The sequence below is a fragment of the Ranitomeya variabilis genome, chromosome 8 (genome assembly GCF_051348905.1).
Source record: "Ranitomeya variabilis isolate aRanVar5 chromosome 8, aRanVar5.hap1, whole genome shotgun sequence".
NCBI lineage: Eukaryota > Metazoa > Chordata > Amphibia > Anura > Dendrobatidae > Ranitomeya > Ranitomeya variabilis.
This window is the reverse complement of record NC_135239.1, coordinates 33,904,080-34,141,923: the sequence shown is the minus strand read 5'-3', so window position 1 is coordinate 34,141,923 and position 237,844 is coordinate 33,904,080. Positions and strand designations below refer to the sequence as shown.

The 237,844-nt window shown below is 44.8% G+C and overlaps 3 protein-coding genes across 6 annotated transcripts; 2 read left to right on the top strand and 1 right to left on the bottom strand.

The window, feature by feature from the left end:
- Positions 1-10,948: 10,948 nt before the first annotated feature.
- On the top strand, positions 10,949-93,999 carry EPS15 (epidermal growth factor receptor pathway substrate 15). 2 transcript variants are annotated; one of them, XM_077278682.1, is made up of 26 exons: positions 10,949-11,062; positions 34,962-35,003; positions 36,191-36,280; positions 37,418-37,465; positions 39,719-39,814; positions 40,711-40,776; positions 42,556-42,681; positions 43,030-43,089; positions 43,771-43,977; positions 45,185-45,330; positions 45,976-46,132; positions 46,591-46,650; positions 50,902-50,987; positions 58,186-58,258; positions 63,734-63,895; positions 64,828-65,025; positions 66,372-66,578; positions 67,149-67,238; positions 67,856-67,964; positions 68,506-68,541; positions 69,759-70,057; positions 70,393-70,462; positions 71,126-71,205; positions 88,365-88,518; positions 89,180-89,334; positions 91,873-93,999. In XM_077278682.1, the coding sequence occupies exons 1-26, from the start codon at positions 11,036-11,038 to the stop codon at positions 92,017-92,019; spliced, it is 2,991 nt and encodes a 996-aa protein (XP_077134797.1). In that variant the 5' UTR covers positions 10,949-11,035; the 3' UTR covers positions 92,020-93,999. The 2 variants fall into 2 exon arrangements, with proteins under 2 accessions (XP_077134797.1, XP_077134799.1); XM_077278684.1 differs by lacking the exon at positions 46,591-46,650.
- A 24,856-nt stretch (positions 94,000-118,855) lies between these two features.
- On the top strand, positions 118,856-188,797 carry TTC39A (tetratricopeptide repeat domain 39A). Of its 3 annotated transcripts, none has more exons than XM_077276194.1 (18): positions 118,856-118,969; positions 140,469-140,573; positions 146,526-146,657; positions 153,659-153,735; positions 154,769-154,836; positions 155,358-155,422; positions 156,355-156,454; positions 167,328-167,393; positions 167,592-167,700; positions 167,825-167,892; positions 169,608-169,667; positions 170,590-170,751; positions 181,936-182,027; positions 183,472-183,592; positions 184,439-184,559; positions 186,124-186,238; positions 187,006-187,122; positions 188,391-188,797. In XM_077276194.1, exons 2-18 carry the CDS (start codon positions 140,509-140,511, stop codon positions 188,482-188,484), a joined length of 1,632 nt encoding a protein of 543 aa, XP_077132309.1. In that variant the 5' UTR covers positions 118,856-118,969; positions 140,469-140,508; the 3' UTR covers positions 188,485-188,797. The 3 variants fall into 3 exon arrangements, with proteins under 3 accessions (XP_077132309.1, XP_077132308.1, XP_077132310.1); XM_077276193.1 differs by lacking the exon at positions 118,856-118,969 and adding an exon at positions 119,769-119,896 and having other exon boundaries at positions 188,391-188,796; XM_077276195.1 differs by lacking the exons at positions 118,856-118,969; positions 140,469-140,573; positions 146,526-146,657 and having other exon boundaries at positions 153,678-153,735; positions 154,769-154,845; positions 188,391-188,621.
- A 7,278-nt stretch (positions 188,798-196,075) lies between these two features.
- Positions 196,076-228,642, bottom strand: RNF11 (ring finger protein 11). Its single transcript, XM_077277542.1, has 3 exons — positions 228,184-228,642; positions 199,171-199,340; positions 196,076-197,529 (listed from the first exon to the last, which is right to left on the bottom strand). Exons 1-3 carry the CDS (start codon positions 228,304-228,306, stop codon positions 197,358-197,360), a joined length of 465 nt encoding a protein of 154 aa, XP_077133657.1. The 5' UTR covers positions 228,307-228,642; the 3' UTR covers positions 196,076-197,357.
- Between the last annotated feature and the right edge of the window lie 9,202 nt (positions 228,643-237,844).

The following is a 237,844-nucleotide window of genomic DNA, read 5'->3' as shown; positions in this document are numbered from 1 at the left end:
TCCTCTACACAGCATGATGTCACCCACAGCTCCCTATACACAGCATGATGCCCCCCACAGCTCCCTATACACCGTATGATGTCCCCCACAGCTCCCTATACACAGCATGATGACACCCACAGCTCCCTATACACAGCATGATGCCCCCCACAGCTCCCTATACACAGCATGATGTCACCCACAGCTCCCTATACACAGCATGATGCCCCCCACATACACAGCATGATGTCCCCCACAGCTCCATGTACACAAGCTTGGTGGGCCTCACAGTAGCCCCCTCCCACTGTATAACAGCACCAAGTAGCCCCCCACACCGCAGGACAGCCCCCAGTAGCCCCCCATTGTATGATGACCCTTAGCAGCCCCCCAACACTGTATGATGGCCCACAGTAGTCCCCCTACACTGTAATATGGTCTCCAGTAGTACTTCAACACTGTATGCATGGCCCCATTTGTCCCCCCCACACTGTATACATGGCCTCCAGTAGTCCCCCAAAAAATGTATGCTTGGGCCCCAGTAGTCCTTCAACACTGTATGCATGGCCCCCAGTAGTCCCCCCACACTGTATACATAGCCCCCAGTAGTCCCCCCACACTGTATACATGGCCTCCATTAGTCCCTCCAAAAATGTATGCTTGGCCCCCAGTAGTCCTTCAACACTGTATGCAAGATCCCCAGTAGTCCCCCCTAACTGTATACATGGCCTCCAGTAGTCCCACTACACTGTATGGATGGCCCTTAGTAGTCCCACCACACTGTATGGATGGCCCTTAGTAGTCCCACCACACTGTATGGATGGCCACCAGTAGTCCCACCACACTGTATGGATGGCCACCAGTAGTCCCACCACACTGTATGGATGGCTCCTAACATCCCTATATGCAGTACAAGACATTTGATTCACTATAAAAAAGACAATGGCAACATCTCATCATTCATTTAACAAGCTACCTGTCACGCTCGCAGGTGGTGCATGTGTTTCGTAGACCCACTGTACCAAGGACCAGACCAACCCTGGAGGGACTTAACTAAGCAGCTACCTTGGTGTTCACTGTAGCCTCTAGTGGTGAGGTCAGGCTTGTGTGGCAGGGTAGCTGCCAGGTGCCACTCCAGGGTGGTGTCCGGCAGTAGCAGCTGCCCCCAAGGGTCTAAGCCATTAATCAGATTCCGAAACAGGGCAGGACGACCATTTGAGACAGGTTCAGACTTTGCAGACAGGATTGCCAATTGGGACAGGTTCAGACTGTGCAGACAGTACAGCCACTCGGGACAGGTTCAGACTGTGTAGACAGGACGGCCACTCGGGGCAGGTTCCGACTCACAGGTCTCAGTTCTGGTGCCTCCGATGTGACCATGGGGTAAAGGTACCACGGACACAGACACCAGGATACAGACACCGCCAAGTGGACACAGGAAGCAAGGACAACCTATACCGGACTAATGGGACACAGGATATGGGAATAGCTTTAACAGACTAGGGACGGGGACCTGGCAACATACAGTGGCACACACCTAACACTAAACAGGAGGCGCCAACAGATGTAACACTACCCATTTTATTATTATTATTTAGAAGCCTAGGTAATTTCTGTATGTGGACCTGTTATGTTAAATAAATAAAGTAAAAACCACAAGATTTTTTTCTGCAGGCTGATACTAAAGGCATGATGGGAAGCAGTGTTTCCCATTGCAGTTACTGTGGTTTATACGTCTGTATACTCCTCTGTACGCTGCCAGCCCTTCCAATTGAAGCTTAGCTACAGGGCAAGATGGCTGTCTCTGATGATAATCTCGTAAGTACTTATTTCCTTTTTTAACACAGGGGAAATCCAGCGGGGAACTTTACATCCTCTTGGGACTTTTTCTTTAAAGGTTACTGTGTCAATGTTTAATAAATAACACCCAAAACTTGTGATATCATATTCTTCAACAAAGGCATCCAGGCCCTTCTTGTACTTGTTCAACCATCACAACATTACAGAGATGAATGTTCTTTCCTCCAGATGTAGAGAATGGCCCCTTGTGATAGTTTTACATGCCAGGGTGCAAACAGATCATAAGAAAATTTCCTGTGTTGTCCATTAGACCGTTCCCCAAAATTGGGCACAGTGGGGGACATTCATTAAAGGGGATTACTCCATTCACCAAGCTGCAGATTGATCAAGTGATCGCAGGTTCAAGGCCCCTACGGGGAACCAATAAATATGTAAAAAAAAAACACAAGAAAATAAAATAAATAATTCACACACCGATATATATATATATATATATATATATATATATATATATATATACTGCTCAAAAAAATAAAGGGAGCACTTAAACAACAGAATATAACTCCAAGTAAATCAAACTTCTGTGAAATCAAACTGTCCCCTTAGGAAGCAACACTGATTGACAATCAATTTCACATGCTGTTGTGCAAATGGAATGGACAACAGATGGAAATTAATGGCAATTATCAAGACACCCTCAATAAATGAGTGGTTCTGCAGGTGGGGACCACGGACCACATCTCAGTATCAATGCTTTCTGGCTGATGTTTTGGTCACTTTTGAATGTTGGTTGTGCTTTCACACTCATGGTAGCATGAGACGGACTCTACAACCCACACAAGTGGCTCAGGTAGTGCAGCTTATCCAGGATGGCACATCAATGCGAGCTGTGGCAAGAAAGTTTGCTGTGTCTGTCAGCGTAGTGTCCAGAGGCTGGAGGCGCTACCAGGAGACAGGCCAGTACACCAGGAAACGAAGAGGGGGCCGTAGGAGGGCAACAACCTAGCAGCAGTACTGCTACCTCCGCCTTTGTGCAAGGAGGAACAGGAGGAACACTGCCAGAGCCCTGCAAAATGACCTCCAGCAGGCCACAAATGTGCATGTGTCTGCACAAACGGTTAGAAACCGACTCCATGAGGATGGCCTGAGTGCCCGACGTCCACAGATGGGGGCTGTGCTCACAACCCAACACCGTGCCGAACGATTGGCATTTGCCACACAACACCAGGATTGGCAAACTCGCCACTGGCGCCCTGTGCTGTTCACAGATGAAAGCAGGTTCACACTGAGCACATGTGACAGACGTGACAGAGTCTGGAGACGCCGTGGAGAGTGATCTGCTGCCTGTAACATCCTTCAGCATGACCGGTTTGGCAGTGGGTCTGTAATGGTGTGGGGTGGCATTTCTTTGGAGGGCCGCACAGCCCTCCATGTGCTCGCCAGAGGTAGCCTGACTGCCATTAGGTACCGAGATGAGATCCTCAGACCCTTTGTGAGACCATATGCTGGTGCGGCAGGCCCTGGGTTCCTCCTAATCAGGGGTGGATTATAATAGGGTCAATCTGGGCGGTAGCCCAGGGCCCAGTGGTGTGGGGGGGCCCTGGGCTACCACTCAGATTGCCTGCCACCATCAGGGCATTACTTGTTGTGAATTCCGTTCTCGGGCTCCCTCCTGTGGTCATAAGTGGTACTGTGTGAGTTTGGTCTTGGGCTCCCTCTGGTGGCCTTTAGCGATATGGCTGGTCTTGGCTGGGCTCAGCTGTTTCATCTCCTGCTAGGCTGGGCCTATTTAACTCACCTGGACCTTTAGATGTCGCCTGCTGTCGGTGTATTCAGTCCTGATCCTGTGTCCTCCTGAATATTCCTTGTGACCAGTCTCCTGCTATGAGAAGCTAAGTTTGCTTGTTCAGTTTCTCATTATTTCCTTGAAAACGTTTCTCATTATATTATTAGTTCAGCCCAGCTTGCTTTTATGTGATTTTTTGCTTGCTGGTTAGTTCTGGGGTGCAGAGTGCGCCCCTCACATCGTGAGTCGGTGTGGGGGTTCTTGTATTCTCTGCGTGGTTTACTTTTGATAGTTTTTGTACTGACCGCACAGACACCTATCTATTTTCTGCCTATCTAGTATTAGCGGGCCTCATTTGCTAAATCTGTTTCATCTCTACGTTTGTGTTTTCCCCTTGACTCACCGTTATTATTTGTGGGGGGCTATCTAAAACTTTGGGGTACATTTCTCTGAGGCAAGTGAGGTCTTTGCTTTCTTTCTAGGGGCAGTCAGTTTCTCAGGCTGTGACAAGACGTCTAGGTTTTCAGGTAACGTTCCACAGCTGCCTTTAGTGTGTTTGGATAGGATCAGGATTGCGGTCAGTATAGTTTCCACATCCCCAGAACTTGTCCTATATACTCAGGGTATATTTGTCAGGTCAGTTTGAGATCCTACCACCAGGATCATAACAGTACAGCAGGCCAAAAGTGTTAATGCAGCTAAAGAGGGAGAAGAGAAATCTTAAGGTCATTTTTTTTTTTTTTCCTCTGCACTGTGTTTTGCCTTTCTCCTCCCCTTAATCTCTGGGTGGTTCTGTATGCAGCAACTAATATGGACATTCAGAGTCTGTCTTCTAGTGTGGATCATCTCACTGCAAGGGTACAGGGCATTCAGGATTATGTAGTCCGCAGTCCTATGTCAGAGCCTAAAATACCTATTCCTGAGCTGTTCCCCAGAGATAGATCTAGGTTTTTGAACTTTAAGAATAATTGTAAGTTATTTCTTTCTCTGAGACCTCGCTCATCTGGCGACTCTGTTCAGCAAGTCAAAATTGTTATTTCTTTGTTGCGAGGTGACCCTCAAGATTGGGCATTCTCTTTGGCGCCAGGAGATCCGGCACTGCTAAATGTTGATGCGTTTTTTCTGGCGCTTGGAGTGCTTTATGAGGAACCAAATCTGGTAGACCAAGCAGAGAAGGTTTTGCTGGCTCTCTCTCAGGGTCGGGATGAAGCAGAGGTTTATTGTCAGAAGTTTAGGAAGTGGTCAGTGCTCACTCAGTGGAATGAGTGCGCCCTAGCGGCGATTTTCAGAAAGGGTCTTTCTGAAGCCCTTAAAGATGTTATGGTGGGGTTCCCCACGCCGACGGGTCTGAATGAGTCAATGTCTTTGGCCATTCAGATTGATCGGCGTTTGCGGGAGCGCAAACCTGTGCACCCTCTGGCGGTATTTTCTGAGCAGAAACCTGAGCCTATGCAATGTGACAGGATACTGACCAGAGTTGAACGGCAAAACCACAGACGTCAGAATGGGTTGTGCTTTTACTGTGGTGATTCTGCTCATGTTATCTCAGCATGCTCTAAGCGCACAAAAAGGGTTGCCAAGTTTGTCACCATTGGTACTGTACAACCTAAATTCATTTTGTCTGTTACTTTGATTTGCTCTCTGTCATCTTACCCAGTTATGGCTTTTGTGGATTCAGGTGCTGCCCTGAATTTGATGGATTTGTCATTTGCCAGGCGCTGTGGTTTTATCTTGGAGCCTTTACAATTCCCTATTCCGCTAAAGGGAATTGATGCTATACCATTGGCCAAGAATAAACCTCAGTACTGGACTCAATTGACCATGTGCATGGCTCCTGTACATCAGGAGGTAATTCGCTTTCTGGTGCTACATAATTTGCATGATGTTGTCGTGTTGGGTCTGCCATGGCTGCAGGCTCATAATCCAGTCCTGGATTGGAAAGCAATGTCTGTGTCAAGTTGGGGGTGCCAGGGGATTCATGGCGATGCTCCTTTGGTGTCAATTGTTTCTTCTACTCCTTCTGAAGTCCCTGAATTTTTGTCGGACTACCAGGATGTATTTGATGAGCCCAAATCCAGTGCCCTACCTCCTCATAGGGATTGTGATTGTGCCATAAATCTGATCCCTGGTAGTAAGTTCCCTAAGGGACGACTTTTTAATTTGTCTGTACCAGAACATACCGCTATGCGGAGTTATATAAAGGAGTCCTTGGAGAAGGGACATATTCGCCCGTCCTCGTCCCCTTTGGGTGCGGGGTTCTTTTTTGTGGCCAAGAAGGATGGTTCTCTGAGACCCTGTATAGATTATCGCCTTCTAAATAACATCACGGTCAAATTTCAGTATCCCTTGCCACTGTTGTCCGATCGGTTTGCCCGGATTAGGGGGGCCAGTTGGTTCACCAAGATAGATCTTCGCGGTGCGTATAATCTTGTGCGCATAAAGCAGGGCGATGAATGGAAAACAGCATTTAATACGCCCGAAGGCCATTTTGAGTACTTGGTGATGCCTTTTGGGCTTTCTAATGCCCCCTCTGTGTTTCAGTCCTTCATGCACGATATCTTCCGAGAGTACCTGGATAGATTTATGATTGTGTACCTGGATGATATTTTGGTCTTTTCTGATGATTGGGAGTCTCATGTGAAGCAGATCAGGATGGTATTTCAGGTCCTGCGTGCCAATGCCTTGTTTGTGAAGGGCTCTAAATGTCTCTTCGGAATCCAGAAGGTTTCCTTTTTGGGCTTTATTTTTTCTCCTTCTACTATCGAGATGGATCCAGTCAAGGTCCAGGCTATTCATGACTGGACTCAACCTACATCTGTGAAGAGTCTTCAGAAGTTCTTGGGTTTTGCTAATTTTTACCGTCGCTTCATCACTAATTTTTCTAGTGTGGTGAAGCCTTTGACGGATTTGACCAAGAAGGGTTCTGATGTGACGAATTGGTCTCCTGCGGCCGTGGAGGCCTTTCAGGAGTTGAAACGTCGGTTTTCTTCGGCTCCTGTCTTGCGTCAGCCCGATGTCTCTCTTCCCTTTCAGGTCGAGGTTGATGCTTCAGAGATTGGAGCAGGGGCTGTTTTGTCGCAGAGAAGCTCTGATGGCTCTGTGATGAGACCATGTGCTTTCTTTTCAAGAAAGTTTTCGCCTGCCGAGCGGAATTATGATGTTGGTAATCGAGAGTTGTTGGCAATGAAGTGGGCATTTGAGGAGTGGCGACATTGGCTTGAGGGAGCCAAGCATCGTGTGGTGGTCTTGACGGATCACAAGAATTTGACTTATCTCGAGTCTGCCAAACGGTTGAATCCGAGACAGGCTCGATGGTCGCTATTTTTCTCTCATTTCAATTTCGTGGTTTCATATCTTCCGGGGTCGAAAAACGTGAAGGCTGATGCCCTTTCTAGGAGTTTTGTACCTGACTCCCCGGAAGTTTCTGAACCTACTGGTGTTCTCAAAGAGGGGGTGATTTTGTCTGCTATCTCTCCTGATCTGCGACGGGTGTTGCAGGAGTTTCAGGCCAATAGACCTGACCGTTGTCCACCGGAGAGACTGTTTGTCCCAGACAGATGGACCAGTAGAGTTATTTCCGAGGTTCATTCTTCGGTGTTGGCAGGTCATCCTGGGATTTTTGGTACCAGGGATTTGGTGGCGAGATCCTTTTGGTGGCCTTCCTTGTCGCGGGATGTGCGTTCCTTTGTGCAGTCCTGTGGGATTTGTGCTCGGGCCAAGCCTTCGTGTTCTCGTGCCAGTGGATTGCTTTTGCCTTTGCCTGTCCCGAAGAGGCCTTGGACGCATATTTCCATGGATTTTATTTCGGATCTTCCTGTCTCTCAGAGGATGTCTGTCATCTGGGTGGTTTGTGATCGTTTTTCCAAAATGGTCCATTTGGTACCCTTGCCTAAGTTGCCTTCCTCCTCCGATTTTGTGCCATTGTTTTTTCAGAATGTGGTTCATTTACATGGTATTCCGGAGAACATTGTGTCCGACAGAGGATCCCAGTTTGTGTCCAGATTTTGGCGATCCTTTTGTGCTAAGATGGGCATTGAATTGTCTTTTTCGTCAGCCTTCCATCCTCAGACGAATGGTCAAACCGAACGAACTAATCAGACCTTGGAAACTTATTTGAGATGTTTTGTTTCTGCTGACCAGGATGATTGGGTGACCTTTTTGCCATTGGCTGAGTTCGCCCTCAATAATCGGGCTAGTTCTGCTACTTTGGTTTCACCTTTCTTTTGCAATTCTGGTTTTCATCCTCGTTTCTCCTCGGGTCAGGTTGAGTCTTCTGACTGTCCTGGGGTGGATTCTGTGGTGGATAGGTTGCAGCAGATTTGGAACCATGTGGTGGACAATTTGACTTTGTCCCAAGAGAAGGCTCAGCGCTTTGCTAACCGCCGTCGCTGTGTGGGTCCCCGACTTCGTGTGGGGGATTTGGTATGGTTGTCTTCTCGTTATGTCCCTATGAAGGTTTCCTCTCCTAAGTTCAAGCCTCATTTCATCGGTCCTTATAAGATTTTGGAAATCCTCAACCCTGTGTCTTTTCGTTTGGACCTCCCAACATCGTTTGCCATTCATAATGTGTTCCATAGGTCATTGTTGCGGAGATATGTGGTGCCTGTGGTCCCTTCTGTTGATCCTCCTGCTCCGGTCTTGGTCGAGGGGGAGTTGGAATATGTGGTGGAGAAGATCTTGGATTCTCGTATTTCAAGACGGAGGCTTCAGTACTTGGTGAAATGGAAGGGTTATTGTCAGGAGGATAATTCCTGGGTTGTCGCCTCCGATGTCCATGCGGCCGATTTGGTTCGTGCCTTTCATTTGGCTCGTCCTGATCGGCCTGGGAGCTCTGTTGAGGGTTCGGTGACCCCTCCTCAAGGGGGGGGTACTGTTGTGAATTCCGGTCTCGGGCTCCCTCCTGTGGTCATGAGTGGTACTGTGTGAGTTTGGTCTTGGGCTCCCTCTGGTGGCCTTTAGCGATATGGCTGGTCTTGGCTGGGCTCAGCTGTTTCATCTCCTGCTAGGCTGGGCCTATTTAACTCACCTGGACCTTTAGATGTCGCCTGCTGTCGGTGTATTCAGTCCTGATCCTGTGTCCTCCTGAATATTCCTTGTGACCAGTCTCCTGCTATGAGAAGCTAAGTTTGCTTGTTCAGTTTCTCATTATTTCCTTGAAAACGTTTCTCATTATATTATTAGTTCAGCCCAGCTTGCTTTTATGTGATTTTTTGCTTGCTGGTTAGTTCTGGGGTGCAGAGTGCGCCCCTCACATCGTGATTCAGTGTGGGGGTTCTTGTATTCTCTGCGTGGTTTACTTTTGATAGTTTTTGTACTGACCGCACAGACACCTATCTATTTTCTGCCTATCTAGTATTAGCGGGCCTCATTTGCTAAATCTGTTTCATCTCTACGTTTGTGTTTTCCCCTTGACTCACCGTTATTATTTGTGGGGGGCTATCTAAAACTTTTGGGTACATTTCTCTGAGGCAAGTGAGGTCTTTGCTTTCTTTCTAGTGGTAGTCAGTTTCTCAGGCTGTGACGAGACGTCTAGGTTTTCAGGTAACGTTCCACAGCTGCCTTTAGTGTGTTTGGATAGGATCAGGATTGCGGTCAGTATAGTTTCCACATCCCCAGAACTTGTCCTATATACTCAGGGTATATTTGTCAGGTCAGTTTGAGATCCTACCACCAGGATCATAACAATTACTGCCCTGACTGGCATATGGGCTCATCTGCTCACCGGGCCCCTACCGGTGCTGCGGCAGTTTCACCTATTGACGTGCGGGCGCACGTCAATAGTTAACAACAGCCGCCAGCCAATTGGAGGTGGGCAGCTGAAGTCGGCCGCAGGCGCAGCGCACACGTCGCCAGCGTCTGACGTCATTGTCGGTCGCCTGCGAGTGCGCGCTGCTGGAGGGAGCTTCGCCGCTGGAGCACAGATCAGGTGAGGAAAACTCGTTTTGGTTTTTTTTGCGAACGGCAATCCGGGGTCCCGGGCCAGAATGCTGGACACTGTCTGGGAGCAATATGTTGGACACACTGGGGCAGATTGCTGGACACACTGGGGCAGATTGCTGGACACACTGGGGCAGATTGCTGGACACACTGGGGGCAATGCTGGACACACTGGAGGCAATGCTGGACACACTGGGAGAGCGGGGAACGGAGCTCGGGCGCGCCGCGGACGCTGCAAGCAGAGTCCAAGGCGCGCCACAGAAGAACTGCACATCGCTAGCGCGAGCCGAAAAAGGCACGCGCTAGTGATGCGCTACAGGAAAACTTCACATTGCTGTCAATGGGTGCGCTAACGGACCCGTTGCACGGCGTTAATTGCAACATTTTCGCCGTGCAACGCTGTCCGTTAGCGTGCACACATTAACGCAATGTGAACCTAGCCTTACCTATGGAATTTTCTGTGCGGATTCTGCATCTCTTGGCAGAAAATGCAGGTAAAAACTTGTGCGTTTTGATGCGGTTTTTGTGCATTTTTACTGTGGATTCTGTGCAGATTTCATGCGTTTTTACCCCTGCGTTTTCCTATAATGGAATGGGTGCAGAAACGCACAAAGAATTGACATGGTCCTTTTTTTAATCCGCTACGAATTCTGTGTGGAATTTTCCGCACCATCAGCACAGCATTATTGTTCCCATTGATTTACATTGTACTGTAAATCACTTGCGGATCTGCAGCGTTTCTGGGTGGAAAAAAACGCTGCAGACCCGCAGTAATTCTGCAACGTGTGCAATGTTTTGCCGTCAGTCACAATCTGTTGGCTCGACGGATCCTTTGCAGATTGTGAAAAACTGATGCGACGGATCCTTTTTTTTTTTTTACAGATCCGACTAGCGGATCTGGCTAATTGGATCCTAAAAAAATTGGAGCATGCTCAGTTTAGAAAAACGGAATCCATCGCCGGATTCCGTCATTTGACGGATCTGGCGCCCATAGGCTTCCATTTGAGGAAACGACGGACAGATCCAGCGCTGTCCGTTTTTTCGACGAACACAAAAAACGTTACTTTATCCGTTGTCTCCGGCCGCCGGACAATTTTCGACGGATCCGGCTAACGTTTTTTTCAAAATTCGATGGATTGTGACTGATTACAAAAAAACGGATGTGTGAAAGGGGCCTTATCGACTGAAAAATAAAGTAGCTATTGATCTTGGAAGGAAGAATAAAAATGGAAAGGGAAGAGGACCCCCAAGGGCCACAGACAGCCGGGGTCGGCCCTGACTAGGTGCACCGAGCGCTCGGTCTGCTCACAAGTTCACCTCAGGTTTCCCTCTCCCGCCCCTCCCACATTCCTAAAGGCTCCGCCCACAATTACCCCGCCCTTTTCTGACTTGCATCTGGCCCCGCCTAGAGCTAGACGTCACTCCCTTCTCCCGCGCTAAGCCCCGCCCCTGTAAGTGATTGACAGCGCGCCCCGCCCATCGCTCGCTCAGTCTCTGGGTTGATCGCATTGATGGGCGGATCGGGCCGGAAGCAGCATGGCGGCCTCACTGCCCAGGACTCAGGTAAATCTGGGAGCGGGGGGCTGTGTGAGCCGGGGCGACCCCGCCGCCGAGGAGGCGCAGTCAGTTGGTGACTTAGCGACATCTCCGGGCGGTTGTGGGGTCGGTGACAAGTTGGACCGATGTGACCGGGGATTGTGCGGTGACATTCCAGCTCCTGTGTGCGGGAATGCCGCACTGTGTGACCGCACATATGTGTATAGTGTGTATTAGGCTGTATTCCCACTCACGTCTCTGCTCGGGGCAGACAACTTTAGAAAAGTTTGAAAACTTCTTTAAACTTTCTGCTCTGCGACTCCTGTGGATCTTGTCCTCTGTTTATGTCCCAGATTCCTGTACCGGGTAAATATATGTTTATTAGACCCCTAGGAACCTGCAGAACTACAACTCCCAGCATGCCATTCCATCCTTGGGTGTACTTAGCATGCTGGGAGTTGTAGTTTGTGCCAGTGATGGAGGATACAGTACACAGCACTTATTTGATAGTGCAGTTTTCTTCCCTTTTCATCTTATTTTTTTAAAGATTTTCTTTTAAAAGTTAATTCTGCGGCTCCTGCTGACATATGATGGTGAATGTGGTCTTCTTATTGGTGAGAATGGCGCAGCGTGTAAATAGTTGAGGTCTTTTCGCCTCATTTTTACTAAATATATTTGATGTTTACACCTGGAAAACCCCCGATGAAAGCCCGAGAGGTGTCTGCACGGGCTCTGGTCAGTGAACACTGGGGTCACAATTTATATAGTTTATATTATACTCCCCACAACATACAAATATCCCTTTAAGTCCATGGCCAGAAATGATCTGAAGGCCGAGTGTGTCACTATGAAGAATCCCCCCATTCATCCACGTCTGTGTCTATACATCGGCATTTTAGAGTGTGCGTGATCAGATCCGGGTTCCTGGGTTAATATTGGCAACGTGACCATAAAAATAGAATGCGATACAGATGTTCTGTGCGCACTTGTAGATTTAAAGTGTCGGAAAAGAATAACGCGCAGTGCGACCTGTCACCTGGACGAACCCATTGAATAACATTGGTCGGAGAGTGGTCTGTGTCACTCAGACGGCACAGGTCCATATAAGTGGTCTGTGTCACTCAGACGGCACAGGTCCATATAAGTGGTCTGTGTCACTCAGACGGCACAGGTCCATATAAGTGGTCTGTGTCACTCAGACGGCACAGGTCCATATAAGTGGTCTGTGTCACTCAGACGGCACAGGTCCATATAAGTGGTCTGTGTCACTCAGACGGCACAGGTCCATATAAGTGGTCTGTGTCACTCAGACGGCACAGGTCCATATAAGTGGTCTGTGTCACTCAGACGGCACAGGTCCATATAAGTGGTCTGTGTCACTCAGACGGCACAGGTCCATATAAGTGGTCTGTGTCACTCAGACGGCACAGGTCCATATAAGTGGTCTGTGTCACTCAGACGGCACACGTCCATATAAGTGGTCTGTGTCACTCAGAAGGGACGCGTCCATATAAGTGGTCTGTGTCACTCAGAGGGCACGCGTCCATATAAGTGGTCTGTGTCACTCAGAGGGCACGCGTCCATATAAGTGGTCTGTGTCACTCAGAAGGGACGTGTCCATATAAGTGGTCTGTGTCACTCAGACGGCACGCGTCCATATAAGTGGTCTGTGTCACTCAGAGGGCACGCGTCCATATAAGTGGTCTGTAAATAAAGAAAATGGAGGGCACCACCGTCATATCATTTACTGGGATCCACCCGGAGTATGCCATATACAGAATATATCAAAAACAGAAAAAGAGGACATACACAAAACCAGGGATCACAAAAAATGAATAAACTAAATTGCAAATTTTATTCAAGTCATATAGGACACATGAACCATTAAAAACATTTAAAAACCACACAAATGAGTACATACCCCAACAAGGGGATGCCCCCCAGAGACCACATAAAGGCTTATTACCACAAAATTTGTGCACGTAAAATACAACAATATACCCAAATGAAATGTGTATAACCTATCTAAATGTGGACTGAAAAATAGCTGCTCCTTGATATTTCTCAATATTCTCCAGGCGTATAATCACTATAGCCTTTCTATTGTTACATGGGCATATAGTTACCACTTCAGAAGATGGTACATCTGTGTGGCCCAGCACCTATACCAGGCCCCGATACAATGCATAACAAATTGTTGGCACCCTAGAAAATAATTCAGATGCCGGAAGTGTCTGGCATGGTACAAAAAGTAAAAAGATAATAGACCATAAATGTACCCATAAATGTTCCCATCAGCAAGCACTGCAGTCTAAAGAAATAAAATAATACTTAACCACACTTAAGACATATAAAGGAATACAAGTGTGTAGAAAGTCCCATACCAGACCTGCCTGTAAAGACTGGATCAGCTAGACCATAGTGGAGAAATTAGGATCTAAAAGGTATGAATAAACCCTATTAGTCTGCCTGAAGCAGGAGACAGCACCCGTAGGGTGTAAAGCCGGTCAAAAAAGGGGGGCACAGAGGCCCAACGCGTGTCGCCACAATTGTGGCTTCATCAGGGGCACGCGTCCATATAAGTGGTCTGTGTCACTCAGAGGGCACGCGTCCATATAAGTGGTCTGTGTCACTCAGAGGACACGCGTCCATATAAGTGGTCTGTGTCACTCAGATGGCACGCGTCCATATAAGTGGTCTGTGTCACTCAGAGGGCACGTGTCCATATAAGTGGTCTGTGTCACTCAGAGGGCATGTGTCCATATAAGTGGTCTGTGTCACTCAGACGGCACAGGTCCATATAAGTGGTCTGTGTCACTCAGAGGGCACGCGTCCATATAAGTGGTCTGTGTCACTCAGATGGCACGCGTCCATATAAGTGGTCTGTGTCACTCAGATGGCACGCGTCCATATAAGTGGTCTGTGTCACTCAGACGGCACAGGTCCATATAAGTGGTCTGTGTCACTCAGATGGCACGCGTCCATATAAGTGGTCTGTGTCACTCAGAGGGCACGTGTCCATATAAGTGGTCTGTGTCACTCAGACGGCACAGGTCCATATAAGTGGTCTGTGTCACTCAGAGGGCACGCGTCCATATAAGTGGTCTGTGTCACTCAGATGGCACAGGTCCATATAAGTGGTCTGTGTCACTCAGAGGGCACACGTCCATATAATCCTTTCGTCTGAGCGAATATAAAAAAAAACAAAAAACCAAAAAGCGGACAGCACTTGCATGAAGCACACCTTACATCCATGTGTCTTTTTTTATTTTTTATTGTGGACACTTGGTCCACAATAAACCCCCTCCCCCACCATCATCCTGAGAAATGTGAATGGGGTACAAGTTCCATCTGTGATGAACGTACATAGAGACCTGGATGTCTGATGAGATTCCAGGAAAGCAGAATTTACGCTCTGTGGAGTCACCACAATTTTTCTGCTTTACAATGTGCAACTTTTCTGCAACATAAATCAGCAGCCGTTATTCCACAGTTCATGGCCTCTTTCACAAGTGCAAAAATTGAGCAGTTTTCTTTTCCTTGCAATCCTCTCTGTTTATTGCTATTTTTGGTGCAAGATTATTTTGAGGCTGTGTGCCCACATTGCGGATTAGGCTTAGGAATTTCTGGTGCGGATTTTGTGCGTTTTTGGTGCGGATTTACTGTGTTTTTTACCTCTGCAGATTTCTATAATGAATGGGTACAAAAACGCTGCAGAGCCGCAAAAAAGAAGTGACATGCTCCTTCTTTTACTCCGCAGCGTTTCCCCACAGAATTTTCCGCACCATCAGCACAGTTTTTGGTTTTTTTTCACATTGGTTTACATTGTACTGTAAATCACTTGCGGATCTGCAGCGTTTCTGCACCGCAAAAAACCCTGCGGATCCGCAGTAAATCCGCAACGTGTGCACATGGCCTAAATGTGTCTTAGTGCAGAAACGCTTGGATGCTGCGCGTTGAGATGTAGTTTCTGTTTTGTACACTTTTTTTTTTTTTTTTTTCCAGGCTTCGCATAGAAGCCACAAGACGGAAAAAAATGTACAAAAAAATGAACGCACAGTTCAACTGCATCTTTAACTGTGCAGCAGCGTGAGTTTTCAGGGTATGTCAGGCTATGTGCACACGTTGCGGATTTGCCTCTGGAATTTTTTGTGCGGATTCTGCATCTCTTGGTAGAAAACACAGGTGCGGATTTGATGCGTTTTTTATATGGATTTTGTGCTGATTTCATGCGTTTTTACCCCTGCGGATTTCTATAATGGTATGGGTACAAAAACGCTGCAGATCCTCACAAATAAATGACATGCTACTTCTTTTGATCCGCAGCATTTTCCGTTCAGAATTTTCTGCACCATTAGCCCAGCAATTTTATTTGTCATTGTGGGGATTCCCTATCAATCAGACAACCCCCACATGTACTCAGGCTGGCTAGTAGCTGTAAATCATGCAGCTGTGGCAAGGAAAACAAAATCTCCGAGCAGTCACAAATACTCTGAGGCCACGCGAGCGACGAGTACACTCGCTCATCAGTACTCGGATGTCTTCCCCGTGTCCAGAGACATCTTGGAAGACTTTCTGTTGGGGAAGTTGTCTTTTCTCTGGTGTGTACACAGCACACATCTCTTGTGCAATGACCGGTCTCGCAGGTTTCTGTACTGTCACTTCGCCTATAGATACGCGGATCCTCTGTGATCTTGGGGCCGGGACAGTAAAGCTTTGATGGTGACTTTGGATGTTTTGCCTCTCGGTAATGGTGATGTGCTCAGCATTCATGAGGTTAATGAGCGCTCTTCGCTGTATGGGAATGTCGGCGTCACTCTGTATCTGCCGTGTGACTCCGACGTGCTGGATCCGCGGAGTGTAATGCATTATTCAGTGTTGGGTGTGTACACGTGGGTGGTAATTTGTGGTGTGTGCACCGAACAACTGATAATACATATGACACCCTTATCAACAGTGTTCCTTGCAGCTGCCATGGGTGCAACATATCATTTGAGGGTTATTCGCAAGTTCTTTAATGGATAAAATTGCAATTTACTAGGGATTTTTTCATTTTCTTACTTACTGCTTGTTGCCTAGGTTACTGGCCACCTCTGCAGTCTTATCAGCGGTGGCTTACAAGCGCTGTGCATAGACTTTGTCAGCATGGCTCCTCTGAAGCTCACCAGCCTCAGTGTCCTGCTTTGGGCCAGTGGTGCGTCCATCCCGGTGGTTCAAATGATCGATCGTTTGGGAGCAGAAGATCGGGCGGCAGAGAAGTGTCGCGCTCCTAACAATCAGTCAAGATGCAATCCCTTTAAGAATCGCGTATTAGTACTGTACTAAATGGACTTATCAAGGTCTACAAGCAACGAGCTAGCAGCCGTCCTGTACGGCTTTGTGCACACAGTGACCGGTGTGCTGGAGATTTTCCATCCAGAATTTCCAAGCAGAAAATCTGCAGTACGTTTTGGTGCCATCATCAAATCCACAGCGTAAAATTGACCTGTGGTGCTGATTTTCATGGCAGTCGCAAGGGTAAAATTTGTGGCAAAATTTGAACCAAAACCAGTATTTGCCGCTTATTTGCTGCTGTTCATAGTTGACGTTTCTTAAGGCTGCGTACACACGTTACGTTTTTGCTGCGTTTTTTTTTCATTGCAGATTTGTCACAAAACCTGAAAACATTCCTGATGCCGGCAAAGTGACTGAGAATCCTGAAGTCTCATGCACACTTTGCTGATTTGTTACCTGCAAATTTAAATTTGCCGCATGTCAAGTCTTTAAGTGTTTTTCCTGCAGATTTCGCCCATAGTAATGAGTAGGGAAAAATCTGCAGCAAAACACGCGTGCCTTGTTCTTGCCAAGAGATGCAGACATTTTGGCGGAAGTTTCCCAAATAATGGACAGGTCACGTCTTTAGCATCTTTAGTGTTTCCCAGCATGTGACATACGACGGATCAAGTGCACTCTGCTGTTTTGATTTTCTGCATTGTTTATTTTATGGGAGGACATTTCTTGAGATCCACCTGAAAAAGCCGCCGTGTGAACGTACCTTAGCGCGGTTGTTGTTATGTCTTACATGAGACGTCCTTTCAATCGACAGCCATGTATCTGCTTGGTGGGAAATCTCATACTTTCTGCTGGGGGTCCTGGAGCCGATGTTATGGGAATAAGCGGATCTTCACAATGGCATGGTCTCTGATGATACAGCCCCTTAGACCGGGCTACATGATGAAAGTGAAGAATGAATATTACTCCCTATAATGGCAAAAGTTCCAGGCAAACTTTTACAAGTTGTTAACAGAACCAGTTTGTTACTTTCTTTTTCTTTGCGGCCCCCTCCTTTACTATAGGGACCTTTCCCTATCTACCATAGAATTCTGCACAAAGAAAAAGAACAAAAGGAACCGAATTCATGCCCAAATTTGTTATTTTGAATAATAATATTTATTAAAGATAAAGTACACCAAAAGGTGGGGGGGAGAAAAATACCAAAAAGAGGGGCACTACACCAGGAGATGGAAACGTATTCTTACAGTATACTGTGGTGACTCATGATAATAAAATAGATCAAAGATATAAATAAATAAGTAAATACATACATGACACCAATATAATAAATATCCACAGGAATGATGCGGCAAGCATGTGCATAAGGGTACACCATAGGAATAAGGTGCAAGTGCAGAGTTACTGGAGGCTAGGATAGCAGAAACTAGTGACTATTCTGAGGATAAAGTGCATACAATTATTTGCTGCTAACTAGTCATAATATAATTGTGGCCACATGAGAATTACCTGTGGGTGATATGAAGACCATCTCCTGGATGCACCCGACCCCGACGCGCGTTTCGGCGTCAGCTGGTTTATTATCATGAGTCACCACAGTATACTGTAAGAATACGTTTCCGTCTGCTGGTGTAGTGCCCCTCTTTTTGGTATTTTTCTCCCCCCACCTTATGGTGTACTTTATCTTTAATAAATATTATTATTCAATATAACAAATTTGGGCATGAATTCGGTTCCTTTTGATCTTTTTCTTTGCGTATCAATTGCTGAGTTTGTCCATCATTCAGTCCATGTTGGTATTCACGGTAGTTATGATTGAGAAATGTCTCTTTTATATATCTCTGTGATTGATTGATTGATTGATTGATTGATTCATTCTGGATGTATGCCTTGCCTTGATATTTGTGTTTCATAGAATTCTGCAGTAGCCACAAGGTTGTCACATTTGTGACTGCAGGGAGTGAAGCAAATCTCCGCAGCGGAGACTTTCCTGTGACTTGTTCTTCAGACTTTAGTGGTCGGTGACAAATCGTCTATTGTACGATCTGCAGCTACCCGGGTTCTGCTTTCCCATCCCAAAATGCAGGAAACGTCATACTCTTTGGGATGCATTTGCTCAGCTGACCGACGGCCAATATTATTCTGTGTGCACAAAAGAAGCGCTATTGTGTTTGTTCCAGTGCGTGGTTCCCAGCGAATTCCAGAGCATTTCACTGACGGAGATGTTGTGTGGTTTTTTTTTTACTAATACTCCTATTAAAGTGGATCTGTCACCATATTTCACAATAAAAACGACTTATGTTATTACGTAGACCTGATGAGGCTGGTGTACTTACTGTGAAAATTCACTTCAGAATGGCTTTGTGATTCTTTTTGTATGTTTTTGTTTTGAGTCCAGCTAGGATGTGCAGCAGGTCTGCATGAGGATTAGCCCCATTCTCCGCAGAGTATATCAATGCAGAATTAGCAGGAATAAGTCTAAAGCTGCTGGGTGACGAGGGCGACAGTGTTCTCCTGCCAGGTGTCCCCCCATGGGCCTGTGCATGAGACGGGGGTCGAGGGTGTCACCCCCTGGACCCGTGCATGAGACGGGGGGTCGACTGTGTCGCCCTCGGGCCCCTGCCAAGAGAGCAGGTTTTGCTTGCGGAAAAAAAACACAGCAAAAACGCACCATGTGAACACACAACATCTTTTAATCTCAGGTGAACCCACAGAGGTTTCCAAGCAGAAGACGCTTTGAAAAACTCGCGTTTTTCCTGAGGTTTCTTTTTTTCCCTGAGATTTTTTTTCCCATGGTTTTTATAACGTTTTTACTGTTGTTTTCCAGCCCCTTTTTTCACTCCATTAAATAATGAAGAAATTGCTAGTGTGTTTTTTTTTTTTGTTTTTTTTTAAAGCATAAACGATGGCAAGACCCTCCAAAAAGCATCTTACCATCCCCCGAGCGTCTTTTGAGCTTTCCCATTGACTTGAACTATAAAGTACGGAGCGTCGTCCAAGCAAAAAAGAGCAGAAAAATGGACCGGTCACAATATAACCGTCCCAGGGTAACGAGAGAGTGAACATCTGCTTTTACTCCAGACATGAATACGTTCATTCTTTTGAACATTTTTCAATAATTTTTCAATCGATTTCCACCTAAGATGGATGTTGCGGTCACATAGCCAAAAAAGATGCATTTCCTGCAGCGGGCTCCACCAGAAACAGTTTGGATTTTCAGCTCCTCAAAATACTCCTATGTGCACATAGCCCAACGATTGTCAGAATGGGGTACAGGAGTACATTGGGGGGGCTACCGGTCGTTAGTAAAAACAAACCTGTAGGGGCACATGACAAATATCATCCTAACACCATAGACTACATCAGACAGCACCAATAGCAAGACGTCTGCATCTACTGAATCAACCGATTCATTCAGCGGGTGAGATCAGACTGTCGGCGCTGCAGCCCATCCACATTGGGTGAACCATAGCAAAACCCCAGCTTTTATCAAGTTTTATTACAGGATCAGTCTTCAGCGCTGCAGTCTATCACACCGCTGCAGTCCGTCACACCGCTGCAGTCCTTCACACCGCTGCAGTCCATCACACCGCTGCAGTCCATCACACCGCTGCAGTCCATCACACCGCTGCAGTCCATCACACCGCTGCAGTCCATCACACCGCTGCAGTCCATCACACCGCTGCAGTCCATCACACCGCTGCAGTCCATCACACCGCTGCAGTCCATCACACCGCTGCAGTCCATCACACCGCTGCAGTCCATCACACCGCTGCAGTCCATCACACCGCTGCAGTCCATCACACCGCTGCAGTCCATCACACCGCTGCAGTCCATCACACCGCTGCAGTCCATCACACCGCTGCAGTCCATCACACCGCTGCAGTCCATCACACCGCTGCAGTCCATCACACCGCTGCAGTCCATCACACCGCTGCAGTCCATCACACCGCTGCAGTCCATCACACCGCTGCAGTCCATCACACCGCTGCAGTCCATCACACCGCTGCAGTCCATCACACCGCTGCAGTCCATCACACCGCTGGACTTGTTTCTCCATCCAGAGTGATGAGCTGTAATGACAGACCCTCATGTTTCTAATCCTGGAAATCTCCTTTCCTCACTGTCGGGGTCAGGGTTTAGGAAAGCTCCATCCTGTCCTATGCATAATAGCTGGAAATTCTGGTCCTTCCACTCGCAGGAATGCCGGTTATCTTTGAAAACCTCATTAGCTGAATCGGCAATAGTCAGCGAGCTGGCGAGTAACCCTAGACGTTCCAGCCTACAAGCCGAGCATGAACAGGGAAATGCTCCCACTGTACTGTAAGACACTGCTTAAAAAAAGCAGGTTTTGCTGCGTGTTTATTGCTGGATTTTTTTCATTTGTGTGTGTTGATAAAGTTTAGTGCTCCCCCCCCCCCCCCCCCCCAAAAAAAAAAAAAAAAAAATTAAAAATCATGATTTAACTTCCTTAGGGTTTTGCACCTGAACTGTTTTTTTTTTCAGCCATCTGATTGGACAGTGCCTGATTTGGAATTGCTTACAACCTTCAAGATTTGTTTCAAAGTGGCCTGCTTTTTTTTTTTCTTTGTCATGGTTATTACATTTGCATCATTCTACGTACCAACCTGCCACACACACGGCTGTGCATCGTCTCACAGACCCTGTGGTCAAGTCCCGGCTTTAAAAGTCTTGACTCTTGTTCTCCGGAAGCATGGAATACTTATGCAAATGATCCCACATTCTGCACATGTAGCCGAGCTCCCGCAATCTGGCCTCGCTGGTTTGTAACCGCCGTGTCGTTCACTTCTATGATAGCCGAGCAAATGGGGTGAACGATGAATAATCGCACGGGTAAATGGATGGGAGAATATTCGCACAAAATGACTGTTCAAACCAAGCAGAGGCGCTCGGTGCACCCTTGGTGTGGCCGAACAGCTCAGCTCAGCTTCCCATCAACTAGTTTTCCGTCTGTCTCCTGTAATGCCAAAGCTGTCAATTAAGAAAAAGAAGGGTGGAGATAGATGCTAAAAAAGTAGGTGGGAAGGTGAACTGCTCAGTCCCTCCATGTGTACACCGAGCGCCTTTGCTTGGTTTGAACAGTCATTTTGTGCTGAATGTATACTGATGTCTGGACAAGGCTGTTTGACCTTTCGCTATATTTCATGATGTTGCCATTATAGTCCGAATCTAGAATGTCTAACGTTGAATGTGTCGTCAATAGAGAGCGGAGAAAGTCGCTGCTAGAGTTCACCAAAAAGATCTGCGGGGCGCTGGGGCAGCGTTCACCAGGGCGCTGGGGCATCATCCACCTCTTTGGTTTGTGTCTGCTGGTCCAGAGCCCCGAGAACCTCTGAGTGTCTGCAGTGCCTCCTCTGAGAAGAAGCCCCCCATGATGTCATTACATTGCAGCTCGATGTCATGGGGGGCTACTAATATAGGCATAGAGATTCCCTTGTATTGCGCTCGCTTCTGTTCCTCTTGGAGAGCGACTCGCTCCTGTGTCACCAGCTCTTCTGTGTTTTGTAGTCCCAGACAATAGAAAGTCTGTGGCTGTGATTAGCTTGTGTGATCTGTCCTCAGCCGTCTATTCTGTTGCTGTGTGTTTACATTCTATGTACGTGTCTGTATATATAATATATACACTTACAGTATATACTCCCGACATTCCGTCGCGGCAGGTGCACTAATGGCATGTACTTGGATTTTGTGAATTTTTAGACATTTGTTGAGTTTGGAAACCATTTTCTAAGCCGCTGTTGATGAATTTGTTACTTGTAGAGCTAATTCACACAGTCATAAAACATAGATTTGCTCCGCTATCCCCTGCAGCGCGGCTCATTCACACACAATGGAAGCCTATACTGTATATACAATTAAGGGGGTTTAGCGACTTTGCAAAATCCTGGTTCCCCGGCTACAATAACACAACAAAACTGCACCCGGAACCAGTATTAAGTTGCCGCCGCTGCGCCTTGTGTCTAACGCCGGCTGCGCTGCCGCCAATCAGTTCATCATGCAGTCAAATTGTATAGAACCGCTGAGCTCACCGATTGGCTGCAGCGCTGTCAGCGTAACATCGGCACTGCACACAATAAGGGATCATTCCGATGTCCGATTTTCACATACGGGCTCTATCCATCTTTTTCACAGCTCTCACTCGTACCTGTGATCGTTTATGGGGCCGTTCATATGATCGCGATTTTTCTAAATTGATGGCGGAGAGATGTCTGATTTTGCTCCGAAGGTCGGATCAAAAATTGGCAATGAAAGTCAATGTGATTCTTGAAAAAATTGGACTACACTTGGATGACTGTCAGAAAGGAGAAGGTGGAGAAACTTTAATTTTCTTTTGTTTCTGGTCCATTATTCGGGTCTTTCCTGTAGCCAATCACTGGAAACACTGGTGGACATGCATCTACCGCATGTGAGTGGCTGCAGCGGTCATGTGTTGGACCGGCAGCGGTCATGTGATGGACCGGCAGCGGCCACCAGAGTGCTACTTATTATTATTATTATTAATAATAATAATAATAATAATAATAATAATAATTTCTTCCCTTATTAGAATTTGTACAAAATTGCACTACAAGCCCATGGAGGATCTCACTTGATTATCTTTTCTGTCTTCTCGCAGATGCAGATATATCCATGTGCCTTCACTTTTGGCTAGTACGGTATTTAGAAGTTCTTCTAAGTTGTTTAATAAATTCCATCTTTTTTTTGTTCCGGAAGATAAACAATATGAAACATATTGTAACGCTGTTCTGAGCTCAACTTTTCATTCTGAAACAATTGAATGTTTCCTGGTTGAGTTTGCAGGTAGGAATGTAATTTATGGTGCAGCAGATGGTGGGGCACAGACGGGGCAGAGGGAATCTGGGGATATCCAGGAGGGGAATGGCTTCTTAAATGGACGGCAGTGACATAATCAGCAGCCAGTGCATGGGAAATCTAGCATTGGGCTCAGCGCTTTTCACACTGTCATCAATGCAAACATCATTGTTTTTGAGCTTCTCAGAACTGGATGTTTGATAAATTTGGAGATGCGAATGACGGCTCCAGCTTTTATCCCCCCTAATGATTTCTAATAATGGGGGGCAGCACAGTGATGACATCCATTCCTGCGATCAATAAAACCGTAGTGGCGCTAAAAAGCCATGGAAATAGTTCAGACTGGATGAAGACTTACTTGACGGAATTTCTACCGTAAACATTCATCATTCGCCACCACCTCAATCGGAAGGGAGCACTTTGTATGGGGTGGTTCTTGAGTATGGCGCCCTGACGCTTCATGCAAACTTTGTCAGAATTATGAAAAAAAAATAAATAAAAATCAAGCATTGCTTTTAAGAAATCATTCATTGGGGCTCAAGGGTGTGTCCCCAAAAAATCAAGTTAACCCCCTATTTATTAGAGGGTAACTTGTTGATTGCTAAACGGGACCCCCAACAATCCTGAAATCAGGACTGTACAGCTCCGTCCTGAGCGGAGTGTAGGTGCGAATGCTCGGCCTCTGCTCCATTCATTATCTATGGGGCTAATGAACTGTTTCTGGCAGAAAGTTAATGGAGCGGAGGCCGAGTATATGCACCTTTACTCCATTTGGGATGGGGCTGTAGAGTCCTGTTATAGGGGTTCCAGAGTCCAATTTCGGGGTCACTGGGGTCCCAGCGATCAGTAACCTATCCTGTATCCTATGGAAAGATAATTTGATTTTTTTGGGAACCGAGCCGGACTTTCTGAGAGTGAATGATCAATGCAGGAGAGAAGTGGCTAATAAGTGGGGAAAGAGGCATATTTCTCTGATAAGTGCTATTACAAGGTTTCTTATCTTGTATTCTTTATAAAAAAGGGAAATCTATCCTTTTAAGTACACAATTAGAAAATAAAGGCACCTAACGGGATTCTGCAACTCTGAACGTTATCTTCTTTTATAGGAACTTTCCCCGCTGTATTTCTGAGATTCTCTGGTTATTGATATATTGGATTATTTTATTAGTCACCAGTGCAGTCTGGCTGAACACGACCATCCTAATAAAGCATTTTATTGTTTCTCTAGTTCCTCACGAAAGTCCCAGATTATAGTAGCTTTATACACGACTATGGGACTTAAAGGGGTTGCGATGCTTTGGCCTTTCGTTCTGTTTTCAGCCATCCTCTCCCATACACAGGAGTGCTTATTCAGCCAAGCACTTCCATTTTCTCTATGAGAAAGCCGCCATCTGACACATGACCGGCGGTGACTTTCCAGTAGGACAATGCATTGGGCAGTCCGAGATCGGACATGTCCCATCAACATAATTTCTCTGCATATTGATCCTCTGCACCCTATACAAATCTCTTTCTACCTTGACTGTCAGGAAAGAAGCAGAGTCGCTCCAGGGGAACTAGTTAGAGAATATACTTTCAGTTGCCAGAGGGGGAAGGAGACAGATTTTTGCCCAGAACCACTTATGAGTTTCCTTGGTCAGGGAGGGAGGAAATGAAGTTGAGTTGCCCCATCATTTATCATCTGAATTATTTGTCCTATAATGCTTGAGAATAAGATGAGTGACTCACATCTGCACACCATAAGCTGAAAAGTAAAACTAAAAGTCAAGATTTTTGTTCCCTGCCCAATAGTTCAACTTCACAGTGGGCAGTCATGGGTGTAAAACAATAAAAGAAAGCATGCTCGTCTCCGTTGGTCTGCTTCGACAGTGTTGGTCAGGTCGGGAGCAGTGACCTCGCCGACCACCAGCGACCTGACCGGTGCGGCTGCTCATGGAACGACCCGTTATCAAATCGGCGTCCACAGCAGTCAGGTCAGTGACGTCACCGCTCCTGGATTGTTGAAGTCACTAGTCTTTTAATATTTTAACCCTCACTTCCTTTGCAAGAGGGCTGATCCCACCGCACACTTGTGCCCGCCACAGCACAGAATTGTAGGATTTCCTGCATTGGTCACACTGTACAATCCTTTTTCAGTGGCCTGGGAGGTTCCACAGCCCAAACGGTTAATGCAAGCGTGAAGCTCCCTTGTGGGCATCAGGTCCTTAGACTGAAAAAGTAAATTATCCAGAGTTTACTACAAGCTAAATAGAAGCTGAGGAGCTGGATAACCAGCTGGGTCTTCTTAGGCTCTGATGATGAAAAGGTTGTAGATCTGGAGTGGAAAAGGAAGGAAATACCCCCATCAGGATCTTCAATAAAAACACTCTTTATTGCAGAAATAGTTAAAAAGTCGCTATTCCAAAGCAGACTATGGCAAGCGGACGCTTTACAGACTGGTGTCTTTAGTCATAGATCCGGAGTGGTTTGGGGCTTAACGTCCAGTTTCTCCAAGACGTTACTGTACTTGCTCTATGCTTGTTTGTCATGGATAGAAAACTTAAACTTTGTGGTCACGTTTGTTCTTTTTTTGAAAACCGAGTGTCCTTATTAAAAAAAGAGACCTACTTTTTGTTCAGAGCTATGGATGAAACCCTCCAGCGCAAGTCCTTGGGTCTGTTAGAAACTCGGACAGGTCACTCCTGGCATCCTAATGCGGTTCCCTCTTCACGGACTGTTTGCAGGAGGCTGCTACAAAAAACAAACTGACCAGCACCTCCGAACAGAATAAAGCAAATGTGAACAGGTGCAAGTTGCTGTGACTGCATAATATACAAAGAAAAGCATACAGCAGCACTCTGTACACGCTCAGATGTATGCAGACATTGAATATGTGACATGTGGACTGCATTACTGCTATATGGAGCATACGTAGGAATATGAAGGTACTTGGCGCATAAATTGGCCTCTCTCCTAGCCTAATGTCATGCCTCTCCCGAACTAAAAGCCTAAAAATGTAAAGGGCAGGTAGGATCCAGCACAAACTAAGAACAGCTTTGGGCCTCCTTCACTCTCTGTGAACCGGTACCAGTCCGTGGTCTGTGTCCATGTGACACCATCCATGTGTCATACATATGTACGCGTGTGACACCATCAGTGTCAGTGAGATATATATATATATATATATATATATATATATATATATATATATATATATATATACGGTATATATATATATATATATATATATATATATATATATATATATATATATATATAATATATATATCAGTGCTTCGTGTGTGTACTTCTCTGTACTTATATTTATCTAATAATTAAATAAATTTAAAAAAATTGTGGGTGCCCCCCTTATTTTTTATTAACCATCTTAGGGAAAGCAGACAGCTGGGGATTGGTGTTATAATTTTGGGAAGGGGCAAATATCCATAAAGATTCCCAGGCCATTAATATCAGCTCACACCTGTCTGTATAACCTTTACTGGTTATTCAAAAGGGGGGACCCCCCCAAATAATGACCCCCCTCTATTTTTAATAGCTTGCAAAGGTTAAGCAGACAGTAGCGGGCTGATATTAGTAGGCTGAGTAGGGACAATGGATATTGGATCCCACTAATAACACCCGCCATCAGCGTCCCAGAAATGGCGCATCCATTGGAGACGGCAATTCTAGCTCTTAGCCGATGCTCTTCCCGCTTGCCCTGATGCATTGACAAGCGGGGTAATGGTTTTGAGGTTGATGTTAGCTGTTTATAGTCTGCTGACATCAAACCCAGATGTTAGTGATGGAGAGGCTTTTGTCAGACAGCCCCATAACTAACCCACTAGTCAAAAGTAATGAACACTCACAGAGAAAAGTCCTTTAACCCCTTCCCGCCGCAGCCCTTTTTCGTTTTTGTGTTTTTGTTTTTCGCTCCCCTCCTTCCCAGAGCCATAACTTTTATTTTTCCGTCAATATGGCCATGTGAGGGCTTATTTTTTGCGGGACGAGTTGTACTTTTGAACGACATCATTGGTTTTACCATGTCTTGTACTAGAAAACAGGAAAAAAATTCCAAGTGCGGTGACATTGCAAAAAAAGTGCAATCCCACACTTGTTTTTTGATTGGCTTTTTTGCTAGGTTCACTAAATGCTAAAACTGAGCTGACATTATGATTCTCCAGGTCATTACAAGTTCACAGACACCTAACATGTCTAGGTTATTTTTTATCTAAGTGGTGAAAAAGAATTCCAAACTTTGCTAAAAAAAAAAAAAAAAAAGTGCCATTTTCCAATACCCGTGGCGTCTCCATTTTTCGTGATCTGGGGTCGGTTGAGGCTTATTTTTTGCGTGCTGAGCTGATGTTTTTAATGATACCACTTTTGTGCAGATACGTTCTTTTGATCGCCTGTTATTGCATTTTAATGCAATGTCGCGGCAACCAAAAAAAGTAATTCTGACATTTTGAATTTTTTTCTCGCTACGCCGTTTAGCGATCAGGTTAAAGCTTCTTTTTGTTGATAGATTGGACGATTCTGAACACGGTGATACCAAATATGTGTAGGTTTGATATTTTTTTTTTGTTATTGATTTATTTTGAATGGGGCGAAAGGGGGGTGATTTAAACTTTTATATATTTTTTATTTTTTTCATATTTTTAAAAACAGTTTTTTAAAACTTTTGCCATGCTTCAATAGCCTCCATTGGAGGCTAGAAGCTGGCACAACTCGATCGGCTCTGCTACATAGCAGCGATCATCAGATTGCTGTTATGTAGCAGAAATGCAGGCTTGCTTTGAGCGCTGACCACAGGGGGGCGCTCACCGCAGGCAGGCATCAGTAACCATATAGGTCTCAAGGACATCCTGATGCATCGCCGACCCCCGATCATGTGACGGGGGTCGGCGATGAGCTCATTTCTGGCTGCACGGCCGGAAGCGCCGGTTAAATGCCGCTGTCAGCGGCATTTAACAGGTCAATAGCGGCATTTAACAGGTCAATAGCGGCGGGTGAATCGCGATTTCACCCGCCGCTATTGCGCGCACATGTCAGCTGTACAAAACAGCGCGCACATGTCAGCTGTACAAAACAGCTCACATGTCGCGACTTTGATGTGGGCTCACCGCCGGAGCCCACCCCAAAGCAGGGGACCCGACATGCTCAGTAATAGTACTAAAAGCAGTCCTGACCCTCTAATACCCATTGTGGTCCGCCGTAAATCCATCCCACGACGATCCCCAACTCTGCTACATCCGGATGCTGTGCTGAGCGGTGACTTCAGTAATGTGACCGCTCAGCACGGCGGCCGGGACACACTGAGAGTAGCGTGAGAACGCGGCTGCGGTGACGAGCGGTGTCGTATTTAAGGTTGCCGTAGTTCTCACGGTGAGCCAGCCTATGATCTGCGGTAACCTTACTGATGTCACCACTCGCAGCGTAGGGAAGAAAGGAGGCAGCCGCAAACCTCCAATAATATACTACAAAAAGTTTGTAGTTTTTCTTTTCCAACGAGAAAACACTGATGGGGATGAATAACTGATCAAAATTGGTGACATATGATGAAAAAAAAAAAAGCCGACCTCTAAGTGAGGAATAATGCAGACGTCGCCCAGAACTCCGCTTGTTGTCCCGGCTTTCCTTACATGACGCCCACATTTCGGGTGTGCCCCTTCCCAGACGTTTGGCAGCTACGAAAACTGAAAGTAGTCGCTCCTCACATCTGCTTGTAAAGTCACATTTGGCCTCTTGTGGGGGCTCGGAAACGAGACGGAGCTTCTCACCGGGAATGTTGTGAAATCTCCCACAATAATGTCAATTTCATTTTTTTTTTTTTTTAATGGTTCAGAAGTTTTGATTTATCTATAAATTTTCTCTCTAACATAATCTACTACTCTTAAAGGCATTATTGATATATTTTGTTATTATTTGCGTCTTGATTTCTTAAAGGGGTTGTCCAGCTTTTCTTCTTTTCTTTATTTTTTTCCCGTTTTATTTATATAATTCCAAATGTTCTCAAACAAAAAGGCCAAAAAAACTCCCCATTCATCATTATATTTTTGTCCTAATCTAGCGTTGATGCTCTGTTGATCCTCCCGGTGTTTTGTTTACCGGTGACCACTCCACACGTTGTAATGACATCATCGCTGAGGCCACCGATTGGCTGCAGTGGTCACATGACGGCTGCTTGTAAACAATCGGTGGCTGCAGCAGTTACTTGCGCTACATGCATAATGACTCCTATTGCTGACTGGTGATTCCAGTAGGACGGCACTTGTCGGCCACCTCTTGGCTGCAGTGGTCACGTCTTGACTCAGAGGACCACCAGAGGATCATCGCTAGATGTGCAGGAAAAGAACAGGTACGTATGGTTTACTTATTTGTTTAGCAAAAAGGGAAACAAAAGTTGGGTCACCCCTTTAATATATCTGTTGTCTAAAAAAAAAAAAAAGGGTACAGAGCCGTAAATAATAAAATTGGTTAAAAGGTTATTTTCACCTTCATAAATGCCAGGTGATGCTTTTAATAAAACAAGCATTTTTGCCATTTACTGCTTACTAAAATTTTCGACCGTTCTTGAGATACTAACACTTTTTTCTTTTGTTTACAGTTCGTTGCCTAGGCGACTGACCACAGCTGCCGTTGTCTAAACTTGTGAGCGCTGCGCTGAAGCTGGCTAGGATTAGGACGTAATAGTGCGCTCCTACGATCCCTGGCTTTCCTCTGAATGATGCGTATGAGCTCCGAGATGCTTGTAGGAGGCACTGCGCATGTTCATCTGTCTGGCAGTGGTGGTCGGTCTCCAAGGCAACAATATGTAAACAAAATAAAAGGTTTAATAACTCAAGAACGGCTGCAAATTTTAACAAGCAGTAAATTGCAAAATTGATTGTATTTACCAGCACCCATTTATGAACATGGGAATAACCCTTTAAGGATAGACCTTCAATGTCAGTGGACCAAGATTGCAAGTTATCACCTATTAACAGGTAATGAGACTGGGGGTCACCCATTTGAGCTAAGTGGCGGTCTCTCGTCTGGTCACAGCCGTTCTCCCCCCATAATAGTGTGAGCATTCCGGCTGTTCACATCCTGCTTTTCCCTCCGGTCCGAAGTCAGCAGACCTCTCTTGTTTAGCTTTACTCCATCTTTCCTTCATTGGTTTCCTGGTAGCGAGATGTTTTCCTCCGGTTTTACAGGAAATCCGGTTCATCCCTGACTGGTTCCTGGTACATTTTTGCTTAACTGTCACGTTATTTAATAAGTACCCCTCTTAAGGTCCTTAAAAACATTCCCTGGTCCCCATCTGCCCTTTTAGCCTCCATGAATTTTACCTCTCATACCCAGGTACCTTCTGGCTCTGTACCCCGGCAGTCAGGACCTGAGGTCTCTTAAAGGGGGTGTACATCAGTACATCCTGATTATTTCACTATAATATTGCACTGCAGATGATCTCTCCAGCTGTCTGTCCTCTCACCACCTCCACGCCATCCCCTTTTATAACCCATTTTACAGCAGCATATATACTGTGTTATTACCGGTAGTTGTTGTTTGGGTGTTCACCTGCATAGTAATCATTAACAGAAGGAGGCGATTGCTGCCTGCGGCATAACAGTGTGCCAGATTATGGCAGCGTGACTCGGGCCATGAGACCTGATAGCCTGATAATCCCGAAAAAATGAATCAAGTGAAACAGTTTTTTTGCATAGAGCACTTGTGTTAAATACAAAAGAACAACTGATTAAAAATAATATACCGTATTTTTCGGACTATAAGACGCACCGGACCATAAGGCGCATCCTGAATTTTGGGGTGGAAAATAGCAGAAAAAAGATTTTTATAAGATGGGGGTCCATCTTATTGTCCGAATTTAAGGTATCTTACCTGAGGGCCTTCAGTGGTACAGCGGGGTCACAGAAGTCATTGTCCCTTCCTCAGGAAGTCAGCGGTGGCAGAAATGGGGCAATGCTGCGGTCCCGGGGTGCGATGCTGCGGGTCTGGTGTCGTCGGTGGGACAGAGCATGGATCAGGGTCCCTTCCTCAGGATGCCAGCAGCAGAAATGTGGCGACGCCGAGACCAGTTGTCCACAGTGAGGAGAGCCGAGTGCATCACTGGTTTCCCTGCGGCCATCTTCCAGAGGCTGTGGGCCGCCAGAGGCTTCAGGATAATGGCTGCTGGAGGCCCCACGTGTGCAGATTGAGATCTCGGCGGCACTCGATCTGCACTCGGGCTGCCTCCGGTGGCCATTTTCCCGAAGCCTTCGTCTGGGGGGGTTATGGTTTCGACAAAACAAGTACCATATGCCACACACTAAATCAAGCAGAGCTTTATGGGCGAAGGCCAAGGAAGAAACCATTGCTGAAGAAAAGACCTAAAAAGGAACGACTGATCTTTGCCAAAGTGCACCTTGACCAACCACACTCGTTCTGGGAAAATGTTCTGTGGACACATGAAACATAAATAGAGCTTGTTTGCAATGCAAATCAACAGTTTGTTCACAGACGACGCAATGAAGCTTATAAGGAAAAGAACACCCTACCAACAGTTAAGCATGGTGGAGGATCCATAATGCGGTGGGGTCGCTTTGCTTCACCTGGTACTGGAGGCCTTGACCGTATCACAGGAATCATGAAATCAGAGCATTATTAAGAGATTTTAGAGTGAAATTCCTACTCAGTGTAAGACAACTTGGTTTGAGTCGAAGATCATGGGTCCTCCAGCAAGACAATGATGCATAGCACACATCCAAATGTACATAGGAATGGTTGAAAAAGAAAAAATGGACTGTTTTAAAATGACCATCTATGAGTCCTGACCTCAATCGTATTGAAAATCTTTGGGATGAGCTGAAATCTGCCATTGGGAAAAAGAACCCTGCAAATGTTCAAGAGCTTGAACAAACTGCAAAGGAAGAGTGGGAGAAAATACCAGCTGAGAAGTGGAAGAAGCTTATAGATGGCTACAAGAAACGTCTGGAGGCTGTAATCAATGCCAAAGGGTGTGCAACCAAGTATTAATTAGGGGTGCCTTTATTGCTGCACATGCTGTTTATTCTGTTTCTTCCTTGAAATTGCAACATGTAAGTTGAAAAACAATTTTTTATTGTTGCAGTACTTTGGACCACTAATTAAAAAATCCTTAGGGTATAACTTTGCTACATTTCCATTTATTTCTGAAGAAGGGGTGCCAGTAATGGTGAGCAGCACTGTACAGCTGTGCAGATTTGGTTTTCTTTTTATTGTGAAGCAAACAAATAGGACAAAATAACTCAAAATTTCAGTGTGCGAAACTATTCATCCCCCTAAAGTAAGTACTTTGTAGAGCCTCCTTTTGCAGCAATTATAGCTGCAAGTGGCTTTGAATAAGTCTCTATGAGCTTTCCGCATCTGGCCACTGGGATTTTTGACCATTCTTCAAGGCAAAACTGCTCCAGCTCCTACAAATTTGCTGCTCACCAGAGGAAACTATCTATCTTCAAGTCTGACCACAAAGTCTCAATTGGATTTAGGTCTGGGCTTTGACTAGGCCACATCAAAACATTTACGCATTTCCCCTTTAAACCATTCAATTGTTGCTTTAGCAGTATGCTTTGGGCCATTGTCTTATTGGAAGATGAACCTCCGTCCCAGTCTGAAATCACTGACAGACTGAAACAGGTTTTCCTCAGGAATATCCCTGTATTTCGCACCATCTATCTTTCCCTCGACTCAGGCCATTTTCCCTGTCCCTGCTGCTGAAAAACATTCCCACAGCATGATTCTGCAACCACCATGTTTCACAGTGGGGATGGTGTTCTTTCGGTGCTGAGTAGAGATGAGCAAATATCTTCGGCTCCCTCCTTATTCGGCAAGCTATAGCGCTTACCGAATAAGCAACATCGGGAACCCGGCTAACTGGAGCGCTCCGATAATCAGCTGTTCAGAGCTGCAGCTGCATGTGTCGTGGCTGCGTGACAGGCACAACACATGCATGGAGAGCCCAGCAAACAGGCACTATCACACAGCTGCGACACATGCAGCTGCGGCGCCGGACACCTGATTATCGGAGCGCTCCAGTTAGCCGGATTCCCGATGCATCTTATTCGGTAAGCTCTATAGGTTGCCGAATAAGGAGGGAGCCGAAGATATTCGCTCATCTCTAATGATGAGCTGTGTTGGTTTGGCACCAGACATAGCGTTTACCTTGGTGACCAAAAAGTTCAAGTTTTGGTCTCATCTGACAGTTTTGTGTGTGTAAGTAAAGGCTTTTTTCTGCCCACTCTTCCATAAAGGCCACCTCTATGGAGTGTACGGCTTATTGTAGTCGTATGGACAGATACTCCAGTTTCTGCTTGGGAACTCTGCAGCTCCTTCAGGGCTACCTTTGGTCTCTTTGGTCTCGGATTACAAAGAAGTATGTAAACACAGGTTGTAATGTAACAAAATACCGTAGGTAAAAAGCCAAGGGGGTGAATACTTTCACAAGCCACTCTATATTTTGGCATACTTCTCATTTAGGCCTCATTCAGAGATCAGTGACTTTTCTGGATAATGAACTAATACACATATACACACAACTTTCCCAAGCACCTGACAAGTACACGTCTTGCATTCTGGAATATATTGGGTAATACAACCAGGTTATCCTCTCCCTCTTCTGGATTGTGGGTACGTGTAGAGCAGATGAACCTGTGCTGCACTTTATGCACATGCTCAGTAGTGACCAGTGCTGTGGTGTCGGAGGTTTGACTTACCCATTCCGCAGCCCTGTGTTGGGGAACACTGCCTTAAGGGGTTATTCACAATTTTATAGATGTGTATTGTTCTTGGATAGTTCTCGTAAAAACAAGCACCTTTGCAATTTACTGCTAATTAAAATTTGCAACTTTTTTTTTTAGATGTTAATTCTTTTTCTTTTCTTGGCAACTTTGTTGCCTAGGAGACCGACCACCACTGCTATCTGGCTTCCAAGCACTGCTATGAATCTGAAAGGGATTAGGAGGTAACACTGCGTTATAGCGGTCCTGGCCGGCTTCAAAACCGTGCTTACAAGCTCCAGGGCGCGTTCCTGTGATAAACAGTGCTTACAAGCTCAACAGAAAAGAACACGTAGGCACTGCACATGTTCTGCTGTCTAGCAGCGGTGGTCTGTCTCCAAGGCAACGAGCTATAAGCACAGTCAGGGTATGTGCACACGTCAGGATTTCTTGCAGAAATTTTCCTGACAAAAATCGGACATTTCTGCCAGAAAATCGCATGCGTGTTTTTTGCGGTTTTTGATGCGTTTTTGACGCGTTTTTGATGCGTTTTTTGTGCGTTTTTTTCCAAATGCATAGAATTGCTGGAAAAACGCGGAAAATCCGCAAAATTAATGAACATGCTGCTTTTTTTTTTACCGCGATGCGTTTTTTTCGCGGAAAAAAAACGCACAATGTGCACAAGACATGCAGAATGCACTCTAAATGATAGGATGCATAATGTATGCGTTTTTAATGAGTTTTTATAGGGTTTTTAACGCGAAAAACGCGAAAAAACCTGAACGTGTGCACATAGCCTCAGTTAATATCTCAAGGACAGGTGAAAATTTAAAAAAGCAGTAAATTGCAAAATTGCTTGTATTTACAAGTTCTATAGGACAATAACTATCTATGAAGATGAGAAGCCATAATTGTAATGAAAATAGAGCCAGAGCATTGCTGATGGTTTCCAGGAAACAACAATGTATAAAGGTAAGACATTACAGATGTGATAGACGGCGCAGTTGTAAATGTTATATCCTGTGTTAGCCCATGATGGAGATTCACTTAATTATGTTTAATTTGCCCTTCAGCCATTTCCTGGTTACATCTGAATTTTAATTTTCTTTCAGGTCCCGAGTAACAATGCCGTGTATGAGAAATTCTTCCTCCAGGTTAGTTACATGCACAACTTCTATCACATTAATTGGGTAAATACATCATGGAAAAAAACGTTGCGAACTAACAATTTTTTTTCTTCCACTTTTATCCCCATTTTCCGAGACCCATAACGTTCACATTTATCTGGCGTGTGTTAATTTCCACTGTCAGAGCTTGACAGCAGCATTTAACAGGTTAACAGCCTCCAGCTCCTGTCCTCCTGTGGCTGTTAAAGGCACATGATGGCCGATTAAATCAGCCATCATCTCCCAGAAAAGCTTTTTTTTTTTTAAATTATTTATTTTTCCAGCATGGAAAGTTAAGAAACTTTGCAAATTACTTTTTAGCTGCACTAATGTCAGAAGGTACATATTTAGAGTACAGATGATGGCAGTGATGGGTCAGCACCTGCGTCTCACTAACTCTGGGGATATGCTGCTGCAGGAGATTGTTCTGATAAGCCCAAAAACACAGAGGAGAAGACGGGCTGACCCATCACCTGTTCTCCAAATGAGTGTGTTCTGATATCACTGCAGCTGAAGGCTGAAAGGGTCTTAAGATATTTGCAATATTCATAATCGGTGATATCCTAACATGAGTAAAGATTTCCATGCACTTTAGAAGAAAGTTAATTGACACTGCCTATTTTGGTGTAATTGGCGACTATTTATTGCGTATAGGGTGTCGTCACTTCTCCAATGGCAGATGTTGACGGGAAAGAAGGGTCAGGCATGTTGGATTTCAGCATGCCTGATCCTTTTTTCCGGTAGGAAATTAATACCTGCCCCAGACTTATTTATCCTCCCTTTTCCCCCATTGGAGACACAAGCAAGAGCTATGTGTATGGGGGAAATCTGGGGCTCTAAGCCCAAAGTGTACAGCTTTGCACGGATCTGTGTCTCAGTCCTGCTCTTCCCTTATTCACATTGTCGTCTTTTGACCCATGGTAAAGGGTTAATATTAAAGACTGGTTAGGACCGTCCCGATGGGTACACCTTGTCGTGGTGGGATGGCTTTTATGCTTACCCTATGTTATTTACATGTGCCATTTAATGATTTACTTGCTGTAGGGTGTATGTGCTTGTTTGTTTGTTTTTTGCTTTTGTGTAAATATTTGCATTACACATATTTTATGCATTTTTTTTTAAGGTGGTTTGGTGAGAAATGTACTTTAACTTCTTCACTGCATCTTTTTTTTCAGGTTGAGTCGATAAACTCTGGAAAAGTCTTGGCTGGAGATGCTGCTCTGTTCCTGAAGAAGTCGGGGTTGCCCGATTTGGTGCTGGGCAAGGCAAGTGACGCTGCGGCATGTCGTGATTTAGGACTAGTCCCCAAAATCCTACAGTGTTACTTAAAAGATGGCAAAATTGTACCAATAAACGCATCAGCTCTATAGATGGAAAAATGTTAAAAAATAAATTTATCAGAAAATGACAGCACAAACCGTTGGAATTTTTTATTGCCCCTGTTCTTCAGCACATTGCATAGAAAAGTTACCGCTATCATTCAAGACTACGACTCGTCCCGAAAAAAACCAAACAAGGAAACTTAAAAAAAAAAAAAAGAAAAACAAACAAAAAACTTGAAAGAAGGCGAGAAAAAATGAAAGAGCAAAAATGAAAATGAATGTCCTTAGTTAGCAATAACCAAATATGTTATAGTTTACTGTGTGTTGAAGGTAGGTTGGGCATTTAAAAAAGCAATAGTATGACCGTCAAAAATGACTATAAATGCAGGTAAGTAAATATAAAACTAAATAAGACCTAAATAAGCAATATTGATGGGAAAAATCAGTGTAATAAGCAGAATTCCCTTAAAGGATAATAACAGAAAAGAGTATCCCCTGATGATGCCACGTTTGCGGTGAAACATGTTGGAGGGACGTGTGCTCTAGTATGAATGTTCTATGCTGCCAAATAGAGAGAACACCCCGGGGTGCTATCATCTGTCAATTTATGCCACTGCTTGTATACTTACCTTTAATATAAGCAGATCATGGACATAATTTTACTCTCGCCCTGTTTTAATTTTAATCATTCAAAGCTACGTTTTATGACCTGTTATAGAGGGATTATCTAATGAGGTTCTTCCCTTGTTGCTCTTTAATGTAAATCTATCCCTCCTGGGTCATTTGTTCCCCACCGTACAATAACAAAATAAACAAAGTGAAACTCATTATCAGAACCTCAAAAATACATGATGAGTGTTACCTATAAACACCTGACGTGCGTTTCGCCAAGGCTTCTTCAATTGGGCAGTCTTTTTTTTCTTTTTTTTCTGAAATTCTAGGGAAATTAATATTATGTTGCTATTATTTCTGATTTAGCAGATTTTAGGCTGACCTAGAAGGAAACTCTGTGCTCTATCATTGCCTTCCTGTGAGTCATTTTCCCTGCCGCTGACCTCTCTGCACTTTCTCTTTACACAGATTTGGGATTTGGCGGATACAGAAAGCAAAGGATATTTAAATAAGCAGGTATGGTATAGCGAGCTTTTCTGCATTTCTATGGCAGCCATGTTTGCGATTTATTTGTTAATAATTAAATTCCTTCCTCAAGGGGATTTTTTTTTTTTTGTTTATTGATTATGGCTTTTTATCTTGGAAACCGGCCACAGCTGCAGTCTATAAGTGGTGGCCCTACATGCACCGCGCTTACAAGCTCTTTCCAGTAGATATTGTCAGCGCTGCGCTGAGGCTGGCAAGGATTGCTGGAGCGCAGTGTTGGCTTATGATTTAGCCACCTTTCGGGCTGCTTTTCTCACCTGATGCTGCATCTTAAAAATACATTGTGGACAATCCCTTTAAATTCAGCAATGCTCTATAGGTTCTCATGTACATCAGCCAATATAGCAAGTGCGGATGCTATCACAGCACAGGGTGAAGCATATTGACAAAGTTTTCTGTCTTCGGGAGGTAAATCTAATGTGACTTGCTTGTAGCGAGTCTATGGCTGCGTTCACACATGGCGGATTTGCTGTGGATTTTACCTGCAGATTTTATCTATTTTCTGCGCAGAAAAACAAGTTTCCTGAGCATTTCTGACTACACAACAGACTTTTTCTCATATTCCCAAGTCCTGACTATGGAAAACCATGTGGCATCTCGGCACGCTGGTATCATGTGCCATCCTCCTGGTCTATACAATACTACTGGGACTTTCCAAAAAGTATCTCAGCCGGATGTTTTCTCCCTCTATATACTGTAGATAATGCAGGCTGACACAGGGCAGGCCGTCAGAAGCCCCACGGGCAGATTCCAGCATCGGACCATGTATAGGTGTAAATGACGGCCAGTTTGACGATGTCCTGGGGGTAAGGAAAAAAGCGAGTAGCGTAGAGAGCAGCAGGACCACATAACAGTGATCCATTTGCATTCATAAATGTATCATCCATATTATTATTTTTATCATTAAAGACACTTATTGATATGTATTTTTTATTATTGTAGATTTTTTTAAATTCTATTTTCTGACCATAATGATTTATCACAGCAGCTACATTTATCATAGACTGCCTCTGACTTCTGTGGAAAAAGTTTTGTGGGCATGCTGTGTGATCTGTGCAGAGGCGACTGAGCAGGGAAGAGGAGGTGAGCTGTGACATCACCTATTGTGAATGGTGGATCCTGTGTTATCTACTCTATATAGAGGGGTTATCAGTCATTGTACAGGAGGAGGAGGTGAGCTGTGACATCATCTATTGTGAATGGTGGATCCTGTTATCTACTGTATATAGAGGTGTTATCAGTCATTGTACAGGAGGAGGAGGTGAGCTGTGACATCACCTATTGTGAATGGTGGATCCTGTGTTATCTACTGTATATAGAGGTGTTATCAATCATTGTACAGGAGGAGGAGGTGAGCTGTGACATCTCCTATTGTGAATGGTGGATCCTGTGTTATCTACTGTAAATAGAGGTGTTATCAGTCATTGTACAGGAGGAGGAGGTGAGCTGTGACATCACCTATTGTGAATGGTGGATCCTGTGTTATCTACTGTATATAGAGATATCAGTCATTGCACAGGAGGAGGAGGTGAGCTGTGACATCACTCATTGTGAGTGGTGGATCTTGTTATCTACTGTATATAGAGGTGTTATCAGTCATTGTACAGGAGGAGGAGGTGAGCTGTGACATCTCCTATTGTGAATGGTGGATCCTGTGTTATCTACTGTATATAGAGGTGTTATCAGTCATTGTACAGGAGGATGAGGTGAGCTGTGACATCTCCTGTTGTGAACCCTTTCCAGTGACCCTTTTGATGGTTGCGTACCCTATATTCCTATCCCGATTTTGACAGTACACATCTGTTTCCTTGCTGTTCTGTTTGATCTCTCTGGCTGATACAGTAGCCTTCATACTGGCACAGTGCTCATAAAAGATGATCCAGGTCCCTTCTCCTACTAATCATGTAGTAGTCTTCTGCAGAGACTAGACCAGCACTTGTGCAGCCGTCCCTTCTCTCCTGCTGTGCCGCCACTTATATTCAGGCCAGAAGTCAGGAATTCCTGAGTTTACACACTTGGTGTCTCCTGCATTACCCGGACGGTGATTTATTTCTCTGCACAACGCCTTGTTTGAGTTTCTAGCTCCTGAAAGTGCCGTACACGTGTCTGTGCTTATAACCCGTACCTATGTACACACATGCCGAACTCTCCGTGCCATAAACATTTGTGCGTCGCGTTGTCTCGCTGTAACACTCTTTATTTTATTCTTCTTTTTTTTTCCAGGAATTTTTTGCGGCTTTGCAGCTCGTGGCTTGTGCTCAAAATGGAATGGAGGTGTCGCTCAGCAGCCTGAAGAAGGTGGTGCCGCCGCCGAGATTTGTAAGAACCCGATATGTGTATTCCAGTTCTTATTGCTGGTCCGATGGCCAGGCTGATCATTCTGTGGCCACCAAACTAGAGCACTGCAAACCTACGACCTGCAGCATTCCCAGCAATGCGTGTGTCTCAATATCTTTATGACGTTGAGGGTCCCATTAATCTGAAGAGCTGCTGGGGACATCGCAGGGAATAGAAGGTTGCAGTGTAATGCTCCGTTGGTCATGGACTATCGATGTGGCCGCTGGTTCTTGGTTTTGAAAATCTTTTTGCTCAACTCTCATTATTGCTGATACCTACACCTGTGATAATATTACTTATTAGATGCTGGATGTGAGGTCTGCATGTATCCAGAGGTGATGTCTTCATTAGCTCATATATCAGCACAGCTTCTATCCTGCACCTATTTTCTGTTCATGATGTGCTTTCCTCCTTTCCCATAGCCTGTTTTCTTTGCTCCAATTTCCCTACCATCCTTCCCCAGACCTAGGAAACGATAACTAGATGTAGATTTTTTCTCCTCCAGTGGCTTCAGGTAGTGAAATCTAGGAGTACTTGCCAAATTTTTCAGATGGTGGCTGGATGTGAGGTCTGCATGTATCCAGACTGATGTCTTCCATCAAGCTCATATATGAGCACAGCTTCTATCCTGCACCTATTTTCTTTTCATGTGCTTTCCTATAGTAGACTGTTTTCTTTGCTCTCACTCCCCCACCGCTCCCAGGTTCTAGATGTTTAGGATGCATAATATGTAGATCTGCGAGGAACTATTAAATTCCCGGTGCTTGCCTCGCATGCCCGCAGCAGTACCAGGTAAAGAAAGTCTTGTTTAGTGATCATGTATTAGTTGCTTCTTATTACTCGCTGGGTAAGCTGTGCTCTGTGTGTTTTGCATTCAGCATGATCTGTCCGGTTCCTCCTTGGTAGCTGCTCCAGTTGCTGTGGACTCGCCATGGGCTGTAAGGGTAAGTCCTATCGGCAACATCATATGACCAGATACAACGCCACCATGTTTATTTAATATGTGCATTTAATATTCTGTACCCTTTATATCTATGTTGTAAGTGATCATTTTCTTTCAATAATTAAAAAATGTAAAATATTAGTGATTTAATTTAAAACACAAACATTTTTTTAATGGTGTAAAATATGAAAAATAATTTGTTTTTATATTTTCAGCTTTAGAACACTAGGGCCAACAGCGCCTGAAATTTGCTATAAAAACTTATTGTACTGCCTGCTCCCATTACTGCAGTAAATGTGGGTGGGGTGTACTCACTTGTGTGTGATGTCACTCCTCCTCTCCCCTTCTGAGCCTTTTAAAAAGGATAAGAGGATGAAGTTTAGGCTCACAGTGCGGAGACATTTTGTTGGGGTATATGCAGTGTGTTTTACCGAGATGTGGACAGTGCTGCTGAGGACGGATGGCAACGACAGCTCTGTTAGATGGCCCTGGTACTGGTCACTGGTCTTTACAGAGATCTGAGTGTAGCAGTCATATCACTGCTGCAGGGCTCAGATCAAAGTAATTACAAAGTTCAGCATTCAGTATTACACATGAACGGATTAGATACGTGGCTTAGCTCTTTGTATCGCAAATGATGCGATTAGATACATGGCTCTGCAGACTGTATCACTCATGATAGGATTAGATGCACGTTTCATCAGTAACTAAGTACAGTGATCTGAGAGGAACCGTCATGTCATTTCTGCACCAGGATCACAGTAATTACCTTTGAGCACTGGTCTGGCTACCAGCGTTGTGGCAGTTTCTTCATTCAGTGATGATGTAGGTCAGGTGGATGAAGTCACTACCGCAGCCCTGATGCCAAGACATGGGTGCTCATTGGTGATAACTATGATTTATAATGGCTCCAGTCAAATTACAGGTAACACAGCCTTGGGCTAAAATAGAATGGCACCAGGCTCCAACTACAGCTGTAAATTTAGCATTTTAGCAATTTATTATGCAGCCAAAATTGCTCTCTGCCCAGAGACCGTCACTTCTGCATTGGAAGTGAGTGGTGCCAGTGTTGTGACCCCCGACACCTGCCGAGATCTGTGCACAGTCCTTAGATATCGTACTCCCGTCCTGTTCGTTAGTATTGGGCGCACGTCTCGGCAGCTGTGCGGGGTCATATCGTCATCACACCACCGATGCTATAATATCCGCAGTATAACATACCGGTACTACGGATATAAGAACCCCCGCACCGGTCAGATTTTCTCTTGATGGACTATCTTGTATGTTAAGGAGGGCTTTACATCAGCAGCGCCACTCAGTCCATGTCTGCATATATGGCATCTAATGGTGGGTTACTGATGTGTCAATTAAAGGGGTTTTCCAGTTTCAGAAAGTCCTTGTCCCCGGCTGCAGATTGTTTAGAGAAAATAATAGTTTCATCACCCTCCCCAGGTCCCGCACTGAGTCTCTGCTGCTGCTCCTGCTGTCTGTTATTATTCGCAGCGCTGCTGCCAATCATTGCTCTCAGTGGCTCTGAGCAGCTTGTGCTGACAATTCGCCAAGCTCACTAGTTGTCTACAGCGCTGCTGATATGACATAAGCGCTGCAGACAATAGCAGACAGTGGGGAAAACTCAGCGATTGACCCAGGGAGGGTGAGTAAAGCTGGGGTGTAAGAGGGATCATTTGGTAAAGGTGTTGAAAAACCCCTTTAATATGAGCCCTCATTTTCAGTATCATGGAGGGCAGAAACATTCATTATGTTGTGTTTTACATGGCAGCCTGAAGAAAAGGCCAAGTATGATGCGATATTCGACAGTCTGAGCCCCATGAATGGATTCCTATCAGGGGACAAGGTGAAACCTGTGCTGCTTAATTCCAAGCTGCCTGTGGAGGTCCTGGGCCGCGTGAGTTGTTTTTGTTTGTTTGTTTTTTTTATTTTTTTCTTACTTTTTTTTTTTTGGTTTTTTTATTAGTGATGAGCGAACATGATCGGATAAGATGTTATCTGTCTTCGGGGTGCTCGAAAAATATGTTCGAGACCCCATGGCTGCATGTCTCGCGGCTGTTCGACAGCTGAAACACATGTAGGGATTGCCTAACAAACAGCCAGTGAGACATGCATCCGCGGGGACTCGAACATATTTTTCGAGCCGGTTAGAACCCGAGCATGCTCAGATAACACCTTATCCGATCACGATCGCTCATCACTAGTTTTTATCTTTCTGATGTAATTTTTTTCTTTAATCCTCAAGGTCTGGGAGTTGAGTGATATCGATCATGATGGATTACTGGATCGAGATGAGTTTGCCGTTGTAAGTCAGTTTGCATTTCTGTGATTTTTAGCATGCATTATACTACAGTATTCGGAGTATCGTACTTTTGTCGATTTTTCTTAATTCATGATTGGTCCATTGTGCACCAGTTGAAACGTCTTCTACATTTTCCAATATATTCTTTGCGTATTCACGGATCTGTTTTCATCACAGGTAAGTGGATAGAAAAAGACAAATGTAGAGTTGGTACTGATCGATTCGCAGGACCGGGTCCAGCAGCCACGTTGCCGCCAGAACCTTGAGAACCGCTTCCTACCCGCCAGCTCATCTTTTGATTAGCTGACCCGGCGTGACATCATAGTTGCGGTATTCTGCACATGTGATGTCACGCCCGACCGGCTAATCAAAAGGAGAGCTGCAGCTGCTGGCGGGTAGGAAGGCTCCGAGCTGATGGCCACAAATCCGGCCACTGGTCTAGGTCCTACAAATCAATTCACTCCAACTCTAATCTTACATATGTACTGAAAAAACAACAACCACCAGACTCATGGAAGGGTGAAGTTATATTTGTTTTCTGATTTTTTGTGTCTCTCACACGACAGATAAAATCTCTTGTAAATTATTAGGACTGTAGATGAATAAATATTTTTTTAAAATATCGTATTTTATAGAGACCCATAACTTTACTTTCTTTGATAGAACTTCTGTTTTACTTTCCAGGCGATGTTCCTGGTGTATTCTGCATTAGAAAAGGAACCCGTTCCTATGGTTTTACCTCCTGCTCTGATGCCACCATCCAAAAGAAAAACATCAGGACCCCCATCATCATTGCCAATAATCCCACCTCTGCCAATGCCGCCTTCTAAAGAGCCAAGACACTCACTGCCTCCTGTAGGAATTCTGCCCACAAAAGCCCCCGCGACACAGGTGAGAATAAAGCTGCACGTAACACCATTGCTGAATACAGATATAGCAGGCTCATATGTCAATAAGGTATATGGAATATAACCTCAGAGAATACTTTATTAAAGGAAAAGTTTCACCTTAATTTACTTTTTAACAAAAAAAAATAAAATATATATATATATATATATATATATATATATATATATATATATATATATATACATACATATATATATATATATATTTTACCGTGCGCATAATACTACTCAGACAACACAGGGTGAGTGATAAACACTACAAAGCAGAGAACAGTCCCTGCACAATACTCAAGATGGTGCAAAATTACAGAGTCTCACCCTTCCGCTGACTCGCCGGGATAAGAGCAGCCATGAATTCAGAGCTTCCAAGGCCGACTACCCCTCCTGTGGCATGCACAGAGAGGAGGTAACAACAAGCTTAGGAAGCTGACAGTCCATTGAGGTACAAGGCCAGGTAACTGGAGGGTCACAACCTGTCTTTCCCAAACGTATCCATGGGGCCCAGGTGACCGGCGGGTCTAAATCCTGACTCCCCCAAAGTGTCCATGGGTTCAGTGATGGTCAATGGAACAGATATGTATTTTTACAGCTAGTGCCATGGTCCCCTAAGCTGACATCCTAGAATAACAAACTGTGTCCCTCGTGATGGAGCCATGGTGTCTTGGCTGCTGTCCTGTAGAGAGCATTTGGATGTCTGGATGTATCTCATAGAGAGGTATTATGTTACAGAGGCATACATATCCTTTTCTTAGTTAATAGCTGTCCTTCAAGCCAGCATTCACTGGTAAAGGGGAAGAATGGTGACGAGATCAACTGGCATTGTTTTGACTATGTAATATACTTTCATAGGTTTTCCTTCTCTGTGTTGCAAGTCAACAAACTAGCTGGCCTGGACAATATGTAATCAACATATCAGCAAACATCATTGTTCAATTGTTCTGCGTCTCTAGTCATCCAGGATAACATCACAATATGTTATAACAAATTGGCAACTTAGAAGTCAATATTAGAGGCTTACACAAAAAAGTCTGTGTTTTCTTGAACAACCAGAAAGAAACACACAAATTAAAAAGTCAACATGTAAATAGTAATTTTTAGTAATAATATTCCTCCTGGCTTGTTGAAAATAGACGTCTGGTAAATTAAGGTGCAATGCTGTGTCGTCACACCTCTGTTTTACTTTTTTTCAGTGGGTTGTATCACATGCAGAAAAAGCAAAATATGATGAGATATTCTTAAAAATTGATAAGGACCAAGATGGCCTGGTGTCTGGGCTGGAAGTTCGAGAGGTCTTCCTGAAAACGGGATTAAAATCCGCACTGCTCGCCCATATCTGGTAAGAATAGTGAACTGACCCATCTGCCAATTCTCTGATTAGCCTTTGTTCATGCCTAGGCTTGATATACCAAACATAGCTTTAAAGGGCTTGTCCATCTTTGGTGATCATATTTATTTATTTTTTTCTTAAATGCATGTCTTTTGGGCTAAATTTTTTAATTTTTAGAATTGGGTTTAATTACAAATTTTGCACCGTTTAGGTTTTCTGGGATATTTTATTTCCCTTCACGTTCAACTTTGATGTGATCTGTGGCCATAAAGTTCCAGTTAACTCCTTCTGCAGCCAACAGTAGAGTATTGCAACACAGAGGCTATAGACGGCAGATGGTGCAAAATGTTTAATGGAGCCCAATTACAGACCTAATTTTTAGCCCAAATTACATGCGTTTAAATAAAAAGTCCCCAAAGGTGGACAGTCCCTTTTAAGGTCCCTACTAAGAGCCATCACTGACGGTTCATCCAGCGGTCTAACATGTACGGGCTTTCATACAATTCTTGGTCACAGAGCTGATCTGATGTGTATAGTATCATTCTTCTTTTTTGATGCGTCGTATGGCGGAATTACTTTAGTGCAAACTGGAGGTAGTCAACAAGTGTCTTAGATTTCCTTGAGAATGGTCCCGTCTTTGTGGTGTCTTTGCAGGTCTTTGTGTGACACCAAGGACTTGGGGAAACTGTCTAAAGAGCAATTTGCACTGTCACTTCATCTCATCAATCAAAAACTCTCAAAGGGCACTGATCCTCCTCAATCCCTCCCTCCAGAAATGATGCCTCCATCTGAAAGATCAGCGACACCCAAGGTATGTTCTCCTAGAATAAGCCTGGATATTGCCTAGTGTCGCCATCGCAACTCCCAGGATGGATGTTCCTTTCTTAAAAAGAGTCTCTTGGTGCAAAATGACTGTTCAAACCAAGCAAAGTCGCTTGGTGCACCCTTGGTGTGGCCGAGCAGGTCTGCTTTCCATTTACCTCTTTTCTCTTTTGGCTCCTGAGAAGCCGGAGCTGTGTATTAAGGCCTCATTCAGACGCCCGAGTGCCTGTGCTTGGTTTGGACAGTCCTTTTATGCTGGCAAATTTCTTTTATATTTATTGCCAATTGGCAGGTTAGGCGATAAATTAATGATTGCTGGATGTCCGACTGCTGCGATGCTCACCAATCACGAGAACAAGGAGTCCCCCAATCCCTTGTTATGCTTATGTTGTGTTATCCAGAGAGGAGGAAAATCTTTATTTTTTTTCATACTTTGAATTGTAACAGAGTCCCGGTCCTCATCCGATGTGGAATGTTCCGTGTTCTTATGTCTCGGGACCAGTTGGTGTAAGTGAGTGGGATTTGTGCCATAACAAAAACTCACCGCACTGTTTGTGGGTATTAACAGTAATTTGTTTGTGTCGCTGCACTAATCTGAAGTTGTGAACTTTTCTGATTTCAGATATACTAGATGCATTCACCCATCTGTAAAATTAGATATGAACTAAAAAAACTTCGGCCCTGTCCACGTGTGACCCTGCAGAAAAAACAGTAGCAGGAGCTGGGAGCCAAATATCGGAGACAGACTGTCCGTAGAGAAGGCAGAGATGGTTTATTACCACCACTGCCTTCCTGATCAATGGATATCCAGCCTGGAATGAACTGTGTGTACAGTTTACAAAGCTCTGACGGTAATCTTGTGATTGGGGTCCCCAGAGAGCAGGGTCTGCAGGGCAGACTGAAGGCTGGATTTACCCTGTAACTATGGGGTAATCAACTGATTACAAGGGAAATGAAAAATTAAATTAAAATAATTACATTAAATTTTGAAATCCCGTCCCCAAAAGATCTTTTATGACTTTTTTATATGGATCTTTTTTTTTTTTTTTTAATCAAATATTTTTTATTAAGGCATAAATCAAAATTGTAACAGTCTGGTACAAGTTCCAAACGGATACAAAATATTCAGAGCAATTTTTCTTTAACTTTTAGTAACACCATTGCCCAATATCCTCCCCCCCAAACCCCACTTCGATATCCTTTATTATCAACCTAGTTCGTCACAGCTTGGTTTTTATATGGATCTTAATGTGTGAGAAAAAGTGAAAAATAAAGTAAAATTAAAAAAACAATTGCCAGTCCCAACAAAAAATAAATAAAAATGTGTCTGATAAATATAATCGATGAGGAAAACGTAATTTAAAAAGTGTTTTGGTGATCTGCTCTGGTCAAAAACAAAATGTAAAAATGCACATTGTTAAAAAACATATACATATACACACACACACACACACACACACACACACACACACACACACACACACACACACACACACACACACACACATACATACTTTACATTCTGCACTGATATTGGGGAGAAAAATGAAAACATTAGGCAGCTCAAGATCAAACCCTTTTTTCTTACCCATTCCTCTTTTCTTGACTGTAGTGCAAAATGGGTGAAATATATGCACCAGATGGAAGCTGAAATCTGTTTGTTTGTTGTTATTTTTTTATTTTAAAGAATTTTAAGAACTTTTAACTTGGTGCACAATTTTGCAAACTTCTTGCGCAATTGTGAATAATTTGGAACAAAAAGATCGAAAAGTAAATAAAAAAAAAATAAGAAAATAAAGCAAGATCAAAATACACTAGTACGGTATCTCAGGGCAAAGGGGAGTTGTAGTTTCTCAACAGTCGGATTGCTGCAGCTTGCCGCCTGGGGCTAGGGCTAGGGAATGAACCTGATATATTATATACTGTGTTGGGAGTTGAGTGTTTGGGATTTCTTTGATGAGGATCGTTCCCATCTTTACCCCTTTAGCTGATGAATCTCATTTTCTAACCTATCGGCGATACGTAGACGACGTCTATGAGGTCGGCGCGTTTCTGCCGGCACTAATCTACTATCCTGCTTTGATTTCTTTTGCTCTGTTCTAGCTTGCTGGACTGTTTTACTGCTTTCTGCTCTAATATTCCTAACTCTCGTCTGTCCTCTTCTGCCTGCTCAAGGTTAGACTTTTTACTACAATCTTCTGTTTAATTTCTGTTTCTTACCCCAAAGCCTAAGTTACAGCAGCTGGCATAATTCTAAGTCTCTTACCTGCACACAGTGGAGGGAACACGTTAAAGGAATAGGACACATTTGTGGGCACTTTTTATTTAAATGCATTCTTTTAAGGCTAAAAATTGTTTTTGTATTCAGGTTTCATTAAAAATGTTGGGCACCGTTTGCTTTCTGCAGAATGAGTCAACTGAGAATCCGTCAGTGAGCTTCTTTTGACAGGAGAATGATGTCTTTTTTTCAGAGCTCCTCTCAACTGATTTATGACCACAGACCACATCAAAGTTGAATTTGCAGGGAAATAAAGATCCTGTAAATGCAAAACGATGCAAAATGTATTTTAAAAAAACAAACAATTTGGAGTATATGTATCTGTTTTATTCTGAGCTGTCTTTTATCTATGAAAAATATTTTAGCTCAGTATAAATGTACTAAAAAAAAAATAAATAAATAAAATGGCCCACATATTCCTTAAATGGAATCTAGCACCAGGTTTTTGCTAGAGAGAGAGAGAGATGCAGGATGATGTAGGGGCAGATAACTCTGCTTCCTGCATTGTATCACTTATTGGGCTATTTGCTGTAGTTTTGATAAAACTTTTTTTTTTTAATCTGCTGCAGATATCTGTATCTCGCGTATGTGTGATCCCGGCCTAACTAATACTGTATTATGCCCACTGCTGGTTCTGAGAGACACCGCACAATTGTGTTCTCCTCCTCCAAAAATAATGCAGTGTTTGTTTTGCCTGCAATGTTCCTTTAGAAGGAATCTGTGGCAAATGAGATGCTAAGTGCTCTGGGCGTGATAGAGCACTTCCCAAGAAGTTTCCTCGCCCTGAACCAGTCTCTTTATCTTTCTTAATAGCTCATCATCTGATTTTTTTGCCTTATGTCATACAGACAGTGAACTATCAATCAAGATAAATAGTCAATTGCTGGGGTGGAGAAAAACAATCTGGGGAAGGCAGAGAGGCTCCAGAAGTGCTCTGTCACGCCCCGAGCACTTATTGCTTAATTTGCATATGAATTAAAAAGCTAATATTTTTGGGATGCAGCAACAGATAAAAGATACAAAGGTGTCAAACAACTTGGGTTTCAAAAAACTGCATGTTTATATATGCGGTTTTGGGGTTTGATTTTAGTGACAGATTATTTTTTAAGTTCACAAGTCTTGTACAAAATTGCTTCAGTTCTGACTTTTGCATGTGAAAATTCCCTGCACTTTTCTCTTCTGATTATTTAGTTTTTCACTTGATTACTTCTTCTACTGAGAAAACATATCTGCCGTCTAATAGAAAACCTCGCCAGACGACCTGTGTATAAATCTGTCAGGGAGCGCTTCTCATGGGGGGGGGGGGGGGGTAAGAGTCTGGTTGCCTGAATTATTTTTTTTTTTTTCCTAGCGGATTTATTACCATATTCAGGTTGAACTTTTGATGTATCATACATTGGCGTAGGAGCTTGTGGTTTGACTGTTTACCCATTCTGTAGTCTATGTACTGTGATACATAGAGGATGTAGAAACCAAAGGTTTGAAATTCTCTAATAAAGTCCTATTGCAAAAATGTTCGTTAGCCAAAAATGCATGGAAATAAGTAAAACAAAAGTATCCAAAGATGGCTTTAATATTCCTTGGCATTATCGTAAGACAGGTGCACAACTCCCTCTAATGTGTCCTGACAGGTATCAGAAGACGTAACACCACTCACCCCGGTCACCTCTTTATGTGGATGTGATCGGTTTCTCTCTGAAACGTTACTTTTTTTTAAAAATATTAGAAGTCACAAAAAAGTGGTACAAAAACTCTACGTTAATAAAGTTTAAGGAGGGTGTCACACATTGCAATTATTTTTATTTATACATATTAAAAAAAAAATGCAAGAAAATAAAAATAAAAAAAAAATGGCCAAAATTTCCAGTATGAAGGAAATCGAATAATTCTTTGAAATGTATAGAAGACTATAGTGAATGGACTGTGATATTCGGGCCGGTTTAATGGAGCCTCATAAACAAGTCAAAGTACGTTGCTGCGATGGAAGAAGACGACCAAAATCTGCCAATTAAATCACAAATGAGAATAAAACCAGACAGCGTTCCTGCAATCATTTAGCGAAAAATCATTATGAAATTCATTATTTTGAGGGAGGAAAGCCAATTTTATTTTTAAAGGCAAAGTTGCGGTGATGAGCATTACACCATTCACTAGGGTCGACTTTATCCCACTGATTTGTCCCCTCTCCCTTTTATTGTCCGATTTCCTTTCCTTATGTCACACAAACACTGAGCTATAAATCAAGAGGCTAATGCTGGGAAGACAGAGGCTCGAGAAGTGCTCTGTTTGGCCCAGAGCACTTAGTGCCTAATTTGCATATGAATTAAAAAGCTAATATTTTCAGAATGCAGCAACAGATAAAAGATACAAAGGTGTCAAAATCTCCACTATTTCGTTTTCCATCCATTAGAAGTGGCACTTCCTGCACAGGATCCTATCTACCAATAAGCCAGGCCAATCACCCTCTGGTTACTTTTCAGATCCCGTCGGCCCCCAGTCCCGTTTCTGATTTCTCTGCCATTAAGGAGCTGGACACATTGAATAATGAGATTGTGGATTTGCAGAGGTGAGTGCAAATAAACGATTTTTTTCCTCTTTTGCGTAAGTCCCACCTTGTTTATAAGGCATAAAGACAGTCAAGGTTTTATTGGGCTGATTAGTGAAAAGCTTGTGTGTAGCCCTGTGTCCTAAAAAAATCACTTTAAGAAAGAAATTCAGATAGAGGCTGTGTGCTCATTTACTAGATTCTAGGAATTCAGCAAGGAAGACTTAAAGGGTTATTTTTACTCACCACTGGCTATTCCCCAACTGGGACCACCGGCAGTCCCTAGATCGGGGAACTGGGATCTGCAGAGCTCCGGCCTGAATGTTCTGCCTCCTCTCCATTCATTGTCTATGGGTAATTATGGAGATCTGTGATCTGCTTTTTCCAGCAGTCACATAGACAATGAATGGAGCAGGCACATCTCTGCTCCATCCAGGATGGGGCTGTGCAGAGCATGGTACCCAGAGTCCGAAGCCCTGTGCTTAGGGTCAGTCCCTCTAATGATCAGTAACTTATAGCCTATCCAATGGACAGGGGATTGCTCAACATTTTGGAAATAACCCTATAACTGTGCCGAAATCTGCATTTGGTGGAAGTTGCTCAGCACATAAAAAGTGACTTGGACAGACTTATTAATGGAGCTGGGCACAGCCTGGTTCCTCCTGGACGCACAAGGTGCAAAAATGAGGAGAAACAAGAGTTTTCTTTCCCTGCGTACAGAAGACGGGTTTTGTTTGTTTGTTCCTAATTCTGGGTTTCGCTGCAGGTATGTGGTTTGTGTTTTCCTATTGAGCCGACCGATTTTATTTTAAGCCATTCCCTTTATTTTGGATGATTGCTCTTTGGCACGACGCTTGTTAAGAATTTGTTCTGTGGCCGGTGAATGGTTCGGCTGCCTGGTTACAGAGACCTGGAGGGACTTCTCATTGTCTCTGTAACAAACCCGCAGCGAGGCCTCCAGATAAAGCACGCTTCCTGATGTGTTAATCCTGATATGTTTTTTATATTGGCATCACATCCTCCATCTCCCTTTTTATATCAGTAAGCCGATCGTTCACAATGTACCTGCGGCTCCCGCTTTCTGGCAATGCATCATCATCACATATTTCCTCTAAGCACAAATCTCAGGGATGAGCTAAACCTTTTCTGGAAAGCTGGATGACACCCAGTGGGGCCGCCATACCTGCCGTTTCATGCCTCTTGGGTCACCGCTTCCTGTACACCCGTGTACCGCAGTCCTAATGAGGCAGTGACACATCGTCTACATCTCTGTACAATTGAAGAGTCAATCTGACGTCTATGCAAAATGTATCAGTGGCATAAAAAAAAAAGACTAACCCCCAAGGATCCAGCGCAGGCTGCAATAACGTCCCATTTTTCAATCACCTGAGGTCTGTGACTTGGTGGCTGTCGTCAGTCCCATGTAAATTGAATGGAGCGGCAGTGCACATTTTATTCAAATGCCGCTCTGCCATTGAGGATGTATGAAAGGGAAGGGAAGCTCAGGACCCTGTGCTGGAAATCAGTGTGGCCCCCAGTGAAGCATCAGGACCCCAGTGCTGGAAATCAGTGGGGCCCCCAGTGAAGCATCAGGACCCCTGTGCATAGGATAGACCCCCCAGCAATAAGCAAGTTTTCGTGTGGATAAGCAATAACTTCTAAAGATGGGCTTTCATTTCAGGCTCTTCCCTTGGCACTAAATATCTGGATTTGTGCCGTCCATGCGCCCCAAGTCTTAAAGGGAACCTGTCACCCCCAAAATCGAATATGAGCTAAGCCCACAGGCATCAGGGGCTTATCTACAGTATTCTGTAATGCTGTAGATAAGCCCCCAATGTATCCTGAAAGATAAGACAAAGACGTTAGATTATACTCACCCAGGGGCGGTCCCACTGCGGTCCGATCCGATGGGCATTGCGGTCCGGGGCCTCCCATCTTCTTACGATGACGTCCTCTTCTTGTCTTCACGCCACAGCTCCGGCGCAGGCGTACTTTGTCTACCCTGTTGAGGGCAGAGCAAAATACTGCAGTGCGCAGGTGCTGGGCCTCTCTGACCTTTCCCGGCTCCTGGCACTGCAGTAATTTGCTCTGCCCTCAACAGGACAGAAAAAGTATGCCTGCGCCGGAGCTGTGGCGTGAAGACAAGAAGAGGACGTGATCGTAAGAAGATGGGAGGCCCCGGACCGTGACGCCCATCGGACCGGATCGCAGCGGGACCGCCCCTGGGTGAGTATAATCTAACCTCTTTTTCTCATCTTTCAGGATACATTGGGGGCTTATCTACAGCATTCCAGAATGCTGTAGATAAGCCCCTGATGCTTGTGGGCTTAGCTCATCTTCGATTTTGGGGGTGACAGGTTCCCTTTAACTTCCAAATTCTCGGTGATTGAATACACTTTTAGGCTGCAGATATTTTTGCTGTTATGATTTCTGTTTTTCCGTAAGTGACAACAGTCACACAGCAGCTGCCGTCCGGTGACATGTCACAATGGCAATCTGTCTTCCTATCCTCAAATTGTGTTGGGGGGGAATATGAGCCATCCAGTGATGGAACGTGGGAAGTGTTTAGCAGCCTGACGTGGCGCTCTCATTATTACTTTTGGTCATTTTTCGGCACTGGCTATTTTTGCATTGTATTATCCCTATCCATTTATACCTTGCATCGATTTTTATTATTATTATTATTATTATTATTATTATATTACAGTGAATCCTCTTTGCTATAAGAAGCCAAATTGCATTGGAAAATGTTTTGGGTTTTTTTTTCTTCTGGAGGGTGACTCTGATAGAACAAGACCAATAATATCCATAGGGCAATGGTCGGCAACCTTTGACGCTCCATCTGTCGTGAATAGTTGCAAGGTATGCTGGGAGTTGTAGTTTTTACATCAGCTAGATAGCAAAAGGGAACTGACCCTTAAAGTAGGATTGAAAAATTTGTTCTCGGTCTGACGTAGATTCTCCTCCATCCAGTATGGCTCCCGTTACAAGTATGGGGCAGCATTAAGAAAATCCCGCTCCATTTTTTGCAGCCGGTCTATGGTGTGACGGATGCAGGCTTGTATCTGGCTAGATTGCGCCAGGTGGAGCAGTAAAGGGCGCTGCGTACATTACATAGATCTCACTAGGGCTTCTGCTATTTATGTGCTATGTCTCCGGGGTAATAGGTAGCAATTATCCTGCGTGGATCTCTGGTGCTTTCTCTCCTATATCGCCCTTGATGGCCACCGTGGAAAGCAGAAGATGAACTTATGATCCTCAGGACTTATGAACTCTGATTATTCGGCCGTCCTTTTAATTCTACTTTTTCTTATCTCCTTCGCTTTTGGAATCCAGTCTCTCAAGGATTATGAGTCTTCGAAGGAGCGGAGGAGGCAGCCACAAGTGCACGACTACTTATCAGGTCACAGCCGGAGAGACTCTCCTTTCATCGTTTTAATTATGTTTCTGTCCCAAGTGAGCGTAGAGCAATTATAATGCTGCGAGCGGTGAGCGACTGTTTAAAGTCACCGTGCCTTCGTTCTGCGGATAACCCGGGGTGAGTGAGTGAGGCGTAGTATTCGTAGTGGATTTTCTCTGGCATTTAAAGGGTGGATCTCGCGTGCCTCCGCTGTAGATGGACGAGGCATGGTGGATTTCGGTCATCATAGTATTCACAAGGTCATGGCTTCGCGGAGGGTGATGAGATTTTAGCGGCGGTATAATGCTGTTCAGCACCATCGCGTTGGGTTTAAATTGCTATTCTGATGTCAAAGCTACTGAATCCTAATGCATGGCCCCCATATGTCATGTCAGAGGCCCCCCCATATGTCATGTCACAGGCCTCCCCATATATAATGTCAAAGGGCCCCCATATATCATGTCACAGGCCTCCCCTATACATAATGTCACAGGCCCCCCATTATATCATGTCACAGGGCCCCCATATATCATGTCACAAGTCCCCCATATATCATGTCACAAGTCCCCCATATATCATGTCACAGGCCCCCCCATATATAATGTCAAAGGGCCCCCATATATCATGTCACAGGCTTCCCATATATCATGTCACAGGCCCCCCCTATACATAATGTCACAGGCCCCCCATTATATCATGTCACAGGGCCCCCATATATCATGTCACAGGGCCCCCCATATATCATGTCACAGGCCCCCCCATATATCATGTCACAGGCCCTCCATATATCATGTCACAGCGCCCCCCCATATATCATGTCACAGGCCCCCCTATATATGTCACAGGCCCCCCTATATATGTCACAGGCCCCCCATATATCATGTCACAGGCCCCCCATATATCATATCACAGGCCCCACATATATCATGTCACAGGCCCCCCATATATCATGTCACAGGCCCCCCATATATCATGTCACAGGCCCCCCATATATCATGTCACAGGCCCCCCGTATGTCATATCACAGGGCCCCCGTATATCATGTCACAGGCCCCCCATATATCATGTCACAGGCCCCCCATATATCATGTCACAGGCCCCCCCCATATATCATGTCACAGGCCCCCCCATATATCATGTCACAGGCCCCCCCATATATCATGTCACAGGCCCCCCCATATATCATGTCACAGGCCCCCCATATATCATGTCACAGGGCCCCCATATATCATGTCACAGGCCCCCCCATATATCATGTCACAGGCCCCCCCATATATCATGTCACAGGCCCCCCCATATATCATGTCACAGGCCCCCCATATATCATGTCACAGGGCCCCCATATATCATGTCACAGGCCCCCCCCCCATATATCATGTCACAGGCCCCCCGTATGTCATATCACAGGGCCCCCGTATATCATGTCACAGGCCCCCCATATATCATGTCACAGGCCCCCCATATATCATGTCACAGGCCCCCCCCATATATCATGTCACAGGCCCCCTATATATCATGTCACAGGCCCCCCCAGATATCATGTCACAGGCCCCCCATATATCATGTCACAGGCCCCCCATATATCATGTCACAGGCCCCCCCCATATATCATGTCACAGGCCCCCCCCCATATATCATGTCACAGGCCCCCCCCATATATCATGTCACAGGCCCCCCCCATATATCATGTCACAGGCCCCCCCCATATATCATGTCACAGGCCCCCCATATGTTATGTGCAGACTTATGTAGCAGAGAGACCATTGGCTTTCTTCTGAGACTGTCTGAATGGATCTTCAACTAGAGATGAGCGAATATGCTTGGATAAGGTGTTATCTGAGCATGCTCAGGCGCTAACCAAGTGTCCGGGGTTCTCGAATAATATCTGTCGAACAGCCGCAGGGATTCGAATGTATTATTCCAGCATGCCGAAGACACTCGGTTAGCACCCGAGCATGCTCAGATGACACTTTATCCCAGCATGAACTACAACCCAAGTTTTCTAAAGACTTTGGATGGGGGAAAAAAAAAATATTGCCTCTTCCCAGGATGACATCTTATAGATCAATGGAGGCCTGACTTAGGGGACCTGAACTGTTCAACAGAACAGAACCATTAAATGTTAAAATGGCGTGCATTCATGACACCGCTCCAATCATTCTGCAATGGGGCCGCCAGAAAAAGCTGAATTCAGCGCTTGGCCGGCCCATAGGGAGCGAATGGAGTGGCGGTTGCGAATGTGCGCTGCTGCTCCATTCTGATGGGGATCTAAGTGCCACCTTCTGCAGAGCGGTGGGGAACCCTGTGGTCAGATTTCTGCATTCTAGAAGTTCCCTCCTAGGTGGTAACTTTTTCACCGGACAACTGCTTTAACTATATAATCATTAATAAGTTACCAGGATCTGTTCCTTCTTATGAACACCAGTAATTGCTGCAGCTCTGTTTTGGTGGGACGTTGCAGACCACCATTCTTATGATTGGCAGTCCCAGATTTTGTACGTTTATATTTTCGAACATTTCCTCTTTATGCTTCTGGCGATTTTGATGGCGCTGGTTTCCTGGGTACAAATCCCATCAAGGACAACATCCACAAAGCGTTTGTATGTTCTTCCCGTGTTTGTGTGTGTTTCCTCCAAGTTCTATGGTTTTCTCCCACACTCCAAAGATTTACCGATAGGGAATCTAGATTGTGAGATAGTGGTGATGATTTCTGTAAAGTGATGCGGAATATGGTGGCGCTATATAAGCAAAAACATAATTATATTAGATTCTGTGGTGGATGGGTAACCAGTGCAATGACTGGCACAGGGTGGAGGAATCAGTGTAGCGGCTGGCGAGGAATATGATCAGGGTGGATTGGATAGAAGAAAGTTTAATAAGAGTCAGACCGATAAGTAGAGAGTTGCAATAGTCCAGGTGGGAATGAATCAGAGCAACAGTAAGCGTTTTTGAAGAGTCAAAGGTAAGAAAAGGTTGAATTCTAGAGATATTTTTGAGTTGCCAGTGACATGAGAACAAAACCCCCAAAAATAAAATGCAGCCTGTTAATGAGATTTAAGTATAAACGCATCTACTTTGCTGGAACTGTAAAATGCTGTGGAATAAATGGGGTTCAGCCTGCTCCGACCGCCGGTATAGGAGACCGGTCGGTTGGGCGGCAGGATGGCCTTTGTTTGCCAATGGCTGCATTCCTAATACAATGACTAATGATTTACCACCCTGGGGCTCCGTATAAGGCCGATTATTACAAATGTTTTAAAGCCGTGTCCGCAGCCTTTTGTCGCTCATTAACGAATTGCGGAGACATTTAATTGCTGTGATGGAACAGAACCGTGACGGCGTGAAATAAATAGGGATCTGTGAGTCCATAGCCGTCAGCAGCATCTGTGGATGCAGAGTCATCGTCCGGGGTCCGTGCAGCCGGGGGTGCGATGTTCTGGTCATTTGGTTCTGTGGGTTTGCTGGTCATGTGACTGCGGAGAGTTAAATGCCCAGCTTGCCGTCTGCCGCTTCCCACCTCCCACCCGAACCTCTCGGCGTTTTGCATTTGCTGCCTTCTCCTTAGCAACAGTGAGCTCATCGCAGACTATTTAATTGATTTCCGACTCTCCTCCTATTGCTTTTGCCATTTCTCCCCCCCGAGCGCTCCGGTCCACAATGAGGCGTTGGTTTTAATTCTCCCTAGGCCTTAATTATTCCAATAAAGACCACCCCCCGTACCATGTACCTGAAGTGGGACTCTGGATTAGGGGGCTGGATTAGCATGCCCGCCGTCCCCGATGTCTTCAGATATTCCTGTATGGTTTGCTGGTCTTCCAGGGAGAAGACGACCGTGGAGCAAGAGCTGAAGGAGAAGGAGGAAACGGTGCAGAAGAGAACCAGTGAGGTCCAGGTAAGGGAGGCCGATCCGGCACTGCTCGGCCGAGGAATGAATGGACGTGTAGAAAAACCATAGGAGTGTATGCAACTTATGGATGGGAACTACAAGTCCCAGCACGACCTGGGAGCGACTGGTGTTACATCCTCAGCTAACCGCCAAAGTATTCATGAACTTTATCCTAGATTTTGTTTTCTCCCACTTTACCCATAATTTACCATATTCATTATTTTTGGATCATACTTTTTTTTTCCATCTTCGGGACTGATTTATTTTTTAATTATTTTTTTTCTTAAAAATGTTTTGAGCTAAATAGTCATTTTTGCAATTGGATTTAATTACAAAATTGTCTTCTATTGCATCTGTGTTGCACTGTCTCTGCTGGCTGCAGAATGAGTTAACGGAGAGTCCCTCAGGGAGCTGCTTTTAATAGAAGAATTCGCTCTTTTTTTGATGAGTTCTCAACTGATTTATGACCGCAGAGCACGGCATAGCTGGTTTTGCAGGGAAACAAAGAGCCTGTAAATGCAAAACGGTGCAACATTTTTAATAAAAACCCAACTGCAATTTTTTTAAGGCCAAAATACATGCATTTAAATAAAAAAAAAAAATGAACCCTCAACCCCTTTAAAAAATCTGCAGGCTGATCCCTATTAATAATGGATATATTGTTCCTTGCCGGAATTGTATAAAGGTCCGTGCCCTCATTTATATATTATCTGGCTGGGTTTGTACGGTATGCAGATGTAGCAGAGCTGACTTTGTTTTTTTTAATGATCTCGTTTTATAATACAGGATGACATGCAGTCCTATGCAAAATCAGAGTCATGTGACAAGCGGTAATACATTATACACTTGCCTGTGTGCATCTTTACAGTCTCAGCTCTGCTGCATCTATATCAGGCTAAGGCAGTCAGATGAGCCGCCGCATCCAACTCATGGTTATACATTTCCTTGTAACTTATGATGGGAAACTACTTTATTTGCTGGCACCTTATTTTCTGTCTTTAAAGGGTCTCCAGGGTGTCACCCACTGATTTTACAGCCGGTCCCTTATTCCTTAACCTTTGTCTGACCTGTAATACCATCGCTGCGATCAGTCGCCTTTCTCCTTACTGCCTTTTCTGCAATTATTTATCGCCTCTGCTATGGTAGAAATGTAGCCGAGCCGCATTTATCATTTGGCACAAATTCTTAATTTACATAGGACTGCGGGTTCTGTATGATCTTTACTAGTGATCACAATTCTCAAATAATGCGAAGGACACACTCATCTCTGTAACCCTAAAGGTTAGGTCCTTGTCTGCGTATTGTGCTCTGTATGCTAAATCTTTTTCTCAGATTTGCATAGGACTGCAGGTTATATGCACAGTTAGGGTTTCCTATCTGAGGGCAGCATATGATAGATTTCAGGGACTGAGCTCAGGAATAAACTTTTTTTTTTTTTTTTCATGATTTCGTCAATTATTTCCTTGGCAAATGCTGCAGAATTTTTAATGAAACCCATTTGCAAAAATAATAAATACGTGCATTTAAAGTTTAAAAAAAAACAAAAAAAAAAAAAACGCTAAACTTGACACATGATTTTAGTGGGTTCCATAAATCAGGTTAGTAATGTCTTCTTACTTTGTGACAATCCACTACAACAAGTTTAATTATACGGTCCGTTGTACTTGACAACTTGATCTCATCTGATAGATAATATGATAAGTGGGCAGTCTGTAAATCACAGTGTATAATAATGGGGTCTTAGTCCAGAAAAATTCCCCCAAAGGGCTGATTGACCATTTAATTTTATGCTTTTTCATCAGCTTTTTTATGCTTTTTTTCTATATAGAAACCGATTTATCGAACATTTTTGTTTGTAGGAAGAATATAAATCTGGTATAGTAGGAAAGAAATCAATAACTCACTGATTACTTTACTGTAAGGCGCAGAACACCGGTATTATGGGTCACCTACAGGAAAAAGAAAATTTTTCTATATACACTTACAATACTTTTCTTTCTTTTTTTTCGTCCTTCTCTGAAAGTTCACTACTTCCTAATTATCTTCGTTTTGGCATCATTATATTTAATTGGCTGTAACTTACTTAGTTTTAAATAATGGAAATGTTTCCCAAGGAAGCACAGTGGTAATTAAATCTACGCGGGTCACAAAGCTAATTAATACTTAATCTGGATCCAGTATGAAAAAGGTTGAATTTTTCATTAGCGCAAATAGTTATTGTGTATTACATATTGTGCCAATTCTTCACTCTTTTTCTTATTTGTGCCATCGATTGTCTGAATAAAACACCCCGATGCTGCGGCCGTAATATTACCACTAGATGACCCCCAAAAGTAGTGTCCAAAGAGAGACGTGGGACCGCAAGGTAGATCTTCACAAAGCCTAACCCTAACCCGCTAATTGGGATGTCTACTGTTTCAGCGCAGTTATTGAAATGAATGAAGCTGAGCTGCAGTACTACACGTAACCTGTACACAGGAGTGGCGCTGTTTTGGGAAGAAAACAATAATGTGTTTCTAGTCCTACACAAACCGTATTTAATTGTTGAAATGGCCCCCTCAAAGTGTGTTATGACTTATAGGGCCAGGGGAGGGCAATGTGTGAAATAAAGAAAAATAGAAAACAGCAGAGAAAATAAAACAATATTAAAGAGAAATGTCCTATGCATAAAATAATTTCTATGGGAAGGAGAAGACAATTTGAAATGTATTATAGTGTTTCTTTGTGGTTGTAAAAAAAATTTTTTACAAAAAGGTGGGGAAAATACACACATTTCTTTTTTATTCTTTACATTTTCTTACAAAATCGACACAATATAATAAAATAATATTCTAAGGTTTAAGTCTCATGTATCGTGAAAAGCTAAAAATTATATATATATATATATATATATATATTTATTTATTTCTATATAAAATTCTATAAAAGCACTTTTTTTTCTTCCTACATGCTGTTTGAAGTTCTTTCGGACTATTAGATGCATCAGAAACAAAAGATGCACCTAGGTTTTAGAGGAGGGAAAAAAAATTGAAGCAAAAAATGTGGTCATGACGCACTGTTATGGGTGGGGGGATATGCTGCTGACACTGTTATTGGGGGTAATGTCCTCCAATTCTGTATCTGTACTAATATCCATGGCCACCATTGCCATCCTGGTATCCATGGCCACCATTGCCATCCTGGTATCCATGGCCACCATTGCCATACTGGTATCCATGGCCACCATTGCCATCCTGGTATCCATGGCCACCATTGCCATCCTGGTATCCATGGCCACCATCCTCATCCTGGTATCCATGGCCACCATCCTCATCCTGGTATCCATGGCCACCATCCTCATCCTGGTATCCATGGCCTGAATCCTCATCCTGGTATCCATTGTTCCCATCCTGGTATCCATTGTTCCCATCCTGGTATCCATGGTCCCCATCCTGGTATCCATGGTCCCCATCCTGGTATCCATGGTCCCCATCCTGGTATCCATGGTCCCCATCCTGGTATCCATGGGCCCCATCCCCATCTTAGTATCTGTGGCCACCATCCCCATCCTGGTATCCGTGGCCACCATCCCCATCCTGGTATCCATGGCCACCATTGCCATCCTGGTATCATGGCCACCATCCTCATCCTGGTATCCATGGCCACCATCCTCATCCTGGTATCCATGGCCACCATCCTCATTCTGGTATCCATGGTTCCCATCCTGGTATCCATGGTTCCCATCCTGGTATCCATGGTTCCCATCCTGGTATCCATGGTTCCCATCCTGGTATCCATGGTTCCCATCCTGGTATCCATGGTTCCCATCCTGGTATCCATGGTTCCCATCCTGGTATCCATGGTTCCCATCCTGGTATCCATGGTCCCCATCCTGGTATCCATGGGCCCCATCCCCATCTTAGTATCTGTGGCCACCATCCCCCATCCTGGTATCCGTGGCCACCATCCCCATCCTGGTGTCCGTGGCCACCATCCCCATCCTGGTATCCGTGGCCACCATCGCCGTCCTGGTATCCGTGGCCCCCATCCCCATCCTGGTATCCATGGCCCCCGTCCTGGTATCCAGGGCCCCATCATGGTATCCATGGCCCCGTCCTTATCCTGGTATCCATGGCCCCATCCTGTTATCCATGGGCCCCATCCCCATCTTAGTATCTGTGGCCACCATCCCCATCCTGGTATCCGTGGCCACCATCCCCATCCTAGTATCCATGGCCATCATCGCCATCCTGATATCCGTGGCCACCATCCCCATCCTGGTATCCGTGGCCACCATCCCCATCCTAGTATCCATGGCCACCATCCCCATCCTGGTATCCGTGGCCACCATCCCCATCCTAGTATCCATGGCCACCATCGTCATCCTGATATCCTTGGCCACCATCCCCATCCTGGTATCCATGGCCCCCATCCCCATCCTGGTATACATGGCCCCCGTCCTGGTATCCAGGGCCCCCATCATGGTATACATGGCCCCCGTCCTGGTATCCAGGGCCCCCATCATGGTATCCATGGCCCCGTCCTTATCCTGGTATCCATGGCCCCATCCTGTTATCCATGGGCCCCATCCCCATCTTAGTATCTGTGGCCACCATCCCCATCCTGGTATCCGTGGCCACCATCCCCATCCTAGTATCCGTGGCCACCATCCCCATCCTAGTATCCATGGCCACCATCGCCATCCTAGTATCCATGGCCACCATCGCCATCCTGATATCCGTGGCCACCATCCCCGTCCTGGTATCCATGGCCACCTTCCTGGTGCACACATTAAAAAAATAAATGATTCTACTCACCTTCCTTCCCTCCCTCACAGCACTGCGTCCTGTGCTGATACCAGTATCTAATTTCAGCGTGCAACAGCGCATGACGTTACTGCAATGCGCCCTCACACACCGAGATCAGCTGCTGGAATATTCACTGCTCCCCATGCCCGGGACTATGGGCGTGGAGAACAGTGAATATTCATTCCCTTTACTAGCAGCACACGTGCTCGTCCAGCTGCTACAGGAGCCGGCGACTGTGGCTAACACTGTTCGTGCTATTAAACAGATCACATATTCACTGCTCCCCACGCCCATAGTCCCTCTCACACCTCAGCGCTGGCTTCAGTGCATAGAGGTGGACGGGACTATGGACGTAGGGACCAGTAAATATTCATTTTCTTTAGCAGTGGGCACCTGCTAAACAAAATGACTCCTGTGACCTGCCGCTCCCCCATCCACAGCCAGACTATAAGATAAAGTACATCCGGACTACAAAACGCACCTCCCACTTTCCTCCAAAATTTTTTGAGGAAAACAGTGCGTCTTATAGTCTGCAAAATGCAGTATGTATATGAGGAGTAGAAGGTCTGTTCTTAAACTGGTTAGTGGTTGTTGCGGTAGATTACCCTTCGGGCCTCGGCCCCTCTTTGCCCGTCGCTGGCCCTGCTTGTTGTCTCTTGCACATTATTTGAAGCTGGATTGTTCTGTTCTCCAGGATCTGCAGGATGAGGTGGAGCGAGAGAACACCAACCTACAGATGCTGCAGGCTCAGAAGCTGGAGGTGGAAGAGGTCCTGGCCGGACTGGATGAGCAGAAGGCAAAGCTGGAGCGCCAGTTACAGGAGCTGCAGCTGAAGTGTGCGGAGGAGACCCAGCTGGTATGGGCCTTGTGATGGCGCTGCCTAATAAGGTGGCAGCGCCAACCAGACATTGTACCAGATCTGCTAATTCTAACTTATTCATTTAGACTAGTCAGTATGAAAATGTGACATATTTACCACAGTGGCTCATACTGGATGATATATTGGGCGCATCTTTATAGTGCCTATTCTTTGGCTTATTAAATATTGTACTAGTAATTTTCTAATACTTTTTCTCATAGTTAAAAGGGTTTTTCGGTTTTAGAAACATTCCTTCCAAGTGCAGTTTGTTTAAAAAAAAACAAAAAAACCCTGAGCTTTACTCACCTTCCTGGGGTCTCCATCGCTGCTCCCATTCTTTTTTTATTGTCTGCAATGCTGACGTAACATCGACAGCGCTGCAGCCAATGGGTGAGATCAGTGTCTCGTGGGCGGAGCTGCTGAGCTCAGTTATTGGCTGCAGCGCTGTTAATGTCACATCACTGCTGCAGATTATAGACACCGGAAGCAGCAGCAACTCTGCACCGGACCTGGGGAGGGTGAGTAAGGCTCAGTTTTGTACCCAAAGTCCCTTTTTAATATATTTTTGCTTTATGTTGCCAATTATAATGAATTTTTGCCTAAAATGTCAGATCTTTCGTGGCGGTGTATAGCCGTTTAGATTATTCTGTGGATCAGCATGCAGCTATATATCTGGGGTAGCTTCAAAGCTGCAATGTCTGGCGTGCAGGGCTCGTTATGCTGCCGCCTGACTTTTGTAAGACGCATTGACGGAGCTACATGAAGCAAAAAAAATCAGCCCATCGCACTGATATCTTTACAGTTAGCAGACATATTAATAACCAGTATGGAACAATATGATTAATGCTCCCAAACTCCATCCTTTGAAAATCTGGATCTGTGCAGTGAATTCCCATCGTTTCTACAGATTAACCCTTCTTTCTCTCCAGATCTCTTTGTTGCAGACTGAGGCATCCAGCCAGGAGGTGCAGATTTCCAATTATGAGGAGGAAGTGAGCAAGGCCAAGGAGGAACTGAGCCGACTGCAGGAGGAGACGGCGCAGCTGGAGGAGAAGCTGGAGCGCGGCAAGGAGCGTCTCACACCCCTGGAGCACCAGCTGCTCGAATGCAAGGAAGAGCTACGCTTAGTAAGATGCTCCTCGTCAATCACTGGGGGGGGGGGTGGTAATTGGGTTTTGTTGTGTGGACTTTACTGTGACGTGCTAATCTTAAATTATTCAATGACTATAAATCAAAATACAAAGGGCCTGTCCAGTCTTTAAAGGGAACCTGTCAGTAGGATCCACCCTCCTAAGCCGTCTATATGAGCACGCAGGTCATAGGAATCTGTATAACATGATACCTTGATATCTGCGATCCAATGTTTTATTCCAGAAAAATCCACATTTTTCTTAATATGTGAGCTGTTAAGATCTATGGGTTGGATATAGATCTTCCCGAGAATCTGCCTCTCAGTGAAAGGGGGAGTTTCCAGTGTGAGACATGTCGATCAGGAGAGCAGGCTGTCAGTCATTACGTGTCTCACACTGGTAACTCCCCCTTTCATGTAAAATAAGCTCTGCAGGCAGATTTTCGGGGAGATCTATGTCCATCCCATAGATCTTAACAACTCATTTACGTATTAAGAAAAATGTGGATTTCTCTGGAATAAAACATCGGATGGCAGATATCAAAGTATCATTTTATTCAACTTTCTATGACCTATATGCTTATATAGACGACTTAGGAGGGTGGATCCTACTGTCAGATTCCCTTAAAAAATGTCATTTAAAGAATACAGACCTCTTTGGGACCATTTATTATTAGATGCCTGTATTATGGGCTACAAATCCTCTTTGCAATTGTATTTCATTAAAAATGTAGCACCTTTTGTCTTTCACAGTTTTTTTGTTTTTCCGCACAGTGAAAGCTGTCGAAGGAGTCACCGGGGAGTCCATCAGTGAGCTCATTCTGATTGGGAGTTTGTTACTTTATTTTTTTTTTTTTTCTGAGCTTCTTTCAGCTGATTTATGACCACAAAGATCAGCTCAACTTTGATTTGGTTTCTGTACCTAAATAAGCAGAGAGTAATTCAGAAAAAGAATATGTTGCAAACTCTCCCATCACAACGAGCTCACTGATGGATTCTTGGTTAATTTACTTCTGCCCCCAGCAATGTGCAGGGAGACTGTTAAAGCCAAACTGTGCAGGAATTTTGAAGCCCAAATGAGGAAGGATGTCCATTCGAAACTTGAGATTGAAATTATAGGGTTAAAGAGTTTGAAAAAAATATATATGTCTCAAAAGAAAAAGGAAAGTTTATCATATAGTTGTTCTTACTGTTTTTTTTTATTTTTTCTCAACGTTCTCGCTCTTCGCCCAATTTTAAAATTTGTGGACAAAACCCCTGTTAACTCTTGACTGTAGTAAATCGCTCATTTTTTTACATATGTTTATGTATAATTTTCAATTTTTTTTTTACTCTTTATTTTAGGCCAAACTTCAAGATATAAGGCCCATTGAGAACGACCTGAACTCGCCGTTTCATGTCAGCTGGCGTCACCACTTAGACTTGCCCATGGTCAATGGCACGGGGGATCATTCCAGTCTGAGTAACAGCAGCAGCGAGCCGGCAAATCTTCATGAAACTGCAGAGTACGAGAGCTTGGCCCAGCCAGAAAATCAGAGCCACAGTTCTCCGGTTCGTAAACGATGTGCATTTAGTGATGCCGAAGTAAAGTTTTCCTACTTGCGTTATACTTTCCGCTTAAAGGGGTTCTCCATTTTCAGTGAATTCCTGTCCGCAGGTGCAGTTTATTTTATTATATTCTTTTAAAATGTAGTTTACTTTCCCTCCCCGGGGTCCGGCGCTGAGTTACTACCACTGCTCCCGGTGTGTCTGCAGCACTGACGTCATGTCGACCTAGCTGCAGCCAATCACTGAGCACAAGTACACTGCATGAGCCGCTCCGAGCCTCGAAAATCATTGATTGGTCTACAGATGGTGGGAGCTGCGGCAGAGACTCAGCGCTGGATCTGGGAGGGTAAGAAAAGCCCAGTTTGTTTTTTTTTTTTAAAGGGATGTTCTAAAAACGGAAGTTCTTTTAAACTGTCCATGTATTAAATAGATATGTCTAACTCAACAACCATCCAATGTTATGGGGGCTTCCCAAAGGTAGATGTCATGTGATATAAGGGTTGGGTTGTTGTAAGCCGGCACCATAAGTGACTGTCAGCAGCTGACTCTTCCCCATCTGTCCTGCCATTACAGGTACGGAGCAGTCCGGAAATTGCCCACACGTCAGGGAGTGAAGTGGAAGAAAAAGACGAGACTCCTAATATACCAGCCCCCGCTGACAAGGTATGGCGCAGATGATCTGGGCTTTAAAGGGTCATGGTCCAGTGGCCACATTGATAGTCCATGGCCACTGAACGAGAGCCCTGCGAACCTCTGACTACTACGTTGCAGCATGAAGTAAGAGGGGTCTGCTAATCAGAAGAAACCCCGGGGGGGCAGGAGGCTCGAAGTGTCTGGTTTGGCTGCCAAGGGCTGTCGATATGACCACTGACCCAGGTTCCTGCCAGTCTCTTTGCTCAACTCTAACCATTACCATTGAGGATGTTATAAAATCAATGATCACAAACCTATAATTTTTCAGCTGTTGTAAAACTACAACTCCCAGCATGCCTTGACCGGCCCATGATGGTTATGGCGTGCTGAAAAGTTGTAGTTTTGCAGCAGCTTGGCAACCTCAGGTTGGCGACTAGAAAAGTGGCATTAAAATCGCCAGTTTCAGCTGCTGGAAGTTCATCGTAAGACATTTTGATTTGGTTCCTAAAACTTTTATAGTTTGAGCAGTAAATCCTTTTTATTCCGACATCTGTCACAGTTCTCAATAACATTGGAGTCCTCGCGTCACGTAGCGCGCCCACGGGAGGAAAACGTAAATTCTGCAAATATATTGTCTGCTTTTTCAGGAAATTACGTTCCAGGTGGATCCCTTTGAAGTGCAGCAGAGTGCACCTGCCGCACAGAATGTGCCGGAGACCGGGCTGGACTTCTTCCACAGTGACCCGTTTGTTGGAAGTAAGTGCTTTCTTTTTCTTTTTTTTTTGGAAGGAGGCTCATATGTTAATCAGTATCTAAACTGAAAACTACAAGTTTATACGATGTGTGATGGATTGGAGTTATGTCCAACCGGCATCGTTACTGATTTTTAGTCATTTTGGTTCTAGAGATCTTTTCACTCCATGTATAGGGATGAATTAAGGAACTATAAAATGTTTTGGGGTGGGGGAGGGAATCCTGTACTTATTTTGGCAAATGCAGAGTAAAGTCCCCATATCCTTTGCCAATCCTTTCTATGACAACAAGCTCGTCAGACTTTTAATTCCTAAATATTGCCAGCTTTAAAGGGGTTTTCATCTTCTGACAGACCCCTGTTCCCTGGCTATAGTTTGCATAGTGAGAAAAGCACAGCCTGTTTTTATGAAATACATTTTCGGTTTCAGAAAACCTCTTTTAATTCCCTTTTTCGAAATAAAACCTAAATAACTACCTCTATTATTATTTTCCTTATTGTTCCTTAGTCAACAATGTCTTAATCGATCTTTTTTTTTTCTTGCAGATGATCCATTTAAAGATGATCCATTTGGTAAAGCAGGTGAGTTGTTAAGTTGTTTTAAATTATCGGAACATATTGGTCACTATCAATGTGGATGTAACCCTTGAAAGTAATAAAATACAGGTTGAAGGAGTTTTTTACACACACACATATATATATATATATATATATATATATATATATATATATATATATATATATATATATACATACATATATAGTGTGTATATATATATATATATATATATATATATATATATATATATATATATATATATATATATATATATAGTATATATATATATGTACAGTGTATATATATATATATATATATATATATATAGTATATATATATATATATATATATGTACAGTGTATATATATATATACAGTGCATATACTATATATATATATATATATATATATATATATATATATATATATATATATATTTTTTATATCTATCTATATATCTATCTATATATATATATCTATATATATATATATATATATATATATATATATATATATATATATATATATATATATATATATATTTTTTTTTTTTTCACTGCCTTTTAGGGGGTTAACAATAACAAATAGCGATGAGCGAGCGTGCTGGGATTAGGTGTTATCAGAGTACCCTCGTATCATAATCGAATATTTTCGGAATCCTAAAAAAAAAGGTACTTGAGTCGCCACCGCTGTTCAACACGTGCAGGGATTGCCTGACAAACTGACATGCACTCGAGCATGTTTTTCGAGCACGCCGAAAATACTAGATTAGGAAATGAGCGTGCTTGGATAACACCTTATCCGAGCACGCTTGCTCATCACTAAACATAATGATGTTAACTCATCGGCCTGAGCTCTGACACAGCCTCGTCCACTGCTGCTCCTGGTGATTGTTTGCAGGCTACAGTGGTGACATCACGACTACAGTGCACGTGACCGCTGCAGCCAGTCACTAGGCTTGTGCCTTCTACATCTGCTGAGCCTAGTGACTGTAGCAATCACTTTCGCTGTAGTCGTGGTGTCACCGCTGCAACCTGTGAGTGAAGTGGAGAGCCAGTGCTGGAGCCGGGACCGACCATTGAGTAAACCTGTTGATTTTAGCCCTTGGAGGCCTATAAGTTCAAAAATTATATATATTATTTATTTGTGATTAGCATTTTCTAGGTTCTGTTTTGTGAATTTGTATTTTACCTACTAAGGAAAAATGCTCTGCTGACACGAAAGCCCCTTTTTATTTGCAGATCCATTCGGGGGAGATCCTTTTAAAGACGCTGATCCTTTTGCTTCTGATGTCTTCTTCAAACAACCTTCAGCAGATCCTTTCTCCTCTTCAAAAGAAGATCCATTCCCATCTGCGAAATCCGAAACGTCGGATCCTTTCTCATCTTCAAAAGTAGAAAACGACGATCCTTTCTTGTCCTCTAAGGCTGACCCCTTCTCCTCCTCTAAAGCCGATCCCTTTTCTTCTGCATCCGAGGATCTGTTCACGTCTTTCAAAGCAGATCCCTTTTCAGCCCCGTCTGACAGCAGTTCGGCCACGGTATGTGGTGGTGTTATCAATTAGATAAATTCTGCTCGTGTGATGCCTTTTCTGATCTTGGAAAGTTTTGTTCCTATACCCAGCAGTGCAATATTGCAGAGGACAAATGCCCTTTCCTTATAGCCCGGACAATCCGGGTGGTTGTGCAAACCTTAGAGAAAAGCCCACCTCTGTCGCACCAAACGTCGGCATAGTTTCTATTGTTTGGCTGCTGCTCTTTGATCTAGACTGATCCTTTCTGACACAGATGGAGTATTCACGCTCCCTCCCCATTAATAATAGTCATTGCATCCTGCAATCTTCCCTCCTGAGAGCCGTCGTATGTTTTCTTGTAGAACGAAGCTTTGAAGACCAATGACCCTTTCGCACCCGGTGGTACATTTGTGCCAGCAAGCACTGAAACTGGTGAGTAATTACAGGAGATCATGTTTTTTTCCCTTGTAGTACTGAATGGTGGTGATGATTTTGTGTATTTAGTCTATATCTGACATGGACAAATCCCAGGAGTCAGGTAGGCGAGGATAAAGGGCACCTGATATTTGCAAAAAGTCATATTCTATGGGCTACATAGTGTTGCTGATCCGTGGTGTTTCGGCTTCTGAGACCATCACCGATCGCTCAAAACATCACGTGCCTGCTGCTGTAGCCAGGACTGATGGGACTGATCATTAATACAAGGCAAAGGCAAAATGTACTATGTTGAAGTATCGCAGCCCCCTTCAATCATACGATTGGCCTGATCACCAAGAGACGGACCCCCACCGATTCGATATTGATGACCATCAATATTGAATTATCTGCACACTAAAAGAATAAGGCTGGTTCCTGGAGTGGCCCTGGTTCCTGGAGTGGCCCTGGTTCCTGGAGTGGCCCTGGTTCCTGGAGTGGCCCTGGTTCCTGGAGTGGCCCTGGTTCCTGGAGTGGCCCTGGTTCCTGGAGTGGCCCTGGTCTCTCCAGATTTAATTCAGATCTGTGCAATGTGCTAAATCCAACTTCTGGATCAAAATCTACACGTTGCATGATGTGACTGTACGCCATTGCCATTTTCTCCTAATTCTGTATCATCAGGAAATGACGACCCGTTCGCTTCAGTCTTTGGAAATGAATCATTTGCCGGAGGGTTTGCCGACTTCTCTGAACTTTCCAAGGTATTCTGATATGATTTTATTTTACTTAGCTGCCATTTTTTTTATTTTGGATTTTGTGATTATAAAGTTAGGTCCATATATATTTGGACAGAAACAACATTTTTATAATTTTGGTTATAGACATTACCACAATGAATTTTAAACAAAACACTTCAGATGCAGTTGAAGTTCAGACTTTCAGCTTTCATTTGAGGGAATCCACATTAAAATTGGATGAAGGGTTTAGGAGGTTCAGCTCCTTAACATGTGCCACCCTGTTTTTAAAGGGACCAAAAGTAATTGGACAATTGACTCCAAGGCTATTTCATGGACAGGTGTGGGCAATCCCTTCGTTATGTCCTTCTCAATTAAGCAGATAAAAGGCCTGGAGTTGGTCTGAGGTGTGGTGCTTGCATTTGGAAGATTTTGCTGTGAAGTAAACATGAGGTCAAAGGAGCTCTCCATGCAGGCGAAACAAGCCATCCTTAACCCCTTTCTGACATTGGACGGACTATCCTGTCGAGGTGGGGTGGGCCCGTATGACCACCGACGGGATAGTACGTCCAACGCGATCGGCGGCGCTCACGGGGGGGGGGGAGCGCGCCCGATCGCGGCCGGGTGTCAGCTGATTATCACGGACCGCCCCCGGCACACCGCGATCAAACATGATCGCGGTGTGCCGGCGGTACAGGGAAGCATCGCGCAGGGAGGGGGCTCCCTGCGTGCTTCCCTGAGACCCCCGGAGCAATGCGATGTGATCGCACTGCTCCGAGGGTCTCTTACCTCCTCCTTGCTGCAGGTGCCCGGATCCAAGATGGCCGCGGCATCCGGGTCCTGCAGGGAGGGAGGTGGCTTACCGAGTGCCTGCTCAGAGCAGGCGCTGGTAAGCCTGCAGTGCTCTAAGTCAGATCGGTGGTCTGACAGAGTGCTGTGCAAACTGTCAGATCACCGATCTGTAATGTCCCCCCCGGGACAAAGTAAAAAAGTAAAAAAAAAAAATTTCTCCTACGTATCATTGGGGGACACAGGACGAATGGGGTGTTATGCTGCTGCCACCAGGAGGACACTAAGTTAAACACACACAAAAGATTAACTCCTCCCCTGCAGTATACACCCACAGGCTGGACAATCCAGAGCCAGTTCTTACTTAGTGTCTCAGGAGGCACTTGGGTCCTCAGGACCCCACCAATTTTTGTTTTTAACGGAAGGGAGCGACAGGCAAATTTTCAGCTCTGATCTCTCCCGCACCAACAACGGGCAAGTACATGGAGCGTTCCTCCTGTATCCTTTCCCGCGACGATGGATGCCAGCCCTGGCTCACTTTCCAGTGTGGCGACGGTTCCCTAGCGTTCCGATCTCCCTCCCTCCCTGTCAGGCGACCACGGGGACTAATCATCCACCTAAGTTTCCTGGAGCCAGGGCACAGCCGGACAGATTACCATGGCGTCCGTGCAGCCGCCCACTGCACCACCACTGAACATAGCGGATGTTGCACGGCGGCAGAAGCTCTCCACCCTCTCCCTACTAAGGTGAAGGTGGATGGAGCATCGGCCCCATCGCACAAGGTAAGTGCGGGGGCCGACCAGCTGACAGGGGACCGCCCGTTCAGGGATCCACTTTCTAATGCGGCGCTGCAGCCGCGGAGCACGGGCAATTCGGCGCTCTGTTAGGGCGGTGGCACTGTTTACCGTCCCTGGTCCGGATTCCACCACGGACATTCTGTGGCACACAGCAGGGAATATGGCAGCGTTCCGACGCGCATAGCAGGGAATCCACCGCCCGCCCATGACACGCCCCCCTCCCTCTCTCTCTCCCTCTCTGGGCGCTTCTCGTTCCCGAGAAGCGCCCTTCTCACATCTCGGCGGCCATCTTGGACCAGGAAGTGCGCTGGCGGCTCTGCAGCACCACAGCGCACAGGACTTCAGGATCTCTCTGCCAAGCACCACGGAACTTGGTGAGACGCACTCATTAGGATTGTCTCTTCCCCTGCCAGTACGCTCACTTTATGGCAAAGATGTCACAGTCTAAGCAAAAACGGACTGGAAAGACCCACTCTGTTATTTTTGCTGTGTGCACCTCCTGCAAGGTATCTCTGCCCCGAGGTCACACTACCCCGCTGTGCTCCGCCTGCGAAATGTCTGCGGCACAGGATACTCCGGCCTCTGACCCGGAATGTAGTGAGCCTAGTACCCCCGCATGGGCGTCCTCCCTTGCTCGATCTGTGGCATCCTTGGAAAGGACGATACAGTCCCTCCGTGACCCGTCCCTTACCCAGGGCGCTTCCACGGATGATGTAACGCGGCCTAAAAACCCCTCTCGGCCTAGAGGTCGTTCCGTTTCCAGAAGCCCTCTCTCATCTAGAAAGAAGTCCAGGGTAATATCTCCGGTCCGTGATCAGCCCTCCGGCTCAGAGAGCGAAGTCTCTCGTCACTCATCCCCAGCTCATAGCAGGGAATCCTTTCTGGACGACGCATCCAGCGTGTCCTGTTCCCCAGAGTATCGTCACGACCAAGAGACCCTAGATTCTCTCATAGACTCGGTAAGTCAGACGCTACAGTTAGAGGAGGAAACCCCGTCCAAGGCGGTTCATCCCGTGTCATTCGGGCGAACCACAAAGGCTCATAGATTTTTTCCTACGCATCATCAATTTAAGGACATTGTCGATCTCCACAGGGTCCGTCCGGATAAATGCTTCTCAGGTCAGAAGGCTATGCAATTGAAGTATCCGTTTGCTCAGGACCTTGCTAAGGAGTGGTCTCACTCACCCTCCGTGGACCCGCCAGTGTCGCGGCTAGCCACCAAGGCGGTTCTATCCTCCTCCGAGGGCGCGTCCATCAAGCATCCCACTGATAGACAAATTGACCAGATGGCTCGCTCGGCTTTTGAAGCTTCTTCGGCTTCTCTCTTCCCTTCTTTTGCCGTCACATGGGTTGCAAAAACCATGACCCATTGGGCCGAGTCTTTAGCCTCTACAGCTCTACACGCCGACTTACCCCCCGAGGTTTCACACCTGGCCACTCAGATTGCCAGAGCGGGGGACTTTGTAGTTTCCGCATCCTTAGACGCGGCCAATTGTGCCTCACAGACAGCGGCCAATGCTGTCACGATCCGCAGATCCCTCTGGCTCAGGGACTGGAAAGCGGACTCAGGATCCAAAAAATCTCTCACGTCCCTTCCATACCAGGGCGAACGCCTTTTTGGGGACAAACTAGATAAAATTATCGCAGACTCCACAGGGGGAAAGAGCAAATTCCTTCCCCAGCAACGGACCTTTCGTCCCTTTCGCAACCAACAGGGCCGAGGCCGATATTTCCGTTTCGGCTCCAATTGGTCCAATTCTCCCTCCGCGCCACCCGGCGCCGGGAGAGGTCAGCGCAAGGACAGAACCTCCCAGCCATCTTACAAACCTTCTCCCTCTTGGAGAGGCAGACCCAGACAACAGGGGTCCAGGGGGCCCAGACCCAACAGGTCTCCACCTCAATGACTCTTGGCAGACGCCAAAGGACACCGACAGAGTTGGCGGCCGCCTACTCTTCTTTCGGGACGCGTGGCTCTCGGTAGTTCCCGACCGATGGGTCCGCGACCTAGTGTCCTTCGGTTACAAGATAGAGTTTGTCTCTCTTCCCCCATCTCGTTTCTTCCAGTCCCCTCCTCCCAGAGCAAGGGTCCGTCAGTATTTTCAGGCCATAAGATCGCTATGGGAAGACGGGGTCATCATCCCGGTACCTCAGAACGAGAGGTACCAAGGTTTCTATTCCAATCTTTTCATTGTACCAAAGAAGGACGGCTCAGTACGTCCAATATTGGACCTCAAGCTCCTCAACAAGTACGTCCGTGTACGTCAATTCCGTATGGAGTCCCTCCGCTCGGTAATTGCCTCTCTGGAAGAAGGCGAGTTCCTTGCATCTCTAGATGTTCAAGACGCTTACTTGCACATTCCCATCCTACCGTCTCATCAGCGCTTCCTCCGCTTCGCGGTCCAGGGGCACCATTTTCAGTTTGTCGCCCTACCTTTCGGGCTGGCCACTGCTCCTCGGGTGTTCACCAAGGTCATGGCAGCTGCCGTGGCCATTCTACATGCTCGGGGCATAGTGGTGTTGCCCTACTTGGACGACATCCTCATAAAAGGCCCCTCTTTCCGGTCCTGTTCAGAAGCGGTAGACGTCACTATAAATACCTTTTTGCGCCTGGGCTGGAAAATCAATTTCAAAAAATCTTCCCCAGTCCCGGCCCAAACCATATCCTACCTGGGAATGATCTTAGACTCCTCTCAGGGTCTAGTACTTTTGCCTCCGGAAAAGGTATCCACTCTTCAGAGAGAAGTCCGGAAGCTTACTCAACCTCGCTCTCACTCCCTACGCTTCTCCATGAGGGTACTCGGCAGGATGGTGGCGGCAATGGAGGCAGTGCCCTTTGCGGTTTTTCACCTCCGTCCCTTACAACATGCCATTCTGGCAGTATGGGACAGGAATCCCGCCTCGCTCGACCGCCGTCTCCTTCTCTCTCGCCCAATCAGACAGTCCCTCAGGTGGTGGACCAAGAGGTCCTCCCTGACTCGGGGGAAGTCTTTCCTTCCGGTGCACTGGCTGGTTGTCACAACGGACGCCAGTCTCTTCGGCTGGGGTGCAGTGTTCCAGCGTCACTCGACTCAGGGTCGCTGGTCTCCGCAGGAGTCCCAGCTGCCCATCAATATCCTAGAGATTCGGGCAATCAGACTGGCTCTCCATCATTTTCAGCCGTTCCTCTCCGGCCGTGCGGTCAGAGTCCAGTCCGACAACGCCACTGCGGTAGCCTACATCAACCGCCAAGGGGGCACTCGCAGCAAGGCGGCCATGGTCGAGGTGACGCTAATTCTCCGCTGGGCCGAGACACATCATTCCATACTCTCAGCAGTCTTTATTACAGGCGTGGAAAACTGGGAAGCGGACTTTCTCAGTCGCCACAGCCTCGATCCCGGAGAGTGGTCTCTCCATCCCGCAATCTTTCACCAGATATGCTCTCGATGGGGGACCCCGGACGTGGACCTAATGGCATCTCGCCTCAATTGCCAGGTTCCCGTCTTCATGGCCAGGTCTCACGACCCCTCAGCCTTCGGAGCCGACGCTCTCGTCCTCTCATGGCAGGGTTTCAGACTCCCATACATCTTTCCCCCAATTCCTCTTCTGACAAAGGTGATCAGGAAGATCAAGGCAGAACGGATCCCAGTACTTCTCATCGCTCCGGACTGGCCGCGCAGGACATGGTATGCCGAGATGGTTCAACTGGTCTCAGACGTACCTTGGAGGCTGCCGAGTCGCGCAGACCTCCTGTCTCAAGGGCCCATTTACCACCCGAACTCAGAGGCCCTGTGTTTAACGGTGTGGCCGTTGAGTCCTGGGTACTGAGGCAGAAGGGGTTGCCCCAGACGGTGATATCTACCATGCTCCGCGCACGCAAGCCTTCTTCTATGCGCATCTACCACCGCGCCTGGAAGGTATACTTCACCTGGTGCAGGAAGCGGGGACGTTTCCCCCTCCGTTTTTCTATCCCTCACATTTTGGAATTCCTCCAATCAGGCGTAGACTTGGGTCTTGCTCTCAGCTCTCTTAAGGGCCAAATTTCTGCTCTCTCGGTTCTTTTTCAGAGAAAGATTGCAAACAGATTGCAGGTCAGGACCTTCATCCAGGGTGTTTCTCATATGGCTCCGCCTTACAAGATGCCCTTGGAACCATGGGACCTGAACCTAGTTCTCCGTGCTCTTCAAGAGCCCCCCTTTGAGCCCTTGCATGAAGTGTCTTTGCTGTTCTTGTCTTGGAAGATTGCCTTCCTCGTGGCTGTCACGTCTATTAGACGTGTCTCTGAGCTGGCAGCTCTGTCGTGCCGACCTCCTTTCCTTGTGTTCCACCAGGACAAGGTGGTTCTGCGGACATGTCCGACTTTTCTTCCGAAGGTCGTTTCCTCCTTCCATCTTAATGAGGAGATTGTCCTTCCCTCACTGTGCCCTGCTCCTTCCCACCGCACGGAAAGGGCGCTCCACACTCTGGACTTAGTGAGGGGTCTTAGACGTTACGTCTCCAGAACTGCGTCTCTCCGTAGGTCAGACGCCTTGTTCGTTCTTCCGCAGGGGCCACGGAAGGGACTACCTGCTTCCAAGGCCTCCATTGCCAAGTGGATTCGTTCCGCCATCCAAGAGTCCTACCGTGTCAAGGGTCACGCCGCACCTCCGGGGATCAAGGCTCATTCTACCCGGTCAGTCGGCGCGTCCTGGGCCATCCGGCACCAGGCATCGGCAGCGCAGGTCTGCAAGGCTGCTACATGGTCCAGCCTGCATACATTCACGAAGCACTATCATGTGCACTCTCAGGCCTCGGCAGACGCGTCCGTCGGTAGGCGAATCCTACAAGCGGCAGTGTCTCATCTGTAGCTCGTAGGCACGCACAGCATTTATAACTTCTTGTTGGCCCACCCAGGGACTGCTTTGGGACGTCCCATTCGTCCTGTGTCCCCCAATGATACGTAGGAGAAAAGGAGATTTTTGTGTACTCACCGTAAAATCTTTTTCTCCGAGTCATCATTGGGGGACACAGCACCCTCCCTGTTAGCCTAGTTGGCTCAATTGTTCTTTTCAGTCTGTGTTTTGACTATGACATGTTGTCTGTTTGTTAATTGGCTTACTCCTACTGCTTTGTTACCGAACTGGCTCTGGATTGTCCAGCCTGTGGGTGTATACTGCAGGGGAGGAGTTAATCTTTTGTGTGTGTTTAACTTAGTGTCCTCCTGGTGGCAGCAGCATAACACCCCATTCGTCCTGTGTCCCCCAATGATGACTCGGAGAAAAAGATTTTACGGTGAGTACACAAAAATCTCCTTTTCCACGTGTAAAAAAAAAAAAAAAAAAATTCCTAAATAAAGAAAAAAAAATATATGTATTATTCTCATAAATACATTTCTTTATCTAAATAAAAAAAATAAAATAAAAGTACACATATTTAGTATCGCCGCGTCCGTAACGACCCCACCTATAAAACTTTATCACTAGTTAACCCCTTCAGTGAACACCGTAGGAAAAAAAAAAAAAAAACGAGGCAAAAAACAACGCTTTATTATCATACCGCCGAACAAAAAGTGGAATAACATGCGATCAAAAAGACGGATATAAATAGCCATGGTACCGCTGAAAACATCATCTTGTCCTGCAAAAAACGAGTCGCCATACAGCATCATCAAAGAAAAAAAAAAAAAGTTATAGTCCTCAGAATAAAGCGATGCCAAAATAATTATTTATTCTATAAAATAGTTTTTCTCCTTCGCCTCATTGGGGGACACAGACCACGGGTGTATGCTGCTGCCACCAGGAGGCTGACACTAAGTATTACAAAGAAAGTTAGCTCCTCCCCTGCAGTATACACCCTCTGCTGGCTCCCAGCTAACCAGTTCTTGCTTAGTGTCCGTAGGAGGCACACGGACTGGTCTGCTATTCAGACCCAAAGAATCTTTTTACTTTTACCTTTTACAACGGACGAAGGGGGCGACGGATTCTTTCATGTTCCGATCTCCCCCGAACCAACAACAGGCGAGCACGGGAGTTTCACCTCTCCGTATCCTCTCCTGCGACGTGGGAAGCCACTGCCTGAGCTGATTCTAGGGGCGACGGGCCCCTTCATGGGACCGATCTCCCCCCTACCTTATCAGACGAGCACTGGAGTGTCACCTCCAGTATCCTCTTCTGCAGCCAGGCCTATTGCCGGACATCAGCCCTGACCACCAGGTTTTACCCTCGGCTGTTCAGAGGCACAATCCAGTGTGGCGTCCGAGCAGCCCCCACTGCACCACCACTATTAAGAGCGGATGGTACAAGGAGGCGGACGGTTCCTCTCCTCCTCCCTAACAGACGGATGATGGATTGAGGTTTATCCCTGCACCGTCCACGCTGCACAGAACAGCGCTGAAACCCACATCCGCGGCGGCTCCATGCCGGGACGCGCAACGTTGGTGAGTGGATCCATCTTCAGAGGGATATCCATAAAGGCGCAGGCAGCCTCAGCCACTTTCCTGTGGCCCACCTCTCTGAGGTAACGCTCTGGCCGGCTACAAAAATTTAGCCCCTGGCTTCGGCCGATGTGTAGGCCGCATCCCGGAAGTCTCCTGAAACGCCCCGCTGGTGTCGCCCGCCTGCTACAGAAATTTAGGCCCCGGCTTGGGCCTATTCAGCATCGTGTCCGTCGCTCCGCCCCCCGAGTTGGCGCTTCTCGCTCTCTGCGAGATTTTATCTACTCTGCAGCTCACAGTGGCCATCTTGGTCCACCCGGCCGGCTCACACTGAGGCAACGATTTTTAGCATTAAGGGGGCACAACCACTCTACATCAAGGCATTAAACGCGCAAGTATTCTCCCTTCTTAAAGGCACATGTAGTATTGTCTGGTTTTAAAGGCGCATGTCCAGTATTGTCTGTTCTTAAAGGCGCAGGTCCAGTATTGTCTGGTCTTAAAGGCGCATGACCAGTATTCTCTGTTCTTAAAGGCGCATGTCCAGTATTCTCTGTTCTTAAAGGCGCATGTCCAGTATTGTCTGGTCTTAAAGGCGCATGTCCTGTTTTGGCTGGTCGTAAAGGCGCAGGTCCAATATTGTCTGTTCTTAAGGGCGCATGTCCAGTATTGTCTGGTCTTAAAGGAGCATGTCCAGTATTGTCTGGTCTTAAAGGCGCATGTCTAGTATTGTCTGGTCTTAAAGGCACGTGACCAGTTTTCCCTGGTCTTAAAGGCGCATGGCCAGCATACCCTGGTCTTACGCACATGGCCAGTATGCCCTGGTCTTAAAGGCGCATGACCAGTATTCCTGGTCTTAAAGGCACGTGACCAGTATGCCCTGGTCTTAAAGGCGCATGACCAGTATTCCTGGTCTTAAAGGCACGTGACCAGTTTTCCCTGGTCTTAAAGGCGCATGGCCAGCATACTCTGGTCTTACGCACATGGCCAGTATGCCCTGGTCTTAAAGGCGCATGACCAGTATTCCTGGTCTTAAAGGCACGTAACCAGTATCCCCTGGTCTTAAAGACGCATGACCAGTACTTCTTGGTCTTAAGGGCACATGTCCAGTATTACCTGGTCTTAAAGGCACATGACCAGTATGTCCTGGTCTTAAAGGCACGTGACCAGTATGCCCTGGTCTTAAAGGCACATGACCAGTAGGCCCTAGTCTTATGCACTTGGCCAGTATGCCCTGGTCTTAAAGGCACATGACCAGTACGACCTGGTTTTTAAAGGCACATGACCAGTATGCCCTGGTCTTAAGGGCACATGACCAGTATGACCTGGTTTTAAACACACATGACCAGTATGCCCTCGTCTTAAAGGCACGTGACCAATATGCCCTGGACTTAAAGGCACATGACCAGTATGCCCTGGTCTTAAAGGCACGTGTTCAATATGCCCTGGACTTAAAGACACATATAACCAGTATGCCCTGGTCTTCAAAGCATATGACAAGTATGTCCTGGTTCTTAAAGGCACATGACCAGCATGCCCTCCTCCTAAAGGCACAAGACCAGTATACCCTGGTCTTAAAGACGCACGACCAGTATTCCCTAGTCTTAAAGGCGCATGACCAGTATTTACTGGTCTTAAGGGCACATCACTAACTGAGCTCAGGAGCCTTCGCCACTCATCCCCTAACCGCAACCCATGGTTTTCTCAGACCAAGAGATTGAATCCCTCTGTGAACCCTCTGTGGCTCGGAGTGCTCGCAGGACCGAGATACATGGTCCCTCTCCTACATGGGAGCGTCCGCTAGCAGGGGCCGCAAGTGTTCTAGAAAAACGTACAGGCGTCTGCAAAACGGAAGTTTTTCATTTCCTAATCTCTCCCCCATGATTTGTTGAGAACAACGCTGAATATGGATCGCATATTGCCTTGGATTGCAAGAGCTTCAGAAAAGGAGGGACTCTCCTATTTATACCATCAACAAATCGACGAGCAATTCACTGGACAGAAGCCGCTAAGTAGGTTGCCATACCTGGTCTGATTTTTATGGGCGACGGGTCCTTTTAAGGGCACCGATTCCCCCCACATCTTCAACAGACGAACACATGCAGTGTCGCCTCCATGTATCCTCTTCTGCATCCAGGCCTTATGCCAAAAAACCTGCCCTGTCCACCCGGGGACCTCAACTCTGGGGATGTACAGAGGCACACATCTTTGGCGTCCGAGCACCCCCCTTTGTATCAATTTAGGGGATGATGCAAGAAAGCGGACGATTCCTCTCCAATTCCCTGTTAACAGAATGGTGGATCGAAGGTTCCTAATTTTCTACTCTGCACGAAGATGGCAAGAGGCCTGCTGGTTGCAGCCCCGCATTCTGCCACTTGGCAGTCTAACCGGGTGGAATTTCTTGTGGTATACCTACCAGTATCCCTGCCCGATGTATCATCAATTAAAAAACCACAGACGGTTGGATAGCAAATCTGGTTCGTTCCGTCTTGTGGCTTCGGGTTCAGCGCTCTACCCTTCTTTAGCGCCACATGATGTTGCTTGACCAATAGTCTCCTGGTCAGAGACCTTATCTACTTCAATTCAAATCAAATCTTCTGAGCGGGAGACTAACAAGGGATCGTATTTTTTCTACAGACCCATCCAGCAGTAGAAGCATTGTCCTGGACAGTCTAGATCTAAGAGATCTTGGTTTCACGAAGGAGAAAATGAAAAGTATGATCATTCCTGGACCTCAAACCATTCTAACAATCTTTGACAAAGCCCTCCTTTTTCAGAGGCAGTTCCTCCGCTCAGCCATTCAACAAAAAAAAAAAAAAAAAAAAAGTGGAGTTTTCTGGCATCCATCGACATTCGGTTTTCTTACCCTCACATGCCTACTTTTTTCCCCTCTACAATTATCTCTTCTCCTTTCCATTCGCGAACAGCATTTTCAAGTCACGACCTCGCCCTTCAGCCTGGCTACCGCACCACAGTGGTCGCAACGCTCATAGCAGTTGTCATGTGCTTCTTGCACCCTAGAAACATGGTCGTCCTGCCCTACTCGGTCGACTTTCTAGCCGCTCTACAAGGACTACGCTAAGTCGTCTATATCACTTGCAATACCCTCTCACTTGGGCTAGCATCTAAACTTAGACAAGTTTTTTCCTCATTCCCAGCCCAGCAGATCCTCTTTGACGATGATCCTGCACAAGAAGGATGGTAATTCTCTCTCTCGAGTCAAGGTCGTGGCCCTTCCACTTGATCACTCATTCCCTCGGTTCATTCAATTAGCTAGGAGGGTTCTGAGCAATAAGACGAAAACGGAAGTAGTTTTCTTTTGCTCCGCTCGTTTTCAGCAAGTCAATCAGGCTTTCAAAAGGTAGTCTCTAAGCTCCTTCCTCATCCAGAGCCTTCTTCTGGTCCAATGGTTATTAGGGATACCAATGCCCGTCTTCTTCTCCCGATCATTTCTCTGGGGTTCCGAACAGTACGGCTAATCCTACAGCAGGTCCACTGCCCTTAGGCGGGTCAACCATCCGTCTTCAATTTGGATAATGCCACGGCTGTGCCATACGTCAATCATCTCGCAGGTACCCACAGTCAAGCGCCATGGCCGAGGTACCTCGCACTCTGATGGGCCGAGATCTATCATTCGGTGATCTCAACAGTACATGTCCCTGGAGTAGAACACTGGGCGGCTGACATATTCAGCCGTCAGGGTTTTCTCCTCAAGTGAGTGGGAACTTCACTCGGAAGTCTTCCTTCACATCTGCCTTCACTGGAGTACTCCAGATGTAGGTCGGATGGCGTCCAAGCTGAACGCCTATGTACTCCAGTTCATGGTTTGGCTTCAAGATCCAAGTCCATCGCAGTGCATGCTCCGTTTCTTCCACGGTACCAATTTCCATAACTCCTCTTCCACTACGTCTTGAGATCTTTTTGGAAGCAGAAAAGGCCTCCAGTGATCCCAGGAGACCCGCACTGACCATGTCAGGTTTTCTCGCTTGCGGTACTAGTATTTCTCCGTCTTATTTCGTCAAAACTGGAAATATGGACCTTCTCGCAGGGAGCCTTCACCTGTAGTTCTTCCCTACCGCGTACCGTTAGATCTGGGGGACCTTAATGGTCCTGGGGATCTTACAGTAGACTCCTTTTTCGATCCAGAAAGACTTTACTATCAGGGAACGTCACTCCCCTTTTTTCTCTGCGTTCTTGTCATCCTGATGAGTCTTCAGAGCTTTTCAGTCTTTTTTCCTTATTACCATCAATGCATTGTTGCCCTCAAGCCATCCCCTTCCCTCGTTGCCAAGGTGGTTTTGTATTCCCACTGTTGCAGGGGCATCGTCCTCTCATCTCTTTCGGCTCCAGTCCACACAACGGAATGGGTTCTCCATAATCTGGAAGAAGTGAGTGCTCCAAGTGGGTACGTATCGAGGACGGCGTCCTTCCGAAGGTTGGACACTTTGCTTGGGCTTCTCGATGGTAAGTAGGCTTCCCGACGGTCACAGGAAGGGTTTAGCCGTGTTCATCGGCCACGTTAGCCTGGTGGATTCTTTTCACCATCCAGGAGTCCTTCCGTGCTAGATGTCAGCCTATCTCCCTGTCTCAGGGCTCTAGGCACCAGGCGTCGGCAAGCACGACCGCAAGCTTGCGAATTCCTCCAGTCCGCATGCATTCTTGAAGCACTATAATTCACACACTTCCACAGATGTGAGTCTGGGCAGGCGGACTTTGCAGGCCGCCTTGGCGCACTTGTAAGTAGCGGTTACACGGCCTGATCTGATGTTGTCCCCACCCAGGGACTGCTTTGGGACGTCCCATGGTCTGTGTCCCCCAATGAGGCGAAGGAGAAATAGGGATTTTTGTGTACTCACCGTAAAATCCTTTTCTCCGAGCCATTCATTGGGGGACACAGCTCCCTCCCTATTATTAGTTGTATTTGTTTTTATCATTTGATATGTTATACTCTCATATATAATGTGACATGCTATACACTTATATGTTATTGATCTCCTACTGCTTTTGCACCGAACTGGTTAGCTGGGAGCCAGCAGAGGGGTGTATACTGCAGGGGAGGAGCTAACTTTCTTTGTAATACTTAGTGTCAGCCTCCTGGTGGCAGCAGCATACACCCGTGGTCTGTGTCCCCCAATGAATGGCTCGGAGAAAAGGATTTTACGGTGAGTACACAAAAATCCCTATTTATCGTATAAAAGCGCCAAAACATAAAAAAGATATAAATGAGGTATCGCTGTAATCGTACTGACCCGAAGAATAAAACTGCTTTATCAATTTTACGAAACGCAGAACAGTATAAACGCCTCCCCCAAAAGAAATTCATTAATAGCTAGTTTTTGGTCATTCTGCCTCACAAAAATCGGAATAAAAAGCGATCAAAAACGGTCACGTGTCCGAAAATGTTACCAATAGAAACGTCAACTCGTCCCGCAAAAAACAAGACCTCCCATGACTCTGTGGACCAAAATATGGAAAAATTATAGCTCTCAAAATGTTGACACGCAAAAACTTTTTTGCTATAAAAAGCGTCTTTTAGTGTGTGACGGCTGCCAATCATAAAAATCCGCTATAAAAAATGCTATAAAAGTAAATCAAACCCCCCTTCATCACCCCCTTAGTTAGGGAAAAATAATAAAATTAAAAAAATGTATTTATTTCCATTTTCCCATTAGGGCTAGGGTTAGGGCTGGGATAGGGCTAGGGTTAGGGCTAGGGTTAGGGTTGGGGCTAGGGTTGGAGCTAAAGTTAGGGTTGGGGCTAAAGTTAGGGTTAGGGTTGGGGCTAAAGTTAGGGTTAGGGTTTGGATTACATTTACGGTTGGGATTAGGGTTAGGGGTGTGTAAGGGTTAGGGGTGTGGTTAGGGTTACCGTTGGGATTAGGGTTAGGGGTGTGTTTGGATTAGGGTTTCAGTTAGAATTGGGGAGTTTCCACTGTTCAGGCACATCAGGGGCTCTCCAAACGCGACATGGCGTCCGATCTCAATTCCAGCCAATTCTGCATTGAAAAAGTAAAACAGTGCTCCTTCCCTTCCGAGCTTTACCGTGCGCCCAAAAAGGGGTTTACCCCAACATATGGGGCATCAGCGTACTCGGGACAAATTGTACAACAACTTTTGGGGTCCAAGTTCTCTGGTTACCCTGGGGAAAATATAAATTTGGGGGTCAAAAAATCATTTTTGTGGGAAAAATTTTTTTATTTTCACGGCTCTGCGTTATAAACTTTAGTGAAACACTTGGGGGTTCAAAGTTCTCACAACACATCTAGATAAGTTCCTTGGGAGGTCTAGTTTCCAATATGGGGTCACTTGTGGGGGTACATCAGGGGCTCTGCAAATGCAACGTGATGCCTGCAAACCAATCCATCTAAGTCTGCATTCCAAATGGCGCTCCTTCCCTTCCGAGCTCTGCCATGCGCCCAAACAGTGGTTCCCTCTCACATATGGGGTATCAGTTTACTCAGGACAAATTGGACAACAACTTTTGGGGTCCAATTTCTCCTGTTACCCTTGGTAAAATACAAAACTGGGGGCTAAAAAATCATTTTTGTGGAAAAAAAGATTTTTTATTTTCACTGCTCTGCGTTATAACCTGTAGTGAAACACTTGGATCAAAGCTCTCAAAACACATCTAGATAAGTTCCTTAGGGGGTCTACTTTCCAAAATGGTGTCACTTGTGGGGGGTTTCAATGTTTAGGCACATCAGGGGCTCTCCAAATGCAACATGGCGTCCCATCTCAATTCCAGTCAATTTTGCATTGAAACGTCAAATGGCGCTCCTTCCCTTCCGAGCTCTGCCATGCGCCCAAACAGTTGTTTACCCCCACATATGGGGTATCTGCGTACTCAGGAGAAATTGCACAACAACTTTTGGCATCCATTTTCTCCTGTTACCCTTAGTAAAATAAAACAAATTGGAGCTGAAATAAATTTTGTGTAAAAAAAATGTAAATGTTAATTTTTATTTAAACATTCCAAAAATTCCTGTGAAACACCTGAAGGGTTAATAAATCTCTTGAATGTGGTTTTGAGCACCTTGAGAGGTGCAGTTTTTAGAATGGTGTCACACTTGGGTATTTTCTATCATATAGACCCCTCAAAATGACTTCAAATAAGATGTGGTCCCTAAAAAAAAATGGTGTTGTAAAAATGAGAAATTGCTAGTCAACTTTTAACCCTTAACTCCCTAACAAAAAAAAATTTTGGTTCCTAAATTGTGCTGATGTAAAGTAGACATGTGGGAAATGTTACTTATTAAGTAATTTGTGTGACATATGTCTGTGATTTAAGGGCATAAAATTCAAAGTTGGAAAGTTTTCGCCAAATTTCCGTTTCACAAATAAACGCAAGTTATATCGAAGAAATTGTACCACTATCATGAAGTACAATATGTCACAAGAAAACAGTGTCAGAATCGCCAAGATCCGTTGAAGCTTTCCAGAGTTATAACCTCATAAAGGGACAGTGGTCAGAATTGTAAAAATTGGCCTGGTCATTAACGTGGAAACCACCCTTGGGGGTGAAGGGGTTAAGCTGCGAAAACAGAAAAAACCCATCGGATAAATTGCTACAATATTAGGAGTGGCAAAATATACAGTTTCCTGAGAAAGAAAGAAAGCACTGGTGAACTCATCAATGCAAAAAGACCTGGGCGCCCACGGAAGACAACAGTGGTGGATGATCGCAGAATAATCTCCATGGTGAAGAGAAACTTCTTCACAACAGCCAACCAAGTGACCAACACTCTCCAGGAGGTCGGCGCATCAATATCCAAATCTACCATAAAGAGAAGACTGCATGAAAGTAAATACAGACGGTTCACTGCACGGTGCAAGCCACTCATAAGCATCAAGAAGAAAAAGGCTAGACTGGACTTTGCTAAAAAAAACATCTAAAAAAGCCAGCACAGTTCTGGAAGAACATTCTTTGGACAGATGAAACCAAGATCAACCTCTACCAGAATGATGGAAAGAGAAAAGTATGGCGAAGGCGTGGTACAGCTCATGATCCAAAGCATACCACATCATCTGTAAAACACGGCGGAGGCAGTGTGATGGCTTGGGCATGCATGGCTGCCAGTGGCACTGGGTCACTAGTGTTTATTGATGATGTGACACAGGACAGAAGTAGCCGAATGAATTCTGAGGTATTCAGAGACATACTGTGTGCTCAGATCCAGCCAAATGCAGCCAAACTGATTGGTCGTCGTTTCATACTACAGATGGACAATGACCCAAAACATAAAGCCAAAGCAACCCAGGAGTTTATTAAAGCAAAGAAGTGGAATATTCCTGAATGGCCAAGTCAGTCACCTGATCTCAACCCAATTGAGCAGCATTTCACTTGTTAAAGACTAAACTTCAGACAGAAAGGCCACAAACAAACAGCAACTGAAAACCACCACAGTGAACGCCTGGCAGAGCATCAAAAAGGAGGAAACACAGCGTCTGGTGATGTCCATGAGTTCAAGACTTCAGGCAGTCATTGCCAACAAAGGGTTTTCAACCAAGTACTAGAAATGAACATTTTATTTAAAATTATTTAATCTGTCCAATTACTTTTGGTCCCTTTAAAAACAGGGTGGCACATGTTAAGAAGCTGAAACTTCTAAACCCTTCATCCAATTTTAATGTGGATTCCCTCAAATGAAAGATGAAAGTCTGAACTTCAACTGCATCTGAATTGTTTTGTTTAAAATTCATTGTGGTAATGTCTATAACCAAAATGAGAAAAATGTTGTCTCTGTCCAAATATATATGGAGCTAACTGTATTACCGATCCTTGGAGCCTTCACCTTTGTTTTTGGCCAGAATAAAATGTAATTAAAAAAAAAAAGTGAAATGGACCTGGGTGTGTGATGTATTTGATTAAATGGAAAGTAAGTCGGTGAAGAGAGTCTCTTGGGCAAAGAAATGTAACTATTTTGTGACAATTTTAACACTATTAGGGCGCTGTCAGATGACCGTATAAATCAAACCACAATGTACGGACTGGCTGGCAGCTCTCCCAAGCATGACAGCTTTATGTATGTCTATGCAGCCTTTCACACTCAGGGAGAGCTGCCAGCCAGTCCGTTCGTGCATTACTGCCTGATTTATACGGCCATCTGACCTCGCCCTTATGGTCATTAATGATTTTTTTTTTTACAGCCCAGATTTTTTATTCTTCTCCCTTATCCCCCAAACAAAAGCTTTTTTTTATTTTTTGTCACACACCAGAACAGCAGCATGGACTCAGCTGACGGCACAAAAGAAAAGGAAACACTAAGCATCAAGAGCACATTAGAAGAGGAGTCTTCTGAAATAGACACTCCTCCACCAGCGTTACCTCCGAAAACTGGAACTCCCACTCGGCCGTGTCCACCCCCACCAGGTAGGCCTCCGTACTCTGTACTATGGCCATTGAGCCTCCTAATAGGCTGACACTTCCTGTTCTGTACAGATGACTTTTCAGTAGTCTCATTATCATCACAGACTGGATAATGATAGATAACACCATTCACTTCTATGATTTTCACAGCCCACCTTCTCCCCTTTCCTGCCCAACGACCTCTATACAGGTCACACAGCCAAGAAAGAAAATGGGTCATCATCATTTTCCTGTTTTGTGTGTATAATCCACGTCCATCCATGTGTTAAAGGGGTATTCCCGTCTCCTATTATGTAATAGGTTGAATAATATTAGCAAATACCTTCAATTACAAATGTAGTAAAGTTCTTCTGATTCACTATGTTGCATACCCCATGTGCTGAGCATTGCAGTAGCTTAGATATCCATGGTTACGACCACTAGCAACTAACTGTCACTATATGAATGTTCATAACCATGGATACCTAAGCTGCTGCAATGGCCTGCACATGGGGTAAACAGCGTAGCTTATCAGAAGAACTATACTACATTTCTAACTGGAGGTATTTGCTGATATTATTATTACACCTACTATATATTTGGATAGGATCTTGGAGATGGGCATAGCCTTTTAAGAAAATGTGTTGTACTGATAGGAATGTGCTTTTCCGCTCTTTCCGTTTAGGCCAGAGGCCTCCCTCTAAGCCAGAGGACTTGTTCAAGCAAGGAGACCCATTCCAGGCATTCAATCTCAGCTTCCCCAGCGAGGCGGAGGAGTCTGACCCCTTCACAGCCGGCAAAGGAACAGGCGAGAGCGGGAGTCTTAGTAGCTTTAACACTGTAAGTACAACCTGAGCCCAGAAGCGGTGCGGACTGTAACCCTTCATCAGGACGCTGCTGTGTATAGCTGTATCCAGGGAGCGGGTGCGCCTCTCACGGGGCTCCTCTGTTTTATAGAAACCCTTCTGTATTTTATTGTTGTTTTACCTCTTGTAATGTTCTTTTATCGATTTGAAGTAAAAAAAAAAAAAAAAATTCCAATGATGTCTTTTTGTTGATTTCTTTTGTTTATTCTGCTTGGTGCTGATAATGTCCTGATTTCTGCAGCGGTGCAAACCAAAAAAACCACAGGAGGTGCCAAAGACCTAGAGATAAAGTCACGCGGACAGGCGAACATTCACGTTTTGTATACTTGTATTTCACAAGGATTTTCATTCGTTATTAAACTTTTTTTTTTTTTTAGGAAAAGCTGGGTGACATTGCAGAGGAACCGCATCGGCTCCTGCTTCCATAGTCATCCAGCTTTCCCAGACTCCTGCACTGCAGATCTTTTATAATTCTGCAGTAGCTGCATTATGATTCGGAGCGGCCAATCAGAAGGCTGGAAAAAGTAATACGCATAATCCAAAATCATCAATCTGTAATCCTGCAAGAAACGCGTCAGACAAATTTGTTTTGTTTTTTTTCCTTTTAAAGCGCGGCGCTGATGAAGGTCGTACAGTTGCTTTTTACCTTTTTGGAGGGCGATTCTGCCTTTCTCATAACTAGAAAACTCGAAAGGCGTCAGTTTTCTTTAAACGAATATGATAAAGTATTATTCGGATTAATTCTAACACCATGTAAATGGTTCCATTCACACATCCGCGCGTCGTGGTCCGAGTGCTGACCGGCCATAGATGATGTATTGTTTGTGCACCCCTTTATACTGACTTTTGTGCTTCTAGGGAGATGGCTCTAATGTGATTCCGTCATTGTCCGATTTGTAAAGTCTAAGGTTTGAGCACTGACCACCGCTCCATTCATTCTTTATGGGGCTGCTGGAAAAGCCGAGCACCGCTTTCGGCAGCCCCATAGGGAATAAATGAGCATGTGCATAAAAATTCCCTGTTGTGCCGATTTGGTGCGGGTCCCAGCCATCAGACCTCCAACAATCAACTAATTTTCACTGAACAACCCCTTGTTTTACCTGCAGTGCGCATATAATTATGCACAGTAAATCCTCATTATTTTTGCAACACAAGTGTTTCCTATAGGGAAAAAAAAGTCGCATCAAACTTTTCAAGGTCACTTGCAACTTTTTCTCCCACAGTTGGGGTCACCCATGAGTTACTGTACAATGTAGGGTGCAATTTGTCACTGTGAAGCCCTAACAATGGCCATCTTCTTATCAGACTGGGCCGATATTTAAGGTGGTCATCCCTAAGTGTAACCCCACTTTTGTGTCCAGCTCTGGCGCCATCAGCTGTTCTTGCAGGTGGCGTAGTCTGGGCAGGTATTGATACTGTCTGACATCTCTGAAGGGGGAACAACATGACTCCACCTTGATGTATGTGCGCTAGTGTCACAATAATCCTTAATGTTGTGCTTTTGTTGATAATTCTTGTCTTTTTTTCTGTAATGGAAATAGGTCCAGTTGCTGAAATTATAATACACAACTAATATAAATGAGCAGAGCTGCAGTGTAAAGCATGGAGGAGAGGCAGTAATCTAAGCCTGTTAGCTCCAATAAGGCACAGCAATAATACTGTCTGTTAAAGGGCTTGTGAAAACAATCAACTTTGCAATTTACCTCCTATTAAAAATCCTCTCTGCTCTCAATAACAGAGGTATTTTTAATTGTATAGTTTAGTGTTCCCTGCCTGGGTTACCGCCCACCTCTGCAGTCTATCAGAGGTGGTCAGTTTCCCAGGCAAGGAGCACATTGCTTATATACCCTTCTCTGAAGCTGGCTGCATCGCTGCAGTCTCCCCTGCGCTCCTCCGATGCTGTAGAGACAAAACTGTCTCTGCTTGTAACATGGGAGTTTGCACGCTCTGGCAAGCAGGAGGCAGGGGAGCGATGAACGATCATGAGACAGATCCCTTTAAAAGGTTGCTCACTATTGGAAAACTCTTTGTTAATGGGGATAAGGAGGTAAAAAAGATACTTCCTGGACTGGCAAAGCTCTTCCGGATCACAGTGCTCAGGTGATGATATTAGTATTGATGCCAGGAACCCAGTTGGGTGGGGGCGTAGCACTGGGTACAAAGGAGCAGCACCAGTCCAGGAGGTCAGTTTCCTTTTTTTCGCTAGTCCAGATTCCTGGGCCAGTTAAAAAGGCCAATAGTAGTAGCCAGGTATTACTAAGTACTTTTTAAACTTTTTGTTTTCCTTTTAAAGCGATGATCTTCCTGATGTCATTCAGTGATTTTGCCCTTTTTTTGTGATTCCTCCATCCGCTTTCGCTCCTTCACTGTGTCTGTCTGTGTGATGATTGCCTCCAACCCAAATCTATACCCGCTATTGTCTGCTCTGTGGATACATCCTCAGTTCTTCACTCATTTTTATTTTTCTGCTAAGACTCCCTTAGCCAGTGAATGTCTCTCTTGAAATCTGCAGTACCGGTCTGAGGACGATATGATCGAGTGGGCAAAGAGGGAGAGCGAACGAGAAGAGGAGGAGAGACTACAGAGGCTAAAGCAGCAGGAGCAGGAGGACCTGGAACTTGCCATAGCACTCAGCAAGTCCGAGATCTCCGAGGCGTGAAACATCCGGAGCAGCGGGTGCGAGAGTAACAAAACTGTGTAGTTTCTAGAAAATATTTAAATAGTTTGCAACCTCTACCTATGAAGTATTCAGACGTCTCTACAATCCTTGCTTGGCTAGAGAAGTCTCTGGCATTGAACAGGTAACGTCGCCCGTTTGTGTCTTGAACATGGCTGTGGAGTGCTACTTTGTATTTCTATATGCCGTTGTCCGACCTATGCTCCTTAAAGGAACACTAGCGAAATTATACCCTGAGTTATGCCTAGTGTAGGGTCTGAGGATAATACCGAGATTCTTCGAGGAGGATCTGTCACTTGGCATACATAGGTATTTTTCCCCTTGCTGTAAATGCCCCTGTTCTCCTGAATCCGGCTCTGTTTTTCTTTTGTTCCTACTCCTCTCCTTTCCAGAGATATGGCTCCTACTTCCCTGCATGTAAATCAAATCTTTAAGCAATGTGGGCGTGATCTCCCAATTTTTTTCTGTGGGCGTGTTCTTGATGACCACTCCCGCTTTTCTAAAATGACAATTTGGATACAAGGAAGAAGAGGCCATATCTCGGGAACGGAGAGGCGCAGGAAGAAAAGAAAAACATCGCCGGATTCAGGAGAACAGCGACATTTACACCAGGTAAAAAGAATACATATTTATATTAAGTGACCTTTCACCTTTAACCCCCATGTTTAATATGCCACCCCCAAGGCCCTGCCCTAAGCGTATAATTTCACAGGCGTGTTCCTCCAATGTACTAGCTGCACTGTTCTACGAACCTCTGTCCCACAGGATCTGTTCTTTTCCCACTGAATTATTATTTAAGAACAATTCTTTCTAAAATGAAACCTCTCAGCAGTAAGTGTAAGCCCCCGACTCGTCTTTTCGCATGTTTCTTTTCTTGCTTTTGTCTGTAATCGGAGAGCTGGGTGACGAGCAATATGATTGCCATTACAGGGATGGCTCACCCAGCTTTCCCCGACTCCCAAATGGCAAATCCGCTGGGTTTTACAATGATTGTTCCTCAGGAGTCTGCAAAACCTAACAATATGATGGCTTCCATATTTGTTGTCATCAAGCAAGACTAAAAAGATATTGTGTCACCTTGATAGAGGAGGATCATGATACCTTGATGGAGGAGAACAAGTCGGGGGCTTATGTGTAATTAGTGCTTTTTTTTATATCTCTTTCATATATTGATAGCTTTGTCACTACTATCTGGTCATCCGTATCCTGACATTGTAGGTTCATTCATCTATAGGTACTTGACATAATGTATCTTGGGGTCCGTGCTTGTGATCTAGTGATGTACCCTGGATTTAAAGGGGTTGTCCACCTTTAGGGCCATTGATTTATTTTACCTAAATGCATGTATCTGGTGCTAAAAAGAACATGTTTCTAGTGTGTGTCATAAATATTTTGCACCATTTGCGTTCTGTAGCCTCTGTCTATTGAACGAGTTAACTGAGAATCCGTCAGTCAGCTCACTGTGTCTGACGGAGATCTTGTATCTCTTTTATTTGTGTTTTTCTGAGCACCTCACACCTGGTTTATGGCTACAAACATCAAAGTTAAGTGTGCCGGGAAGCAAAGAGCCTGTAAGAGCCGAACTGTGCAAAATTTGTAATGAAGCCCAATTGTAAAAATAATGTTTAACCCCAAATATATGCATTTAAGTAAAAAAAAAAAAAAAATCTCCAAGGATGCACAACCCCTTTAAAGTTGGTGAGCCCATGGACAACATTTATCAGCTGTCCACGGGAGCAGTGATAAATATATGATCACTTGAACTATCGCTCCTCCCGTATTGGTGTTCATCCCAGTGCTTGTACATGTATCACCTATGCTGTTGTTTGTGGGCCAAACCTTTTTAAAGCAAGCCTTGTCTTTTACATTTTTTTTTTTTATTAAAACTGAGGGCAGAAATAATTTTCAGCATTTCCTAACAGATATTATAAGGCATTTGTGCTCACTAACTTAAAAAAATAATAAACAAATAAAAAACAGTTATCTCTGGCCACCTCTAGAGGGAGCTAATCTGCGCACGCTGCAGACATCCCCTGCTGATGACCTGCATACAGATTCCATCTCCCCCTAGTGGTGGAAAAAGGCAGCCATGATGTGTATTGCGGGGGGAAAACCATTCTCTATGCTAATAAATGAATCAGTATAGCTGTTTCAAGAATGGAAACCAACCTGAATCATTGATGCTGCTAAGGTATAATACTGGCTACACTACCTGGAATACACTTTCGATGACCAGATAAAATAGTGTCATGAGATGGAGTTAAAGCATAATCTGCACCTATGGATTACAAGTTTTGCACAGAAAAGACTGTGACCTGCTACATTCCCTTTTTTCTTGCCTTATGTAGCATAACAGTTTTGCAGTAGTTTGATTGTAAGTTGTTATGCTGAGGTTTATCTTTTGAATGAGCCCTTAAAGGGTTATTCCTATCTTTATAAATCGGTATTGTCAGATAGTGCCTGAAAATACAAGTAATTTTGCAATTTACTGCTAATTAAAATTTGCAGCCGTTTTTCAGATATTAACACTTTTTTTGTTTATAGCTCATTGCCATGGAGACCGACCACCGCTGCTAGACAGCTAAACTTGCGCCTTGCTTGCAAAGTTCTCTTCTGTTGAGCTCGTAAGCACTGTTCTTAAGCTTAGAGCGCTCGGCTGCCTCCATCTTTTCAATCTTGGAGAGCTCTGTTTTCTGTCTTTTTCTGCACAGTGCTTACAAGCTTATAGACCGCAGCGGTGGTCGGTCTCCTAGGCGATAAGCTGTAAACAAAAGTAAAGTGTTGATATCTCCAGAACGGTTGAACATTTTAATTAGCAGTAAATTACAAAGTTGCTTGTATTTACGAGCACTATCCGACAGTACCTTTTTTTTTAAATGAAGATGCGATTAACCCTTTAATTAGTTTAGTGACTTCAGGTGCCTTTTATTTGCATAATACCTTTATTATTAGATGCTACTTGCTACCAGAGTGATGTCTTGGGGAGTAGACCTGCCGCCATCAATTTAGTGCCAAATTCCACCGCACGGTGTACATGTGTCTGGTTTACCGCAGCTGTCGGCTTTCCTTCAGGCAGAGATTCAGTTCATGATTCTAGTCCTTTGCCCAGGTTTCCCCTTGGCACCCCACTACAGTGCCACGTTTCTCCCATATACTCTCTTGTGCAGCTTTATGGCACCAAATTAAATGTAGGTTGGATACTAATGTGATACATCAATAGTTTCCAACCTTTGCAGAACTACTACTCCCAGCATGCCTTGACATGTTGGACTATTTTTCACCATTGCCAAATCCTTTCAACAGGGTCGTTCCTACCCACCAGCAATGGTGCCAAGGCGGACCTGGCGTGCTTTGTCATTGTGCCATGGTTCATCTCCGACATTTCGGCAATAATGAATGTGCATTAGCCACTTACCGATCCTTTAATATATGCAAACATGGATTTATGCATTCGGAAGCCACAATCCTGGACATATCCTACACCGTACCCAGCCGCTCTGTAGTCTGGATTCGGCCATAAATGGCAAAAACCAAAAAAGCAGCAAATTGTCGGTCACCTGATGCCGTTTGGGTTATCGCCCGGACATCGACATCCCCAAATGGAGCAATAAGCTCATTCCTGCTCCCTTCAGATCTGCTATTCACACAACGCCCCGCCTCTTTGGAACATATCCATACGTTTTGCATATTTTTCAAACTTTTTTTTAGACTTCGAAAAGTTATTTTTTTAAATTTTTTGGGGGGGTTGAGAGAATTTAGTGTGCAGCAGTCCTGTGTGGACGGGCTCTTATTCCCATCTTCTGCGGGTATGCCATAAAAGGCCGATCGTTGCGGGTCCCGGCTATCCCCTGGGATGTTCACTTCCATCGGCCTCGAGAACGGGGACCCGTCAGCGGAAAGGTGGCCATAAAGGAAAGTGACGCACATGGGCAGCCAGTCCTTTTTTTTTTTTTGGTTTCCCCCATCGTACTCCAGATCCCAGCAGTGAGTCTGATTCACTAATTAAAGTTATTTATAAAATTTGTTAATTGCGTTTTCGTTTTTTTCTTTACTATTTTTAGAGAACCACTTTAACAAATGTTTCCAAATACATGGTGCATATTCCTCCAAGTTTATTTTCTATTCCAAGTCCATTTTTTGTATGATACAGCCTTAATATTTGGGATGTTTGTGTCATTACACAGTGAAGCATGTTCATATCCCCCCTCTCCCTCCCAGACATACAGTGCTCTTACGTGTACACTAATGTTTTACAGAAATATAGAATCTATTTGTTATAATGAATACTCTGTGGACCAATATTGTTATTATTGTTATTAAATATGTATATACAATTCCTATATGATATGTTCATCCTACTGACGTACAGCTGTCTCCTGCTGGAATTTTAACCATAACCACTATTGAAAAAAAAAATATATATATATATAGCAAGATGTCTCATCGCTGGGATTTGCAAGGGTCAGTCACGTCGCTGTCGCAACTGCGGCGTCCTGACAATTGGCAAGATTCCTGGGATAGACACTAGCTTCTTTTAAACGACTCCTTTTGTGTATTGTTTTGTTTTTTTCTATATTTTATTGTCGCTCGATGTTGTAATTATGGACATAAAATGTAAGTACTTAATAAAGTATAAATTGCTACAGAGTGACTGCTTTACTGAGGTTTGATTAGTGGGAAAAATAGGAGCTGGGGGAACGATCACACAACATATTAAGTTGGTTCTTTTTGTGGGTATAGCCAATTAACAAACATAGATGTAAAATGGGCTGAGAACATCCCGTAGAACTCTGATCCGATAACTGTGCATAGACCTGCTTGATAACGTCCTTGTACCCGGACATTTTCACCAAAGAATACCGCACCCACAATCTTGGTGCCTTTCTGTGAATCAGCCATCACTATCACAATACATGGACATACATGCAGCACTATTGCACTCAATTGAATCTTCTTCCTCCCGCTTCCTTTTCCTCCTTCTCCCTCCCTCATCTTCCCTCTCTCCTCTTCCTTGCCTCCCTCCCTTACTCATCCCTCACTCCCTCTCTCCCTACTCATCCTTCCTTCTTCCTCCCTCCCTGCTCCTCCCTCCTGCTTCCTCTTCTAAGTCCTCCTCTTTCTCCCCCTTTCTCTTCCCTCCTCTTTCTCCTACCTCTTTCTGCTCCCTCCCTTCTCATAACTCCCTACTCCTCTTACTCCTCCTTTCTCATTCTTTCTGCTCCCTCCTCCCTGTCTTCTCATACCTCCCTCTTCTAACTTTCTCTTTACCCTCCCTCCTCCCTCACTTCTTATACCTCCATCTTCTAGCTCCTCTTTCTCCTCCCTCCTTTCTCATACCTCCCTACTCCTCCTATTAGTCCTCCTCTTTCTCATCCTTCCTCTTTCTCCTCCCTCCTCCTTCTCTTCTCATACCTCCCTCTTCTAACTCTTTCTATTTACCCTGCCTCATCCTCCCTCTCTTCTCATACCTCCCTCCTCCTACCTCTTCTAACTCCTCCTCTTTCTCCTCCCTCCCTTCTCCCTCCCTCCTCCCTCTTCTAACGCTTCCTCTTTCTACTCCCTCTTTCTCTTCTCATACCTCCCTCTATCTCTTTCTCCTCCTTCCTCCTCCCTCTTCTAACTCTTCCTCTTTCTCCTCCCTCTCTTCTCATACCTCCCTCCTCCTCCCTTTTCTAACTCTTCCTCTTTCTCCTCCCTCTCTTCTCATACCTCCCTCCTCCTCCTCCTCCCTCTTTTAACTCTTCCTCTTACTCCTCCCTCTCTTCTCATACCTCCCTCCTCCTCCCCCTTCTAACTCCTCCTCATTCTCCTCCCTCCTCTTCCTTCCTTCTCCTCATCATCCTCCTTATGCTGGCGAGTAGGACTGGCGCACAGTCTGCGGCTCTGGAAGATATCTGTAAATGTCATATCACCAATCCCAGTCACCTCCTGTTACGGAAATAAGTGGAGCGGGATTACCCCTTTATGTCCACTGGGCAAAAAATCGGCAACAGATCCTTCTGTTCCCCATCAGACAAGAGCGCCCAGACACAGACTGTGAGCCAAGCCTTTCATTATCGACAGACTATAGTGTGTGTATGGGGACTGTAACTTTTAAACTTTTATCCTATCAATAGGATAAGCGAGAACTTACTGATTACAGGAGTCCAACCACCGGGACCCCAACAATACCGAGATCGAGTGTCTGTAGAACCTTTCTGAAGAGAGACCCCTCTGCTTCATTATTCTCTGTCTGCGGGAGACCGCCTTAGTGAATGAATGGAGCGGCGGTGCGCATGCTCGACCTCCATTCACACAGCCCCAGTATCGGGATCTCTGCCTACTTTCAGAAACAGCGCCACCCCTGTTCATAGGATGTATCTGGTATTGCAGCTCAGTTCTCGGGAGTTTATTAGCGAAGCATAATATCGCTCATTATTAATTCAGTTAGTGAGATGCTATGAAGAGGTTAAATAAGTAGAGGTCATGTAAAAATGTATCATGTTTTACAGAAAGCTATTAATCTCTCAAGGAGATCTATTGCATGTTTTCAGCTTTTTTTTATGACCTTGTACTAAAACTTCCAAGGGCTTTTGACAGCGTCCTCGAGTATTCGGATACCATCAATGTGCCGTACGGTATCCACGTGATGACAAAGACCAAGAGTTTCCTGAATTTCCTGTACATATTGACATATTGAAGAGTGATATTCCAGCCCTTGGAATTTTTAGATAACAGATTTGTTGGAAAGAGGTGACTGCATCTTCTCCCATCATCATCTGAATTAGGTGTTTGCAGAAATCCATGAATTCATAGCGGATTTCATTGCATTGCATTTTTTGCATTGCACAAGATAAAATTCACCGGCTGCAGATTTCACCTTTTTCCTGCAACTTATGGATGAGATTTCGAAAAAATTTCTTCCAAAATTCTAGTCCTATCTATCATAAAGAGCGGCTTTCTGTTTCCTACACGATTACAGTGAATCTGCACGTTCAGACAACTTTTGGAGTTTGGAAAAGTCACTTTTTTTTGGCCAATCCATATTCGGGCTCATCTTTCAAAAACCTGTAAAATTTTTGAAGGTAAGTGGAGAAGATCGGCAAACTCCATTAAGGGTTTGTATGAAGCTCTTAAGTTATCTATCAATAGAAATGGCGATAACGTGCTGGTCTCTGGGGGTCTAATCCTGTGGAGTGCTGTCTGAATGGATCAGCGGTCGAGCATGTGCACCACCGCTCCATTAACGGTCTTTTCAATAAAATATATGGCAAACGTCACCTACGGGACCCTCGTACATCACTATTTACTTCTCAGGTTATTGATCTGTGCTTTGATGCTCGTAAAAAGTAATTCCAAGCCGCGCACAAAAACAAGGACTTCTCAGAATTTTCCTTTTCTTTGTATTCTGGAACTTCTAATATTTGATGTTAAATTTACAATAGTTTTTTTTTCCCTTTTCCAGCGGATCCTGACATCTTTCTTCACTTTGTCACTTTTGCAAACACAACCTGAATTTACCTAAGGTCCGCATCATGATGGTGTTACGTGCTACACCTGACTTTCCAGGATGTCGGCAATGTAACAGTGTCATTTACTCTTCTGTAACCTCCCTGCGGCTCAGCAAACAACCTCCATTTGGATTATGCCCTGACAGCCATAGGTTGGGGGTTGCAAAAAAAGAAAAAAAATGAAAATTTGCAGCCAAATAATTATCTATACGACCTATGAAAAACTACTGCTTGTTGCTCGTAAATTCTGTAAGCGGCTGACGTCAGGATGACTCCCAGAGAAAACCAGAGATTGCGCTGTAATTATTATTTATCTCCTACGTGGCATGCCAAAAAGAACTTTGGGTGTTATTTTAGAGAACAGTCCTCCCCTTGGCAATAAAAGGTCACTACAGTCTAACCCCTAGGTACGGATTGAATAATGTCAGTGTGTGTTTATAAAGAAAAAACGAAAAATAACACAAAGTTGTAAATGTATTCTTACATTTCCAGGAGGCATGAGAGAGGAACAGCACAACTCAATTCTTAGTAAAGATCTTGATTAGTTATTTTTGGTGAATACGAGCATTTACTAAAAAAGACAGGTCAGGAGAGGTGACGAATCTTTAAAGGACATATAAATAATTCTGTGTTTACGTAAATGAACATAAACAGTAGAAAATGCAATTATTCCTCCCAAATGATCCTATTGCAAGCAGATAAGTTTTCTCCTGCATTTTAGAGAAAATATATCTTGGAGATCCAGCCGGGGATGTGACTAGGTCTAAATTGTCCCTGCCGGCTCTTCCCAGCACTGCTGCAGGTGATTAACAGGTCCCTCCTTATGCGAGGGAGACAGCTGTCAATCACCTAGAGCAGTGCTGGGAAGAGCCGGCCAGAGATTGTGCCAGGCTAGTCTACTCGCCAGCTATAGTCCCCGGCCGGCTCTTCCCAGCACTGCTGCAGGTGATTAACAGGTCTCTCCCTATGTGCAAGTGAGGGAAATCTTCTCAATCACCTAGAGCAGTGCTGGGAAGAGTCGGCCAGAGACTCTGCCAGGTTAGTCTGCTCACCAGCTATAGTCCCCGGTCAGCTCTTCTCAACACTAATGCAGGTGATTGATAGGTCTCTCCCTATGTACACGTGATGGAGAGACCTGTCAATCACGTAGTGCTGGGAATAGCCGGCCTAGGACTGTGCCAGGCTAGTCTACTCACGGGCTGTGGTCCCTGGCCGGATCTGTAAAGTAGATTTTCTATGGATCCTCCGGAGTGTTTCCAAGAACAATATACCTGACTCCAGGCTCTGCTGAGTCAAGCTACCTGTGGGTTTGAGCAGCATGAATTGACTCACAGGCTTGTGCACACGTTGCAGACTTGGTGCCCCATTTTTGCCATGCAGATTTGCTAGCAAAACCTGAAACAATCCTAATGCCATCAAACTTAATGAGAAACCTGAAGTCTCACTTGCAGAAAATAATCTGCTGCCTGTTAATTGTGTTTTTTTGCCTGTGTTTTTCACCCTCGACTTTGCTCAAATCAGTCAAAAACGTGGCAAAAAAATGCACATTTTTGCAGCTGTGTTTCTACTGCCAAGAGATGCAGAAATTTCTGCATCCATTTACCCAACGAGTGCACATATATTGAATCCATGAAATCCGAGCTCTTTCTGATGGGGGGTCTGTAACTCTTTTTTTCTGAGTTCTTCTCGGCTGATTTATGAGCACAGACCACATCAGAGGTGAATGTACAAAGAACCTGTAAGGGAAAATGCTGCAGAAGTTTTCATGAAACCCAAATGGAAAAAAAAAAATGTTTTTTTAGCTGAAGATATTTGCATTTTTTAAGCATTTCGCTTTTAGTTTCCCTTATTTTTTACAAAATTGGTCCTGCCCCCCCCCCTCCCCCGCCTTATACAGTGGATTCCATGTGGATCCAGGACTGATAGATCTGATGCTGGACGACCACGATTCCTGTTCTCCGCTTCTTCCTCCTGGGACCTTGACTTTAGAAGTACAAACCGCTGACTTTGCGAGAAATCCTGTAGCACTGAGCTCGGATGAAACGGAGATTCTTGTTTATGCCGGCGGCGAATTGTGACATAGAAATCCATTTCCCCATTTTGCTTCATCACGATGTAGTTAAATTCATGTTCTCATCCTGAGAGAGAGGACGTTACACTCAGCGCCAGCATTCACTGATACCATATTGGGACCCTTACAAAGGTTTTGCTTTTTATTGTATTATCTGGGGAGGGGGGGGTGCAGTGACCAAAAACCATTAATTATGGCATTTAATTTTTTTTTTACACATACAGTATTATTCATTGTATGTTCTGAAATTGATCTTTTATGGATGCAGTAATGACAATTATTTTCAATTTTTGAATTGGAGACGGATGATTCAAAGTTTTCCATATTGTTTAATATTTTGTTTAATATTTGTGATTACATTTTGAATACGAAACAGAGACTGGTAGCAGCATCTCAATAGTTATACAGCAGCAATTGGAGTTGGCTCTGGTTGCTGCTGGTCCAGGCCAGTGTCGGATGAATAACGTAACTGGCAGCCATTGTGTATGATGCGGGCGCCGCTCCTGCACACACCTGCACTCTATGAAGAAGGTCGATAGTAGACTCAGCCCCTGCAAGACTGGGAAATGCCAAATAATCCAATCAGGCCGTTGTCACATCGGCTCGCAACACTTTTATAAGTATCAATGTTCCAAGGATGACGATAGTGTTAACATCTATAGTGGAGCAGAGAGTCATCAGCTCCCTGCTCCGCTGTTTGCTCAGGCTTACAAGAGGCTGGCGCCACACTGGGGACATCAGGTGGCGGGGTTACAGGTTACATCACTTTATCACCCCAAACGGGCTGTAGAGGAGGAGCAGGGGAGGCTAGTATTAGATTTTGTTCTTTAAGAGGGACTTTATATATAAAATTTAGAAATGTTGCAATTTATTCAATGTCCACTAAACCTAATATCAGACTCATACTTCCTGTTCTATTCAGAAGACTTTCCATGCTTCATCATAGGCAGGATAACAATGGTAGGTAGTAATAATAATTTTATTTCTATAGCACCAACATATTCCGCAGCACTTTACATGGGACTTGTACAGACAATAAAAGACATTACGGAATAACAATAATCACATAAAACAGATACCAAGAGGAGTGAGGTTACCAACCAGAATGTGTAAAGTACAGACACAGAGGGCTATGCAATGCATAAAGTGTGTATCCTGGTTATGAAGAAAATTTTGAATGGGCAACACAGCGATAGTTAGATAAATGTGTTGAAGTGGCAGGCCAGTCTGAAGAAATGTGTTTTTAGGGCACGGTATCACACACACATTTTTTAAAATAATTTTTCCAATTGTTTCACATTATTTTTTGCACCATTTGCCTTCTAGAGCCTCTGTGCTGCACTGTCTATTGCTAGCTGAAGAATGAGTCAACTGAGAATCCACCAGTGAGCTCATTTTGACAATCGAGTTTGTAACTTATCTGTTTTGTTTTTTTGTAGCCCGTCTCAGCTGATTTATGGCCAAAGATCACATGAAAGTTGAAAGTGGGTGAAAACAAGCAAACAAGCACAATAACAGACGCGGATTCTTTCCTGTAAGAGCAGTGAGACTATGGAACTCTCTGCCGTATGATGTTGTAATGAGGGATTCATTACTTAAATTTAGGAGGGGACTGGATGCCTTTCTTGAAAAGTATAATATTACAGGGTATATACACTAGATTCCTTGATAGGATGTTGATCCAGGGAACTAGTCTGACTGCCGTATGTGGGGTCGGGAAGGAATTTTTTCCCCCAATGTGGAGCTTACTCTTACCACATGGTTTTTTTTGCCTTCCTCTGGATCAACATGTTAGGGCATGTTAGGTTTGGCTATGGGTTGAACTAGATGGACTTAAAGTCTTCCTTCAACCTTAATAACTATGTTACTATGTTACTATGTTACAAAGAGCATGTAAAAGCCAAACAAAATTTGCAAAATTTTGCAAAATTTTTAATAAAACCCAATTGCAAAAATACTTTTTGGCTCCAAATACATGGATTTAAGAAGGAAAAAAAAAAATCTTCCCTCTCACAACAGTTTGCCGATGAGTTTGGCTGCATTCAGCTTTGGGACAAAAACAGGAAATGAATGTCACACACTTTTCTGTCATCTTTGTAATTGTCTGAAGGGTAGAGCATCTCATGACCAGGTCACGTACCCAACCGAATACAGCATTACTGGAGAAACTTCTCTGATTCTGCTGACTCCGTGATGACATAACTGATTTAAAGGGCTGATCCAATATGGAAGACCGCTTCTCGGGTGAGTAGGATTACTTGGGTACAGACTTTGCTGATTCGGAATGTGAATAGTAACGTTTTTATTTCTTGACAGCAAATAAATCTAAAATAAATGTGGAGGGGGTATGTGCGCACAGGTTTTTTTTCTTTTTTTTAGAAAGTTTCAGAGCAAAAACTGATCAGAAACTCTCCAAATCCTCTTCAAAAACTTAGAGGTTCTGCTCTGAAAACTTTGCAAAAATATTCCGTGTGCACATAAGCTGAGATTGAAACACTAAGTACTGTATATTGGAAAGTTGGAAAAGTTTCCTACCGAGAATAAATCTTTAGACAAACTGGAGGATCGAGACTCGGACTGGCCCTAAGGGAGGACCGGTGAATCCCCTGGTGGGCCCCCCCATAGTCCTAAATGAGCATTCATTGGCACAGTTCACTTTTTGCAACATGTACAAGAATCATGTCATTCATTAATCATTTACCCAGATTATTATTGTATAGAAGCATAGGAAAACTTGTGAAAAAGGGTCAGAAAATATACCATATAACTGAACAGTGAGCCCCTCAGAAGCAATGTAACTGGTGGGCCAGTCCGACACTGGGAAGATCCCTTTTACCGCCTCCCATTTCAGACAAAAAAAAATTGTAATTTTTTTTTGTTTTTGTTTTTTCCTCCTCAGTTTCCAAAATAATTTTTTGCAAGTTTTTCTTTTGAATGACGCTATTCGTATTCAGTACTATATATTGTACTGAAAAATTTGGGAAAGAAAAATCCAATGGAGGTGAAAAAATGTCAATTTCTTAATTTTTTATTTATTTTTTTTTATTTTTTTTTTAAACTGTGCTCATTGTAAGTTAAAATATCCCGGCAATGTGATTCTTTAGAGATAACAAACTCACTGTTTTTATTTTTTTAGTGGCTTAAAAGAATTTTGAACTTTGTAAAAAGAAAAGAAAATTCTTTGCGTCTCCACATTCCGAGAGCAATAACTTTTTATTTTTTTTAATCATTTTGTTGATGGAGAAGTGTCAGGATTTGTTTCTTATGTGCCCAGCTGTAGTTTTTCATGGTACTATGTTATGATGCAGATTACACCTTGGTTGCTTTTTAATCCAGTTTTTGATGGAGATGCTCGGGCATAAAATGCAACCTTGACATTTACAATCTGTCCTTTACAATGTTGACTTAATGGAATAAATACATTTTCACCTTTTGCACTTTCATGGACGTGACAATGCTGGTGGCGACAGGGGTCTTCAGCTGGTCCTTAGCTCGTCACAGCCATTGTCAGTGGCATTAGAGGGTTAAACATCAATGATTAAAGTTAGCTCTGCTCACTGCTGTTAGAAACAGATGCTGGCAGTAAACCACAGCCGTCACCTGCCCCCGGGAGCAGCAGCAGACTCAGCTCCTGAGCCCACTGTATGTCATATAAGGGCCCGTGCAAGCCGGGGAACAGACGACCCCAGCACCTACTTCAGCTGGATGTGTGTCAGAGGACGTACATTCAGTTGTATTGCGGCACAGGTCTCTGCACTGCAATTAATGCCAACAGCCAATCAGAGGCCAGCAGTTGACATCGTCAGAAATGTAGCATGGCAGTCACATCATGAGCTGCCGGTGTTGGCTACAGAAAAGGGCACCACATGGTGTAGGAGCAGAGGAATTTAAGAAGAATGCTGCTACCATAACCGGCTAATTGTTGGGAGAAGCTTCTAACAAAAAGTGTTTCCCCTGATCAGAGAAAGTCTACACCGCAATAAGTGTTGGCCGACCTGAAAATCAAAGTGTTGCATAGTTGCATCGCATCTAAGAATTGCTGGCGTAGTCGTGTTGCAAAAAATCCACAACTGTTGATTTTTTTTTGGTTGCAAGTCGCGCAGACTTTGAGGTTGTTGCGTGTAACTTGCATGTGGCAGCATGAAATGGATCACTCATCGGGAAGTCACACGGATGTGTTTGGTTCTGAGACTTACCGATGCACAACCCACTGGCAGACACAGACAGAAAAGGGCCCCTGTGCAAGAACAATATATGGGCCCCTTGTAGCCCCAGAGCTCCTAAAAATGCTAAATTGCACCTGCATTGGAGGTAGAAATGGGCTCCGTCCCTTCTTGGGCCCCTGTCCGGCCGCACAGGTTGAATCAATGATTTGTCCTCCTCTGGCACAAACAGTGAATCCCTCGCCCAACTCTTGCACCCTCTCCGCAGACCAGGAGCAGCAACGGTTAAATTACGAAACCAGCTGAAAAAAATCCAAAATGTAATAAAAAGAGAAAATAAAACTTCGAATTTACAAAGATTACAAGAAACAAAAAAAAACGGATATGTAAAATCAATTGTACCATTAGAGAGCCGGCGGCGAGGAGACCAATGGCGGAGATCTACTCATTCTGGGCATCAGCAGACATTCCTGCACTGCAGAACGGACGGAGCGATGAAAAAAGAATGATCACAAAAGTCGTTATTCTTGATAAGAGACGAAGATCGATGCCGTAAAAGCAAATACGGTTTTATAGACGTCATTCCTGAACTTCCTTCTACGTTGTTGCAGATTAGAAAGAGACTGAATCGTTAGTCCCATCCCTGTGTATACTGGGCGAAGGAAATAAAGAGCAACTGATTGTATTAGTGCAGGTAATAAATGACATCACATACAAGGAACACAATGGAGGATTTCATATTCGGGAAATTTACTGAGCATTGGTAGTAGGTCGTGATGCCCAGGAGGCCGTGTTTACATTTATATCTTATCCCTTCCTGGAATGTTTTATTATGTGTTCTGCCCATATTGAATTTATTGACATTTTCTATAATCTAATGTGACTGTAAGAGTCTGGTTGTAGATGGTGAAATCATTTTACTTTCTTTTATTCTGTGCATTATAATCATACTGTGCTTTGTTCAAAATGGCAAAGTAAAGGCAGCATGAAACTAGGAGTAGGCACTGTCTGTGATAAAGACAAGGAAGGGTGCGATCCAGCTCACCCGACTGAAGTTGACAGCAATCCTCGGTCCGGATTAAAAAAAAAACATTCCTGCTCGTTGGCGGCAGATGAAGTAACTACAGTGAGAATCCTTTGTTTTTTAATGCAAAATGTGCAAAATAACATTCCCAGTATTGGAAAAAATGAGCTTTTTCCCACGTGTTTCGGACCAAGTCATAGTCCTTACCAATGGATCATTCAAAAAGGTTTGATCCTCCAATGGGAAGGATGAAGGATCCTGTTTGAGTGATCCATGAGTAAAGACTATGACTTAGTCCGAAACGCGTCGGAAAAAGCTCATATATATTTTTTCCATTACTTGGAAGATCCTTTTTGATCTGAAATTGCAATAAAGTTTTTGCCCATTTTTCTATCCAAGTAACCGCTGGATTCTGCCTATAGTCTACGTTGAAAGTGCTTTGTGCCGGATTATTGAAGTGCCCATAGTACAAGAGGCATCTACAAATATACATGTTAGTTCTGTGGGTACAACCACATCGGCGCGGGGTTAGAGCCTTGCGCCTTCCATCCGCTCACCCTCCAAACTGGACAGTTGCACCATTACGGTCTTCAAGGGAGGCGACCGCGCAGCATAGCGGCAAAGGTAGGAAAGGATTATGTGCAAAGAAAAGGCAAGGAAACGGGACTGAAAATAAGGACAACGAAGCGACTCCATTTGTGCGACGTCCTCCTAGGAAAACACTCAACAAGAAATTCCTGTTTGACTCACGGCCGCCATGCCGGGCACTGTCACTTATAGGGATTCTCAGCATGGCACTTGGCCAGTCTATACCGTCACTTCCCCATTTATCCAGTTCTGGGTGATGACTCACATCCTATATGGGAGGTTAAGATAGGGCAACGCTAACACAGGCAGGGAATGTGCTGCTATCCAGGCCAAAGTGTAATGTAAGCCGTCCCTCCACCCAGATCCCTTCCCTAAGGTGTGTGACAGGTACACAGAACAGCGAGGCGCCATATAACACGGGCCGTCCATGTTACAGGGCTACAATGCTTGTGTCTTGTGCACTACAAGTTTCAGCATGTCCTGCTAAATACAAGCTTGCATACAGCAACAACCTCTAATTTGACGTTTGATAAACTAAGGAAAAAGTGGCGGTCCCCAACCTTTCGGGGGGATTTCTGTTCTGTAATCTATGGAGATGATTTTTGCAGAATAAAAAAACTGCATTCAAGTGTCGGTCACATGATGGCGCTGTTGCATTCCTTTTTTTAAGGGGTTGGTGGGACCCCTGCTAACAGTGTAAAAGGCAGGTGCCACTGGTGGTCTTTTATAGTCCTGAAATAAATGAGTTATGGATCCCACCAAGTAACCTAATACAGTATAGACGGATGTCCATTGCTTCACGAGATGATTTGTTCTTGGAAGGGATTTCCAAGATTACAAAAATAGCGCCATCCCTGTCTGCAGGTTGTGTGTAGTACTGCTGCTGTGCTACCAGAGAAGTCACATGTAATACTACCATTCGGTGCCGATTGGGATAAACCCCACAGATTCTTGTATCCGTGCCACTGATACCAGCGCGGTCCTGTAATAGGAGCCACCGGGGTAACAAGTCCATACATGACATTTCTTCCTCCTAAATCTTCCCCCATTACCTGTGAGTGATATTATTGAGAAGTGTATGGAAGTCAAGCAACTCAGCCATGAAGTGGAGACCCCGTAATGTTACAGAGCGGGTGGCAGAACAGTTACCAACACTCTGCTGACCCCATAACTGCAGAGTCCAGACCTCCTCTGGTATAACATCAGCAGAAAACATTGTGCCCCCGCCAGGAGCTTCATGGCTGAGCAGCTGCATGCAGCCTTACATCACCAAGCACAATGCCGAGCGTCGGATGGAGTGGTGTAAAGCCTCCACCACTGGACACTGGAGGAAACGTGTTCTGTACAGTGACGGATCACACTTCTCTATCTAGTGGAGGAGTCTGGGTTTGGTAATTCCAGGAGAACGTTACCCCCCTGACCGCATTGTGGCCGCTGTACAGATGGTGGAGGATAATGCTATGAGCTTGCTCCTTACGGTTTAGCCTCAGCATTTCCAGTAAAATCTTAATACTTCAGCACCAGACATTGAGGACAATTGTAGCTTCCAGGTTTGTGGGAACAGTTTGAGGAAGGCTCTTTTCTGTTCCCCATGATTGCGCCCAGTGTTTAAGGTCCATAAAGACATGGTTGGGGAGTTTGGAGGAAGAATATGGCCGGCTGCACAGAGCCCGGACCTCCGCCCCATCCAACACTGACCGGTATAATGGCGATTGTGAGCCCGGCCTCCCCCCAACATCAGGGTCTGACCTCACAAATGTTCTGAAGAGGCAAAAATTCCCATAGACCCCTCTAAAATCTTGTAGAACCCTTCCCCGAATAGCGGGAGCCGTTCTATCTGCAGCGGGGCCGACTCCATACTAATGTCTATGGATGGACGATGGGAGGTCAGAAGCTCCTGTGGTGTAATGTGGGGGGCACATACTTTGTCCATGCGCTGCACATGCAGCGCCCCAGAGTCCTGGTCGTTGCAGTAACGTCGCTCTGCCGCTAAGGGGAGTGATGGTACGTCTGATTGCACTAAAGGAGTTCACCTGACCAGGTAACACCTCACTACACTTCACACTCCGGCCACCAGGGGGGGGGGGTTCTATCTAGTAGGCCACTCCTCACACTCTGGTAAAACTGGGGGTTGGACAGGAAGACAGGGAGAAGTAACTGGGAAGAGCTAGTGAGAGGACCTGTCAGGGATGGGATCCTGGCAGAGTCCTAAGAAAGGACAAAAAGCGAGGTTTATTGTGCTGAGTGAGAAAAGCAGGAATACAGCAAAGAGGCAATAGGACCAGAAGGAGTTGTGCTGTAAGACTGAGGCAACATCCTTCTGAGGCGCAAACAGTCGGTGGCCGGAACGCAGAGAAAGTAAGAGACTTTAAGTATTACTTCAAACCACGGCAGGACAGCCAATTATAGGTTGGCTGCCTCACTTAAACACCTAAGCAGACAACGGAGGCAGCTGTGGGAGAGGGGCGACTCTAGAGTCCCGGAAGAACTCCAGGCCTACCCCGTCATACGGGTGCGTCCTAGCCATATCATCTGGGGGACGGAGAGAACGAAGATCAGAGACAGACAGAATAAGTTGTGAGGACTATCCCGGGGTGCTCAGCAGGGAAGGACTACAACACACAGGCGCTAGAAGGTAGACGCTGATTCCCACCTGTTAAAGGGGACTCCTGATGTGCCTTCGGACCAGCCGGTCTCAGACAGCCCGGTTAACAGTGCCCTGGATTGGACACCTCGAGACCTTCAGTAAAGAGGTAAAGAGACTGCAACCTGGTGTCCTCGTTATTTACTGTGACCTGCACCGCACTACCACCACCATCCACACCCTTTCATTGGGCGCCCCTCAGCAGGGTCACGGACCGGGTCTAGCCACCGTGACAACCCCAGAGCAGAGACTCACAGGCCCGGTACCGGGTACCCCTCAGCCCTGCGGCAGTGGGGGCGCTACAACTTGGCGTCACGAACAGGATCTACTTAAGCCTGAAGAATCAGGTCATGTGTGCCTTGGAACTGTGATTTATTGTGCTTGGACTGTGACTTATTGCAAAGACTGTGCATTACTATTGCCGCCAAGAGTTCCCGCCACAATTCGCCATCGCCGCGCACGGAGGGAGGAGCCCTAGCTTCGTGGGCGGAACTGGTCAAAAGAAGCGCGGAACGAGAAAATGCGGCAAAGCGCCAACCCCGGAAGAGGAACCCCGACCTCCAGCAGGTTAGTGGAGGAAGGGCCAGCCATGTCCGAGTCGGGAGGAGCGGAGGCGGCGGTCGCAGCCGTGGACACGGGGGCAGCTCCGGTCCCCACAGCGGACGTAGCCGCGGCCCTAATACCACCACCGAGTGCCGCAGAACCTGCTGCCCCCATCAGCCAGTCGGACACTGCTGCTACCACAAAGGCCATAATGCCCTTCTCTAATGCCGTACCTGCCCGGAGCGGCCTGGCTCCCACGATACTCCGGGGAGTCGCATACGTTCACTGACTTTAAAGAAGGGATCTGCAGCCTGCTTGAGTTCTATCCCCTGACAGAGCCTCAGAAGGTTCATATGATAATCGGCCAACTCTTTGGGGCGGCTTTGAGAGAAGTGAAGTCCTGTCCCGCCGCGGATAAGGGAACTGCACAGCAGGTTTTTGCAAAGCTTAAAGCCACCTTCGATACCCGTACTGCTACAGAAATTAAAATGACTTTCTATGGATGCAAACAGAGGCCGCAGGATAGCTTAAGGGACTATGCCCTAAATCTCCAGGAGGCGCTGCGGGCCATTAAGCAGAGTGACCCCGGCAGCATGCAGGATGAGGATAAACTCCTGAAAGAGCGGTTCATTGAGGGGCTCCTGTGCAGTCACCAAAGGAGCCAATTACACTTCCTGACCATGCAGAATCCAGACTTGACTTTTGCGCAATTCAAGGATAAAGCTATCCAGGCGCTGCAGGAGCGACAACCCAGCCGCACAATACCACCCAGGCGTCCCGCTCTCACATACCACCAGGAGGTGGCGTCAGATGCCCCAGTCGCCACCGAGGCCGATGCCCAGAGCCTAGAGGACAACTCCCCTGCAGGACTCCGCCTCCAGATGCAGGAGCTGACCAAGAGCGTTGCTGCCCTGGCCCGGACGGTGCAGTCCCTACAGGAGGCCCCCAAGGAGAAGATCCAGCTGGCCTCCAGACCAGAGGATGTCCCTTGGATACGACGGAGGAGGACTCCGCCGACCAGAGGCCGGGACAACGATCGCTTCCATCAGGACGGACGACCCATCTGCCGCCGCTGTCATCAGGTGGGCCACCTTGCAAGGTACGGTCCTTTAAACGAGCAACCCCTGGGGCAAAGGGCCAACCCCCAGGAGTAGGACGATCAGGCCCGCAACATTGGAGAGCCAAATACGTTGGAGGGCGACCAGTTCTTCCTGTAGTGGTTGACGGTATCCCCATGAACGCTTTGCTGGACACCGGTTCTCAGGTGACGACTATGCCTTACGTGCTTTATAAACGGTATTGGGAGGACACCGATATTACTCGTGGCCCCGATGACGATTTCACCATAATAGCCAGTAATGGTCAGCCATTGCCACAAGTGGGGTATAAAGAGGCCACCATCAAGGTGGGGCGGGTGGAATTGAAAGCCCAGGGGATTGTAATTGTTGATATTGACCGCCGAGAATGTAATCCCATGATGACTATTGGTACTAATGTTATAGAAAATTGTCTTGCAGAAGTTATTGTTCTGTTGCAACAGGTAGCAGAAACCGCTGGCCACAGTGAACAACGCGCCCTGCAAAAAGAAATCAGAGCTCTGATGCAAAGACAGCAGGTAGAGCTGACTGGTGGTGAGATTGGTCGTGTCACTGTGAGTGATTCAAACCCCATTGCGATACCCCCCAGGAGTGAGATGTTAATATGGTGTCGGGCAGCCATAGGCCTCAGGGGAAAGGACTACCAGGCCCTGGTAGAACCCGTCTATTCAGACAATAGACCTACGCTCCTAACAGCCAGGGGGGTGGTCGACGTTCGCCAGGGGAGGGTGCCAGTACGTGTCCTTAATTGCGGGGAGGAAGAGGTCCATCTCACCAAGCATGCCACGCTCGCCAAACTGTTCACCGTCAATAATAGTGTGATACAGACACCTGGACCCTTGGCCCCATCTAATCTGGCGGGGGACAACGGTTCTGCAGGTCCCTCGAAAGATTGGTGTCGGGAATTGTATGTGGGCACTGACTCCACCCCATCCCATCAGAAACAGGGGGCCTACAGGGTGGTTCACGAGTACGAGCGGGTATTTAGCAAACACCCATTAGTTTTTGGTCAGGTGAAAGGGATCCAACACCATATCCCCACGGGAGATCACCGGCCCATAAAAGAGAGATACCGCCCTGTACCCCCAGCTCATTACCAGTGCGCTAAGGACATGTTGCGAGAAATGAAGGAGGCTGGGGTGGTGAGAGACAGTTGTAGCCCCTGGGCAGCTCCGTTAGTCCTTGTTAAAAAGAAAGATGGCACAATGAGGATGTGCGTTGATTACAGGCAGTTGAATCGCATTACACATAAGGACGCATACCCACTGCCCAGGATAGAGGAGTCTCTGGCTGCCCTAAAGTCTGCTAACTATTTCTCTACCTTAGATCTCACCAGTGGGTATTGGCAGGTTCCCGTGGCAGAGGTGGACAAAGAGAAGACGGCCTTCACGACACCGATAGGTCTCTGCGAGTTCAACTACATGCCCTTCGGATTGTGCAATGCCCCGGGGACGTTCCAGAGAATGATGGAGTGCTGTCTGGGGCACAAGAACTTCGAGACCGTACTGCTGTATTTGGATGATGTCATTGTCTTCTCTAAGACCTACGAAGACCATCTGAAACACCTGGCTGAGGTGTTTGAAGCCCTGTCCAACTTTGGCTTAAAGGTGAAACCGTCCAAATGTCATCTGCTGAAACCTAAAGTGCAGTACCTGGGCCATGTGGTGAGTGCTGAAGGAGTGGCCCCAGACCCCGACAAGGTCACGGTGATCCAGGACTGGCCGAAGCCCAGCAACCTCCACGAAGTCCGGTAGTTCCTCGGGCTGGTAGGCTACTACCGGAGGTTCATTAAGGACTTCACCAAGAAGGCAACGCCCTTGCAAGACCTGTTGGTGGGCCAATCAAAGAAGACCAAGGGGAAGAATACCCCATTTGATTGGAACGAGGGGCTGGAAGGATCCTTCACTTGCTTGAAGTCGGCACTGACGGGAGAAGAGGTACTGGCCTACCCTGAATACGACCAACCGTTTGTGCTGTACACGGATGCCAGCAATGTAGGATTGGGAGCCGTGCTGTCCCAGGTCCAGAAAGGCAAGGAGAGGGTAATCGCTTACGCCAGCAGGAAACTTCGTCCCACAGAAAGGAACCCTGACAACTACAGCTCCTTTAAGCTGGAATTCCTTGCCATCGTCTGGGCAGTGACAGAGAGGTTCAAACACTACCTGGCCTCAGCGAAATTCACCGTCTTCACGGATAACAATCCGCTAACGCATCTGGATACCGCCAAACTCGGGGCCTTGGAACAGCGGTGGATGGCCCGGCTGTCCAACTACGACTTCACCATCAAGTACCGGGCAGGACGCAAGAATGCAAATGCCGATGCCTTGTCTCGAATGCCCAATTTGCCAGAAACAGGGGAAGACCCGGAGGCACTTGAAGAGGTGGAGATGCCTGCATTCCATCGCCCCAAAGCCACTCAGAACTCCCATCATGTGAGGAACAGGCACAAGAACCAACCGGATGCCACGCTGAATCCCCTGCCCCATCACGGATGGGCGGAAACTCAGGATGGTGACCCCGCGGTCCGTCGGGTGAAAGAGCTCTTGACGCAGGCAGGGTTGCATCCCGGCCCGGATGATCTACAGGAGACCCAACAGCTGTGGAAGGGGAGAAGCAAACTGTTTATCCATGACGGCAAGCTGTGCCGGAGGAGCATCGACCCACGTACTCATGAATTGGTGTGGCAGATAGTGGTGCCAAGGCGAGATGCGCCCATTGTTCTGGGAGCCTACCATGATGGAGCCGGACACTTCGGATGGAGGAAGCTAGAGAGGCTACTCCGAGGGAGGTTCTATTGGATTGGCATGAAGAGAGCCATTGAGAAGTGGTGTCGGGAGTGCGGTCCATGTAGCCTACGCAGGAAGGACCGTGGTAGCCAACGGGCTCCCCTGCGGCCTATCATCACCAAACGGCCGCTCGAACTGGTCGCGCTGGATCATGTGAAGCTGACACCTAGCCGGTCAGGCTATACTTTCGTTCTTACCATCGTAGATCACTACTCCAGATTTTTGGTGGTCGTATCTGTCAAGGATCTAAAGCCAGGACTGCCGCCAAGGCCTTCCAGCAGTACTTTTGTAGGCCCCATGGCTACCCGGAGAAGGTACTGACCGATCAGGGACCAGCATTCGAAGCAGAAGTGTTCCAAGAGTTCTGCCAACTGTACGGGTGTAAGAAGATCAGAACCACACTGTACCATCCTCAAACCAATGGGATGTGCGAAAAGATGAACCAAGTGGTGATCGACTTATTGAAGACCTTGCCCGTAGAGGAACGGAACCTGTGGCCGACAAAGTTGCCTGGTGGATATATACAATCACATCCCAGTAAATTCTACCAACTGCACTCCAGCATACCTGATGCGAGGAATGTCTAGCCAGTTACCCGTTGATCTGGACATGGGGGTCCTAGTCCCCGAAGATACCTCGCCGGATGCAGATTGGGATGCAGAAAGGCAGCGAAGGTACCGCAAAGTACAGGAGTGCGTGGAAAGAAGTCTCGCCCAGGCTAGGCAGAAACAAGAAAGGGACTACAACCAGCACGCTCCTGCGATTCCCGTCACCTGGTGAGCAAGTACTCAAACGAAAGAGGAGACTACACAAGCTCGATGACCAATGGGAAGCGGAACCGTATACCATCCTGCCATCCGATTTCGACAACACGAAGGTCTGTCTCATCAGCAAGGACGGAGGGGAGACCTCAACGGCGATATCCAGGAATCACCTTAAGGTCTGCCCTGATAAGTTGAGAGAGAGGGAAACGGCTCCAGGAATCTCCCCACCTGTAGAAAAGGAGAAGATGATCCACACTGTCCTTGGTGACTTTCCCCAGTCCTGGACTCAGATAAATCAGGCCATCGTGGTACCTGTTCTAACGTTCCCCCAGCCGAACCCACCAGAAACAAGGGTGGTACCAGATCATCCGGCCCCGCAGCCTCAGCAAGCTCAGCAGATCCGACCTGAAGATGCCATGCCAACCGTTGAACCGGCAAGTCCTCCCTCTGCTATCGGCGAATCTGTCGTACCCACTGTTGGTAGCAGCAGCCCTGAGAGCTCTAGCCTGCCAGTGCTACCCAGACTCACTAGAAGTGTAGCCAGAAGACAGTGCACTACACCAGCGGTAGCAAGCATAGCGGGCCCTGCTAGGTCAATAGCGACCACTGCGCTGCGAAGGTCCACACGCAGCACTCAGAATCAAACTCCCCTCCGCTACAAAACGTGGAGGTATTAATGAGGGCTGCTATTTAGTTGAAAATGTTTGTGTGCATATTTTCTGTTACAGGTTTTAAAAAAAATGGACAACGGAGTAATGGACAGTGAATTGCTCCAAAAACTTCTAAAAGGGGACCCCTTTGTTTACCCGGGGTCCCCGCTGTTTCAACCACTGAACTGAGTCATAAACTGTGCATGACCTAACTTTTGCAACGTTCAAGAGTCCTCACCTTCCATAAAGGGAAGCACTGTTATGTTTAATTGTTTATGATGTTTCAAAATTTTGTGTGTTTCCTGTTAACATGTATTGTTGTTCTTATTTTCCCAGTCCGGGAGTACTGGATTTAACCGGGGGGGAGTGCAGCGCCCCAGAGTCCTGGTCGTTGCAGTAACGTCGCTCTGCCGCTAAGGGGAGTGATGGTACGTCTGATTGCACTAAAGGAGTTCACCTGACCAGGTAACACTCACACTACACTTCACACTCCGGCCACCAGGGGGAGTGGTTCTATCTAGTAGGCCACTCCTCACACTCTGGTAAAACTGGGGGTTGGACAGGAAGACAGGAAGAAGTAACTGGGAAGAGCTAGAGAGAGGACCTGTCAGGGATGGGATCCTGACAGATTCCTAAGAAAGGACAAGAAGCGAGGTTTATTGTGCTGAGTGAGAAAAGCAGGAATACAGCAAAGAGGCAATAGGACCAGAAGGAGTTGTGCTGTAAGACCGAGGCAACATCCTTCTGAGGCGCAAACAGTCGGTGGCCGGAACGCCGAAAAAGTAAGAGACTTTAAGTATTACTTCAAACCACGGCAGGGCAGCCAATTATAGGTTGGCTGTCTCACAAAAACACCTAAGCAGACAACGGAGGCAGCTGTGGGAGAGGGGCGACTCTAGAGTCCCGGAAGAACTCCAGGCCTACCCCGTCATACGGGTGCGTCCTAGCCATATCATCTGGGGGACGGAGAGAACGAAGATCAGAGACAGACAGAATAAGTTGTGAGGACTATCCCGGGGTGCTCAGCAGGGAAGGACTACAACACACAGGCGCTAGAAGGTAGACGCTGATTCCCACCTGTTAAAGGGGACTCCTGATGTGCCTTCGGACCGGCCGGTCTCAGACAGCCCGGTTAACAGTGCCCTGGATTGGACACCTCGAGACCTTCAGTAAAGAGGTAAAGAGACTGTAACCTGGTGTCCTCGTTATTTACTGTGACCAGCACTGCACCGCACTACCACCACCATCCACACCTTTCATTGGGCGCCCCTCAGCAGGGTCACGGACCGGGTCTAGCCACCGTGACAACCCCAGAGCAGAGACTCACAGGCCCGGTACCGGGTACCCCTCGGCCCTGCGGCAGTGGGGGCGCTACACACATACTAACATTAATACTCATTTTCTGTGTAGATTGCTCCAGTATTAGGAAAAAATATGCGTTTTACGTCTAACAATAACATAAAGGGCCACAATGGATGAATGAATTTACTGCAGACTTTTTCCCGCTCCTGATTTGGTATTTTTAGCATTAAACGCCCCGGACAGTTAACGTCCATCATTGTAAAATCGTCTTCAGCTCTGACAAAATATAGAAAGCAAGAGAGAAAAAAAAAAAAAAAGGCGCTAGGGGCTTAATTTTCAGAAATGCATGTCTAACGTGTGTGTAATAACCAGTGCACATGCAGAAGGGAACCGCTCCTGCGACCTCACAGATCCCCCATTTATCTGGGCAGCGGCGTTTCCTGGGCAGTGAACACAGATTACAGGCGCTTAATGGGTTTCCATTGAAATATTCCCTCAGGTTTGTAATTAACTTTGCACACAAGCTTGTGTCATGAGTCACAAATTAAGCTCTGTTCCTGCTAGATCCCCTCTCTCTTCCTCTGCATGTTTCAGTAGACCTCTGCTGTCTTCTCCCTGGGGCGTCAGTGTACAGTGAAGCTCATGTTATGCCGGAGGTGCCCATTGGGGTAAATCTACTTATAAATATGCGTCCAAACCAACATTCATCTAGCCCCTTGTACTATCTGCTTATGACAGACGCCATACCACAAAGCATAGAGACCTACTTGGAAGCGCCGGACCCCTTGAGTTGGGACTGGCTTGCTCAGGGTTAAAAGTCAGAAACCCCGAGACCCCCCTTGTATTCACCCTCTGACCCATACACAAGGAGCCAGACTTCCCAGGACGCAATCATAGTAGTCAGTATTAGCAATAGCTGACATTTAGTTGAACAAGAGATGAAAACAGGATCTAGGAAAGTGGTAGTCGGCCTAGACGAGGTCAGGGCAGGCCGCAGCCAAGAATTAAGGTCCGGTCACAAACTGGAAGACAATACTGAAGAACACCAAGAATACTTTTGCACTAACAGAAAATATTGAGCCTTGTTGCTCAGACTGTTCCATGCCTGTCTCCGCTCCTTAGTTGTGCTCAGCTTCCTTCCCCCATGGCTGCTGCCTTTTGCTGTGCTCCACGTTGGATTTCACAAGTTGCCCGGTGAACTACAAGGATGCCATCACCCAAGGACTTTTAAAGCTAACTTAGACACTGATTTGTGCCTGAGTATTAAATAAACTTTGTGTTTAGCTACCTTGTATTTTGTATAGCGTGTCACCATCCAGTTTTCATAGCTGCAACCATCACTGAAAACTCCTGTGGTTTCTACAACCTTCATATCTGTCCTGCTGGTCAACCCTTCATCTGCTGTAAGGATAATGAACAGTTATCTGGACTTTTTTCACACTTCAAACTCTCTCTCTTAAACACTCTTATATCAGAGTGTACCTTCCATATTAAATAGTTTGACTTTGTCTCTGTTGCCAGAAGAGATTTTATTGCTGATTAACCCTTCATCTGCTATGAGCATGGTGAACTCTTCTCAGGACTCGAACTAGTTAACATTACAAATGCTATCGCAATTCCTGGACTGACTAGGCATCTTCAGTTCCTGTACTTGTCTACACCCCTGGCTCTATGTTTCCTTCTGCTCTCTGTTCCACTTTTCTGCCTGCAGTCCAGCTTACTCTGTTGTCCTGATCCTCGCTATTGCACATGCCATCCGTCAAGTCCTGCCCGCTGTCATCTGGCAGCTTTAGTGGATCCACCTCTTCAGGTGAGCCTTAAAGCAGATAAGGCACATTAGATCAGCATCCTGGGTCAGTTGGTGGGCATTAATTCAGGAAGAAGGACCAGGGCAAGTGCTGGCACTTTAAAAAAAACTGGGCCTCAAAGGGCAACAACACCAAAGGTCCTAGCCAGAGAAGCATGTTGGCAACCATGGAAAAGCAGAAGAGCGGGGCACAGGAGCTACAAAGAAAGTGCACAACCTATGAAAAGGGGTTATCTAAAGTGAACTGTCCCTTTATGTTTACTAATTGTCACAATAAAAATTATATGGAATTTAATTTAGCAATAATTTTAGTTATGAAAAGGCTGTTTGCTGATGTGATATCATGGCGTAAAAAACGCAGGAAATATTTTCCTGCTTTTTTTCATGCCATGTGATCCCATTAGCAAAAAGTAGTAATTATAATGCGTAAATGCAAATGCATAAAAATGTCCGGAATTAAAAAAAAAAAATCACATTGAATTTTATTTTGTAATTGGCTACTATGGTTGCGGTAGAACACTGCAGAAAAGTGGCAATATAAAGAGGTTCTGCAGAAGCTGCATTGCTAGTTTTCTGATATTCAATTCCACTTTTGTATGTGATCCGGATTCTTTAGATCCTCCGCTACATACAGTGGGAGTCATCTGCAGAGTCGGTGCTCTCCTGCAGCCCCAGCATGCTGTCACCAAAGGAGCTTGCACTCTATGTGTAAGGATGTGAGTGGCACACAGCTGACGTCTACAGGGCAGGCTGCAGTCTGTATGTCAAGGTAGCTCCCAATCAGAGAGCTGTGAGAGGGCAGAGCTAGCCCTGCCCAACCTTGTGTGTGACAGTCCCTCAGTCCCTGCAGCTGGGTCTATCCTCTGCACTGCTCTAGAGAGACTGTGCTCAGTGCCAGGCCAGCAGCATGTCCAGAGATACAGGTGGAGGGTGAGTACTCTCTCTATATACTGACTATATATACTGTGCCCACTCCAGCCTCAAGGGCCTGGGAAAAGAAAGCACAGCTGTGCACCCTCCAGCACACAAGGTGTTAACCCTGATTAATTTCCCTGTAGCGATCCGTAATGTCTTCGTAGTTATTAATTTATTGCATTGCGTAATAAAAGCTGCGCTATATCCCTGAGCACAAGTTTATGTGGATCCAGTTATATAAACTCCGACACTGGGTAGAAGAGGCTGGAAATGGAAACTAGTCAACAAATGTATCTAGGAGGAAAGCTGGTATTTAGGATGTGGATCTGTTACTGCAAAAAAGTGTTCTATGTCTGCGACCAATGTGCACTGGATGAGTAGATTGCAAGCTCTATGGTCCACAAGGCTGCCATGTAGATATGCTTAGGACTGTAGCACATTAAGTAGATTGCAAGCTCCATGGTTCACGAGGCTGCCATGTAGATATACATAGGACTGTAGATTGCAAGCTCTATGGTCCACAAGGCTGCCATATAGATATACATAGGACAATAGATTGCAAGCTCTATGGTCCACAAGGCTGCCATATAGATATACTTAGGACTGTAGATTGCAAGCTCTATGGTCCACAAGGCTGCCATGTAGATATACATAGGACTGTAGAATTCAAGCTCTATGGTCCACAAGGCTGCTATATAGATATACGTAGGACAGTAGATTGCATGCTCTATGGTCCACAAGGCTGCCATGTATACATAGGACAGTAGATTGCAAGCTCCATGGTCCACAAGGCTGCCATATATACATAGGACAGTAGATTGCAAGCTCCATGGTCCACAAGGCTGCTATATAGATATACGTAGGACAGTAGATTGCATGCTCTATGGTCCACAAGGCTGCCACATAGATATACATAGGACAGTAGATTGCAAGCTCCATGGTCCACAAGGCTGCCATATATACATAGGACAGTAGATTGCAAGCTCCATGGTCCACAAGGCTGCCATATAGATATACATAGGACAGTAGATTGCAAGCTCTATGGTCCACATGGCTGCCACATAGCTATACGTAGTTCCGCTCAGTTCACTGCTTTTACTGTCATGCATTAAGTAGATTGCAAGCTCCGAAGTCTAAACTCTATAGACAGGAATGAAAGTGTTTGCCCTAATCTGTGTGTCCGATGAATACCGTAAATTTTGCTTTTCTGTCTTCTCCAGTCTTTGGAGAATGTCTGGGAAGGATCTTAGAAATGTACATTGTGGCCAATGCAAATACTCAGTTGTATAAATATTTACAGGTTTGGAAACAAAGTTGCATCATCATAAAATCAACCTGATTTACCAACGATTGTCTCCAACGCACGTATATCTGATATTTTGTTTAATGTATTTGGGGCTAAATCTTTGCAAAGTTAGCAACTTAAATGGATTCTCTCCATTTTTATTTATTTTTTTTAGAGGAAACCTTTCACCAGGTTTTCCCTATATAAATTATTTCTACCAACTTTTAGACCTCTTTTATAGCACGCAACCCCTGTATGAGACCCCGGCAGCTCATCATAACCAGGAAGATGCATTTTATAATTGTCCTGCGACATTTGCTAATTGGCACCGAGGAGTCCGATGGGCGTCTCTGAACCGTGCTCCGTGCCTCCTCCGTGCCTGCAGTAGCCGCCTCTCCTGCAGCCCGTTCAACCAGGGCCAACATATCATTGGTGCAAGTTCTGCAGCCCCACAGGGGCCCACGAGACAATGGGGTCACTACCACCTCAGTGGTGCATTATGGTGAGATGTTTGGCTGCAAAGGGCCCATAAATTGTTTTTGCACATGGACCTTTACTGTCTGTAACCACCAGTGTGTTCATCTTTTGCGCCTGCGCTGTAGGAACAAGATTTACGCAGGCGCAACTGACTGTGCGGACGATGTAGGAAATATAATCCAACTCAATTAAGGAGAGGCAGCGACTATTTACTCTGAAGAGACGCCAGGAGATGCCCAAGGTCAATGCTGATTAACATCAGAACAATTATATAAAAGTTTTTCCTACATCTGCAGGGCCAAGGTTGATGGAGTTTTCTTAAGGAAGTCTAAAAGTTGGTGGATACGTTTTTTCTTAATTCCTTTTTGTTTCAAGGATTCCCCAAAAGAGTATCCTGTTTCAGATCCGCCAGCAATCAATTGCAATCTGTAGAAGAGTCAGCAGTAGGTGTTTAATTCTCCTACAGCACTCCCAGAGGAGAAATGAAGTATTACACAGTTCTCATTCAAATCAATAGAAATGCAGGGTCCTCCAAAGTAAGAGTTGTTCTTAGATTTGACTTCCTTTAAGAGTTCTAGTCTTCATACAATCACTAAGTAGAACTTCTTTTCTTTCTGTACTTTTTATACTCCAGCAATGCAATTATCCAACTTCAAATGGCCAAAATTGAGTGCATGGCATAAACTACAAGGGGATAATGTCCTTTTATCATGGTCTCGTTAAGAACCTACGCTTGGCGCTGTCCTGGTAACAGTTCCTGAGCTGTGCTCTCTCGTGGCGGTGGGCGTATGTGGGCGCACACTTAGGAGTAATGTTGTACATAAGTACAGATAATGATGAAAGGAGCTGTAGGGTCATCGGGTGCCGTCAAACAGCAAGAGAAAATTGTCTGCGGTGACGAGAGCTCGCAGTGGCTATACTAAAATCTGTACTGCAATGTAATTCACATTTTAATCATTCGATGGTTTCAGGATATTTTTTTTTCCCAGCCGATTAAGTAAATGTTACATTAAATACATAAATAATTTATATTTATAGATACATTTTAGGCAGGACTTAAAAAAAGTTGTCAAAGTGCTAGGTCTCCATGTTATATACTTTCCGTGATCAGCTGTGATTTGTTGGAAAACTTGGAAGTAAGTTTTTAATTTTCCTACAGCACCCCCACAGGTGGAATAAAGTATTACATAACTTTCAAATAAATTAATGGTTTGTCCTAAAAATGGATGGATGTGTAAAGTCCTCCGGACACATTTTGTAACTTATTTCCCCTTACTTTAAAAGGAGAAGAAACCTCTCTTTTGACTGTTTTGTTTTTTTTAAAGAGATAACGCCTTTAAAATAATCCAGTTATACACGCGTCCTGATAAAATGTGACCTGGGTGACAGTGGCCCTGGCTGTACATTAAGGGTTGTAATTTTTTACCTGCTTGTCTCTGGAGATACACACATAACTTGCCCAATTAATTGGCATAGATACATAGATCCTACCTTCTCAGAGTTAAAGGGAATCTGTCATCAGGATTTTTCCACCTAATCTGAAAGCAGTGTAACGTAGAGGCAGAGACCCTGATTCCAGCGTTGTCACTTGATTCCAGCAAGTGGGCTACTTGCTTTTTAGTTGTGATATTACAGTTTTATCAGCAGGAGATTATCACTAGAGGACTAGTAAACCTGTTGCTATGTAGTCCTCCATAGTCATGAGCTCTGTATAACCCCGCCCCTATCACTGGCAGCTTTTTGCCTATGCACAGTGAACACAGCTGCCAATCAGCAGTGTGGGCTGGGCTTAAACGCCTCTCAGCTTTCAGAGAACTGGTTGAGAAAACTTATCAAAACAAGCAGCCAGTAAGTGATACATTGCTGGAATCAGGGTCTCTGTCCCTACATCATGCTGCTCTCATATATGGTAATAAAAACCTGCTGACAGATTCCCAGGATGTGAAAATCTTAGCAATTAGTGCACATAATGGTAGAAAGGTGTATATTCTGCTGTTTTCCATAATACGAATGTAGCAGAGCTGAATTTGTCACTTGCTCGTAACGCTCAGCCACCTTTTGTAAGTGCATCAATTCTATGCCTTTTCCGGCTGCTGATAGTGAGATCAATACTGATTAGATGATTGCTGGACGTGTAGGCGAATGCATTAGCTGTGTACACTCCTGATATGTCCATGTGAGAATCAATACATAGGACGCTGCTGCATCCTCAGACCTCCATGATCCCATCAGAGGGACCCCCGGTATCCCCTCTCCACATATGGGGCAGGGGGAGCTGCTGCACCCCAATAGGGTCCATCATTTCTGCACCCACAATAATTAAGCCTTTCATCACAGTCATCAATAAGTTTGGTAATATGACACAATGGTTGACCTGTTATGGTCGACTCGACTTTACCAGGGAATGGAAGTACAGTGACGCTCCCGACTTTATGTATGTTTGCATTAGGATTTAACCTTTGTCCATTTCTACTTATAAGATGCAAGAGAGAAAAAAAAAGCAAATAATGCTCAGATCCTTCTACAGCTCACAAAGCCGGTGATTGGCAGGTTATAAGGAAGTGACTGACAGAAAAATAATGATTAGAGTCAACTCAGGGATCCTCCGATGTCCATTCACTTAAGTATTGACAAATGTGAAAAAAAGAGCACGGGGGTGAAGAGTTATGCATTCACCTTTTTGTGTTTAGAAACTGGGAGTTAATCGCTTGGTAGAGATTTGTTTTCAGTGATGATGGAGTTATAATGGAGTTAGGATGGAGTTAGAATGGAGTTAGGATGGAGTTAGTATAGAGTTAGGATGGAGTTAGGATGGAGTTAGAATGGAGCTAGGATGGAGTTAGGATGGAGTTAGGATGGAGTTAGAATGGAGTTAGGATGGAGTTAGGATGGAGTTAGGATGGAGTTAGAATGGAGCTAGGATGGAGTTAGAGTGGAGTTAAAATGGAGTTAGGATGGAGTTAGGATGGAGTCAGGATGGAGTCAGGATGGAATCAGGATGGAGTTAGAATGGAGTTAGAATGGCCTTTTGTGTTTATTACTACAATGAATCATTTTGGTTAAACAATAAAACGTGAAATTCAAACGAGCTGAATTCTTTTTTTAAGCCCGGTGTGATCCCGAGACAGGAAACATCTTATGTAGCATCTGTGATACATCTACACAAGAGGGAACAGCTATGAGGAGGGGAATAGTGTCAGCAGATGGATAGATATTAGATAGATCCACACGTGGTCAAAATTGTTGGTCCCCCTCGTTTAATGACAGAAAAACCCACAATGGTCGCAGAAATAACTTGAATCTGACAAAAGTAATAATAAATAAAAGATCTATGAAAATGAGCTCATGAAAGTCAGACATTGCTTTTCAACCATGCTGCCACAGAATTAAAAAAAATAAATAAAACTCATGAAATCGGCCTGGACAGAAGTGATGGAACCCCTGAAAATAATGTGACATAAAGGACATGTTAAATCGCGGTGTGTCCTCTAACTAGCATCACAGGGGTCTACAATCTCGGAATCAGTGAGTGGCCTGTATGTAGGGCTACAGATCCTCACTGTGCTGTGTGGTGACATGTTCTGTATCACACTCAACATGGACCAGAGGAAGCGAAGGAAAGAGTTGTCTCCGGAGATTAGAAAGAAAATTATAGACAAACATGCTAAAGGTGAAAGTTATAAGACCATCTCCTAGCAGCTTGATGTTCATGTGAGTACAGTTTCACATATTAATCAGAAATGTAAGATCCATGAGACTGTATCCAACCTCCCTGGACGTGGCCGTAGGAGGAACATTGATGACAAATCAAAGAGACTGATGATACGAACGATAACAAAAGAGCCATAAATCTTCTAAACAGATTTTTAAAGGTGAACTTCAAGCTCAAGGAACATCAGTGTCTGTATGAGCCAAAGTGGACTTCATGGGAGACGACCAATGAGGACACCATTGTTGAAAAAAAATCATAAAAAAGCCAACTGGAATTTGCCAAACTACATGTTGACAAGCCACAAAGCTTCTGGGAGAATGTCCTATGGACAGATGAGACAAAAATGGAACTTCTTGGCAAGGCACATCAGCTCTATGTTCACAGATGGAAAAATTAAGCCTATCAAGAAAATAACACTGTCCCTACTGTGAAACATGGAGGAGGCTCTGTTATGTTCTGGGACTGCTTTCTGCATCTGGCACAGGGTGTCTAGAATCTGTGCAGGGTACAATGAAATCTCAAGACTATCAAGGGATTCTAGAGAGAAATGTGCTGCCCAGTGTCAGAAAGCTTGGTCTCACACGAGACAACTGGGGCAGTTTACTCTTGAGGAGTGGGATAAAATACCTGTCGAGAGGTGAAGAAGTCTCATTGACAGTTACAGGAACCGTTTGATTGCCTCAAAAGGTTGTGCAACAAAATATTAAGTTAAGGGAACCATCATTTCTGTCCAGGCCTATTTCATGAGTTTTATTTTTTTTTTTTAATTCTGTGGAAGCATGGCTGAAAAGCAATGTCTTTTATTTGCTCATTTTCATAGATTTTTTATTTATTATTACTTTTGTCAGATTCAAGTTATTTCTGTGACCATTGTGGGTTTTTTCTGTCATTAAATGAGGGGTACCAACAATTTTGACCACGTGTGTAGATATTAGATAGATAGAGATGGATGGATAGATAAAAAAGCATTGAGCAGCCCTGCCGGACATCTAGCTTGTAATTAGGATTCTTCTAATCACAATTAGGAGCTCGATGTCCGGCTGTTCTTTAAGGGAAACTCGTGGCAATATTGTTGGAGGTGATCGCTTGTGGAACTACTGGTCTCAGCAGTAATTATAGCAACATCATTGATTGAATACACCGATACTGAAATTCTTACAGATGCCTCCAAATTCTTGTAGAAATTCTTCCCCGGAGAGCGGGATATGTTATATCTGCAAAATGGGGACTAAGCCCCATATTAGGCCTGTCCCACACGTCCAGATAATTCCGGGACGGGAAAAATCGGTACCGGAGTTGTCCGTGTGGCACACGTGCGGCACACGTGTGCCGCCCGTGTGCCGACTGGGTACCACACGGAGTGTGCAGGAGACAGCGCTAGAGATAAGCGCTGTCCCCTGCATCTGGTGCTGAAGCCGCCATTCATATCTTCTCTCCAGCAGCGTTCGCTGGAAAGAAGATATGAAAAATCCTTTTTTTTTTTTGTCCTCGTGTTTAAAATAAAGATCCCTGTCACCACCCCCCTCCCACCCCCTGTGCGCCCCCCCCCCCCCTCCCGCTGTTACTAAAATACTCACCCGGCTCCCTCGCAGCGTCCTGTCCTCGCCGCACCTTCTCCTGTATGAGCGGTCACGTGGGGCCGCCAATTACAGTCATCATGAATATGCGGCTCCACCTCCCATAGGGGACAGGGATCTTTATTTTAAACACGAGGAAAAAAAAAAAAAAGGGATTTTTCATATCTTCTCTACAGCAAACGCTGCTGCAGAGAAGATATGAATGGCCGCTTCAGCACCATGTGGGGGGGACAGCGCTTACTGTAGCGCTGTCTCCTGCACGCCACATGGACTGCACACGGACAACGTCCGTGTGCGGTACGTGTTTTACACGGACCCATTGACTTTAATGGGTCCGTGTAATCCGTGCGCTCCCACGAACACTGACATGTCTCCATGTTTGGCACACGGAGACACGGTCCGCAAAAAATCAATCAATGTGTCTACGTGTGTAGTGGCTCCGGTACGTGAGGAAACTGTCACCTCACGTACCGGAGCCACTGACGTGTGAAACCGGCCTTAATGTGTATGGATGTAGAATGGGAGGTGAGAGAGGCTCCTGTGGTGTACTGTGGGGGGCACATACTTTGTCCATATAGTGTAATGTGGGCGGCACATACTTTATCCATATAGTGTAATGTGGAGGGCACATACTTTGTCCATATAGCGTAATGTGGGGGGACACATACTTTGTCCATATAGTGTAATGTGGAGGGCACATACTTTGTCCATATAGCGTAATGTGGGGGGACACATACTTTGTCCATATAGTGTAATGTGGGGGGCACATACTTTGTCCATATAGTGTAATGTGGGGGACACATACTTTGTCCATATAGTGTAATGTGGGGGGCACATACTTTGTCCATATAGTGTAATGTGGGGGACACATACTTTGTCCATATAGTGTAATGTGGGGGGCACATACTTTGTCCATATAGTGTAATGTGGGGGGCACATACTTTGTCCATATAGCGTAATGTGGGGGGACACATACTTTGTCCATATAGTGTAATGTGGGGGGCACATACTTTGTCCATATAGTGTAATGTGGGGGACACATACTTTGTCCATATAGTGTAATGTGGGGGGCACATACTTTGTCCATATAGTGTAATGTGGGGGGCACATACTTTGTCCATATAGTGTAATGTGGGGGGCACATACTTTGTCCATATAGTGTAATGTGGGGGGCACATACTTTGTCCATATAGTGTAATGTGGGGGGCACATACTTTGTCCATATAGTGTAATGTGGGGGACACATACTTTGTCCATATAGCGTAATGTGGGGGGCACATACTTTGTCCATATAGTGTAATGTGGGGGACACATACTTTGTCCATATAGTGTAATGTGGGGGACACATACTTTGTCCATATAGTGTAATGTGGGGGACACATACTTTGTCCATATAGTATAATGTGGGGGGACACATACTTTGTCCATATAGCGTAATGTGGGGGCACACATACTTTGTCCATATAGTGTAATGTGGGGGGACACATACTTTGTCCATATAGTGTAATGTGGGGGCACATACTTTGTCCATATAGCGTAATGTGGGGGGCACATACTTTGTCCATATAGTGTAATGTGGGGGGCGCATACTTTGTCCATATAGCGTAATGTGGGGGGACACATACTTTGTCCATATAGTGTAATGTGGGGGGCACATACTTTGTCCATATAGTGTAATGTGGGGGACACATACTTTGTCCATATAGTGTAATGTGGGGGGCACATACTTTGTCCATATAGTGTAATGTGGGGGGCACATACTTTGTCCATATAGCGTAATGTGGGGGGACACATACTTTGTCCATATAGTGTAATGTGGGGGGCACATACTTTGTCCATATAGTGTAATGTGGGGGACACATACTTTGTCCATATAGTGTAATGTGGGGGGCACATACTTTGTCCATATAGTGTAATGTGGGGGGCACATACTTTGTCCATATAGTGTAATGTGGGGGGCACATACTTTGTCCATATAGTGTAATGTGGGGGACACATACTTTGTCCATATAGTGTAATGTGGGGGGCACATACTTTGTCCATATAGTGTAATGTGGGGGACACATACTTTGTCCATATAGTGTAATGTGGGGGACACATACTTTGTCCATATAGTGTAATGTGGGGGACACATACTTTGTCCATATAGTATAATGTGGGGGGACACATACTTTGTCCATATAGTGTAATGTGGGCGGCACATACTTTGTCCATATAGTGTAATGTGGGGGGCACATACTTTGTCCATATAGTGTAATGTGGGGGACACATACTTTGTCCATATAGTGTAATGTGGGGGGCACATACTTTGTCCATATAGTGTAATGTGGGGGACACATACTTTGTCCATATAGTGTAATGTGGGGGGCACATACTTTGTCCATATAGTGTAATGTGGGGGGCACATACTTTGTCCATATAGTGTAATGTGGGGGACACATACTTTGTCCATATAGTGTAATGTGGGGGGCACATACTTTGTCCATATAGTGTAATGTGGGGGACACATACTTTGTCCATATAGTGTAATGTGGGGGACACATACTTTGTCCATATAGTGTAATGTGGGGGACACATACTTTGTCCATATAGTATAATGTGGGGGGACACATACTTTGTCCATATAGCGTAATGTGGGGGCACACATACTTTGTCCATATAGTGTAATGTGGGGGGACACATACTTTGTCCATATAGTGTAATGTGGGGGCACATACTTTGTCCATATAGCGTAATGTGGGGGGCACATACTTTGTCCATATAGCGTAATGTGGGGGACACATACTTTGTCCATATAGTGTAATGTGGGGGGACATACTTTGTCCACTTTGTCCATATAGCGTAATGTGGGGGGACACATACTTTGTCCATATAGCGTAATGTGGGGGGACACATACTTTGTCCATATAGCGTAATGTGGGGGCACATACTTTGTCCATATAGTGTAATGTGGGGGCACATACTTTGTCCATATAGTGTAATGTGGGGGCACATACTTTGTCCATATAGTATAATGTGGGGGGACACATACTTTGTCCATATAGTGTAATGTGGGGGGCACATACTTTGTCCATATAGTGTAATGTGGGGGGACACATACTTTGTCCATATAGTGTAATGTGGGGGCACATACTTTGTCCATATAGTGTAATGTGGGGGCACATACTTTGTCCATATAGTGTAATGTGGGGGGCACATACTTTGTCCATATAGTGTAATGTGGGGGCACATACTTTGTCCATATAGTGTAATGTGGGGGCACATACTTTGTCCATATAGTGTAATGTGGGGGGCACATACTTTGTCCATATAGTGTAATGTGGGGGGACACATACTTTGTCCATATAGTGTAATGTGGGGGCACATACTTTGTCCATATAGCGTAATGTGGGGGGACACATACTTTGTCCATATAGCGTAATGTGGGGGGGCACATACTTTGTCCATATAGCGTAATGTGGGGGCACACATACTTTGTCCATATAGTGTAATGTGGGGGGACACATACTTTGTCCATATAGTGTAATGTGGGGGCACATACTTTGTCCATATAGTGTAATGTGGGGGGCACATACTTTGTCCATATAGCGTAATGTGGGGGGACACATACTTTGTCCATATAGCGTAATGTGGGGGGGCACATACTTTGTCCATATAGCGTAATGTGGGGGCACACATACTTTGTCCATATAGTGTAATGTGGGGGGACACATACTTTGTCCATATAGTGTAATGTGGGGGCACATACTTTGTCCATATAGCGTAATGTGGGGGGCACATACTTTGTCCATATAGTGTAATGTGGGGGGCACATACTTTGTCCATATAGTGTAATGTGGGGGCACATACTTTGTCCATATAGCGTAATGTGGGGGGCACATACTTTGTCCATATAGTGTAATGTGGGGGGCACATACTTTGTCCATATAGCGTAATGTGGGGGGACACATACTTTGTCCATATAGCGTAATGTGGGGGGGCACATACTTTGTCCATATAGCGTAATGTGGGGGCACACATACTTTGTCCATATAGTGTAATGTGGGGGGACACATACTTTGTCCATATAGCGTAATGTGGGGGCACATACTTTGTCCATATAGCGTAATGTGGGGGGCACATACTTTGTCCATATAGTGTAATGTGGGGGGCACATACTTTGTCCATATAGTGTAATGTGGGGGCACATACTTTGTCCATATAGTGTAATGTGGGGGGACACATACTTTGTCCATATAGCGTAATGTGGGGGGACATACTTTGTCCATATAGTGTAATGTGGGGGGCACATACTTTGCCCATATAGTGTAATGTGGGGGGACACATACTTTGTCCATATAGCGTAATGTGGGGGGACACATACTTTGTCCATATAGTGTAATGTGGGGGGACACATACTTTGTCCATATAGCGTAATGTGGGGGCACATACTTTGTCCATATAGTATAATGTGGGGGCACATACTTTGTCCACTTTGTCCATATAGCGTAATGTGGGGGGCACATACTTTGTCGATATATATAGTGTAATGTGGGGGGCACATACTTTGTCCATGTACTGAATATTCTACCGGCAGACCGACGGTTGGCTGCATCGGTATTATTTGCACCTGTGTTGTTTGCTATCTTTACTTGGGCCTGGTGCACCCTGGGTAGTGCAATTGTCGGAGGCCTTGAACAGGTGAGCATCCCTGCCTGTGTTCTGGTGTTTTTTTGTTTAGTTTAGTGGAGGTTTTCCTCCAATGGTGTTTCTACCGGCAGACTGTACTCAGTGCGGTGGATCGCCCCTGCTTGGTTTTTCCTATTTCGGGTTGGATCGGCACCGCCTGGGTCTGTTTTTGGCCTCCATAGAAGCCATGCTGTTTGTGTAGACACCATGTGATCCGTAGGTAACAGACAATATTGAGTTTTTGGGATCTGACTCTTCCCTCTGGCGCTGGTTCCCGGCTTTGTGATAAGTACATATTATCTTTCTTACGTGTTTGCACACTTGATTTCACCGCAGATAACATATTTCTGGCCGGATCTCATTAGTAAAGCCGATCTGTTCTTACCAAGCCAATCCTGGGCAAACAGGTGCCGGTGTGCGGCCTCTACTGTACGCCCTAAGTGCTGACATTGGTAATGAGCAGCGGCACTCCAGATCAGTCTCCATCTACCGGCAGCCAGAGAGCCGCCGTCCGTCAGCTCAGTATGAGACGCACAATGTACGTCAGCGCAAGTAAAGAAACCACAATGCAAAAATCTTGCTTATGAAATATCTGTCTTGTGTACACAGCTCCTGTGCAGGTCCTGTGTGTCTCCATGGTTACAGACTTAAAACAATGATTCCCAGGTGATAAATTAATCCTATGGGAGAGATGGGATTTGCACTCCTGAGAAAATCCTCCATTCACTTTTATCTAGGAACAAAGAAAACAAAAAATGTTTAGCTCTACTCACCCTCCCTGGGTCCAGTGTTAAGTATTCACTGCTGCTCCCAGTGCCTGTTATTGTCTGCAATCAACAGCACTGCAGCCAATCACTGAGCTCAGCAGCTCTGTCAACGTTGATGGGACGAGCCGCTCAGAGCTCACTGATTGACTGCAGCGCTGTCAGTGCTCATTTGTCATTGATTACAATCTTTTTCCTGTTTCACAATAACCCCTCTCACTCCAGCTAGACTTTGTTTAGAAAAAATAAATAAAATAAAATTATCTTTGCACCCCCTACCCTGGTCCATCGCTCAGTCTCCATCATTGCTCCCAGTATCTGTTATTGTCTGCAGCGCTGACGTCATGACAGTAGTTCTGCAGACAATCACTGAGTTCAGAGCCTCTGAGTGGCTCATGCCTTTAACTCGGGCAGATGCTAAAGTCACTGATTGGCTGCAGCGCTTCTAGGTGACATGAGATCTGCAGACAATAACAGACACAGGAGCTGCGGAGGAGATTTAGCTTTGGACCCGAGGAGGGTGAATAGATCTTTTTTCTTTCTTTTTTTTTTAAATAAACTTCCGCCTGGGAACCAGGTTTGCTGAAGACAGATCTTGGACTATGTTTATTCTGAGTTTTTTGAGCCGTTTAAAAGAAGAAAAAAGTTTTTCAAGCCGATGTCAATTCCGGAAATGCTCTTTTGTGGGGGAGTTTTTTTTATTAGTTTTTGTTTTTATCAATCAGCATTGAAGATTTTTGAAAGCGTTTCCTTGCAGCCGTTTGGTTTGACGGTGCATAGTTTTGGAGCAGATTCCATTAGGGTTCTCTTGAAAAAAGTGAAGTAACTTTTTTTTTTTTCCCCACCACATGTTTTCAAAAACTTTTCCGAAAAATATACATGAAAAAAAAAAAACTGAATTGATTCCCCATAGAAATTAAATAAGTTTTCCAAGCTGAGCAGAACTTTCTGTCAATTTGTGACAGTGCGCAATGGGCACACAGACAGGACTCCACTCTATGTCCACCGTGAGTGGGTGATCCCGTGCCATCTAGATTGTTAACTGCTTCTTTCGACGGCGCTACTGAAAGAAGCGGATGAGAATCTAGTTGGCACGTGACTAAGACAATGAAAATCACATATTTGCAGCCCACCCGTTCTGCAGATAGAGGGGAATCCTGACTGTGTATGTATTGCACACTGTTAACTATTTGTCAATCTCTGTCACACAGATTCACTGCAGACATTTCTGCTCACCTTGGAAAATCCCTTTAAGAAGATGAGTTATCCAGGTTTTTTTAAAGTGTTTTTTTAGAAGGATTTTGGAGCTGCAAAGTAACTTAAAGGTTCAAAAGAGGAAAAAACACAAAAAAGTAAAATCCTTGATTTTTTTCTACACCGCACATCAAGTTTAAGAGCTATATAAATGACGATAAAGCAGACAAGTTATCAAAGTTATATTTTAGAAATGTCACTTTTTATGTCTCGTCATCTTATTTCTCGCAGAATATTGATCCACAATGAGACGGATCCTGTGATGTCAGGTGATGCCTCGTTAGCGGCCCAATTATACATGCATTTAAAATAGCGTTGACATTTCTTCAGATACAAACAGGATCTTCATGTGACACGATGTTTGCTAAATTTACAAGATAATTTCAACGTGCAAAAGAATGTGTAGGCCACCTCTGAACTAGTGGAGCTCTTGTGTTTGCCTTGGGGCAGTAAAAAGTTATATTTTCTCATAACTTCAGTTCACATAAAACTGACATATAGTGCCAAGATAATATACCCAAATATAGAAAAAAAAAAGCAGTATTCAAATAATTCCAATATATGTTACCAAAAAATATCAATACAAAAATGCCCAGACTCATATTAATCAGTAAGCCAAGCGCCATCACCTAGCAACCTGTATACCACTCCATTACAATATACTAACAAAGGAGAAACATAAGAGTGTTATGGTAGGAAAAACTTATGACAAATCTTTATTAATACAGTCACATGTATATTGACAAACAATTTTTTTTTTTTAAATATATATGATGGTAAAGGACACCAATGAGCAACATACAGCACCATATAAATATGAACGTCCAACGAAAAGGACCAAAAATATATGAGGTAAATAACCCTATCCAATAGTGTGTCCAAACATATCCCCACAAGACCTCTAGGGGAGCTCCCTTTGAGAAAGCCATGCTATAAAGCGGCGAAACGTACGTCGGGGTGCGTCCAGTTGCGCATTACGGCACCGGTTAGGTTAACCCTTATTCTTTCTGTCTAATACGTATGTTATAACTTTGTACCTACATGGTGGCATGTGAGACGGAGCTATTGTGAACTGTGGACATTATCATGCATTAACCATTGGGACAGAACTTGTGTTGTCCTCCCCCTAGAGGTCTTGTCATAAGAGATTTGTCATAAGTTTTTCTACCATAAAACTCCTATGTTTCTCCTTTGTTCGTTACCAAAAATATGTAGAATACAAATAATTTCACCATTTAGTGCTAAAATAATATGCAGCATTGGCATAATACTGCCAAATAGTAGACAAATAATATGCAGTACTTGGCCCCTGTCCACACTGCCAAAAGTACCAATACCTGGTGTACAAATAACAGTATCACTGTGCTTGATTGGCAGCAAACTCACCTGACCTTAACCCCATAGAGAATCTATAGGGTATTGTCAAGAGGAAGATGAGAGACACCACACCCAACAATGCAGAGGAGCTGAAGGCTGCTATCAAAGCAACCTGGGCTTCCATAACCCCTCAGCAGTGCCACAGGCTGATCGCCTCCATGCCACGCTGCATTGATGCAAAAGGAGCCACAACCAAGTGTTGAATTCATTTACTGAACATACATTTCAGTAGACCAACATTTCCGATTTTGAAATCATTTATCATTTTTCAAGCTGGTGTTATAAAGTATTCTAATTTACTGAGATAATGACTTTTGGGTTTTCATTGGCTGTAAGCCATAATCATCAACATTAACAGAAATAAACACATGAAATAGATCACTCTGTGTGTAATGACTCTATATAATATAGGAGTTTCACCTTTTGTATAGAAGAACTGAAATCAACTTTTTGATGATATTCTAATTTTGTGAGAAGCACCTGTATTAATGTCGTGGGCCTTTTGCCTTCCTCTGGAGTAACATGTTAGGCTATAGGTTGAACTCGATGGACTTACGTCTGCCTTCAGCCTTATACGTAGCTATGAAACTATGAAAGATAGTACCAACATATAGTGCCCACATAATAACCAAAATTCAAATAATACTGCCAATTAGAGGTGAAATAATATGCAGTATTCAAATAATACAACCACATAGTGACCCAAAAATATCCAGTATTCAAGCAATACTGCTACAGAATGTGTGGCTCAAATAATATACAGTATTTACATACCACCAAATAGTGACCAGATAATATGCAGTGTTCAAATAATACTGCCAGATGGTGCCTTTTGTCGTCGTAAAATAATACTGCCATATAGTTCTCAAGTAATAATGCAGTTATTTCCGTATTATACCAATAGCACTAAGTAATAGTTGGTCAATGTAGTTTACTTGTAAAATTTCCATTATTGGGAGCCCCTCACAAAATGGGGGGCCCTGGGCATTTGCCAACTAATAGAGGTCGTGTTTGGTTTGGATGACTAAACAATTAACGGCGTAATATGTGTATGTCTGGGCCGTCAGTGATCTGCGGCTCATCCTGCACTGATCCTTGTTTACCAAGGGCTGGAAAACTCAGAAATACCAGAAGACTGATATACAGTAACATTACCCTGATCTCTGGAGTGTCATACCGTGCAGTTATGAAAACTGGGCAAACTGGTTTTACTGGTGTTATTATTATACAGGAATGAGGAATATGACCCACCCCTATATCCCCTGTGTGCAGGGTGAGGGCCTGACCGCAGCACCACTAGGCGGTATATACTACCGTTACCATATGACACCCAGGCCTTGGCTGCCAATTATAGACAAAGGCATGAGGAGGCGTAGGAGGTGACAGTTCAGGTGGCAGTGCCCCATTCTGCTATCTGGTATGACACATCACAGCTGCCGGTGTTCACACACACCCTGCGCAGCGCACCGCCTCTGTGACGTGTCACCAGGACAGCAATGGAGCGCAGCTGGGATTTCTGCAGTGTCAGTGTTTACAGCAGACATCCTCCTAGGACTGCAACACATAGCACCACGGACCGTGATAATATAGCCATCTCATTGCCGCTTGTTCTGCTCAAAACCGTCCACCCGATTATTTCTTCTAGGGTCTTAAGATACATTTTTCGGTTTATTTCTAAATTAATATTTGCAACTTGGAGGGCGATGGCGACCAAGAGACGTCGGCCACACAGTGGACGTGGCTTGTGCTGTTGTGTGATATTGTTCCATTTTCCTGCCCCCAAAAAGAATGAGCACTTATCACTGGCATTTAATTTTTCAAATTTTTCAACAAGCATCTGACACATTCCATAAATATCTACATTTTTACCTTGTGTAAATGTCCTAGTTCTCCTGAATCCGGTGATTTATATATATATATATATATATATATATATATATATATATATATACTGTATATACACTGTATTTATATTTAATTCAGGGCGACATAGCAGAAAAGTCGATAATTCAATTGCCGGATTTTCCTTTCTCCTTCACAAACCCGACAGGATATGAGACATGGTTTACATACAGTAAACCATCTCATATCCCTTTTTTATTACATATTACTCTTTACTAATGTAACAAGTGTCTTTGTGTAAAATTTGGGGGCTCTAGCTATTAAATTAAAGGGTTAAATCCCAGAAAAAAATTGGCGTGGGCTCCTGTGCAATTTTCTCTGCCAGAGTGGTAAAGCCAGTGACTGAGGGCAGATATTAATAGCCTAGAGAGGGTCCATGGTTATTGAACCCCCCTGGCTAAAAACATCTGCCCCCAGCCACCCCAGAAAAGGCATATCTGGAAGATGCGCTTATTCCGGCACTTAGCCTCTCTCTTCCCATTCCCGTGTAGCGGTGGGATATGGGGTAATGAAGGGTTAATGTCACCTTGCTATTGTAAGGTGACATTAAGCCAGGTTAATAATGGAGATGCGTCAATTATGACACCTATCCATTATTAATTCAAAAGTACGAAATGGTTAATAAAACACACACACACATTCTTAAAAAGTATTTTAATAAAATAAAGACACATGGTGTTTTAATATTTTATTATACTCTTAATCCACCTGAAGATACTTGTCACCTGAAACAAAGTTCAAAAAAACAAACAACAATATTCCATACCTTCCGACGTTCAGTCTTGTCCCACGCTGTAAATCCATCTGAAGGGGTTAAATCATTTTACACCCAGGAGCTCTGCTAATGCAGCTGTGCTCTTGTCTATAAAACTTTGTGAATGAATGGAATGCAGGGGAATGTCCTGTAGTTACCTCGAGTCGCGGTGATGCGCCCTCTGCTGGATGAACTCATATGAACTCGAGCCTGGGAAAATATTCTGAAAAGTTCCCAGGCTCGAGTTCATATGAGTTCATCCAGCAGAGGGCGCATCACTGCTACTCAAGGTAACTACAGGACATTCCCCTGCATTACATTCATTCCCCGGGGTTTTACAACCACGAGCACAGCTGCTTTAGCAGAGCTCCTGGGTGTAAAATGAGGTAACCCCTTCAGATGGATTTACAGCGTGGGACAAGACTGAACGTCGGAAGGTATGAGATATTGTTGTTTGTTTTTTTGAACTTTGTTTCAGGTGACAAGGGTCTTCAGGTGGATTAAGAGTATAATAAAATATTAAAACACCATGTGTCTTTATTTCATTAAATTACTTTTTAAGAATGTGTGTGTGTGTTTTATTAACCATTTCGTACTATTGGATTAATAATGGATAGGTGTCATAATTGACGCCTCTCCATTATTAACCAGGCTTAATGTCCCCTTACAATAGCAAGGTGACATTAACCCTTCATTACCCAATATCCCACCGCTACAGGGGAGTGGGAAGAGAGTGGCCAAGTGCCAGAATAGGCGCATCTTCCAGATGTGCCTTTTCTGGGGTGGCTGGGGGCAGATGTTTTTAGCCACGGGGGGGCCAATAACCATGGACTCTCTCTAGGCTATTAATATCTGCCCTCAGTCACTGGCTTTCCCACTCTGGCGGAGAAAATTGCACGGGAGCCCACGCTAAGTTTTTCAGAGATTTAGCCCTTTAATTTAATAGCTAGACACACCAAATTTTACACAAAGACACTTGTTACATTAGTAAAGAGTAATATGTAATAAAAAAAGGGATATGAGATGGTTTACTGTATGTAAATCATGTCTCATATCCTGTCGGGTTTGTGCATGAGAAAGGAAAAGCCGGCAATTGAATTACCGGCTTTTCTGCTATCTCGCGCTGATTTAAATACATATATATATATATATATATATATATATATATATACCTATTCTATGTGTACACATTTATTCTACCTATTCTATTCTGTCAGTGTGATTTTACTGTGCAACGCACTGAATTGCCGACTTTTCTATAGAACACCGGTGCGTATTTCTCGCAAGTCACACGCATGGTCCGTGTGTAATCCGTAATTTTCTCGCCCCCATAGACTTTTATTGGCGATTTTTTTGTGCAATACGCTGACAAACGCAGCATGCTGTGATTTTCTACGGCTGCACAAGACCGTATAATACGAATCAGTAAAATACGGCAGATAGGAGCTGGGCCATAGACAATCATTGTACCGTATGCAATCCGTATTTTCTGCACCTCTCATGCGTCCGTAAAACTCGCTAGTGTGACGCCGGCCTTAATGGTATGTGTGACACAAAACCGATTTTCCCACTTATGCAAGGCGTGACTAATTATATTCCACAGTGTCAGTGATGCTGGGAGTAAGGTGGCCGGGGCAGGACAAAGCAGGTGATATTATTCTGTCCCATTTCTAGCATGACTTCTCCGTCAAAACAGAGCTTTTGTACATTCTAGACATTATTGCAAGGCTGAGATTTAAAAAAAAAAAAAAAAAAAAAAGGTCTGAAACAGCGCCATTCTATTTTGCTGGATGTGTCTGGTATTACAGCTTAGTCCCATTCAAGTGGCACAGGGACTTTTTTTCTTGGTGTTCTTTATATCCCAGTGTCTGATACAAGTCATTGACAGTTTACTGGTCTTGTCCAGAGAGGACTAGCAACCGAGAGTCATATTTATAAAACTGTCCAAAAAAAAAAAAAGAAAAACTGTCTTTGTCTCTCCATAGCAGACAATCACAATGCAGCTTTAGGTAGAGAACCTTCTTCCTATGACAAGAAGTTCTTCAGCAGCTGCGCGGTGTAATATTGTGCTTTAGCTGTTGTTGCTCAATGGTGTGCAGGAACATTAACGTTTATCTTAAAATAAAATAAAATAAAGAAGTGCTGCAGCAGCTGAGGTGTGCATTATAAAGAATATTGCAACCTTTTAGGCTAGTTTCACACAACCACATGTTCTCTCTTCTGGTCTGATAATGCTAATCACGCTATGATCGAAATTTTCCATCTTCTCCATTGTGTCCGTCCTTGATGTCATCTGAGTGAAGTCTGATTTTCTTTTCACGGACGAAAAAAATCGGACACCTTGAAATTTTGCATTTAGTCTCATGGCTTTTATGAACGGAGTGTTAACAGCCAAAATAACTTCGTCATCCCCTATGTACCGTAATTGTGGGTATAGCTACTGCTGATGACGATTATCATCCTCCGCTTAACAAAACTTATTTTTTTTAATTATTGTCCATGAATTTAAAGAATTCCAGAATTTAAAGGGTTCCTTTGGCTATAAGTGCACCTGAGACTGATATTATTAGAATGATTGTTACTAATATGATACATATTTACAAATATTCTATGTGATTGTTACTAATATGATAGTTAAAAATATTCTATGTGATTGTTACTAGTATGATTGTTACTAATATGATATAGTTACAAATATAGGTGATTGTTACTAATTGTTTTTAATGTGATCTATTTACAAATACGATACATAATTCTTGCTAATATGATACATACATTTATATATCAGCTGATATGGTCTCACCTTTGACTGTCCAGGCAGGTAAACTCGGACTTGAAGAGCTCTCTGTCAGAATGTATGACTGCATTGGATATGTTTTTGAACAACAAGTTCCAGGAGGCCCTCTCCTTCCTCCAGGCCAAGTAAGTATCACAACCTGGGCTTCATCACAGGCTCGGTCATGTTTCAGGACTACTTCACGCTCTCAGTATTTGCCTTATAGGAATGCATATTTGGATTTTTTTTTAATCTGTTTTCCATTTTTTATCTTCGGCTTCTACACTGGATTGTGCACATATAATTTGTAGGTTTAAAGGTAATGTTGCTTGATCCAATTTTTATTGTAAAACCAAAGAAATGAGCGGGAGCATTAGTCGCTGTTTATGAAATGCGTAAAAGCACGTTCACAATGTGGCCGTTTCGCAGACAAATCAAAATGCGCAAATACCCTATAGTAAGTAAATAGTAATGGTACATGTAAAAAAACACAGTACTTGGTTAACACTATTTTGATAAAAAAGCGTAAAAGCTATCCCACTGCAAAAAGGGGAAGGTCTCATTCTGTCTTTAGTATTAAAATTTGTATTGGGCTGATGGTGAAATTACAGTGCCAGCCGTTATATAAGAAGATTAGACATGCCAAATTACTTTTGTTACCTCATTATATCCTGTACAAAAGCATTGCATAGAAAAGAATCAATCCTCAATACATAATGGATTTTTTTTAGCGCATTTTGAATCCCCCTAATTTAATAAAACACTTAAAGGGGACCTTTCACTGAATTTTGATATTTAAAATGAGCCGCTCCTTTAATTGCTGCATCTCCACTGATTCTGGAACGCTTTTTCTTTTTCTTCTGTACCCCTCTGTTCAAAAGTTATGCCGCCTCCAATAATAATGGCGCAAATTTTCCGCTCAAGCAACTGGGCGTGTATCACAAAACCTTTTTGTGGGTGTGGCCATGTTTGATTGGCCAGTGACCAGAGGAGAAAATGAACACGCCCACAGGGAAGTTCTGTAGTACACGCCCAACTGGTTGGTTGAAGGGAACGTTTGCTTCTTTATTGCTGAGGGGCATAACTTTGGATTGGAGGGGCACAGAAGAAAACGAAAAACTGTTCCAGAGTCGGCGGAACAGCGTCAATTAGAGGAGGTACTGAGTTTATATGTAAACATTCCAGAGAAAAGTCTTCTTTAACTTAACTTTTCCATACACAATGTCTCCTGTTCCATCTGTTTCGTCTAGGTGTTAGAAGCTCAAGTGAACATTCTCCTTTATGCATTAGTGTGATAATTAAAGTTTAAGGCATTGGACATCTTTGACATGAGTGAGTGGTTTCTTCCAGTTAAAACGCTTGCATTAAGTTTTGGTCTGCAAATCTTTAATCCTTCAATCATTTTCAGACACCAGATATTCAGTTTGCAGCATGAAGGAAGTTTCAGATTTTTCTCTTGTGGGAGCGTCTCTTCCAGTAATGAAGGTTGAATGTGAGGTCTGTGTGCTTCCATAGTGCTTGCTATCATTGTTGGCTGAATTATTCACACATTTTCTATTCTGCGGTTACTTCCTTTTCTTCTTTTCTTTAGCCTGTTTATTTCCTGCCCCTCCTGAGACTATAGCTATTTCTCCCCTGTCTACATTGGAGATCTGTGCACGACCCCCTCCCTGCTGCTATCTCTAACACTGAGGCTGCATTTCCATTCATCCTTTTCATTACGACCAGTTTTCCTGCTCGTCAACTCATCAAAAACGCTGAAGCATTTTTATTTACTAATTTCTACTGCAAAACTGTTGAACTGAATTAAAAAAAAAACGCAACATTACTGTGCGAGCTGAATGAATGGAACAATTCTATATAAAATATGGAATGAGATCCCAGTTTTACACTGGCTGTTTTGCAGCACACCGGAGGAAAAAAAAAGCCTAATGGCCTCATAGATGTAATTGAGGCCAAGACGAGGGGTAGGCACCAGAATAGGTCACCAGAACGACTATTCGCACAGAAATATCGCACCAGAACCACCATTAGATTTGTTGCAAACTGTTACGTGCCGCGTAACGGACACAAAAACCATCCTACGTATCCATTTATCTATGATGGGAGTCTGTTTAGCTTCCATTAGGGTATCTGCCAAATGCTGGACACCTTAATTGAAACCAAATGGCCCTCGTTACAGTAAAGCTATATTAATTTCCATGACTGTCCTTGTGTCTGACATTTAAAATATGGGACATCAGGGATGACTATCGCTATTTGTCCTTGGTATGATGTAAATAGTCCACAAACAATGAATGATTCTAACTTGGAAATTACACCCCTTGTTGAACCTCACTTTTATACTTTTACTGGTATTTTTGGGTGAAAACGGTAACGATTCCAGTGGAAGTGGTCGTCAGAGCTTGTTACCTGACCCATTGTAAGGGGGGTGCGTTAAGGTTCCTGCTCCATTGGTCTAAGACCTATTCTGTTGCTCGGGGGCTGAGGGTTCATCTGGCGAGGGTGAGGAGGTAGCCATTGGCTTCATCTTCCAAGGACACCAAAATATCTTGTCCCAGCCCTGAATGTAATCAAAGAACGAGAGAAGGGATGTGGAGAGCAGAGAGAGCCATCAGAACTAGGAACGGATCTCTGATAGATTTGTAACATTTTTGCAAAGCATTCCGCTAGATAAAGGATTTCCAGACAGGACTTAGAACATTCGTAATGAAGATTGAAGACTGGAAAGTTGCTGAACTTAGTGTACATAGCCTTAAAAGTATAACCTCTCATATGACTATAGGGTGGGCCATAAAATACGTCCCTGTCAGGCCTCCTTCATCAGAACTGTTTTGAAATCAGAAGTCAGCTGTTATTTTACCAGAATGGTTTAAGAAATGAATGAAGCTGATAAAAGAAAAAAAAAGTAAAAAAAAAAATAAATAAATAGACAACCATGTGTTTGGACACCCATCACTGTTACCGGCGTCCAGTAGAGGATTATGAGAAGCCTGAGGAAATCAAGGAGAACATGATACCGAGTTTCAGGAGAGCAAGGGTTAAGGAGACGGATAATCAGAAGTGTGCGATATATTGTAACTGGATACTGGATATGATTATAGGCGGCCATTCCAACCCCGGAACGTAGTTCCATCTAACTAGATGAACACCAACTGCACCAATAGTCATTGCATGAGCCTAAAATCGGCAAGTGGTGTGCGGCTAGGAGTATACATATTGTGGATCCGATATTCCTTGATGAAGGTGTGATCACTGCCACATACATGGATATGCAACGTGTCCTTGCAACATATCTCCTGAAATAGCAGATGTCTAGGGCCATCAGGGCTTCTCCAGATTTTCGAAGTTGAGGTTCATGAGTTGTACAACTTCTTCATATGAACATAAACTTTAGGGTTTTCATGAATCATGACTCAATCTCCAATCACGTTACCACCCAAAATTGTGAGTTATGTGCCGTGCCAATGTTTATGGTCCACCTAGCACCTCAATAACTTGGTATGTGAGAATATTGAGGTCCAACTCATGACGACTTCCAGATCTTTTGTTACAGCATAATTGCACGTGAAGAGATGGGAGAACATGAGCGATGAGGTGGTTGTTTTATATTTGCCAATAAACCATGTAGTATAATTAGGGTGGGCTCCAGGTGTTTGTGTCCCTTGGGTGACCCAGTCCCAGGGGCCCCTCTTCACTTTCTATTTTCTCTCCTCACCTTCCAAAATCTGTAACTTTTTTTTACTTTTTCTGTTGGTAGAGTTGTATCAGGACTTGTTTTTTTGGTAGACAAACCATAGTTTTTATCATTACCATTTTGAAGTCCATACGACTTTCTGATCTCTTTTTATTCTGTTTTTGTTTGGAAGCAAAGTGACCTAAAAAAACAGCAATACTGCCATTTCTATTTTCTTTCCATTCACTTCATGGGATAAATATTATGACATATTATTAGATAATGCGTAACCGATCTTTTCATTCATATTTAATAAATCAACTATATAAATGAAAATAATCAATTTTTTTATATATCTTATCACAGAAATTTGCTTCTTTCTCTTCCTGGACTGATTTTTCATTTCCAAAATTCTAAATTAATGGGTTAAAATCTCTTTTCAGTGAAGACCGATTATTACATTACTGAGATAGGTGATGGCAGTTGCAGCTGATGAGAATCTATGGGGCAAGGAAGGAGGAGCTCTGCCTCTAGCTCCTCCCTCTTCCTCTGTCCATAGAATCTCATCAGCAGCAACTGCCATCACCTATCTCAGTAGTGTAATCGGTCTTCACTGAAGACAGATTTTACTCATGAATTGAGAATTTTGGAAATGAATGATGAGTCCTGGCGGAGAAAGAAGCAGATTTCTCTGATATGATATATTACATAGTTGGTTATTTTCATGTGTATAATTGAGTTATGAAGTAAAAAAAAAAAATGACGATTACTATTTAAAACAGTTACACATTCAACAAAACCAAATATATAAATATTTTATATTTTTTATGGACTAGTAAAAGGGTTTGATTTGAACTTTTATAATTTTTTATATATTTTTCATTTTCTTTTTTACATATTTTATTGGTCCCTCAAGGGGACTTGAACTGGCGATCATTTGATTGCTGGGACAATACACTGAAATTCAGTTGTTTTGCAGTGTATTCTAAAATTACTTATCTCTTATGAAGCCCGGCCAGAGACTGGGGCTTCATTGGGGTACAAATATGGGAGACATGAAGGCCTTCAGTAGGTTCCCCAGCTGCCACGACAGCACCATTGGCACACCACATTCATGTTACGAGGAGACTGATGACAGTGGCGTAACTAGAGCTTGATGGGCCCCCGTGCAAAATTTGGACCTGGCCCCTGCCCCCCTACATGTTGATCAGAGTATGAGCCCTTGTACTGTTCTAAATCCTATAAAGATATGTGTCCCCACTTTATCATGTAGTAAAATCTCCCATCCTGGGCCCCTTTCATTTATATATGTCCCCATCCCGGGCTACTTCCTGGTATATATGTGCCCCATCCTGGCCCCCCCCCTTCCCAATATGTATGTCCCTCCCATCCTGGTATATATGTTCACCTTCCTGGGCCACTTCCTGGTGTATATGTCCCCCATCCTGGGCCCCTTCTTGATATATATGTCCCCCATCCTGGTATATATGTCCCCCATCCTCTGATTGGCCGGTGGTGTGCATTGCGGTGCAGGGACCCGGCGGGTGTCTGCACCACAATGCATTTCAGCTTAATGTGAGGCCTCGGTCTCACATCCAGCTGACATATGCGTTGCCGTCAGTGGGCCCTTCTCCCGCATGGACCCAGTCGCACCCTCTGCGACCGTGATCATTCCATCCCTACAGATGAGGATTAGATCTCTCATTTCCAAACTCTTACGTGTCGCTGTAATGGTATCAGTGGAATCTTTGAGGTTAAGCTGCTGTGATCGGAACTTGCTCTGATCCCAGCAGTTAGGCCTGGCTGCCAGCTGTATAACACAGCAGACTCCCAGGCGGTATGGAGTGAGTTCAGCTTCTGAGCCTGCTCCATATGTGACGGGCACACATCTGCCTTATATGAATGGTGAAACTTGGGCAGAGTGGACCTTGTACCCTGGCATTTGCCCAGATGCTGAGACCTGCCCTAAATATAATGTGACCCACCTGGTTCACTTAATACCCATACTTGGTCCAAAAAATATCTAATTTGCGTGGAATAATTAACCCTATATAAGATTTGTTCTTCAAAACCTTTTAGAGTTTTTTTTTTTTGGGGGGGGGGGGGGGGGGCGAGCTACTATTCATAAAATATGACAGGGTCATTAGCCATTTAGGACATTTTTCCCTTTTTTTTGTCTGGTTTAGGAAAAATGGTCATAGACAAGTGTAGAGGAGGAATATTATAAGATATCTGCACCCGTTTTTCTTAAAACATACACATTTGACAAAAGGAGTGATGGGGGCGCTATTATGCCCATGGCCCATTTTTTGGGGGATTTTATTATTTATTTTATTGTATGAAATTATGTCATCCACTTGGTCTTGTTTGTTCTGGATGAAGTACTATAATAATGGACGAGTATGCTCTTTTAATTACACAGGTCCAAGGACAGTATGTACCATATTCTCACCTATGCCATCATACTGGAGATGCAAGCCATGATGACATTTGATACTCAGGACATAATGAACGCTGGGACCACTATGAAAGCGGCTCAGGCAGTATGTCAGAGGTTGGTATACAAAGTCAGCTTTGTGTGACGTATAACAGAGGAATGATGGCAAACAGGCGCTGCAATGAAAGAACATGTCCAGAGAGGACCAGACTTTGAGAGTCTTTTTGGACTTCTTGGAGAGTCTTCCTGAATAAATCAGTAGACTGCACCTCTCTGCCGACTGTGATTCAATGAAATATTTTTTTATGTAGAGAATAATGTGGCATAAATCCAGTTTCCTTCTTTTTAATAATAATTTTTGACCTTATGAATTTGCAAAATGTTTAAAAAGCTTCACAAGACTAAACATTTTTGAGGAACCAAACCTTACAAGGGTTTGGAAAATTTTCTATAAGCAAGGATGCTGTTAATTAGAAATAGGATCCTCGGGGGTGGAGTTAAAATACTTTTGGGTTGAGCTAAGATGTTAACATTTATGTTATTAAATCTCTTGGGCAGGGATTTTTTTTTGTAAATAATAAATGTTATCAGGTGGACTATATAGAATGAGTTGGCATAAGTTAGTTCTTAAACAATGTAATGGATGTATATAATGTCCAAAAAAGTAAAGGATCCAGCTTCCAGTATATATATATAAATATATATAACATCAAATTTTATTTAATCAATTAAAAAGGTGAAAAAAATATACATACTTTGCAAAAAGTTGACGTGAATAAATACTGTTGTGAATTCTGTTCTCGAACTCCCTCCGGTGGTTATGAATGGTACTTCGGCGAGTTCTGTCCATGGACTCCCTCTGGTGGCTGTGAGTGGAGCTGCTGGTTCTGAGGTTCCTTCCTCAGCTGACCTCGTTTAGTTCTAGGCTGCTGCTCTATTTAACTCCACTTAGATCGTTACTTGATGCCAGCTGTCAATGTCCTAGTACTGGTTCAGTTCTCTCTTGGATCTTTCAGATGACCTGTCTACTTCAGCAAAAGCTAAGTCCCTGCTAGCTTATTTGTTTACCACTGTTTTCTTGTCCAGCTTGCTATCATGATTTTGCCTTGCTAGCTGGAAGCTCTGGGATGCAGAGTGGCACCTCCACGCCGTGAGTCGGTGCGGGGTCTCTTTTGCACACTCTGCGTGTTTTTTTGGTAGATTTTTATGCTGACTGCAAAGATACCTTTTCTATCCTCAAGTCTGTTTAGTTAAGTCTGGCCTCCTTTGCTGAAACCTGTTTCATTCCTGTGTTTGTGACTTCCATCTTAACTCACAGTCAATATGTGTGGGGGGCTGCCTTTTTTCTTTGGGGAATTTCTCTGAGGCAAGTTAGGCTTTATTTTCTATCTTTAGGGGTAGTTAGCTCTTAGGCTGTGAAGAGGCATCTAGGCAGAGTCAGGTACCCTCCACGGCTATTTTTAGTTGTTGTGATAGGATTAGGGGTTGCGGTCAGCAGAGCTCCCACTTCCCAGAGCTTGTCCTGTATTACTAGTTTGCTCATCAGGTCATTCCTAGTGCTCCTAACCACCAGGTCATCATAACAAAATACCCAATGTGTTTTGAATGCTATAGCGCTCTTGGTCCTGGTGTATATAATGTCTCTGTTTATTTATATATACTGTATGGCACTGGGTCTACACGCCAACAAGCAAAACATTTTTCTGGAACCAAAACGTGCAAGTGTTTGGTAAATTTTACGACAGCTAAGATACTGTCCAATTGAAATGGGAATCTCAGGGGTGGAGCTAAAATGCTCTTGGGTGGATCTAATACGCTAATGACATCTGTATTACAATAAACCTTGTTTTTTTTAGCAAAAAGTCTATTAGACAGATTTATATATAAAGTATGTATAATTTAGTTTTTAGAAAACTTAAAATATGTGTGTATATAATTGTCTCTGTTAATACATATATACAGTGCTCACTATAAATGAGTACACCGCAAAAGATTTGTCTGAAAACCTTTCAGGTTTCTTTCAGAATCAACATTTCCTATTGGATACTATACTATAAAATACTCCCAAATATGGACCATTGATTGCAAAAAAAGTTGTATATTCAAAAAAATAATTTTCTTAACAAATTCATTCAAGACCATGTTGTAAAAATGAGTACATCCCAATTAAAATTTTCAGAGCAAAGGTAAAATTTAAAATTCTAACAAACAGTAATTCAATCCCAGGTAAGTCTAGTTATTCATTAAAAGGTGTCTAGCAGACTATAAAAGGGCGTTATGAACAAATAACACCCCTGCCCATTTCATGCTGTCAGCAATGGCACCACATGGAAGAGAAATGTCACAAGACCTGAGAAAGAAAATAATTTCTTTTCAGAAGAAAGTTAAAGGCTGCAAAGAGATCAACAAAATTTTACTGATCAGTCAGAATACTGTAGCAAAAGTGATACAAAAATTTATCAAAGATGGAACTGAAACCATCTCACAGAGACGTCCAGGCCGACGGAATTTAACATCTAAACAGGAGCCTTTTTTTGATGAGAATTGAAGAAAATCAACCTGCAAATTCACTGCAGTCAGCTAAAGTAGAAAGCCAAACTGTGGTTAGAGTTTCCCATGACTTAATACGGCATACATGGCAGAGGAATGGCACCCATGGGTGTCATCCACAAATTAATCCTCTCCTAAAGGCTATGCACGAAAAAGCCAAATTTGCCAGGGCCCATGCTGAAAAATATGAAGCCTACTGGGACTCTATACTTTGGAGTGATGAGACCAAGATAAAGGTTTTTTTGAACTGGTGCCTTCAAATCTGTATTGCGTCCCAAAGGTGAGCAATTTGCAAAGAAAAATGCATGGTGCCTACAGTAAAACAAAGTGGTGGCAGAGACCTTATGTGAGACTGCAGGAGCACTGTTGGCAGACCTCCCAACCATCCCGAATCCAGCGGGCAGTCCTGATTTTGAGAGTCTGCCCCACGGTCACGGCCGGGATCTTACTTGTCCAGCACTGCACTGACTGTGATTCACCGACTGGTTGCTAAGAGACGTCGGGAAACTTCCTCTGCAGCTTTTCTTTGTACAACAGATCCGGAATCCCGGTTGGCTGCTCTGTGCGCACAAGACCTGTGATGAGGTCACAGGTGGGGAGGAGTCAGGGGTCACATGGTCAGGGGCTTCTTGTATGCAGGATGTTGCTGTGCTGGTTGTAATGGTGCTGGATGAGGGTAAGTTTATGTGTGGGGTCAGGAGGGGTTTACAGTGTGGATGGAACGGAGCTGTGTGGGTACGAGGTGTACAGAGCGGAACCGCGTGTGTATGAAGCGGAGCTGCGTGTGTACGAGGTGTATGGAGCGGAGCCTTGTGTGTACCAGGTGTACGGAGCGGAGCCACGTGTGTACGAGGTGTACGGAGCGGAGCCGTGTGTGTACGAGGTGTACGGAGCGGAGCCGCGTGTGTACGAGGTGTATGGAGCGGAGCCGCGTGTGTACCAGGTGTATGGAGCGGAGCCGCGTGTGTACCAGGTGTACGGAGTGGAGCCACGTGTGTACGAGGTGTACGGTGTGGAGCTGCATGTGTATGAGGTGTACGTAGTGGAGCTGCGTGTGTTCGAGGTGTACCAAGCATCATGTGTGGCCATTATACAGTATGGAGCATCATGTGTGGCTATTATACAGTATGGAGCATCATGTGTGGCCATTATACAGTATGGAGTATCATGTGTGGCCATTATACAGTATGGAGCATCATGTGTGGCCATTATACAGTATGGAGCATCATGTGTGGCCATTATACAGTATGGAGCATCATGTGTGGCCATTATACAGTATGGAGCATCATGTGTGGCCATTATACAGTATGGAGCATCATGTGTGGCCATTATACAGTATGGAGCATCATGTGTGGCCATTATACAGTATGGAGCATCATGTGTGGCCATTATACAGTATGGAGCATCATGTGTGGCCATTATACAGTATGGAGCATCATGTGTGGCCATTATACAGTATGGAGCATCATGTGTGGCCATTATACAGTATGGAGCATCATGTGTGGCCATTATACAGTATGGAGCATCATGTGTGGCCATTATACAGTATGGAGCATCATGTGTGGCCATTATACAGTATGGAGTATCATGTGTGGCCATTATACAGTATGGAGCATCATGTGTGGCCATTATACAGTATGGAGCATCATGTGTGGCCATTATACAGTATGGAGCATCATGTGTGGCCATTATACAGTATGGAGCATCATGTGTGGCCATTATACAGTATGGAGCATCATGTGTGGCCATTATACAGTATGGAGCATCATGTGTGGCCATTATACAGTATGGAGCATCATGTGTGGCCATTATACAGTATGGAGCATCATGTGTGGCCATTATACAGTATGGAGCATCATGTGTGGCCATTATACAGTATGGAGCATCATGTGTGGCCATTATACAGTATGGAGTATCATGTGTGGCCATTATACAGTATGGAGCATCATGTGTGGCCATATTTTTTTGTTTATAATTATTGTTTATGAAACAGTGTGGTCAGCAGTGGTAAATGGGTGTGGTTGGGGCGTGGATATGGGTGTGACTAGTTGTGAAATGGGTGTGGTCAGAGGTGTGGCCTAAAATTTACCGTGGCGCGCGCAGCACAAACTTTGTCCTCTTTGGCTTCTTCAAAAGTTGGGAGGTATGTTGTTGGTGTCAGGGAACTACATGTCATTGATGGTATCATGAATTCACGGGTGTACTGCTCCATATGCCACGATCACATTGTTAGTAGATGTGCACAATCATGGTAATTATCCAAAACACACATCTGTTGTATTTCTGAAGAAGAACAGAGTGAAAGTGATTCAGTGGCCAAGTGTCTCCTGATCTGACCCCAACCGGACACCTACGGGGAAGTCTGAAAAGACAAGTTGTCATCACACTCCATCCATCATCCAGGCTCTAAAAGAGCTCGTTCTAGAAGAGTAGGAAAAGATGGATGCTGCAATACGTCGCCAACTTGTTCATTCCATGTCTAGAATACTTGGTGCTGTTTTTAAAAATCATGGAGGTCATAGAAAATACTAGATGTAGTAGATTTGATGTGGGGCGTATTCATTTTAGCATCAGCTAATTTGAGTAAAACCGAAGATTTTGTAATGAAAGTTATGTTATTAATCTTACTTGCGTGATATTGGTTAAAGAATGTTGTCAAAGTTCTGGAAATTGATCATGATTATTGGAAGATGTGAGTATATGTTTGTTTCCTTTCCTATATCAGCGGTCCATTTCTGCCAGGAGTCTCTACAGTTACTGGGTTATTACACCTGTCACTGAATCTCCAGCTCTTCGTGTTTTTCATGAGAAATCTTAAGAGAAAACAAAGTGATACAATATAATGATGTCATTCATTTCGAGGGCGATCATAAGCTCCAACATTTACTTTTTTTACTGCACTTTTTTTTCACTTTCTGCTCTGAATCAAGGAACATTATAAAGTGAATGGATGTAATTATATCTCCTTATAATAAAAAGACATAGTTAATTACATATTGTTTATTTAATGTGTGTGACGCTGATCGCATTGAAACGCACCAACCTCATTCGCATGACTGTATCACAGATTCATGCTGTATGGATCCGTAACAAGGGTGTCATCGACTACTGTGGGCAGATATTCTTGATCAAGAAAAGTTTATTTACTTTTTAAATATTAGATGTTTTGTATCGGATTAGCCATTATAATTATTGTAAAGTGAAGATAAACGTTGTTCTCTCCTGTAGACAAAACTGTTGTTTTTTTTTTTTGTTAGAAGGATCACCTATAAATTAACAAATCATAGGGGATTCCATTGCTGGGACTTGAGGTGAGCAAAAAAAAAAAAAAAGTTTTTAACTACCCTTGAACAGCGTCAAGTTTGGTATTCTTTGACAGCCGGACCAGGGAACTGTTTATTCGGCCGTCGCCCAATTCTCTACCCGTCATCCTGGGCGTTCCAGCTGTTTACTAGACCTCTACGATGTCATGACATTACGTGGGTCAAGTATGCACCAGAGGTGCCCAGAATACCGGGCGTAGATTTGCCAGCACAAAAGTGAACGCTGAGCTGGTCCGGCTGCAACGGAGGTCCAAACTGGACACCAGACCAGGGTAGTTGGACTCTTTTAGCTCAGCTTCAATGATCAGCAGTAATTTTTGGGGAGACCTGGTTCTATGGCAAAAATTGGATTACCAAGATATTTTCCACATTTTTTGACATGTCTGTTAGAGGCAATCAAGTAAATATCCGATCCAAATTCCCCATTCAATCAAGTGACTGAATAAAAAAAAAATCACCTACAAAAAAAAGTGCAGACCCCCAGGAGAGATGCAGGGATTCCAATGCAGAACTAGCAAAAGTGTTCCATTTCCTTGCAGTGCCACCACAGGAAAATTAAAAATGGAGTCCACTACTCAGACAACCAATCTCAATCCCTATGTTCGCTCCCTTCAGCAAAATAATAACATATAGTCTCACCTCCGGTGCCGTTCCAGTGGTGTCGGCACTGGCGTTCCCAGGGCTTGCATGACATAACAATGTCCCTGTGGTCGATCAGCACTGGCTTCACTCTCCTCTCCTAAAGACATAATTGACATCCGGAAATAGGGAGAGACCATCCACAGTTCTTATTTCCTCCGTATGTCTGATTTGTCCAAAGGCCGGGAGAGTGAAGCTAGTGTTTTTTGGCCTCAGGGATTGCATGACATAAAAATGTCACACAAGCCCCAGGAGAGACAGTGCCAACACCGCTGGAATGGCACCGTCACCAAAGGTGAGTATAAGTGTTATTATTTTATTGGGAGACTCAGAAGGGGTTGTCTGAATAGTGGACGGCCCCTGTAAGTATCACACCTGATTTTAGATGTTTTGCATAAAACATTATTATAGAATGTTAATAAAAAGGTTTATCTGCTTTGGATACTTTATTTATGGAAAGCGAGCCTATCAATTAATGAATCATCATAAAAGTCCTGGTTACATCCTATTTGTCTTTCCCTCCGGTGTCTTGCGCTGTTTGTGGAAACGTCACTGTGTACACTTCATGCATCAATGTGACAACCTTGTGCTTCATCTTCCCACCAGATTCAGGAAGAAATCTACCGTTGCAGACTCTTTCAACAATTTCGTCCACGGCCAAAGTCTAGATCAGTTCACGGAAGGTATCAGTATTCTTCATATCATAAATCTCTCGCCAACCATTTTTGCTTCCCAGGTTTCCATTGACAATTAAAGAGGTTTTTCAAAAATTGGTAGCGTACCCTTAGGCTAGGGTCACACCACTGAGAGAATTGGGAGGATTATGTTAATCACAGTCTGATCAGAGTGTGAGCATAGTGTGATCCGATTTCCTTGGGTGAGGAAAGATGGAAAAAATGTATACATCTTCTCCATTTTGTTAGTCCGTGAAAATCTGACTGCACTCAGATGCCATCCGAGTGCAGTCTGGTGTTTTGCACACTCATTGACTTGCATGGCCGAGTACCAACCAAATATCGGATGTAAATCAAACAATCTGCCATTTTTTCCTTGAACAGACTCTGTTCGAAGAAAAAATTGGACATGTGTACGGCCCCATACAATAACATTGGTCCGAGTGCAATTTGATGCTTTGTCATATCACAAATATGGTTATGTGCACGAGCCCTCTGCTAAGGCCATTGTTATCAGATTAGAGAAGGTCCAACTTTTGCCAACCCCAATAAATAATGAAGGAGATGCCCTTTTCAGATGGTAAAAGTTGGACCACCACTGATTTGATAAGCAAAGAATAGACCCGCACTTTTGTTGTCCCAGAAAATCCCTTTAAAGAGGACCTACAGGTTGCCCTGAAATAACTGTATTTTTGGTGTTTGTTTTTTTTAACTGCTTTTCACTTCTTTTATTTTGCACGTTTGTAAAGTCTATTTTATATGTGTTTGGGGCTTTTTTGTTTTCGCCATTGTAGGCGAAGGTTTGGGGTTTTCCAGAAGTATTTGTCTTATTCATAAACTTTTACTTTTTAAAAGTCACAACATTTTTTGTGCATTTTTTTTGTGTAAAATTCAGGAACCAGGTGCGCCACTTTGATGACTTTTGCACAAAAAAATGTCAACAAATATCACAAGATAAAATAAGAAAAGTGACTTTAGAGAAGCATAAGTGATGAATTGATGCTTCGGCGGATGATTCTGATCTGATTGTTCTGTGTTGCAGAGGAGATCCACGCCGAGGTGTGCTATGCCGAGTGTCTTCTCCTGAGAGCCGCCCTCACGTTCCTGCAGGTCTGACATGTCAGTGTTCTACTTTAGTCATTGCAGATAATAATCTTACATCCATAATTGCTTTCTAAGGTCATTGGAGTGTAAGGCTGTGTTCACATGCAGCAGTTACAATGTGGCTTTAAACTCGCTGCAGCCTTTACATTGTTTCACTGCACAATCGAGATTCATTAAAGCAGTAGAAAGATGGCAGAAGTACGGAGCCGCTGCGGTTTAAAGCCACATCGTGACCGCTGCATGTGAACACAGCCTAAGTATTATTATTATTATTATTATTATTATTATTATTATAAGTACCGGCAATGAGCCCATAGTACAATGATTGGCGTTCATTGTCTTAATGAGTTGTATCAAGATTTTCCCTATTCCTGGGATGCAGCACTTTGCTTCAACTTACCGAAGAACTGTAGAACAAGACGAACAGTAAAATTAAAGATTGACACATCTCCCGGCTTATTAATAGAAAAGGGCAATTAAAGTCCAGGCTATAATTGTCAAATAATCTGCTCTGTTAATTACTGCAGGATGAAAACATGGTCAGCTTCATCAAAGGCGGCATCAAGGTCAGAAACAGTTATCAGACGTACAAGTGAGTATCACTATAACCTAGATATTGCCTTATATACAGCAATATATAGTCATGGGCAAAAGTGTTGGCACCCTTCAAATTCGTCAAGAAAATGAAGTATTTCTCCCAGAAAATTATTGCAATTGCACGTTTTGTTACACACATGTGTTTATTGGAACAACACAAAAAAAGAGAGAAGAAAAGGTAAATTGGATATAATTTCACACAAAACCCCCAAAATGGGGCTGACAAAATAGTTGGCACCCTCAGCTTAACATTTGGTTGCAGACCTTTTGGAATAAATAACTGCAATCAAGACGAGAGACACCAGAGCCAACAATGCAGACGAGCTGAAGGCTGCTATCAAAGCAACCTGGGCTTCCATAACCCCTCAGCAGTGCCACAGGCTGATCGCCTCCATGCCACGCTGCATTGATGCAATAATTAATGCCAAAGGAGCCCCGACCAAGTATTTAGTGCATTTACTGAACAGACATTTCAGTAGAGAACATTTCGGATTTAAAAATCATTTTTCAAGCTGGTGTTATAAAGTATTCTAATTTACTGAGATAATGACTTTTGGGTTTTCATTGGCTGTAAGCCATAATCATCAACATTAACAGAAATAAACACGTGAAATAGATCACTCTGTGTGTAATGACTCTATAGAATATATGAGATTCACTTTTTGTATTGAAGACCTGAAATAGAATATCATCAATAAGTGAATTTAATTTTGGGAAAAGCGCCTGTTGCTCAGTATCAATGAGATAAGTAATGTCATGGTTACACAAAATTCCTAAACTTACTGTAATGTATTTATATAAAAGTATATGAAGGTGCTAAGATGAGAATAGACTTTCTATTATCAATATATTTACGATTCACCAATGGAAAAAAAAAAAAGTGATAATTTATTTTTTTTTAGCTTCTATTTGTTTCTGTTCTTTCAGGGAGCTCGATTCTCTGCAGAAATGTTCCAACCACATAACGGGAGAAAGTCACTGCCACTTTGAAGGTGGGGTGAAGTTGGGTGTTGGAGCTTTTAATTTGGTATGTAATTTTGAGAATCTGACATGGACTATGTGCGGTCAGTGCGCTCCCTGCGTCTGAGTGCATCATTCACGGTACTTTCTAATGGATTTCTCTATTCTACAGCCAAATCTTCTTTTATCAATTTCTACAATTTCTACCGTGCTAAGCATTAGATTTTAGGTTTATTCAAGGGTGCTCTTCAGACGAGTGATCGAATCTGGTTGAAATTTATAAAATGCTAAAAAAAAAAAAATATTTTGCCACTAGATGGCGCTCACTGTATGTGAATATAGTTTAGTGGTAGATCCATAAATAACTGTGCAGTGAGCTCCCCCTTGTGGTGACTGCAGCCAGACTTTTATCATGTAACCCAAAAGATGTGCAAAGCACCGTGTCTTTGAGCTCAGTAGCAAAAAGACTGTGCGGTATGTATGTTTTCCCGCCTTAGACTTGTATTTAGACTTAAGATGATTAATGAGAAGACACAATCAATCTATATAAATATATAACTAACGCGTCCAGTACAAGGAGGCGCTGTCCACTCCAACTGCAAAAAAAAAAATGATTTTTTTTTTTAAATGTATCTTATTATGGTCTAAACTCCATTTTTCTTATACAGTGGGGAAAATAAATACTTGATACACTGACGATTTTGCACGTTTTCCCGCCTACAAAGAATGGAGAGGTCTGTAATTTTTATCGTAGGTACACTTCAACTGTGAGAGACAGAATCTAAAAATAAAATCCAGAAAATCACATTGTATGATTTCTACATAATTAAATTGCATTTTGTTGCATGAAAATTAGTATTTGATCATCGACCAACCAGCAAGAATTGTCTCTCACAGACCTGTTAGTTTTCTGTAAGAAGCCTCCTACTCTGCACTCATTACCTGTAGTAATTGCTCCTATTTGAACTCATTATCTGTATAAAAGACACCTGTCCACAATCAATCACTCACACTCCAACCTCTCCACCATGGCCAAGACCAAAGAGCTGTCTAAGGACACCAGGGACAAAATTGTAGACCTGCACAAGGCTGGGATGGGCTATAGGACAATAGGCAAGGAGCTTGGTGAGAAGGCAACAACTGTTGGCACAATTATTAGAAAATGGAAGAAACACAAGATGACTGTCAATCTTCCTCGGTCTGGGGCTCCATGAAAGATCTCACCTCGGGGGGTAAGGATGATTCTGAGAAAGGTCAGGAATCAGCCCAGAACTACACGGGAGGACCTGGTCAATGACCTGAAGAGAGCTGGGACCACAGTCTCAAACATCACTGTTTAGTAACACACTATGCCGTCATGGATTAAAATCCTGCAGGGCACACAAGATCCCCCTGCTCACATCACCACAGGTCCAGGCCCATTTAACGTTTGCCACTGACCATTTGGATGATCCAGAGGAGACCTGGGAGAAGGTCATGTGGTCAGATGAGACCAAAATAGATCTTTTTTGGTATCAACTCCACTCATATGTTTGGATGAAGAAGGATGAATACAACCCCAAGAACACCATCCCAACCATAAAGCATGGTGGGGGAAACATTCATACTTTGGGGGTGCTTTTCAGCAAAGGGGACAGGACGACTGCACCATATTGAAGGGAGGATGGATGGAGTCATGTATCATGAGATTTTGGCCAACAACCTCCTTCCTCAGTAAGAGCATTGAGTATGGGTCATAGCTGGGTCTTCCAGCATGACAATGACCCAAAACACACAGCCAGCATAACTAACTAGTGGCTCCGTAAGAAGCATTTCAAGGTCCTGGAGTGGCCTAGCCAGTCTCCAGACCTGAACCCAGTAGAAAATCTTTGGCAGGAGCTGAATCTCAATGTTGCCCAACGACAGCCCCGACACCTGAAAGATCTAAAGATCTGTATGGAGGAGGGGGCCAAAATCCCTGCTGCAGTGCAAACTTGGTCCAGAACTACAGGAAATGTCTGACCTCTGTAATTGCAAACAAAGATTTCTGCACCAAATATTAAGTTCTGTTTTTCTATTGTATCAAATACTTATTTCATGCAATAAAATGCAATTTAATTATGTAGAAAAATTACAGACCTCTCCATTCTTTGTAGGTGGGAAAACTAGCAAAATCGTCAGTGTGTCAAATACTTATTCTCCCCACTGTACATAAAGCACCAAATTCAACAGAGTGGAATGAAAAAAAAGATTTGGATTCCCTGAAGTCACCACTAGAGGGAGCTTTACTGCATACTGTCTTTTTTTTAAAGGGATTTTCCATTGCCCTTCTTCATCTACTATATAATTGTCTAAGGGTCACTTCCGTCTTTCTGTCTGTCCTTCTGTCTGTCACGGATATTCATTGGTCGCGGCCTCTGTCTGTCATGGAATCCAAGTCACTTATTGGTCGTGGCAAAACGCCCACGACCATTGCCATGACCAATCAGCGATGCGCACAGTCCGGAAGAAAATGGCCGCTCCTTACTCCCCGCACTCAGTGCCCGTCGCCCGCATACGCTGTCCGGTAACCGCTGACACAGGGTTAATGCCGGCGGTAACGGACCGCGTTATGCCGCGGGTAACGCACTCCGTTACCGCCGCTATTAACCCTGTGTGACCAAGTTTTTACTATTGAGGCTGCCTATGCAGCATCAATAGTAAAAACATCTAATGTTAAAAATAATAAAAAAAATAAAAAATCATTATATACTCACCTTCCGCCGCCTTTCCCACTCCTCGCGATGCTGCGGCCAGTCCATGCAAGCCACACGTTCCGGTGGCAAGGATGGTCTGGGAGAAGGACCTGCCATGACGTCGCGGTCACATGACCGCGACGTCATCACACCCTGGGACCGGAAGCCAGGAGCAGGTGAGTATTTCATATTCACCTGTCCGCGTTCCATCCGCCGGGCGCCGCTCCATCTTTCCGTCCTTTTGCAGTGACTGTGCAGGTCAGAGGGCGCGATGACGTATTAGTGTGCGCGCCGCCCTCTGCCTGAACAGTCAGTGCGGAGAGACGGGACGCTGAGGAGCAGCGACGAGAGGTGAGTATGTGATTTATTTATTTTTTATTGCCTCAGCAGCATTACATGTGGCACAATGCTGTATGGAGCGTCTATGGGGCCATAACTGCATGGAGCATTATATGGGGCATCTATGGGGCCATAACTGCATGGAGCATTATATGGGGCATCTATGGGGCCGTAACTGCATGGAGCATTATACTACGTGGCTCTGTGCTGTATACTACATCACTGGGCAATATACTATGTCGCTGGGCAATATACTACGTCACTGGGCAATATACTACGTCGCTGGGCAATTGTTGTGAACTCTATTTCTGGGCTCCCTCTTGTGGTCACAAGTGGTACTGTGTGAGTGCTGTCTTTCTGCAGGTTTGTGACTGGCATCAGCTGTCTCGTTATCTGTGGGCTGGTTTTCTATTTAAGCTCACTTGGAATCTCAGTCTATGCCTGCTGTCGTTGTATTCAGTGCTATTCTGTTTGCTCCTGTCTACATCCGTTACCAGTCTCTTCAAGAGAAGCTAAGTTCTGTTTGCTTATTCTTGCTCATCTGTGTTCAATATGTTCCTAGAATATTATGAGTTTTGTCCAGCTTGCTAATATGTGATTTCTCTGCTTGCTGGTAGCTCTGGGGTGCTGAGTTGCTCCCCCCACATCGTTAGTTGGTGTGGGGGTTCTCGCATTCCCTGCGTGGATATTTTTGTATAGGGTTTTTTACTGACCGCACAGATCCCTTGCTATTTTCTGCTATCTAGTGTTAGCGGGCCTCATTTGCTTAACCTGTTTCATCTCTGCGTTTGTCTTTTCCTCTTAACTCACCGTTATTATTTGTGGGGGGCTGTTCTATTTCTTTGGGGTTATTTCTCTGAGGCAAGTGAGGTCTTACTTTATCTCTAGGGGTAGTCAGTTTCTCAGGCCGTGAAGAGACGTCTAGGATTTCAGGAAACGTTCCACGGCTACCTTTAGTGTGTTTGGTTAGGATCAGCTTTGCGGTCAGTCCAGTTACCACATCCCCAGAGCTCGTCCTATTGTCTCTGACTTAGCTGGTTAGATTTGTGATCCTAAGCCACTGGGATCATAACAGGCAATATACTACGTGGCTGGGCAATATACTACGTCACTGGGCAATATACTACGTCGCTGGGCAATATACTACATCACTGGGCAATATACTATGTCGCTGGGCAATATACTACGTGGCTGGGCAATATACTACGTCGCTGGGCAATATACTACGTCGCTGGGCAATATACTACATGGCTGGGCAATATACTACGTCACTGGGCAATATACTATGTCGCTGGGCAATATACTACGTGGCTGGGCAATATACTACATCGCTGGGCAATATACTACGTCGCTGGGCAATATACTACATGGCTGGGCAATATACTACGTGGCTGGGCAATATACTACGTCGCTGGGCAATATACTACGTCGCTGGGCAATATACTACATGGCTGGGCAATATACTACGTCACTGGGCAATATACTATGTCGCTGGGCAATATACTACGTGGCTGGGCAATATACTACGTCGCTGGGCAATATACTACGTCGCTGGGCAATATACTACATGGCTGGGCAATATACTACGTGGCTGGGCAATATACTACGTCGCTGGGCAATATACTACGTCGCTGGGCAATATACTACGTGGCTGGGCAATATACTACGTGGCTGGGCAATATACTACATGGCTGGGCAATATACTACGTCACTGGGCAATATACTACGTCACTGGGCAATATACTACGTCACTGGGCAATATACTACGTCACTGGGCAATATACTACGTCGCTGGGCAATATACTACATGGCTGTGCTGTATACTTCGTCGCTGGGCAATATACTACGTGGCTGGGCAATATACTACGTGGCTGGGCAATATACTACGTGACTGGGCAATATACTACGTGACTGGGCAATATACTACGTGACTGGGCAATATACTACGTGACTGGGCAATATACTACGTGACTGGGCAATATACTACGTGACTGGGCAATATACTACGTGACTGGGCAATATACTACGTGGCTGGGCAATATACTACGTCGCTGGGCAATATACTACGTCGCTGGGCAATATACTACGTCGCTGGGCAATATACTACGTCGCTGGGCAATATACTACATGGCTGGGCAATATACTACGTGGCTGGGCAATATACTACGTGGCTGGGCAATATACTACGTCGCTGGGCAATATACTACATGGCTGGGCAATATACTACGTCACTGGGCAATATACTATGTCGCTGGGCAATATACTACGTGGCTGGGCAATATACTACGTCGCTGGGCAATATACTACGTCGCTGGGCAATATACTACATGGCTGGGCAATATACTACGTGGCTGGGCAATATACTACGTCGCTGGGCAATATACTACATGGCTGTGCTGTATACTACGTCGCTGGGCAATATACTACGTGGCTGGGCAATATACTACGTGGCTGGGCAATATACTACGTGACTGGGCAATATACTACGTGACTGGGCAATATACTACGTGACTGGGCAATATACTACGTGGCTGGGCAATATACTACGTCGCTGGGCAATATACTACGTCGCTGGGCAATATACTACGTCTCTGGGCAATATACTACGTGGCCGGGCAATATACTACGTAGACATGCATATACTAGAATACCCGATTGTTAGAATCGGGCCACCATCTAGTTTTACATATACAGTATCTCTAGTTTAGTAAAAAAAAAAGAATAGCTTATTCCCCCCCTCCCCCCCTCCCACTGATCCCTCACCATTCCTCTGTACCGCAGGCTGTGCCCCCTCCAGTCACCTCTACTTCACTTCCGGAGTGATCGGTAGCGACTGCTGCAGACAGTCAGTCAGTGGCTAAATCTGTCAAGTTCCGATCATGCTGGAAGAGAAGTTAAAGAAAGGCGGACACAGGAATTGGAGGGGGATTGAAAGGTAATTATATGCTATATCTTTATTTATCATACTGGGGCCATTGTAAAGTTAAAAAAGGGGTTGAAAATGCCTTTAAAGGGCCACTGTCACCCCCTCCAGCCGTTATAAACTAAAAGAGCCACCTTGTGCAGCAGTAATGCTGCATTCTAACAAGGTGGCTCTTTTAGTTTTAGGTGCATGTATTACCAAAATAAAGGGTTTTATATTTTCGCCAAAATACCTTTCTTTAGCCAGGGAGGCAGGTCCTCACCCCCCTGCTTGTAACGCCACATTGCCGTCACTCAAATGTTCAGGGGCGCCGGGCGCCGCCCCCTCAGCGCTGTTTACCCATGAAATCCGGCGCCTGCGCTGTGTAGTACTGTCTGGTGCAGGTGCAGTGAGCTCTGGCCGTCTGACGTCACAGCCAGGCTTGCAGACTGCGCCTGTGCGGCTTCCCTGCTTGTGAGTCCCAGCCCCGCACTCTGCATAATGCATAACACACTGTGGGGCTGGGATTACCAAGGTGGGTGGCCGCACTCGCTGCACAGGCGCTTGCCTGCAAAATAGAAGAACAAGCCAGCTCTCCCAGGCTCTAGGATTGTTGCTGTTGCTTGCGTATCGTTACCCGAACTAACTAAATATGACAAAATATTTATCCTACAATATGAAAGACAAAAAAAATCAAAATGCGAAATTTGATGTTTCCCGATCAGTGCACTTCCCAGAAAAACTGCAATAAAAGCAGGGCCGGATTGGCCATAGGGCAGTTCTGGCAAATGCCAGAAGGGCCGGTGGCAGTAGTGGGCCGCTCGAATGTGCCGCTGTCGGCACACTCTCCCCGCTGTCGGTGCACTCCCGGCCCCGCATTCAACTATACCGGCGTCATAGACGCCGGTACAGTTGAATGCAATGATGGAGGAGAGAGAGTCTGCTGACGCCCCCTCTCCCATCATTCCCCGCTCTGCCTGCCGCTGACACTGCGGGTGCGCGATGACGTCATATCATCGCGCACCTGCTGTGTGACCGGGCGGGCAGACTGCGACTGCTGAGACCAGAGCCAGAGCAGTGCGGGACACGAGGAGAGAGGTGAGTAGAGTGTTTTTTTTTTTTAATCAATGAGTGATGACTGGATTGTGGAGCTATTGGGGGGGGCTGCCTGCCTGCATTACTTTCTATGGGGGCTGCCTGCCTGCATTACTTTCTATGGGGGCTGCCTGCCTGCATTACTTTCTATGGGGGCTGCCTGCCTGCATTACATTCTATGGGGGCTGCCTGCATTACATTCTATGGGGGCTGTGCTGCATTATATTGTATGGTGGCTGCCTGCATTACATTCTATGGGGGCTGGCTGCATTCCATTCCATGGGCCTGTGCTGCATTATATTCTATGGGGCTGGCTGCATTCCATTCCATGGGCCTGTGCTGCATTATATTCTATGGGGCTGGCTGCATTCCATTCTATGGGCCTGTGCTGCATTATATTCTATGGGGCTGGCTGCATTACATTGTATGCTGGCTGTGCTGCATTATATTGTATGGGGCTGTGCTGCATTATATTCTATGGGGCTGTGCTGCATTATATTCTATGGGGCTGTGCTGTATTACATTCTATGGGGCTGTGCTGCATTTAATTCTATGGGGCTGGCTGCATTACATTCTATGGGGGCTGTGCTGCATTACATTCTATGGGGCTGGCTGCATTACATTCTATGGGGGCTGTGCTGCATTACATTCTATGGGGACTGTGCTGCATTAAATTCTATGGGGCTGTGCTGTATTACATTCTATGGGGGCTGCCTGCCTGCATTACATTCTATGGGGGCTGCCTGCCTGCATTACATTCTATGGGGGGCTGCCTGCCTGCATTACATTCTATGGGGGGCTGCCTGCCTGCATTACATTCTATGGGGGGCTGCCTGCCTGCATTACATTCTATGGGGGCTGCCTGCCTGCATTACATTCTATGGGGGGCTGCCTGCCTGCATTACATTCTATGGGGGGCTGCCTGCCTGCATTACATTCTATGGGGGGCTGCCTGCCTGCATTACATTCTATGGGGGCTGCCTGCATTACATTCTATGGGGGCTGTGCTGCATTATATTGTATGGTGGCTGCCTGCATTACATTCTATGGGGGCTGGCTGCATTCCATTCCATGGGCCTGTGCTGCATTATATTCTATGGGGCTGGCTGCATTCCATTCCATGGGCCTGTGCTGCATTATATTCTATGGGGCTGGCTGCATTCCATTCTATGGGCCTGTGCTGCATTATATTCTATGGGGCTGGCTGCATTACATTGTATGGTGGCTGTGCTGCATTATATTGTATGCAGCTGTGCTGCATTATATTCTATGGGGCTGTGCTGCATTATATTCTATGGGGCTGTGCTGCATTATATTCTATGGGGCTGTGCTGTATTACATTCTATGGGGCTGTGCTGCATTTAATTCTATGGGGGCTGTGCTGCATTACATTCTATGGGGGCTGTGCTGCATTACATTCTATGGGGCTGGCTGCATTACATTCTATGGGGGCTGTGCTGCATTACATTCTATGGGGACTGTGCTGCATTAAATTCTATGGGGCTGTGCTGTATTACATTCTATGGGGGCTGTGCTGTATTACATTCTATGGGGGCTGTGCTGCATTACATTCTATGGGGGCTGTGCTGCATTACATTCTATGGGGGCTGTGCTGCATTACATTCTATGGGGCTGTTCTGTATTACATTCTATGGGGCTGGCTGCATTACATTCTATGGGGGCTGTGCTGTATTACATTCTATGGGGGCTGTGCTGTATTACATTCTATGGGGGCTGTGCTGCATTACATTCTATGGGGACTGTGCTGCATTAAATTCTATGGGGCTGTTCTGTATTACATTCTATGGGGCTGGCTGCATTACATTCTATGGGGGCTGTGCTGTATTACATTCTATGGGGGCTGTGCTGTATTACATTCTATGGGGCTGGCTGCATTACATTCTATGGGGGCTGTGCTGTATTACATTCTATGGGGGCTGTGCTGTATTACATTCTATGGGGGCTGTGCTGTATTACATTCTATGGGGGCTGTGCTGTATTACATTCTATGGGGGCTGTGCTGTATTACATTCTATGGGGGATGTGCTGTATTACATTCTATGGGGGCTGTGCTGTATTATAGTCTATGGGGGCTGTGCTGTATTATAGTCTATGGGGGCTGCGCTGTATTACATTCTATGGAGACTGAGCTGTAATGCTGGATACAGCTGTAATTATATGTTATATAGTCGTGTTACACTCCCCTCACTTCTTGTAGCCTACAAGTGTACAAAGATATTATACAGTCACCATGCGACAAGTGGGCCTGTGTGACTTCAAATGCCAGGGCTGAATTTTAGTCCCAGTCCGGCCCTGAATAAAAGCTACCAAAAGTCTGTACATATCCCAAAATGGAATGAGTAAAAGCTTTATCTTGGGTCACAGAAAACGAGGCTTTATACAGCTGCAGGATAAATAAATTCTGGGTGTCACAAGATGGCAGCACAAACCAATTTTTTTACGTTCTACCATGGTTTAACATGATTGAATACAAAAACAAAAAATTGCATATTTTGTATCGCCGTAAGGGGCGTACATAGAATTCATGGGGCCCCATAGGAAAAGTCCTAATTGGAAGAAAGGGAGGAAAAACTAAAAGTGCAAAAATAAAAAAATTGTCCTCATCTCCGCGGGGTGAAGTCTCTAGAAGGCTCTGCTCATGTGCTCGGCTCTGTGTATGCTGTGATGTCACCTCCATATACCATGTGCACACATCACATGCTGTTGGTTTTGTAGAACTTTAAACACAAGGTGACAGAGGGAAGAAAGATCTGGCAAATATTTACCGAGCCGGATAATGGCCGGTCGGGACCTCGGGAGCCTCTGAGCTGTGACCTCGGCGTCTGCTGAGTATTAGTATAGAATTTAGTTATATTATTTAGTGATCACATACTGCATCCACAAGTGTGTTCTATAGAAAAACGAAGCAAAATATTACTCTACATGAAGAACAGTGAAGTGGGTACAGTATGTGGATTTTTCCCCCCATTACAGTCTATGGGGGCGGGCAGCATCACTAATGGAGGGAATGTAAACCATTTTACGATACCAGTGTAAACCAATGTAGAATAACTTGGCAGGAGTGTGAATAAAGCCGTATTCAGTCTGTAACGAACCATCAGTAAAGGATTAGTGCACATGAAACCGTTTCCTGGACACCAACCTCTCTACAGCCGTGTGTCCGTGTGTCGGGAGCGCGCTCCTGCACCCGCATGGGTCGCCTGCTGATCGAAAGTCTCTGTGCAACACTGCGGCGGGTGCTGAATTGTACCGCCCATGTTAAAAAAAACCCACAATCTAATAATACGATTTTTTTTTTTCATTCGTTTTTGAGATCGCTGTTTTTTTTTCCTCCTGTGTCCGCAGCTAATTACTATTAGAAGTCTGTGTACACAAGGAGGTAATGTGCAGTGAAAACCATCATTTTTAGTTTGTTATGAAAAAGTTAAAGGGATTTTCTGGTTTTGTACTGAAAAAAGTTATACTGGCTTCACTCACCCTCCCCAGGTCCGAAACCGAGTCTAATCCGCTGCTCCCGGTGTCTGTTACTGTCTGCGGCGTCACGTCAACAGCGCTAGGCTCAGCCAATAGCATGAGCCAATGAGATCACAGATTGTCTGCAGCACTGCTGATGTCACATCAACGCTGCAGACAATGACAGACTTGAAGAGCAGCGTCGGAGAATCAGACCTAGACCCCGGGAGGGTGAGGAAAGGTCTTAAAAAAAAAATGCAACTGGTGAATAGAGGTTCTCAGACATTGAAAAAAAAAAATCTTTTTATGTATAAAATTGATTTAAACAATTGCTGATTTTTGATGATCGATCTCTTCTCGGTATTTTATTATTTTACATACATGATGATCTCACACCTACAATTCTCTCCTTCTAGACTTTATCGATGTTACCCACCAGGATATTGCGACTTCTAGAATTTGTCGGATTCTCCGGTAACAAGGTGAGAGCCGCGTCAGTCACTTCTCAGAATCCTCCGAGGTGAAGAATGGTGGTATCTGCCCCCAGTTCAGTTGTCGGTTCCCTTCTCCCACTCTGGTCAGGCCATACCTAGTGTGTGTTAGTCCAGGTAGTGTAATAGTGACTGTATACAGCGGTCTCTATATGTTTAGTGACTTCTCTGTCTATTGATGGTCCCCAGGAATATGGCCTGAGACAGCTCCAGGAGGGGGCCGCGGACCACAGCTTCCGGGCCTTACTGTGCACCCTGCTCCTTCTTTGCTATCACACGTTTATGAGCTTTGTGCTAGGTAAGCTGTTCTCTTTAATACCGGGGTCACGTTATAAGGCTGTATCTGTATCTGTAGCACAAAATCCACCTTGCATAGACGTTATCATTGTAAATGTAATTGAGTTCTCCATTTCCTGGTCCAGGCACCGGCAAAGGAAACATCGACGAAGCAGAAAAATTGCTAGAACCGTATTTAAGCCGCTACCCCAAGGTATGGTCAGGGGGGATATCCGGGGTATGATCAGTAATCACAGCCCACACTGCATGCATAGTTACATAGATCTCTTATTGGCCTCACCTCCATCCCCACCCCCAAAATAAATGTTAGGTGGGGTAAGGGCAGATTGGAGTCACAGAAGGAAAAATACCCCCCCAATTTTTAAACTGGGGAAAGGGACACAGATTGTGTCTCTTAGTGTTCTCACCCACTAATGCCTAAAAAATTGCCCCCACACACAAAATGAGACCTCACAGTGAATCCCACCTCATAATTTTCTTCCATATTACCCCCCATGAACAGTATGACCCCCACAGCAAGCACCAACAGTATGTTGCCCCCACCGTTCCCAGTATGATGCCCCACAATATCTTCCTTTCGATTACCTGCCCTGTGTGGAAACAGGGGCTTAAATGCACAGGGTGAAAGATGGAAAAGGGAGCCGAGGGCCCCTAGTTCCAAAATTGTATTAAACAATATCTGCATCCTGAGAATGCAGATGCTGTTGAGATCTGAATGCCCAAAAGGGGGCAGTACCACTCGGCATTGAGTCCCCCACAGCTAACATGACCCATATTGGCCACGTTATCTGCCACTATGGACAGTACGCCCCCCCCCCCCAAACCCATGTCTTAGACCTGATGAGTCTGGTATATTTACTTTGAAAAATTGGTGTCCTAATGGCTGTGTAATCCTGTTTTATATTTTAAACTCAGTCTTTACCCACCTAGTCTGATTGACAACTCAGTGTCCCTCCTCCCTGCTGCTGAATCTCCACCCACTTAGCCTGATTGGCAGCTCCTCAGTGTCCCTCCTCCCTGCTGCTGAATCTCCACCCACTTAGCCTGATTGGCAGCTCCTCAGTGTCTCTCCTCTCTACTGCTGAATCTCCACCCACTTAGCCTGATTGGCAGCTCCTCAGTGTCCCTCCTCTCTACTGCTGAATCTCCACCCACTTAGCCTGATTGGCAGCTCCTCCGTGTCCCTCCTCCCTGCTGCTGAATCTCCACCCACTTAGCCTGATTGGCAGCTCCTCAGTGTCTCTCCTCTCTACTGCTGAATCTCCACCCACTTAGCCTGATTGGCAGCTCCTCAGTGTCCCTCCTCTCTACTGCTGAATCTCCACCCACTTAGCCTGATTGGCAGCTCCTCAGTGTCCCTCCTCCCTGCTGCTGAATCTCCACCCACTTAGCCTGATTGGCAGCTCCTCAGTGTCCCTCCTCTCTACTGCTGAATCTCCACCCACTTAGCCTGATTGGCAGCTCCTCAGTGTCCCTCCTCTCTACTGCTGAATCTCCACCCACTTAGCCTGATTGGCAGCTCCTCAGTGTCCTCCTTCCTGCTGCTGCATCTCTACCCACCTAATCTGATTGACAGCTTCTAAGCATCCTCCTTCCCTGCTGCAGCTGAATCTCCACCCAACTAGTGTGATTGACAGCTCCTCAGTGTCCGTCCTTCCTGCTGCTGAATTTTCGCACAGATTTGAGCACAGGATTAAATCAGTGTATATCTAATAATTTACCGCCACTAATTTTATACAACCACATAACAAAGAAATGTTACATAAGAACAATCTTGGAGTGTGAAGCTTATTAGATGTTGGCTCCTATTTGATGTTATTGCCGTAATTGTCCCATCAGTTATTTCACTGTGCTGAGAGTGATATTACTTTCTATCATCAGGCTTCCAACCCTTGTTTTTCTCCCTAGGGGGCCATATTCCTGTTCTTTGCTGGAAGAATTGAAGAAATTAAAGGCAATATTGACTTGGTAAATGAGTAACCTTATAATAAGACTGGGTGTATTATCAAGCTGGAACAGAATCCACCATCATCTATTATAGGAAAACTTGTAAAAATCATCTGTTACTATAGTACAGTAATCAATATCCCCCTAGGGTCACAATCTCTACATCGAAACAATGTCCCAATTCATTGTGTATACCTGTCCATTTTGCTCTCTTATTATTAGAGCCCGTCCCCTTATATCTGTTCATGGACTATAACCTTTATGTTGATGGACAGCTCATGAGCTGTAATGCTAAACACAGCCCATGGACATAAGTGGCACTGCCTAAATAACAAGTAGATCCTCTTTTCTAATCCTTGATGATCCCTTTAAGAAGGACTTGAAACACCATATTATGACTTGCAAAGGTGACCTATAGTCAAGAGTGTCCCTGTGCTGTCATAATCAGCCGGCCATCTAAGACTATGTTTACATGTCCAGTAGTGATCAGTTAGAATGGATCCCGCAGCAAAAAAAGTTGTGCAGACAATACCTTCCCCATCGCTGGGGGTCCAACCGCCGATCCTGAGAACCAGTGCTTGGAAGAGGTCCATGTGAATGGAGCAACGTTAGACCATTCATTCTTATGGAAGTGATGAAGACCACCCGAATGCAGCTCTTGGCAATCTCTGGTGGTCCCATTAAGAATTAATGTATTGGAGTTGCTCATGATCAACCACCGCTCCCTTCACACCGGGCTCCCGATTCTTGAGGTCAGTTGGGCACCTAGAGATTGGGGAGTTATTCCCTACCCCATAGACAAGGGATGACTCTCAAACTTGTCAATTCCATCTTATGGGGTTTTCAAGATGGAGGAGCCATGAGGAAGACCTTTTTATCTAATCGGCAGTAGGGAAGCAATGGTCGTATCTCCTCACAGGGTGCCATGTTATTCTTCTTCCAGGCTATCCAGAGATTTGAGGAATGCTGCGAGGCTCAGCAGACCTGGAAGCAGTTCCATCACATGTGTTATTGGGAGCTTATGTGGTGCTTCACCTACAAGCAGCAGTGGAAGATGGCGTATTTTTATGCAGATCTCCTTAGCAAGGAAAGCTCCTGGTCAAAGGTATGTAATAGACGAGAATGGAGAACCTAACCAGCATCTGTAGTCCTGGACCAGATCTCATATGTACAAAGAGATGACATTTCCGGAATGGAAAGTCTATAGCTGCAATGGTGGAGATGTACTGAATATACTGACTGCAACCTCATCCAATATGTACAGTTACCTGGTTATGGTCTTTGATGTATTTTTTCCTAAAATATGGTGGGACTGGCCCATCAGAGGAACCTCAAAGGTTCAGCAGCATAACCCCATTTGGATCCGTTTTGGAGCCAATTGCTAAGGTCACTGAATTCACAAGTACCCATTACACCTTATTGATGACGTGCCCTGTTTGTGAACTGTGGGAACTCCATTGACATTGAAGCTCATGGACCTCTTTTAGAGTACTGTTCTCCACAAATGGGCCAAAGAAACCCCTTATCATCAGAAATCTCTTATCTCAGCTTCACATCCTGTGGAACTGGAAAGTGGCCACCCCATCTGGGTAAATGTCCAGCCTATATCTACCTGGCTCGCATTGCCTTACATTTATGGTCCAGACCCAGATACTTACCCTCAGTAGCCGCACAACACCTGAAAATAATGCCTTCTTTTTTGTACCAATAACAAATACCAAATTCTACCCAACACTCTAGTTATCAGCACAGTTGTGTTTCACCAGCTTCATCAGGGTAATCAGATCAGTAGCCGTATCCCCTGATGAAGCCCTGGGTGAACTCCGGTGTCGGGGGGGGGGGAATAAGTTCATCTTAATAAATATAGGAATCTCTTCAGGGATCCATTTAGTGTAGCGACTATCTCCATTCTTGCATAAACTGACGATCTGCATAATTTTTATTGCAATTTGATAATATTTATTGGGAATACCTAGCCAAAATAAGAAGAGCAGTGAAATAAAGGTATTGGTTTACCTTCGGGCAAATCTGTGTTCGTCCTTTTTGTGCAAGGCCTATAAGTCTCCTTACACAGGCATGTCACTCTCCATATGGAGAAATGTTACCCCTTAGACCCCAGTCAGAGACCTCTCATACAGCCATGAGATCTCATACTTTGCACTGAGGAGGGGCAACATCCCAAAACCCGTGTCTGCAAATTGAGATTATGGTTTGGCTTTTATCCGAAGTCATATGGCAAGGCTCGTTAAAAGGTATTGATTTTTAGGATTGCTACTTCCCATTGGTGGCACTAGAATTCAAGTCCTCTTTTTTTCCTGAAGAGACGATTTGCGCCCTTTTGGTAGCGCACATGTGCAGCGCCCCAGAGTTCTGGTCGTTGCAGTGCTGTGGCTCTGCCACTAAGGGGAGCCATGGTACGTTCGATGGCACTGAAGGAGTTCCTCCAATCAGGTATCACAGACACCAATATGTTTCACAGCAGGGCCTCCGGGGGGAGCTAAGGGTGCTATTCATTAGGCCACTCCCCACCATAGTGGGTAAACTGGGGGTCAGGCAGGAAGTTAGAGAGAACGCTGACGGGATTGAACAGAGCAACACCCTGTGGCAGAGGGTGTTGTGAAGGGAGAGACTGTAGGGTCTCTGCCAGGGGTGGGATCCTGGCAGAGGCTTGGCATTGAGAGAACGTAACGGGACCGTGCCTGCTCAGCTTAGCGGCGGTGCCCAAGAAAGGACTAGAAGCGAGGCAGATTGTGCTGAGTGAGAAACGAGATCAAGCAGAAGGAGAATACCAGCAGGGGTTTTGTTGAAAGAGGCAGCACCCTGCTGAGGCGCAATACCGGTGGCCGGAACGCCGAGGGAGTGGATTAGAATACAGCTTCAAGCCATACTCCAAACAGCGGCAGGACAGTCGGTCTCAGGCGGGCTGTCTACCACATATCACCTATGAAGTCTTGGGGGGCAATTGCGGGAGAGGGGCGTCTCTAGGGTCCCGGAAGAACTCCAGGCCTACCTGACAAACGGGTGCCATTCCAACCTGAATACAGGGAAGGGGTGGATTACAGAGGAACATCAAATCGAGTTGTGAGGGAACTTAAGAAACAGACACAACCGTTGTGGGGTCACTTTCCGTGAGCACAGCAGGGAAGGACTACAACACATAGCGCTAGAAGGAAGGCACAGATCTCCACCTGAGAGGAGGACTCTGGAGGTGCCATTGGACCGGCTGGACTTGCGTAGCCTGGTGAACCGTGTTCTGGACTGAGGACTCAGAGATCTCCAGTAAAGAGGTAAAGAGACTGCAACCTGGTGTCCTTGTTATTTACTGCGACCTGCACCCCCACAACTGCACCGCTACATCGCTATCATTACTACCAACACCCACACCTTGCATTTTACTGTGCGCCCCCCACGGCAGGGTCACGGACCGGGGCCTAGCCGCCGTGACAACCCCAGAAGCAGAGACTCAGAGGCCCGGTACCGGGTACCCCTCGGCCCTGCGGCGGTGGAGGGGGCGCTACAGAACTTGGCGTCACGAACAGGATCTACTTAAGCCTGAAGAATCAGGTCATGTGTGCCTAGAGACTGTGATTTACTGTGCTTGAACTGTACTTTATTGAGAGGACTGTGTGTTGTGCCATTTGCCGCCAAAATCCGCCGCCATTGTAGCGCTGAGGAGAGCGCAGGAAGAGAAGAGGGGCGTGGAGTGGGCGTAGACAAGCTGGAGAGCGCGAACAGCAATGGCCGCTCAGTCTAAGTATTTCTCTGTCCTGAGGACGTGCCCGTCAACAGCCGAGGTACGCCTCCTGATCTTGGTCGGAGGGTGGAGACCATGGGGACGGGGCCGCCCACGGAAGAGACCGCGGGAGGAAGACGCGGGAAAAGAATGAGAAATGGCGACACCCGGAGCACCACGCGGCGCCGACCCGGTTCGGCCTGAGCCTGCACAGCCTGAAATAACCCCGGGGACGCCAACACTGCGGGGTCTGATCCCCACAGAGCCACCGATGGGTCGACCCCCTTTGCCGCTGTCCGAGGAATGTGTGGCTGCAGCCGAGGCCAGACAGCTAAGCCGCCGGCTGAAGGCCGCTGCCCGAGTGCTCACCCGGTTAGGTGAGCCCACGGAGATCCGTCTGACTCCAGCGTCTCCTGTCCCCTCCCAACTGACCGCGGCTGGAAGTACACTATCAACACCGGATTTAAAGATCATGCCGGACGCCGAGCATCTACGGCGTCTGATGGCAGCATGGCGGAGCCGGCCCCAACTTGCGGAGCAAATTGATCTGGTCAGTGTTCCAGAGATTTCGTCCTCACACTGGGGTGTAGTGGTGGCCTTCAATCCCCGGTATGGAAGAGGGGTGATTCAGGAAATTGGAGAGCCGCTGCAGGTCCGCGTGGATCGGGAGGAGGTGGAGCCTTGCAGCGGGAGGCTCGATCGTGACCTGGAGCCAGGAGATGCCGTCACCTACACGAGGTGGAGGAAGGACACTGGCGAGACGGGCTGGTTCGCCCGAGGTGTTCAGCGATGCGTTGCCCTCCAGGCTGCTGGAACACAAGAAGGGGATGATCCCGTAGGGAAGGCAGCGGGACCCGGCCCCGCGGAATCACGAGAAGCACAGCCTCGCCGCGCCCCAGAAGGACGGGTGCACCTGCCGACAAGGAGGACCTCCCGGCGAGGGATTTTATCATTACTGGGACCGGAACGGCGTCCTGGCTCACCGGTGCGATCTGTTGGCCTGGTGAGGCCGGATAAGAGGTCGCCTTCCGCAGAACCCCAGTAAGATTTTATTGCTTTATAAAAATGTAAATAGTTTTCCTTTAATTGTTCCTGATTGTTTGTTGCTAAACCCGTCCAGGGTAAACTTTAAAAGGTGACCCCTTTGTTGACCCGGGGTCACTATTGTTGTTTTCCAGAAGTTTTACACAAACTGCAGTAATCATGGACTGTGCATGATTCGAACTTCCTTGTAAATAGTTGCACCTTCTTAAGGGTGCCTCCTACTGGTTTTAGTTAAAAGACACTTTGCGAAGATACCTTTCCTACTGGTTTTAGTTAAAAGACACTTTGCGAAGATGCCATTCCGGAGCCTTTGCGTGGACTGGTAGGCTGAGAAGACGAGCTACCTCAGAAAGGCTTGGTCCCCTCTTAAAGGGGATGCGTGGAATTGAACTTGAAAGCGATACTGTTTTAGAACGGTAATATGATGATGCTTTGAGAAAGAATGTAACTGTTTTACATGAAAAGTTATATGTGTTTAAATTGTTTGAATTGTGAAATCTGAAAATAATGTTTTGTGAAAGGAAAAGATGCAGAGAGCCCGCAGGGGTAGAAGTAGAGATCTGCGTAGTTGAAAGTAAAGAAGTAATGATGAAGGTGAGGATAGAAGGTAAACCCTGCGTCCCCATAGAAAGTTACTTTGTTACTAAGGACAGAAAGCGAACCCGTAGGGGTTAGAGAGTGAGTCCTTAAAGGAGCCGAGTAGAGCTGGCTCAGAGTTCTTTAAACGAAAGGAATGTTATGTCTATACTATGTATAGTAGCGAAAGGCAGTAGGCCCTGGCTGAACGGGGCGGTCCTGTAAAAGAAAGGAGAGGCAGTAGGTCTGGTGCCATAGGGACAGGCGGTCCTGCAGGTTCAAAGTAGGAGAATGTGAAGTTACCCTACCCTGTAATGTGATTATAGGAAGGCCTTTGGTAAACTAAGAGTGTATGTTTCTTAAAGGCAATGTTAATTTATTGTTCCAGAATTTGCACTAAGTAGAATACCCGGTTGGGTAACAGGAGTTATGTATAGCCTGTAATTTATAATGTTGACTATGTTTGTAACGTTAAAAGTGTCCTCACCTCCCATAAAGGGAAGCCTGTTCAAGTATACTTATTGTTTTGCACTCAACAAAATTGTATGTCTGTTTACTAATCTGTATTGTTGTTTTTCCTCCCAGTCCCGGAGTACTGTGTTTAACCAGGGGGGAGTGCAGCGCCCCAGAGTTCTGGTCGTTGCAGTACTGTGGCTCTGCCACTAAGGGGAGCCATGGTACGTTCGATGGCACTGAAGGAGTTCCTCCAATCAGGTATCACAGACACCAATATGTTTCACAGCAGGGCCTCCGGGGGGAGCTAAGGGTGCTATTCATTAGGCCACTCCCCACCATAGTGGGTAAACTGGGGGTCAGGCAGGAAGTTAGAGAGAACGCTGACGGGATTGAACAGAGCAACACCCTGTGGCAGAGGGTGTTGTGAAGGGAGAGACTGTAGGGTCTCTGCCAGGGGTGGGATCCTGGCAGAGGCTTGGCATTGAGAGAACGTAACGGGACCGTGCCTGCTCAGCTTAGCGGCGGTGCCCAAGAAAGGACTAGAAGCGAGGCAGATTGTGCTGAGTGAGAAACGAGATCAAGCAGAAGGAGAATACCAGCAGGGGTTTTGTTGAAAGAGGCAGCACCCTGCTGAGGCGCAATACCGGTGGCCGGAACGCCGAGGGAGTGGATTAGAATACAGCTTCAAGCCATACTCCAAACAGCGGCAGGACAGTCGGTCTCAGGCGGGCTGTCTACCACATATCACCTATGAAGTCTTGGGGGGCAATTGCGGGAGAGGGGCGTCTCTAGGGTCCCGGAAGAACTCCAGGCCTACCTGACAAACGGGTGCCATTCCAACCTGAATACAGGGAAGGGGTGGATTACAGAGGAACATCAAATCGAGTTGTGAGGGAACTTAAGAAACAGACACAACCGTTGTGGGGTCACTTTCCGTGAGCACAGCAGGGAAGGACTACAACACATAGCGCTAGAAGGAAGGCACAGATCTCCACCTGAGAGGAGGACTCTGGAGGTGCCATTGGACCGGCTGGACTTGCGTAGCCTGGTGAACCGTGTTCTGGACTGAGGACTCAGAGATCTCCAGTAAAGAGGTAAAGAGACTGCAACCTGGTGTCCTTGTTATTTACTGCGACCTGCACCCCCACAACTGCACCGCTACATCGCTATCATTACTACCAACACCCACACCTTGCATTTTACTGTGCGCCCCCCACGGCAGGGTCACGGACCGGGGCCTAGCCGCCGTGACAACCCCAGAAGCAGAGACTCAGAGGCCCGGTACCGGGTACCCCTCGGCCCTGCGGTGGTGGAGGGGGCGCTACACATGTAATAATACTAACATCTGGAACCTGTTCTGGTGATTGCACCATGACTTGTCTACCTCCGGTAGATGGAAGAAGCATGAATCTTGACTGCTGGCCATTAGAGGAAGAAACCATTGGTACCCTTTTATTTCACACCACTGCGGCGCCTTTTTTTTTCTTTTCCATCTTGGACAGTCTGTGTAGCGCCCCCACTGCCGCAGGGCCGAGGGGTACCCGGTACCGGGCCTCTTAGTCTCAGTTTGGGGTTGTCACGGTGGCTAGACCCGGCCCGTGACCCTGCTGAGGGGCGTACAATGAAGGTGGAGGTATGGTGATGTTATGGTGCGGTGCAGTGCCGGTCGCAGTTAATAACGAGGACACCAGGTTGCAGTCTCTTTACCTCTTTACTGAAGGCTTCAGGGTCCTCAGTCCGGAATACGGTTAACCAGGCTGCTCAAGTCCGGCCGGTCCGATGGCACCTCCAGAGTTCCCTTTGCAGGTGGAAATCTGTGCCTTCCTTCTAGCGCTTGTGTGTTGCGGTCCTCCCCTGCTGTGCTCACGGGATAGTCCCCACAACTGTTGTGTCTGTTTCTCGTGTTCCCTCACAACTCGATTCTGATGTTCTTCTTCGTCCCCCAGATGATATGGCTAGGACGCACCCGTATGACGGGTAGGCTCGGAGCTCTTCCTGGACCCTAGTGATGCCCTTCTCCTATTGTTGCTCCCTGTGTCTTCATAGGTGATATGTGTGAGACAGCCCGCCTATAGCTGACTGTCCTGCCGTAGGTTTGAAGTATTTGCTTGGAGCTTAGTACTTCCTCGGCGTTCCGGCCACCGGCTACGCGCCTCAGTAGGATGTTGCCTCGTCTTACAGCACGACTCCTACTGGTATTTCTCCTAGTTGCGTGATCTCGTTACTCACTCAGCACAATATACCTCGCTTCTTGTCCTTCCTTAGGGTACCGCCGCGATCAAGTGCAGGCGCGGTCCCGTAACGTTCTCTCTGTTCGCTAGGCCTCTGTCAGGATTCCACCCCTGACAGGGACCCCTCCGAGTCTCTCCCCGCAACACCCTCTGCCACAGGGTGCTGCCTGTTTGATCCCCAGTCAGCTTTCTGTCTAACTTCCTATCCAACCCCCAGTTTTACCAGATTGTGAAGAGTGGCCTAATACATAGCACCCTTAGCTCCCCCTGGAGGCCAGACTGTGAAGTGTATTGGTGTCTGTGATACCTGGTCCCTGGTCAGATGAACTCCTTCAGTGCCATCAGACGTACCATAGCCCCCCTTAGCGGCGGAGCATCAGTACTGCAATGACCAGGACTCTGGGGCGCTGCACTCCCCCCCGGTTAAATCCAGTACTCCTGGACTGGGAAGAAAACGACAATACATGTCAGCAAAAAGACATACAATTTTGAAAACGCAAATAACAAGTAAGTTTGAACAGAGCTTCCCTTTATGGGAGGTGAGGACACTTGAACGTTACAAACATGGTTAAATACTTTGGATAACATACTATAAATAACTTTTCTTACCCAACCGGGTATTCTACGTAGTGCAAATTTCTGAACAATAATTTAACATTGCCTTTAAGGACGTACACGCTAAATTCCACTAAAGACCTTCTTATAAAACATTATAAGGCTAATCAACTTTCTCTTCATTTTCCATTCTTACATCTGCAGGACCGCCTGTCTATCTGCCCCAGGCCTACTGCCTCTCGTTCTGTTGCAGGACCGCCCCTTTCTGCCCGGGCCTACTGCCTTTCTGCTACTATACACAGTATAGAACGTATCATCCATCTCTCAGTTCAGGATCTCTAAACCATCTCTGTATGGCTCCTAGGAGGACTCACTGACTAACCCCATCTGGGTTCACTTCCTGTCCTCATTCTCTGACACATCATTAAACATTTCTTACAATTAACTAGCTTTCTACATATAACTTTTACATATCAGCATTATTAGTACTTTCTTTCAAAACATCATCATTCTTTAAGTGCTATTGATGAACATCCCCTTTAAGAGGGGACCAAGTCTCTATGAGGTAGTGCAACTTCTCAGGCTGCAAGTCCGTATGCAGCAAGGACTCCGGTACTGCTTCCAGGAACAGTTTCTTCGCAAAGAGACCTTTCTTTTATAAAACCAGTAGAGGGCACCTTTAAGAAGGTGCAAACTATGTACAAGGAGTTTGTAATCATGCAGTGTTCATGATCCAGCAGTTCTTGATAACTTGTGCAACAAGGTAGAAAACAGAACGTAAAAAGCAATAGGGATCCCGGGTAAACAAAGGGATCCCTTTAAGAGTTAACCCTGATCGGGTGGTAGCAGCAAAACAGCAAAAAGACAAACAGTTAACTATTTACAAATGATGAAGCATTCTTGCTTACTCAGTTTCTGGCTGCGCAGGAGGCGGTCTCCTTCCGGGCCTCACCAGGCCAACGGGTCGCGTTGGCGTTGCAGAAACCGGTCCCAGTAACGATAGGATCCCTCGTCGGGACACCCTCCTCGGTCGGGGGTGAGCACGACCCGTAGCCACACGGTGAGCCTGGATTCCCTGGGGTTCCGCGGGGGCAGGTTCCGGCACCTTCCCTGCAGGAGGCTCGTCCTCCGACGTCCCGGCAGCAGCCTGGAGTGCTACGCACCGTTGGACGCCCCGAGCTATCCAGCCAGTTTCGCCAGTTTCCCTCCTCCATCGCGTGTAGGTTACTGCATCCCCGGGTTCTAGGTCGCGGCCATACCTTCCTCCGCAGGGCTCCACCTCTTCTCGGTCAACACGGACCTGTAGTGGCTCCCCGATCTCTTGAATAACTCCCCTTCCTTTCCGGGAGTTGAAGGACACCACAACACCCCAGTGTGACGGCGGGGTCTCTTCGACGCTCGTCAGATCGACCTGGGCTGCAGGCTGGGGTCTGTTCCGCCATGCGGTCATCAGGCACCGCAGGTGTTCTACCTCCGGCAGGATCCTCAGGCCCTGTGCCTGCAGCTCACACTCTGCCGCTGCCTGGATGGAGGAAGCAGGGGACACCGGGGTTAGGCGGACCTCCGTAGGCTGACCCAGCCGAGCGATCACACGAGCGTCGGCCTCAAGGCGACGTGCTATCTGCCGGGCCTCGGCTGCGGCCACACACTCCTCAGATGGCGGCCAGTTGGGTCTGCCCGTTGGTAGCTCCGTAAGGGCCAGTCCCTGCAAGGATGGTGCATCTGGGGCTGTGTCAGGTGGTGCAGCCTCATGCTGGGTCGGGTCGTCCCCCCGCGGTGCTCCCGGCGTCGCCATCTTTGCTTCCTCTCCAGTGTCTTCTTCCCACGGTCTCTTTCGTGGGCGGCCCCGTCTCCATGGTCTCCACCCTCCAAAGAGGATGAGAAGGCGGACCTCGGCTGTTGACGGACACGTCCTCAGGATGCAGAAATATTTAGACTGGGCGGCCATTGTCTTTCGCGCTCTTCAGCCGGTCCACGCCCACTCCACGCCCCTCTTCTCCTCCTGCGCTCTCCTCAGCGCTGTAATGGCGGCGGTTTTTGGCGGTAAATGGCAATGCACAGTCTTTGCAATAAGTCACAGTCCAAGTACAATAAATCACAGTTCCAAGGCACACATGACCCGATTCCTCAGGCTTGAGTAGATCCTGTTCGTGACGCCAAGTTGTAGCGCCCCACTGCCGCAGGGCCGAGGGGTACCCGGTACCGGGCCTCTTAGTCTCAGTTTGGGGTTGTCACGTGGCTAGACCCGGCCCGTGACCCTGCTGAGGGGCGTACAATGAAGGTGGAGGTATGGTGATGTTATGGTGCGGTGCAGTGCCGGTCGCAGTAAATAACGAGGACACCAGGTTGCAGTCTCTTTACCTCTTTACTGAAGGCTTCAGGGTCCTCAGTCCGGAATACGGTTAACCAGGCTGCGCAAGTCCGGCCGGTCCGATGGCACCTCCAGAGTTCCCTTTGCAGGTGGAAATCTGTGCCTACCTTCTAGCGCTTGTGTGTTGCGGTCCTCCCCTGCTGTGCTCACGGGATAGTCCCCACAACTGTTGTGTCTGTTTCTCGTGTTCCCTCACAACTCGATTCTGATGTTCTTCTTCGTCCCCCAGATGATATGGCTAGGACGCACCCGTATGACGGGTAGGCTCGGAGCTCTTCCTGGACCCTAGTGATGCCCTTCTCCTATTGTTGCCCCCTGTGTCTTCATAGGTGATATGTGTGAGACAGCCCGCCTATAGCTGACTGTCCTGCCGTAGGTTTGAAGTATTTGCTTGGAGCTTAGTACTTCCTCGGCGTTCCGGCCACCGGCTACGCGCCTCAGTAGGATGTTGCCTCGTCTTACAGCACGACTCTACTGGTATTTCTCCTAGTTGCGTGATCTCGTTTCTCACTCAGCACAATATACCTCGCTTCTTGTCCTTCCTTAGGGTACCGCCGCGATCAAGTGCAGGCGCGGTCCCGTAACGTTCTCTCTGTTCGCTAGGCCTCTGTCAGGATCCCACCCCTGACAGGGACCCCTCCGAGTCTCTCCCCGCAACACCCTCTGCCACAGGGTGCTGCCTGTTTGATCCCCAGTCAGCTTTCTGTCTAACTTCCTATCCAACCCCCAGTTTTACCAGATTGTGAGGAGTGGCCTAATAAATAGAACCCTTAGCTCCCCCTGGAGGCCAGACTTTGAAGTGTATTGGTGTCTGTGATACCTGGTCAGATGAACTCCTTCAGTGCCATCAGACGTACCATAGCCCCCCTTAGCGGCGGAGCATCAGTACTGCAACGACAAGGACTCTGGGGCCCTGCATCTGTCTAGAAGTCAAACCCTGTCCATATATCTGATCAAGGTTTCTGGATTTTATCGAGAGGGTAGCACTAAAGAAAAATGGGAAAGAAGGTTTCCTGATCTGATGTATTTACATGTCTATTAACGACATTTTTATACATTTATGATCTCATGAATGATTGATAAAAAATGTAATTGCTGTGTAAATGAACCAGGAATAACAGAACCTTGTATTGAGGAGCGAAGGGGATATGTGTTTTGGCTGAAGATAACTTTTATAGAACCATAAATATTAGAAGTGATGACAAACTATAGAACATAGTGGTGGATTCTTTGTTCCCTATCCAACACAAGGTTGTGTATAGGATGTCTGATAGTATATCATTTATAATTAACCCTGTCCTACCTGCCATTTTTGCCTCCCAGGCCACATATGTCTACATGAAAGCTGCTTATCTCAGTATGTTTGAAGAAGACGACACAAAGCCTTTCGGGGAGGATGAAGTTAAACTTTTTAGGTTTGTTACAAGATAATCATTCTATTATTCTGGGATCACAAGTGTTGTTGGTGATACTTTCAAAGTTGGGGTTGGAGTGTTGACATCCCCCCTTTCCTTGGGTAAATTCGTACCCTTTGCTTTAGCCTGTAGGGACAGTGCAAATACAATGGGGGATTATTGGATAATGAGAGTGGGTTAATTTCTAACTTTTGATGGAAGGTGGAAATATCAGCTAAATCACTAACAGAGCTCATCCAAATAGGAAAAGAAAATTTGCTTTATTGTGTTTTAAAGTAAAATACAATTAAACTTGTTAATATACTTTAATAAAGAAATGTGCTCTGATATCAACTTATCAGTGGCCAAAAATATGTAGCCAAAGCCAGCTCTTCTCTAGTAGTAAATATATCGGTGCCGATTCTGGGTCCCCGCAGCTCTATTTCTGCATTGGCTTTTCCCATTGTTTTTAACATGTCTGAGGGGGGCTGACTATCAGGCACATTTCAGTAGCAAAGCCAGCCTCCTTTTCTGTCAAGACTGATGTATAAAAAGAGAGAGTGAGTTTAATCTATCTTCACTTTAAACACATTACTACATTTTTGTTATCTAGCTGGACAATCCCTTTAAAATACCCCAACTTTTAAATTAATGAGCAGAACACGATGGATCATTCTCAGGACCATGGCTTGGTTTCTAATAACTTTTTTTTTTTTTTGTAGAATATCATATTGATGTGTAGCACGCTGGCTCAATGGTTAGCACTGGCTCAGTGGTTAGCACTGTTGCTTTGCAGCAGTGGAAATCACAATCAGTATGGTAGCGCCAGGTTCTGTAGCTTAGCTTACAAAGCCACAGTACCAGGCACAGCTCCTTGCTCACTGTGTCGCATACTGCAGTGAAGGGGCCATGGATAGTACATTAACTCAATATCCTCGAAAACACCTTTACCATGCAAAGAATGCAACAACAAAAAAAGTACCATAAATATCATATACTCGTAAATGCATTTTAATACCCCAAATCACATGCATCACGGCTACAGTGGTTAGTAATAGTCACATATCCATTAATATTGGGGATTAAAATCCATCCCAGTTCCCACTTGTTAGGAACTGGGAACCATAATAATGTCCTTAATAAAGGGGTACAGACACCCGGTAATCCGTCAGGCTGTTTGGGCCTCTGACTTGGATAGTTTCATAACACTAGATATCAGAGCACGAAACCCTATTGATTTTAATGGAGTGAAGCCTGTACCCGTCCTGTCAGCCAGAACTTTCTTTTTTTCTTCATAAAAGCTGGAGCCGCAGCAAAATAGTTGAGGATTATTGTAAATGCCAGGAAGTCTAGGACCCGATGCCTCGCCCTGGATCTGCGCACAGTATGGTAATATTAGTAGTAGATGTCCAGGAATGTCTGATTCATATTAGTAACAGAACACATGCTTCTATTTCCTTCTCAGACAGGTGCCAAGCCTAAAAGTTAAAATAGCCGGGAAATCTCTTCCAACGGAAAAATTTGCTATTAGAAAAACTCGGAGGTATCAAGCTCAGAATCCAGTGTCATTATCTATCCCTCCTTTGGTATGAGCCCGATCAGTAATGTGGCATAATATTTTTTATATATCTTCCTAGAACAGTTGTACCAGTATGCCCTGTTGCACTGGCACTTGGTTCCTAATGGCCACCATGGATGGTCAGATACTTCATTAACAATGACTGTTCTATCAAGTAGACCTTCACTTCAAGAGAACATATCACTTGTCATAAATATATAGTGTTTATACCTGGTGTAAATGCCGCTGTTCTCCTGAATCCGGCGTTGTTTTTCTTTTGTTTTTGCGCCCTTCCGTTCCTGAGATATGAGCTCTATAAGATGTATATAAATCTAGTCTTGTTTGCCAATTGGGTGTGATCTGCAAGAATACGCCCACGCAGAAGAATTGATGGTCACGCCCACTCGGAACATAGACAAGATTTATATACATTGATGTTGGGTCATATCTCAGGAACGGAGAGGAGCAGAAACAAAAGAAAAACAGCGCTGGATTCAGGAGAACGGCAGCATTTACACCAGGTAAAAAAAAATACATATTTAGGGCAAGAGATGGGTTCTCTTTAAATAGGTTGGCCTTTTTTATGCTCATTTTTCAGTTCCATGAAATGATGTTTAACGACAATAGGAATTCTAAAATGTGCCAGGGAGTAATGTAGCGCATGCAAACAAAACTAGTGAACTTAATTTAAAATAAAGTCAGACACAAATCAATTAGACTTCAAAAAGGCACAAATTAAAAGAAGAATTTGGAGAAAATAAAAACAGATGAAAAATGGCAAAAATTAGGCAAAAAAGACGCAAATGCAATAATGAATCTTGCCCTATGACTCTGGCGTGAGGAGTTCTGACTGTTGTTCTCTTCCTTCTTGCAGGAAATGATGTATATCTGGAATGGATATGCTGTTCTTGGGAAGCAGAGGGACCTCACCGAAAAGATGTTACTCACATTGAGCAGAGCAGAGGAGAATCTAAAGGGGCACGAACGAGCTACAGGTAGCAAGAGATGTAGTCTAAGGCAAGCACTCATTTTTGGGGTGTTTTTGCATGTTGGGGCACTTGCCTCATTCTTAGGGATTTCAGCTGATTTGTTAGTAAAATGTGTCATAATCCATCGTTAAAGGGATAGCTCATACATTTAAAGGTGTTGTTCCAAATTAATAGGTTATGCCCTATTATTAGGAAATAACTTGTCCTTCCCTAGAACGATGCGTCGATGGTCGAGCATGCCCACACCCACGCCATCATCTATTATTGCTGGAGATATCTGAGCGCTCCATTCAGACAAGGGTCTTCAGGTCCCTATTCTCAGGTTCGCTGGTGGTCTCATTGGTGGATCGCTGCAATCAATAAGTCATTTCCACACATATCGATTGGAAATGACTTATTAATTGGGTACAACCCCTTTCAGGCTTATCCATGGGATATACCATATATGCGTGAGACATACGGGTCTCCCGACTGAGACCCACAATTGTTTCAAAAACTGGACCCCGTCACTTGATGCTATGGGTGCTCCAAACAAAGCAGAAAAAAATAAAGTATAACAAAACTTTTAAAAAGTTACTTTATATGTAGTAGTCCATTAACATTCTATAGAATAATCGGGTCACCCAGGACTATTTAATTCTGTTTTTGGTTACTATGGGCCAAAAATATAACAGGCAAGCAGTTCCTAAGAGACGGAACTACCTGCCTGTTTTACTCGCCGGTGGCTCAGAGCGGTCACTGGCCACTTCTGCTGGTGATTCAGCTGCTCCTCGTTCACAGAACAGCTCTTATTCCAGGCTGCTGTGTCGACGGGGCATCACTGATGTTATGCTGATTGACAGATGGCTCCCCGCAGTTAGGCAGCGGGGAGCTGGGGTGTAAATCAGTATACTATCAGCAGAGCAGAGCTGTGTGACGACGTGACGTCAGAGGAAGCCGTAGGTTCGCCGGTAAGAGGAGTCTGTGACCCCTCTGTGCCAGCGGAGATTGGCACGAGCACAAATGTAAGGCAGGTGGCATCCACATGACTGTTAGTTCTTCGGCCCATAGTAAAAAAAAAAATAAAAAAAATGTAGCGTTTTCGATGCATTTTTTTCTTCTGCTTTTAACAGCATTTTTTCCGCACTAAAATACACTATAACAATATAGTAAGATTGTAGCCTTGTTGCTGTTTTTGTTTTTTGCATTTTCCTCTTTTTTTTATAGCAGTGTTTCTGTTTTAGTACAGAACAGCTTTGATTCTGCACTTAAAATGAAATTGCTTCCACTGATTAAACCAATCCCATCACATATCAAAAGGTTTTTTTTTTAAAGTTTATTTACCATTTATGTAAAGCACCATCAGTGACTTTTGTAAAATGTCCATTCCGCTGGGCATGTCTGATATTTCCCGTAAGAATACGTTTCTTTCATCGTTATTATCCCAGACTTTATAAGTAGAGTTCATTCGATGCCTTTTTGAAGGCGCTGTTCACATAAAGAGCCTCGGCCATCAGTATTTACCGAGGAACATTGCAATATAGAATTCCGAGACATAATGGAAATAAATGTGTTCTGTTCTCTTTGTCAGAGAATGATTTTCTGAGGGACGATCAATGTCTGGTACAACTGCTAAAAGGCTTATGCTTCAAGTATTTGGACATGATGGACGAGGCTGAGGAGTGCTTCAAATACATCCCTGCAAAGTGAGTAAGAAGGAAAGGGGCAAGGAACATCTTACTGTAAATTATCTCTCGTTTTGTCACCTGTGGTGATATATGCCGTATAGGTAAGCGGGGGCGGGACAAAGTCTCTGATTGGCCAAAGGTTTTGCTTATGCTCCTCCCCCTCGGACCCATGATAGCTATTATCTGCTGATACAGCTGATGGCCAGGAGTTGGCGCTTCTGGGAGCCCAAAGTCCCCTCTGCCATATAACCAGACATCATTATTATGCACTAGGACCCTCTATCTACCTTGTGTCATTTATATTTTACACTGTGGATCAGGAGTCTTATAGGGTTTGTCTAGGTCTAGAAAAACAAGGCTGTTTCCTTCTGAGAACAGAGCACACCTGTTCACATGTTGTATCTTGTATTGAAAGCTTAACCACATTGAGGTGAATAGGGCTGAGCTACAATATAACACAATTTGTGTTTCTCAGTTTGAAAAAAACGGCCAAGTTTTTCTACACCTAGACAATCCCTTTAAGTTACACTCTTGCTGACGGCTAGCAGATTTGATTCACCCATTTACATGCACATATAAGTGTGTAATGACCATCTATGTATATGTGACTGGGTCATACAGCACCCATAAAATATGCCCATGGCAGGTTAGTAAAGTAGGTGGTGTGTATGACCTGCAGTTATTTTACACGTTCATGGTTCCTTTGTGTCCTCCCTGCGGAAGTGAAGGGATCAGCTAGATAGACACAAGGTGCTGCCATTCTATATAATACCTCCCTTTTACAGTGAGAAGAAGATTAAATATGACGAATACCTGATACCCAACGCCCTGCTGGAGCTGGCTCTACTGTATCTTCAGACAGACCGGAGGGAAGAGGCCATCAAACTACTTGAAAATGCAAAGTAAGGAGAAATGTGTAATATTGGTTGTCTGTTTATATATATGATGCAAACTTCTCATACTGCAGAAAATGCCTAACCATGTACAAGACAGGTGATAAAGGTAGAGTCAGACCAACGGGACCCCCATTCTCAGGACTACAGGGGGTCCTGAATTCTTGGGTAAATAGGGCAGTAGTTCAAATTTGTGACCATCAATTTAAAGGGAGTAAAATCATTCTGGCAGTATTCTGTGACTGCTGGATGGGAGCCCTGAGGACCACTTTCTACCTGATGGCAGCTGCGGCTCCTCTTGCACAATGTCATCGTTGCAGCGTGCAGCACACATTGTCACAGCAGGCCGGCTAATCACAAGAGCAGCCGCCATGGATGCTGTCAGATAGAAGGTGGTTCACAGTGTTCCCATCCAGCGGTCGCGGTCACAGAACACAGACCAGGTCCTACGACTTTATACACTCATCTCTATCCAAGACTCATTGATGTGCAAGGATTTCTAAAAATTTTTTTTGCTTTTTATTGTCTTGTACTTATTGACTTTTTTTTGCACCAAATTCATCAAAATGACGCACACGTTTCATGAATTTTACACAAAACTAAAAATGCTCTTTTTGTTTTGAACCTTTGTAGAGCAAAAAAAAAAAAACAAACAAACTGCATGCTCTGCTAAAATGATGTAAACTTTGCAAAAAAAAATATTATATATTCAGACATGCATATAATCCCTCAAAGGGGAACTGGAGTACATTCGTGCAAAAAAAAAAATTTTGACTTTTTAAAAAGTTGCAATTAATGAATCCACCGAAAACATAAAAAAAACAGGTGAAACAAACACAAAAGACTTAAAAAAAAGCAAATTAAAAGAAGAATAAGGAACAAACTAAAAACAAGCGAAAAACACCAAAAATAAGTTCAGAGAAAATAGGATAAATGATATAAAGAGCATGCAAAAAGCATGCACCATAAAAATGTACCTCTTTAAAAAATTAGTAAATATTTATTAGACACCCAAATAATAGCACAAAACTATACATGTAAAGAGGGAGAACAAGAAGATCCCCTAAAAAAACAATAAGGCAGGTGAAGGGGAGTGATCGCCTACAGTATCTCCTTGAGACCCTAATACTAAATTGGATACAATCGGATACTTCTAACTTGGACTATGAGCAAAGCATCTTTTTACTTTAGATACATTGTAGCAATACAAGAATCTGTTGCAAATGTCTACACACTCTTAAAGTTACATTTTTCTCTTGTGAATGTTCTTCCACCAGACACAATTACAAGAATTATTCCATGGAGTCTCGAACGCATTTCAGAATTCAGGACGCTCTATTACACGCCAGATCTATTCCGAACGGCTGCTGACGAACGTCCCCGCAGGATAAACCCTCCTAGTATTTATTTTTTCAAGAACTGCTATTTCCCACATAGATGGGATAAGGTAAAAGGACAATGGTGGGCTGTACGCAGGATTCTCTAAATTATTTGTCCAAAGGTGATTTTCCTCGGGGCTTATTGTAGCCAGGATCCTAGAAGTGGCTGCTTCTCCCCGCTTTGATCCTACATTATAGTTAAAAAATTTACCAGCGGGTAACGTGAGAATTTGAATGATCATCAATCAGGGTTTGGATAATGTATTTATACTGTTTCCACATTGCATATAAAATGTCTATATGTTAAAAAAAAAAAAAAAAAAAAAATCAATTTACCTAAATATAAAATTTTACTAAATGCAACAAACACAACAGGGATTCAAGTCAGGTTCATTTTAGTGTTCTACCACTAGATGGTGCTAGGTCACCCCAGCAGAGAAGACTGGACCTTGTCCAAGCCCCTCATTCCATTCTTATCATGGCTGGAGCACTGTGACACTTGTGTTATGCTCTTAAAGAGGACCTGTCATCAGATTAAAAGTGTTCAGTTTTTGCTCTTATTTTATTCCCGCTTCTCCCCTGAGTATTGTTGTTATTTTTTTTTTTAAATCCACCATAGGGTCCCAGAGATATAGACCTTTTTATTCAGCGCTAATTTTTATGGTCTGTTCCGAGTAGGCGTGGCTCAGTGTCGTTATGCAGATCAGCCTAAAGGCACGCCCCCGAAGAATCATTTGAGCCACAGCCCCTGGTAAGAACTGGAAAAATCGGCGCTACATAAACAGGCCCATATCTCTGGAATTATCAGAGGAGCAATGAAAATAAAATAGGAGCAAAAACTGTGGACTTTTGTCCTGATGACAGGTTCTCCTTAAAGAGGGTTTTGCACTACAGTGATAAAATATTGCAAGGATCTACGTGGGTAGAACCGACAGGATGACCGGTTAGAATTAAGGAAGCATTGCAAATTTAATGAGAATCTGTCAGCAGGTTTTCACTAATATGAGAGCTGCGTAATACAGGGGCAGAGACCCTGACTCCAGTGATGTGTCACTTGTCTGTGTGCGGTGGTTTTAATATAATAAGTGTTTAATCAGGAGGAGATTATCACTGCAGGACTAGGTATCTTGTGCTAGGCAGTCCAGCTAATCTGTGTAACCCCGCCCCCACCAACAATTGGCAGCTTGCTGCTAATGTACACAGGAAGCTGCCAATCAGGAGTGTGGGCGGGGTTATGCACAGCTCAGCATTCCTAGCAATACTACATCTACAGTAAACGGGGATTCTATCAAAACTACAACAAGAAGCCCAATAAGTGACACATCTCTGGAATCAGGCTATCTACCCCTACAGCATGCTGCTCTCAGATTCCATGACAAAATCCTGCTAACATTCTCTATAACCCCAATACTCTTACCTCCTGCTATGGAGAAAGCTGCAACACACCAGTAGGTTCTCGTGATCCGCGGGATGTTCCAAGGGTCAGACCCTCACCAACTATACGGAAATACTGCGCCATTGTTATTCATTGGCAATGTTTGCTATTGCTGTGTTCTATTAATACAGGCCGAGAAACAATACCAGACCCAGATCACTGGTGCTGAAAGGAGGCAGCCATGTTCTGCAAGCGGGAGATGAAGCCGAATGGTGAAATTCGGATCACTCCTGCTGTTCGCACTTTGTGACCGCTCCATTCGCAGAATACAGGCTGCTGTACTCAGCCCTACCAAATCTCGTCCACATGCCGCATGAAAAATCTGGAGGAAATGTACTTGTGGGACGCTCAGCAAATGTTACACATAATGAACATATGCAGAGCAACGTCAGAACGAGCGTCAGGCTTCAAAAGCCATGAAGCGTCTAAAAAGTGACCACTCCATTAGGCGGCTCCTGCTTGTAGGTTACTACTACTTAATATGTCAAATTTAAAAAATGCTGGAAAAGACGGCAAAATGTTTTAAAACTACCACTTCAAAAACTCAGCAGATTTAACGCTGTCTATAAGACGTCACGTGCACAGTCACTGCTTGGAAAATTCTTCCTATTCATTTCTATGGGAAATCCACTTTCCTTTTTTAACCTCGTCAGAGTTCTATGGCCAACTAACTCTTTCCCCAAGAGCCGCCGGCCAGTCCATGCAGTGCGATCCTTGTCAGAGTTCTACGGCCATCTGACTCTCCCCAAGAGCCGCCGGCCAGTCCATGCAGTGCGATCCTTGTCAGAGTTCTACGGCCATCTGACTCTCCCCAAGAGCCGCCGGCCAGTCCATGCAGTGCGATCCTTGTCAGAGTTCTACGGCCATCTGACTCTCCCCAAGAGCCGCCGGCCAGTCCATGCAGTGCGATCCTTGTCAGAGTTCTACGGCCATCTGACTCTCCCCAAGAGCCGCCGGCCAGTCCATGCAGTGCGATCCTCTTCAGAGTTCTTCGGCCAACTAACTCTTCGTGTACTCATGCTGCGCTCCTGATGGTGGTCATCATTTCAATACCCCACCCACAAGGAGTTTGGTTATTTCTAGTGATGAGCGAGTGTACTCATTGCTCGGGTTTTCCTGAGCACGCACGGGTGACCTCCGAGTATTTTTTAGTGCTCGGAGATATAGTTTTCATCGCGGCAGCTGAATGATTTACAGCTACTAGCCAGCCTGAGTACATGTGGGGATTCCCTAGCAACCAGGCAACCCCCACATGTACTCAGCCTGGCTAGTAGAAACGAGTATACCCGCTCATCACTAATTATTTCCTAATTCCGGTTACTGAGCTGCAGATATGTCCAGTCGAATGAATTCCCATTGGTTCGGACCAGACCTGGGAGCATCCTACTATGATTCTGAGCCTTGTTCCTCATTCAATTTAGGAAATTGTTGCCAAGAATATTCTAGAAACTTTCATAAGCTTTTTTTTTTTTTTTTTTTTAAAGTTTATATTGAATTTGATGTTTCTTAATGAGAAGGCATTCTGTATTTTTCTAATGTTTGCTCAGAATAAATGGTCCTTTTAATTAAGGACGTGTGTCCGGTGATATGTTTGTTACATTATTTTGGAGGGGGGTTTAGTCCCACATCAACCACAAACCAAATTCCAGTGTGACTGTGAGCAAGATGCCTGTCAAGCAGAGGGCGCTACAGAGGCTGTAGAAAGCGGGCAGATTGTCCGGGAGCCCTGATGCTTCTACAAGCAACAATAAAAAATGTAGGAAATTGCAAAAGAGAGAAAACTAAGAATTTGGTTAACATTACTGTGAACCTTTTTTTTTTTTTTCTCCATTAAACCCCTTCCCACACACACGTGTCTTTCCCCCCTGTTGTGATGGATGGTGAAGTGCGGATTCCGCAGGATTAAATCATACTTAAGTGAACAGCTGATGTGAATGGACAAACTGATACTAATGCCTCCCAATGTCTCCGTGCACAACTCTATATATGTATACTAGCTATTGAACCCGTTCTACGCCCGGGTGGCGAGCATTTATATTGGTATATGATCTCCATCCTGGCAATTGTTACCATCCACCTCTCGTGTCTCCCCTTTTCCTCATAGGTTGTAAGCTTGCGAGCAGGGCCCTCATTCCTCCTGGTATCTGTTTTGAACTGTGATTTCTGTTATGCTGTAATGTCTACAATTCCCCTCTATAATTTGTAAAGCGCTGCAGAATATGTTGGCGCTATATAAATAAAATTATTATTATTATTATGTGCTGCTCCCATCTTGCTCTCCCATCCTGTCATGTGCTGCCCCCATCCTGTCATGTGCTGCTCCATCCTGCGCCCCCATCCTGTCATGTGCTGCTCCCATCCTGCGCCCCCATCCTGTCATGTGCTCCCATCCTGCACCCCCATTCTGTCATGTGCTGCTCCCAACCTGCACCCCGATTCTGTCATGTGCTGCTCCCATCGTGCACAATCATTCTGTCATGTGCTGCTCCCATCCTGTGCCCCCATTCTGTTGTAATGTGCTGCACCCATTCTGCCTGTTCCTGTTTCCATTCTGCCATATGTTGCTCCCATCTTTCTTTCTCCAGCTCTACTGCCCGAGTGCGGCTGTGCTGCGCCGAGTGCGGGGCGGCTGCGCGTGGCTGCTGCGCGTGGCTGCGCCGAGTGCAGGCGGCTGTGCTTACTGCCTGAGTGCGGCGCTGGCTATAATGGATACAGCACCCCTGCAGCCAGCACACCGAGGGCTGACTCCGCCCACTCGCATCACTGGTCACATGCTGGCAGGTATGTTAGGGGGGATACAGGTGTGTGTGTGTGTGGAGCCCCCATGGCCGCTATATTATGGGGGATACGCGGGTGTGTGGAGCCCCCATGGCCGGTATATTGGGGGGGGGCGGGGGGAATAAGTAAGTTCGGCTGCGTCACTCTGGTCCAGACTGAGCAGGCACGGTGCGTCGCGCTTGCGCAGTCTATAAAGGCTTCGGACAGAGTGACGCTCCCACCGTTATATTATAGATATAATTAGTACTCCTATATACACACACATTATACGTATATATAATTAGTACTCCTATTTATCACATATTTGCAGGCTCCCATGCACATTTCTATTAATTCTGGGCTGCTTTACACTGACTGGTTTGGAATAACAGAACAGGCATGAAATGTGTTAGAATGGATATATCTGGAGTAATAATGGTCACTTTCACCCACCAATTTTATGTATTAATCAATAGTGATGAGTGAGCATGCTCAGGCGCTAACAAATGGTCTTCGGCGTTCTCGAAAAATATGGGCAGACAATGATTGGCTGTTCAGCTAAAATAATCTGCAATGCTTTAAAAGGGAAAGCCAAACCAGAGAGACACAGAAGAAAACTGAAGACTACCATTCAAATGGATGGAAGAATAGCCAGAATAGCAAAGGCTCGGCCAATGATCAAAGACAGACTCCAATTACCTGTGACTGTTAGAAGACGCCTGTGTGAAGCTAATCTCTTTGCAAGAAGTCCCCACAAAGTCCCATTGTTAAAAAAAAACAAAAAAAAAAAACACAAACACGACATGTACTGAAGCGGATACAATTGGCCAAAGAACACATCAACTGGACTAAAGAGAAATGGAGAAACATTTTATGAACTGATGAAAGTAAAATTGTTCCTTTGGGGTACAAGGGCAACAGTTCGTCAGACAACCTCCAAACTCTGCATTCAAGCCACAGTACACCCTGCACACAGTGAAGCATGGTGGTGGAAACATCATGATATGGCCATGTTTCTCTTACTATGGTGCCGGACCTATTTACCGCATACCAGGGATCATGTACCAGTTTGTACATATTAAAATACTTGAAGAGGTCATGTTTGCCTTACGCTGAAGAGCAGATGCCTTTAAAATGGGTGTTTCAACAAGACAACGACCCTAAACACACCAGAAAACAAGCAAAACCTTGGTTCCAAAAAAACAAAATTGAGGTTATGGAGCAGCCAGCCCAATCCCTGGACCTTAATCCCAATAGAACACTTGTGGGGTACATCAAAAATGCCATTTCTGTGGCAAAGTCAACAAATGCCAAAAAATAGTGGGATGTAGCCCGAGAATCCTGGGCTGGAGTAACAGGTGACAGGGGCAGAAGTTAGTTGACAACTGCAATACAGTTGTCAACCAGTTTGTCTGCAATACAGATGTGAAGCAGTTTTTAAAACAAAAAACAAACTGGGTATACAACTAAATATTAGGTTAGTGATTCAGAGGAATACTAAATTGTCATAAAAATAGTATATTGCGAGTTTGTAAAGACAGGTGCAGACACTTTTTGTTAAACAGCCCCATGCTCATTGTTTGTTATTTTCTGAAAGTAGTTCTCTACGTTTCTCTTCATGTTTGATTTAGAAAACAGTGTGCCATGTTCTCAATGCATGGAAATAAAAAAATTAGTGTGAATATTTTGTGATTAACACTACTGTACACCCATGGAGGTTAAAATGGCCTCTCTGGTGAATGGGCATCTATGGAAGCTTTCCTGTCACAGATGAAACATATAAATAATGACACACCGTGAAGAGTGCTGGAAGCAGCTTGTGTCCTTCTGAACCCCGATACAACTTATCATTGTAATTTTCAGCCAGGGAAGCTGAAATCCTTCACCCTAGAAGACGAGTCTGTATATAAAACCACAGTTCCTGGCATCTGAGAATTTCCCGGCTTTCACAACGCAACCACTTAAGCAAGATGTGAACATGTAGTTTCTCCAAATGTGAGGACATCCGGCAATCACGTAGTCTGAGGCTCTGAAGAGCTCTTACAATACACATCAATGTGGTCTGGATATCGGTGTTGAATCTACAGCTACAATCACATCAGTGCACATGTGCCAGAGCGAGACGTAGACCCACTTGTCCCAGAACGAGACGCAGACCCACTTGTCCCAGAGCGAGACACAGACCCACTTATCCCAGAGCGAGACGCAGACCCACTTGTCCCAGAGCGAGACGTAGACCCACTTGTCCCAGAGCGAGACGTAGACCCACTTGTGCCAGAGCGAGCCGTAGACCCACTTGTCCCAGAGCGAGACGTAGACCCACTTGTGCCAGAGCGAGCCATAGACCCACTTGTCCCAGAGCGAGACGTAGACCCACTTGTCCCAGAGCGAGACGTAGACCCATTTGTGCCAGAGCGAGCCGTAAACCCACTTGTGCCAGAGCGAGCCATAGACCCACTTGTGCCAGAGCGAGACGTAGACCCACTTGTCCCAGAGCGAGACGTAGACCCACTTGTCCCAGAGCGAGACGTAGACCCACTTGTGCCAGAGCGAGACGCAGACCCACTTGTGCCAGAGCGAGACGTAGACCCACTTGTGCCAGAGCGAGACGCAGACCCACTTGTCCCAGAGCGAGACGTAGACCCACTTGTCCCAGAGCGAGACGTAGACCCACTTGTGCCAGAGCGAGACGCAGACCCACTTGTGCCAGAGCGAGACGCGGACCCACTTGTGCCAGAGCGAGACGCAGACCCACTTGTCCCAGAGCGAGACGTAGACCCACTTGTCCCAGAGCGAGACGTAGACCCATTTGTCCCAGAGCGAGCCGTAGACCCACTTGTGCCAGAGCGAGACGCAGACCCACTTGTCCCAGAGCGAGACGTAGACCCACTTGTCCCAGAGCCTGCTTCTAGCAAAATATGGAAAGGGTTTTGTTTTTGTTTATTTTAAATTCTTGAAACACTGATTTTAAAGTAGCTATTGACAGCATTTCAGGATTTTTTTACGCCCGTTAGGAAATTGTGCACTAGAGCAGCTGCAATTGATGGTCATGTATACAAGACAAAGATGATCCCTGCTCCACCAGTGCGGTTTATAGGTTTTAATCTTCCTATATGGCACAATAAACCATCAGTCCTATGGATGATATATAATACTAGCGATCCGGCCACAGTTTGTAGCTCTGACAGCTGCGGAGCCCACCAGGCAGCTAGACTGTGGGATGAACTCGCTGTACAAAATGCCATACACAAGGCATCTTATTGACAGGACAGAACTGTACTGTAACAGACGCATCAGAGCGGGTTGCAGATTTTCAAGAGCTGAAATGCTGAGAACAGGGACTTTTCAGTGCTGGGTATTAGGCATTTTGAAGCAGAGCCAAGTCAGGGTATTAAACCTTCGGTATACACAGCTTTAATCTGATGCTGAGCTAGCAACACCACTGTGAAAGGCCGATGAAAATACAGTCCAATTTTAGACAAAATAAAAAAAAACAAAAAAACAAAAAACATACTGTAGTGATTACATGTAACACAAATGAAGGTTAATCCCTCCAGAGTCAGCGGCTGCCCCAAGCCAGCGTATGGCTAGGTCCTCACTGACGGGGAAGGGGTTAATAGAGACAAAACATAAAAGCAGAAAAGGCGACGAAAAATCAGTCAATGTTCGGTTAATGGATCAAGCGCCGCACAATTCTGCCTTGCAACACGAAACTGGTGCCGGCGGCCTATGGGTACGCAGAGCCGCACGGGTGAGGAGCCTGTCCTGCAATATCAAACTTCACGTTACAGAGACCTAAGGCCGTGAAATTCCATTTCCAATGGAAAGAAATAATAATAATTATAATAATATAATAAAAGGTGCAAATATCTCCTCCGCTCCAGGAGCCCGGCGAGGACATTTCTGGGAGCCAGAGGGTTAAAACTAGTTCTGTGCCAGTTTTGTCCGCCAGACTGATTTTTTTTTTGGCACGGAGGCGCCCTTGACCCCGAGGGCCGCAGTTTGTCTGTTGTCACACTCTGGCCCCATCACTATATATGTTGAGGGGTATAGTATGATGTGTGGGGGGGGATGCATCTACAATGGGTTTTCGCACCCCCTATAGGCTAGGTAAAGCAAGATGTTTGGATGAAGCTGGGATGAACGAGCAGCTCCTCTTGTGAATGTCCACATCGGGAAACGATAAGACGGCAGTTCTGGGTCGATAGCACCACTCCAGGCTGGATACTTGGCGCAGTGTTCAGAACAAGGCAAAGCTTCGCCCCCTACATTTATAGACACACACCTCCACGAATTCACTTTGGAACAACATAACAGGTCATTACAGGAGGGGGCGGGAGGCGCCGAGGATTTGTGGAAAGTAGAAGGCAGGGAAGGGAATCGCGATCAGCATTTTCCTTACTAGTCAGGACTTGCACCAACACTTAAAAAGACGGAGCGGCGTTTCTTGTGCACGGGAGGAACCGGTCGCGAGTTGTGTAATGGGATCTGCTGCTCGCGGTTCAGTCTGCGGTAAACGACGAGTCTTCTCGATATTCGGTGTATGCTCTGCTTCGCCAGCAGATATGTCGGTAGTAGGGCCGGTGTACATTCTCCTATGGTGTGGATCTCGCTCCCCCAAACAGGCTGATCCCTCAGCAGCCATGTCTCCTTTGCCACCTCCGGGGACAAGCTCAGTTAGTCTCGTAAGAGGAGAGCAGCGCTGCATCCACCGGCTCCATGCAGGAAGGGCAAGTGAAGGAACGCATGAGCCAGTCATCTATACAGTCCATGTGGTAGATGTGCATGCAGGGAAGGAATCGTATGGGGTCGCCATACACAAAGTCCATCATACAGATCACGCACCTGCGGACGACAGAGGAAAGAGAGCACGTTACAGATCGGGTATTATTCGGAGCCCTTTATTAGACCATGCAAACAGCAAGCGCCAAACGATACGAGACACATACGGAGAGAACCAATGTCTTGCTCCACACCCTCCATTCCTGACCTTGCATTTATTTTACCGTATAGTCACTTTACTGCCACAATCCTCCCCCGAGCAACAATATACTAGTCAGTACTGGCGTAGAGAAGATCCCGTCCCACTACCTACTCCTCCTGGACAGCCTTGAAATTAGAGGGCGAGGCGGCCTCCTTCACCTGAGACAGGGTGTTTGTGCCCGCTCCGTATCGCTGCTAAAGTGTTAAACTTGGCTCTGCTACATTTGTAAATGATAAAGGCATAAACAAGGTTTTACCGGCAGGACTATTCCCTGCAGACACGGTGCAAGAGTGCACATCACACAGGAGACACCTGGCGATGTAGTCTCGTCCCGCTTTTGTGCCTGGGGCTCTGGTTCTGTAGGCCGACGTTCATCTATAAAAGTTATGTCTTAAAAATGAAGCTTCCCGCGGCCAATAATGTCAATCAACCCTAAAAGTCAAAGCTTAATGCTCCGCTCATGTGTACAGGGGGCTGTCAATGTGAGTTCTTACGACGTATTGGGGGAATTACTGATACCAGAGACTTGTAGATTCAGGAGCCTCATAGGGCGATTTATCATGTCGCTGTCTGAGCCCACCCCGAGATAGCTGCCAGCTATACCTCCAGACCTTCCCATTACATATGCACGCTTAGGCGAGAGCGTCCTTAATAAAGAAAGGCCGCAAGTCCTCGTCCAGGGTGAAGTCAGGACGCCACCATGAATATTGTATGGCCACCTTAACGCCAGTCTACGAAGATCTGAATTTCCCCTGCGCACATTGGGGAGATATTATAGAGGAACTAAGGCTAAAACTGAACCCCAGTATTTCTTTAGAAAGTGCTCTTGAAGTCAGACATTTAACCTATTTACCAGTAGTTTTCATTTTAAGGATTTTTTTGAGGAGGCCAGGATCACACTAGTGCAATAATTTCCTTTTTAAAGATGCCCTCCCAAAGTTATCCTATATACATAGAATAAAGAATAACTTGCTAAATATATCCTGGGTGTCCGACCGTTGGGAACTATACTCCCATCTTAAATGAAGATGGTGCGACCTCTGCTCCTTTCATGGTCTACAGGACTGCTGAAAATAATGAATTGTTGCACTCTGCTTTCTATGGCAGTCCCATATTCAATAAAAGAGAGGAGGTTGAGCAGGTACTGTTGTATTCAAGACTGGGCTATACAGAACCCTACGCTCGGGTCTAATAGGGGTCTCGGTCGCCCACCAGTGATCTGCAAGTATTCTATAGATAAGGGAGAATATCAATGGATAGGGGATAACTTGTGATCTTGGAGAGAAAAAAAAAAAAGTTTAAGAAGGGTATTTCCATTGTATACACTTATGGCATATCCACGAGATGTATACTGACCCCACCAATGGGACCTGCGTCCATCGAGAACGAAGCCCTAGCTCTGGTGGAATACGTGACAGTATGACGCCATGATGTCAGTGTGAATAAAGCCTGTAAAAGATCCCGACACGTTCTACAGTACATGTATGTGTGGGAGAACTCACTCTCTTATCTTCTTCTCCGATCCATCTCTGCCAGGGTCGTACACTCCTTTGGGCAGGTGCTGAATGAGACCTATTCGTTGAGCTATTCTGATCTGCTCCTCTTCGGTCAGTTGAGTAGCTAGCCGGGTCTGGCTTGGCGTTGGGTGATACACGGGCACCGGAGCCTGCTCCTAAAAGACAAAGGAAAAAAAAAAAAAATGAAAAGGCAAATTACACCTATAGAGGAGACATTACTCAGCACCAAACACTATCAGGGTGGAGAACAGGGTTTTGTTTTTTTATTCTGGTATCTCGCTATGTGTTTAGTAAGGAAAACAGTCTGAGAAAGCACCGGCTGCTGTAACCAGCTTGCTCTGCACTAATTATCCAGAATCGGAAAGTCCAGCATATTCCACAGAACAAAGTTTACCTAGGAGTTTTTGCCAAAAAATCTTAACCAATCGTTAACTTGGATTCATCATTATGGGTGCCAACAGCACGAAATCTGCCATCTTATCACTGGGTGATCTTTCTATTTATAATGAATCTGTCAGCAGGTTGTCATGTAATCCAAGAGCAGCATGATTTAGGGGCAGAAATCCTTACTATGCTGCGTCTTCACTTTAATACACTACGTGTTTTATCAGCAGATTATCACTGGAGGACTAAGTGTCTTGTACCTCCTGGTCCAACCACGCCCTCCACCGATCAGCAGCTGTCAATATTCAGTGTACACAGAAAGCTGACATCACTCCCGACCATCATTTGGCCGCTTCCTGCTGACCTGATTCTTTTTCTAAATGGAAGTATCAGTCACATTGGTCTATAATAAAAATCTGTTAAGTGTGACACTCCTTGCATTGTAGTTCGGCCACCAATGATACACTGCAGCGGTGGCTGGTAACCTAGGCAACAAGCAGTAAACAAAACCTCTCCATTCTATTTTTACAAGCATTTTGCAATTTTACCGAATACCACCCCTTTAACAAAACATTCTGTCCCTATAAAGCTTTGTCAGCCCTTGTGATAACCCAATAATTGAGTGGCAATTAACATATATAGTGGTTAGTATAAGGAGCAGACAGCGTCTCTTTTTTATGGTCTTGTGCAGAGAGTTTGACACAAGAACACCCCAATTTATTCCTAGGTTCAAGTTGCCCATTGTGCCATATTCACAGCTGCCGGGCATCAAAAATCACTTCTATACATGAGAGTGGATTTCGCTTGGCAAAATTTCTGCAATGAAAATCTGCCGCTTGTGAACCCCATTTGCACGTTCAGAATCTGACTTGGGATTTTGAAAGTGGATTTTGAGCGTAAATTAAATTCCAATCAAATCTGCTAATTCTCGCGCAGACTGGCAACAGTCTCGTGTCAGCGGATTTGGATCAATTTGGACAACATGGAGTGGATTTGCCATAGGATTGTATCAAGTCCCCGTTAGAATAGCGGCGCTCTGCTATGAATGCGTTATCTTCCATAGAGGACGGTATACACGTTTTTCCAGGAACAAAGCTCGGCTGAGCCTTAGTCTGGGCTTATACGTGCCAGCTGCAAAGCGCAATCATCTTCCCGCGCAAAGACGTAGAAGACTGTGCTGTTCCCCGAGGCGCGGACGGAGTGTCGGGTGCGATTCGATACGCACCAGCTCAGAGTGTGCACTTTCTAATGGCCCACAATGGAAAGCTTTGCATGCCAAGTAGGGTCACGGCATCATTCGCCACCGAACACAAGCTATCACTTCACAAAACTCTAGCCGGCGGGTAAGCCAGACCTAAGTAATCTATTGGATTAAGTTACGCATTCTCTCACTGCCGCTATTTAGTTTATTTTGCTGGAATCAATTGTTTTGGTCTGTCTTCAGCTGGAGTTGGATGGAGAGGTCTGACACATCCAATTATCCGGAGGAGTCTGCCCGGCCTGGGCAGTCTAGGCTTAAGATGTAATGTGCCAGACAGCAGCGTCTCCTCCCAGGCCAGCTGTCTCCGGAGGCCATGCCAGTTGCTGCCGTCTTACACCATTAAATCACCAGAATGCTGACACACGTGCAATAAAAGAGGCTTCTGCCGCCATATCCCTCCCAGCACTCAGCCTCTCAAGAAATGCAAGCTCATTTGACTGTAAAACAGTTGTGTAATTGTCAAACCCTTAGGAATAGCTTAAGAATACTTGAAAGGATCTCTTCTTCTGGTAAGAAAAGTAATGTACATGCACCCCCCCCCCCCCACCCAAAGGAGAAACGAGCAATAAGAAGCTGGTAATGGTCCGCACACCAGATGTTGCTGAAATATACACCTCGGACAACTCGCCATTATCCTGGATTCCTCCCGGACGTGCCCCACTTCCCTTCTACTGGCGTTGGTATCATGAGCCGCAGTTCACAGCTGCATACATAAAAATGAGAAGGAGCCTAAGGGTTAATCCACACGGGACAGAATTGCGGCAAATTTTAAGTGCAGAAAAAGAAAAAAAAATCTGCAGCGAGATACAGGAGCAGGAAAGCGGAGGGGATTTTATACAGATGGAAATTAAATTCCCATGCAGATTTTAACATCCGTAGAGTATAGATTGCTGCTGCAGATTCTCGCCATACGTCATGTTCTCACACAGATTGTTTTTTATGTCAAATTAAGAGAATATTCTGCTCCAAAATCCACTTCAAATACGCTTTGAATAAGCTCCGTAATCATTTCAATGGGATAACGGTCTCATAAGGCACAAGGGGCTTATTTTTCCACGTGGGAAGAGAAGTAAAGTCAATTCTTGGGGAGTTTCTTCTTGAAAAACTGCTCCAATTTTGACTTCTGAATCAACTGAAGAGGAAAAAATGCTTCATACATAAAGCACCAATGGCTGAGTGCTGCGGCCCGGCTGAGTGCTGCGGCCCGGCTGAGTGCTGCGGCCCGGCTGAGTGCTGCGGCCCGGCTGAGTGCTGCGGCCCGGCTGAGTGCTGCGGCCCGGCTGAGTGCTGCGGCCCGGCTGAGTGCTGCGGCCCGGCTGAGTGCTGCGGCCCGGCTGAGTGCTGCGGCCCGGCTGAGTGCTGCGGCCCGGCTGAGTGCTGCGGCCCGGCTGAGTGCTGCGGCCCGGCTGAGTGCTGCGGCCCGGCTGAGTGCTGCGGCCCGGCTGAGTGCTGCGGCCCGGCTGAGTGCTGCGGCCCGGCTGAGTGCTGCGGCCCGGCTGAGTGCTGCGGCCCGGCTGAGTGCTGCGGCCCGGCTGAGTGCTGCGGCCCGGCTGAGTGCTGCGGCCCGGCTGAGTGCTGCGGCCCGGCTGAGTGCTGCGGCCCGGCTGAGTGCTGCGGCCCGGCTGAGTGCTGCGGCCCGGCTGAGTGCTGCGGCCCGGCTGAGTGCTGCGGCCCGGCTGAGTGCTGCGGCCCGGCTGAGTGCTGCGGCCCGGCTGAGTGCTGCGGCCCGGCTGAGTGCTGCGGCCCGGCTGAGTGCTATTAAGGCCTCATTAAGAAGTCATTTTCTCTAGTATGTAAAAAATAGAAAGATTATTTTGATCTGAGTTTGGTCCAAGAGACATCAGTTTTTACCGTGAGTGGAGTAAGGGGAAAAAACGAAAAACAAACAAAAAAAAGCTCCAGTCTCCTTTCAGACAGTCTGAAAATAAGCCCTCACCCTGATGTCATTGGAGGCTTTTTTTGTAGACCAATGGACTTGCATTGCCAGTTTTGTTCCAGCCCTCGGATCGAAATCGGACATTTCTAAGCAATTTCTGAGTGGGCAGATTTTATTTTTTTTTGCAGTAGAGAAAAATAAAACATGATACGTGAATAGTAAGAATGAACACAGACTATAAATGGGTGAAAAATTGATTCGGCACAGTCATGGAAAACAGTCCGTTGGCATGTATCTCTCTGAAGGTACTGGTTCTTCTTGGAAGAGATACCACTGGTGTTGAGTGTCTTGCACGCAATGCACCGTAGGACAAAATATGCAAATTAGCTCCCCTCCAGAAGGAACAAACTCTCTGTAGTGCCACTTAATCTACTCTTTACAAAAAAAATGCATTGTCACAGAAAGCTTCCCGAAACCTATCCTTATGGTGGGCCATAAATGTTCGGCTGGTAAATAAAGGGCAAGATTCTATAATCTGGGAAGATGTTAATTGTGGGATTGTGTCTTGTATAATACGCCTAGAGCTCTCTGCGCAGTCATAAAACGAGGAAGAGATCACATTAATATCCATTAAAACGGTTCAGAAAAAAAAAAAAAGACTATTCCACTGTGCATTGACTTCTGCCAACTAGAAGCTGAAGTGCCGGGTTACGTAACCGGGAAAAAAACGCAAATAAACAAAAAGAGCTCGGAGGTAGTGTTTACAGCCGACCAGAAACCATCGCACTCCACCCTGACCCACAATAAGTGCTACTTATAAACTGTGCGGAGGCTCGATGGAGTCTGGCCGGCCCGGATAACAATGAGAAAACTACAGCAAGTAAACCGCAAACTTACACTGAAGTCTATGGAGCAAACTATCATGGTTGGATTTTGTGATGGCCACGGGTCGGAACGAGACGATAGATATTCAATGTTCTGTCTCACGTTGTGGTGTGATGAGGGTCACCATGTAGTCTGAGTAGTCTGAGTCTAAACCCAAAAGATCCCATCAGGCCTCAGACGTGGTGCACCCTTAGAAGATGACGACGACCTGCAGGAATGCATTAGTTGAATTCTGCAGAAGTTGGAAGAGCTTCTAGTGAAAAACCGGTTTAATGGAAAAAAAAAATGTTCAACCTTTTCTCGAGTTAGAATATTCTAGATCTGTCAAACAAAACATGCTGGGGGTTGTAGTCTTGCAACAGAGCCGGAGTCAAGACGTTTAACCAGTTCCAGACCAGGTCATTCCACTTCTCCCCTTCGTGATTAAACACATTTTTCAGGTTTCTCATAAATGCAGTTTAAAAAAAAAAAAAGTTATACATTTTTCTCTCATTCAAATAACGTTTGCACCCTTTTTATCTGTGATACTTTTCACCCGATTTGTATGTTAGACTCATGAACTGATATGCATTCTAATATTTGTTCCCCATTCCAAAATTTTTACATATTGGGCAGTTTTTTCCCCCAACCAGGACAAAGCTTGTAAAAAGATTTGGAATGGCAGCACTCTTCTGCTATTGATTTCACACATTGTTCCCCAATATACCCCCCACCAAACCTCTAAGGGAATAAGAAACATTTTTCAGACTACAGTTCAATATTTACAGTATTTTTTACTCGATATTCCCAGTAACTGGGGCTGGTAGATTAGCCTCAGTTACAGAGGAAACTCAGGCTCCTGTCTGCATAGTAGAATTGACAGTCTCCGAGAAGCTCCTGCTCCCTCCATACACCCTGCGGTCACAACCACTGGGTCCAGAGGATGAAATGTAAGTGCTTCCTAATACTCTACACACTGTGCTGTGTATCCAGCGATAAGGAAGGCAGAGGCGGTAATAAACCCTCTCTACCTTCTCTATGGAATGTCCAGCTGCGCCTCGTGACAGCCAGCTGCCCACACACGCATGATCTTGTGTAGCTGTTATATTGTGCAGTGATGTTTTTTGGAACATCATTTCAGATTACAATTAGTTTTGAGCGAGCATGCTCGGGGCTATCCAAGTGTCTTCGGTATGCTCAAAAAAGATGTTCTGAGTCCCTGCGGCTGCGCTGCATGTCTCGTGGCTGTTCGACACTGCAACGCATGCAGTGATTGTGTTGCAGCTTTCGAACAGTTGTGAGAAATGAAGCCGCGGGGACTCGGAACATATTGTTTGAGCAGCATACCGGAGACACTTGGATAGCCCCGAGCATGCTCAGATAACACCTTATTCCAGCACGCTCGCTCAGCACTAATTAGAATGCAAACTTTCTTGACGTTTTTAGTCTATGGGCATGTTTGGAAGCAATTGAAGGGTCTAGGCAAGACAAAAAAAAAAAAAATGTATGCTCCCCTGCAAGCTAAGCAAAAGAGTTATCTGTAAGCTCCCATAACTGTGAATTAACAGTAAAATTGCACAGTCCGTTTTGCAGATGTGCCAGAAGTATCCATAGGGAGACCCTGAATACTAAGGCAGTGTTCTTTTAACCCCCATATGACTAGTATACGTTCCTGTACCTGTTTGGAATAGATAAGCAGTCAACATTATTCCATAGATGGGAGTCCACGGTAGCAAAAAGAGAAATCCAGCGACGTACTGCAATGTGAATAAGCCACAATAATAAAAACGCATGTGCTGTGAATGCAATGGGACCAGTCTGACCGTACACACGATTATTGGTGAATATTACATATGGCCTTCTGATGCCGTTTGTCACATCAACGGCGAACCCTTTAATTGGAAAGCTGCCGATTGCTACGAGTTTTGGTCCTGAAAAATGTCCAGGCCTTCCATCAAGAAAAAGAGATCTATATCAAACTTTGCTTCTGTGTGCGGAGCAGGAATTAAAAAAGCGGCAACTGATCTGTAACCACTGAGCAAACAGACAAGGATCGATGAGATGCTTTTTTTCCCTTTGTTTGAAGGCTCAGAAGTCATTTACGTTGGTACAAATACTGATTATGTGTCTGTCCTACTACAGTATAATGACAAAGCGTTGAACGCCCTCAACAAGCTGTGAATTTGAAGCCCGACTGTCCAAACTATGACTAGGTTTTACAGATTACAAAGATCCAGGGCCAGAGAGGCGGAATATGCGATACATACAGAAAAAGAGGTCAATCAGTGTTGGATGGCGGCTCTCGGTGGTAATCCGGGGGATAAAGATTAGAGAAAGATTACAGAGCTCAGAGCGATTGGGAAAAAAAAAAAAAAAACATAAAACCTAGTTCCGTTGTAGGAAACAACTTGTTAAAAATCCCAAAGCTTAAGTAAAAGATGCTGCGGCGGCGGAGATAAACTACACGAGGCTGCCCAAAATAAGTCCCATGCAGCAGTCGGAGGGAATGGACGGAGATCGGCATCTACGGGGCCGTAAACTAGCACAGTTCTAAAGTGGAAATTATTCCAAGTCCTGTAGCAAAAGGTTTTAAATGGCTGCATCACAATCAACAATTATTATTATCTACCCACAGAAGAGATGATAGCCTGAAAATAAGCACTGTGTGAAGGGGGCAGTTGGGAGCATGTGCGACCACTACTCCTATAGACTTGATGCGATGGTGGTCGTACATGCTCGTTACTGCGCCTTTTTCCAGGGACTTTGTGAAAAACCATCAGACCACTGCAGCCAATTACTGGCCACACTGGTGACTCTAAAGGGGCACAAAATGCACTTGTCAAGAGACTATTTGTCTCATCTTTACTGGATCCTGGAACAGAAAGTGGCAGGGGACTAAGCCATGGAGCATCCTAGGCCCCCATCAGATGAATGGGGGTGGCTTATGGATATGTTTAATGAGTTTTTCCAGGCGGATACATTAAACCCATGACTCAGAAGTGACATTTTTAATTTCTGACTTTAGTATATGGTCAGTATTACAATGGGTCTGTAGGTCACACCTCTAAATCTGTTCGGAATATAGTCTGAAATAGAAGCAGAAATGCTTATGAAAAGGACGTCTGGCCACCGAGAGTAGCCAGAATCGGTGAGGTACTTGTCTCTCCATCCTGATTACTTAGGAACCCGAAACCAAAAGCTGATCTACTAATAGATCACCAGTGATCGACTGAAGGTGGTCAGCAGCAACAGCTTCATTCCCCTGCAGTGCCCCCACTGGAAAAATTAAGCATTACACAGTTCCTAGTGAAATTAATACACTGTGTATTCGTATTAAGAGACGACTTACAGTCACTTTCCGCTCTGTAAATTAAACAGCGAAGTCCTTGTATGTATTAAGTCCGGATTATAGTTTTCAAAACCAGACAACGGTGTAACACAGATTAGGACTATTACAGGCACTATTATTAGCGAGTACGGACTGGCACCACGTCAGCACAGACCGGGTGTATTGTACTCCACAGTTACACCCACACCAGACTGCCAACCTCAACCATTCCTCCTCTCATTGTAAAAGCCGAGGTTATGGAGTCATGCCTTCTAAACAGAGGTCTAGCACCATGGCCTGGTGTAAATGTGTCACTAGCAAGGCCTGACATGTGGAGTCTTGTGAACTACCTCTTACATGACGCCTATTTTTTTGGACTGGAAAGTTGGATAATGGCGAGTGTCAGACATTGGACAGGAAAAGATCTCGGTTCTCCTTCCAACATTTGAGCCGAGACACTAGACTGTGGCCTGATCCTCTAATTATTGATTAGATCCACTAACCACAGACTCTGATCAGTTTTATTAATTTTATAAAAGCTGATCTGGCAAACCGTGGTCTGCTCAGAATTCTTGCCTCGTCCTCCAGGTAACGTCCTATACAACAAGCCGGCATAAAAGCCACACAAAATAGGGATCAAAGAGCAGTGAAATCCGCTTTTCTGTAATTGCAGCTTCCTCTGGCTGTGCGCAATATGAAGGTGACATCAAGAACACAATTATGGGCTTGGCACATCAGAGCCGAACAAAAACACAATTCTGACTATTTGTTATCTCCTTTTTGCAGCGGTGCTGGGATTCATCTACCTTTCGTGTGATCGTTATCCCGACCATCTATAGGACGGAGGCTTCTGTTAGTGCTGCTCTGCAGATACCTGGACTTCTCCCCAGCCACTGCAGGTTTGCAACTTTATGCAAAGTCTATAGTGTTAGGTACGAGCTCGGCATTATTTAAAAGGCGTTGTCCAGGACTAACATGGATGGCCTATCCTTCGGATCAATGTCTAATCCATTGGAGAGCAACACGTGACACCCCCGCCGACAGAGCTGAGCAGAATAGGATAGTGGCCACAGCTGGGTGCTGCATATCCACCCCAAGTCATATGAATAGGGGGCAGATATACAGTACACGGCCACTATTCCAGTGATGGAGCTACCCAACTGAGTAGTCCCAATCAACGCCAGCACTAGTGGATCGCCAGGGGTGCTAGGTGTCGCATCCCCACTGATCACCTATGATAAAGAAAATCCATCAATGCTAAGGTCCCAGACAACCCCTTTAAGAAAGCTCATCCACTACATATGGTGGAAAAAATGACAAAGCGGATCATAATACCATCCCAGTGTTCGTACTAAGGGTACCATGGATAGGAATGGCTGGAGCTCAGCATCACAGGACCAGAAGTTATACTGGGGGTGTAGGTCAACGTCTCAACTATTATATCACAAAGGAATAGATCTGAGAAGTCAGAGCCCCTTGGTTTTCTCTGGGTTCAGAATCTTCCATGTACACTATACATGTAGACTCCATAAAATGAGGTTAGAACTTTCATCATGTTATAATTTCTCAAAAAAAAATTCTACTTTTTTTTGCACACAAAAAAAGAAAAAAAAAACAAACACACACAGAAAGCGGTTTTGATTGTTTCCCAAGATTTAGAAGTTTCCAGTGAACAGATTGATGTAATGGTGACTCTGCAGTCTCTGCTCACATGAGAAGTAGGAGCTGAAGGGATTGTAGGACAAGAGCAGAGAGCCGTCCCCGTGAACCCTGCACGCGGCGGTGTACCCTCCCGGCTGATGTCACCAGGGTAAAGTGCAGGAGATGTCATGGGTCTCTGGTGTCTCTACAGATGTATAATTCAGATACACACCACTACTGAATACCAACAGTTTAAAGGGACCGGAACACGTCATAAAAACAACATGTCACATCTTTTAAGCAATGAGGGTCTGGATGAGAGAGAGCTACTGCCCCTTTATTTTAGCTAAGACGTGTGCCCCTTCAAGTGATTGTCTCTCTGGGGTACCCGAGCAGTGCCAATGAACTAGTATTCTGCTCGCTTCCAGAGAACAGAAAGGTGCGCAGCTTTGGCCCATGTGTTTTAAAGGGGTTGTCCGAGACTTTAACATTGATGGCCTATCCTTAGGATAAGTCATCAGTGCCTGACCGCTGGTGGTGCAACAATCGACACCCCCATCAATCAGCTGTTCCCAGCCAAAACTGCAAAGTTGTGGAGCTGCACAGCATCGTCAAAGGAAAAGTGCCGCTGCCGGGTACTGCATAGCTGCCCCCTACTAAACTGAATAGGTGGCAGATATGCAGTAATTGGCCACTATAGAGTCAATGGAGCAGTGCAGCTCCACAACTGAACATTTCCGACCCCCTCTGGGAACAGCAGATCGTCTGGAGTGCTGGGTGTCGCACCTACAATGAACAGACATTGAGGACTTTGACATTGAGCACTCCGCCCTTCAGCATGTGGTGGATTTTAATTGCAGCAAGGTCCTACCTACCCATAAAATCAGACTTGGATGAAAGGTATTCACATTTTCCCAGGAATTCAGACTAAAGTCTTAGGCTATGTGCACACGTTGCAGAATTGCAGCGGACATTTCCGCGTCAATTCTGCAACTTGCAGAATGCTAGCGTTTTCCAAGCGATCTGTAGCATCGCTTGGAAAACTGATCGACAGGTTGGTCACACTTGTCAAGCATAGTGTTTGACAAGTGTGACCAACTTTTTACTATTGATGCTGCCTATGCAGCATCAATAGTAAAAGATCTAATGTTAAAAATAATAATAATAATAACAAAAAAAATTGTGATATTCTCACCTTCTGATGGCTCCTCACGATGCTCCCGGCAGCTCCCGTCCCCAGTAATGCCTTGCGGCAATGACCCCAGATGACGTAGCATCACGCGAGACCGCTAGGTCATCACAGGTCATTGTCGCAAGGCATCGCGAGGAGCGGGAAGGCTGCGGGGGCCGCCAAAAGGTAAGAATATCACGATTTTTTATTTTAATTTTAATTTTTTTTTTTTTAACAGGTATATGGTTCCCAGGGCCTGGAGGAGTCTCCTCTCCTCCACCCTGTGTACCAACCGCACATGATCCGCTTACTTCCCGCTTGGTGGGCATAGCCCCATGCGGAAAGTAAGCGGATCGATGCATTCCTATGTGTGCGGAATCCCTGCGATTCTGCACAAAGAATGAACATGCTGCGTTTTTTTCCAGAATGCGATTCCGCTGCGGAAAAAAACGCAACATGTGCACAAAAAATGCGGAATGCATTAAAAATGATGGGATGCTTATGTAAACGGGTTTTTTTTAGGCGGAAAACGGAAGAAAAAAACACTAAAAATCCTGAACGTGTGCACATAGCCTTAGAGAGGTATTCACATTAGACACGTTAGGACCCATCTGTTTTGAGACCACAGTGTCATTGGTTGATGGGCATGCAGGAATTGGCCAAATCACATGCTAAGCGTCTCATTTTTTCCCTAGTATGCAGAAGCAGTATTGCTATTGATATTTCACATGGATATGCTTTAGCACTACAGAGTGCAACTTTTTTTTTAGTTTATTTATTTTTTTAGTTTATTTTATTAATCCTAAAAACAGGCCATCAATGTTAAAGTCCCCAACAACCCCTTCAAACCTTTGTTGGGAGTCTCAGCACCAAGACCCAAACTGATCTAAAGTACTGACTTATTACAAGTTTTTAAGGGGCAAAACCTCCCTCTTCCTGTAATCTTTCTCGGCTTTTTTGCTGCTAGTGACTGATTACGCTTTACAACAGGCAGAAGTTGCACAAAAGCAAGACACCTAGTGGCCAAGGTATCGAAGTACCGTAATTGTTCAGAGGGCAAGACCACAATTTTGAAATAGTGATTTGCCGATGGTCTATCACATTATTATATTAGATCACGTTGTCTGAAAGTACAGCGATTGCTTAAATCTTGCGAAGCTCCTCTTTAAGGCACGTTTCCTACCCACTTTGAAAACATTTTAGTGTTGATACGCCATAACACATTTCAATTACCGTACATTTTTCTTGCTTTTTAAAATAAAATAAAATAAAAAAAGACGAAAAAGAAAAGCTTGGTATGGAAAACACCTCGGGTGTTTTACCCGAAACTGGTGAAAAATAGCATTTCAACAGTACAAAGGGTATTGGAGTCATTTCCTTCAAGAGAAGTAGTTTTCCTAAAATAGAACTCACTTTTACTTGGAAGCGCAGCAGCTGATACAAACCGTTTTGATGGGTATATGACATTTATCTATAAGTTTTGTGCATATTTAAAAGGGACCATTTGCAATAAGATTTTTAATCATAGAATTTTTATTTGAGCAGTCACCAAGTGAGTAGATCTGGAGTTGCTTCCTACTGAACGTATAGAAAGCATCCTCAGCCAGCAAACTAGATATTTCTGCTTTTTGTCGGGATGGTGGTTCTCGTCTGATTAAGCCTCTCTCGTGTTGTAGGCAAACAACCTGTATGTGTACATGTAAACTCGTCTGCCATTACACATGTCCTTGAATAATATATACGGTAGCTGATATATAGCCCCCTTACTACACCTCCACTAGTCCAAAAGAATAAGCAAAACTACGGATGAAATTGGAAGACAACGTTGCATGTCTAATATCCTTTTACTAGATGTGAATCATTGCTCCTGTTTTCTCAGTGCAGATTCGTCACAACACCTGAAGAGTTTCCGGATGCCAGCAAAGTGAATGAAAACCCTTAAATCTCATGCACACGTTGCTTATTTGTGACTTGCAGATTTGGAGCAGATCAGTGTTTTTGCTGCAGATTGAACCCATACTAATGAGTGGGGAAAAATCTGCACCAAAAATGCAAGGGAAAAACAGCAGCAAAATCGGGCGCGTTCGCTGTTGCGTCTTTACTGCCAAGAGGTGCAGAAATCTCTGCACCAAATACTTAATTGTGTGCCCATACCCTAAAGGATAAATATTAAGGAAAGTGTAGAAATAATTTAAAAAAAAGTTCTTTATACTTTAAGGTAACTTATTTTTTCTACATATGGAAGTAGTTGTATGTCTGCACAGGAGATTGTATTTATTTTTTTTCTTATTGTTTTCATTTATATTTGTACACATTTACTTTTTCGCATCCAGAAATCTTGTGATCGTCAGGTCCTGTAGAAGTACCAATGTTGCCGCTACCTCTATTCGCTACTTAGCACATATTAAAGGGAATCTGACAGTAGGATCCACCCTCCTAAGTAGTCTATATGAGTGCACAGGACACAGAAAGTTATAGAAAATGATACCTTGAGATCTGCCATCTGATGTCTTATCTCAGAGAAATTCATGTTTTTCTTAATATGCAAATGAGCGGTTAAGATCTATGGGCCGGACATAGATCTCCCCCAAAAATGTGAGCTGAGTGGTAGGGTAGTGTACATATCCAGCCACAGCTCCATTTAGACATGAATAGATGATATTTTCGATAAGGCGAGTTTAAAGCTAGTACCATGCCGTACATTCAAGTCATATGGCGCGATACAGGTTAATAGGTGTGGCTTCAGGGAAAAAAGCTCAGGGAACAGACCCTGATGTAGAAAAAAAAGGCAGGGGGCGGCACAGGCAAACAACCTCCACTATTACACCCACAGATCCAAGCTATAAAGCACTGTATAATACGCATACATTTCTTTGTTACTTCCAGTAAGGCTGTCATATTAGATTGTAATGTATACTACATTAGCTGGAAAGAAAAAAAATATGGTATATATGTTTAAAAATAGAAAAATAAGACTCTGGAGGTTTAAAAAAAAAAAAAAAAAAGGCACAAAAGCAAAGTCCGCAGTCAACATCTTGAAAACAGGAAGTGGTAACAATGGGTGACATAATTCATGGGCTTATCGTCAGCCGCACGCCACCCCGCAGTATCGCCACCTGTGATCCGGACGCTCTCCGCTTTTGTAGTCTAGAAATACTGTACAGAAAGGGAAGATCTAGATCAGAGTCCTGTCCCAAAATCTCATAAATGGTAAATTCCCCTGTATACAAAGCTCCTTCTTACGAAGTCCCACTACTTGACATGAAATAGGACTATAATTAACCCAAAAGCTCCCTGTGGCCCCAAATACCGGCACAACTGGTTCTTCCATTAGCCAATACTTCTGGCTCATCAGCAACATTTTAGTATCTGTATCTATTATGACACAGGCAGTGTGCGATCACAGAGGGTGAGGGTGTAGAAAGCCAAACCCTGTGCATATGGGCTACGGTGTAACACTATTCGGAGTGTAAAGAGGGACTCGTGTTATGGAGATCACACTGCCTGATATTATCAATGAATGACCAGAAGGGGCGTAAAGTAACACCCCATTTCATCGGATCACTTCTGGGTCCTCTTTTGACAAAAGTAGTGTCCAGGTTCTCACGATCATTGATTGACCTTAAAGTGGTTTTCCAGGCTAGGACAAACAAAGCAATGTAAGGGTACTGTCACACAGTGGCACTTTGATCGCTACGACCGTACGATCTGTGACGTTCCAGCGATATCCATATGATATCGCTGTGTCTGACACGCAGCAGCGATCAGGGACCCTGCTGAGAATCGTACGTCGTAGCAGATCGTTTGGAACTTTATTTCGTCGCTGGATCTCCCGCCGTCATCGCTGGATCGTTGTGTGTGACAGCGATCCCAACGATGCGTTCGCTTGTAACCAGGGTAAACATCGGGTTACTAAGCGCAGGGCCGCGCTTAGTAACCCGATGTTTACCGTGGTTACCAGCGTAAAAGTAAAAAACAAACAAACCGTACATACTTACATTCCGGTGTCCTTCAGGTCCCTCGCCGTCTGCTTCCCGCACTGACTGACTGCCGGCCGTAAGGCAGTGGCACAGCACAGCAGTGACGTCACCGCTGTGCTCTGCTTTCACTTCACGGCGGCACTCAGTCAGTGCGGGAAGCAGACGGCAAGGGACCTGAAGGACACCGGAATGTGAGTATGTACGTTTTTTTTTAACTTTTACGCTGGTAACCACGGTAAACATCGGGTTACTAAGCGCGGCCCTGCGCTTAGTAACCCGATGTTTACCCTGGTTACCCGGGGCCTTCGGCATCGTTGGTCGCTGGAGAGCGGTCTGTGTGACAGCTCTCCAGCGACCACACAACGACTTACCAACGATCACGGCCAGGTCGTATCGCTGGTTGTGATCGTTGGAAAGTTGCAGAGCGTGACAGTACCCTTACTCGCCGAATTCTAAAAGTGTGTAATGTGCTAACTGTTGGGGTATGTGCACACATTGCAGATTTGCCTGTGGAATTTTCAGTGCAGATTCTTCCCTCTCTTGCCAGAAAAAGCAGGTGCGGATTTGCTGCATTTTTTTTTAATGCAGATTTGTCAGCGTTTTTGTAACCTAAATAAAGCTAACATACTTGAAAAAAAAAAAAAATCAAATAAAATTGTGATGTCATATCTTATCCAACCTCTTCATTTACATACTCCATTGAAAAATACTGTTTACACAGATAGATAATAGAAAGATAAATACCAAGTCCAATGTTTAGTAATTAACATACGGTAATAAAATGGTACAGAGAGTTAACACACAAAATCTGTGTTAGACCAGGGTCACACTTGCGAGAAACTCGCACGAGTCTCGCACCTCAGTACCCGGCACTGCCGCCAGCACTCGGGACCAGAGTGTGCGGCTGCATGTATTTCTATGTAGCTGAACGCTCAGGTCCGAGTGCCTGCAGCAGTGCCGGGTACTGGGGTGCGAGCTTCTCACAAGTGTGACCCCGGCCTTAAAAGCAATATGTTTAATTTGGAAAGAAAAAATTGCATGTGCTCCAGCGCAATTTTCGAGTCCAGAGTGGGAAAGCCAGCGACTGGGGGCCGATATTCGTAGCCTGGGAAGCTCAATGGGTATTAGTGATGAGCGAATATATTCGTTATTGGAGATTTCCCGAGCACGCTCGGGTGTCCTCCGAGTATTTTTTTAGTGCTCAGAGTTTTAGTTTTTAGCGCCGCAGCTGAATGATTTACATATGTTAGCCAGCATAAGTACATGTGGGGATTCCCTAACAACCAGGCAACCCCCACATGTACTTATGCTGTCTAGTAGCTGTAAATCATTCAGCTGTGGCGAAGAAAACGAAATCTCAGAGCACTAAAAAGAGACCATGGCTCCTGCAGTGTTATCACTGAGGGTTCAATGGCCTCTCACTTTACAGCACTGCTGCGTAAGAATTTTCCCACACAGCTGTGCTGCAAGTGACGGTATGAACTATACTGTACTCACAGCGGCGGAGAGATACAGTGCGGAAGGATACCTTTCGTCATGGTATCACTGGTGCCCCTGGAGAGCGGTCGCATCTGCTGATGTGATGGCTATCCACGGGAGATCGTCATGGGACACTCGTTATTACATGGATTACTGCGGATCAGGGAGTATACTTTCGGATTATTATTTTTATATTTATTACAGGAGAATCGAGGGCTTCGGGGACTAGGTGATTGGTGAATATGTACTCTATGTTGCATGTATATATGTATGTACTGTACATGTGTGTATGTGTTTTTTTTGTTTTTTTTTTACACTTGAACACAGTAGCCTGATGATGCGACTATACTGTCCCATCATCCGGCTAGTTGTCATTGTAGCAGGCATAGCCGGATGGGACTAGATCGGATGATGCCTGAATACATACAGACCCGCACACACAGCCACACACACACAGCCACATACCCCCACAATCCCCACACAGACACAGCCCCGCGATCCCCGCACAGCTCCGCAGACCCCCGCAGAGACACACAAAGACACGCACATCTTCTCCGCACACACTCTTCCCCTCCCGATCTGCAGCATTTCTCGCACCTAACTCCACAGCAAAACCGCAGATCCTGCGGTCTTGCTGCAGGATTTGATTGAATCAATGGAAGTCAATGGGTGCAGAAACGCTGCAGATCAGCAAAAAGAATTGACATGGTCCTTTTTTTTTTTTTTTTTTTTTTTTAATCTGCAGTGTTTTTGGTGCGGATTTTTCCGCACCATTAGCACAGCATTTTTTTCCCCACTGATTTACATTGTACTGTAAATCACTTGTAGATCTGCAGCGATTCTGTGCGGAAAAAACCACTGCGGTTCTGCAGGAAATCCGCAACGTGTGCACATAGCCTTAGGATTTAGCTCTGCTTGCTGATTCAAACCAACTAGATACTGCTTCTCTCAATAAAATCACATACTTGGTTTCAAGTGACCAACTGCTTGGCAAACAAAGGCTTAGGATACGGCAAACTACACCGCTTGCCAAAAATGTAATCTAGCCTGTAAAACCCCTTTAATATGGGGTCTGCACTTCACCTTTGTAAAGATGCCTATGGAACAAAGAACAACTGTATGGTGTCCAGACTCTTCCCGAGTGGCAGATGTCAAGTGAAAGAAGGATGAAGCATGTTCTATTTCAACATGCCCAATCTTTTGCTTTCATGGGAGATATGCCGACAACCAGCATGAGAGGACTGTCTACCGAATTTTCGGCAGATTGCCTTCATTGATATGAGTGCTTGGTCATGCATTTAACCCTAAGGTGATGGACACCATTGGTAGAGGTTTAGCTCCCCTGGAAACAATGATCGGGTGCTAACGTTTGAATGCCTTGATCCTTCTCTCCCAGAGATCAGGAAATGTTGAGAGGTCTGCCTACATATCAGTTGGACAACCAGTCTGTCGAATGCGTATGGGGGCAGCATAGGTCACTTGCCGGAACCAAGTCTGCATATGGGACTGAGCCGGGAGGTTGACTAGTTGGACAGGCGGATCCCCGGCAGCTTCTCCCCGCCTACTGCCCTTGAGTGACAGGTCTCTCCCTCTACACACACTGCGGCGACCCACCTGTCTGACTAGTCCAAAACATGGCTCGGTCCATGGCAGCTATTAAACTGGTTTTCTCTGAAACACCGCAGCATTTCAGGGTTAAGCATATACAGCTAGAATAATACAGCCAGCATCTGACACATGGTGACCAATCAATGGGCATAAAGTAGGAGTTACCAGGTTCACTTTAATTGATAGGATTGTGATATTAAGAAAGAAAAGTATATGACACCAACTACTAATTAACTACCTATTAGCTCCCCGTTAATTAAGTATAAGAGGTTTGCAGACGTAGACATTCAGTGCATAACGATCCCCTGACTCAGAGTGACTAACATGGAGCAGCTGATGAAGAAGGACAGCCCTGTTCATGAACCCAAAATCCAATTATTCCCACCGCCCGGTAAGTACACAGAAATCATTCAGATACTGATTTATGGATTCACTAGACTGCGGTAAATGGGATCAGAACCAGCGCTTCCTAGCCGGTAACCTGAGCAGCAGCACTTTACGACCGGCGAGATGTGAAGATGAAGGTGGATACGGCACGTACAGTAATGCGCTGTGTCATAATACAAGGAAATCTCTCCTAGGGATAAAGGGAGGTGAGAGCTCGGCTGAAAAGTAAAGGATCCCAAGAACCAAGATTTTACAGTGTAAACATTTCCGATGTTCAGTGTTTTGATATGAACGTTTTTAGTCGGTGAGATTAACTAGCGAGAGGATTATTTCTGCACATTCCCTAGTTAAACCCCAGTACATAATCCTGGTGGATTTTAGGGAAGAAAAAAAAAAAAAGATCCTGTGAAATATTAGGACAAGGATAGACTGACCTAAAAGACAAGTCCCCAAAAAGTTCAACTACCATAAAAATGATACGAAACAAGAAAATGTTGATAAAAAGTACAAAAAAAAAATTAAATTCCAAAAGGAAGAAACAGAATCAACACTGTTGTTTGAAATGTGAGCAAAATAAGGTCAAACTGAACGCTAAAAAAAAATGCATAAAAGAGGAATGCAAACAATTCTTCCTTTAAAGGGAACCTGTCACCCCCAAAATGGAAGTTGAGCTAAGCCCACCGGCATCAGGGGCTTATCTACAGCATTCTGTAATGCTGTAGATAAGCCCCCCATGTATCCTGAAAGATGAGAAAGAGGTTAGATTATACTCACCTGGGCGGGCGGTCCGGTCCGATGGGCGTCGCGGTCCGGAGCCTTCCATCTTCTTAGGATGACGTCCTCTTCTTGTCTTCACGCTGCGGCTCCAGCGCAGGCGTACTTTATCTGTCCTGTTGAGGGCAGAGCAAAGTACTGCAGTGCGCAGGCAACGGGTAAGGTCAGAGAGGCCCAGCACCTGCGCACTGCAGTATTTTGCTCTGCCCTCAACAGGACAGATAAAGTACGCCTGCGCCGGAGCCGCGGCGTGAAGACAAGAAGAGGACGTCATCGTAAGAAGATGGGAGGCCCCAGACTGCGACACCTATCGGACCGGACCGCAGCGGGACCGCCCCTGGGCGAGTATAATCTAACCTTTTTCTAATCTTGTAGTATACATCGGGGGCTTATCTACAGCATTACAGAATGCTGTAGATAAGCCCCTGATGCCGGTGGGCTTAGCTCAACTTCCATTTTGGGGGGTGACAGGTTCCCTTAAATATCCTCCTTTTCTGCCTCACACATTTAAATCTGAGAAATATATAAAGACATTTTCTCTGTCTCAGAAGATCAGTCATGCCCTTTCTCCTCCTCACTGTCTGGTGTGTGGCAAAAAACAGCTGACTGCAGCAGGAGCCTCCCCCCACTGTATTGTCTGCAAGAGGGGTACATAATCCCTTCCCCCAAGAGGGGTGTTGGTCAGTGAACAGTTGAAGATGAATCTTGTCAAGAGGTAAAACTTGATGAACCTGTTTGTTTTTTCAACCTATGTAACCCCCATCAATCACCCCCCCCCCCCATGTACTCTGCAGGGCGTCTACAATACTAGATTATTTCAGACAATACAGAAAATGCTGCAGACTACAAACAGTGAGGACAGCTGTAGTTCTTGTACATGTAAGGAACAACCCCTTTTTGTGCGCTCTGAACTCTCTAATACATGTGCTGCCGAGAACGATCTTTTAAATAAACCAAGATCCTTTCACCCGACGAACAAGAGCTTTGCTCAACTGTCAGAGGATCAACTTTTATTTATTTCAAAATTATTGAGAAACAAGTATACCTGGGAGCACGATAATTAGCCAATGTGAATGCATCCTTACTGAAAAACATGGTAGTTTTTCCATGAGTCTAATATAGGGTATCGGGTACATTGTTGTTTTTGAGGGGGCAGTTTTAGTGGTCTCAGATTATTCAACATAAACCAAGTAACAACACTAAACAGAATGAAGGCCAAATTCTACTCCTTTTATCTTCCAGAGGGATTTGTTGGAATCCTTTGTTTGTTACAGAGGGCTGTGAATCACAAAGGAAAATGTGCTGACCGACAGTGCATCCAGACCCATAAACTATACGGCCCCCATACACATCTTGTAAACCCGGTTGCCTTACCTATGTCAGATCAAACAAAACCTTTAAAAAAAATCATTAAAAAAAATTCTAACAAGTGATGTCAGCTCCGCAAATGACTTTTTTTTTCCCAATTTAACGTAACATCAGGGGTCAGTGACCGGGTCCCAGTGGTAAGGGAAACTCACATCTGCCTGGAATGGAGGAGACGTAGACAGTGAGATCACCATTTCGAGCATAACAAAGGAAGCTCCTCACAAGGAACAGCTAGGCCCCGGCCTGCACCCAAACACGGGAGGGCATGCTGACCTCACTGTCATTTCTCCTCTGACTAATGTGTTTGCAGATCACAGGGAGAAAAAAGAAAAAGAGCACATTATCTTTAATCAACCGATCCCATGCCGGGAAATGCAGAACTTCAGATTAATGTTCTGGGGGGGAAATGACTCGATTAATAGGGGATGGAGCAAGCAATGTAATGGAAGTTTATCTGCAACAGTCAAACAGCAGGGAAGCGAACCAACGAGGATTGGGGCACGGACGCAAGTACATTTTGGAAAGAAAGCATGATGCGTTCCTCGATTTAAAGTGATAAACTGCAAAACTGCAATGTGTGAACAAAGCCTACAGTCCTCCTCTAGAAGAATGAAAGGCTTTAGTGTTGCCCCATAAAGCACTGGCCATAGGAGAAGCCTTGAGACGTAACTGGTGTACATGCCAGTATAGAGCAGGTTACATTTGACCAGGTGGGTATCAATAGGTGGAGCCAGAGAGAAGATTCCTTCCTTCTGGAGGGGAGCCGATGGGGAATGGTTTTCTGATCCCAAGAGATGGAAACCAGTCCAAAAGTGAGTTGCCATTTGTGTTAATAACTATTAGAAAATCTGTCGGATAAGTGATCTGCTTCTGACGTCTCTCCAGCTGAAACCACAACTCCCACCAATCACCCACCTCCGTGCTAGGAGTTGCAGAACACAGACACATCAATAGTGCTTCTTCCTTCCTACTATGACCACAAATGCTGTCCAGAACATGCCATAATACAGGCAATAATCAGGCGGCATTACACCCTCCAAGAACTGCACGGAGCAAGGAAACCATTCAGTGTTAAAGGAATGACTTATTTTGTGTTTTTCGAGGGAATGTTCATTAACAGTGTGACGCCATACAACGGCCGGGGGTTATCACAAGTAACATAAATGAGCATTTTCCGTCAGTAAGTGCTGCGTCTAGCACAGCGAGCCCGGGGACTGATCCGGAGGCAGAAGGCCCATTCATCGCAGCACAGTGCGCAGCTGTTTGCCTTTTGGGGGCACGAAGGGGAATGAAAGTCGCACATTGTTATGTATGGTATTTACTTTATACATTTGCAGGCTTGCTGGATTTTACAGTCAAAAAGGACGTTCACATTCAGACAGGGAACAATAAAAGGAACATTCAATGACAACGTGAGCGGGCGGCAGCAGCGGGCACCAACCTCTCCGCTTAGGTTATAGCATAACTGCCATTAATCTTCATACACTTGCTGCCAACCACACAGATGTGACTGGTCACACGTCACAACGGAGATTAATTACAGCGGGTGCAGGGAGAGGTGGAGGACAAGGACAGGGGAACCAGTCAGACCCAATCAGATTGCAGCGATCTTCCTCCAAAGTGATAATGAAAGCAGATACCTGATTGTTATAGTTAAAGGGCTATTTAAAAAAAGTGACAGCTCATTGTTAGAAAATGTCGTCAATATATGATCAGTGGGGTCTAATCATGGGAAATCTACCCCCAATTCTGAAAATGAAGGATGCATCCCGGACTTAGCATTGTCCCCTTCTTAGCTTTCCTTGTACATGGTTACCCAATAGCAGAGCCCGTGTGTGCACCACCGAGGAACGCTCGAACCGCCTGTACATACGTGTTACGCAATCATGTGTTCTTATACAGTCAGGACGTCTACAACTGGTGCGGCCCAATCCATCACGATGTTCTGCAGCTGCCAGGATCCATCCGGCGCAGCCTCACGCCCGACATTGCTGCAGTAATGGGGCAGTCAGGTTTAATGACTAAGTACCAGTACTCTCTATGGCAGTGAAGAACAAGGGTCACAGCCAGAAATTTACGAGGGGGGAGTCTCGGCAGCAAAGGTTAGATAGATGTAAAGACTTCTTGTGACTCAAGGACACAGTTTCTTGTATTTTCTTTTAGGCCAGTAGTCTCCTGACGTAAACTACCAGCATCATCGGCATAGAGGAAGGAGGTTGTTCCATCAGGTAAAGCTGACAACCATATTTACAATAGGAAAGTCCCTACGAGGACTATGGACCCTGAAGAACACAAGGATCACACAGGCTGGACACATTCACTTCTTGCTTGCTTTCTTCTGATATCAGCAGTGCTAGATCATTAGGCACTAGTTATCCCCATAAGACCACGTTCACATGTGCAGTATTTGGTCAGTATTTTACATCAGTATTTGTAAGCCACAACCAGGAGTGGAAGAATAAGAGGAAAAGTATATAAGAAATACGTCATCACTTCTGTATTTTTCACCCACTCCAGGATTTGGCTTACTTATAAATACTGAACATGGTCTAATAATGTATCTATAGGACAGGATCTGCGCTTCTCAGCATTGAACGGAACTGTGCTGTCCTGATAAATCAGCCAGAGATGATTGATGGTGATCCAACACCCAGCAGCCTATCCTGAGATTGAAGAACTATCGATATTAGATGCCCAGACAATCCCTTTAAGATCGAAAGAACTATCGATATTAGATGCCCAGACAACCCCTTTAAAAAAAAAAAAAATATCACACTTCACTCCAGTGGTCTCTACCGGTCTTTGGTTACTTTTCTTCACAAAAAAAAAAGTGTTGCACAAATCCATGTGACTGCAGCAGCCAATCACTAGACTCAAAAGTGACCACTAAGGCAAGCTGCTTATCTGCACCCTTCTCTGACAGAACAGTGAAGGTTGCACCTGTTGGTGAGTATTGTGTGTATATATGTATTATATATATATATATATATATATATATATATATATATATATATATATATATATATATATATATATATATACACACATACATATACACATACATACATACACATATACACATATATATATACACATATATATATACATATACATATATATACACACATATATACATATATATACACATATATATATATATATACACATACACATACATATATACATACATATATACATACATATATACATACATATATACATACATATATACATACATATATACATACATATATATTTTTAATACGTTTCCTGCTGTTAGACACTTTCTCCTAGAACGCCCCTTTAAGACCTTAAAACGACACTTTCAGTAATCTGAGCTATGTATTTTTTTTCTTAAGTGATTTTGCTGCAGAATAATGTTAGTAAGTCGTTTTTAAGCACAATGAACACAATATAAAAAAAAAAATACTAGAGCAATTTTTACTACCATTTAATTTTTTTCCTGCTTTTAAAAATATAAAATTAATTATGTCCAACAAAACTATGACTTGCATGCGAAAAAAAAAAACCTCATGTGTCTATGGTAGAGGAAAAAATAAAATAAAATAAAAAGTCATGATTCTTGGAAGAAGTGGACAAGAAAAAGGCGCAAAAACAAAAATTAGCCCCGGCAGAAAGGGGTTAAATTAGTCCCACAAATTGTAGAAATGCGTATGGTGAAGAACTAGTGCACACAGAGTCTGGGCCTTACTGGTCATAGTTATACAAGCCATCATGCAGGGGGTGCTGTATTCTCAGGGAGCCATCAGTGAGGTTATTACGGTAATGGCGCCTGACGGTAGGTGCCCACAGTCATTAATTGCTGCAGGTTGGACACTGCGTACTTGTGCAGTGACCAGAAGTTACAGCATAGTGGATGAGATTTCAAGAAATCCCATGCCCACTATGCAATCACAGACGCCTGCGGCTCACCCATAGAGACGGACATGCGGCGTGTCTTTCCAGACTGCAGCATGTCTATTTATCTAGCGGAGACACAAGCCTTTGCAAGAGAAATTTCACCTGTACAATGTATTGGACGCGGTGATTCATCACAGTTCAGTGAACACATGCGGAATCACCTGCGTTCAATAGCCGGAGATATGCTGTGTGCACATACTCTAAGGAAGGCTCTGCCGCGCTGAATGCCATTGGGTAAATCATCAAGATCCGCTGCTGGCAGCTTCCTTTGTAATCACCTTTTATAATTCTCCCACATGGCACAGGCCAGTAGGCATCGCTGGTCGTTTGACAACTCCTCTCCCTGCAGTCACCGTCCTTCATGTAGAGAACACATCCTACGCCTGCCACACAGCACCCACAATCCTACACAGGCATACTACGAAGTGCTGAGGGTAGCACAAAAGTACTGTAATAAGAATTTACGCTAGGAGAGGACAAAACAGCGCAGGCGACCCGGAAGTAAAGCCGGCGAATGACAGTACATTGCACTGCCTTACAGGGCAGAGTGAAGTACGCCTGAGCAAAAGTGAGATTAGAGGGGCTGTGCGGATGAGGTGGGACAAGTCATTCACATGAAGCAGGACAGTGATTGTGGGGGGAAGTGGTGAGCAAGACCAGCAACCCCCACTGGACTGCACTGTATGGGGGGTGGGTGGGCTAGATGGGCTGGAATTTTTGTGCCATGCAGAGGGGGTTGGGAGCTAGACTGCTGTAAAATAGTGTTGATAAAGTTGGGGGCCAGAGTATAGTGTGAAAACCTAGTAACAGGCTCCCTTTAATAAACTCACTAACAGCAGCTGGGAATAAGTGCAGGGACTTCTGCTCATTCCATACAGAAGGGATGACGTTAAAATGAGATATATATATATATATATATATACATACACACACACGCTTACACACTAAAAAATGCCTGTATACATGTAGTGCGAGTGTGTGAGTGTACACACACTTTCTGTATAACAAGTGTGATGTGTGAATGTACATACGTAAGCATACGTGCATAGTATATACATCCATGTGTACACACATATATACAGACCATACATAACATACATACACAAATTGAGCTCTATACACATACAATTCTATATTACACGCTTGTATAGACTATACATTAAGACTCGCCATAATGTGTAATACATATATTATTGTATATAGACACTTGTATACAGACTATACATACATTACACACAACTCACACGTACACATGGAGCCATGTCATCCCCATTACACACATATACACACACACTGTAGATTACACACACTTCACACGTGCACATGCAGCCCCATGGTCACACACACTTGTATGCACACTATACATTATATACACACACACACTATACATTATATACACACACACACTATACATTATATACACACACGCACTATACATTATATACACACACGCACTATACATTATATACACACACACACTATACATTATATACACACACACACTATACATTATATACACACACGCACTATACATTATATACACACACGCACGCACTATACATTATATACACACACGCACTATACATTATATACACACACGCACTATACATTATATACACACACGCACTATACATTATATACACACACGCACTATACATTATATACACACACGCACTATACATTATATACACACACGCACTATACATTATATACACACACGCTATACATTTTATACACACACACTATACATTATATACACACACACTATACATTATATACACACACACTATACATTATATACACACACACTATACATTATATACACACACACACACACACACACTATACATTATATACACACACACACACACACACACACTATACATTATATACACACACTATACATTATATACCGGCACCTCACACGTAGCCCCTCGCTCCCCCATACACACTATACATTATATACACACACACTATACATTATATACACACACACTATACATTATATACACGCACACTATACACGCACACTATACATTATATACGCACACTATACATTATACACACACACACACTATACATTATATACACTATACATTATATACACTATACATTATATACACACTATACATTATATACACACACTATACATTATACACGCACACTATACATTATACACGCACACTATACATTATACACGCACACTATACATTATATACGCACACTATACATTATATACGCACACTATACATTATATACACACACTATACATTATACACGCACGCACACACTATACATTATACACACACACTATACATTATATACACACTATACATTATACACGCACACTATACATTATATACGCACACTATACATTATATACACACACTATACATTATATACACGCACTATACATTATATACACACTATACATTATATACACACTATACATTATATACATACACTATACATTATATACACACACACACTATACATTATATACACGCACTGTACATTATATACACACACACTATACATTATATACACACACACTATACATTATATACACACACTATACATTATATACACACACTATACATTATATACACACACTATACATTATATACATACACACTATACATTATATACACGCACTATTCATTATATACACGCACTATTCATTATATACACACTATACATTATATACACACTATACATTATATACACACACTATACATTATATACGCACACTATACATTATACACGCACACTATACATTATACACGCACACTATACATTATATACGCACACTATACATTATATACGCACACTATACATTATATACGCACACTATACATTATATACACACACTATACATTATACACGCACACACACACTATACATTATATACACACACACTATACATTATACACGCACACTATACATTATACACACACACTATACATTATATACACACTATACATTATACACGCACACTATACATTATACACGCACACTATACATTATATACACACACTATACATTATATACACGCACTATTCATTATATACACTATACATTATATACACACACTATACATTATATATACACACACACACTATACATTATATACACACACTATACATTATACACACACTATACATTATATACACACACTATACATTATATACACACACTATACATTATATACACACACTATACATTATATACACACTATACATTATACACGCACACTATACATTATACACGCACACTATACATTATACACGCACACTATACATTATACACGCACACTATACATTATACACGCACACTATACATTATACACGCACACTATACATTATATACGCACACTATACATTATATACACGCACTGTACATTATATACACACACACACTATACATTATATACACACACTATACATTATATACACACACACACACTATACATTATATACACACACTATACATTATATACACACACTATACATTATATACACACTATACATTATATACACACTATACATTATATACATACACACACTATACATTATATACACGCACTATTCATTATATACACACTATACATTATATACACACACTATACATTATATATACACACACACACTATACATTATATACACACACTATACATTATATACACACACTATACATTATATACACGCACTATACATTATATACACGCACTATACATTATATACACGCACTATACATTATATACACACTATACATTATACACGCACACTATACATTATACACGCACACTATACATTATACACGCACTATACATTATATACGCACTATACATTATATACACACTATACATTATATACACACTATACATTATATACACACTATACATTATATACACACACACTATACATTATATACATACACACTATACATTATATACATACACACTATACATTATATACATACACTATACATTATATACACACACACACTATACATTATATACACACACTATACATTATATACATACACACTATACATTATATACATACACACTATACATTATATACACACACACTATACATTATACACACACACACTATACATTATACACACACACACTATACATTATATACACACACACTATACATTATATACACACACACTATACATTATATACACACACACTATACATTATATACACACACACTATACATTATATACACACACACTATACATTATATACACACACACTATACATTATATACACACACTATACATTATATACACACACACTATACATTATATACACACACACTATACATTATATACACACACACTATACATTATATACACACACACTATACATTATATACACACACACTATACATTATATACACACACTATACATTATATACACACACTATACATTATATACACACACACTATACATTATATACACACACACTATACATTATATACACACACACTATACATTATATACACACACACTATACATTATATACACACACACTATACATTATATACACACACTATACATTATATACACACACTATACATTATATACACACACTATACATTATATACACACACACTATACATTATATACACACACACTATACATTATATACACACACACTATACATTATATACACACACACTATACATTATATACACACACTATACATTATATACACACACACTATACATTATATACATACACACTATACATTATATACACACGCAGTATACGTTATATACACACGCAGTATACGTTATATACACACGCAGTATACGTTATATACACACACTATACGTTATATACACACACTATACAGTATATACAGTATATACCGGCACCTCACACGTGCACACGCCGCCGCCCCGCGCTCGCCCCCGGGCCCGGCCATTGTTCCGTACCTGGTATGGGGGCGGCGGCTCCTGGTCGCCGTCGGTGCCGTCCCCGTAGCTCGCCCGATCAGACTGCGATTCGTGCAGGAGGGAGATATCATCCGATGTCGGTGACTTCAGGCAGTTCCCCATGTCGCGGAGCAGGGAGGGACCGTCTCCGCACAGGTTACGCGGGGCCTTGGGTGCGGATACCTGGGCCTTGTAGGGGCTCCTAGCAGCAGGCTGGTGTGGCCTCGGGGTCTGTCAGGACGGTTTCCTGCACCGGCCGCAGTGTCGGTCTCCCGGGCCGGTCAGCCTCTGTCTCCGCTGCGCTCCTCCGCTGAGATCCCGGCCGCCATTACTGATCCGAGTCCCAGCGCTGCTCCTCACAGACACGGCGTGACGTCACCGCCAGCCGGGAGCTGGCCACGCCCCAGTGTTTGTGTCTGGGAGGAGGACGGGTCACGTGGCGCAGTACACCCTTTCGCTGCCGGCTGGGCTGACCGTGCCTGAGGTGTGTGCACAGGCCTCTGCCGGGCTGTCTATTGTTCACTGTTATCAGCCAGGATTATCCACTACAAAGAGCCGGCTCCCTGCTGTGAATGGAAGGAGCCGGCTCTGCAGTGTGGCTGGTGCCTGCAGCTTACTGGAGTGTGACTGTGGGAGGAGAGAGGTGGAGGTTGTGAGCATGTGAGTCCTGGAGAGATGGTGCAGACAAGCACAGGACAGGGTGGATGGGAAAAGAAGAAAAAGGGCTTCCTAGTGTTAACCCTTCAGTGCCCCAGACTGCAAGCATTAGGCTAAGTGCACACGTTCAGAATTGCCGTGGAAATTTCCGTGGCAATTCCACAACTCCCTGCCGCGGATATATCGCATGCGTTTTCCCGCTAAACACTAGCGGTTTACAAGAGATCTGTAGCATCGCTTGGAAAACTGACTGACAGGTTGGTCACACTCGCTAAACATAGTGTTTGACAAGTGTGACCAACTTTTTACTATTGATGCTGCCTATGTAGCATCAATAGTAAAAAAGATAGAATGTTAAAAATAATGAAAAAATAAAAATCTTCGACAACTCCCGTTCTCAGCGACGCCTTGCGACAATGACCTCAGATGTGCATCACGCGAGACCGCTACGTCATCACAGGTCATTGTGCAAGGCCTGGGCAGGATCCGGGGGCCGCCAGAAGGTGAGTATAACTATTTTTTATTCCCGGGACCTGGAGCAGTCTCCTCTCTTTCACACCCGGGTGCCACCTGCATATGATCCGCTTACTTTGCGCATGGTGGGCATAGCCCCATGCGTAAAGTAAGCAGATTATTGCGATCCTATGTGTGCAGAATCACCGAGATTCCGCACAAAGAATGAGCATGCTGCATATTTTTCCACGATGCGATTCCGCCGTGGAAAAATACACAGCATTGCGGAATCCCATTGAATTCAATGGTGGGTTGTGTATGCGATTTCGCAGCGTACAGTGTGTACAGTTTGTGTAGTGTGTGTGTGTGTGTGTGTGTAGTGCGCTCTATAGCGCCACCTGGTGGAAGCCACGATCCTACAGGTCTATTACCATTTCTGCGCAGTTAGTCCACTTTTTGGTGGTGAAGTGACCACAGAACAGCCATTCTCACAGTTCAATTTTTTTGGTTCATTGTCTCAGTTAAATATTCTGGTATTTTATTACACATGAAAGAAAAAAAGAAAAACATTTTTGTATTATTTTTCAGGTTTTATTTACATTCCAGTATAAAAAAAGAAAAAAGAGTATGGTGATAGAAATGTCTATATTTTTTTACTTTTTTTTTAATGGGGACTTGAATCGCTCGTACTATGCAATGTCTGGTGCAGGCCACATGGGTGTACAAACATGGCGGACACGGGCACCTTCAGTAGCTCCTCCCCCTAGTAGCGTAACTAGAATCTGATGGGCCCCAGTACAAGATTTGGGTTGGGGCCCCCACACTGATTTTATATACAGTTAAAACCAGAAGTTTCCATACACTATATAATAAGACACATCGGAATGTTTTTCTCAATATCTGACATGAAATCACAATAAACCTTTCCCGTTTTAGGTCAATTAGGATTACCATAATTATTAATATTTGCCAGAATAATGAGAGAGAGAGAGAGAGAATGTTTTAAGGCATTTTTATTACTGCAAGGTCAAAAGTTTCCATCCATTTCCTTAGTATTTGGTACCATTGCCCTTACTCTGAATCACTTGGGTTAGACGTTTGGGATCTCCTTCCACAAGCTTCTCACAGTAGTTGGTCGGAATTTGGGCCCATTTCTCCTGACAAAACTGGTGTAACTATTCCAGGTTTGTAGGTCGCTTTGCTCGCACCCGCATTTTCAGTTTTGCCCATAAATGTTCAATAGGATTGAGATCAGGGCTTTGTGATGACTGCTCCAAAACATTGACTTTGTTATCCTGAAGCCACTTTGTTACCATTTTGGCAGCATGCTTCGGGTTATTGACGATTTGGAAGACCCATTTGCACCCAAGCTTTAGCTTCCTGACTGATGTCTTAAGATGTTGCTTCAGTATTGCCACATAATCTTCTTTTCTCATGATGCCATCTATTTTGTGAAGTGCACCAGTCCCTCCTGCAAAACAACCCCATAACATGATGCTGCCACCACTGTGTTTCACAGTTGGGATGGTGTTCTTAGGCTTCCAAGCTTCTCCCTTTTTCCTCCAAACTTAACGATGGTCTTTATGCCCAAAAAGTTCAATTTTAGTTTCATCAGATCACAGGACATGTCTCCTAAAATGAACGTCTTTGTTTTATTGTTTCTTTTGGAGTAATGGCTTTTTCCTGGCAGAGAGGCCTTTCAGCCCATGTTGATACAGTACTCCTTTCACTGTGGATATTGACACAATCTTACCAGCTTCCGCCATCATCTTCACAAGGTCTTTTGCTTTTGTCTTCGGGTTGACATGCGGATGTCGGACCAAAGCACATTCATCTCTGGGACACAGAACCTGTCTCCTTCCTGAGCTGTATTATGGCTGGACATTCCCATCTTGTTTGTACTTGCGTATAATTGTTTGTACAGATGAACGAGGCACATTCAGGTATCTTGAAATTGTACCAAAGGATGAGCCAGACTTGTGCAAGTCCACAATTCTCTTCCTGATATCCTAGCTGATTTCTTTAGACTTTCCTCTGATGCTACACAAAGAAACCAATGGTCTGTGCTCCAAGCATGAATAGAGGCCGAAATCCACCCCAGAAAGAAATATAAAATAATGTATGGTAAGGCAATGAAACTTTATTGAAACCAGTATGGCAATAGACTAGCATAGAAACTATAAAAATATTTTAAAATAAAATAAACAATGTGTGCATATCAAAGACTTGCGCAGAATAAAAAGTATATCAATTAGTTATTATATAGAAAGATTGCGCTATAGGTAAGCAATATATCTAGAAAACCAATTTTGCATATGGCGGAGGTATAATTCACAATACATATATTAGAATTTCCCCTGAAATATATAGATTTCAGATATGGCACAGAAAGTTATACATATCCATGTATAATAAAGCGCAATGAATTAAAAAATAATAAAAATTATATAAAAAAATAATAATTAAACAAAAAATAATAAAATAAAAAAGTGCGTGTATTAGAAACATAAAAAGGGAAAATATAAACTCCAAAACTTTTTTGATCCCTATAGAACTGTGTCAAGTATTAAAAGGATACAAATGAAATAAAGTGCATATAATTAGAAATCCACAGTACACTGTCAAGTATCCATTTCAAGGTGCCATGTGCGAGTGCGATGTACCACACAATATATATCCTTAAAGTGCCATGTGCATATATGTAGGGGAATCGAGTCAGTCTATATTAAGGGAGTATACCTTTAAATGGGGTGCGCGATATCAAGACCTTGGCGGCATTGAAAGGTATTAAATGTGTCATCGCGCTAGCGCAGATAGAGGTAGCAGATGCTCTATCTGCGCTAGCAGTGACGGACCTGGAAACACTGCAGCCCGCGTCCCAGGGTCCGTCACTCAATGACGGCACATCGCTAGCGCATGTCCATTGTGGGCGTGCGCTAGCGATGCGTCTGACATTGGACTCAATGGCAGCGTTAACGGACTGCTTTACACCGCATTATGCCGAGGTGTAACGTAGTCCGTCTAATGGACGCCAGTAACGTAATGTGAACCCAGCCTTAGGGTTGGGGCTAGAGTTGGGGCTTGGGTTTGGATTACGATTACAGTTGGGTTAGGGGTGTGGTTAGATTTATGGTTAGGGTTGGGATTAAGGTTAGGGATGTGTTGGGGTTAGGAGTGTGGTTAGGGTTGGGATTAGGGTTAGGGGTGGGTTGGAGTTAGAATTGGGGGGTTTCCACTGTTTAGGCACATCAGCGTTTCTGCAAATGCAACATTGCGCCTGCAGACAAATCCATCAAAGTCTGCATTCCAAAACGCTACTTCTTCTCTTCCGAGCCCCGACGTGTGCCCATACAGTTTTCTCCCACATATGGGGTATCAGCGTACTCAGGACAAATTGTACAACAACTTGTTGGGGTCCAATTTCTCCTGTTACCCCTGGGAAAATACAATACTGGTGGCTAAAAAATCATTTTTGTGGAAAAAATGTTTTTTTTATTTTCTCGGCTCTGCGTTATAAACTTTAGTGAAACACTTGGGGGTTCAAAGGTCTCACAACACAACTAGATAAGTTCCTTAGGTGGTCTAGTTTCCAAAATTGGGTCACTTGTGGGGGGTTTCCACTGTTTAGGCACACAGGGGCTCTCCAAACGCGACATGGCGTCTGATCTCAATTCCAGCCAATTCTGCGTTGAAAAAGTCAAATGGTGCTCCTTCCCTTCCGAGCTCTGCCGTGCGCACAAACAGTGGTTTACCCCCACATATGGGGTATCAGCGTACTCAGGACAAATTGCACAACAACTTTTGGGGTCCAATTTCTCCTCTTACCCTTGGGAAAATAAAAAATTGGGGGCAAAAATATGATTTTTATGATTTTTTTATTTTTACGGCTCTACACTATAAACTTCTGTGAAGCACTTGGGGGTTCAAAGTGCTCACCACACATCTGGATAAGTTCCTTAGGGGCCTACTTTCCAAAATGGTGTCACTTGTGGGGAGTTTCCACTGCTTAGGCACATTAGGGACTTTCCAAACGCGACATGGCGTCCTATCTCAATTCCAGCCAATTTTGCATTGGAAAGTCAAATGGCGCTCCTTCCCTTCTGAACTCTGTCATGCTCCCAAACAGTGGTTTACCCCCACACATGGTGTATCAGCGTACTCAGGATAAATTGCACAACAACTTTTGGGGTCCAATTTCTCCTGTTACCCTTGGTAAAATAAAACAAATTGGATCTGAAGTAATTTTTTTGTGAAAAAAACTTAAATGTTCATTTTTTTAAACATTCCAAAAATTCCTGTGAAGAACCTAAAGGTTTAATAAACTTCTTAAATGTGATTTTGAGCACCTTGAGGGGTGCAGTTTTTAGAATGGTGTCACTTCTTGACATTTTCTATCATATAGACCCCTTAAAGTGACTTCAAATGTGATGTGGTCCCTAAAAATAAAATGGTGTAGTAAAAATGAGAAATCGCTGGTCAACTTTTAACCCTTATAACTCCCTAACAAAAAAATTTGGGTTCCAAAATTGTGCTGATGTAAAGTAGACATGTGGGAAATGTTACTCATTAAGTATTTTGTGTAACATATCTCTGTGAATTAAGGGCATGAAAATTCAAAGTTGGAAAAATGCGGAATTTTAGAAATTTTTGCCAAATTTCCATTTTTTTCACAAATAAACGCAAGTAATATCAAAGAAATTTTACCACTAACATAAAGTACAATATGTCACGAGAAAACAGTGTCAGAATCAGCAGGATCCGTTCCAGAGTTATAACCTCATAAAGGGACAGTGGTCAGAATTGTAAAAATAGGCCCGGTCATTAACGTGCAAACCACCCTTGGGGGTTAAGGGGTTAAAGGCATAGCAGTATTAGTGTATGTAAACTTTTGACTTTGCATTAAGTAAAAAAAAATGTCTTAAAACATTTTTTCTCACTCATTATTCTGGCATTTTGCAAATATTAATAATTATGGTAATCCTTATTAGCCTAAAACGGAAAGGTTTGTTCTGATTTCATGTCAGATATTGAGAAAAACATGTAGATGTGTCTTTTTGTATAGTGTATAGTGATATATCCCCCATCCTGGTATATCTCACTTATCCTGTGCCCCATCTTGGTATATGTCCCCCATCCTGGTATATCCTTTATACCATGCACCATCCTATTATTTATATCCCTCATCCTGGTATATTTGTTCCTTGTTCTGCTGCTATTCTTTAAGGTATACAAAAAATAAATCTTTATACTCACTAGGGGTGTACATAGAAGTCATTGGGCCCCATAGCAGTAGTATAATGCACTCCCTATAGTCCTTCATATAGTATAATGCACTGCCCTTAGCCCTCCATATAGTATAATCCACCCACATAGTCCTCCATATAACATAATGAACTCCAATAGTCCTCCATATAGTATAATGCACCCTAGTCCTCCATATAGTATAATGCATCTCATACTCCTCCATACTTCTCCATATAGTATAATGCACCCCATAAACCTCCATATAGTATAAAACATCTCATAGCCTTCCATATAGTACAATGCATCCCCATAGTCCTCTATATAGTATAATGCATCCCCATAGTCCTCTATATAGTATAGTGCAATCCCCATAGTCCTCTATAGTATAATGCACTCCCCATAGTCCTCTATATAGTATAATGCACCTCCCATATTTCTCCATATAATATAATATGCCACATAGTTCTCCATATAGTTTAAGGCCTCACATAATCCTCCATATAGTATAATGCACCCCATAGTCCTCCATATAGTATAATTCAGCTCATACTCCTTCATATAGTATAATGCACCCCATAAACCTCTATATAGCATAATGCCACTTCTGGTGGTCCCAAACTTCTTCCATTTAAGGATTATGGAGGCCACTGTGCTCTTAGGAACCTTGAGCACTGCAGAAATTCTGTTGTAACCTTGGCCAGATCTGTGCCTTGCCACAATTCTGTCTCTGAGCTCCTTGGCCAGTTCCTTTGACCTCATGGTTCTCATTTGGTCTGACATGCACTGTGAGCTGTGAGCAGTGGCGTAACTACAAAGTTATGGGCCCCGGTGCGAACTTCCAAATGGGGCCCCACCCCCCACCCCGGGTCCCCCCGCCTCAACCCCACCCACCCCAGCCCCCCCCCACCTTCCCCTAGATACACCTTGGACTGTCGCAGGAATCTCCTGCACTGCAACATGGTGTTGGGTGCCAGCACAGCCCGCACAGTGGTATATCCAGCACAGCCCGCACAGTGGTATATCCAGCACAGCCCGCACAGTGGTATATCAAGCACAGCGGTATATCCAGCACAGCCCGCACAGTGGTATATCCAGCACAGCCAGCACAGTGGTATATCCAGCACAGCCCGCACAGTGGTATACCCAGCACAGCCCGCACAGTGGTATATCCAGCACAGCCCGCACAGTGGTATATCCAGCACAGGGATATATACAGCAGAGCCCGCACAGGGATATATACAGCAGAGCCCGCACAGGGATATATACAGCAGAGCCCGCACAGTGGTATATAGAGCACAGCCCGCACAGGGGTATATAGAGCACAGCCCGCACAGAGATATATACAGCACAGCCCGCACAGGGATATATACAGCAGAGCCCGCACAGGGGTATATACAGCACAGCCCGCACAGGGGTATATACAGCACAGCCCGCACAGGGATATATACAGCACAGCCCGCACAGGGATATATACAGCAGAGCCCGCACAGGGGTATATAGAGCACAGCCCGCACAGGGATATATACAGCACAGCCCGCACAGGGATATATACAGCAGAGCCCGCACAGGGGTATATAGAGCACAGCCCGCACAGGGATATATACAGCAGAGCCCGCACAGGGATATATACAGCACAGCCCGCACAGGGGTATATAGAGCAGAGCCCGCACAGGGGTATATAGAGCACAGCCCGCACAGGGGTATATACAGCACAGCCCGCACAGGGATATATACAGCAGAGCCCGCACAGGGATATATACAGCAGAGCCCGCACAGGGATATATACAGCAGAGCCCGCACAGGGGTATATAGAGCACAGCCCGCACAGGGATATATACAGCAGAGCCCGCACAGGGGTATATACAGCAGAGCCCGCACAGGGGTATATAGAGCACAGCCCGCACAGGGATATATACAGCAGAGCCCGCACAGGGGTATATACAGCAGAGCCCGCACAGGGGTATATAGAGCACAGCCCGCACAGGGGTATAAACAGCACAGCCCGCACAGGGGTATATAGAGCACAGCCCGCACAGGGGTATATACAGCACAGCCCGCACAGGGATATATACAGCAGAGCCCGCACAGGGGTATATACAGCAGAGCCCGCACAGGGGTATATAGAGCACAGCCCGCACAGGGGTATATACAGCACAGCCCGCACAGGGGTATATACAGCACAGCCCGCACAGGGGTATATACAGCACAGCCCGCACAGGGATATATACAGCACAGCCCGCACAGGGATATATACAGCAGAGCCCGCACAGGGATATATACAGCAGAGCCCGCACATCTCATCTCCCCCCCCCCCCCCCCCCCGATAATGGCCCCACAGTCCAGTTAAAAAGAAAAAAAAAACAAAAAACTCTCCTCACCTTTCCTTTTGCCCGCGCTGCTCCCGGCGGCTGCAGTCTGCCCAGGACACTGCAGGTGCGCGATGATATGACGTCATCGCGCACCCGCAGTGTACTGTCAGAGGCAGAGCGGGGAATGATGGGAGAGGGGGCGTCAGCAGATGCTCTCTCCTCCATCATTGCATTGAACTATACCGGTGTCATAGACGCCGGTATAGTTAAATGCGGCGGCGGCGGCCAGGGGGGTGGGGGGGCGGGGGGTAACAGTGCAGCGGCCCACTACTGGCACCGGCTCTTCTGGCATTTGCCAGAAGTGCCCGATGGCCAGTCCGGCCCTGCACTGACCTGCCAACACGGGGCCCCTGACCTGCGGGGCCCGGTCGCAATGGCGACCGCTGCGACTGCGGTAGTTACGCCCCTGGCTGTGAGGTCTTATGTAGACAGGTGTGCGCCTTTCCAAATCAAGTCCTATCATTTTAATTAAACACAGCTGGCCTCCAATGAAGGAGTAGAACCATCTCAAGGGGGAACGCAAGGAAATGGACAGCATGTGACTTAAATATGAGTGTCTGAGCAAAGGGTCTGAATACTTATTATGACCATGTGTATTTCAGTTTTTCTTTTTTAATAAATTTGCAAACATTTCTACATTTCTGGGTTTTTTTCAGTCAAGATGGGGTGCAGAGAGTACATTAATGTGAAAAAAATTAACTTTTTTGAATTTACCAAATGGCTGCAATGAAGCAAAGAGTGAAAAATGTAAATGGGTCTGAATACTTTCCTTACCCACTGTAAGTGCAGTGTGCTCATAATTAACTCAAAATGAGGGATTAAACCTAAGGCGGTGATCAATGAAAATCTAACCGCGCAGGGTCACATGTGAAACGGAGAGTATACTTACTGCAGTAGAAGGCGAGCAACCTTGGCGTCCCTGTCGCCCCAACGCACGT

Coding starts and splice junctions, on each gene's coding strand:
- EPS15 (XM_077278682.1), top strand. CDS start 11,036: ATGGCGGCCTCACTGCCCAGGACTCAG. Junction 66,579..67,148: donor ATCAGAGCCACAGTTCTCCG/GTTCGTAAACGA, acceptor CTGCCATTACAG/GTACGGAGCAGTCCGGAAAT. Junction 67,239..67,855: donor TACCAGCCCCCGCTGACAAG/GTATGGCGCAGA, acceptor CTGCTTTTTCAG/GAAATTACGTTCCAGGTGGA.
- TTC39A (XM_077276193.1), top strand. CDS start 119,874: ATGTCCAGAGATACAGGTGGAGG. Junction 155,423..156,354: donor AACAGTTATCAGACGTACAA/GTGAGTATCACT, acceptor CTGTTCTTTCAG/GGAGCTCGATTCTCTGCAGA. Junction 169,668..170,589: donor TTAAAGGCAATATTGACTTG/GTAAATGAGTAA, acceptor TTCTTCTTCCAG/GCTATCCAGAGATTTGAGGA.
- RNF11 (XM_077277542.1), bottom strand. CDS start 228,306: ATGGGGAACTGCCTGAAGTCACCGACATCGGATGATATCTCCCTCCTG. Junction 199,341..228,183: donor AGCCGCCGCCCCCATACCAG/GTACGGAACAAT, acceptor TTTGTCTTTTAG/GAGCAGGCTCCGGTGCCCGT. Junction 197,530..199,170: donor TCGGAGAAGAAGATAAGAGA/GTGAGTTCTCCC, acceptor TGTCGTCCGCAG/GTGCGTGATCTGTATGATGG.